The sequence below is a fragment of the Apodemus sylvaticus genome, chromosome 1 (assembly GCF_947179515.1).
Source record: "Apodemus sylvaticus chromosome 1, mApoSyl1.1, whole genome shotgun sequence".
In the NCBI taxonomy this organism is placed as follows: Eukaryota; Metazoa; Chordata; class Mammalia; order Rodentia; family Muridae; genus Apodemus; species Apodemus sylvaticus.
The window spans coordinates 17,248,579-17,483,866 of NC_067472.1; the positions used below are offsets into that span (position 1 = coordinate 17,248,579).

The 235,288-nt window shown below is 46.1% G+C and overlaps 6 protein-coding genes and 1 pseudogene across 10 annotated transcripts in view; 4 read left to right on the forward strand and 3 right to left on the reverse strand.

The window, feature by feature from the left end:
- The window catches only part of LOC127687005 (acyl-CoA desaturase 1), a 12,907-nt gene extending 12,357 nt beyond the window's left edge, over nt 1–550 (forward strand). For both annotated transcript variants that reach the window (XM_052185201.1, XM_052185192.1), the window contains one exon: nt 1–550. This exon is cut by the window's left edge and continues 3,097 nt beyond it. The gene's annotated coding sequence lies outside the window, so the exon portion shown is untranslated.
- A 42,981-nt stretch (nt 551–43,531) lies between these two features.
- LOC127687015 (stearoyl-CoA desaturase 4) lies at nt 43,532–139,706 on the reverse strand. Of its 4 annotated transcripts, XM_052185213.1 has the most exons (7): nt 57,591–58,007; nt 57,352–57,479; nt 56,455–56,722; nt 54,388–54,518; nt 52,100–52,305; nt 50,623–50,852; nt 43,532–47,472 (listed from the first exon to the last, which is right to left on the reverse strand). In XM_052185213.1, exons 2-7 carry the CDS (start codon nt 57,475–57,477, stop codon nt 47,273–47,275), a joined length of 1,161 nt encoding a protein of 386 aa, XP_052041173.1. In that variant the 5' UTR covers nt 57,478–57,479; nt 57,591–58,007; the 3' UTR covers nt 43,532–47,272. The 4 variants fall into 4 exon arrangements, with proteins under 4 accessions (XP_052041173.1, XP_052041201.1, XP_052041181.1 ...); XM_052185241.1 differs by lacking the exon at nt 57,591–58,007 and having other exon boundaries at nt 56,455–56,714; nt 57,201–57,444; XM_052185221.1 differs by lacking the exon at nt 57,591–58,007 and having other exon boundaries at nt 57,201–57,444.
- On the forward strand, nt 69,737–70,560 carry LOC127687041 (protein BEX3-like; annotated as a pseudogene).
- On the reverse strand, nt 78,745–91,287 carry LOC127687032 (stearoyl-CoA desaturase 2). Its single transcript, XM_052185254.1, has 6 exons — nt 90,921–91,287; nt 90,155–90,437; nt 87,248–87,378; nt 85,650–85,855; nt 84,005–84,237; nt 78,745–82,608 (listed from the first exon to the last, which is right to left on the reverse strand). Exons 1-6 carry the CDS (start codon nt 90,942–90,944, stop codon nt 82,409–82,411), a joined length of 1,077 nt encoding a protein of 358 aa, XP_052041214.1. The 5' UTR covers nt 90,945–91,287; the 3' UTR covers nt 78,745–82,408.
- A 12,020-nt stretch (nt 139,707–151,726) lies between the features above and the next one.
- LOC127685183 (acyl-CoA desaturase 3) lies at nt 151,727–163,390 on the reverse strand. The gene is made up of 6 exons (XM_052182094.1): nt 163,292–163,390; nt 160,755–161,037; nt 158,958–159,088; nt 157,347–157,552; nt 153,819–154,051; nt 151,727–151,926 (listed from the first exon to the last, which is right to left on the reverse strand). Exons 1-6 carry the CDS (start codon nt 163,388–163,390, stop codon nt 151,727–151,729), a joined length of 1,152 nt encoding a protein of 383 aa, XP_052038054.1.
- A 22,810-nt stretch (nt 163,391–186,200) lies between these two features.
- On the forward strand, nt 186,201–222,864 carry Pkd2l1 (polycystin 2 like 1, transient receptor potential cation channel). Its single transcript, XM_052172307.1, has 13 exons — nt 186,201–186,435; nt 186,924–187,037; nt 213,577–213,704; nt 214,139–214,383; nt 215,369–215,593; nt 215,752–215,980; nt 217,405–217,575; nt 217,739–217,920; nt 218,210–218,330; nt 219,512–219,610; nt 219,814–219,935; nt 222,110–222,237; nt 222,833–222,864. Exons 1-13 carry the CDS (start codon nt 186,201–186,203, stop codon nt 222,862–222,864), a joined length of 2,031 nt encoding a protein of 676 aa, XP_052028267.1.
- Nucleotides 222,865–225,085: 2,221 nt separating this feature from the next.
- On the forward strand, nt 225,086–232,110 carry Bloc1s2 (biogenesis of lysosomal organelles complex 1 subunit 2). The gene is made up of 5 exons (XM_052185301.1): nt 225,086–225,173; nt 225,485–225,601; nt 228,543–228,662; nt 229,460–229,564; nt 232,003–232,110. The coding sequence occupies exons 1-5, from the start codon at nt 225,119–225,121 to the stop codon at nt 232,032–232,034; spliced, it is 429 nt and encodes a 142-aa protein (XP_052041261.1). The 5' UTR covers nt 225,086–225,118; the 3' UTR covers nt 232,035–232,110.
- The last annotated feature ends 3,178 nt before the right edge of the window (nt 232,111–235,288 follow it).

Sequence of the window (235,288 nt, forward strand, 5' to 3'; positions counted from 1 at the left end):
CCCACCCCAGAGATGAGGCCTTTAACCATCCCAAGAAACTCCTGGGCTAAGTATCTGTCAGTCTCCCATCTCAACATTGTAAATTAAGTGTCCAGAGCATCAACTCAGGAGGACACACTGAAACTATCACTCTGGGCAAGTCCTGATAAAACGGGCTACTAATACTAACCTACCTCAAGAGCAGTTCTGAGGTGATTAGAGTTTTTTTTTTTTTTAACCTAGTATTTGGAGATCCTCATCAGATGTTCTCATACAGGCTTCTAAAGAACTAGATATGTTCTAGAGACCATTTTTAGTCTACATTGCTCTTTCCAGAGACTGACAGATATGACCAGTCCAAGTGCAAGACTGCTTACTCTCTGCCACAAAAACCCATGCAGGAATCTTTCCCTTGCTTGAATGAGATTTTCTCCCTTTTATGTGTGGTAGTTATTTGTGACCCAAGTGTAATTTGGATGATTTCCATTAATATCAACTCTTGAAGCCTATTTGTACTGATTGAGATTGTATTTGTTCCTAATAAAAGTGGATCTGGCTGTGCTGTCTGGGAGCTTTCGGCCATGGTCACTCTCATATCTATCGCAAGCGCACACACAGCTAGCCATGGAACCTGGGGGTTCCCACAGGTTGGGCACGCATCGACAGACGAGAAACATGCACTGCATCTTTGTCTTGAAGCTGTTTATCTGAGACAACCTCTCACAGCAAAACCTTAGCTGGCCTAGAAGTCTCAGGAATATTCTCACTTTTTGCTGAGATTATAGACAGAGTTGAGATTCAGAGGAAAAAAAAATTAGAAATTACAAGGGTTGAGCAATACCCCAGTAACCTGCTGACCCTTCCTAAGGGTAACTTGGGGTTAAACTCTGGCAGCAAGAAACCAAGAATCTGGCATTGAGTCAAACACAGCATCAGCTGACTGCTAGCTAGGGGACATGCCAGGGCTCCACTGTCACATGGTGGCCACATGGACCCAGCACACAGGTACAAGAAGGACTGTTACCTCAGCCCTGGGAAGTGGTGCTCATTCTTCTTCCTGGAATGTCCTGCCTCCAGGGGACAAAAAGCTCCTGAGTGCTTTCTCGCACCTGGATGGAAGCAAATAGTCCAGAGAGGTTTGCAAGTCCCCGGAGCAGAAAGGGCATCATGACCTCAAGATGGGCGGGGTGGGGGAGGGGAGGGTGGCTTTGCTCTTCTTTAGTTTTTACCTTTACTATTTTTAGAATTCTCCTGTGGAGAAGAAAGAGCTGGGGGTTTACAATGTCTATCAACTCCATATTCCAGCAAGAGTCTCCTCTAATACTTATGGCTTCTGTGAACTTTGAAATCAGTTCTGCCAGTGCATTTTCTGCTCTGAGGTTCTTACCTTGAACCAGAAACATGATCTTCTCAGAGTAGGATTCTCATGCACCGCAGAACACAGAATGTCCTCAAACTTGCTGGTTAGATGAGAATGACTTTAAAGATATCCAATGTTTTGATCGGGGTAGGGAAGCACATGGTCTTAATCCCAGCATTTGGGAGGCAGTGGGCAGGAGGTCTCATAAGTTTAAAGACAGTCTGGTCTACAAAGCAAATTCTAGGACAGCCAGAGCTGTTACACAGAAACCCTGTTTTAGGGGCAGTGGGTGGATTGCTATCACACCTGGCTTTCTCAGACTAATTGTTTTAGTATCTAGAACAATGATTCACAAACTGTGGGTCGCAATCTCTTTAGGGGTCAAACGACCCTTGCACAGGGGTTCCCCCAAGACCATCAAAAAACACATATCTGCCTTACAATTCATAAAAGTAGTAAAATTACAGTTTCAAGGGAGCAACAGAAGTGATTTTATGATTGGGGCCACTACATGAGGAACTATATTAAAGGGTCACAGCATTTAGAAGGTTGAGAGTCACCACTAGACCTGAGCATTCTCAGCTTTCTGTCCCCTGGAAGCAGGACATCGCAGGAAGAGAAGTGAGCACAACTTCCCAGGGCTGAGGTAACAGTTCATCGTGTACCTGTGTGCTGGGTCCATGTGGCCACCATGTGACAGTGGAGCCCTGGCATGTTGCTGGGCTGGCTGTAAGCTCTGCTGTGTTTGACTCAATACCATAGGTTTGTATGCATTGAACTTTGGCAGACCTTAGTAATTTAAGTTGATGGTGATAACACTTTCTTCATTAATAACGTGCACATACTGTTACGGTCTGATACACACAAGCACCAAGAGCTGTAGCCATTTTGTCCCATGCCTACCAGCTATTCCATATTGTTTCTGTAACATGCCTGCCAATCATTGACACCGAGAAATGGCGTGCCTCAAGGACACGCTGACCATGTTCTGAATGTTCTGTATGAAGTTTGCTAATCTTAAGAAATTCCACCAAGCTTTATGTAGGACCCATCGAATCCAAGGTCAATATGAACTGTTACATCTAAAATGGCTGAGCCAGTGCTGACCACTGGGCAGCCCTTCCTGCACCTGTGTATGGGCTCACTGTGGGTTTGGTGGCTGACACTGAAGAATGCTACTACTAAGCTAAAAATCTCTGTTATCTCAATGTTCTGAAATCCCCCAGTTCACCACCCATCCACCACCCACCCTTCCCTTACCCAGGACCAATCAGCTTAAAGGTTAGCTGATAATACTTTGCCTAGCAAGCCAACCACTCCCCTCCTTGCCCTTTAAACTTTGAACCTGGTTTTCCTGTCAAAAGCCTGTCCTGAGAGCAGACTAGTGTCACAGTTAAGCTCCTAAGTCCTGAATGTTCAGTATTCTTTTTTTTTTTTCTTTCGAGACAGGGTTTCTCTGTATAGCCCTGGCTGTCCTAGAACTCAACTCTGTAGACCAGGCTGGCCTTGAACTCAGAGATCTGCCTGCCTCTGACTCAAGTGCTGGGAATCTTGCTTAATGAAGATCAGTGTATGTATGGTATGAGTGGTGATTCTTGAACCCAACACATACATAATAATAAATTAAAAGTGTGTGTGTGTGTGTGTGTGTGTATTTGTTCAAATTACCAGAATAGCTTTCTAATTGCTCTAGAACGTAAGTCCTTCAGGTCCCATGAATTGGCATTAAATCAACAGTGCATTCCCCACCCCCCCCACCCCACCCCCAGTGTTTCCCTCTCATTCCCTCTGATTCCTCACTGCCCTCCCTCTGGCTAAACATTCCTGTACGCTTCCTCTGGGAAGCATGGTGCTTCTTTGACACAGGATTATTGTCTTATGCTTGTCTGTAAAATCCCCAAAGAGAAAGAGGGGAGGTTGAGACCTTCCGCTGCAGGAGTTTTCTGAGACAGGGTGTCTCTGTGTATCAGCCCTGGCTGGCCTGAAACTCACTAGCTGTCAGTTCTCCTGAGAATATAAACCCAGTGGGAATCCTCAGAGGCCAAAACTGTGAATTCTGCTTTTGAGGCATTAAATGGAAAGGGACAAGGAGACCGAGGACACATTCCGACATAAAGACTTAACAAGAAGTGGTTTAAAATAACAGAAAAACTATAAAGTGAATGCCTTTGTAGTCAATGGTCATCGTCCCCTCAAGAATGAAGATAGTCCCCAAAGATGGCTGCCAGGGCAGGGAAAGAAGCCCCAAGCCAGCTAGAACAAACTATCATCTGTAGATGATGTGATATTTATATTATGTGAAAATTCTATTCTCAGGCTGGAGAGATGGCTCAGCGGTTAAGAGCACTGACTGCTCTTCCAGAGGTCCTGAGTTCACTTCCCAGCACCCACATGGTGGCTCACAATCATCTGTAATGGGATCTGATGCCCTCTCCTGTTGTGTCTGACAGCTACAGTATACTCATAAATAAAATAAATAAATATTATTTAAAAATGAAAAGAAAAAGAAAATTCTATTCGCTACATACACCCTTTGGGAGCGGAAGCTAGGCAGGGTTAGTATAACTTGATTACCCTTCAGCGGTGTTAGGCATGTTCCCCACTGAGAATGGCGGTGGCATATGCTTTCAATCCCAGCATTCGAGACATGGAGGCCAAAGACCAGAAGTTCAAGTGTGTTTAAGGCCAACCTGGGTGACATGAGGCTCTGACTCAAAGCAAGAAGACCCAAGGAAAGAAAAAGAAGGAATGACCTTTGATGCTTCAGAATACTGTATTTTGAGACTCTTCTTCAAAAAAAAAAAACCCCAAACCTGGCCTGAGTCGTAGCTCTAAATGCCTAGCATGAATAGGCCCTGTGTTGATCAGTAGCAGCACGTAAATCAGGTGTGGGTGTTTATCTGTGCTGCTCCTGTCTAGCATTCAGGAGGCAGAGGCAGGAGGATCAGAGTTTCAAGATCATCCTCACATGGGATGTATCAAGGCCAGCCTGGGATACGTGAGACTACCAAACAAACAAACAGAACAGAACAAACACAACAACCAACCATACAAAAAATATCAGACAATGTAAAAAATGGGGAAAAGCCAAGTGTCTCTATATCTCTCCTGGACATTTCATATAGATGGAAACACATGGCCAACCGTTTGTCAAGGTGATGTCAAGATCTACCTATGTTGTGTACCTGCCTTTTTTAATCTTTGTGTGTATGTGAGGAAGGGTTGAGACAGGGGCTCACTGGGTAGCCCTGGAACTCACAGATCTGCCTGCCTCTGTCATCTGAGAGCTGGAACTATGGTGCCCGAGCCAACACACTTGGCTGGATGTTATTGCTTTTTATAGAGGAACATCATTCTATTTTATAAACACATTGTATTGATGTTGGAAACTTGGGGTGGGGGGCATCCTACCTTTTGACTATTTTATAAAACAACTATGAGTACTAATATACAGATTTTTGTGCAGACATGTGTCCTGTTTCTCTTGGGTATATATTCCTAGAAGCTGAATTGTTGGGTCATAACATATCTCTGCTTTCACACTTCACCAAACTCTTCTAAAGCAGCAGGGGGCCCTGCACTTTCCCAGCCCAGTGCTGCAGGTTTCAAATCCCGCAGGTGTCACCAGCAGAGTTTTTACCTTTTGTTGTCATTAGTTCTAACAGCATAGTTGCCAGGAGCTGCGGGACGGGACAGGAAGTGAGGGTCAAGTCCTGTGACATGAAAATGTTCAAAACTTATAGTGTGGGATTGCCTGTGCAATACCAAAATATACTAAAAACAGGCATACTATACAACATCACGTGTGATTTTGACCACTTTATATTTATTATGTATCTTATGTATTGGTCTAATAGTTGTATCTCAATTAAAATTGTAGAAAACATTTTTCTTGTATTTTGTTGTTTTTATCCAATGGCTGTACTTAAACCTGGAACCCAAATGCATCAAAACAGCAGTGATTATGTCCAGAAGCTACATTTGTAAGGTCTCATCAATATGTCTGCATGAATGTGAGGTGGACAAAGACACCAGACCTGACAACATGGAGAGAAACAACGGGGGCCTCAACCCTGCACAGCGAACTACAGGTAGCAAGGGTATGCTGAGAGCAGAAAAAACAGTTGTCTCCGCGAAAGAGGTATTGGTTGCCCAACACCAAATGGCCAGTCCTGTAAACATTTATAAGTAGCATCATACTAGGCAGGTTGTGTTTATACACACACACACACACACACACACACACACACACACGTATGTATGTAACAACAATTAAGAAAAAAAGGCCATTGATTTGTAAGGAGGGAGATATGAGAGGATTTGGAAGAAGGAGAAGAGAAAATAGAAGCACTGGAATTATATTATGATCTCAAAAATAAAAGAAGACAGACTGGCAGTAGTGGCACAATCCTTTAATTCCAGCATTCAGGAGGCAGACACAGGCAGGGTTAATTTAGTTTGAGGCCAGCCTGGTCTACAAAATGAGTTTCCAGGACTGCCAGGGCTACACAAAGAAATCCTATCCCAAAGGGGGAGGGGCACTGATTACACTGGTTGATTAAGGACAATACTCAATATTCTGTTTAATTATAGTCTAGATTCAAACATCAAGGGAACACATACAAGCCATATGACAGAAGGCAGCTGATATATAAACTGTAGTCGGGCCACACTGGAGTACCTTAGTTGTAGAATCCAGATAGCATGTGCTAGACTAGTTAAAAAGGGTTTGTGTCACTACACAAACACAACTCTGATTGCCTGAAACCTGAAGAAGCCAAGTTCTACATCCACAGACTGGAAGACATAATGATACATATGGATAACATTCCTAGAGAGGAACACCATGCTGTGGTCTAGATGACATCTCATCTCACTGTATAACACACTATAAATACCTAAATTTGGTTCATGTGGCAGAGTTCTCTTGGAGAGAGGAATGTGGATGTGTTGCAATGGTCTGGTTGCAGGCCCCACTGTCCCCCTGCCTCCTGGCTATAAGGGACAAAGCAGGCATATCTGGACGTTTCTAATGCCTAGGAACCTGCTGGTGATATCCCCTTATACTGAGAGAGAGAGTCTGGTGGTATGGTCCTCCTCTCTGGCTGGCAGTGGTGGGAAGCTAAAATCATGTCCAGCCACCTTGTACAACCTTCTGATTGTCAGGAATGGGTGCCACACACCCTCCCTTAACATCCAACCACACGCAGTTTTAATCCCTTTTCTCTACCACAGGAGTCTAACTATGTTCGATTCTTCAGCCAAGCCCCGTGACCCTCAAGAGTCCCTTGAGGGAGTCTTGAACTGGATAGTCATAGAACTGGATAAAATCGGGGAACGATCTCTCATAGATCTCTCATCTCCTTTTAAATTCCAGCTCTGCTACCAACTGTGGACAGTTCTAGTCTATGACCTAGAGTTAACTTTGTTGGTTCTTGAGTGTTGGCCTTAGGACAAGTGCCACAAGTCCTAATTACAGGCTGCTAGGACTCTATCCCGAGGTTCCCAGAGGCAGAACACTCCCCTTTTGATGACCCAACTCTGCCTTTCCCCACTGTCCTGCTCAGCTTGCCACACCCAAGCCACAGAGGGTATGCTGTGCTGGTTCAGTGATTTGTCCAAATGAGACCCTCCTCAGAGAGACCAAAGTAGACAGCCCTCCCAGGCTTTAGTGGAGAGGCCGCAGGCCTGTGCTTGCTCTCGGCTCTAGCCTTTCTCCTTTATAGAGATTCCAGTCCAATAGAAGGATTGGACGTGCGCGCGCTTGAGCGCGCACCCCCCCTTCAGTTATAATGCGCTGTGTCTAGTTCCAGAACATTTTAGGCTGTTCCACCGATAACATCTGCTAACTATTCAGTTGTTTCTGCGAATGGTCCTGCTATAGACATTTGTGTAAAATTTCTCAAGAACCTTTTGGATGTTTGCAGCTGATTTGGGCACACGGGTAGGAGTGGAGTTGCTCACTGACTAAATTTTTCCACAGTGGATCAACCATTTTAAATTTTCACTCCCAGTGCTCGCGTGGTACCCTTCATTCTTCACGCGTAGGTTCCCACCAACCCAGCCCTTTGTCCCTGAAGTGCGTGCTGAGAGAAGCCTTGAGTATCTTCAGTCTCTTCCAACCAAAGCTTCCTGCCGTGCCTTTTCCTGGATCAAGGACAGTGTGAGGAGGAGCCATTTCACTGGGTTCACTAGGGCACACGGCTGCCACCGCCATTTGTCAACCCCATAAACCACGTTCTCAGCGACACCTTGGATAGCTCTGTGAGCCTCCATAAACTGCGGGCCTGGGGTAGAAGGGCTGGACAGAGGCTCCGCCTGCTCATCTGGGGTGGGCGTTGAACCCTCAGCCCCACCCCTTGCCTCCTCTCGCCCGGGGCTAGTCCTAGGTGCAGACACCCAGAGAGGCACGCCCTCCCGGGGTTACTCTCGGTCAGCACCGCCCCCGGGGTCACTCGCGGTCACTCGGCCCACAGCGCCTGATCCCGTGCAGCCAATCAGAGGCCGCGCTGCTGCTCTGCAGGCGGTGCGCGCGCGTTTTGCGGTCCGGAGCGGGAAGAGACCTACCTAGTTACGTCCAGTCTGGGCTCTGGCATCCCCTTTCTGCTGGGGAGAAAGGCGGGGAACTCGCACGTGGGCTCTGGTCCACGGCTGCCTTTTAGGTAGCGATTTCTACTCTGAGCAGACAGAAGACAGGTTGCGTTGTACTGATCTGCACAGAGCAGGCGCAAATCACGGAGGGACCAGAGCTCCACTACTCAAAACAGACTAAAGACCAGGCTGTCAAGGAGAGAACAGACAGGAAAGCACAGTGTTCAGGAACCTTCCAGGTTGATGCCACCAGGGATGAAGGAGTAGGCGGAGGCTAGGAAGGGAAAAGTACAGAAAAGGTTGTGAATGCCTTCCCGAAGAATCCAGAGTTCCGCTGTTTCTTAGAAAACAGAAAACTTTTTGAGACAAGGTCTCACTGTGCAACCCTGGCTGGCCTGGAACCCGCTATGTAGAAATTCGTAGGAATCCGCCTGCCTCCTGAGAGCTGACATTAAATGGCTTGATTGTTTCCCGGGAAGACTCATGTTCATGCAAGACAGAAAACTGTTTCAGAAAGTTACTGCGCTGGCCTCAGTAGAGCAGAGGGGAGCAGCCTAGGGCTGGAAAGTCAGATCCAGGCGTTTTGATACAATTCCTGAGACAGGCAGGGACCTATCTGACAGCACGTGGGAAGAACAGTGTGGAACTGGGGAACCGGACCTCTGAGAGAAGTTTGGAGCAGAGCACTCTGGGAAGTAGACAGAACACGATGGGATTTTATCCCTAGTGGCTTCAAAGCCAGTGCTCCCACCAGCCGGCGTCTGAAAAAAAAAAAAAAAAAAAAAAAAAGCACCTTTGGGAAGAGAGTAGGAATTTAGTTTCTGGCATGAGAGTTGGAGTTGTAAGAAACCTTATGTGCTCGTGGCTCGTGGAAATATTACCCAGGAGGCTCCTGGGAATCTAGAGGTTATCAGGAGACACAGATTAAGACTACTCCATGATAGTGCAGAATGGTAACAAAACATGTACAGAGGGTAGAATAATAACAGAGAAAGAGTCAGAAAAACTCCAAACCCCGCCCAATCAAAACCAAGCAAGCAACTAAACAGCAACCTAGTTACACACACACACACACACACAAAGCTACAGTGGTGTTCTGTAATTGAAAATTAAATCCAAGTAACAGCAAGTAAAGGTCTGGTGAAATACCTTTTGATTTTTTGCCTCATTTTTCTTTCTAAACACATTGATTAACATTTGAGGAAATTCCATGCAGTCATTAAGATTTTTAAAGTGCCAATTCATGGATTTATCATGTGCAAAGCCCTGGGTTCTAGTCCTAACCACAATTATCTCCTTGCTGAGTTGTGAAACTATTAATTGCCATTTTAAAAAAAAATGCTTAGTGAGGGGCTGGAGAGATGACTCAGTGGTTAAGAGCATTGTCTGCTCTTCTGGAGGTCCTGAGTTCAAGTCTCCCAGCAACAACAAAGTGGCTCGTGACCATCTGTAATAGGATCCGATGCCTTCTTCCCATGTGTCTGAAGACAGCTACAGTGTATCACATATACAAGATAAATAATTCTTTAAAAATAAAGTGCTGGGAGACAGCCTTGAGTTTGAATCCCCAGAGCATGTGACATCTAGATGCAGCAGGTTCTTTAATCCTAGTTCATCCCTAGTGGGAGAACGGAGGCAGAAACAAACATCCTTCGGGGTGTAGTGGGACCTGGGAAATGGAGCTGACAGAAGACTCACAATAAAGTCTCACACAGCGGCCAACTTTATTCAGACATTCAGACAACTTATACTCTGAAGGTTAAGAGGAGTCGCATGAGGGAAGTGTCCAATCACAAGGACAACTTACAAAACCATGTTTTTCCATAGAGGCATATAAACAAATAGCCAGTTGTAATGTGTAATATATACAATTTTAAATTATCTATTATTTATACCAATAAGGACGTGGGAGGCAGGGAGGCGGGAACTCGGGTAAAAACTTGCTAGGGCAGTGGAAGTAACGTTATTTTCTTAACTATATACAAAATATCTATTTTCAAGTCTGATCCAACAACTAACCTGCCAGCTCTTCAGGAATCTTCCTAGTGTCAATCTGTCTTTCTCTTGAGCTTCTCCAAACCCCAGAGGGCTCCGTAGCTCTCTCTCTTTTCCAAGAATACTGTTTTACCTGTGTCCTGCCAGCGGCTTCTCTGTGGTTCCTGCAAGCCCAGGAATCCCTTTCTCTTACTCAGAGCTTCTTCCATGAAGTTCTTCCAAGCCAAAAGAGGTACAATTGCTATAAAACAAAGTCTCTAGCTCTTTCCCTACACCCTTGGCAGGCTGTACCACATGTCCCGGTCACAGTGAGGGGCTCCAAGCCAAGACAGTAGGTGCTACCATTATGATGGGGCAGCTCAAGGCCATCCAGCTGACACTCACAGAGCAAAGACCAGAAGACCTCTCCCCAGCATCTTGCCTTAAAATAGGCAGGGACTTTGTGTTCTTTGGCATTCTAACCTATGGAGGCTTTTTAGAGGCACATCCAAACTGCATCTCTTCAAGACACACCCAACGGTATCTGACAAATGCAGTATCTTTCTAAGCTTGTATATTTTGCTAACAAGTAGGTTTTCTAGGTATAAGAACCAAATATCCTGTAACAGCAATTGAATAATCTGAAGTAAACTCAGTCCTATCTGCTACCCCGGGGTGGGGGCACAAGAGCAGAATCCAAGAGACATTCCCTGTTTTTGAAGACACTGCCGTGATCACTCATGGTTTCCTGGAGTTTTCACAAGCACTCAGAATCCTCCCCAGGACACCATTACTGAGCTGTGTTCCGACACTGGGACAGCTAGCTTGGCTTACGCAGCCCCCCAGAAAGACTTAATTCAAGAAAGATGGAAAGGCAAGGATCAGCATCGGGAAGTTTTCCTCTGATCTCTACAAGTGAGCTATGGTCCCCAGTGTATCCAGGACTATACACAAACACCCACCCCACTCCCATACCACCCCCACATATCTTCCCACTCCCACATGAACCTACCCCCCACTCAAACACAAAGACACCCCAATCCCCCCACACACACACAAACCAACCTCCTACATCCACATAGTACACTCTCACACACGTAGACACAAACACAAAGCCCTGTGAATCTTAAGAAGGACATTCAATTTAAAGAGTAGTGTGGGATGATGGGAGAGTTAGCCACTTGCTGTCAAGGCCTGAATTGTATCCTTGGAACCCACACAATATGAGAAAGAATCAAAGTTGTCCTCCGATCTGCACATGTATGCTGTGGCCTGGCCACACCCGAATGCACTCACACGTACCCGCACAAGCGTGCAGATACACAGGTCGAGGGAGGGAGGGAGAAAAAAGAATTGTGTGTGCTTTGAAAATAGTGTAAAGAAGGACAAGATTCAGTTTGGCTCATGACTTTATACGTTTCAGACCCTGTACATGGCGGGGCATGGCAGCCAGAAACAGAAAATACCTGCTCTGGCTGGTTTCCTCCTGCCATACCACCCCCACAGCTGTCTCTCACCCGAACATCCAACCCCATTGCCCATCTTGCACAGATCTTCCCGTTGATGCACAGCTCTGGAAACAGCATCATGAAGGCTCAGCAGCGGGCTTTCCTAATCCTACAGGGGCTTTCAACCTAGTTGAGCTGGCCATGAAGATCGCAAGCAGTATGTGTGCAGGTACCCCACTGAAAATGCAAGATGTGGGAGCAAGAGGCTATGAGGGAACTTTAGCGTGTCCTAAGTCTTGTATGGGCATTGGTTATACAGCTGAACACACTGACCCTAAATCCTCAAAATTATAATGTAACTGTTGACGGTCCCTACTTCATGTCAATTCAGGAGTCGTGGAGGGCACAGTGTCTGGAACCTCAGAGTGACCAAAGACCACCACATGCAAACCTGGAGGGAGGCCTGGAAGTGTAAGTGTAGGCCTGACTGGAACCATCGGACAGGCAGGAAGCTATTCTGGAGAGATACCTGTGCCCTCCCTCGCTTCTCAGCTTTGCAACAAGCTCCCAAACCAAGGAACTGGAATTTCCACAGGAATCTCCTGTGAGGGCAGGAAAAGGCCTAGTGCCAGCCAGAGGGGAACTTGCCTCAAGAACAGAGACTCCCCAGTTGTCAGACCACCTGGAGGACTACTGTGTGGAGATAATAATCACGGTAGGTGGGAGCATATTTTGGTGGGAAAGGGAGGCTGCTTGTGTGTCATCAAACCTTCTATTTAAGCCTGAACTTCATGCCAAGACCCTGGAGATGGGCTAGTTGGGTTCGGGGGACAGGAGGTATGGGGGTGGGTCACTGGACCCCTTGGTTCCTCTTTCCAAGGCATCCATCTTTAATAAATCTTCTTTCTCTTCTCTCGCTATGACTGACTGGTCTGTCTGGTTGGCCTACTGAGGACTGTGCCCAGCCTACCTTACTTGTCAGGGTTGCCAAGGCCCTGCCTCTGACTGACCCTGACAACTCCAGTCACCAACGCTAACCCTCAAAACAAAACTACACACATAATAAAGAAGCAGCCTGGGACCAGACCAAAGAGGTAGATGGATACGTTGCATCATTTTAGACTGAGAAAGGAACCGTCTGTGTGTGAGGCAACACGGTGACTTAGAATAAGTGACGGAGGAGAAAGCCAATCTCTTCTCCTGCTGCACCATTCACTAGGAGTAACGATACCCTGAAGAGAATTGTGCTGCCCACCCGTCAGCTAAACCAGGCATCTCATTCTGGAAGAAAGGAAGGGCTGAAGCCTGATGCTATGTGGAGGGGGACTTTGTCTCTTGAGAAGAGATTCCCACATTTTTGAAAACTTGTCAGACCACCTTACAGGAGAGACTGGAGCTGAGAAAGTAGTGTTTGATGCCATGCCTTGCCGGAGACTGCTTAGCCACGCAGACTTCTGTACTTCCTGTTCTGTACTAAAACTTAAGCTAAGTTTCTAGCCAAAGTGAAATGTGGTGGTGAACGATTTTAATCTCACCATTCAGGATGCAGAGGCAGGAGGATCTCTATGAGTTCAAGGCCAGCCTGGTCTACACAGCAAGCTAGAGAAGACTGTCATAAAGAGGAAGGAAGGGAGGAAGGAAGGAAGGAAGGAAGGAAGGAAGGAAGGAAGGAAGGAAGGAAGGAAGGAAGGAAGGAAGGAAGGAAGGAAGGAAAAGGAGCTGGAGAGATGGCTCTGTGGTTAAGAGCACTAGCTGGTCTTCCAGAGGACCCAGGAGTTGGATTTCAGACCCAGGACTAGGGGCTGAGGTGCATGTTTTATCTCCAAAGCAAACCAGGCCTCCAGGTTCTCCCAGAATCCTTCAGTCTCCACCTGGCAGACCCTGTCCCCCAACCCTGAACTTTCCAGCCCAGGGCTCTTTCCTAGATAATCCAGACGTTTTTGATCCTCTCCCTCTCCTTCTCCCTCTCCCTCTCTGTCTCCCTTTCCCTTCCCTTCTCCGTCTCCCTCTCCCTCCCCCTCCCCTCCCCCCCCTTTCTTCCTCTCCCTCCCCCTCCCCTCCTCCCCCTCCCTTTCTCCCTCTCCCTTCCCCTCCCCTTCCCCCTCTTCCTCTCCCTTCTCCTTCTCTCTCTCCCTCTCCCTCTCTTTCTTGATGATGAGGTTCAAACTCACCCTTCTCCCTGACAGGCAAGCCTGGCTACACCCTCTTAGATGTTTTATCTAATGTTTGGGCCGGGCTGTCATGCAGCACACACAGGCTCTCTTCAAGCCTCCCTCACTGTGTGCTCGGGGATGACCTTGAATACCTGCTTACTGCTTACGCTTCCCACGTGCTGAGATTACAGGTGTTCACCGTCCAACCTGACCCTGTGGTTAATTTTATTTTCTGTACTGTCTTGTACATGCTAGGCGAGAGTTCTTCCTGTCTGGGCTCTATAGCACAGCCGGTGATTACTTGATTTAATATGAGTCCTCATCATACTTCATATTCGCGTCACTGGCTTTGTATATCATGGTACAATAATTCACCTTATGCATAAGTGTAATTAGACAGAACCCTACATAACCTAGTTTTAAGTTTTAAATCCAGTGCTTACTAGGTGCGTGCTTTGGGAGAACCATTTTATACACTCATACTTAGTGTGTGGACTTGGACCCCTGAAAGCACCTCAGAACTTCTGGAGATTCAGGAAAAACCATCTCCCTATGCAGCCCAGCCTAGTCTAGAACTCACTGTGTAGACCAGGGTGACCTCAAACTCAAACTCATGGAGATCCACCTGCTTCTGCCTCCTAAGTGCTAGGATTAAAGTCCTGTGCCATCATGCCTGATCTTAATGTTCAATTATAGCAATTTTTTATATATTCTGATTACAGCCCCTTGACAGATATACCGTTTGTAATACTTTCTCCTATTCTGTGGATTGTCTTTTATGCTTTTTTAAAAATAGAGATCTCAGCCGGGCGTGGTGGCGCAGCACTTGGGAGGCAGAGGCAGGTGGATTTCTGAGTTCGAGGCCAGCCTGGTCTACAGAGTGAATTCCAGGACAGCCAGGGCTACACAGAGAAACCTTGTCTCAAAAAACCAAAAAAAAAAAAAAAAAAAAAAAAAAAAATAGAGATCTCTTTTAAATTTTTGTGCCTGGTGGCGGCGATAGTAACACACACCTTTAATCCCAGCACTTGGGAGGCAGAAGCAGGCAGATTTCTGAGTTTGAGGCTAGCCTGGTCTACAGAGTGAGTTCCAGGACAGCCAGGGCTATACAGAGAAACCCTGTCTCGAAAAAAACAACAAAAAATGTTATATTTTAGGTACTCGTTATGTTTTCTCTTCCCACAACCTTTCTCATGCACACATACTTGCCACAGCACATGTCCAGAGGTCAGAGGTCAACTTATGGGAGTCAGTTCTCTCTTTTCACTGCCCAGGCTCAGGGGATTGAACTCAGGTTGTTGGGCTTGTTGGTAGTCGCCTTTACCCTTGAGCCATCTCACCAGGCTTTTCTCTTGTGTGTGTGTGTGTGTGTGTGTGTGTGTGTGTGTGTGTCTGTGTGTGTGTGACTGACTATACAATATTTATTTGTGTTTGTGTGATTGTGTGCATTTTCCTGTGAGTGTAAGCCGCACATGTGGCCCAATGAGTTCAGAAGAGACTCAGGAGCTGCGTTTGTGGTTTGAGTCACTTCACATCAGTATTGGGATCAGAACTCTGGTCCTCCACAAGGGCAGAAGCACTCCTCACCACTGAGCCATCTCTCTAGGCCCCCTTTCGCTTTCCGATACTCAGGTAATTCTACCTTTTGATAAAGTCCAAATCACACCATTTTTCTTCTGCCGGCTATATTTTGGTGTTGTGCTTCAGAAAACCTTTGATTTGAGGTGGTAAAGATTTACACTTGGTCGTCTCCGAAGAGTTTTGTAATTATAGCTCTTCATTTTGCAGATAGTAAGGGGCCCACCAATAGTTCCAAGGGTGTCTAGTGGCTCTGAGATGTTTGGGAATGACTAATTTGTTGTTTCCTCATGTTTGTTTAAGATGGTGACTATATTTAATGTAACGTGTCTGAGGGCAGATGTGAAATCAGGGAGATTTCAAATGCATGGAAAAGATACATCTAAGTATTATCCTGTGGTATCAATTCAGCTGCCATGTTCCAGGCATGTGTTAGTCCCGAGTCTGTCACCTATACTGAGATATGTATATGTATATTATATGCATATTATATGCACATGATGTAAATGCATATGTATATATGTACACACACACACACACACACACACGCACCCTGTGCACATGTGGTCTGAGCACCTGTTGCAACATCCCTGAGTCTTCCCTTTGTTTTTTCCCTCCCATAGCATCTTGTTTGTAGTGGACACTGCAAATCCTCCTCACACACTGCTGGGTGCTGGAGCATAAACAGCACTGCATCTGTGCTGGAGGTGATAAAAAAAAAAGTACCACTTTTGGCAGTTACCCTGTTGCTACCTGCTCCTATGAGTTCTTTAGGTTGGCATTCAGTCATGGAAATACTTTGTGTAGTCTTCTGATTTATTTTATGTGCGTTGGTGTTTTACTGCACCTGAACTTCTGTGGGTGTGTCAGCTCCCCAGCAACTGGAGTTACAGACAGTTGTGAGTTGCCTTGAAAGAGCTGGGAACCAAACTAAGTCCTCTGGAAGAGCAGCATGTTCTTTTAACCACTGAGCCATCTCTCCAGGCCCATGTCTATCCTTATTTTGAAGACAGCTCTTTGAGTCACTATTCTTTCTTCTAAGATATCAATTATCCTTTGTATTTTTATTTAATTGAGAATAAGGGAGTTCTTATTCTCTTTAGTTCTGTCAGAGCAAAGGACAACAGTAACTCTCTTGTCTCGATGTCATGGTTAGGGTTTTATTGCTGCAAAGAGGCATGATGACTACAATTCTTATAAAGGACAACATTTAATTGGGGCTGGCTTACAGTTTCAGAGGTTCAGATCATTATCATCATGGCGGAGAACATAGCACTGTACAGGCAGACATGGTGCTGGAGAAGGAGTTGGAATTTCAACATCTTTATCCAAAGGCAGTAGGGAGAGACCCTGTGCCATGCTGGGCATAACTTGAGCATAGGCAACCTTAAAGTCCACCTCCACAGTAACACACTTCCTCCAACAAGGCCACACCTTCTAATAGTATCATTCCCTATGGGCCAAGCATTCAAACACATGAGTCTACAGGAGTCATATCTATCCAGACCACCATACTTGAACTAATCTAAAATGAGACATTCCTCTCCCTTGAGTACCATGCTAGCAGTGGAGTGGATGAACACACAGTTTCCCAGGGTCAAGCCTTCATTCTCCCTTCAGTTGGTAATTTACATCCCAGGCCAACTTTACAAAGAGACGGTAGAGCAGCCAGTGAGAAAAGAAGGTATTCTAGAATTTCGTAGATAAAGGATAACGTTCTGTATACACGGAGAGCAATGCCAACGTCATCTGTGCCCTTCATCCCTGGTAAAGCTCCCCTCTCACAGTGTCCACAGGGGTCTGTGGGGTTTGGACTCAGGTTCTAATGTTTGTACATTAATTGTCATTACTGCCTGAGCCATTTTATTTCCTGGCCTCCTCCCTGTGTCTCTGTGTTTGCTTTGATTTTCAGACAGGGACTTATGCAGCTCTTGGTCTTTCTGACTCTAGATCCCAAGAACCAGGATTTTAACCATGGCCAGCCTAACCCGTTTTCTCTGTATTTCTAAGAGATGTGCCTATATAGCCAGTTATTGATTTTACACATCATATATATTATTTTACTCACATCTTACCATCAAAATGAGTTTTTTCTCTTTTCTTCTTTTCCTGCAGAACCCAGAGCTTTGTATGTGTTACACAAATACTCCGCCACATTGATTGTCTCTCCTCCTCCCCCTCCTTCTCCTCCTTACTTTTTATGTGGGTGGGTATTTTGCCCACATGTATGTGTATCATGTGCATGCAGTGCCCATAGAGGCCAGAAGAGGGCGGTAGTTCCCCTGGAACTGGAGTTAAAGGTGGTTGTGTAATGCCAAATGGCCGCTGGGAACCTACCCCAGGTCCTCTGGAAGAGCAGCCTGTGAGCCGGTCTCTTCAGACCGATCATCTTTTCTTTTTTACGTTATCATGATGACGGGCACCGACAGGCGTCCCTTTCTTCACCCTCCCCGTACAGTCCTGTTGTAACTTTGGCTGTGTTCACAGTCAGTGTTTATATAAATCTGTGTAAATATTGCTCACACTGGAGTCATGCAATAGCCCCGTGATTTCTTTCTTACAAAACTTTTTTATTTCCTTTGGCTGTAGTAACAGTGTGGCTCTGTTGTTGTTCTTGTTGTTGTAATATTTTTGTTTGTTTTCTTTTTTCCTTTTGGGTTCTCTCTATATATATTTAACAATTCAATCCAACCTCTCCATCCCTTGTCAGCAGCTCTTTGTCATCTGGCCACATCAGGAATTCTGTCAGACTCGGTGACCTCAAGTATTCTCTCCTGCAGCCTTCTCCTCTGCTGACTTGGCCAGGTACTCTCGCCATTCATCTTCTCCTTTGTAAGTTGGGTTTCTTCCCTGGATCACTGTGATCCTTTGTCTTGCATGTTCCTTAGTAAGACGTGTGCATCTTCTATTAACCTCTTAGAAATAGCGTGCTTTACAAAGACTTCTACAGGCTTCTCCCAAAGTGTATGACGTTGTGCCCTGGTTTGGAACAATTTCCATTATCAAGAGTGTTTGCTACGTTTTATAACATGGCATAATGTGGTGGGAGGGAGTACTTTAGCTGGCCTGTGCCAAGGTGTCCCCAAGGAATCACGCCATGCCACAGGCTGGGAAAGAGACTTGGAAAGGGATAGAGGCGGAGAATGGGGAAGAAGGACAGAAAGAAAGAGAGGGAGAAAGGAAGAGAGTAAGAGGGACTCTGGCAACAGAGAGAGAATGAAGGAGGAGAGAGGAGAGAGGAGAGAGGAGAGAGGAGAGAGGAGAGAGGAGAGAGGAGAGAGGAGAGAGGAGAGAGGAGAGAGGAGAGAGGAGAGGGGAGGGGAGGGAAGAGGGGAGATGGGGGAGGGGGAGGGGGGGGAGGGGGAGGGGGAGGGGGGAGAGGAGAGAGAGAGAGCCCTGGGGTAGCCAAGCCACTCCTCTTATACACTTGGAGGCTCTCATTTAGGTCGCTGTTGCTAGGCTCCTGGGAGGAGCCAAATGAATTGCCTGTAAGCTAATAAGAACCAAGACCCGAAAATTACCAGTTATCCTCTGACCTCTACACATGCGTTGTGGTGTGCATGTTCATACATGCCTGCATGCGTGTGCGCATGTGTGCACGTGCAAACCACACATACATACACACACACATCATATGTAAATTAATCAAAAAATAATTAAAAAGGGGAAACGCTTGTGCTTCGTAGCCAGGGAATTTTTTTGCGATTCATTCAGTGACGATCTCTTTATTCTTCTTCTGCTCTTTGATTTTTCTCTCCACTGAGTCTTTAGAACTAAAATGGATTCCATCCAGTTTTTCAAAGATTTACTGTTTAGGTATTTGAAGCATATGTGGGCTCTGACTGCTTGTATGTCTGTACATCATAGATGGTTTGCGAGACACCTCATGGTTGCTGAGGCTCGAACTCAGGACCTCTGGAAGAGCAGCTAGTGCTCTTAACCGCTGAGCCATCTCTCCAGCCACTCCCTCCATTTCTTTTTTTAAACGGGGTTTTACTGTATAACCAGGCAGTCTGCCCTCACACTGCTTAGACTAGAAACAGGTCCTAGTGTGGCCTTCTGAGTACTGGGATCATAGGTGCGTGTGGCCATGATAAACAGCATCTTTTCAGAATTGTTATGCTTAGTCTATATAATCAAAATAGCCCTTTAAAAATTGTGTTTCTGATGCTGGAGAGACAGTTCAGCAGTTAAGAGCATGTGGGGTTTTTGTTTGTTTGTTTGTTTGTTTGTTTTTTCAACCTGTGTAGAAGCAGGGCCATGACTTCTGCCCCAGGGTTTTATGGGATACACTCGTAACTCCAGGTCTACACAGAGTAGGCTTGTACTCCCATAACACACTGTACAGATCACCTGGTGTCTCCATCTGTAAGGACAAGATCAGAAAGCTATGGCAACCACCATGGAAATCTCCGGATTGGCTTGTCCATGCCCTGTATAATGCCCCCTCCCTCCCAGGTCCAAGGTTAGCAAGGGACAGACACAAAGGCATGCCAGAGTCTCTGCTGTCCCCTGGATCACCAGGTCACCTGGACACAGGAATGCAGGCTGAGCTTGGAATCAACCTCTGCTGACAGGTGGGCACACAGAGCCCCTCAGAGTGATGCTCCCTCCCTGGGGAGGAGCAGAGGCCAGCATCTGCATCTCTGCAAGGATGCTTTGACCTCCTTCCTGGGGGACATTTCATTTGCATGCGGCCTAGGGCCAGGGTGTGGAGCAGGAAGCAGAGATTCTCATGAGCACCTTTGCATAGCAGCCAGTGTTTCTTTCTCCAGAGTTCACAGGGCAACAACTCCTTTACAATTGTGCATTTCGTTTCCAGGAGAGCCAGGGGGACCACGCAGGAGCTGGCCTTTTCTCCCTCAGGTTGGGGAACAGTGTTGAAGGTGAGGCAGACACTTACCTGGACTGAGAGGGAGAAGGTGAAGCTGCCCAGGACCTGGGGAATGCCAGGGTGAGGTCCCTGCAGCTGGTGCAGGCTCTGAGACTCCCTGGGGACAGGCTGGGGTGGGGGTGGGGCAGGGCAGAGCTGCAGCTGGAGCTGCTGAGGGAGCTGGGCCCCAGCCCTGGATCAGTACCTGTGAGACCTGGGCTTCAGTCAGAGCTCTTTGTTCTCACTCCACTCTGCTCTCCTGCTGGCCCTGTCACCCCTGGCCCTGTCAACCTCCCTCACTCTGTGTAACCGCTGAGGTGTCTGTTCAGGATCTTTGGCCTCAGGTGTCTACAATGTCTCTTTCACACCAGCCTGGTATCACGAGTCACTTAGAGTGTTGGCCAATCCTCTGTCTATGTCTGTGAGGCTCACAGACACCTCTTGTATGCAGCTTTGAAAACCCAACTGCGTGCCCACACCCAACATAAGCCCTGGTTGAGACAATGTTTCCAGTGTGACCCCAGCAAGTCCCAGCTGGGTCAAAGGCCTTTCTTTTCCTTTTTCAACATTTATTTATTTATTTTGTACGTGAGTACACCACCATTGCTCTCTTCAGACACCCCAGAAGAGGGCATCAGACCCCATTACAGATGGTTGTGAGCCACCATGTGGTTGCTGGGAATTGAACTCAGGACCTCTGGAAGAGCAGTCAAAGCTCTTAACCACGGAGTCATCTCTCCAGCCCTCTTTTTCTTTTTTAAAAGCATCTAAGAAGACAACTTCAGACATTCTTCTGCCATGTGAGTTGGGGGCAGGAGCCTTAGAGCTACCTCACTTGCCCTGCGTCAGAATTTAACACGAAGGGACAGAGGGTCATCTCGTGCTCTCTGAGCATTGCTATTTCCACAAGGACGCCTCTGGTTGATTATCCAACACCAAATGGCCAGCCCTGGAAACAGATATATGAGTACCATACAGGCTGAAGTCAGGAATCTCTGTGCACATGCACATACATATACATACCTAACAACACATACATACATATACATATATATTAACAGTTCTCGGGGAGAAAAGGCCATGAATTTGAGGGTGAACAAAGAAGCAGAAAGAGTAAATGATGAGAGAATTTTATAATCGCTTTTAAAATTAAATAATTTTTTTACTTTTTGCTTTTTCGAGATAGGATTGTTCTATGTAGCCCTGACTGTTCTGGAACTCTGTAGACCAGACTGACCTTGAACTCAGAAATCTGCCTGCCTCTGCTTCCCAAGTGCTGGGATTAAAGGTGTGTACCACCTCTGCCCAGCCTGAAATACTATTTTTTTTGTTTGTTTTTTTGTTTTGTTTCTTTGTTTTTTGTTTTTTTCAAGACAGGGTTTCTCTGTGTAGCCCTGGCTGCCCTGGAACTCACTCTGTAGACCAGGTTGGCCTCGAACTCAGAAATGCACACCTGCCTCTGCCTCCCAAGTGCTGGGATTAAAGGTGTGTGCCACCACCGCCCAGCTTGAAATACTGTTTTTAAAGTGCCAAAGTTTGGGCTGGAGAGATGGCTCAGCAACTAAGAGCTCTGACTGCTCTTCCAGAGGTTCTGAGTTCAGTTCCCAGCAACTACATGGTGGTTCATGATCATCTGTAGCGGGATCTGATGCCCTCTTCTGGTGTGTCTGAAGAGAGCAATGGTGTACTCATATACATTAATAAATAAATAAATAAATAAATCTTTAAATAAAATAAATTTAAATAAAAATTTTATTTAACAATGTAAATAAAATTTTATTTAAATAAATTTAAATAAAATTTTATTAAATAAAAATTTAAATAAAGTAAATAAATAAATCTTTAAAGTAAAGCTCTGAAATTCTATATTTGGGCCTGAGAGATGGTAAAAGGCTCCTGCCTCCAACCCTGATGCCCTGAGTTTCTTCTGTGATGTGCTCCCTCCCTCCCTAACACACCCAAAATAAGGAAATAAAAATGATAAAACATAGAGAAAAGTATTCTAAAATCTTAACTGGAAGGAACCTTTGTCTTATGACTACCTCTCAGTCTTGGTGCTCATGAGTCCCAAAACTACCTTTCGTATGAAGTAGGTCTCTGGGGAGTCCAAACTCCTTCAGTGTTGCTTCTCTGTAATCAGAGAGGTTAAAACTGCCCTAGAGTGTGGTGAGGTCTTGGGTGTGGCTGGAAAAAAAATGTCCCCTGAGATCTGTTGGGTTTTTTTTTTCTTCACAGTTCACTGCTTTCACACTGATGCCCAAGAATAAAAAAGGATCCTTGTAACATTTTTCTCTTTCTCTTCTGTGTTTAGCTTATTCAAAGTGCCTTGTTCTTCTCACTGAGAAGCGGAAGGCCTCTGTGGTTATCTGTATGGAGGGAGGGCTTGCAGAGGGGCTGGGGGTTGGACCCTCTTACTTAGCAAGGAGATGGACCTCTGGGTGCCCAGTTTAGTCAGATTCTTTCCCAAAGAGTTCCTTTGCTTTCTAAGACTCAGGAAGCCCCACACTCATCTCTACTCCTTCCCCTCCCCACTCAACAAATGTCTATGAACCCTGACCAAAGGGATCAAGAGTCCCAACACTGGGGAGATGAGTGTCAGAAGGATCTTGTGTTTATGCCCAGCCTGGGCTAAGTAGTAAGACATTGAAAGAGAGGGGTGGAGGTAGAAGAAGGGAGAGGGAGAGAGGGAAAGGAGAAGGAGAGGAGAGTGGTTTCATATTCACCTTTTAAAAAACACAAACTTTAGCTAATTCGAAAATACAGAGCACCAATAAACTACCCACTTCTTGGATTTCTGTTGAGAAAGTTAAGTTGGAGAGCACATACAATGGCCGTGAGGGTCAGTCTGCATAGAGCTGAGTTAGCCACATACCCATCTTGAAACTAGGATGGGGCATGTGATACTCTAGCCAGGTCAGGCTTCTCCAGTCATGACCTTTGGCCCTAGCATGGCTGCATGGTATGTACTGGTTGGTCTGAAACTAAGTTAGCCCCGTGCCAATTTAGCTTACGCAATGTTTCCCCGCAATTTATAATAATGTGTTGAAAGGCAGAGCCTGGCCCAAGGGCCTTTTAAATTTGACTTGCCTAATTTCTGCTCTTAGAATAAGGTGGAAAATACATCAAAGAGGATTTTCAAAAGCTTACCATTCCATTCATAGGGTCGAAGCCAGGGAACAAAGAAAGGCCCATATGTGTAGGTTTATAAAACCAGCTAACAGACTGGGACATAACATAAGATAAACATAGCCTTTGCTCTTATTTTGACATTTTATAGATCTCTAATCTGTTGTTGTTGTTGTTGTTGCTTAGTTTCTTGTTTTGTTTTGTTTTGTTTTTCAAGACAGGGTTTCTCTGTGGAGCCCTAGATGGCTTGGATCTCAATTCTGCAAAATAGACTAGCCTTGAGCTCACAAAGATCCACCTTCCTCTGCCTCCTGAGTGCTGGAATTAAGCTACATCCCCAATCTTGAAGGCTGGATTCTGATTTCTCAAACGGATGAGTATTCCACAGCAGAAGGTGTGCAGTGGGCAGAGCTGCCCCTCCCCCCTAGCTCCACTTCCACCTAATGCTGTCCCAGGTGGCAGAGTTGGTGAATGCGTTTCTGTGAATGCTGTAGCTCTCATGGTGAAGTTCCCATCATATGTTATTAAAATGCTCGCCTTCTTGTGCTTGGTGAGGTTTATGTCGGGTATAACACCTTGGGAAGACACACATGGGCACTGTTTATCAAGAAGGACATTTGGGTAAGGCATTGTAGAGTTCTAGCCTCTGGTTTAAAAGAGTAAGCATACATGGCCCTACCTCTTCTTCTCATGGGTATCGCCATGACAAAAGTAGGAGACAGGGCATTAAAAGTTGGTAGGGTGAGGTATCACAACAGGGACTACAATGCATAAGTTCATGAGGATGTGTACTTGCAATTTTTTTCATTTACTTTTTTATTAAAGTAACACACATCCGTAGAATAGATCACATGATAAGAGCCTATGACAGGTACTTACCCCCTCTCTTTGCAACATTTTCACAGGGACTATTTTCTTGAACTCACCAGCTCTCTGAGCATTTGCCTTGAGTCTACTGTGACAGTTAGTCTATGGACTTGGGATGTAAGGGACACAGTACACACCTCACTTCAAACTCTGGGAATTTTGTGAGGATGATGGAATGAAGTTTAATTTTATTTCAAATTGTATTTGAATTAAATTGCTTGTCTTGCATCTTCTGCTCTGCTCTTTGGCACACAGCAGGACATCCTCAGATACACTGCAGGTATAGCAGCTTTGATTATATTAATAGCTAGCACCACTGCTTCTGCAATTGCTTTGATGAAAAAAGTTAAGACAGCTACTTTTGTTAATCATTTAGCAGAAAATGTTACCAATGCTCTGAGTATCCAAGAGGATTTAGCTAGGTATTTAGAACGATGGGTTGATGTTCTTTATGATACAATTCAAATTATTGGAAAGGAGGCTCAGAGTCTAAGAGTAAGGAGCCATCTCCCTCATCATGCCAAATACGAATGGATTTGTTTCACTTCTAAAATTTACAATGATAGTCACTAAAATTGGGAGAAAATTTAAAGACACTTGTAGGATATTTGGCATAATTCTAACACCTCGCTGGATGTTTTAACTTTGTATAACAAGATTATGAATTTAAAAGAGTACTGCTTCACTGAGTTTAATTCTGTGAATATTGCCGATAAAATTATTCATGGATTAAGGTCAATATTTCCATCTTAGTCAAACTTCAAGAATGGCATATATAGCTAAACAACGTAGACCCTTCTTGTCCTGGAAATACTTTTATCCCTGCCTGTTTTGATAAAACTTGCCTTTAACAACATCATGTTGGTGGCCAAGATACTGGCTTGAAACTAAAAACGGATCCCCAGACAGAGTCTTAAATTTAACAGACTGCCAGTCGATGATGAGTAAGTTCTGTCCAGAGCCTTGCCAACCTAAGACAAAAATGCATTGGTCTGATAATGCATATTCCATGATGGGTAAGGAAGGCATTCCTGTCAAAAGCAGCCTAAGACAGACACAGTCTTGTTTATGAAATAAAAAAGGGAAAGGTGTGGAGAGCCCTTGATGCCACTTCTATGATATTGGCAAGAATATTTACACTGGACTAGGAGGACAAGGGAGCAGGCTCGGGTAAGAATATTTACATTTGGGCTAATACAAAGCTCAAAGTAAACACAGCCAAGAAATGTGTGGTATTCCTTTCATTTTGGTCATCCTGTTAAGCCCCTAGACACAGAGACTACAGGACTTTGTTTATTTCCTTGTTTGATTATTTTGTCTTTGATCTAAGAACTGACCCTATTCTTTGCATGTACCTAGGATGGTATAAAAACAGACTGGAGAAAAATAAACCTGCTTCAGCTTCAGCACTGGCTGGAGTCATGCCATAATGTTGTCTAATTGTCTTTTCTTTCTCCAATCCTTACTCCCTCCCTTGAGGCCCTGATGACTGGCTGAGCTGGCTTGGTCATGCCGCCACCATTGCTTGACTCTGAGAATCACTTGTTGTCAGTATGTCTTTTTTCCTTCAATGAGGAACAGTTGCTCCTGGACTCTCGTAATCCTGCTGTGGTTGGTTACTGAAGCCTTGGTCTTTCTGGCTGTGCATCAGTTTGGACTTCTTTGGTGCTGCTGAAGGGGTCCATGCTGGGCCGCTTCAGCAGGAGATTCACAACACCAATGCTGTGTTTGTTGCACCTTCCTGACTGGGCTGTGACTTGGATCTGTCCCATGCCCGGTCATACTCTATCACATGATTAGGGTAAGGAGTTTAAAACTTATTTAAAGAGCATCTGAAAAGATGCCTCAGCAGTTAAGACACCCACTCCAGCCCTGAGGGATCTGGCACTCTTGGTCTCTGAAGGGCACTGGGAATGCCATTCAATTCAATTCAATTCAATCCAATGAACAGACATACATGCAGCCAAAAAATACCCATACACAAAATAGTTAGGCTGGAGAGATGGCTCAGCAGTTAAGAGCACTGATTGCTCTTCTAGAGGTCCTGAGGTCAATTCCCAGCAACCACATGATGGCTTACAACCATCTGCAATGGGATCTGATGCCCTTTTCTGGTGTGTCTGAAGACAGGGACAGGGTACTTAGATACATAAAATAAATCTTAAAAAAAATAGTCATTTAAGAAGATTTTTGGAGATAACTAAAATATTCCTTTCTTCACCAAATATTCATTCACCCTCTCCACAGTACTCGAGACCATCAGCACACACTGGCTTTCCTTCTCCAAGGCTGCCCTGTTTACCCAATCCCAGCTCCATCTCGTAATCATAGGCACTCACCTCAGGTACACAAAGACCTCTACTCTAATGCACTGTACGCCTCTGTAGTCACGTCTACACCTGCCCATCTAACCCTCTCCGTGAAGCCTCCCGCCTTGATTACCCACCAGCTTTGGATAGAAATTGTTCATAAAGGAAACAGAATAAGAACAGAGAAGAGGGAAAGAAGACAGGGAGGAGGGGGCAGGAAGAGGGTGGATGGGAAGAGAGATAAACATTGGTTTATTACAGAACATGTGGTCATGGCAGGGAATTCTCTTAACTACATATTAGAGAGTTTTCTAATGAGACTCAGAACATTAAAGCGCAGAGTGCCATGCTAACTTTACGTCTAATTCTTTTTGCCTGGCTGGGATAACAAGATTATACCGACATTTATCTGACATGGAAAAATTGAGAAAGGGATTTCTTTAGGGCATGTGGCCCACGTACCAGAGGTAGGAGAATTAGATCGTGGTGAGCAGAAAGGAAGCAAGTGAAGACAGGTCCTCTTGTCCCTACATGCCCATGGTTTAGAAATGAGGGCTAGACTCAACATGGTGTGGTCGGAGGCTTACCAAGGGGCCCAAATACCTTGGGGCCAGACTCTTCCCAATGGATCTGTCATACTGCCACTGTGCCCTGCTGCATACATTCAAATCCCTGACATGTTAACCTAGCTTTGAAAGCAAATGGATAAACAAAATATAGCATTTTATATGCAATTTTTGTTAAAATGTGCATTTATTGTCTGAAAACCAACATGCAAGGGGTGGTTCCGATGCTATGATATGAATCTGCTAATGAAGGCTGAAGTCCTGTTCCCCAATTGGTTCTTGATAGATCAATAAAGATGCTAGCAGCCAATGGCTAGGCAGAAGAGGTGGGCCTTCCAGGTTCCCAGAGGCAAGTGAAGACTCAGGAGGTGGAGAAGGAGGAAAGAGATTCACCATCCTTCTGGGGGGAGAGAGAAAGTCGTCAGCTATGTGAGATCTCAGGTGGAATGGCTATTGGCCACCTCCCTGACTGGGCCTGGGGTAGCAGGCAGGAGATGAGAACTGCCACAACCTCGCTGAGGGCAGATTTAAGGTGCTGAACAGGGAGAAGATAACTGGGCAACTAAATGAGGGAAGTATTAGAGGTGCTGAGCTGGGAGTGAAGAGAAGGGAACACTAGCTGAGGAAGGCTCAGAAGAGCCCCGCCATTGTGCTAAAAGCATATTAAAAACAAGCTAATGTGTGTGGGGGTCTTTCATCCATGGATCCAAGGGACCCTGGGCAGGGGCTGTCTGCCTGGAACTGAAAGCAGGGGACACACTTCACCAACGGGGTTTAAACAGAGAACTCTTTAAACATCCCCACACAATGGTATATGGATAAGGTCAAGAAATAAGTACCTAACAGAAGGTACCTGGGTCCGTGTACTGCGAGAAGGACAGAGATAAGCCAGACACAATCACAGTGAGAAAAAGGCAGGTACAGGAGGCTTACAGGGATCTGGTATGGGGAGGTAGCCTGGCAAACTTTCTAGAGACTTGAAGAGAGCAGGATTAACTAGCTCCGTGTTAGGGGTGAAGGATGGGGGAAGGCAGTATCATGCTCTAGGATGAGGGGAAAGAGTTTTTATTCTCAGGTTCTGCCATTGGAACGTGGGACTAGAGAAAGCATGCTCAGATGAGGGAAGGGCTTAAATAGGAGGGCATCTTATCCCCCAGGGTTGATTTCACCCAGCGTCACCCCAATAAAAGCAATAAAGAGTTCTTAACAGGGAGTCTGAATGCTGGTTGTTATTTTCAAAAAAAAAAAATCCTTCTGGATGCGATACAGTCAGAGGGGGGCTGCACAGGGCACCAGTGAGGGAGCCACTCCTGTGGCCTCAGTGACTGAGTCCGAGGCCTCTCACCAGAGGAGGAGATGCACAGCTTCAGATTTGAAAAGGAAGAGAAGGGCTGGGGTGTAGCTCGAGGAACTGGGTGGTTGCTTAGTGAGCCTAAAGCCTTGAGTGTGATCCTCTCCCTCTGCAAGCAGTGGCGGGGACACACCTGGAACCCCAGCATTTGGAAGGGAGGAAGAGGAGGATCTAAAATTCAAGGTCATCATCCTTGGCTACACTGCAAGTTCAAGGACAGCCTGAGACCCTGCCTCAAAACAAACAACACACACACACAGAGAGAGAGAGAGAGAGGTGGGGGGGGGTCTTATGAGATCTTGACAGGAAAACCATTTGGAGACAATTTGGGGCAAAGAGCTTCTGAAGTGGGAGGGGTATGTGGAAGTGACTGAGAAGGAGATGACTAATAGTTAAGTTATATTACTAGTCTTGGGTCAGTCAAATCTTCACCCTCCACAGACATCAAAGATTTCCTGTCAGGATTTGGAAGACTGATGGAGATCATCTCTCACAGACAGATTACCTAACGCCTTACCCAAACACCAAGATGCATCCCTGTGGAGACATCTCTTCACCTCTGTGTGCTGCTCAACCTGTGTCTTCAAAAGAACTAGGCAGTGGAGAGACTAAAGAATATTTAGTTAAGAGGGCCCAGGTTCGATTCCCAGTATCTACATGGTAGCCCATACTCCCTGTTGATCCAGGCTCTGGGGACGTGAAGTTCTCTTCTGGTCTCCACGGGTGCTAGGAGTGCACATGATACACAGACATAAACCCATTTTTTAAAAAAAAGAAAGCAAGAAATGTGTCTTTTTAAGACTACTAGGTCCTCAAAACACCCCTGCCTTCTGAGGTCTCAGACCAGCCTATAAGAGCCCTGGATCCTACCAATCGCACAGTCTGGAGCCTGCGCAGTGCACTGCTTCCCAGGAGGCCGGTTCTTGGCCTCTTTGTTCCCCGAAGTCTGTCTTTTCAGCCTAAGGGGACTCAGGAGAGTCCCCTCTTCTGTGCATTCTATGCCCAGTCAATTCACCACCTTGTCCTTCACCCGATTCAAAAGTGCTGCCTCAGAAAAGGGTAGAGTGGATTGAGCAGGCATCTGAGGTCAAGAGCACAGAAAGCCGGATCTCTCCAGAGGGCAGGCTCTCCAGCACACGGCAGGCTCTCCAGCACACGGCAGGCTCTCGTTGGCTGTGTTCAGAAACCAGGTGATATCAAGGAATAAGAAAATGATAGCAATGATGTTTTCAGTGAACTGTGTCAACTGGCAATGTGGTTTTGTGTGACTGTTCCCACAAAGCGCTGTTTGTAGGGTGCAGTTGAGGTTATGAGGATTAAGAGATTTAGAGGTGTGCTCAAAATCATCCTAGCCTGGGTCTTAATTAAAAGGACAAGGGTTGGGCTAATGAGATGGCTCAGTGAGTAAGCGGCTTGCTGCCAAGCCCGATGGCCGCAGTGTGATCCCTGGAACCCACATGTGGAGGAGAGAACAGCGAGTTGTCTTCTGACCTCCACGTGAGCACTGCGCATGCGCACATCCGCATACAAGCGATAAAAGAAGAGAGACAAATCTTCATTTCCCTCTTTCTTACTCATCTCATCACCCAGGGATGGTTTTCCAAACTCCATACACTCCTTGCTTTAAATGTCCATAGATCATTAACAGCGCAGCAGAGGGTCCTTCAGTGGGTCCCTGAGATGCGCCCAATCAACAAATACTCTCAACTTCAAAAAAGGTATGGTTTAGTGATGACCAAAGGGAAGCTAAATTCAAAGGATCTGGAGGCCTGGAATTTTCTAGAATTGGAAGGTGAGTGCACACCTGTAGGTGAGTGCCATCTTTGTCAAAGCCAAGAGTCTGTCCAAACACAGCAGCCACACAACCTTAGATGCCAGCGCGCATGGGTTTTAGACGTGTCTTTCAGGGCAGGGCTTTTGCAGGTTCCTCCTTCCCTGTCTGTCTGAGGCATATCCTCAGACGTGGCGTCCTATAAGCACACTTGCCAGTCCTTGCAACTAGAGTCAAGGGTGCAATGGCTAATAATCACTCGGTACAGTCTGTACATTTTCTCTTCCCAAGTTTTGATGGCTCCATTGGCCTTATGTTGCGTGAAATAATAAAAAAGACCGACCGTCCATGGTGCAGCACCGTGTCCCGGCATGATCCGGCTCCGCGTGACCGACCCTCCATGGTGCAGCACCGTGTCCCGGCATGGTCCGGCTCCACATGACCAGACCCTCCATGGTGCAGCACCGTGTCCCGGCATGGTCCGGCTCCGCATGACCAGACCCTCCATGGTGCAGCACCGTGTCCCGGCATGGTCCGGCTCCGCATGACCCAGACCCTCCATGGTGCAACACCGTGTCCCGGCATGGTCCGGCTCCGCATGACCAGACCCTCCATGGTGCAACACCGTGTCCCGGCATGGTCCGGCTCCGCATGACCCCAGCTCCCCGGCACCGGCAACACTGCTAGCCTGGCCATATCTCCAGCGGGGTCCCACGAGTTCATCTTGCTCGCTTGTCCACACATCCCACGGTCTGCCACCTCTCACCTCAAATACCCGGTAGAAGCATGACTCTTAAAGCTTGATTAGTTAGTCAATTAGATTTATGTATATTTAAAACCCACAATTACAAGATGCCAATACAGCAATTTCCGAGCCAATTAGTTATGATAAAAGCTTTAACTCAAGTATTCTAACCTTTTGATATCACCACTTCGGACTTCATTTTGCTTCCTTCCTTCTCCTCCTGAGACTCCCCAACTCCTAGCTCCACCTCCTCTTTCCTGTCCAATCACAGGCCTTCAACTGCCCTAATATGGACATGGAAAATCTTGCAACAGCCTTATTTCAAGGAACATGTGTTGATCCATATGAAATACCTTCCTGAGTAGAATTTTTAAGTTTTATTTTTGGTCAGACCATTTTTGACAGCCATTGAAAGGTTAATTTGTCACGAAAGCTATCTAAGGTGGGACCTGTATACCACCAATCTTAATGCATGTCCAATAGTCCTGCCTCTCTGCTTTAAAAGCTTCAGTGCTGTGTGCATCGATTGGATTAAATGTTACACACCATGAAATCAAGTAAGCTTGTTTCGATGGTTTGTGGATGCCCATGGAGTGGCACTATTAGAAAGTGTGGCCCTGTTGGAGTAGGTGTGGCCTGTTGGAGTAGGTGTGGCCTTGTTGGAGTAAGTGTGGCCTAGTTAGAGTATATGTGGCCTGTTGGTAGACTAGGTGTGGCCTGTAGGAGTAGGCGTGGCCTTGTTGGAGTAGGTGTGTCACTGTGGGCATGGGCTTTAAGACCCTCACCCTAGCTGCCTGGAGGCCAGTATTCTGATAGAAGCCTTCAGATGAAGATGTGGAACCCTCAGCATCTCCTGAACTATGCATACCAGGATGCTGCCATGTTTCCACCTTGATGATACTGAACTGAACATGTAAGATAGCCCCAAATAAATGTTGTGTGTGTGAGAGTTTCCTTGGTCATGGTGTCTGTTCACAGCAGTAAAATCCTAACTAAGACACTTGTACATAATAAATATTCATTCTCCATGTCGTTCTTTCATTCCTCCAACGTGTGGTGGAGAACTTTCACACGGGGAGACCCTCTTGGTGTATTGAGAATGTATCAGTGAACAAAAGGGAACTGACTCTCCTCTCGCCACCCCCTTCTTGGCTCTGACATTATAGTGGAATTTATTTTCATTTTACCAAAACAAGCAATTTCAGGAATGAACTCCACTTTTTGTCATGGAAAGGAGGCAGGGTAGGAGCCTCACTGTGAGGCCCAGCTGTGGCCCAGTGTGGGGACAGACCTTATGGATTCACAGCAGATTCTGCTGTCCCCACGGCAGATTGGTCTGTCCTCTAGCTGCCCACGTGCTCCCCACCCCTTTATTTTAAATTCCTTCTATCTTTATGTAGCATTCTTACATTTTCACAGTCTCAAAATCCCCTTCTGGACCAAAGGGTTGGACATATCCTATGATACACAGCTGGCACTTGCTTTCGTGGGCATGTTTGTTTGGATGTTTGTTTGTTTAAAGCAAGGGTGTGTGTAGGAGCCGCCCATAATTCGGGTTCCTTCCACAGCTACAGCGTCCAGGATGGAATTGCAGAGTGTGTTCAGAGCGCTGACCCCGCCCCCCAGGCACTGCAGGACGCGGAATCAGTAAGAGGAGATTTAATTATGTTTATTAGGCTACTTATTAAAGCAAGGAAATGGGCTGAGGCAATCTAGAGAGATTTCAGACAAAAGTGTCTCCTCATCAACCCGTAGTTAATCAGAAACCCAATTAACCAATGCGTTCTGCTCTGCGACCTCGCTCCTTCCAGACTTACATATTCTTCTTTACAGCAGTGGCCGAGTCACCGATCCAGATCCCGCCCCCTCCCATTTACACCTCGGAAATCATTGGGTTGTTTCATCCTCCGTGGGACAGAATGCTTCCAGAGACAAATGGCTACCTCAGAGAGAGATGATTGTTCTGTCAAGGAAAGGGCATGGACGAGATGTAGAAGTCTCAGCTTTTCCTCAGACATTCTGCATTCCCTTGAACATACATGGAAGCAAAAAGCCCGCAAAAATGAGAAATGAAGCTGGCATGGTGGCATATGCCTATAATAATAGCACTCAGGAGTCTGAGGCAGGGGGATGACAGGCTTGAGGAAAGGCTGATCTACATGGGGAAATCCTGTCACAAAATAAACAGAAAGAAGCAAAAAAAAAAAAAAAAAGCAACACAAAGCTACGGTTTTCGTTCACCACGTGACCCATTCGTAGCTGGTAAGTCATTTCTTTGGCCGTGATTTGCCTTTGGGAGTTCCAGTCTGTGAAAAGACTAGACTTACGACCACCCTCCCTTCTGGCTTCCCTTGCTTGGACCCTCCTTGGTCCTTGGGTCCTCCCGGCCCCGCCCATATTCCCGTTCTTGGTCACGTGAGTTTGAATCTTGTCTAGTTTTCACTTCTCCTTCTCCCCTGGTTTTTCTTTACTTTCCGCTCTTCTAAGATATTTTTTCCTCTGGGCAGTGGTGGCGCATACCTTTATTTCCAGTGCTAGGGAGGCAGAGGCAGGCGGATCTCTGTGAGGTTGAGGCCAGCCTGGTCTATTTATCGAGTTCCAGGGTAGCCACAGTTTTATGGCCAGACTCTGTCCCAAACAAACAAACAAACAGAAAAGAAAAATAATAACAACAAAACCCACAAACAACCCCCAAAACCTTTTGGGGTGTGTCTGGGAGATGGTTCAGCGGGCATACAGCTTTTGCTAAGGACATGCTTTGGGTCTGGGTAGCCACCGAGGGGTTCACCAGAAGTTAAGCGACTGTAACTCCTGTTCCAGGGGCAGCCAATGCCTCTGTTCCACACAAGCACACACACGCATGTGCACACATATTCACACCTACACGTAATGCAACTAAAAATAAAATAAATAAGAAAAAATCAGAATGAATCTTAAAAATAAGAAGCTCAGAATGAGGCTCAGTAGCACATTCATGCACACACAAATACACACATGTTAGAAATTAATGTCATTCCTAGTAGAGCCTATACAGAAGACAATAGCAGTGCCAAGAGATACTACGGCCGTGTTTCTGTCTACTTTTTTATTTTTTATTTTTAAGATTTACTTATTATATGTAAGTACACTGTAGCTGTCTTCAGAGGCCCCAGAAGAGGGCGTCAGATCTTGTTACAGATAGTTGTGAGCCCCCATGTGGTTGCTGGGATGTGAACTCAGGACCTTCAGAAGAGCAGTCAGTGCTCTTAACCTCTGAACCATCTCTCCAGCCCCCCTCCCCCAGGTTTCTGTCTAAAGGAGATGAAATCAGACTATCAGAAACACCTGCACTCCTGAATTTACTGTGGTCCTACTCACTGTAGGTAAGATACCCAGTCAACCCAGATGGACACTGGAGGGCCACTAGCTGAGGAATCTGAGGTATGTTCTTCAGTCATAAATGCCATTCAGCTACAAAAGGAAGAAAAGCCCACCATTTTTAACATCATGAGTGGACTTGGGGGGTCTCTATGTTAAGTAAAATAAGGCAGACACAAAAAGACAAATGCTGTGATTTCACTCAGATGTGGAATTTAACAGTTGAATTATGGTTGAGAGTTGAAGTTGAGAACAGTCGTGGTGAGAGGCTGGGGAGAACAGGGAGGAAGGAGGGCATGAGGGCGAGGCTGGCCAATGGGTGTAATGCCGGCAGTTAAACAAGAGTAAGTTTGGGTGATCTATGGCTGGCTCACTGGGATGAAAAAAAGCAACAATGTGTCTGTCTCCTAATAAGGAGAAAGGAGGATTTCAGTGTATTTAACATAAAGAAATAATGACATTCCAACAAGCTGGCATGAGGGCTTAGCAGGTGCCACCAGATCTAACGACCTGAGTTTGATCCCTGGTATCTACCTGGTAGAAGGAGGAAGTTGATTCCCAAAAGTTGTCCTCTGACCATATATGTATGGACACACACACACACACACACACACACACGCTCCTACATAAATAAATGTAACTTAAATGTTTTTTTTTTTTAAAAAATGGTTGAAGGTAATGGTTTGCTCAGTATCCTGAAGCACCCAGCACACAACGTGTACATTACCATCATGTAAATAAGTGTAATCATTATGTTAATGAAAATAAGTTAAGTTTAAAAAGAAAAGAGAAAGCAATCTGGTAGGTGTGTTTATGTACACATTGGCAGTATTATTTCTATCCGTATTAATTTATTTCCATTATTCAACACAGCACTGGAAAAGTTGTGCCTACGTAAATATCAGAAAACATTTGAACAAGTGTCACTTTTGAACGAGTGCGTCTGTGTGAAATGAGGAGGCGGAGAGTGAATCAGACAGAAGCAGGGTGACTGTGTCAGAAGTCAAGGCAGATGATGTATAATAGAAGACACAGTGACACAGCCCATGAGTCATCAGGACTCCTGATTTATGTGCAGCACAAATATAACTGTTCCCAAGAAGTGCCTGACAAGAGGTGCACCCGTCCATGTGTTCTTTGTTGTTGCTAATTATTTGTTTTATCAGTATGAGAGTTTTGCCTGACATATGAGGATGTCAGACCCCTAGGATTGGGGCTTCAGATGGTTGTAAGCAGCAGTGTGATTCTGGGAATCGGACTGGGACCTCTGCAAGTGCAGCAGACACTATTAACTGCTGAGCCATCTCTTCATCCTACATGTTTGTTTTTAACAGAGGAGGCGGGGAAGCCCGTACTTTAACCCTACCCCGGAAGGTGACAGACATTGGTTTTATCAGGCTTCTCCTTTTCGTTTCACCTGCCAGCATTCTAGTTTCAGATCATGGAGCTTGTGGTTTCTGTCCTGGCATAGAGGTATTTTATCTATCCTGAAGGCCAGCCTCGTTAGCACGGAAACACGTAGGGACGTGCTGCCCCCTTCAGGACACGCGGGTACCTGCCGCCCCATGCTCTATTAAAGTGCCATCCTGCGTTGCGCATAGCGCTGTAGTGTTCATTGCTTACCACTACGGGGCGCTGCTGTTCCAAGAGTCACTGCCCTGCCTGCAAGGGACAGGCAAGCTTCAAGGCTGCAGGAACCAGACACAAGGAGAAATGGCAGGGAGGTAGGAGAAGGGGAAGGTTGAGGAGGAAGCTAGCAGGCTTTATGCCCACGGGCCTTCCTTAGAATCCCCCTCATCTGACCCTTTCAATGAAGGATGCTACCCCCCACACACACTCTCATCAGTCTGTTCTTGGGATGCTTCCAACAGTTCCCAAAATTGGCTCCCCACACAATTACCAGGGGAACTTTCTTACAGACTTCCAGACTGCATCGCAAGGAAGTCTGACTCCTAAATGTGGAGAGACACCTGGTCGCCTCACCCTAAAATCTCACCAGATGATGTTGATGTGTGGTTTACAAAGAAATGGGGAAACTGAGGGCAGCCTGTTCAGTTTCCTGAAGCCCATTTCCCGAGTGGCCCTGTGACCTATGTTGTCACTGATTCCAAGATTAAGCACTGTCCCCTCCAGTGTGCTGAGCTGAAGAGAGAAGGGAGAGAAACAGGACAGGACCTGAGTTATTGAAGGTTAAAGCCTTAATCCCAAAGCCCCAATAAACAAGGTTCAGACACCCATCCTTAATATTCCAGTTAAATGAACAAGTTACAGGCTGGAAATGAGCCTTGTGGCTTTGTCACTGGGAATGTCGAGGAGTCCCTGGTCACCAAATGAACCTGGGACACCAGGGTCCCTTCCTTCAGCTGTGAGTCTCATTCATAAATGAATTTAAGAATGAACTGGAGGCTTGAGAGTGAGTTTTTAGGGTTTAAAAGAAAAGAACTTTTTAAAAGAATATGAAAACTTTAATATGTAAAAAAAAAATCTTACAAATAATAAAGGGAAATTGGCCTTGCAAGAGGAACGATAAGTGAGCCTTTTGGAAACGATCCACTGTTTTGCACAGATGTGATGGTTGTACCTCAGAGAGGTGCAGCCCTGGGTGGGGAATGCTTCCTGCTGCTGCTCTGCCTTCTCCTGTTTGTTTTTGCTGAATTCCTCTGTCTGGCATGGTGTGATTGGTGTGAGGAGACCCTCGCTGCCTACAGTCTGGTGGCTTGCTCCTAAGACATAGCCGGCTCTATGGGGCGTTTTCCTGCAGGGCAGTACAAGCTCTCATAGAATAATGCTGTTTAAATGAATTAATGATTTTACATAATTCCTGATTTGATTTAAATAGTTTGAGGAAGTTAGCACTTAGGGGATAGAATGTTTGAAGGGATGGTTTAGGTTGTTTGGCCAGGAAGATGTAATAAAGTTAAAATTACAAATAGAATGTGTCCCCTCCTGTAGAACAGTGAGTGCTGCATGGGTTAGAAAAGGAGCCCAGAGAGCTTTCATGGGTTACAAGCACATAATTGTACTAGGAAGAAAAACAGGCTTGGGACAAGTTAATAATAATAATAATAATAAAATCATTCTAGGTTGGGTTCAAGTTCCTGGGTGTTATGATCTAGGGATGTACTCATAGGTTTTGGTGTGCATCATGAAAAGACAGAGTTGAGAACAAAGAGTGAATAATTCTGAGTCTCTATAATTCTAGTCTCTATTCTACACTCAGAATTATTCACTCTTTGTTCTGCACAAGACTTCAAAAATACGATGTCACATTTATCATGATCTGTTTCTCAGTAAATTCATATTGTTGTCAGCTAAGCGTAGGGGAAAACTTGCCACTATAGACTGGCTTGCTTAAACTTCGTTAATGAATAACAAAAGAATTATTGCTTTGTGGTTACAATGAATCTGTGGAAAGAAAGATTCGAAATGTTTTGTTAGGTATGAGTTTCAAAAGGAGAATATATAGTCAATAATCCTGGTGTAATTTCCTTTTGTGCAGTGATCTGGATCTGTGTTTGAAGAATATGCTTTGTGGTGATTGTTTCTGGAAAATATGTAACTTGTGGCTATGATATGAGGTAATCCTTTTCTTGCATAGAAAATTTTTGTCTTAGTATTAAAAGGCTAAGAGAAAAAAATAAAGTTGTTGGAGCTTTTTGAAACTTGCTTCATCCACATTGTGTGTGGGGTGTGAGGTGTGTGTGATATTTTTCTCCCTTTTTTGCTGCCCCCAAAGAGTTTTTCATGGGCCCCAGAAAATTACGTTTTGGTCTCTCAGAAACAAGTCTGCCTAGTGATTAATTACCAACTCCACACCCCTTCTCAGCTTATCTGACCTGTCCGAGCTGGCCTTAGGCAGTAAATCACATGCACAAGTTAATCAGATCTTGAGTCTACACATCTCAGTGAACTTCTGAACAGTTAGAATAGCCATTCTGAAGATGTGGAACTTCAGGCTTTTACACTTTCACTATCAAATATAAATGTATATATAACAATCATAATAGTATTATATAAATATAATATGTTAATATGTAAATTAATATAGAATATAGAACATAGAACATAGAATATAGAATATAGAATATAAAATATATTGTATATCATATAACAAATATATTTGCAATAATATAATATTGATTATTTTATACAATATCATATATAATACCCCAATATTATATATAATACATATATATATATATATCCCAAGGCAGGCTAGCTGGAATTTTTAGTAGCTCCCCAGAGGAGAGGAGAATGGAAAAGAGAGGGAGAAAGCCATGCTGTTTGAGTTAAGCCAACCTGGAGGTCATTATATAGTGGCAGGCAGCTGCATGGAGGAGATGGGGCTTTTCAGAAAGAATAATGACATCAAGAGTGCCAGAATAAGGATACTTAGCTTCTGGAAACATCTGAGAGAAAGAGAGAGAGAAAAAAAGGGAAACTTCCATGTTTATACATGAGAAAGAAGGATGGTAGACTCAGTCAAGCCTTATGGTAGTGCACAGACTGTTCTCGGGAGTGGGGATTCTGGGAAGGCAGAGGATAGTGCTGAAGTGGAAGCGTAAGGGTTCTTTAGGAAGTTGATTGGATGATGTTTTGCTGGGGCAAACATGTGAAGGAACATTTAGCTGAAGTGGACACAGGTGAGAGACTAAGGCAGATGCATGAAGAATATTTAGCTGAAGCAGACACAGGTAAAAGGAAGTTCTGCTAAAGCAAGCATGTGAACGGACATGTGATGAAGGATTCTTTGCTAACAACATGCATGTATTAGTCCACCTTACATTGTGTAGTTGAGCTGCATTTGTCAGGACTCCATAGAGAGAAACACACCAACAGACTTCTGGTGGTGTGCTGCAGTTACTTGTCGCTTGGGCTGATTGGCAGGGTGTTGTCAGCTAAGACAGACGCACATTCAGAGGCAAGATGATGATGATGAGACATGGCTGGAGGGTAAATATCGGACCCAGGCAGACAGTGATAGCGGCTGAGCTGGCCTTGCTGGTACAGGTAGCTGTGCAATGCTTGTGGGTCTCACTTAGTAGCTGATCTTCACTTCCCTAAGAGAAGCACAGCTGAGAACTTCTCCTGGTCCCTCCTGCTGACCCCAGCCAAGACTGAGGCCTGGCTGTCTCTGCTAGGCTGTGTCACTGTTGTTGCTAACCTGACTCTACCGAACTGGACTGCTGGTGTATCTGTGAAGTGATTGCAAGTGGATCGAGCTGCCGCTGCTGACCTGTGAACTGAACTGCCGATTTCCAGACAACACAGATGGGAGTTGCTCCAAAAACCTTTCTAAACAGGTCCACTTCTCCTGTATCCTTTCTTTCCCAGGATCTCTGGTGGATGGTTTAACAGGGAGGTTGAAGCATTTCAGAACCATAATTAAAAATAGGTTTTGAAAAAAATTAAAGTTACACTGTGTCTCTGTAAAGGGATAAGTATTCTACCTTCTTCTCAGCAAGAGTTAACCCACCTTCCTAAGGGTGTTTCCACCTTCCTGAGAGATTGGTCAGATCATGGACCCAACCAACTGGGTTAACTCTTAAGGCATGTCCCTACATAGAAATAAATTCCATTTTTCACTCTAAAAGGGAGCTGGCTCAGCAGGTGAAGTCACCTATGTCATCTGTCACCAAGACTGGCAATCAGTTCGATTCACAGGACGGACCTGCAGCGGTGGAAGGGGTAAACTAGCCTTGTAAGTTGTCCTCTGACGCCACAAACATTCTGTAGCGCACGCACCTTCTGCCTCAATAAAGAAATAAATGTGAATTTGAAACAAGAAAGAAAAAGGAGATTTAGTCACCGTGGCTACATTGGGAAGGACAAATCAGCGGCTCTCCAAGCTCATCTTTCAGAGTCCTGATATGCGTCCATGTTTAAGTAGGTAGAAGCAAGACATGTGCAGAAAGAAGTCCTGCCCCTCAGTGGTCCATCCTGGCCTCATTAGGGAGGTGGTCTGAGTTGCTAGCTCTGGGTGAAATCTTTCTGGGAGACAAGTTCTCCCTCTGACTGGAGCCAAGGCTCAGCCTTTTCCTTCCTCTAGCAGGAAATTCCTCGGAGAAACTCCAGTATCTATTTTCACAGTCCAGATAGCAGGAGAGACAACACAGTGTCTCAGCAGGCGGTGTCAAGGGTTATTCTCTACAGCAGTGGCTTTCAGCCTGCTAATGACCTTCATCACAGCTCCTCATGATGTGGTGATCCCCCTACCATAAAATTATTTTTATTGCAATTTCCTAACTGCCTTTGTTCATGGTCTGATGGGGGTCTGCCTCCTGGACCGGCAATGGAAGGGAGTTGAAATTGTGTGTAGCCACCTTGCACAAAACAACCTTTGTTCTGTAAGAACCCAGCCACTCCCTCTGTGACACGGCCTTGCAGTCAACTGAGTTTAGGCTCGCCTGTCACGCTCTGGAGGCCCACTGGCACTGGCTCTGTAGTTTCCCAACCATAGTCTTCGCTCTTGTCCTGTATCTTCTCTTACTGCAAATGTCTACCCATGTCTAAACAGTACCAGATAAAAAGATGGAGAGGTCGTGGGACTTCTTTTTAAGTTCTGTTTATGCTACAATCTGCGGGAGATGTCCTAAGGACATGAGAGACCTGCTGATTCTTCTGACTTTGGGGAATGCTCAAGGCAAAATGACCACAGGCTATAATAGGTTGTGACTAGACGAAATGGCCGTTTTCCTTGTCCAATCAGATCTGTTCTTTACCCACAGAGGGCGGAATGTCCCATGCTGGCTAATGTTAGATCTTCGCTCAGCTGAGGCCCTTATGCCTTTCAATTTCTTTCTTTCATTTTCTTTTACTTTTTTAAACTTGTATTTATTTTATGCACATGGGTACACTGTAGCTGTCTTTGGACACACCAGAAGAGGGCTTCAGATCTCATCACAGATGATTGTGAGCCATCATGTGGTTGCTGGAAATTGAACTCAGGACCTCCGGAAGAGCAGTCAGTGCTCTTAACCGCTGAGCCATCTCTCCAACGCTCGAGTCAGTCTTACAGGGAACAGTGAGTAGCCAGGGCTAGGCTGTGGTAAACTTTCTGAACTAGAGGAAATGAAGTGTGAACTGCATTTCTGGGGTGGGGGTGGGGCACAAGCTCCACCCGTGTCAAAGATTCTACAAGACTTGTTGTCAGATTGAAGGCTATGGCGCGGTGGGCCAGCCAACCCACAGCAGCCTCTTACAGCTGCTATAGAAGAAATGACCACTGCATTTCCACCCACCCACCCTACCCCTCCTACCCTACCCCCCTTAACCCCCTCTTCCACATCTGCCCTGCCTGTCCATGATTCTATCTATAAATAGGCAAATAGAGTCCCTAGGTGCCCAGCCATATCCTAGGAGGTGGTGAGTGTCAGTTTCACTTCCCCAAAGAAGCCCACAGATTTTGGTTGTCAGAGGGCTGTGGTGCACATGCAAACCATGCAATGAAAACCCCTTTACTAAATGTGCCGCTCTTCACCTCCTCCACATCTGCAGATTCACACATTCCTTGCCTCCAATCCCCTTTCCTGCTCTGCCAGAAACCAAGGGCATCCTGGCTGCAGGCTCCCGCCTTCCTTTGAAAGCTCACACACTGCCTTGTGGGCCTGAGCTCTCATCAGAGACCTTACAATCAGTGGGCCTCAGGGTTCCCGTTGAGTCCTGAACTCAAGACTCTTCATTGGTGTGATTTTGAAGAGCTTGGATGTTGTAAGTTTCAACACCCTTTCACTGCCCGTCTCCATGTTTGAGCTAACATCCATATGAAGTCAAATCCTTTTATGATGTCTCTACCAGGCCCCTGACTAAGTCTGCCACTCTATAGCATCCAAGACCCGTCATAGAGAATTAATTCATTTTCATTTAAGAATGTTGTACTGGCTAGTTTTGTGTGGTGCATGCCTCTAATGTCGGAAGAGGCAGAGGCAGGCAGATCTCTGAGTTTGAGGCCAGCCTGGTCTACAGAATGAGTTTCAGGACAGCCAGGGCTGCACAGCGATGTTGAGGACTGCTTCTAACGTCTTGAATTAATCCAGCCCCCCAAATCGGGAGTTTAGGTGTCCAAATGATAAAGGTCCTTGTCCCAATTGGCTTTTGATCAATCCAACAGCCAATGCTGGGCAGGTAGACTGAGGCAAGGCCTTTGGATTTGCATAGGCTAGGAACTGGAAGGAGACAGAGAATTGCCATGATTGGGGGAAGGATGTGACGTAAGAGCTGCAGGAGAGGAAGCCAACCAGCCACATGAGAATTTGGATAAGTAGCCACCACTGGCCACTTCCCCGACTGGGGTAGCAGCGGGAGGTTTGGGAGCACCTAGCCTTTCATTCAAGAGTCCAGATTGCTCCTAGGCAGGTGTGCGCATGTGTGACCCGCTAGGAGCCAAAGCTGTATGGCTCAACTCACAGCTACACAGAAAAACCTTATCTCAATCCCCCCCCCAAAAAAAACCAAACAAAACCCAAAACAATCCCCACTTTTAAAAAGAGTTATTCAATTATTTATCCATGTTTATATGGGATGTGGGACCACAAAGGCCAGAAGTGGGTGTCAAAGTTACAGGCTGTTGTGAGCCACCCAGTGTAGGTGCTGAGAACTGAACTCATGTCCTCTGCAAGAACAGCAGAAGCCACCCATGCAGTTCCCCAACAGTGCAGTTTTAAGAATACTTGAATGTATAACTTTTTGCTCTGCTGCTATAAAAACCTCATGAAACTATTGCTAGTTAGAGCAGTTGGGCATAACTTAAATCTGTGCTCCTGGCCAGAGTCACACGTTTGGCTTGAGATGAAAGCTGTTTCTACATAAAGGGAGGAAAAAGAGGAAGCCAGTTCTGTGAGAGGGACCCAGCAGGTGGTCATGGCGGGTGGGGAAGTGAACCTCAAAGAGGTGAGAATGAAAGCTGGGGTCAGACTGACCTCCTCAGTCTGGATCGGACCTCCTGGAGTCTGGTGCCAGGTCATTTACTGACAGTGTATTTAAACCCAGTATCATTTGGAAGCACATTTCCTGGTGTAATACAATTCCAGGTACACAAAAAAACATAATTGCACTGAAACTCAACTCAGGGTACACATCATTTTCTCCAAGAAGATGGGTTCTGGAGATAGGCCAAGGGGAAGGATCTGACTTGGTCTCAGTCATACAGCTAGTATAGCGCTCATTTGGACTATTAGTCATCTCTGGTCCTGGTCGTGAGAGGTTGGGCGCCCCTAGCTGTGCAGGTATGTAGAGGTCAGTTGGATTACTAGCCACCTCTGGTCTTGGTCATGGGATTTTGATATGGCTTGGCTCAACAGATAACACAGATCATCAGGCTGTCAATCACTTCCAATTCCCAGCTTTCTGGACAGAAGAATAGTTTTTGTCCATTCCTCCGAGAGAACAATCCTGTGTGTGTGACATTTCTGGTTTCTCTGGAGATCTGTGGGCACAAGAACCTACATGTTGTGCTCGCCACAATTATGAAGGGTGGTAAGTGACTCAGAATTATTTGAAATTTTATTTTTGTTTATTTCTCACAGAATTTTACATGCAAAAGACCCCCTTTTTCAGGCTGTACATTCTAGAGAATGACATTTTATCTGAAGTGGAACTTATGCAACCTAAAAAGCAACTATTTTTAAGCTACTTCTGTGGCATTCCCCGTATTGACAGGGTTGTACAAACACACCACTCCAGGCTTTGAAACATTCCCAACACCTGAAGAAAAATCTTACAGCGTAACTAGCCAGGCAGAAACGAAATACTATGAATAGACCCCAGTCTAACTATTAGACTGTTGAAACAATGAGTCTCAGAAATAAGACTTTCTCCAAGAATCTGATGCTGAGAAGTGGACAGGGCAGCTGGAGGGAGGACTTAGCTCCTGGAAAGACACTCCACCTAGGGATAACAATGGGCCTGACCACCTTATGGGATTGGATGGATGATGTAATGGGCCAACATCAGCAGGACCACACCGAGGCTGAGACTGCTCAGAATGGATACCCTTAGCCCTCAATTTAAATTTTAATCTTGGGCTGGAGGGATGGCTCAGTGGTTAAGAGAACTTGTTCTTGCAGAGGACCCTGGTTCAATTCCCAGCACTCATGTGGTGGCTCATAACCATTGTTTCTTGTGATCTCTGTAGGCCCGAGACACACATGTGGTATGCCTACATACATGTAAGCTAAACATGCATACCCATAATATAAAATAAATCTGAACATGAATCTTGCTTCAAGATCTCACAGACAAGTGTCTGAGGTACCTCTAGGGAGAACTCAGGTTACTGAAGCTAGGGGTGGGGTGAGGTGTGAGTTGGCACAGAACACAGCTGAACACCAAATTTACAGCACAAAGGAGATTTATTTACCCTAGAAGGATAATCAGGCTGCCCTTGGGACAGGCAAAGACTTCGATGGCCAACTGGCACAGGGACCTTTTAAGGCCTCTAGCATGGGAAAAGAAGAAAGAGGGCTGTCCCTGCAGAGTGTTGGCCTGGCTGTTTCCAATCGGCTAGGAGGATGATATAATAGATTCTTCTTCATTTAGTCTGGTGGGTTTGAAAAAACCTATCAGAACCAACAATATTACTACTATTTTTTTTTTAGACAGGGTTTCTCTTTCTCTGTATAGCCCTGGCTTTCCTGGAACTCACTCTGTAGACCAGGCTGGCCTTGAACTCAGAAATCCGCCTGCCTCTGCCTCCCAGAGTTCTGGGATTAAAGGCGTGTGCCACCACCAACCGGTTTCTATTTTTTGATCTAAACAAAACAAAACAAAAACAAAAAAAAAAAGAGAAAAAGAAGAAAGAAAGGAAGGAAGGAAAGAAGGAAGAAAGGAAAGAAGGAAGGAGAATATATTCAAATTATTCCCACCATCCACCAAATGTGGCTACTTAATAAAAACAACTCTAAGCAAGTTTCCAGACTGAAACCCAGAAAACAAACAAACAAACAAACAACCACTCCTGTAACCACTGCACTGAGAACTCTCCAGTCAGGCTTCTTTGACATTCAGCAGGATGTCAGGTGCAGTGCGACTCTGCACAGGGCTCTGTGTGAACTCTGGGGAGGCAGGTCACAGCCACTGTGTGCCAGAAAGGGGCATGGTACCTTAGTGTGTTGCCAGAGTACCCACAAGGAAATAACGATCAGAGATTCACACAGATCGGGAGTTTCTCGTTAACATGTCACTTGAATTGAGCTTTAGAATCTCAAAAACAGTGTTCCTAATTGAGACATCACTCTTCTATATGGATCTGAAATACACACTTGGGCCATAAATATCCATCTAGACTTATATAGGGACATGCAAGGATCAGATCTAGGGAAACAACATGAAGGGAAAGAAGAGAAAACTGTGTTTATTTCCCATAGGGTATTTAGGGGGTGGTGGAGTGGGGGTGGGATTTGCTTGAGGTGGGGGGGGGTCACTATGTAGCCCTGGCTGGCCCTTCATTCTGGTGCTTCCCAGCGAGTACGAAACTCCTCCCAATGACTTCTCGTTCCACTAGCACATGGGAGCTCTGGTGCTCCTGGACAGTGGGAGGCGCTGACCATGCCCTCAAGCTCTCTGCTCCGATCCACACAGGGAGGGCTGATAACAAACCCTTCTGCTCAGTGGTTGCCTCCCTGGCACAGCAAGGATATTTTGTGTTGGTTAGGATTTGAGCTAGAAAGACCTTCTGAGCCAGAGGTGTTTCCAGAAAGTTTGCTGAACTTTTCTGAAGTCATTCATGTGACAGAGTTACACAAAGGAATAGGAAGAGTAGAAATAGAAGTGACAGGAAAGTGTCCAACAGCTTTACTTGCTAGAGAAAGTCTACGCCCATGAGCATCGCATCTGGAGGAGAAGGGCCACCCTGAATGTGTACAGGAGACTGCCTGTTGAGGGAAAGGAGAAATGTCAGGGAACAAAGAGACCAATAGGAGAAAAGATGGGGAAATCAAGAATTAGGAGGTTAAGAGATAGGCATTGTCCCTTGGGTGTAAGTATAGGCTGGACAGTCATAGAACAAGAATGGGCGAGGGGCACAAAACAGAGAAAAGACTAATTACTACTCAAATCCAAGGAGACATTTAGGCTAATGAATAGAGCTGCTAACCTCAAACTAGTTTCATTCTGATACTTAGTAACTCAGTAACTTCTGGAGGCCCTGGCATTGTGTTCTCAGAGCTCTCTCTCTCTTCGCAAAGGTATTTCTAGTGAAACGTCTAGTGACACTGGCCACCAAGTTTCCCATCTCTTGTCAGGGGTGGGAATTACAGGAAACCCAAGAAATCCTCTGCTCTAAAGCTTCTGGAACTTTCTCAGAGGGAGACACTCAGGGAAACACCTCCCTGATCTAAACAATGGTCATATGTGTCTACATGTTTTTATGTTTGACCCAACTTTGCCTACAGTTCTTCCTGTTTGGATGTTTGGGATTTCCATAGTTACCCGATCACTGTGAGAACAGAAAATAAACAACATTAATAACACAGGGCAGGCAGAACAGAAGTATAGAATAGGTCGGATGTGTAGCTTATGGAATCCAGCCCAAAACCCTCTATGCATTTTCTGTTTTACCAAATTGGACACATCTCATCCGAAGACTTCTTGTTCTGTGACATACCAAGCGGGAAAAACACCGCTATTTTTCCCCCTTTTCTTCAGAAAAGCCTGAACTAAAGACAATTAATAAGACATTTCCTAAAAGGTTTTGTTGTATTGATTAACTTTGGACAAATACCTAGACAGAGAACTGTCCATGATGAAGGTCCTTACTTTGGGACATTAGAAAGGCTGTGAAGCCTTTGGGAGGTGGACAGAGTACTCACTGGCTGCTTCTCAGAGAAGCAACCAAGGAGACAAGGAAGACAAGCAGAATAAAAATAAAGGGTGGGGGGATGGGGCTAGAAGCCATAAAGGAGAGTTGGCTTAAACAGTTGATAAGACTTCACAGAGCTGGGCACAGGGATACACCCCTTTGATCCCCACAATTGGGAGGCAGAGGCAGGAAGCTCTCTGTGAGTTTGAGGCCAGTCTGGTCTATAAAGCCTAATGGACTACAGAGAGAGAGAGAGAGAAAGAGAGAGACAGAGACACAGAGAGAGACAGAGACACAGAGATAGACAGAGAGACAGAGAGACCATGTACCCCAAAGGAATGAGCTTTGGTAGCATTATTCAGTAGTTAACAGAACATTAAATATTGACCCAGTTGGTTTATGGAACAGAGACCCAGATCACCCCAAACTCAGCTACTCTTGTGACTCCCATCTCCAGTTCTCTTAATCTTGGCTAAGACAGCGGCCTTGGACACTTTCTTCCGGTCGTAGGCCAGGCCCAGGGCAGCCATGCAGTCGATGAAGAACGTGGTGAAGTTGATGTGCCAGCGGTACTCACTGACAGAGTAGTCATAGGGGAAGGTGTGGTGGTAGTTGTGGAAGCCCTCGCCTGCAACAGAAGCCAGGAGAGCAGTTAGGGGGCTCCGTGATGGCTGCTTCCCCTTTGCACACTTCTTAGCTGTGTGTGCCTCACACCTTGAAGAATCCGCTTTTGGGGTGAATAGATGGACCCCCAGTCTTATATTCTAATAAAAAATAGATGCCCGAGGAACCATATCAGGGTGTATCAGGAAACCAGTGATAGGCAGGTTCTGCTCTCTCATGCTGGGCTGAGAGCCTTTGTCAGAGAACATTTCTATTGTAAGATAAGAGGATGGGAAAGAAGTTGGGTCTGTGCAAACATGTTTTACCATGGAAAATATCAAGACTTTCAGAAAAGAGGGCTCCAGGCCCCACAGGGTCTGTGCCTAGGTGCCTGAGGTCAGGGCAGGGCAGGGCAGAGGAGGGGGTAGCTACTTTTCTTCAATGGAGTAAGCCACACTGTCCCCATGAACTCCTGCTCTCTGTAAGGTGATTTCAACAGGATGCATAGCGACCACCCAGTTTTGTTGTTTGTTTTTGAGACAAGGATTCTCTGTCCTGCCTGTCCTAGAACTTGCTCTGTAGACCAGGCTGTCGTCGAACTCACTCCACCTACCTCTCTGCTTCCCTGCCTCCCGAGTGCTGGGATTAAAGGCAGTGACCACTACACCTGGCACAGCCACCAAATTTTAAAGGAAGTAGTCTGGGCCAGTGACAGGCATTTCCTTAGCCAATTAACTGCTCTGTCTGCTGAGTCTCTAAACTTTAACCTTGGGGTAGGGGAAGAACTAAGAAAACAGAACTCTGAAAGCACTCAGACATTCCTCTAACTTGTGAGATTCTGAGACTCCCGGATAAGCATCTTGCAGGATAAAGGAGAACCAAAATCTGCATCCCCTACTCTGTAATTGGTTTGCTGATTTTCCATTGGCCTTGTGGTGCTTCCTTCTAAACTGATTTCAACAATACTGATCCTGTCCAGGTTGAGGTAAAGACAGGGAACAAGAAAAATCACTGATCCCTGAAGATAAAAACAGTCCTAGAGAAAGTCAGAAGAGTGGGGAGAATATTGATAGCCAAAGAAAGGGGGAGGGGAGGGGAGGGGAGGGAAGGGAGAGGAGGGGAGGAGAGGAAAGACGAGGGGAGGGGAAGGTAGGGGAGGGGAGGGGGTTTCAGACACACAGAAAGGTAGGAAAGGAGGGCTAGTGGTAAAGAAGGGGAGCAGGAGTGAGGGGGGCAGGAGAGAGGGCAAAGGGTAAGAATGATTGAAATCATACCGTGCATGAGAGCATCACCTGTTATATGTAATTAATAATACAATTAAAGCATTTTTTAAGTTAAAAAAATATGCCCAAATTCTGTTTTTCCATTGGCCTTGTGGTGCTTCCTTCTAAACTGATTTCAACAATACTGATCCTGTCCAGGTTGAGGTAAAGACAGGGAACAAGAAAAATCACTGATCCCTGAAGATAAAAACAGTCCTAGAGAAAGTCAGAAGAGTGGGGAGAATATTAGATGCTCAGTAGTTCAGAGCACTAACTGCTCTTTTAGAGGCCCAGATACAGTTCTTGGCATTCATGTGCTCGCTCAAAACCATTGCTAACTCCAGTTCTAGGGGATCCAACACCCACTTCTGGATTCTACAGGCACCTATGCAAATGGTACACAGATTTGCACACAAACAAAAATACTCATGCACATAAAAATAAATAAATCTTTTTTAAAAAAATATCTCCCAAAGCAGAGCTGAGCAGCACACGCCTTATATCCTAGTGTTAGGAGGCAGAGGCCAGTGGGTCTCTGTAAGTGTAAGGCTGACTGGGTCTACACAGTTCGAGGCCAACTGGAGCTACCATGTGAAACTCTAGTGGTTACAAAAATAAAACACCAAAACACCCCCCAGAGATAGTGGTCATTCTATAGAAAGCAAAAACAAAGAAGGAATCCCTTCTAACCCAATAACTCTTACCAAGACTTCTCAAGGGATATACTCCCCCTGTCCTCTGAGTTGTGTGTGCTGTGGCTAAGGGTACTGACACAAGACTGCTAACTTCCACATGTTTCCACAGGGAGGCCCTGGGTGAGATGTAACCAGACCTCACTGGCTCTTGTGTGGCATTTAAAACAGAATCCTCTCTCTCTCCCTCTCTCTCTCTTCCTCCCTCCATCCCTCTCCCTCCCTCTCCTTTCCTCCCTCCCTCTTCCTCTCTCCCTCCCCCTCCCTCCCTCCCTTCCCCTCCTCTTCCCCTCTCCCTTCTTTCTCTTTCACACAAACACACAATACACATGCACACGCATACTTGTGTGTGCATATATGCACTACACAGGGTGGCAGGAGGGAGAGGTAAGAAAAGTGAGATTCAGCTGTATGGGTAACAGCTGGGACAGGAAGAGATGGCTCAGGAAAGCTATGGAGAATGGTCATCTTTGTCAGAGAACATGAGCATATAATAAATAAAACCTTTGGCAGTCAAGGAGAAAGGGCTAGAAGAGCAGATATAGGGAATAGAATAACATCAGAGACAAAGCCAGAGGCAGCAGCCACTTTGAGCTCATAAGGACTCTGGAGTTGAGGGAACTCTTTGTATAGACTCTGCTTACTGGTTCAGGTCACACATCTGCCTATGTTATTCCATTTCTAGGAAAATCTCTGAATTTTATAGCATAGGTGGTAGGGTTTGGGTTTTTTTTTTGTATTTGTTTTTTGTTTTTTGGGGTTTTTTTTTTCAAACAGTCAAATTAAGAGTATGTGTGTCATGGTGGCAAGTACCTAAAATCTGCAGAAAGATTCGGGAAACTACAGTGGTGTGGCACAGTTGAGGTTATTGAACTAATAGTCATTAGTTATTTTTTCTTACTATGCAGCAGGCTTACATATATGATGCGCTAAGCTTTGCTGGCATTTCCAGTGACGTCACTGTTCTATCCTGCATCTTCTGACCCTAGTAAGATGCAACCGAATTCAGAAGCAACTGGGGAAGGAAAGCTTAAAAGGACCCGGTCACATTTGGTGATGGTTTGGAAAATTCAAAGCAACAGATCTGCCCTCACCTTAGGATGGAAACCTACAATCCGAAGCAACCATAAAAGTAGATTATAATCTTGTCACCCTGATTTAGCCTTAATACCCTAATTAACAGCCTGCCTCGTGTAGTCCTGATGTGAGCTGAGGGCTTACCCAAAGATGCCATTGAAACCAGGGGATTCTCTCGGGCGCCAATGCCCCTGTCGTAGGGCCGGTGTCCATAGAGGTGGGCCGCACTGTTCACCAACCAGGTGAAATTTAGAAGTATACCATGCCGCAGGAAAGTGGTGATGTATAAGCTGTGTCGAAAAGTTTCTCCCCAGAAGTACCAGGGTACCAGTGTGGGCAGGATGAAGATGAGTGTGACAGCTAGCTTGTAGTACCTATGGGGAGAGATCACACACTGAGTCTGTGTAGAGGGAGCACAGGCCAACTTGAGAAGGCCACATTCATTGGGCTGAGCTGTCTTTTCTCCTACACTATGAATACAGGAGGGGGGATATATGTTCCCTCACTCTTACACACACACACACAAGAGTGTTTGCTATGTTTATGTGTACATATCACATGTGTGCATCCAAAATGGTCAGAAGGCAGCACTGAATTGCCTGGAATGGTATTTACAAGTCATGAGCTACCATGTGGTTGCTGGGATTTGAACTCGGGACATCGGCAAGAGCAGTCAGTGCTCTTAACGGCTGAGCCACCACTCTGAGTCACCACTCTGAGTCCTTATCTCAATCTTTAGATGAGCACTACTGCTGGAATGTGGGTTAAAATGTGTACCTGTTGACTAGAAATAGATTGTTCCTTCTCACAAAGGCTAAGACCGTGTCAGCCAAATGGGTCAGGGTCAAAGCCTGCGCCCATCTGCTAACCTCAGCTGCCTGGGCTCCTGCCCAGCTGCCTGCGGGATTCTTGCTTGAGTCCACCTCCATCTGTGACACAGAATGTGTGACAAGGGTTCGCTGCCTGCTCTACCTGATCAGTCTGCGCTCCAGGGGGCACACTGAGTGCCCCTTAGCTGTCTGGTGGACCAAGGACAGGGACTGGGGTGCACATTTTACAAAGCAGACCAGCCACCAGGTTCTTCCAGCATCTCTCAGTCCCTACCTGGCAGATCCTGTCCCCAACCTGAACTTTCCAGCCCAGTGACTGGGCTACCCTTCCCCAGAGATCTTCCCTATGTGATACACACACACACACACACACACACACACACATGTCAGACTGCTTTTTTCAACAGCTCTTCTCAGCTGTGCTGGTCTGCATGAACCTTTCACAGTGTAGACAGCATTCTGATTTGCGTCTGGCTATCGGCATACCCGCCTAGGACAGGGGCCTTTTGAAGAAAAGGACCCCATTGCTTCTCCTTTTATGTCCATGACTGTTTGAGGTCAATGAACACTTGTTACATTTATGGAAATATCTCAGAGAGATAGGAACACAGCAATAATTTGTGTATGGGCCTGTGAGACATTGGAGAATAGTGTTTTAAAACGATCGTGAGCACGCACACAGAGCAAAAGCCTTCGGCTTTTATTTAATGTGCTCGATCAGACAAGGTGGAGTCCCTAAACCCCAGGTGCCCCGAGCTGCAGTTCCAGTTCTATCCCCATGCCCCACTCACCTCCTCTGGAACATCACTAGCTTCTCAGCCTTTAGGTCAGACATGTCCAGTTTTCCGCCCTTCTCTTTGACGGCCGGGTGCTTGCGCACAAGCAGCCAACCCATGTGTGAGAAGAAGAAGCCACGGCGGGAATTGTGAGGGTCAGCGTGTGTTTCTGAGAACTTGTGGTGGGCGCGGTGATCTCGGGCCCATTCGTACACATCATTCTGGAAGCACAGGGAAGAGGAGCCCGCTACTGAGAAGAGACGTTCTCCAAGGAGAATGCAAGGGCCTAGATGTCTGCAAGGGCCTAGATGTCTGCAAGGGCCTGGGACTCAGCCCAACTCACAAAATCTCAGGACTCTGACCCAAAGGAGTCCTGACAAACACTCTCTCCTGCACACTTGTCCCTGGGGCCAATGTCAGAAAGCAACTTACAGCCCCGAGCCCTGGAACTGCATGGATGCTTCCTTTGGTTGTGTGATGGGGAGAGGGTGCAGGGAGGAGAGGGGAGCAGAGAGGTCTACATGCTCAGGGGGGAAGGCAGCAAGGAACACTAGTTCTCGCAGAAAGGAATGAGAGGCAGGCTCCTCACAGAATACATAGTCACTGGGTGCAGAGACTGTGAAGCAAGGGCCCCTGGGAATGTGGATTCTGCTCTGTCAAAGAGGTACAGGGATAGTAACCCTGATGCCTTTACAAATGACAGCTTACCCAGCCTGTCAGGGCCAGGGTGTAACTCCAGATCCTCATCTCTGTGTAACTCCAGATCCTCATCTCTTTCCCAAGCAACCTCTGGATTATTTGCAACTCTTTCTATCCTTTCAAAAATGCACCAATGTCTCTTTGGGGTTTTGTCCTACCAGGACATCAGGAGCCTTTGAGGAATAAGTTGTTAGGTAGAAATGATTAGCGCATGAGGTGAGCATCTCAAGTCACACCAAGACAGAGCAGCTGGTTTGATGTCCCCTTACTGCAGGGTAAGCCCCAAACCATGAGCTATCCTGAGCTCACTGCTGCAGTCTAATAGCAATAACAGGCCCCAGTACTGTCACAGTTTTCTGTTCTAACTTTATGCCTCCGCACACTTTAATAGTTGACTTGCCCAGCACGGCAGTCACTCCCAGACCACAGCGTTTACCTGTCCAACCTCTAAGCGACCAAGTGCAAAATGGGGCTCGGTCTCCTAAGAAATTTTGAGGATTTAATGGGTTCATCTAAGTCACAAACATTAGGATTCAGCCTGCCATTGAATTGTGGCATGGGGACCTTGGGGAAAGCAGTGACCTTATAACCAGAGTGTCTTCCAATTAACCATTTCCCATCCTGTTGACTCCGAGATGACCCCTGTTTGTTGTGGGAAATATTAAAATCGACTGGCAGGCTTCCTGCGCTACTGCTGGACACTCTGTCCCGGCGCCGGCTCACTGGGCTACTATCTGCTGGCCAACTCTCCAGCAGGCCTGACCATCAGGCTTCCCCACAGGGACAGATCGCTGTGTTCCCAGCTCTGGTCTGCTTGTCTCTGGGGCCCCTAGTCCCTTCTCAGCCATAAACCCCTGGGGTTGGTGGTCCCACTTTCCAGTAACCAAGTAACAAAACTCACAGGCACTAATATTTTAGTGTGATTGGACAGGGAAAATTCCGTCACATATTTATATTTTGAAAGAAAAGTTTTGTTTTGTTTTGTTTTGTTTAAACAGAAATGGTGATATGTGACAGGATTGGACAGGGAGAAGGGAGATGGGGCTAAGAGTTGGAGAGACAGAGCATCTTAGGAGAGAAAGAAAGGCCAAGATGGAGGCAGACAGACAGGAAGAAGAACCTGAATCAGTGTGACTTAAAATAGCCACAGGTGGTTATAGTATCCTGAAGGTTAGAGTAATTGGGATAATTTGATAATTTGTCTAATCTAGGTGAGCAGCTTTTGTCATCATCAATTGGTTCTGAATTTATTGTATTGGCATCTTGTGAACTGAGAATTTATTGATACATAAATCTGACTTGTTAACTATAAGCTTCTAACCGGGCTGCTGGGTGTTGTGGCAGCTGACCACAGAGGCATAGCGTAGCAGTGGGACCCTGCCAGGGCAGAAAGTAGCTGGCAGTAGCATGGGAAGCCTGCGGGTCGTTTTTTAATATTTCCCGAAACACATGTGGAAACAGCCTTAGTGCTGAGCACACACTTAGGGCGATGACAACAGGAAAATGAGAAGGACAATAGCTGTCCCATTGGCTCCTCTCGAGGTGCTGACTTGTTCACACTGCCCCTGGCCTTCACAGAGTAGACACTATGACTAGCCTCTTACCTGGAACGCCATGGTGTTGAGGATGATGAGGAAAATCCGCAGCGGCAGCCGTGCCTTGTATGTTCTGTGGCTCCACAGGCGATGAGCTCCAGCTGTGATGCCCAAACCAGCAACCACGTTGTAGAATATTCCTGTCAGGAGACAGCGGGAGAGTCACCAACCATTGCTGGTCCTGTCGGGCCAAGGATGTGAGGACTCTTGGCTGATTCTCTAGTCTGCTGCTTCTTCAGAGGTTAGTGAGAATCCTTTCCCAGGACCCTGGGATGCCTTGGTCTTTTTTTTTTTTTTTTAAGATTTATTTATTTGATGTATACGAGTACACTGTGGCTGTCTTCAGACACACCAGAAGAGGGCATCAGATCCTATTACAGATGGTTGTGAGACACCATGTGGTTGCTGGGAATTGAACTCAGGACCTCTGGAAGAGGAACCAGCGTTTTTAACTGCTGAGCCATCTCTCCAGCCCATGCCTTGCTCTTCATATCTTGTGACTTTGAACACTTGCGTAGTTACATTATGCACCTGTCTGTCTGTCTGTCTGTCTGTCTACCTACCTATTTATCTAGAGATGGAGGTATGCTAAGAAGCCCCAGAGATCACTATCTCTATACAACTATCTGTTTGCAGGAGGCAGCACCCTGAGCCTACCAACCATGACCTTCCTCTGATCTAAGCTGTTCAGGGCCACAGCTTAGCCCTCAATGGCTTGAAAAATAGCAACCAGAGCAATTTGGTTCAATCAATTACAACAACCCCCAAATTTTAAGAGATCGCAGACCCATGCCAATTCACCAGCTGGAATATTTTTATATGATGGCAGACACATGCTGTATTGGGATGAGTCAGCCCTACACCAAATTATGTTCTTACAGTCACTGAAGCTTTACTGAGAATATTAATATTTTCATAATCACTGCACACCCTGGGTGGAAGGTGTGAGAAGGCTAAGTGTTTTCCCAGAATCATACAGAAGCCAGGAGCTGAAGCCCCGTTTCCTGTAAATAAGGCACTGGTCCAGGCCTACCATCCACCCCTAAGATCTTCACTGAGATCTCAGTCCTCTGGACGCTCACTGTTAGTGCAATGCCGGGTAATGCTTAAAGCCAGTAACTGGTGGTGACTACATTAGGGCAAGTCAACGCTGTTATATTTGTATCCTGTACTAAGGATGGTTACCATATCCTACTTCACTGTCTTTGAAGTCAAAGGCTTAGGCGGTTCAGTTGTTGGTAGAGAAGGAAACAGACTACCCTTGCTCTGTCCCCTGATTGAAGGCCAGGGTTTCGCAGTCTCTGAACTTGGCTATTTTGGGCAAGGGGAGATGGAGATGGGTAGGGAACAGCAGAACTACTTTTAGAAGGTTCTGGACCCTTTGTCCTACATGGTTTCCAGAGACAGGATCAGGAACTGGCTGGCCAGGGAATGAATGGAATGTCACCCAATTCTGAACCCTTCCTCCCATCCCCCTTTTTTTTCATTTTAAGAACATCTCTGACAGGACTGACCTGGGGCAGCAGAACTAAACACCTGTGTATTTGGGCTGTCTGAGGAGCCTACCTCATCTCTCTGGGGCAAACAAGCCTGTCCTGGTGAGAATCATGTACAAATATTTTTTGTTGGTAACCCCTTTTTACTCCTTTCTCTCCAGTGATCCCTTCTGAATGGAGTCACTTTACTCTGTCTCCTGACTAAGCAAATAGTGCCTCATGGAGCTCCCAAGCCTCCAGGCGAGGGCCCTGGGTTTCTTGTGACAGGCAATGCTAAGTCAGGAAGCTTTTTGGACAGAAAAGCTCTTCCGGAGACGGTCACTCCTTTGCCCTACATTTATCCCTCCTCCCTTCACAGGCCTTAAATCTATGTTAAAGAACCCCTAGAACCGACCCTCTTGCACCCCAATCCCACGGGGCTCTGTTCCCAGTGTAAGTTATCAGTATCTCAGAAAGTGAAGAGAAAATTTGAAAAACTCTAGACAGAGAGCGGCTACTTTTCAGAATCAGAGTCTACCTTATTAAAGAGTGGGGGAGAAATGTGGGGTGCTGGTCCAGGACGGAGGGTTTGAGGGATTACCAAAGAGCCAGGTGTAGACCTTGCAGGAGGGAACCAGGGTGATCCCATACAGGGCCCCCACGTGCAGCAGGGCCATGAGGATGATGTTCCTCCAGACGTACTCCAGCTTGGGCGGGGGCCCCTCCTCATCCTGGTAGCTGGGGTCGTGGAGATCTTCTCTCATTTCAGGACGGATATCTTCTGCCTGGAGGGGCATCTCCTCTTCTCCATCCTGCTGTCTCCAGGAGTGAGGGTCCGTGGTGGTGGCAGTGCTACGCTTACTGGAGATCTTCAACGAGAGAGAGCAGAAATCAAAAGCAGATACACGGAAGCAACAAGGGAATGTTTCTCCTGTAACACAGCCAAGGCAGTGGAGGCAGAGACCTTAGCGTCCCAGTCATATGAAGACAGAGTACAGATGTACTAGAAGGAGCAGAAAAAACTTCCCAGAAACCACCTATAACGCGCTGACAATAAAACCTCATGGTGAAGGGGCAGGATGGGGAATAAAACACTTGTACCTCAAGCAACATACAAAGGAAAATGTACATGCATGCAGAAGGGTATTGGCTGGATGGAGGTTTTCTTTCCTTAAAAGCCAACTGGGAAAAAGAAACACTACATCCCTCACTTGAAAGTCATACAAATCCAAAAAGATATCCAAGATGTCTCTGTAGCTCTCAGCTCTGGCCTCTCCCCAGTCAGCACAATCCCACCTGATACCAACGATCCTGTGCTATAACGGGGGTCGTTGATGAAAAGCTGACCTCTCGTGGCAAGTGGGCCATCATCTTGCTCCTCGGAAGCCTGAATCCTGCTGTGAAGGCAGAGAGTGCAGGGTGCAGGTCTGCAGCGACTGAGGATAGACGAAGCGTTGAGTCCAGAGGCCACTGTGCCCCGTGCGTGCTGCATTCGTACCTGGCTAACTGTACAGGTGTCTCTGCTCCGTCCTGCTGTGTGAGGTTCTTTCCAGGCTTGGGATTTAAAGGGGATGCAGAGCTGGACTTGCTGACTGTGTCTGGTATTTGCCCAGATGTGCTTCATGACTGCCAACAAGGGATAAAGGGTTCAGAGCTGGCTAGTCCAGGCCGCCCCAAGAGGAGATAAAGGCAGAAGGCGAGAGAGGGGAGGAGACAGCCAGCAAAGCCCACACTCACCTAAGTCAAGGCTATGGGATACTGCACACACTGAGAGAGAGCCACCTTTGTCCCCGTTCCTAGAGAGAAACAGTATTTTCAGCACTCTGGCAAGCTTTGAACAGGGGATTTTGTCACTCTCTTGTCTTCCCAGCTCTGCATCCAGAAAGCTGCTGGCAGACAGCCCTTTGCACCAAACTCTTCAGTTTCATCTCTATGGATCCCTGGGTCCCTGACAGCATCTTAGCCAGAGGAAGCTGTGGGTTCCAGTTCTCAAGCTTCATAGAGAGCAGAAGATGTTCTCAAACTGGGAGAAGACCATGCCTGGGGGTGAGAGTCAAGTCCAACCCCAGGACTAGCACAGGTGCTTGGCAAATGTGTCACATTGGGGCAGTTGCACTGTGGGGACAACTTATCTCTGACCATCACAATTTCATGCTTTCTTTCCACTCACCAGGTGTGGGGGGGGGGAGGGAGGACTGGCCTCCGCCCCCGGATCTTGAGACAAGAGCAGGTGCATAGCCCGCCTTCTTACTTAGCATCTCAGGCCAGTGGTGGCTCTTCCCCACCCACCTGCCCAAGATGTTCAGCAAAATCCCAGAATGCTCTGACACACAGACAGTCACATGCACGGGGCTGAGTGTCTGAGCCCACACTCAGTCATAGGATGTATTTCACAGGGGACATCCACCTCCAGACATTAGCATCTAATTCCTTCCCTATGTCCCTGCCTCCGGAACATCTGCTGCAGCGGGGAGGTCTGAAGATTCTTCCATCAGGTTGGAATTTGGGAGTCTTCTATAAGGAAAAGGCAGGAATCTTGGATAGGTGTTTAAGAGCAGCAGAGGGGCAAACATTTGTGTGTGAAATAAGAAGAGTGAGCGGGTGTTGAGTGATTTTTTTTTTAAAACTAACACAAAGCTTTTTTAAGAGTCTCCCTGTGACCCATGACCTGTGGTTTTTAAGGAGGAGGAAGTTGAGATCTAGAGAGATCAGATCATTTGCCTATGGTCCCAGGAGCCAGTGACTCACAGAGCCAGAAACTGATCACAGGAGATATGACGCCAGAGCCCAAGCTCAAGCCCTGCTCAGAAATGATGCTGGCCTGGAGCCCCAAGACATAATGACTTCACAGTCCATCTTCACTAGCTCCATGACAGGGCCAGGAAGCTCAAACAGCAGAGATCTGCATTCACTAGGTCTCCTGAGACAGACATCTCCCCCATCCCCCACCCAAAGGAGACAGCTTGAGAGCGAGCAAGGCCAACTCCTCTCTCTACGAAAGCCTCCTTGGCCCTCCACCCTCTCCCCTCTCATCAGATGGTGAGGGACCCCACAGTCCTTTTGGCTCCCACATACACTGTGCTGTGTTCACAATTTTATTTTAATAGCCATATTGAGAATCGTTTGCACTGGGCATGGTGGTGTCTTTCATCCACATTTTTCATCCCAGCACTTGGGAGGCAGAGGCAGGTGGATCTCTATGAGTTTGAGGCCAGCCTGGTCTACTGAGCAAGTCCCAGGACAGCCAGGGCTACAGACAGAAACCTTGACGGGTAGAAAAATAAAATACCAAAGAACAACAACAACAACAACAACAACAAAACCGGTTTGCAAGTCCATCTCACTGGTAAACCACAAGCCTACCTCACATCAGGAACCCTGCCTGACCTTTCCTTGGTTTCTCTAGTGCATTATGGAATTTCTTACAGACATTAATTATTCAGTGATCACTTCCCAGAGAAGAGAGATGAGTTACGGGATATGACGAGGAACCAGTGGGGACCATAATTTGCTTGAAATGTGATTCGTAAATGACAGATGGAGGAACCTCCTACAATAGTTGTAAAAGTAGGCATGGCATTACCTACTGTTAGTTATGGAGCAGAGAAATGGAAACCCAAAGGACACTTAGAGCCTGGAAGTTGCTTGACTGTTCTGAAGAACAATCTATCAGCATCCAATAAAATCAAATGTGAGCATCTGTCACCCAGAAATTTCCACTCCAGAGAAACTATTTTCTTCAGTGACTTTGATTAGGGAAATTTTTTGTGTCTTTTGTTTGTGTGCACTTTAGGCTATACAGGGGATCAAACTCATAACCTTATGCATACCAGGCAAGTGCTCCTCCTCTGAGCTACATTCCCAGCCCTTGGCTCTTTTGAGAGGTTTCACTATATAGCTCAGGCTAGCTTGGAACATCAAATCCCTCTGCCTCAGCCAAAGTAGCCGGGGATCTCATGGGTTTTGTTTTAAAGAAGGAGCAGTCTGATACTCCGATCAGCAATTAGGTCAGACAATTCAGTCTCACATGTCATCGGGCCTGCGTTCTAATCCCAGCAACCAGGAAGCTGAAGGAGAATCATCAACTTGAGGACAGCCCGGACTATGAAACCAGACTCTGTTTCAAAAGCAAAAATTCAAATCCTCCTCCGCACTTGGGAGGCAGAGGCAAGTGGATTTCTATGACTTTGAGGCCAGCCTGGTCTACTTGATGAGTTCCCAGCCAGTCAGAGCTACATAGTGAGAACCTATCTCAAAACAGCCACAAACAAACAAAACCCCTGCTCATCATATTTACGCAAAAATTCTCAGACACCTAAGGATGTTCTCAGCTGAGGAAACAGAACACTTGAACCTAGAGTCTGCTTGTATCCATTCTGAAAGATCACTACAATCAACATTCTTCCTTTTCAAGAACACCAAACTAAGATGAGAAGGGGTCTATAAAAAGAGCCTGGGTTTGAGTATGACCCAGCCACACAGCCTATAGCCTTACAGGGTGGAGATGCCCGTCTTTAGAACACGTGATCTTCTTGAGAATCTGTGAGCTACTCAAGTACACAAAGGGCAGGTAAAGGGCATCTGATCCGAACTGAAATTTCTTTGGCTCATTTTATACACAAATTTTCAGTTTTCCACCCAACACATGGAAGGCAGACAACCGTGGAGGGCAGAAGCGACCTGCAACCAAGACCTGGAGGCTACGATAATTATTCATCAAGGTGTAGAAAATCAGCTAGGGGCTGGGCACATCACTCCGTGTGCAAACGTCAGGACCTGAGTGCAGCCCTCTAGCACCCATATAAAAAAAACAGAAGTGATAGGGCAAGCCTCTAATCCTAGGCCATGAAAGTTCCGGAAAGAGGGAGAAGGGCCCTAGGGGGTGTGGTCTGCCAGGCAAGTAAGCCAATCTGTGAGCACAGGCCCAGTAAAAGACTGTCTCAAAGCAGAGGTGAAGGGAAATAAAGGAAGAGCATCTGACACTGACCTCTGGCTTCAACACACGTGTGTATTGTACCTGCATAGAGCATGCATGGAGCACACATGTGCACACATTCACACACGCACACAGATACACACACACAGATACCTTTTCACTTCACTTTTTCCCCCTCCCTGGGGATAAAAGGCAATAGTACTTTCAGCTACGGCCTTTTATACGTAGTATTGCCTTCACTTATGAAATCTACAATAACTCCCCCTTCCCCTCATTAGCTATGCTATTGGCTGTGATTGAAAGGAAGCCTGTGACATAAACAAGGAACCAGAGGACACAATCAGACTGATGCTGGCAGGGCAGATGGGCTCACATTCACTGCACAGCATCAGGCAGTGGGGAACGTGATCTCATTTTAGTTAAGTTCAAAAGAAACCTTGAACTCAGCCCTTGTTGGAAACCACCCTTTACCCACTGCACTGTCTCTCCAGTCCTATTTCATTTTGATTTTTCCTTCTCTGTTTCTTTGACACAGTTTTTCTCTGTGTAGTCCTGGCTGTCCTGGAACTTGCTCTGCAGATCAGGCTGGCCTCAAACTCACAGAGATCCACCTGCCTCTGCCTCCAAAGTGCTGAGATAGAAGGTGTGCGCCACTGCTGCTGGGCCTGTTTCCCTTTCTTGGTAGTCTCTTTTGGAAGCACAAATGCTTCAAGTTTTAATGAAGCCATAATTACCCTGTTCTTTTCTCCCTACTCACACCCTGCCTGCGGCTTCAGCCCACACAGTTCTCTTCTCTGTGACACAGCATTGGTATCTTATTTTCAATTAAATGAAGCAAAAATGGACATTATGTTAAAATTGTGTTTATTTTTAGTTTATGAGTGTTTCCTTACATGTATGTCTACACACTACATGTGTGTGCAATGTGCATGGAGGCCGAAAGATAACATTGGATCCTTTGGAATTGGAGTTTCAGATGGTTATAAACTGTTATGTGGGTGCTGGAAACCAAACTCCAGGCTTTTCCAAGAAAAACAAATGTTCTTAAGCATGGAGTCATCTCTCCAGCCTTTAATTTTAATTTTGTGGGGAGGGGATAGGATGGGCTTATGCACACCGTGGCACAAGTGTGGGGATCAGAGGACAGTCTTCTTCCTTTCAGGAGACAGTCTCTCCTTCCCCCTTTCTGTGGGTTCCAGGGATTAAATTCAGGGTCTCAAGCTTGTGTAGCCATTGCCCAGTGAGCCAGCCATCTCATTGGCCCAATTAGGAACATTTAATATTTTAGAAGACAGAGTTGGGATCCCAAAGCTCTTGTAGGTTCCAAAATTAGGATGAAAAGCTAACACTTATTAGGAATACTTTTAATCTTCTATGTTCCAAATATTCCTTTAAAAATCATGGAGTGGAGAAGACACAGGGTAACTGTTTACATATGGTTTAAGGCAACCATAAACTTAATAAATGTTCAGTAGCAAGTGTCCAGAAGATTGCTTTTAAAAGGTGATATGTCTAGCCGGAAAAATGACTCAACAGTTAAGAGTACTTTCTGTTCTTTCAGGGGTCCTGGCAAGGCCAAGGCCACATTCATTAGCCTTCTCCCTGTAATCAGGGAGGTCTTTAATAATTGAGAGGCTGCCAACCTCAGAACTGCATAAAATATTTCTAGCTCACTTGAAAGCTCAAAGGTCATTACTTGAATACTGAAGCAAGGGACTTTGCCCTACCACACCATAATGCTCTGTGTTACCAAGGACTAGATGCAATGGAGCCATCCATGGACCAGAGCCTCTGAAACCAGATTCCCACATAAAACTGTATCGTGTAAGTTGACTTTCTCAGGAACTTGGTTATTGGGATGGACTAACAGACTAGCTGTCAGTTATTCTTTCCAAATAACAAGAATGTTGTGTGTCTTCCGTCACTGTTCTACTGCTGTGAGGGGACACCATGACTAAGGGAACTCATAAAAGAAATCATTTCACTGGGCCTGGCTTACAGTTTGAGAGGGTTAGCTCATTATCATGGTAGGAAGCATGGTGGCATGCAGGCAGACATGGTGATGGAGAAGTAGCAGAGAGCTACATCCTGATTCATTGAGGATAGACGACAGGACTGGGCCTAGTGTGAGCTTTTGAAATGTCAAAACCAAAATCCACCCCTCAATGACATACTTCCTCCAATATGACCACGCCTCCTAACCTTTCTAATTCTTTTAAACAGTTCTGCTTCTTGGTGACTAAGTATTCAATGCATAATCCTAGGGAGGCCATTCTTATTCAGAGTGAGTTAATTCAGCTCATAAGTAGTGACCGGATATCCTTGAATGGTCTGTGCATGAAACAGAAAACCTTCATATATACCTCTGTTTTCTGACACAGACCTTTTAAAAGTTGTCTTGTAAAGGTTAAAGACTGAAGTCCCTTCATGAAGTTTACTTCTTTAATGAAGAGCACCAGAAATGTGTGACAGTGTGGAACCCAGCACAAGTACTCTGAGCTGCTGCCTTAGTCCTATTACAGCAGATTTCACACACTCTTGCTTTGGCTACCATCAATACAAATGTCAGTATTTGTTGGTTGTGCTGGCTTGTTTTATGTCAACTTGGCACAGGATAAAGTAAGTCATCAGAGAGGAGGTAAACTCAGTTGAGAAAATGCCTCCCTAAGATCCAGCTGTCTGAAAGCCTGTAGAGCATTTTCTTAAACAGTGATGGATCAAGGATGGCTTAGTTCATCGTGGGTGGTGTCATTCCCTGGGCTATAAGATATGGTGAGGCTGGTGGGTTCTCGGTGCTATGAGAGAGGAAAGTGATCAAGCCAGGAGGTAAGCAGCATCCTGTGTGGCCTCCGCATCAGCTCCTGCCTCCAGCAGCCTGCCATGTTTGAGTTCCTTCCTGACTTCTTTTGATGATGAACAGTGATGCGGAAGCATAAGTCAAATAAACCCTTTCCTTTCCACGTGGCTTTGGTCATGGTGTCTATCACAGCAATAGTGACCCTAAGACAGTGTTGAAAGGGGACAAAGGCCCCGTAATATTGTAAGAGTCATTTTGGCCTCATGGCTGTCCTTAACACACCTTGGGATGATATATAACTCATTGAAAACCTCTGCATTAACTTTCTCTCCCCAAACTATGAAGTTAGTAAAGAATGGAACTGATATTTGAAACTAAGTTTTAATGATTCTTAATCTAGTGGATTCTCTATTTTGCCACAGCATATTAAACAAGTGATAAGGGTAGAAAGTATGATGAAAGTTATACTAAAATTATACTAAAATTGCTACTTAGGCCTAGTTATAACTGTAGGTCACAGAGGCTAGGAGTATGCGGTTGGGTTCTTTTAGAGTGCTGGGCCCTAAATTCCATCCATAACATTGCTAGAAAATAGGCCATCATTAGTGGGCATCAAGCATGCCTACACACTTTAGGTGTATCTATTCTAGATCATAAAGACAATTTAAGCTGATTTATTTAAAATCATGATGGTGAGGCTGGAGAGATGGCTCAGTGGTTAAAAGTAATTGTTGCTCTTGGAGAGAACTCCAGCTGGGTTCAAAAACCAACAGGAAAGATAACAAGTCCATAATTCCAGTTCCAGAAGATCATCTGCCCTCTTCTGGACTTCTTGAGTATTGCATGTACCTGATACACACACACACACACACACACACACACATACACACACACACACACAGACTCACATACACAACACAAATTAATAAATCTTTAAATATATGCATATATATCATATGCATATGAATATACATATATATTCTAGTGTGTCTGAAAACAGCTAAAGCATACTCATATAAAATAAAATAAATAAACTTTTAAGGGCTAGAGAGATGGCTCATCAGTTAAGAGCTCTGACTTTTCTTTTAGAGGTCCTAAGTTCAATTCCCAGCAACCATAATCATCTGACACACACACACACACACACAGATGTATGTATGTGTATGTATGTATGTATATATATATATATGTGTGTGTGTGTGTGTGTGTATGTATCATATACATGTATATTTAAAAAGAAAAGAAAACAAAAACCCACCATGATCAAGATGGTTCTTTTTTTTTAATATGTTTTTTATTCAATATATTTTGTATTTACATTTCAAATGATTTCCCCTTTTCTGGCCCCCCACTCCCCAAAAGTCCCATAAGCCCTCTTCCTTCCCCGGTCCTCCAATCTACCCCTTCCCACTTCCCTGTTCTGGTTTTGCCCTATACTGCTACACTGAGTCTTTTCAGAACCAGGCCACTTCTCCATTCTTCTTGTATATCATTTGATGTGTGGATTATGTTTTGGGTATTCCAATTTTCTACGCTAATGTCCACTTATTAGTGAGTGCATACCATGATTGGTCTTTTGAGACTGGGTTACCTCACTTAGTATGATGTTCTCCAGCTCCATCCATTTGTCTAAGAATTTCATGAATTCATTGTTTAGATCAAGATGGCTCTAATGCAGCTGCTTCTAGCTCTTGACTACTTTTCCCATAGCAGATCCCAAATTCTTATCTTAATGGTACAGCCCATGCTGGGAACTAACAACCAGCAATTCATGATTGAATCTTTAATAGTGGGAGAGACCTTGGTCGATTTGCTTGGGAAACCCTGTGCATTAGCATCCAGAGACACAAAGCCTTGCAGCTAATACCAAGTTTCCCAAACAGCTCTGAAATGCTCAGTTCCCCTCCTCCACCATGCAGCTCTCCTTTCCAGCCTGAGAAACCATCAACACACGACCTCCTCAGACCTCTGCACACCCCTCACTGTCTCTGCCTGGCTTACTGCCTGCATGTCTCTTAATAGCAATTAATATCTTTTAAAATGTTATTCGAAGTCAGGCATGGTGGCACATGCCATTAATTCAACCACCTGGGAATGTAGAAGCAGATGGTTCTTTGTGAGTTGGAGACAATTGATATGTGTAATTTGGTCAGTCAGGGCTACACAGTGAAACCTAGGTAAGGAGGAGGTAGCTCCTTATGGCTTAGTGTGAGCTGCTCCCATGTGAGCCAGGGAAGTAGAGTCAGAGTAAGAATACATAGACTGCCAAGTCCTGTTGTGTAGAGGGGACAGTGTGACACAGTTCCCACCCCTGGAGCACAGCCCAGTAGGGTGTGGGCCTCCACAAGTGCTGATGGTTGCTGCGGGCATGGGCTTTGTTTATATAATAATTTACATAATTTGTGTTCCTCCATCAGGAGATGTTCTCCCTGCCAAGGTTATTGGGGAATGTCCTCTCTGCCAAGGTTAATGACTCCTTGATAATGAGAAGCAGCAAGAGTCTGGGAGGTGAGGATGTGTCTCAGCACATGGTGAATGCTGTGACCTTCAGGACAGCCCTTGAGGCTGTGGGAAAGAACTCTGAAAAAATTAGTTCAAGAATGTATAATTTCTCAACTATGCAAAATATAAGGATTCAATATGAATTATGAGGGGCTTCATGGACCTAAAAGAACAGAGGCAGGTACACTATGAACCAGGAGTCAGATTGTCAGAAAGATATTAAGGAAGAATATAGAGATTTGGGGAGTGGTGATAATAGGGCAAGATCCCACCCAGCTAGTTTATGTTTACAAAGACAGGCAAATCTCTGAATTCATTTGCCATATTAAAAAAAAAGTGTACTTGCTGTCTTCTTCTAAGAATCAAGGGGCTAAGCTTGTAAAATGCCAATTTATGGGATAATCAAAAGGCAACCTAGGAAAATAATTGAATTGATATGTAAATAAAAGACCCGAGCTACTCAGAACTGCTTAGAGAGTGAGCATAGCTCTTTTAGAATTTTTTTCTTTTTTCTTTTTTGGTTTTTTTTTTTTTTTTTTTTTTGAGACAGGGTTTTTCTGTATAGCCCTGGCTGTCCTGGAACTCACTTTGTAGACCAGGCTGGCCTCGAACTCAGAAATCCGCCTGCCTCTGCCTCCCAGAGTGCTGGGATTACAGGCGTGCGCCACCACCGCCCGGCTTAGAATTTTTCTAACAGGAACTGAGCTGCCTGGAGATCTCTAGAGAGCTGTTTCAGGCAGAACACAAGGCTGTCAGCTTCTACCCCATGACTGACTTCAAGTAGTTTCTCTTGCCACTCCCAAACATCCCTTCCTCAGAACCACTCTCCAAGCCGAGGTTGGTCCCTGGCAGTAGACCCTCTTCCAAAGAGAGAGGGAGATGCTTCAGACATCCAAGAAGGATACCAGGGAAGAAAAGGCAGTATACCAGTAAGTCAGACACACCTCAAGTGCACTGTTTCCTCGTCGTGGGCTGGAAAACAGAAGTGGCTTTCAAAAGGTAAACCAGGTAGCCCTGACAAGGAGAGACTGGCAGTTCTACCCCAAAACAAACTCACAGCCCTCACAGGCCTCCAATCCAGCTGTGTCTTTGGATTCCTCTGTCAGCCAGGTAAAAAGAAATCCCGTTTTATTTTTTTGTCACTTCTGAAGTAGATGGGAGCGCCAGGTTTTTGTTTTTGTTTTTTTAAAACAGGTAATCTATTTGAAACTGAGCTGCTCTAGAGTCTTGAAATCAGGTGAGCCCCACAGGTCAGGGGACCTCAATTTGTCCTGCCACAGGAATGTAAGTGGGGAGCAAAGGGGCCAAAGATGCTGACAGACTGAGAGGTTGGCAGTAGGAGACTAAGCTCAAATAGGGAATTTACAGAAAGGATGGGTGGCTGGATGCAGTTCTCAGACTCTGAGAATGACCCTGGAGCTTAATGGCTCTGAGCCTGAGGCCAGTGGGTGGGTAAGTCTCTGGAGTCTTCCCTCTGTCACTGACCACCACAGAGGTCAAAGGTTCCAGGAGTGTGCATGATTCTCACAGCTACACCCCTCCAGCAGGGTGGTCAATAAGCAGGAGGTCTGGAAGGCACAAAGGCAGGCATCAGTCCCACTGCTGTGATTCGTACCCACACTCCCAAGGTACTTGGGAGCCGCCTCCCAGCTAAAGCAGTACCAGGCTTACAACATGAGGAGGCGGGTTGGTGGTGAGAGAATTCAACTAGAGCACAAACTTAAATATAAGTGCGGCCAGCAGAGGTTGCTAGTGTGCATTAGGGGGAAGGAACCAGAGTGAGTTTACAGCCAGCAGAAATCAGATACCAACCCAACAGCTTCAGCAATGGCATAAACCACACACAGGAAAGGCAAGAATCCATGGGCTCAGCTGACCCTCTGCCACCTCCAAGCATATAACTAACAATCTTCTATTGTTGAGGAACCAGAAAGGAGCTGATCCTGCACCCCATCTTTTGTTTTCCAAGATTTTTTTTAAAATTTATTTTATGTATATGAGTTCACTGTGGCTGTACAGATGGTTTTGAGCCACCATGTGGTTGCTGGGAATTGAACTCAGGACCTCTGCTTATTCTGCACCCCTCTTGCTCTGGCCCAAAGATTTATTTATTATTGTATGTAAGTACACTGTAGCAGTCTTTAGACACACCAGAAGAGGGCGTCAGATTGCATTGTGGATGTTTGTGAGCCACCATGTAGTTGCTGGGAATTGAACTCAATAGCTTCAGAAGAGCAGTCAGTGCTCTTAACTGCTGATCCATCTCTCCAGCCCCATATCTTTTGCTTTTAATCCCATGATTCCCTCTTATTATAACCATATTTTTAAATGTTTTGATGCTTTATTGGATATTCCCCTTAATTTGTTATTCTATTTTTGCTAACCCAATTATTGGGCAATATTGTTTTCCTGTTACCTTAGTGTTAGTTTTCCCCCAGTCTCCTCCTTTCTCTTCTAATTTACAATATTTTGTCTTACCTTATTGTTTTCTTCTTCTTCTTCCCCACCCCCAGGGGAAGGTTGTTCTTCTAGACAGGGTTGTGCAAATCTGACTGTTCTGGAACTAGCTCTGGCCTCAAACTCAGAGAGATCCACCTGTCTGTGCTTCCTGAGTTCTGGCATTAAAAGCATAAACTACCATCCCACCTGAGTGTTTTGGTGTGTGTGTGTGTTTGTTTGTTTGTTTGTTTGTTTGTTTAATATGAGTACCGTGTCACTGTCTTCAGACACACCAAAAGAGAGCATCGGAGCCCATTACAGATGGTTGTGAGCCACCATGTGGTTGCTGGGAGTTGAACTCAGGGCCTCTGGGAGAGCAGTCAGTGCTCTTAACCACTGAGCAGCCATCTCCCCAGCCCCTGGTGGTTTTGTTTTTAAGCCTCATTTCCCCCCTTTACTTTTACATTTATCTACTCCACCCCCACCTCCATTTTAGAGGGCAGGGAGCTAGCTCAGGTGTTGAGAGTACTTGTTCCTTTTGTAGAGGGCTGGAGTTTGACCCCCAGCACCCACATGGCAGTTCACAACCATCTGTAACTCCAATTCCAGAAGATTTGATGGCTTCTTCTGGCCTCTTTGGGCACCAGGTACAGATATGCACATGGGCAAGACATGCCTCTACATAAAATTAAAGTGAATTAAATCTTTAAAGAACAACACCTTTTAATACTGTTAGGTCATGTCTGTGTTTGATCTTTATCTTTATTTTTTTCCCAGTCTCCTGCACTTCTCCCTCCACAGCCTCTCCCTATTCTTTTCTCCTATCTTCAGTTGTTTCTCTAGTATTTCCCCCTTCTCTGCCCACTGTCTTCATCTCATTCACTTATTTCCACATGTTTCTTAAACAGCTTTTAACTTCCTAACAGTCTTATCTATTTATTTAACTCACTCCGTAGACCAGGCTGGCCTCAAACTCAGAACTCCACCTTGCTCAGTCCCCAGAGTGCTGGGATGAAAGGCACAGGCCACCACTGCCGGGCTTTACCTCATAGCATCCTAAAGTAGTTTTGTTTTTACCATTTTTAGTTCCATGATCCTTGGCAACACATTAGCAGGCATTTAAGAAATGGATAAACTCCTAGTCATAGATGACTCACAAAATCAAATCAAAAACAAAATCTCATTGTGGCCAATATCCAGCAGGAAATAGAAGGAATGGAGCAGTCGCCCCTGCAAAATGGACAGGAAGACAGACCACCCTGTGGGAGGAGGTGAGGGCCAGCTGCTTGCTGCAAACAACAACCACAACCACAACTGCAACCACCACCACCAAAGAGGACCTGCCCGCTGATTTGCCCCTAGCTTTCCTTGAGCCAGTCCCAACAGGCAGATTAATGATGGGTTAAGTAGAGATGGAGATGATATGGAAATGTTCATGGAGGAGATGAAAGAAATCTGGAGAATGCTTCAGGAGCTACAGTTGAGAAATGGTGTATTCCTACGGGGGAGCTCTCTAATTGCCATGATCATCATGAAGAATTCGGCCTTAGGCCTTGACTGCGGTCATTTCCCTGAGATTCTTACTGTCATCCCCGCTGTTCCTTTTCCTTGCATTTTCCTGACGTGCCTTTAACGACCCGTTTGTGATGAGCCTTGTGTCATTTCCATGTGCTGGGTGGGGCTTGTGTTGCCTGCTTCTAATTGGAGATTGCCTTCCTACTCAGTGTGAGTTTCTGTCAGCAGCACAGTATTGCCCATTTGCATGGAAAAATGCAAAGCCAATAAAGCAACTGAAAAGAAAAAAGAAAAAGAAAGAAAGGAAAAGGAAAAAAGAAAATTATAAATTATTTTTTCCCTGATGAACATGGAGACAGAAAAAATTCTCATTGCAATTCTCGCAAGCCAAATTTAAGAGCACGTTAAGAAGATTATGTGTGGTGATTAATGCCTTTAATCCCAGCAAACTTTCTACAACTCCCACTCCCATGTTATAAATATTGACTTCCTGCTCCCTGTCCAAGCCTGCTTCTGTTTCAAGCTTCTTATTTTAAGTTGGCGCAGAGGCTGCCCCTGCAGTGACTCAAGCTAAAAGCCTGTCGCGGCCCCCCTCCCACCCCGCATCCATTTCACTGGTCCAGCAACTGAACGTCTACTCCGCTCCAAAAATACTTTTCAGATGTTCTCTTCCTTTTCCATCCCCATGCCCCCCACCGGAGTCTTCCAAAGCCTGGATTTAGGCTTCCAGCCCCTGTGGTCCCCCTCTGCCACCTCGGTAACTTTCTGAAATATCGACATTTCCAGACTCTCACTGCCTCCCCTGCATTTTCCCCTCGCACTGCCCACTTCACGCCCCTTCATGCTGGCTGACATCGGCCTGGAATGTTCCTGAATACTTTAATGTTGTGCTTTACACCAGGCCCCAATCTGAGGTCTCCTGTAGCTCTACCTCCTGCTCCATAAACGTTTGCACTACGTAGACGGGGGTGGGAGGGGGGAACCAACAAAAAAAAAAAAAAAACAAAAACAAAGACGTGCGCTGCTTTGCTAGGGACATTCCTCCTTGGAGAAAGCTGGCGACCAGAGTCCACGTTCAAGGTCATGCGGGGGTCGGGGAGAACTGGGCAGGCTTGGCACAACCCAAGACGCCGCATCACTAGGAAGCTCTCCATAGGCTCTATCTGTGACTGCAAAGAGCGTGACCCGGAGCGGCGGCACCTTCCGATTGGAGCGGTGCGCCGGTGTGGTCGCTGATTGGCTGCGAGGAGTCAGGCGCTGTGGACCGAGTGACCGCGAGTGACTCTCGGCCAGTGCTGACCGAGAGTAACCCCGGGAGGGGACCGCACGCCTGCCCCTTGCTTTTCCTCGCCTTATCTCGACCTCGCCCGGCAGTCACTGGCAGAGGGCCAGGACTGGAGGAAGAGCGTTGCATGCTTCTATTTCAGGCGCACAGCTTAACCTGAGTTGGAGTTTAGTAGGGCTCCATGCGAGGTCACTAGGACAGTAATTTATGATGTCACAGGGCTGTGTGTGTGTGTGTGTGTGTGTGTGTGTGTGTGTGTGTGTGTGTGTGTGTGTGTGTGTGTCGAGAGTAGGATGGGGGTTCGTTAGTGATCCAGGGAGGTAGCCACACTGCCTGCTCCTGGAAAAGGGGAGGTTGGAGGCTTTGGCTAAAGCAATCTTGCTACTGGAAGCATAGCTTCTACTTTAATCCATGGGGTCTGGCCTTCCCCAAAAGCAGAAAGAAAAAAAAAAAGAGAAATGTTATGATGAAGGGTGACACTCTGTCATTGCTGCTGTTGAAAACTGTTCACTCCAAACAAAGTTAAGCAGGATTATTGCAGAAGAAATCCCATTCCTGTGTACACAAATGGACAGAAAGCAGATACTAAAATATATGCCCACAAATATGCAGAGCACACTATTCATAGAGGCCCAAAAAAGGGGGCAGGTGGGTGGGGGAGGGACAACTCAACTGGTCACCATGAATACAGTGGACGATTAATCATAAAGAGGAGGTAACAACTGATTTTTGCCACGGTGTGAAAATGTTAGGGCTCTATCAATGAAGATGAGATCAAAGAAATGACTTGGAAACAGATTTAAGCCAGTAGAAAGTCTACTAGCTGCCTGGTAGTAGAAAGTCTTGGGTCTTTCTCAGGGCGAGGTGTTTGTTTGCTTTTAATTAATTTTATGTATATAAGTACACTGTAGCTGTCTTCAGACACACCAGGAGAGGGCATCAGATATTACAGATGGTTGTGAGCCACCATGTGGTTGATGGGAATTGAACTCAGGACCTCATAAAGAGCAGTCAGTGCTCTTAATCGCTGGTCCATCTCTCCAGTTTTCTCAGGGTGAGGTTTTGAGCACACACACACACACACACACACACACACACACACACACGCATGCACACACACCCACACAAAACAAAACAAAACATGTCTTTGGTTGACACCTCTCTCAGCAAGAACAGTTAGCCAGAAGGGGAACTACAGAAGCCAAAAAGCAAGGTTTGTACATTTACAGACTTCCCAGAACTATGGGCTTTGATGAATTAGGTATTTGTTTTCATTTTGGCAGGTGGCACTGCCTACGTGCTGGGTTCCATGGCCCGAATAGTCCTTCCATCCCTTCACCATGTTAGTTGTGTTAAGATTTGGGAGCCAACTAAGGACTGGGGGGCCTGTTACAGAGAGACACACAGACGGTCACGCTGGGAAGCGACCAGACACACATGGCATGGCCGTTTTTCTGACATAAGCAGAGCAACGGATTCATAGACAGCGTATTGGTTGTTGGTACAGTGGAAACCCATGAGGAGCCATTCAAATGGGTGGAGTGTTTCCTTTCGGCGTGAGTGAGGATAATGAAAAATTTTTAAACTAAAGAGGATGAGGCCCAGCATAGTGATGAACATCTTTAATGTCAGCACTAGAGAGGCAGAGAGAGGCAGGGACCAGTCTATCCAGCAGAGTGAGTTCCGGGACAGCCAAGGATACAGAGAGAAACCTTGCCTGAAAACCAGATGACTTATTAATAACTGATAATAGTAATAAATGGTGGTGGCTAAACAGTATTATAAGTATATAAATCCATAGGCCATGGATTTGTGACCTTTAAAATGGTGATTTTATGATGCCATTTATTCATTTAGTTAGAATATTTTTGTTTTTGTTTTTCCAGTGTTAAGGACAAAATCCAGGGCATCTTACATGAATGACAAGAATTGTGCCTACATCATCAGCTCTAAAAATAAACAATAAATAAATAAACAGAACCTTATTTTATAGTGTAAATTACCTCTACGCAGAGGAAATGCTGCTTCAGTTAACAGGCATAACTAACACAAATAGACTCAGAGGAGAATTATTCTTACCCTCACCCCTCTACTCCTAAAGAAAAAAGAAATCGTAAGAATACAGCCAGGCCCGTGGTTCAGGGCCAGCCATGCCTTTCACAACCAGTTTTCTCTTCTTTCCTGTTCTTATTCACAAAGTCTTTCACAGCCTGACCCTGACTACTCATTGTTCCTGGTGGAAAATGGCCAAGATGCCGATGGACTCTTGGATGTCCCCAGCACCAAAATCACCATGAGTCAGCACAGCACACACTGCCCTTTTGTGAGAGCCCCCATGCCTGGGCAGAGCAGGCTGGGCCGGACGGCGTGGGAGGAGAGGTCACCAGAGAAGGGCTCTTTCTGACTCCAGCAACCTCAGGGCAGAATCTCTGTTGCTTGGGGAGCTTATCACTGGGATTTATGGTGTGTGCTCAGAATTCATTGTACAAAACTCAGTGCTCTCTTTGTTGCATAGAACATTAAGTACAGGTCACTGAAGAGAACACCCACTTCCCGTGACATTTGCCGCCGGGCGCGCCAGCCACTGTTGAAGTGCAGGGAGACATTTGCAATAATGGAAGCTACCCTTGCCGTGCTCAGTACTTTACAAGAGGCCAGACTGTAGTTTGGAGCAAATGTCAGCACTATTTATGTGGTCTGAGAGGTGGGTGTAAACCTAGGGTGTGGTAGGTCACAGCAGGAGAGTGAGCTGGATGGTTTGTTTGGGTCCCAGAACACAGTAAGCTCATGCGGGGAGAAGGGACCCCGATCTGTGGGGCCTGACTGCAGTATCACCACACCACTCCAACTGCTTCAAAATGAACTCAGTTACCACTGCCAAACTGAGATGTTCCCGTCTCTTGCTTCAGATGTGAGACTAGGCATCCTCCAGCCTTTAGCTTAGTGTCTGACTAGAGAAATGTTACTGGCATTATCATGGATGTGTTTATAAAAAGATAAAGAGGTATAAGATATGTTGTTTGAGGGTATGGTGAGGTGTGTGTGGGGGTGGCGTCTCAGTAGGCCCATGCCAAGGTATCCCTTCCCCCTGAGGGACCAGCCACATGTTGGTAAAGTGTAGAATAGAGTTTATTCATTCAGGGCGTAGGGAGGGGAGTCAAGAGGGTAGCAAAGACAGAGAGGAAAAGAGTAAAGAAGTAGAGGTTGACTGTGGCCATGAGCGTGTGGAGAAAGGGGGAAGGGAAGAGCCCAAGAGGGCAAGAAGGAAGCTAGAGTAAGAGAGGGAGGAGGGGGCAAGAGCCCCTTTTATAGTGGGCCAGGCCTACCTTGCTGTTGCCGGGTAACTGTGGGGTGGAGTTTAGACAGAATGCTAACAATCATCTCATCTTCCAGCCTCCCTGCTTGACGGTCTGCCTTTCAAAGGGTGCAGCATTTACTGTTTGTGTTTGGAACAAGCCCTTTCATCTATAGAGAAGACAGATATCTGGCGTCTTCCCCACCACTGTAATTTAATGGGGCAAGATTATCATCTCACAGGCTACATTATAGCAATTTGATGGGGCAAGATTATCATCTCATGGGCTACATTACAGTAGCTGCTTTTGGTCACGAGGTTAGTCTTTGTTTCTTTTGAAGTCCAGAAACCACATCACTGTTGATTTCGAATATAGAAAAGAGAGTGGCCTTCGATCCTTCGATCGAAGACTTGATTTTCACCAGTGCTTTCTGACACATTTGCAATCCAATCTCAGCCTCTGTTAGAACAAAAAAAAAAAACCCAATATAACACAAAGTGCTCTTCTCACTTAACGTTTGTTATTAGACATGATCTATAAACCATAAAATTGCACTTTAAAAATTTATGGTTACTAAGCCAGGGCATTGTGGCGCACACCTTTAGTCCCAGCACTCAGGAGGCAGAGGCAGGTGGATCTCTGAGTTTGAGGCCAGGGCAACACAGAAAAACCCTATCTTGAAAAACCAAAAATTAAAAAAATATTAGTTATTGTCATGGTTTGAATATGCTTGGCCCAGGGAGTGTTACAATTTGGAGATGTAGCCTTGTTGGAGTGGGTGTGTCACTGTGGATGTGGGCTTTAAGACCCTCATCCTAGCTGCCTGGAAGTCAGTATTCTACTAACAGCATTCAGATGAAGATGTAGTACTCTCAACTACCACGCCTGCCTGGATGCTGCCATGTTCTGCCTTGATGATAATGGACTGAACCTCTGAACCTGTAAGTCATCTCCAGTTAAATGTTGTCCTTTATAAAAGTTCCCTTGGTCATGGTGTCTGTTCCTGGCAGTAAAACCCTCTTAGCATATTTGCTCAGTTTTGCAAACACTACAATGTAACTTTTGGAAATGTTATTATTCACCATTACTGTCCATTCTTCTCTGGCCCCTGGTAACTCCCAATCTGCCTTCTGACTCTAGACGTGCCTGTTTCAGTTATTATATATTCACATATTAGTTATTATATATTCATACAAATAGACTCCTACAGTACCTCTTGGGTCTGAGTTGGAAAAAATGTTCCATCTTGTATTTCATTCTTCTGGCTGAGAAATACTGCACTGTATTAAAATACATTGTGTTTACATCTCTGCTGACGGACATTGGATTGTTCCTGCTTTTGCACTGCTATGTAATACAGGTATGGACATTCATGTACAAGTTTCTGTGTGGACACATCTTTCTACAGTCTTTGGGTGGATGCCTAGAAGTGGGCCGGTGATCTGTACCTGCATGTTGCTAACTATTTGGGAGATGTTGGTCTTCTTTCCAAAGGAGACATACAATCTTGGCTTTCCATCAACAGTGAGTGAGTGTAACTAACTATCTGTTCATGTCCTCAGCAATACTTCCTTTTTACTTTTAGTTTTTATTATAGCTGTTTTAGTGGGAATGAGGTATTTCAGCACGCTGCTTGGTATAGAGTTGAGAGCTGCTAAGACCAAGTACCTTTCCATGTCCTTTCTGCCCATCTGTGGGTCTTCTGTTCAAACATGTCTCCTCAAATACCGTATTTTGAATACCAGGTATTTACTGTTATTATATATTCATTATTGCATCTCCATTGTCTTTTTGTTGTTGACCTGTAAGGGTCCCTTCGCTGTGGGTCTAGCTCAGTAGTGTAGCTCTTGCTTCCATGTGGGATTTGGCTCAGTCCTGCTAAGAGCAGAATGAAGGGATGCATTTCACAGACTACCATCACTAGGCCCTCACTCATCCCCGGCTGCCCTTTCAGTTTCCTTATCTTATCTTCTGAAGGTCTAAAGCCTCAATTTTAATGAAACCTAATTCATAACACTTAAAACGGGTTGTCGTTTCTACTGTCATATCCAAGAGATTATCGCCCTGAGCTATCCTATGTGAGGAGATGGTGCACACCAGCGTTTTCTCCTCAGAGATTTTTAGCTTTACCTGGTATGTTTGAGTTCATAGTTGTATGTGATATGACGTGGCGGGCCAACAATAGTAACAGTTCCATGTGGATATCCACTTGCTTAACTCTGCCGGAAGATTCTCTTTACCAGCTGAGTCATCTGGATGCTTGCCAAGTATTGTTAGTTGTAACGTACAGTCCACTTTCTACCCCACTTGGCCTGGTTTTATACACTTTTATTATGCCCCTTTGAAGGAAGTTTGAAAGAATAAATTTCATCCATTTGTGTGTGTGTGTGTGTTTCCTATTTGTCTATTCTGGGTCTCTTGAAATTCCTCATGAATGTTATGATCTACATATTCACCCACCTCAATGGAAATTTACTTGATAAGGATTGCCTAGAAGGAGCAGGTCAGTTTTGGGAGCCATTAACATCTTACTACTAAGGCTTCCCACCTACAATGTTCCTTTATTTTTCCCCCTTCTGTTTTCCTTCGATAGTACTTGATACTTTAGAGACAGGCTTTCACTCTGTGCCTTGGCTGGCCTGGTGCTCACTATGTGGGTCAAGCTGGCCTCAGAGATCCACCTACCTCTGTCATCCCCATACCCCAAGTCCCGGGATCAGAGGTGTGACCATCCAACTCACTTCTCCATGCAGCACCCTGGAGCACTTCTTGAGCATGACGCTTTGCTTTGGATCTTGCCGAAATCCAGTTCCTCCAGTTGTTAAGCTATTCATCGCTAGTTTATGGAGGTAAATTTGCCTGTTTCTGGCAGTATACCCACAACCTCCAATGGTTACATGTGTGGCTTGGTTTTATTTCTTCCCCCTTTCCTGCCCTGGTAGACATCTTAGAGGGCATTTCCTGGTTCTTCTGTGGAAGGAGAAAACTGGTGGCCACTGGATATCAGGCAATTCACTCCTTAACACCTGTCTCCATCAGCATCTTTTAACTGTTTCTTTTACCTTTTGTGACATGGTTTAATTGTGCTAGTTTAGCCTCTCCTACAAAACAACAAACCAACCCAACAGAATGTATTGCTATCTTCTGGGGAATGTTTACCCTTGAACAAGGAGAAACAATTGTTGGCCTGGCTCTTAAGGACTGGCAGTCAACATACAATCCCTAATTGGGGTATTCAGAATTACTGAGTCCTGTAGAGTTGCTAGGGAACACACTTTCATTGATTCAGGATCTCCTTCATACTAGACTGGGCCTCCTGGCTGCCCCCTTTCCTTCATTAAATTCTGAGGCAATCTCACTAGGTTGCCTGGGAGGCCTTGAGGCTCTCCTCCCTCCCTCTCTCAAGTAGCTAGAATCACAAGCTGGCAAGAATCCTCCAGAATGGATGTCTTAGGTAAAAACAGACTCAGGAATTGAGGTGAACTGGGATCCCGGTCTTCCACCAAAAAGGGGTGTTCCCCTTTTGTACAATAAGTAGCCTCCAAGTAGCCTCGGAGGAAGCAGAAAAGGCTAAGGGGGAAAATGTAAGGAGGAAAACCAGGCCCCGCCTTTCCCACCCTGTGGCTTCTTTTCTTCAGGCATCAGCACTTTCTGAGGCTACCTGTTCCCTAAAGAATGAGCTGGACTGCCCAACCTGAGCTTCAAGGAAAGATCTGCTCTCAGACAAGCTGTTGGCTGGGTGTGTTTGGCCATGGGCTACTTGGAGACCTGGCACTTGTCCAACCCAAGGTGCCAGCTGATGATGTTTCTGATTTAATGTTAACTTACTAGTGGTTTACTGTTCCCGGAAATGAACCTCAAATAACACCGAAGGAAGGCGGGGCAGGTACTGGGGTATGACTCAAACCTCAATGGCTTCTAAATTCTTTTTCTTTTTTCTAATTTTCAAGACAGGGTTTTTCTGTGTAGCCCTGGCTACCCTGACACTGACTCTATAGAGTAGGCTGGCCTCAAACTCAGAGATCTGCCTGCCTCTGCCTTCCTATTGATGGGATTAAGGTTGCATGCCACCACCACCCAGCTCCTGGGAGACTGTATCACAGCCAAAACACGATGAGACATTTTGCAGTCAGATCCATTTCATTTTATTATGAACAAACACAACCTCAGATGAGTAGAAATACTTTCAGAGTTGGTATTAATGAAAATTATTAGATTACAAATAACTACTGTTGCACATAATAAAGGAAAAATCCCACCCAAGGAAGGAAATGGAGTCCTGCATGTTTTCATAGCAGTGAGTATACATTATCTAACGCATCCATTCAACCTCTGAGAAGAATGATGTAAATTAACAATGTCATCTGGGACATAGGCACGTGTCAAGTCCATGGTGGACAGTTACTATAAAAATGTGCAGGACTTAAGGACTCCTCTGCAGAGGATCCCCAAATGTTTTATCAAGAGCATTTACTCATGCTCACATCGACCCACGGAGGTAGGTCAGAAATATTATCCCAGTTTCACAGAATACTGAGTCACATTATTGTTAGGCGGCATGCCCAGTGCTATGGTTTGAGTCTGTCCCATTATGTCACGGGTTGGAAACTTAATCCCCAATGCAACAGTGTTGACAGCTGGGTCCAGTAAGAGCTGATTAGGTCGGGAGGGCTCTTCCCTCAGGAACATCCTGACCCCAGGAGTGAACTCATTATTGTCAGAGTGGGACTGTTATACAAAAATGAGAGTCGGGAGGCGGCCCTGGCCTTCACCACCAGCATAACTCGGCCACCGCTTTCTTAACATTCCTACTAACCTACTTCAACTAAAGAAGACATTCAGAGCACTAGCAAACCAGGAAGAAAAGCTTTCACTTTAAATGCTACAACCAGCTTTTAAGTCTTAAAACAAATAACAAAACCTACAAACCGCATACGTTCAAAATTACTTCCCCCATCCGTCAGCTATGGGTACTTCATCAGCAACAGCCCCAAGAAAAGTTCCCAAAATGAAGACCCCCCCCCCCAGAGGCGATTCTGCAGAGCCATGGCCAGCTAACCCTCCAGCCAGGCTAGTTTTGATCCTGCTACATTTACAGGCTCTCCGGATTTAAGGAATCCACAGAGGAAGGGAGCGCAGGCTCATGTTCAACACTGGTTAGAAAGAGGTAAGGCACCCAAGTCAAATTTTAGAGTGTCCACGAGGCAAGGACTGTTAGAAAACCCACTCAGTCAGATCTTAAGTCTCTTATTAACGTGTCACTTGGTTTGAGCTTAGAATCCTGATAGTAGTGTTTCTTAGTGAGCTGGCATGCCCTTACCGACAGATGTATTTAACGGGGTCCTCAGCCACGGCATGGTTCAGATCCACGGGGAAGGCTAAGGAGAGAGCTGCTTTTATTTTTTTCACATTTGATTTAAGTGGGCACCAGATAACCAGTGGAACTAAAATCATTCAAAAGGCATTTCCAAGGAACAGGGCCACGGGTCAGCAAATATATTGTGATCTCCCAAGAATTCTACTTTAGCGAATAGCTAAAGGAGAAGGCTACTTTCAAGTGGGCGCACAGAGGTCCTAAAGGCTCTCTCTATTCAGCTAACATGGGAAGACTGCTCCCTCCAACTACAGCACTTGGTATGCTGTACAGGCAGCCGATCTTAATACAGCCAGGCTTCTGCACTGCTACACAGAATCCTTTATGCAGAGTTCTCGGCATCTCAGATCTCCTACCCTACCCAAAGCTTCCAAACTGAGGCACTTAAGAGCACAACCTTGACTGCTGTGCTTTCCACTTAACCAACACCATCTCCCTTCTGTAAGCACTGCATCACCCAGGAGGACTAACCGGAGAAGCTTTGCTGAGTGCAGGGAGTGCAGAGCATGCTCTGCCCTGACTCACAGGAAGCGTGTCTTGCGCCGGCATCTGCACCACCGGATCATTTGTTTTGGAATGGACTGAAGAGACTAAGAACCTCTCTGAGCCAGGGATGTTTCTAGAAAGTTGGCCAAACTTTTTCTTTAAAGTTTAAAGAAAGTCAGAAGCCTGGGAGGCATAGAGGTGGAGGATCTGAAAGCTATCAGAAAGGGATATAGCCATCTCTACCTACTACAGATAGAGGTTATATCTCTGCACGAGGAAGCTGCTGGGACCACACATCTTTACCTGTAAATATCCAGGATGTTTTTAACTAAAGCAAGACTAAATGTCAAAGAGGAAGAAGGAAGAAAAAAGAAATACCAAACAAAAAAACAAACCACCCCAAAACACAAAAAATGGGTAAGGGAAAAGGGGCCGACATGGGAGAGCGGAGAGATTTCAGCCATGTATCCCAGGCAGAGTCTTATCTGGTCACAGAGCTAGTGAGGCTTGAGTCAGTACTGCAGGGGAACACCTCACCACAAACAGCAGTGGGACTGAAGGGAGCTAAAACCTAACCTGTTCCACTAGAGCACCCCAAAGCCGTGATGTCCCCTGGCAAGGTGCCCCCAGAAGCTTTCCTTTGGAAGGTTATCAGGAGCCGTCTACAGCGACTTCCAACTTGCCCGTCCGCTGCCTGACAGTGGAAGAAGGCATTCGGCATCTTTTTCAGAGGGAAGCACTCACAGAGTGTTTGTAGGATCCAGGACAGACTATGTCTTTTCAGTTTTAACTGTGACTCAAGCTCAACTCTTAAAATCCTCCCACTGTCGGATGTATGGAAACGCCAGAGCTATCCTTAATTTGTGGGAGCGACCAGCATCTTGGAAGATGGGAGACAGGAATTAAAAGAATCTGGGGGTGCAGCTCACAGGACACTCAAACCATGAGTGACTGTCCTCATGGATTCCAAACACACCTCGAGAGGACCCCTGGCTCCGCATGTTTTGTTTTGTTTTTATTTGAGACAAGGTCTCATTATCTAACCCTGGCTGGCTTTGAACTCAGATCCACCTGTGTCTGCCTCTCAAATGCTGTGATTTAAGACGCAAGCCATCACGCCCGGCTCCAGGTCCTTGTTATTAAAGGAAAAGAAAATCCTTATTTTAGTAAAGACCACTTTTCCTCCAAATGGTTTTTCACCTTACTATTACTTTTTTTAAATCTTCAGCCTAAACTACACTGAGAGCACTGATGTGTTACCATATTTTAGTGTCACGAAGTGCTGTGGCTGCCACCTACTCTGAATCAGGAGACGAGGCACGCTGTGTTGAAAGGCTCCCGTACCTCTGCGAGACAGAGCTGAGCCTGTCACAAGAGAGCCCCCTCTCCCACAGCTTTGATGAATCACAGCCTGCAGGTTGAATCTGGCCCCTTAAGATTTAACTACTTTACAAGCACCCTGCCAAATAAAACTATTTTTCCCCATTCCATCTGGCAAAGCCTGGGGCTAAAAATATCAGGAGAAATCTCTCAAGATTTTTCTTGCATCTCTAACTCAGAGCAGCTTAAGAAGGGTTGGGGGAGGGGCGTGAACCTTTACTGTAGACCCTTGACGTGTTTGAACTCTGGAAGGTGAGCGCTGCCCTAGCTGAGTGGCTGCTGGCTTGGGGGAAACGATGAGAAGCAGGGTCATCAGGGACAAAGCAAAGAAAAAGACAACGGGAAAGGAAACTGGAAGGGAAGGTCAGCTTAGCATCAAAAGGAAGAGCTGTTGACTTCCGATTTTTGTCTGTTTTACAATACTGTACCAGAATGGGTTAACGTCATCATTTTAGCATCTGGGTAGCAATACTCAGTAGTTAATTAACAGAACAGTAAGCCTCTGCCAAGCTGGCTTCTGGAACAGGAACTGGAAGACCCCACACTCAACCACTCTTGCAGTTCCCCTCTCCAGTTCTCTTAATCCTGGCTAAGACAGCGGCCTTGGACACTCTCTTCCGGTCGTAGGCCAGGCCCAGGGCAGCCATGCAGTCGATGAAGAACGTGGTGAAGTTGATGTGCCAGCGGTACTCACTGGCGGAGTAGTCATAGGGGAAGGCGTGGTGGTAGTTGTGGAAGCCCTCGCCTGCAACAGAAGCCAGGAGAGCAGTTAGGGGGCTCGGTGATGATGGCTGCCTCCTCCTCTGCACACACCTCTTACCCAGTGGTCTCCTCAGACTTATCTGGGACTGCAGGGGAGTGAATGGCTAAAGCCAGTTTCATTTACCCAGAGTACTCAGACCCTACCAACGGCACCACAGTTTCATCTATACTCTGGGATCTACACATCTTGTCTAAATGATTCCATTTCTAAGAGGATCTCAGCACTCTAGCGTATAGGTAAATTTATTTCAAACATATTACGGAACACGAGCAGTGGTGGGTCTCTGAAAGGGATATGTGTAAGTTATAAAAAAGAAAGTATTTCAAAATTTATTTTTAGTATTTGCATGTTTATGCACACGCACATGTATCTCATCCCATGCAGGAGTCAGTTTGCTCCTTCTACCACGTGAGTCTCAGGGGTGAAACCCAGGTTGGTCAGGTTTGGCAGGTAAGTGCCTTTAAAAACATCCAAAGTGGGGGCTGGAGAGATGGCTCAGTGGTTAAGAGTGGTTAAGACTGCTATTCCTGAGGTCTTGAGTTCAATTCCCACTAATCACATAGAGGCTCACAACCATCTGTAATGGGATCTGATGCCCTCTTCTGATGTGTCTGAAGACAGTTACAATGTACTTATATAACAAATAAATTATATAATGTGTGTGTGTGTAAGGAAAAAGGGAGCCACAAGTCTGCATAGGGCAAACTATAACTTGAGGTTTCTGTTGAACTCCGTTCACAGCTGGCAGAGGCACATGTGTATGCATCCTGACAGCCGGGACTGGATTTAAAGCTCGGACCCAACAATTATGAGCAAGTGATCTGGTAGGATGTCCCCCATCAACGCTGTGGGAAGGGGAGCTCTAGCACAAAATAGGAGAAATTGGAAAGACAAAGGACAAGTGGGCAGAGGGTGGTGGGCGAGAGAAGGTGTGAGTGCTAATGGCCACCATACCGGTATCACTAAAGGATAAGCCACGCCCAAGTACTCTACAGAGAGAAAAATGCTATCCACGTACATACTTGAGATGAATTATAACTCTCCCTTTTCTACAGCATGGCTAAATTAACACGATGCTTCCATTCACGTAGGTGACCCTACTTTCCTATTCATGATCCCCTGCCCTGAGAGAGGCTCCAGCCCTGCCAGAGGTGATTTGGAAACAGAAGAACTCAAAAGGTCCCATTATAGGCACATTGTCACCCTTTCCAGAGAAGTTATAGCCTCTCAAAAGAATTCCCAATAAAAATTACCAACCAACCCCGTCCCCCAATCTCACAGTGGGAAATACCAAAAGTCTTATCACTGTAATTCCTCTGGCTCCTGGCCAAGTATCTCTAGCAGCAAGCCACCAGATGTGGTCGTGCCAGGCACTTACCCACGGCTCCCATCGAAACCAGGATGTTCTCCCGAGAGCTAATGTTCTTGTCGTAGGGACGATATCCGTAGAGGTGGGCGGCACTATTCACCAGCCAGGTGGCATTGAGCACCACAGCGTATCGCAAGAAGGTGCTGACACACAGGCTGTTTACAAAAGTCTCACCCCAGCAATACCAGGGCACCAGTGTGGGCAGGATGAAGCACATCAGGAGGAGGCCGGGCTTGTAGTACCTACGATGATACAGGCATATTTTAGATTTCGTGGAGAGAGGACTCTCACATTCATTGCAGGTAAAGATGATTTTTCCCCTGTCCCATGAATAAAGAGTAGAAGGAACCAGCCCAAAACCTGTGGTGGGACATTTGAGAGCAAATGCTGTTAGCTTGCTGTTTAGATGGGCGATATGGATGCAATAGATGACTTTATTATTTCCATTGTTTCCTGGGCTCCCTTTGTCTGTCTGTCTGTCTGTCTCTCTCTCTCTCTTTCTCCCTTTCTTTCTTAGATTTGTTTATTTTATGTATGCGAGTACACTGTTACAGTCCTATCCTATTACAGACGGTCATGAGGCACCATGTGGTTGCTGGGATTTGAACTCAGCACCTCTGGAAGAGCAATCAGTGTTCTTAGCCACTGAGCTATCTCTCCAGCCCCAGCCTTTGTGTTCCTCTCAAGACCAAGGGAATCGTCACTTAGCATGTGGTGTCGTGCCTCCATTTCCTGCTGGCCTTCCTAACTCTGTGCCTACCCCACCCCACCCCCACAGACCAACCTTAGGCCTCTGACCAGAGCACGGCACTATCCCTGTCCATCAGGACACAGGGCCACAGACACTCCACGGGGATTGACTCCCCGTGTCCTTCAGTTGCCGGATCGTCCTCTCAAATCCTAGGAAGCCTCCTGCATCTAACTCCTTGTTTTCTCGGTTTAAGTCTCTCCTACCCCCTAACTTGTGCCCTTCCCAAGAGTGGGCAACCCTCCTGCCTCGCACTGCTAGAGAACCCTTTAGTACTTCGGTTGCTAATGTAGTTATTAAGTGTGCGTGGAGGAGGTAGGACGTCGGCAATATGTCTTCCTCGCTCTTTGTCTCCCTCACACTTGGGATTTCAAGCAGAGGCTGCATCCCTGAATACTCTTTAGCTTACCACACTGTCTGCAAAGCCTCTCACAGGAATGCTCGAGATGTCACCATGCAGCCGTGGCTTCGACGCCACCTTTTCCTACAGCTGCTTTCTGCTCTTTGTGCCTGTCTGGTTTAGACAAATCCTGAAGTGCATGGAGATCACCCGGGTACTTAACTTATCACCCTCTTATAGTAGGCCACTTATTCCTTCAAGATAAGTTCTATCACACTCAGGTTTCCCCCACCCCACCCCACCTCCCCCCCTGCCTAGGACAATGAACAGAGTTTTTGCTTTGTTTTGCAGTTAATTGGTTCCAATAAGATAACACACAGAGAACACTCAGTTTCTCCCAGTGGCCTACAGGATGTTAAAAATATGTTTTAAAAATGAACTGAACATGTAGGCACAGTGAGTCACGGCTTTTACTTTCTCTAATTCCTAATGAAAAATGCAGACAGTGCAAACTGCACCTGCCCGGGGTCACATCCTCAGCCTCCACACACCCCCCCTTCACTCACCTCCTCTGGAACATCACCAGCTTCTCAGCCTTTAGGTCAGACATGTCCAGTTTTCCGCCCTTCTCTTTGACGGCCGGGTGCTTGCGCACAAGCAGCCAACCCACGTGCGAGAAGAAGAAGCCACGGCGGGAATTGTGAGGATCAGCGTGTGTTTCTGAGAACTTGTGGTGGGCGCGGTGATCTCGGGCCCATTCGTACACATCATTCTGGAAGCACAGGGAAGAGGAATCCGGTACTGAGAAGAGATGTTCTCCAAGGAGAATGCAAGTCCTAAAGGTCTGGGACTCTCAGCCCATCTTACAAAATCTCAGGACTCTGGGCTCAAGAATATGCACAGGGTGGAGGTAAGGGGTTACCCTGTGCTTCACCTTTGCCTTAGAGGCACATATAGAAAAAGCAATGTAAAGTCCCAGAGCAGAGGAACAGCACAGTCACACCCTGAGGTTATACAAAAGCGAATGCCGATAAGTCATAGTCCTCACGTTTCATCATCGAGAGAGTCCATCTTTTTAAAGGTAATTTTACATGTGTGAGTTCAGGTGCACACGGACCATGGCCCATGCCCATGGGTGGTCAGAGGACAACTTTCAGGAATCAGTTCTCTCCTTCCATACCGCAAGATCAGGCGTGCACACGAAGCACTTTTCCCCAGTTAGCCATTTTCATGATCTGCATAAGCAGTGACTGGGACAACGCCCATGCGAGCGCCTTACCCCATGGCTCACGGAGTTAGTTAGTTAGTTACAGGCAAGTGGCCTGACTCCTACGGTGCTCCTCAGTAGGAACAGGGAGAAACTCATCCTCACACCTTCACCAAGGGCACCTCTCCTGTCTGTGTCCTGGCTTACCTCAGGAGCACAATACTGTCTCTTCCTCCACCACCCCATCACCCCCCAAGAACACTAGGAATCTTTTAAAAGTAAAGTTGCTACTCCAGAGACGATTAGGCAAATCTGGTGAGCGTCTCAAATCTTGACAAGGCAGAGGGGACTAATATGGCTTCCTGGCTTCCTCTTGCTGCAAATTAAACCCACCAGTGGCTCCCGAGTCCTTAGCGTAGGAGCCACGAGGGTTCTCTACCAAGTCTCTATCTTTTCTGTGCTGTGAGCTCGTGGCCTGAATACTCTTCCCACCTCAGCCAATGTCTAGGTGTCTCCTCATCTGTAGAGGAGTAGTTACAATGCTGTCTACTTCATCAATCGGCTGTGAGGACTTAGAAGAGCTCCAGGGCCTACAACACCTGTGAGTCTGTCCCACTGTAGTGTAGAGTCTAAGACAGTTACCTTAAAATGAACTGCTCACTTACGTGGTCTAAGAAATCAGGGTCAGTGCACAGCTCTTGTGACCTTTATACTAAAGACTCACAACCGCCATGCTGTGTGACACCTTTGGGAGCCTGAGGTGAAAACTGAGGCGGCCCGTGAGGATTCTTTATTTCCTTTCACAAGTGACTCTATGGTATATGGACTTCAGCACTGATCTGCACTCTAGGGGAACCACACACAGCACTAGAAATAATGGCTGTCCTAGGAAATTATCCAGATGTTGATCCCTGACTGCCCACCACTGGGTGAGGGCACGCCACACCTGCCTCTTACCTGGAACGCCATGGTGTTGGCGATGATGAGGAAGAGTCTCAGCGGCAGCCGTGCCTTGTAAGTCCTGTGGCTCCACAGGCGATGAGCCCCGGCTGTGATGCCCAGGGCGCTGATTACGTAGTACAAATACGCTGTAGGACCAGAAAGCTGGATGTTACCAACAGGCCAGATCCGTAAGGGAAATACACTAAAGACAGTTTCCTGACACCCATCAGCTTCTCAGTTAGCTTTTGGGTAAAGGCCTAGTTTTCGCTGGAGCCCTGGGATGCATTTGTGAAACCTCATACTAAAATTTTACCACTTGGTACCACTGGCCATCATGAGTTTGGGTATTACTAGGATTCATCCCAGGGCCGGTGTTCCTTGACTTCTAGCACCCGTCTAAAGATTTCTGGTCAGGAAACTGCATTTCCTCAACCTAGAACCTATACCCAAGGGCAATTCTGAAGCACCAGCCAGAACAGCTTGGGCAACGGCTAATTGGCAGAGGCAAGTGGTGACATACTGAGTAGCTAATTAGACACAAGGATTTCAGTAGAGGTGCAAAAAGTGTGTCAACACTGAAGCAGCGTAACGGAAGCCAGATTTGCATAGCGGCTCAAACATCACCAAGGATACTAACATTCTCATATTCTCCGCACACCTTGGACAAGGTGAGTACTATTAGTACCAAGCACTTCTGTTGAAGAAGCAGATTCTGGAAGGGTCATTCATCTACTGTTGGAAGGTGGGTTTTCCACCCACCATCCTTTGTTTTGGTTCTACTATCCAGCCCCTAAGATCTGCGTGCCTGTTCCCGTGTCTCTCCCTGGCCATAGTCCTGTCCATCCAGACTCTCACCCTGAATTTAGATGCTCAAAGCTGGCAGATGAACACTGCGTCACTGTCCTTGAAACAGGAAAGCTCAGGAAGTGCCAGTCCTGATATCTCACTGGAAAGGAGAGTGGGACACCCATCTGACCCCCCTCTCCCCACCCTGCAGGAACTGGGGAGCAGGGGCCTTGGCAGAAAAGACTAATACTGGCTCCCTCCCAAGGAACACCAAGAAACAAAGGACCTTCACAGGCTACAGAACTTAGTTGCTACTGCAAACACCTCACATTATATAACTGCTGTGTCCTTCTGCACAGATAACACGTTTCCTGAGAAGGCTCACTCCTCCCAACTCCCGTCCCTCCCTCAAGATCCCAGGAGAGCAACCATGGAATGAAAGGCCTTCATACCTATGTCTGGAAAAATCCTAGGGTAACCAGAGCCCTGCGTCACGGGATGGCTTTGGGCAGAGCAGCAGTCCTTCACTGAGTACCAAGGGCTTATGCTGCAGGTGACCCAGGGAGATTGGATCAATCAAACTACTCAGATGATGGGGCAGGGGTGGGAGTTGTGTGTGCAACCACACAGGACACACAAATCTAGGTGTGTGCCTTCGGGCTCTTCAGGCCACCTCTCTGTCTAGCAAACAGGAGACTTAGATCCCTCCTGTCTCCCAGAGAAAGTGGTGGGCGGAAACTGTACCATAGCTTTAACTTTAGAAATGGGCTAAGCAGAGTTTTGTAAACACTCTCTGTGATGTCAAAGACATCTATTCAGCTCTGGGGTTATAGAGTCCACAAAGGTACAAAAGACTTTTAAAGCAAGGGGGGCCAGAAAAAGGCTGGCAGTGTGCACAGCTAATTTAAAGAAGTATTCCACTCCTACTTTTGACAAAGATGTGTTGTGAAGACTATGAGTGGAAAGGAAGCTGGGTGGTGGTGGCACACGACTTTAATCCCAGTACTCGGGAAGTAGAGGTAGGCAGATCTTGGAGTTGGAGGCCAGCCTGGTCTAAAGACCCAATTCCAGGACAACCAGGGCTACAGAGTAAAACCTTGTCATGGGGGCAGGGGGTGGGGGGGGAAGTTTGGTTCCTGGAAAACTCTCAAGGATCATATCTCACTACTTGTAGGGCCTAGGAGGACTGAGGCAGAGAGAGGCATAAAGACAGCTAACAATCAGACAACCAGCCTTCTACACTCTGTCCTCCAAGAGACCTGCCATTAGTACCCACACTCAGAAACTGCTCCAGAAAACCAACTGTTCTAAAGAACCCCCTGCTCTTGGCCTCTCTGAGAGCAGCAAGAGGCCCTGGACTACAGATCCAGTCCCTCCTTCCTGGTTCAATGTTCAGTTGTGAAACCACCTGCAACGCATATGTGTGCAGCTAGGGGGCAGCACCAACAACAACAACCGATACCCATGGCTCGCCTGGGAGCTGAGTTAGACAAGGTCAGTGACACCGGGGTACACTCATCACAACTGTTGGGCTGTGGCTGCTCAGGAGATCTGTGTTAGGTGTGGTGTTTGAGGGAAAGGTGCCACAGCCCAACAGTTGACTGGCTTGGACCAAACACCTTTGAACTTGGATATACAGGAGCCTGCTTCATCCTTCTCCAGACAAACCAGCCTAGACTGGCCAGGCAGGGAAGTACAAACAGTTGAGCTTATAACCTCCCCTCTGTTCTCTCCTCCTAAGCAGCATCCCGTGGCTTTGTACCCTCACTGAACTCAACAGGTTGCCCACATAGCCCGTGGTCTAGCTCTTGGATCTAATGTCTCTGAGGCAGGGCCTGCTTCACTTGTGGCAGGCAGAGCTGGGACAGGTGCTATCAAGTGACTCAGACAGAAAAGCTTGCTCAGAGACCTCAGCATCAATGTTATGAGACTCTCAAGACTCAAGTCGTCATTGCCGCCCCACCTCCACCCCTTCCCACCCCCACCCCGCATTCTAACACCAAGAGGTTCTTTTCTAGGCCCAGCTGGTCCAACAAGAACCAAAGCCCTGGGGCCACAGCCTTGGGTCAGAGCCCATCTCTTTAAAGATCAAGGAGAAACCTGAGGCACTGGCCCAAGACAGGAGGCGCTGCTCACCAAAGAGGCAGGTGTAGACCTTGCAGGAGGGAACCAGGGTGATCCCGTACAGGGCCCCCATGTGCAGCAGAGCCATGAGGATAATGTTCCTCCAGACGTACTCCAGCTTGGGCGGGGGCCCCTCCTCATCCTGGTAGGTAGGGTCATATAGATCATCTTTTATTTCAGGGCGAACATCTGCTCCCCAGTGGTGAGGATTCTTTTCAAACTTCTCTCCTCCATTCTGCTGTCCCCCAGAAGGTGGCGCTGTGATTGTGGTGGTGGCTGAGTAAGAGCCAGAGATCTGCAATGAGAGGGGGTGGAGAATTAGGACTGCAGACGCGTGGGGGCAGCAGGGGGGCACTTCCCTCTAATATAACTGCGGGAGAGAGGCTATAGCGGCCATTCCCCAGTGCCAAGGTTGCATGACTGTGGAGCGCACCGATGGAACACTGAACTGTGCAGGCCGTTGGGAATAAACCTTATGATGAAGGGGCCGGAGGGATGCTTTATTAGCATAGCAGCACCCTTAGTAACTCACAAGGGAAAAATCTACACATATCGAAAAAATGTCAGGTTTTAAGAAACACAAGTTGGGGGATCAACTGTACTGAGTAAAACTCCGGTTATCACCCGGTCCACAATCAATCAAGGTTGAGCAACTCGGAAATGATGGCTAAATGCTCCCAGCTGCTTTGAACTCTCTCCAACCCTCAACAACCACCCACCTAGAAGTCCAATCTGCACCCGCCAACCTGAGAGGGAGGGGCCGTCGGGGGGAACTCACCTCTTGCAGTATGTGTGCCGGCATCTTGGCGTCGGATGCTGGGGTCACGTTCCCAGGGAATGAGAACGTGCAGCGAGCGTCAGACCTCAGCGACAAAGGGTGCTATGGCTAAGTTTCTGCAGCCCGCTGCGCGGTACAAGCCCTGGGCCAGAGCTGGCAGTTGGGTATTAATGTCCTGTATTTCCTTAGGTTCGTTGTATTGATCAATGACCAGATTAAAAATCAAAAGGTGGCTGGCCAAGGCAGCCGCGGGCAGAGATAAGGATAGGAAATGAGAGGACGCCAAAAATCGCAGCTTGCAGCCACCGGTGTCCAGGAGTCAGAATACTGCAGACACCAACACCGCATTGTCCCATCCCTAGCCAGGCGGAGGGGGGCGATGCTAATGAGGCTTTCGTAAACTCTGGTTAGTCATTGGCCGATGGGAATTTGGTACCACCTCGTCCTGCTACTCTCATTGGCTCTGTACAATCTGCTGTTCCCTCTGCCTCCAGCTCCTCCCCCCTCCTCCCTTCTTTTTCTGCTCTTGGCTTCTCACCCATCCCCCGCTGTTCCTCCACCCAGCCCCCACCCTGCCACGGGGGCGCTTCAGAGCTCTCTCTGGGAGTGAAGACCCAATCTAGCAGTGGGGGTTGGCTACCAGGGCAGGAAAACTCGGAGAGGTGCGTAAAGTGGAAAAGCCACTAGAGCGCCGACCACTCGCAACTCCATCCGGTTTTTGCATTTCCAGGGGCGCGTGGGAGGGGAAATGGCTACCACCAACAGAGAGCAAAGGCGAGAGGGGCCTCCCTGCCCCAACAGGCGCCTCTGTAGTCCCTTTCGGAACAATGGCCCAGACTTGCCCACCAGCTCCAGGATGCTTACCAGATAATAACTCGGAGCTCCATAATCAAGGGTTCGTAGATCTGTGGCTTGCCCGTCCACACTGGCCTCGGTCACTATGGTCACTGTGCACACTCCGAGAGCAGAGCCACAGTCAGTCAGCAGTATCTCAATCCCACCCCGGACCTCAGGCCTTCCGAATACATGTAGCACCTTTAGGAGACTCAAGCTTCTGTTGAAAGCTTGCAGTTTTCTATATAAAAAACACCGAAAAGCATCTGGCCGAGGGACCCGAATGTATGTGGAATAGGAACAGAGAGAGGATGTTGAATTATTACTGCAAGCCTCTCTATAATCTTTCAGTGGGTACCCCCACCCCCACCCCCGTTCTTCCACTTTAAACAGGAAGAACGGGACATAGGGTCATAAAGAGATGAGATAGGCTGCTCAGCCGGCAAGTGGGGGAGCTAGCTGAGCTGACTTGCTTTCAGCCCCTGCTCGGAGGACCCTATGCTGGACCTTTGGGTGCTCCGACCTAACATACCTCCCCCTCGCAGCCGCATCATCTCTGGGCCTGTGTTAACTCTACTAGAACATGTAGCCTATGCAGGCTGTGCATTCACGGAGTCTGCTCCTGTATCCAGGTCGCCCCACCTCTAGGAAAAGAGGTTGAAAGAGATCTCAGTCTTCTCAAGGAGAGAGATGCCAGGCATTTCCTGAACCCAAAACAGACCTCTTGCCTTCGGGTCTCAGGGGCTTGCCAACTCTCTCGCTTGTGACCAGACACCTCCATTGCAGGCCCGGCTGGCTGACCAAAGAAAGCTGAACACAACCAGGTGTCCTCAGCAAATGGCTGGTGGCGGCTCAGAAGGACCGTGTGAAGTTATCTGGAGGTGCCACTTCCCCTTGGGTTGTCTGCGTGATGCCTCATCTGCTTGGTTCTCTTACCAGCTGTGGGTTTGTCCTTTGACCTTGGCTGTTAGAGGCAAACTCCCTTAGACCATGAGGCCTGTACATCCGATACTGGTTTCTCACAGTTGGGGAGGGGGGGCTGGGCATCTATAGCAGAGCACCAGGAGTTTGATTGTGCCAAGAATGTGCCTCTGATTCATAGGTGGTCGTGTCTGTGCTCAATGGGAAAGGGGTGAGCTTTGTCTCTGGGGTTTCTCTTTTAAAACAAACTAAAAGATTTAGTATTACTTTAAATAATATGGATGTGTGTGTGTGCGTGTGAGCATATGTACACATGAGGGATGGTACTTGAGGATGCCAGAGGTGGCGGGTGCCCTGGAACTGGAGTTGAGCAGTCTAATGTGGAGACTGAGCATCCAACCCTGGCGCTCTGGAAGAACAGCAAACACTTCATGGCTGAGCAGCATCTTCAAACCCCAGCATCTCTTTTAAAAGACACATCATCCACGGGGTGGGGATCATCATCCTCCAAGCTACTGTTCCAGACACATGACATCCACCAGATGAGCTCAGATTTCAAAGTGTTGCACACTTTGGGGAAGAAGACACAGTGTTTCCTTTGGGATGCCTTGATTGCTGCTAAAGACAGCTCTGCATCAGAGAGAAAGCTGCCTTTACATTTTCTCAACCTGCAGTCTACAGTGCTGCCTGCATCAGTGCTGGTTGGTGATGTCATTGTTTATCAGGGAAAGCGAGGGAGCCTGCTGAGACAATGGTGTAGAACGGGAATCCTACATTTCTCCCTAAGACAAATTATGGCCTTGTGGAGAAAGTTCTGGAAACCTAGAAAAGGAATGAGTTAGGGGTTCCAGGAAGAGAAGAAGATGGAAGACGATGTAACTGTTGATAAGCAAGATGGGATGCTGCCCGGCTCACCCCCATGTGGGCCAACTTCACAAATTCCTAATGGCACACAAAATAAAGCTGTGTGGTAGGGATGAGACAGGGACCGCATGAGGCCTGGCATCAAGAAGTATGAAGCATCCATCAAGTTAAAAGTTGTAGGTAGCATGTGATGAATATTTGCCTGTGCTTGTGTTTGCAGGGAGGCAGGTGAGAAGTATAGGCTCCCCCAGTACAGCAATTCGGTGTGTGCTTGGAAGCTGGGATGGGCGCTATAAACTTTCCTGTATGAAAAAGGACACAAAATGTTGCGGCAGTTTTTAATTTTGACCCTTCAACTCAAGAGAGTAAGGATACAACAGCCCCCACAGCGGTATATTAAATACATAAGTTCATGGTAGGGAGTTCCTATTGGCCACAGCATGAAGCCTGCTCCTCTCACAGCAGCTTTGGAGGCCATCTGGACCCTGGTCCATCCCTGCTATGTCTCTCCCTTAAATGTCCTCATGTCCCCTCAGCCCCATATTTCAGTATTACACCCTAAAAATGTTGCTTTCCCTCTGCCTAGAGCATTCTGCCCTCCAACCTTTACCCAACCACTGCTGACCCTACAGATTCCAGGCTCTGTATTTTGTTTTTGTTTTTAAATCACCCAATGGTTTGCCAGCCTGGCTCCTCTTGTGAGGTGGTTTCTGCTTTTCTGTCAGCTGTACTGGAATTTACCAAGAAAATAGGGCTTGCTTGAGTGCCTAACCCAAGAAAGGCATTGAATGGTGTTTGTTCCTTGAACTTGTTACATAAGTCCTAACTAGATACTTGAAATAGTACCTCTTGATTATCTCTTTCAGAACCATTATCTTTTAAGCCATGGGTGAACAGTATAGTGAAGGGGTTGTGAAGGATGCATGTCATTGTCTGTCTCCTTCTCGGAATGGCAAGTCATAGACCTTCAGGGTATGTAGATGTCAGATGTGGCAGGTGAAGAAAGACTCTTTGGCGTCACCTTGCAGTCTCACACAGGAGCATGTTTTCTAGCTCTCGTGTCTAAGCCAAAGGCAAACACTAACCAGGTGAGGAGAACAGAGAGGAAAGGACACAGGCTTGACTCCACGCTTGCGCCATCCTCCTTCAGCAAGGCACTTGCCAGAGAAACACCTTTCTCAGGACTTTTCCCCCCTGTTAAATGACTGTCACTGTGGGAACTCATCTTCTCAGTGAGAGAAAAGAAACAAAGTTACTGTGAGCAGATGTATTCCCCATTACTTTCAGATACAAAGTAAGCATCTTCTAAGGTGGAATTAGGCCAGCCATTCCCATAAGTTCCAGAAGGAAAGTAAATAAGTAATGATCTTTTTAGTCACTCTTCTGCCCATCTTGCCCCACTCCCTTCCTCTTCTTTCTTCCCTTTCCTTCCCCCCCTCCCCTTTCTCTACCCTCCCTTTCCTTCACAAACAGTTCCCATCCATCACATCCATTGCATAAGCAAGGCATGTGGCCTCTGCGTGGTTGGAGTTCTACAGTGTCTAGAAGCAGGTGCTGCAGTGTAAACCCCTGAAGAGCCCTTGTTCCGGATGCTGTTGGAGTCAAGAAAGCAAGTCACACTTCAACCCCAACCCCATCCCCACCCTGCTGCTCCCTGTCAGATCCCGGATCCCCAGATCCCCAGATCCCCAGATCCCTGGAATAGTGAAGGAGGTGACTGGTTGGTCAAGGAGGGATAGGAGAGTCAGTCTCTGGGAATCTTCCTTCTGGAAGAGGTTAGAGAGAGTGGCAAAGGTTGCTCTGCCCATTCCATTTCTTTCTGCTGAAGAACTCTGAACCATTTGATTACTTTAACTCAAGAACTATCAGTCAAGTTGGAAGGAATGTGTGTTAATGTAAAAGGAACATTCTATTCTAAATTTTATTGAAAAGTTTGTTAGCTTGCTTTATAAGCCCATAAAATGTGGGTGTCTCTTCTCTTTTAGTGTCCTGGTACCTTTTGTCTTCCACTTTATTATTCTAAAAAAGAGAAATGAATAATGTATAAAATGTAATAAGCGGTCTGTGGGCTGGGGATGTAGCACAGTGTTAGGATGCGTGCAAGCCCCCACCCCTCCTTTCTGCCAACAGCATTGCAAGAGAAAGAAAGAGTCCACACCCGTAATTTCCGCGCTGCGCTTGGGAGTGGCTGGCAGGAGGAATTTGAGTTCAAAACAAGCCTAAGCTACATTGTGAGACCTTGTCTAAAATAAATAACTAGCCCCTGTGCTGGTGTTTCATAAACCAGTTGGCACGGGAATAATTCGGGTGTGGGGAAAACATGTTCCAGGCAGGTCATTTAGAATCATGTGTCCCAAGTAGAAAAAGCCAGACTTGTCTAGTGTGACATCCTGGCCACATATTGGGATAGACATGCCCCTGCCTCTGCTCTGTCTAGACTGTCCCTCACTGCTCTTTTAGGGTATGGTCATCCACGTGACTGTCCTCTAAAGAGCCTAAGTGTCACAGTCAGCTTATTCAAACTTCATATTTTCAAAATGACCAAAACTTGTATTTTTCTGAAAATTGAATTTAAAACTACCCTTGTCTCCTTTTCTTCCTCCTTCTCCTCTTCTGTTCTCCTCTTGTTTTATAGAGCACAGTTCTCCAATAAAGTTAATAAGAATTTTTTGTGTGTGGGGGGAGGGAGGGAGGGATTCTGGCAAGAAGCTTGTTATAGAAAGCAGACTAGTTAATGCACTAGGGTGTTTTGTTTTGTTTTGTTGTTGCTTGTCAAATCCATCTCCAAGAAACCTTTGCAAGTTCAAATAAAACCAAATTCAAAAGGAGAGAGATAAAAGGATTTTTATTTGACTTTTCGGAGCAAAGTTGGAGTTTACTGAGGGAAAGTTCCCACAGACTTCAGCACAAGTCAAGAGACAGGAAGGGAAGAAAGAAGGTGAGGGCAAAGAGAGAGATGGAGATAGAAAGGGGGGAGGGGTAAGAAACTTTGGGGACACATCCAGACAATGAGTAAGTGGCCCTCTCTAGAGAGGGCTACCAGAATCCTAAATTATAAACTGTGCCTGGTAAGATGGCTCAATGGGTAGAGCTGCTTGTTGCCACACCTGGAGATCTGAGTTTGATCCCTGGAACACATGTGTTGGAAAGAAAGAATTCCTGAAAATTGTCCACGGACTTCCACACTCAACCTGTGGCATGGGCTCTCTGGAACACACACACACACACACACACACACACACACACTAAGTAAGGGTAACAATCAAAGAGAAAACAAGCAAACACACAAAGTAAGTGAGGAGGCACTCAATAATTATTACATTTTTAAAAAAACGCTCAGAAGAACAAATATTTCTGAGTAGGAAGAGCCCGATGAATGTCCTTGACGAGATGATATGAAACTTGGAAAAACTGAAGCCAGCATGTCTTAAAAATCTGTTTTTCCTGTGACTAAGAGGGAATGTGATTCTTCAAAACAACAGAGTAAATGCGTAAGAAAGAACCCAGGGATAGAGGATCCACAGTAAGAAGGGAAAACAATCACCACACAGGCCATGGAAACAAGCCCTAGGCAAGAGGCTCAGAGGGAAGCTGTCTTGGTCAGAGCTGGGCATGGGGCCACAGGAGAGACCACCCAGGCACAGAGCACCCGATGCTGCGAATGTATAGTGTAGAGATGAAGATGAGGGGGCAGAAGGGGGTTGCGTGTCAGTAAGGAAGAGTGTGGAAAAGCAGGAGGAAAAAAAAGCAGTGCTCAGGTCCAAAACAAAGATAGTTGTGCAATGGTGAAGCCACTGTGTGAATGATATTTACACAGTCACCGCAGTACAAATACTGGTTACCGATTTAAGTACAACTATGACACACTATTGAGAGGATGGAGAAAATGCAGCGCGCAGATTCCTTCCCCAATGCTCCAGCCGATGAAGGTCGCCACAGCAGTGCTTGGTTCAAAATGACATTTCAGTCTTCCAAGGTGCAAGGTGGTAAATGGAATTCTTCAGGGATGTAAGCATGTATTTAGGAATATAGAAAGGAATGCTGGAGAGTCAGCTCAAAATAGCTTAAAGGTGTTCTTCAGAGGAACAAAATGGGGAGGAAAGTGGGCAGCTTCTATGCCCAAAACAAGCCGAATGGATTATTTCACCTTCTAAGTTACATGCAGGTTTAACTTGGCCATAACGCAAGAGCAGATATAGTCTCAGATTTGTGGAGTGGTTACCTAGTAATGCACTGAGCCTGAGATTTGACCCTCAGGACTGAGTAAAACCCACTGTGGTAGAACACGTCTGTCATCCTAGCACTCAGGAGGTGGAGGAAGTTCAGGGCTAGCCTGGGCTAAGTAGACCGGTATCTCAAGAAAAAGAACTGCAGTGGGCTTTTTATTGTTTTTCCCTAACATGGGCCTAGCCGGCCTGGAAGTTACTATACAGACCCTGCTGGCCTTGAACTCACAGAATCCCTCTGCCTCTGCCTCCTGAGAGCTAGCGTCAAAGGTCTGCGCCACCATGTTTGGCTGCCAAGAGACTTTTAAGGTATACAAAGTCCACTGGAAACCCCATCCCTCAAGCTGGCAACCCCCACCCCACCCCCGGCTCTCTGTCAGGCCTCCAGTGTAGCCTGGGCAATGTTCAACTTTTTAAAATAGTGAGAAGTTTATATACACACACAATGCATTTTGATCAAATGTAGCCTTTAACTCTCGGGCCTTCTGCCTGAGTCTCCTGAGTTTCCAGTTCTGGGACACTGTGTGTGGAATCCCCCAGATCTTCATATTTCTTCAATTCCCCCATCCACAGTGGCTACACCCCAGCACCCATACCAGGGAACCATAGGACCAGAGGGCTGGGCCACTCTGGGACCTGTGTTTCCTGGATTATTGAAGAAGGTGTCATCATCAGCTGTCCTTCATTGTCACTTGATGCTTTCTCCCTGGGGCATTGGGTTGAGTATCAAACTAGGGGGACTCCATCCTCTCCTACTCTCTCAACTCCACGTCCTTGACTTTCCCCTAGGATCTCCGCCTTACAAGGGCCCCACCTGCCCACCTAACATGGGACTCACAGACCCCCGGGCTTTAACATTCAGATAATAGGGTCTTAGCCTTCCTTCCGTCTCCAGTTCCTCAGGGACGACTGAGATTACTTTCATATGGAACAGTACCGTCTCTCTACCAGATTTTTGAAGAGTTTTCTTTTCTGTGAGCACCAGGCCAGCCTGGTCTACATAGTGAGTTCCAGACTTGCCGAAGCTACAGTTTTTTAATCTTAAAAAACAAGTTGGGGGAGGGGCAGCAACCCTGAGAATGGGAAAAGCATGTACTCAGAAGGCTTCAGGTCACGTACTCACAGCCCTTCGAAGGATATTTACCGAGCACTCACTCTACCTCAAGCATGCTCTGTTTGCTGTATGAAGTCCAGGCGAGGAATGGCGTTTTGCAGTTTTTCTGTCAACTGGTGTGTGCCATGCCCTGGGGTTTCATATTCTTTACAATAAGAATCCATTAGTCTTGCCCGGTTTCTCTCTCTCTCTCTCTCTCTCTCTCTCTCTGCCTCCCTCGCTCACTCCCTTGTTCCCTCCTTCCCTTTCTCTGTCTCTCTGTCTCTCTGTCTCTGTCTCTCTCTCTCCTCTCCCCACAGCTCTCTGGCTATCCTAGAACTCACCATGTAGATCAGGCTGGCCCAGAATTCAGAGTCTACTGCCTCTGCCTCCCAAGTGCTGGGATTAAAAGCATACATCCACCCCCCACCTCTTGCCTGTATTGTCAAGCCATCTTTTATTTATGCATGACTTTGTAATTAATGCGGTGTTTTTGGTTCACTGGATTAGGAAAAACCCGCTCCAAAACATTAGCATATTTCACTTTACAAGATTAAAAAAAATGTTCATTAACATCACCACTGATTTGATCAGACAAGTCTTAAATTGTGGGGAAGCAGTCAAACTGTACCATATGCAAGGTTCCCAAATGTCTAATATTTGCCTTAAGAATTATTGGGGCAATTATCATACATTGTTTCCTTGAAATAATGGCTTTACCTTATCAATATCTGAGAACGTCTGCCCAATACTGAAGTGATTAACAATAGATTGATCATCATAGTTTGAAATAAAAATGTTACATTTGAGAGAGAGAGAGAGAGAGAGTGCCAGATGTGGTGGCATGCACCTTTAATCACAGCTAAATTTAGGAGGCAGAGACTGGCAGAACTCTGAGATTGAGGCCAGCCTGGTCTCCATTGAGTGCCAATAAAATAAAATAAAATGCCAAAACCAAACACGTAAAAAAAAAAAAAAAAAAACCAGTTAATTCGTTTCATAGATACAGTTAACAGGAGTGCAGCTCCTAGATCTGCCCAACTGAGTGCCATTAATTCTGCTCCTAAAGGCCTCGGATGTCCTTTGACATTCCCACTAGCAGTGAGAACCCCCTCACTGGAGTTATAACAAAGCCTGGGTCTGACCTTCCAGCCCTAATCTGGTTCCCTCTGCCCGCTGTGGCCACCACAGTTAAGTTTCTGAAACAGAGATTTTCCTGTCCTGCTCAAGACTCCTTATCACGGAGCAATCTAGACTCTGTGTGCCTGGCTCGCATTCCCAACCTCCCCTGCACATTCTCCTTTTAACACCCCTTCAGGCCCGGTAACACCAGCCTGAAGCGTTTCTAAACGCGCTCTCTGGGTTTCCTGTAACATTTTCCTCTACCGCGACATACTGTGGGGTCTTTCCTTGAATGAGAGCCCTGACAGATACCTATAAGAAGCAGTCAAATCGCGACCTGTTTAGTCAGGTCCCTCCACGAAGGAGGCAGTTGGGGGCAGGAGCCCACAACCAAGGTCGCACGTGGGGCAGTGCTGGCTGTATGGGGCGCACAGCTCTGTGCTCCATCTGGCCAAAGAGGGAGACTTGCAGAGGGGAGGGGGGCCAGATCCCCAGGAAACTCTCCATCAGCTCCACCTGGGATGATGACGGCGAGGTGCGCACGCAGCCCCCGCTCCAGCAGAGCCAGGAGGGGGGAAGGGGCGGGGTAGAGACAGAAGAGGCACCACCGCCGCCCCCTTTCCCCTCCCCCCTTTCTCCCGCAGCTAGGCTGCAGGGGCGGTGCCTCCTGATTGGAGCGGGCAACAGCAGATGCAGTGCGGCTGCTGATTGGCTGCGAGGGGTCAGGCGCTGTGGGCCGAGTGAACGCGAGTAACCCCGGGGGTGTGTGCTGACCGAGAGTAACCCCGAGGAGGGGCCGCCTTTCCCCACGTCTCTCTAGGCGTCTGGGCCCTCCAGGCCCGCCCACTGCAGAGAAGCAGAGCGGGAGGAGGCGGACGTTAGGGACGTGCGCTCCTCGGAACTTAAAGATTTCCTCACCGATCTTCCTTCTGCCCCAGCTTCCTTCTGAAGGAGTTTAATAGGAAGTCTAGAGAGACCACAGAGGTATTGGAGCATATAGTAGGAGTCACACAAATGACTGTAGTGTGGACCTTAATGATACAGGGAGTTGACAGCCTGCTCTACTGGAGAAAAGACAAGGCTGGATGCTAAAGAGTCCTCCTCCTAGAGGCGGTTTCCTCACCTTCTGCCCCAGGAGCAAGAGAGATTCAGAGGATTTGGGGGGGGGGGGGTGTTAACTTTTGTGGAATAAAGGATGAGGAAAGGGACAGATGGTGGTGGACATGCATTCCCAAGGGGGACAGTCATTGCTAATGGGGCTATAAAACGGTGCAGCCCCCGTGAAAGGCGGTACAATGTCCCACAAGAAGAATGAGCAATGAAATCCGATCCTGGTTACAGACACAGGATATTGAGAGCGGGTTCTTCAACATGTACACAGAAATGCTCGTAAGCAACACACTTCACACTGATTGAAAGATGGAGACAACTGTACACCAACAAAGGGTACTTCAGCTAGCATACACACTGTAGTCCCACATCGATCAATGGGAATGGGTCCTGGTAGGCATCACAGAATGAATGGGTGGGCAAAAGTCACGCCGAAAGAAGGGATCCTCAGTGAACAGCAGACCACACGGTTCCATTCCAGTGAGAGACCACCAATAGGTAAATCCTAGAGACTGAACGCTAATTGTTCCAAGGCCTAAGGACCTGGGTGGGGCTGGGTGGGGGGAACCACTGTTGAATGAGTATGGGTTCTCTACAGTGGTGAGGAAAATGGTCTGGAACTAAAGGTGAGGGTGGCACATTATTTATGACTGTACTAAATGTCACAGCAGCGTTTGACTTAACAGCTAATTTTATGCTGTGAAAAGCACTTCAGTGTAAGTATGTGTATGTGTCAGAAATCACAGACTGTCGGGGAATCCCACTGCTCTTCAAATGTTTCCAAGAAGGAGGAAATTATGGAGCTCCGAGGAGTTCTGGGCCCTCCTCTGGCCTTTACCTTCATTTCTCTCCTCTCTCCTTTTCACAGGTCTAATAACCTGGTACTGGTTACTATAAGAGAAAACTGGAACTGGGTAATGTAGCTCAAGGGTGGAGCCTTGCCTAGCATATGAAAGGTTCAGTCTCCACTCTCTCCTGCTCCCCCAAAGGAGAAAGCTGGCCTTGACAAGCAAGCTTTGACAGGACAGTAGGCTTCCGCTGGAACAGCAGAGATGGAATACCTGCTTTTTCTGATGTCCAAGTATGACCTAAAACATAGGCGTGGCTGGATATTAAGATGGTCATGTGGTTAGACTGAGTTGGGTTCTTGATGAACAAAAGGGAGCTTGTGCCGGATGATTGTGTGACTTCTGCCTCCCACCATTCCCAGGCAGGAAGCAGGGCCTCTCCACAGGCTTTGCTTCTTGGGATAACTGGGCACCACTGGCAGGTAATGGGTGTAATGAGAGGCTCGCTCAGCCCTTCTGTCCTCCCTCCACGTGGGGTGGGAGACAAGGCCAGGGTTCTGGAGACACACTACTCTCTTGCTGCCTTTCTCCAGGGAAACTCACCTACATGGTGAATTAAATTCTGTCAGTGACTGTATTGCTGCTGATACAGGTACAAGCCTCCTCTGGCTGGCCGTGAGTCATCAGACTAGACAAATGTCATTGTAGCCTGCTGTCCTCCAGTCTACTAGACTCACAACATACTTTTCCAAGTCTAAAGAAAGTTGTATTTAGATCTGTGTCTTGGCCTGCACCTCCTTTGCCAGTGAAACACATACTCTGGATTTTCCCTCAGCTTCAACTGGCTTCTTAGACTCCAGGTTAAAGCAGCTGCTTTTGGCATTTTGTTAGTCTTTTTCTCCTTTGATCTTGAGATGGTGGGCCACACTGAGAGGGTGTAAAAAGAGAGGATGGGGGTGTTAAGGGAGTGTGGCACGGCGGCGTGGGGAAGGGGGTGCCCAGGCAGGCCCCTGTCCAGGCACCTCTTCTCCCTGAGGCATGGTATAGAATAGAGTTTGTTCAGAGTAGGGGATGGAAGTTAGTGGTAGAGAAAGGCAGAGAGAGAGAGAGAGAGAGGTGGAGTGGAGGCTGACCATGACCACATGGGGGGGGGGGAGGAGGAGAGCCCAAGGGGCAGAGAGCTGAGAGTATGTGGGAGAGCAGAGAGAGCAAAGAGGGAGAAGAGGGGCAGGTAGCCCCTCTTATAGTGGGCCGGATCTATGGGGTGGGGCATACCTGGCTATTGCCAGGTAGGTGTGGGGTAGAGCTTAGACAGAATACCAACACACACACACACAAAACACTGGAATTTAGAATATCAAGTGCTTCCTTTAACCAATGCCATGGGTTTTGTCAGTACTTTCTTAATATTATTTGGTTTAGAATTAAAAACAACCAAATACATACAGTGTGCTGGTTTGTTTCAAATAATTTAATTAAAATTGTTTTATTTGGGAGTGTGTATATATGTATGTGTGAATGTGTGCATACACAGGCATGCTCACATACACACTTAGAAAGCCAGGTCTTAAACAATAAAGTAAATGTCACCATCAAATTACATCTCTGTGTATATAATAACTTCTGATGACGGTTGTTCTGAACAACTGACATCCACCTTCAGAGTAGTTCAGTCGTGATTTCATCCGGACTGAGGTCAACCTCAGATTAGAAAGTGAAGTGAAGGGTGGAGGGGCAGAGCTTGTTCCAACAGCTCTCGGAAGCCAAGATGCCAATCTGTAAGCTCTTGCAGGAATACAGAGGTTCCACAACTATAAAGTCTTCCTCCACAGGACCAAGTAGACAAAGCAAAAACAAAACAAAACGGAACACAACCTACCTTTCCCTGCAGTGGCCTGGAAGTCCTGCCTATTCTAGGACCCTGAAGACCTTCCAGGTTGGCTTTCTTTACTCCTAAAGTTTTTAGGGGGTCTCTTTGTCCTTTGGGGGCAGATAGTCTATGGAATTGACTTCCTGGCCTGAGCTCCAAGGTAGGAACTCTCCTGGGCAGGCCTCCTGCTGTGGCTCTCAGCCTCCCCACACACCCTCCTCACCCCTCACCCCGCCCCCATCTTTGAGTCTTTATGATTCACGAGCCTTGACATTTCCTCAGGCTGTGCAGTCAGCTTGTGGAGCTTTTGATTTAAAGCCAGCAGACTCTTTGTTTCCTGCTGTCAGAGTTCAACCTCACATTACTCTTAGGAAGGGTAGGCTACTGGGGTGTGACTCAGCCTTTGAAGATTCTGGTTCCTTTTGATATTTAAAGGTGCAGGGTTTAGAAAGAGTCATGGACCAGAGGCTAGTCTCTCTGGAGACTATCCAAGCTCCAAAGCTTCCATTCAGTGCAGGCTGGTCAGTGGGTGCTGCCTGCCACCTTTAATCCCAGCAGATCTTGTTTTGAGGCCTCTGCAGCAGAGTGAGTTCCAGGACAGCTAGGGCTACACTAGAAAAACCATGACTAGCAAAACCAAAGGAGGGCTGGAGAGATGGCTCAGAGGTTAAGAGCATTGACTGCTCTTCCAGAGGTCCTGAGTTCAAATCCCAGCAACCACATGGTGGTCCTATGACTTTCTGTAATAGGATCTGATGCATTCTTCTAGACTGTGTCTGAAGACAGCTGCAGTATAGTCATATACATAAAAAAAGAAAAGAAAAGGAAAAACCAAAAGAAGAAAAAAGAAAATAAAAAAGAAGGAAGGAAGGAAATAAAGAACATCACAAACTCACATCAGTAAAATTAGCTTTAGAACTGGCCGCAAATAAAAGGATGGCAAACTTGCTCATATGCCCCACTGACCCATCTGAGTTATAAATCAGGGACTACAACTGGGATATTAGAAAATTCAGGGAAAGCCAGGAGGTGTTGACACACGCCTGTAATCCCAGCACTCTAGGAGGCAGAGGCAGGTGGATTTCTGAGTTCCTGGCCTGTTGGTTTCTGTGGTGGTTGGTTTCTGCGTTGACTTCTGTGGCTGCTGCCGCTGGCCGGGCCACACGCGCGCACCCCGGGTGCCGGGCCGCGGGCCGCGGTGGAGCCGTGAACCACAATGAGGCACGCTAGACCAAATGGTTCCACGTGGACTTTATTTAAGAAGTGGGGGGTGGGGGGTAGCCGGCGGGAAAGGGAGTGAGAAGAGAAGGAAAGAGAGAGAGGAGCGCTGCTAGGTTGTATAGTAGTGGTGACGTAATTACAGGTAAAGGTGGGCTATGGAATTCTGGGTAGATGGCAGCCGTTGCCTGGGCAACGGACCCATACATTGCTTTGCATGGCATCGCAGACCTCAGGTACCTACAAGGCCAGCCTGGTCTACAGAGTGAGTTCCAGGACAGCCAGGGTTATACAGAGAAACCCTGTCTTGAAAAAAAACAAATCCAAATAAATAGATAGATAGATAGATAGATAGATAGATAAAAAGAAAACTCGGGGAAAGGCCTTCTACTTTAAATGCCATGGTCATCTTTTATGAATCTTTTTGTTCAATATGTCACTCTAAACAGTTGTGTCATGAAACTCACTCTGGCTGGCTGTGAATCCCTATCAATTTACCTTGGTCTTTCTCGTGAGTGCCAGTTTACAGGTGTGCCCTACCATGCCCAGCTAGGAAGTCTTTTAAGGAACATTTTACCAAGGATACGCCACAGAGACACTGGGGCTCATTAAAGGGCCCAGCTTCAAACTCCTCTCATCGGTGTGCCCAGTCCCTCAGTCAGCAAGTTCTCCATCCCGGGATGGCTTTGTTCAGAAAACAAGGAGCTGCCTGAAGACCTTCTTTCTTTTGTTTCTCTTTTTGGTTTTTCCGAGACAGGGTTTCTTTGTGTAGCCCTGGCTGTCCTGGAAAAACCCAGTTTCTTATCTTAATTGTTCCATACCCTCCCCAGGAATCTAAACAATGGGTAGCCTAGGTCTTCCACTTCTCATACAAGTTTCCTCAGCATCCCCTCTCAGAGCCCATGTGTGGGAACATTACAGGACCCAGTCAAATACATCGTTCTGTTAATCCCAAAGATGGGAGGAGGAAGACCACTGACCCAAATTACCATGGCCAAATTGATTAACTAAAGCAACCTGTTTTATTTGTGTACATGGGCTGCCTCTACCCAAGGCAGGATTGAAGAGCTTAGCCTGGGAGGAGAGGAAGACAAGGTTTTTATAGCTCAGGGATAAGGAGTTTCCAAGTGAGGGGACTGGTGGACAAAATAATTGGGGTTTCAGGAGCAGAACACAGCATAACAATTTAGTCCTAAAGACTTCCCAAAACAAAGGCATAGGTGGGCAGAACAGGGCAGTATAACAACAGTCAGAACAAGGTAGTCACAGGTGGTCATAGAACCGTTTGGAACAAAGGTAGGGTTGCAAGATGGTTAGTACGGTTTTGAAATTTATGAAATCGAAAGACATGATTGTCGTTCCTGGAACAGTCAGTACAGAACTGTTTGTGGCTAACGTTACAGGTGGGGCATAGCTCAAACCTTGAGAAACAGGTTTAATCACCAACAGGAATGGTTGTAGCTTGCTTTTACTTTAAGATGGCATTCAAGCCTAAAATGGAGGCAGGCTGGTTCTTCAATTCACCTTAAATTTTGGGTTGCTCCAACATTACCTTGTAAAAAGCTTTTTTCCCCCCTTTCTTTCCTCTTTCTTTTAAGACAGGGTCTCACTATGTTAGGCCTGTATGGCCTACAATTTGCTGTGGAGACCAGGCTGGTTTCAAACCTACAGAGATCCACCGCCTCTGCCCCCTGGGTGCTATCCTTAAAAGCATGAGCCACCGAACCTGGCTGGCTAAGTCTTTTTGGATGCCTGGAAATTTTATAAATCAATTCTTACTATGAGAGGAGCAACCAATATCGTGAATGCAGCAGAGGAGAGAAATGAAAAGGTACTGGAAGAATCCTCAAAACTCTGTTCTCCACAGTTCAGGACTCACCCAACCTGCAGGCATCTGCTCTGTGAAACAAGGAATCTACTTGCCGTTAGTGGGAAATCAGAGCCTTTCCCACAGGGACCGCACTCTCTCCTAAGGAAACACTTCTCCTTCATCCACAGTCTAGGTCTGATGGAGACTCTGAACTCTATGCTGCAGGCTAACTCTACCCCTTTATCATGCACCTGCTTTATAAGTTTTCTGCCTAATAAAGATCTTTTCTCTTTCTGTAGAGCAAACTGTGGGCTCTAGAAAATCAACAGGGTCTTCTCCAGAGTTGGCCTGAGGCTCCAGACAGCTCAAGGGACTGGGTTACCAGGAGAGACCTTTATTTTTGAAGGGCAAGAAGATTTCTAGGTTTTGAAAGGTGGTGACAGGGAGCTGCTTGAGTGGTAGTGAGGGAAAGGGCAGATGAAGGTGGCAGAAACAGAAACAAAGATGGCGGAACTGGAAGGCAGAGAAGGGAAGAAGATCTGGGTAAGTTCTGTGGTGTTAAAAAGAGACTGCTAGCCCGGCGGTGGTGGCGCACGCCTGTAATCCCAGCACTCTGAGAGGCAGAAGCAGGTGTATTTCTGAGTTCGAGGCCAGCCTGGTCTACAGAGTAAGCTCCAGGACAGCCAGAACTAAACAGTCAGAAGAGAGGAGGTCTGGCCGGTGACCAGAAGATTCCCTTCAGCCACTGCTGACTCACAGTGGGCTGCTCTGACCTTTTGATAGGGGGGAGTGATGCTAAACAAAGCCACTATGGGAGCTACGGATGTGGCACAAGTGGCCCAGCGTGTGTGCGGGGAACCCTGGGTTCCATCCCTAGCAGAGTGTAAAATGGTCATTGTGCATACCGCTAATCCACACACACAGGAGGTAGAGGCAAAAAAGACCAGAAATTCAAAGTGGTCTTCAGTTACATAGTCGAGTTAGAAGTCAGCCTGGAGTACATGAGACCCTGTCACCAAAAACAGAACAATCAAAAACCTAGAACTACTTTCCTAAGTCTTAGAAATTCCTTCTGGCTTCCAAAATTCAAAACGAGTTTTCTCTCTTACTGAAAGGTAACTAGAGTTCTTCTTGACCCAACCCAAGTTGGCACAGTGGGTAAATGTGGAAACTCCACATTAGTTTGCCAATTCTTGGCAGTATTCCTCTTCCTGAATCAACTCCAACACCAACAATGCTCAGCGCTTATCGGGTTAGGGTAATCGAAAGGTAATCGAAAGGTAATCGAAAGCAGTAACTGAAGAAAACCACCCCCAGATAGAGTAGCAAACATATAAATCAATACGGAAGAGAAAGAAGTCTTAACAAGGAAAAGACTCTGACCAGGGCTTCTCAAGGTATATGCTTCTCAAGGTATATGCATCTGGTTTTCCACACCCATGCTGTGTAATGTAAGAACATGCAAAATGGGGGAAGGTGCCACAAACTACAAGGGGGAGACATTAGACAAGACGGGAATACTTTCAGAGTGGCATGCTTGAAGTATGTCATAATTATTTTTCCAGTACATTATAAAGTATAGATTCATATGACATGCTACAGCTGACTCTACTTTTCTATTTATTTGCCTCCTTCCCAAAGCAAAACAGCATCCTACGTGACCTGAGAAAGGCAAATTAAAAGGGTAATTAACATAAATAGCGATTGATGATCATTTGGGCTTCAGACATGCCGCCTGACTCTGTGGGTTTCCCAGGATGGCGGCTTCTAGTTCACCATAGAAAACATGGGCTTCACAGATCACAGCAGACCGAGCAGGCATTTCTGGCCCTGTGGTGCTTATTTTAATCAGGAGGCCACTAGAAGAGGTCATGCAATGTGGTGTTGACTTATACAATGTTTCCAGTGAAGTTAGGCATGATGGGATCTGCTTTTAATCTCAGCATTAGGGAGGCAGAGACAGGTGAATCTCTGTTGAGTTCAAGGCCATCCTGGTCTACATAGCAAGTTCCAGAACAGCCGTGGCTACATAAAGAAAGCCTGTCTCAAAAACTCAAATCAACACCCCATTCCCACACCACCCCTGCCTACTACCAAAATTCCCATTGAAATAAGGGCATTGATTAGAGGCCATTGCTCTTGTCAGAAGGACCATATCCAGAGAGAGAGAGAGAGAGAGAGAGAGAGAGAGAGACAGCATGGCTTCCTAGCCAGGCAATAGGGCATCATAATGATTCTCAGGAAAGTACCAACATCAGGGCATCAGTGTGGGCGGGGTGAAGCCCACCACAGCACAGCACGCTTGTGCTCATAGTCTGGAGAGAAGACTCTCACACTCGCCTGCTTGTCTGTGTTCTCCAGACTGGGCTGGGTTTTTCCTCTCAAACCATGAAAATGGAAAGCAGAAGCCAACAGGAGAGGGCAGTTGGAAACGCTTTGTTAATGATGAAGTTTTGAATGAGGCACAGCCTCTCAGAGTATATCGTCCTGGTGGGCTCCTGTAGTACCAACAACCCCCTGTTCTTTTGGGAGGGAGGAGTTGAGGCTGGGCCTCACATAATCCAGAGGGGTCTCAAACTCACCAAGTAGCCAACACTGGCTGTGAACTCCTGCTCCTCCTCGTTACACAAGTGCTGGAATTACCAGCATGCAACACCATACCTCAATAACAACACCCATCTTTTAACTAGAAACTCGTTCTTTTCCATAGGAGTATAAGGCTGGTTTAACAGGTCAGGGTCAAGTCACAAACGTACTTGTCAAGTGCTGCTGCCTAAGCTGTTGTTTGTACGATTAGGCCTTCTTCCTTTAGCCCGTCTGGAATTTTCCTGTGTTACCCCTCATTTCCTCCTAGCCCTCCTCCTTACTTAATCTTACTTCCCCATAGGTAGCCTGGATGGTTCTTCATCAGTACAGTTCCTTCCCTGCCCCACTCTTGTTTCTCATGAAGTCAAGGGAACTGGCATTCCTAGGGAACCCGTCGCCTATATCATTACACAAGCGATGCCTTTGGCTTGTCATTTAGAGTCTCTGCATCCATCTCTGACACTGCCCTGGGCTGCTGGAGACTCTTTAAGGTTTTCCTCTCGCTGAGTGAGTTGACCTTAAGTTGGCCTCAAAGTCTCCACAGAAAGCCTTCCACAGTCTTTACCCTTCCTGTCAGGCCCTGTACGTGCAGCAGAAACTCCAGTTCTAGCTTCTGCCCTCTTTCTTCCCTTTGATGCACTGTCCGGCTCATCCATACTTAGGAAAGTCTAACCCTGGGTGAGCTCTTCATTCATAAATTCTTTCTTTCCTATATCCACTGAGCGAGCGGTCTCTATTCTTTGCCTTTCTCAACGGGAGACAGCATTGTCCATTGCATTCTGGCTGCTTGGAGGCTTGTCTCTGCCCTCCTTCCTACACGCTGCACATCGCTGAAGAGAAAGCTGCAGCAGCATTCAGCATTGTATCTTGTGTGTCCTGGTGTTCTCTGATACACAGATAGCTAGGGAGAGAGGCCATGGGAAGGTTGTAAACACATCCAACTTCCAAGATACTAGCCTCTTTATCTCCAAGATGGCTGGTTGCTGCCTCGCTTTCCTAACAAAAAGCCCGGTAGCTAACTTAATGCAAAGTCCCAGAGCAGCTTTTCTCCCAGTAGTAGAAAGCCTTGCCTTGGACCAGCCCTGGGAGTTCAAGGCTGGACCGGAATATATTTACACAACAGCCGTAGGCTAATCAGCCACGTTGTCTTTGTTTAAGATGACCAACCCAAATTAGGGTAGATTTAACCCTAGCTCCAGGGGAGACAGGATTTGGGGGCTCCTGAGATGGCCCATCTATCTGCCTTGTAGAGTCTTTCTCCCTGTGTCTGCTCTGCCCCTCAACCCTAATAAAACCTTTCTCCACCTGTTGACTGTTTCTGGGTTGGAGGATTTCTCCTCTGCTCTTGTGGGAAATTCTCCTGCCTTTCAATTCTTTCACTGGCAGAGAAAACAAACTCAATTAAGACCCCTAGATGGTAACACTCGGTCCTTGCATATTTATTGAATTTGATAATTTTCATTAAAAAAAAAGCATAGAGAGAAAAGATCAGAGCAATGGCCCACAAGCTGGTGATCTGTTCCTTTTTTTTTTTAGATTTGAAAGGATGGGTTTTGAACAAGTGAGCTAAATAAATCCCTCAGGTAATATTCTGTAATTCCTAAGAGGAAAAGCAGAGGCCGTAAACCGAGGTACCTCCTCACATCCCTGGCTCCACCTCCCTTCACGCCTCTCCATGTAACGTCACCAGCTTTTCAGCTTTTTGGTTAGACATGTCCGCCGACCACCTTTCTCCTTGATGCTGGGCGTTTGCACACCCAGCTAATCCATGTGAGGATTGGGAGTTGGGGGTAGGGGAGGGCAGAGGGTGGGGAGACACACACAAACTTTTCTCCTACCAGTAGGAGCCCCCAGTGAGATTGCTCAGTGGGCGAAGGCCCTTGTCACCAAGCCTGATGACTTTGGTTTGATCCCTAAAGTCTACACGCTAGAAGGAGAGAACTGTCTCCCACGAAGTAGCCTCTGAGCTTCACGTGCACAGCATAACATGTGTGCCCCACAAATATATAAGTGGATGTAATTTTTAAAATTAGAGAAGAGGGGGCCAGAGCAATGGCTTAGCAGTTAAGAACACTCGCTACTCTTCTAGAAGACCCAGGCTTGATTGGCAGCACTGACAGGGTGGAGTCTTGACTATCTATAACACCATTCCTGGGGGATCTGTTACCTTCTTCTGACTCCCAAGGGCACCAGGCACACACATGTCATACACACACACACACACACACACACACAGGCAAAACAGTCATATACATAAAAAAAATCTAAAAATAAATATTTAAAAGGAAAGATCTATCGAGGCAGGGGTTGTGCACACCTCTAATTCCAGGATGTAAGAAGCAGAGGCAAGTCAACTTTGAGTTCTAGATCAACCTGGTCTACAAAACAGCCAGAGCTACATAGAGAAACGTTGTCTGGAAAAATCAAATCAAATCAAACCAAAACAACAAACAAATAATAATAACAAAAATCACAAGAAAGGAAGGAAGGAAGGAAGGAAGGAAGGAAGGAAGGAAGGAAGGAAGGAAAGAATATTCTCCCACAGGAATTGTGTTTCTAGGAAGCTGTGGTGGACACAGTCTTTTTTTTAAGATTTATTTATTATTATATGTAAGTACACTGTAGCTGTCTTCAGACACTCTAGAAGAGGGCGTCAGATCTTGCTATAGATGGTTGTGAGCCACCATGTGGTTGTTGGGATTTGAATTCAGGACCTTTGGAAGAGCAGTCGAGGTGCTCTTAACCCCTGAGCCCCCAGGATGCAGAGTTATTATAAACACTTTTCTAGAGAGACTGAGAAGCATAATCCAAGACTAAGGGGAGATCCTTTCCTGTGAGGATCCAAGGCCAAGAAGTTTGCCAGGCCTAGACTCCACCTCACCCCCACCCCGGCTCAACTGTATAAAGTCCCTGATTCTCTGGCTCCAAAGGAGGCACATGGTGGGGCTGCCCTCTTGTATGCCTGACTTTGAAGTTACGCAGAAGAACAACTTGAAATTCCAGAGCACAGAAATAGCTCTACTACTTCATGAGGTTGGGTGAAGGAAGGAGGGAAGAGGGAGGACGGAAGAGGGAAGAGAGTGGAGGGAGGATGAAAGAGGGAAGAAGGAAGAGGGAAGAGGGAGGAGGGAGGAGGGTCACAGTACTCAAACAGTTTGTCAAACAAAAGAAAAACTGGGTCCTAATGCATTGACTAAGGCCTGAGCACAGAGGGCATAGGGCAGATGGCCTTGGGTCTTAGAGTGTTGCTCTGTTGATAAAAAGGTAGGGACCTCCATCCTGATCCCTACACTATGGATAAATCACCCAACCCAGTGACAAGCCGGCATGTAACTCATGGTCATGACCATGTTTTCAAAGGTGCTCATGGCTGTTTGGGCTCTTTCTGTAACCTCAGCTATGAACCTCCACGCTGACGATATAAGGACAGGAAACTGCTAAGCAGTGCCAGCTAGTTACCTGGAATGCCCTGGCAAGGGCCACGATGAGGAAGGGCCTCCGGGTGGCTGCATTTTGTAAGTCTGATATCTGCATGGTCAGTGAGCTGCAAAGGCACTATTCACGCTGCACAGATAGCAGAAAAGTGCTGCAGGACACTTGGGCACCGCAGGCAGGACATAGGACCTAGCAGGCAGGTTCCATTATGGGAAGGCTGTCAGGAATACTCTCCTGTTGCCAGGGTGTCTTCTTTAGCTTTGGGATAAAGATCTGCTTTTTCCCTAAACTAGAGGGATGCAGCATCCTGAAGTGTACTAATTTCTTCTTATTTGAAGCCATAGTACAAACTGTAAAGTACCCTTGGACCCACCTGTAAATAATAGATCTTCAGAGGCTGCAGAATTCACTTGAAGTTGGAGACCTCACACACTGTACAAATTTCCCTATGTTCTTCTTCACAAGCAAAAGACAAGTTTCTCAAACAGCCTTCTCCCATCCCCATTCTTGCCTCTTGAATGGTGTCCTGTTCTTTCTTTCTACTGGATCTCCACAAGAGCCACAGGGACAGCATTTAAACAAGAAAACCCTGCCTACGTTCCCTCTGAACTGGAACAAAACCCAAGGTGATTTGCTACCCCGGCCCATGTTTAGATTGAGAGCATCCCACAGACAGGACATGACCAGAGCCTGCTGGGAAAAAATCTCAGTGGGGCTTGAGCCCTGCAGTCACAGGAGAAAAGCTTTAGAGCAACGTGGAAGCCCTCTGCTGAGCTCCAGGAAACAATCAGCAGTTGTTTCATATTCTAGAGCAGCGTCCTCCGAATAAAGTAGTGTGTTATCCTGATGGAAACAAACCAGAAGCCATGCACTCTGGTGCCTGTTTCAATTATAGCTCTCAGATGACATCACAGGTCATTTTGTTCCCTACCCCCAAAGTATGGGCTGCTAGTGTCCACACTAAGAGTAAAGCAATATCTCAAAGCATTGTCAGCAGAAGGCATGGGAGAAGGCTCTGTCCTCAGTCTGAAGATTGTTTCAGTTCTGCCCTCCAGGTTCATCTAAACGGCTGCAAAATGTGAGGGCCAAACCCTTCTCACAGGGAGATCTGTCAAATACTAGAGCTGGACAACATAACCACCTGTCAACTTGGCGTGTTTTCCTTGTGATATCACAAGAAGAGGCTCTAGTGTAACGGTGAGAGGCGAGGATAGCCAAGCTGTACCAGATGCTCTTCGTGTTCCACACAGAGATCTGGAACATGCATCTCTTGATTATCATCCCCTCAGCATGAACTGCACCAAATGGTGCAGGCACAGGAGCGTGCCATGGTCACCATGCAGGCTCTGGGCACCAACATCCTCTCCAAACTTGCAGCACAGATGCATCAACAGAACACCAAGGGGTAGCAGGCACAGCCCTGGGTCTCAGACAGTATTCTGGCATTTGAGGTTCACCAAACACTGGCAGGCTGGTCACACCTGGGACTGAGACCTACAGGAAGGGGCTGTATGGAGATGAAGCCACCTGTGGAGACCCCCATCCTGGGAAGGAGAGAGTTATCTATGGTCCACTCCTCTGGATGGTCTACTTCGCCTGTGGGTTGTCAGTGGAGCTAAGGAACACAGGTGTGCCTCTTCATCTATCACAAGCAGAGCAAAGGAACAGAATGTTTGCATCTGGCCTGTTCCCACAATGTTCTTTGTAGCAGTGATAAAATAATTTAACCAAAACAGTGACTCTTCTGCTCTCAAACAGCTCCTTGTTGATCATAACAGGCACCAGGAAAAAATTGCTTTCCTGAGGAAGGAGTTTTTCTCAGTTGCATTTTTGTGGAGCATCCTAAGGATTTCTCAAGGCAACGTCTAAGTGGACCAAATCACCCCACCTCCAAGTTCCAAGAGGTCCTAAGACATCTTACCAACTGGTCAGTCCAGTTCCCTGCACCACTACCCTTCAAGAGAAAGCCACGTGGGCAGGAGACCATTCCTTGTCTTTTAGAGAACTAGTTCCCCAGCACCCAGAGCGCTTCAGGAAGTCCTGGGGCTGTGGAATTTCCTGTTCCCCATTTGTGGATCAGGCTTCATGAGTCAAAGGTGAAAACACTTGTTGGTCTAGGGAACAGCTGTGTCGACCCTGTTGACTCCTAAGGAGCTAAATCAGTGACAGTGGCAGCTGGTTTCTCTTAGAAACAGGATCTATTTTCTTTCCTTGTTCTCCTTCTTTTCTTTTTTGTTTTTGTTTGTTTGTTTTATTTGTGTTTTTTTGAGACAGGGTTTCTCTGTGTAGCACTGACTGTCCTAGAACTTGCTCTGTAGACCAGGCTGGCCTTGAACTCCGAGATCCACCAGCCTCTGTCTCCCAAGCACTGGGATTAAAGGCGTGCACCACCACCAACAGGCTTAGTCTTTTGTCCTGAAGACAAAGGCTGCTAAAGGCTCTGTTCTCTGACCCATCCCTGCCAAGGAAGGATGGAAACAGCCAGTGAGCACTAACACTGGGCTGTCCTTGATATCTCTTAGCCTCAGTAGACACGGGCAAGAGCAGAGAGGACGGGGATGGAATGGGAGACAGTGTTTGCTGCCTTATTTCATTTTAAGAAAATTTTGTTGACTGGCAGGTGTTGCAGCCTGGAGCCCTAACCCTCACAGCAAACCCTACTTGAGTTTGAGAGGAGCCTACTTCCTCCGGGGCAAACCAGCTGGGTCTAGCCAGTGGATGAGGTCCAAATAGTTTGGTGGATGGCTGTCCTCTGCTCCTTCCTTTTCAATGGCCTTTCCTCTTCAGTAGTCTCCTCTTGCTCTGTCTTCTGGCTATGCTAAAAAATGGAGTTGGTTCCCATGCCTCTTAGCTAGAGACTCCATTCATTGTGCCAGGCAGAACCGAGATAGGCCGCCAAGCAAGTGACTCACACAACAAAGGCCATTCCGGGACAGCTGTTAAAGGAGAGTGAGAAACTCAGGTACTGCCTCAGGACAAGGGAATCTGGTTATTCCAGAGTCAGGTGTAAAACTTGCAGGCAGGAACCAGTGTGGTCCACACAGCTTCCTCCATGGAGCACAACTAGAAGGGTGATGTATTTCTCATCATGCTTCACCTTGGGTGTGGCAGTCTCTTCATCCTGGTAGCCTTGTTAACGGCCCACACATGCCATTTATTTCAGTACGTATGTCTTCTGGATTCCGTGACATCTTCCCTATAAGGGATATGATGGGAGGGATGTATATTCCATATATGAGGCCATGAGAGGAACCTGTGTGTACATGTTACTAGTGGCTCAGCCTGTGCATGATTAATGGCTGGATTCTCCAATCCAGGGGGCACCTGGAAGAGTACGTAAAATAAATAATTCTTTTTAAAAAAAGATTATATATATATATATATATATATATATATATATATATATATATATACTGTAGCTGTCTTTAGACACACCAGAAGAGGGCATCAGATCTCATTATGAACCATAGTGAGCTACTATGTGCTTGCTGGGAACTGAACTCAGGAACTCTGGAAGAGCAGTAGGTGCTCTTAACTGCTGAGCCATCTCTCCAGTCCAACAAATAATTCTTTTAAAGTGACACCAAGGGTCACTAACTAGAGTCAATATCCTGAGTCCTGAGCCCATCTGTCCAGAGATGCACCAATGAGAGAAAAGGAAAGGAGATAATAAAGAGGTGACAGGAAAGAAGGAAAGAAAGGAAGAAGAAAGGAAGAAAGAAAAAGCAAGCCAGCCAGCTTACAGGGTCAGTATAACACACCAGTACCCACAAAAATATGCAACAACAATGGTATACATCTATATAGGATTTCTATTTAGAAGCAGATAATCCATTAACAGCTTTTATAATTGAGGCATTAAAGCCTATGTAATGTGATAAGATTTTGATTTATCACGTCTTAGGGTTTTATTGCTGTGAAGAGACACCATAACCAAGGCCACTCTTATAAGGAAAACATTTGATTAGCTCTGGCTTCAGTTTTAGAGGTTTGGTCCATTATTATCATCAAGGTGGGAGTATGGCAGCATCCAGGCAGGCATGGTGCAGGAGGAACTAAGCGTTCTACATCTTCATCTAAAGGAAACCAGGAGAAGACTGTCTCTCATGTGGCTAGGAGGAGGGTCCCCAAGCCTATCCCCACTGTGACACACTTCCTCGAACAAGGCCACACCTCCTAATAATGCCACTTCCTGGGTCAAGCATATTAAAACCACCACACCATATGACCGCATAGCAGTAGGTATAAACAAAGATTTAATGGGGTATTAAAAAAGAATTACAATTATTACCAAGATGCTTGATTTTCCAACTGGAATACTTAAGTCATGTTTCCATCTAAATTAGGGTAAGGAATCAAGGGAAGTCCAACTTCTGTATAAGGACACCAACTGGTTTGCCAGGCAGAGGTGGTGCACATCTTTAATCCCAATACTCACAGGGCAGAGGCAGGCAGATCTCTGGGTTCAATGCCAGCCTGGTCTACAAAGTGAGTTCCAGGACAGCCAGAGCTACACCAAGAAACCCTGTCTCAGAAAAAAAAAAAAGACAACAAAGGAACTAAGAAAGAAAAAACAAAGAAAGAAAAATAATAAAGAAAGAGAATCAGAAATGCTATTCACAGTTATAAAAGCCAGGAATTAAATTATATCTCCACAGGCAGAGACAGACATAAGTACTGGAAAACTAGACACAAGGGTACAGAACAGTAAGAAGATGGCGATGCTGTCAGCCTGAAGGGCTGGGGGCATCAGAGAAAGGGGGCCATATTGTCCACATGACATCCATGGTTGTTCTAACTACTTGTGACAGCAGCGACACTGTCGGAACTTGTGCAGTAGCCCGGAGAGAGAGGCGAGTCCCAGCGATCTCATTGCAACAGTGACATCTGTGTTCACACACTCATGTCCTAGCTTGACAAGATGAGAGGGAGTGCCCAGCCATGCTTCCTCTTATGCTCGGTCATCACGCCGTACCAGTGTTCATATCTCATCATCTGCGTCACCATGGCTACAACATCTCATCTCTTTTCCTCACAAAGGCAGTATTATTGCTGTCCATCTGTTTGTAGTACATGTACATCTGCTTCTAGCATGGTCATTAATTCTATAGGTCAGCATATGGACAAGTAGGAAGGAAACTCACTAACTGGATCCTTTTCATAATATAAACTCTCACTGAAATAAAATATTTTGCCAAGTCAGTGGGTTCATCATGATAAATAGAATGCAGAGTATAATGTTTATAAAACTGGCTATATTATACATGACATATAAAGGCTTATTGTGATAGTTTGAATAAAAACGGCCCCATAGGTTCATAGGGAGGGGCACTATTAGGAGGTGTGGCCTTTCTGGAGTGGGTGTGGCTTTGTTGAAGGAAGTGTGTCACTGGGGGGTGGGCTTTGAGGTCTAGAATGCTCGAGCCAGGTGTGATGTGACATTCACTTCCTGTTGTCTGCCCATCTGGATGTAGAACTCTCAGCTACTCCTCCATCACCATGTCTGCTTGCCTGGCACCATGCTTCCCGCCATAATGATAATGGACTAAACCTCTGAGCTGTAAGCCAGCACCAATGAGAGATGCTGTGGTCATGGTGTCTTTTCACAGTAACAGAAACCCCAACTACTTATATATACCAGGATAACGGTACATAAACAATAACATGGTGTGTGTGTGTATGTGTGTGTGTGTGTGTGTGCATGTGTGTATGATGAATATAGGAAATCTTATACAAGTCATGTGTTAGAAATCACTGAGGTACCGATCAATAGCTATACTTAGCATCAAATGCTTGGATTATTACAGATTCAGAATATGTTAAGTTGATGACACATGTTTTTAGCGTAATGATGGATGGAAAATTCTTGCGAGCCTCGTGTGCTCAGGAAATGTTATATAGAGTCCTGCCTGTACCACAGCATAGTGAGATCCAAGAAAGCTCATGGGTAGATATGGAAACAACTGGTGTCTTCCACAGACACTGTCAGGTGTGAAGAATCCAGGTGAGCCCAACAAGAGCACAGTTACAGGACTAACTGCAGACCCAGCTGTCAAGGCCAAAGGCAGTAAAGACAACCCTACAAATACACAGTCCTCAAGGTAGATTGCTCGAAGCACACACCTCAGGTGCAGGCTCACCATCTCCTGGACCCCCGAGCCAGATTCTGACCGGCTGCTGTCACTTGTCCGGTGCGCTTTGGCTCTATCTAAACATTGCTCTTACTGTTACTCATTTCATTTGATTTTCTTTCTTTCTACTTAAGATGTGCCATCAGCTTCTGTGATACATTTTATAAAAGGAACAATGTGTGATTTCTCTTGATGCAGAACCTTCGGTCTCAGGAATCCATATTGGTATGAAAAAGCATGAACTAGCACTTCTTGTTCATATTGAGAGAAAATGCTGAGACACAATGGCCCTGCAATTTGTTTGAGCAGATTAACAGCCATCCTCTCCCACACAAACCGTGACACAAACTGACAGGCAGCTAGACACACACACACACACACACACACACACACGTCCATCAGCACCACCTACAAACTTACAAAAAGTAAATCAGGAACATACAAACACATTGGCAGATGAAAACCATACCAGAAATGCCAGATCCAAGAACTTATCAGACACACCAGACCAACGAAGCATATATCCTCTCACCAAGACTGCTTAGTAGGAAAGATACCTCACATATAAACCCACAGGGCATCGTTGGCCCATCAACCTGCCATCAGACCATTTGGTGTGTGCATTCCGGTACCACAGGCAACAGAACCTCAACTGTATCCCAGGGTTTCAACTCAGCAACATCGTCCCCACTTAAAGTGGCCCACTTGAGTTCCCCGAGACCCACATCTGGCACCCCGGCATCTTGAACTGTTCTGTGTTATTATCTGGTACCCTATAGTGGCATTTTCTTGAGATTCTGTCAGACCTTGACTCCATCCTTATCACAGCTGCTTCGAACACCCTAGCCTCTTTAACTGCTTCATTGTTCTTCTGTAACATATCTTACTGTATAGTGCAATGCGGGATCTGAGACTTTAGTAATTAAGATGATAATAAAAAAAATCTGGATTGTCATAGGCCAGACTATCAAGTGACATCAGGATATTTCTGGTGAGTTACAGCCAACAAAAGTGACTTAGCTTGCATCGCTGTTTAATAAATTCGGACATGCGAAAAGACAAAAATACATCTGTCTACATTTCTGACACAGCCAACTCACAACCATGAGCAGAAATGTCTTCAGGTTTGTCAGCTTGGTCACAGAAGAAGTACAGTTTTAAATATTAGCATGAATTTATTAGGTAAATGAGATTGTTACCCCTTAGCTGTTGAACCCCTAAGGTCATAAGACTGTAATGCCAGCCCAACTCCACTGAGCAGAAGCACGATGAAAACTAATTTCTTTCTGCATTTTACTTATGGACATAAAAAGGTGATGGAAAAAACATATTTAACTTACTCTCTTTGCTTTTGAAGCATTGATACTGGATGATATACGGAAAATAATTGTAAATGGTAGAAAACTTGTTTTCAGGGAGAAACTAAATCATTTCCTTTAAAACAAATTTTTTGAGATTATAATATAAGAAGATCATTTTGCTCTTTACATAAACACAACCCACTCACTCTAAATAATGTTACTTGTATGTATATTTTTAGGGCTGATTGTTTGGTATTAAAAACAATTGCTCTGCTACTCTCTGGCCATGACGATTTTTGCTGCTCTCAGCCTTTCTTTCCTGCCTCTTGCCTCTCTCTGTGTGTGTGTGTGTGTGTGTGTGTGTGTGTGTAGGGTTGAGGCCACATGGGCTTTTCCCCTCTGTCCACATTAGCATGTTTATTGTTGTCATGGTTGGGCTGTCACGTAGGTGATACTTTTCCGGTGTAGCTTCTGACATTATTACAAGACACAATGTCAAGGCAACCCCCCTGACCCTCTAACTCTTACAATCTTTCCCTGCTTCTTCCACTGTGTTTTTGTTGAGGAAAATCATTTCTCAGTGACGACCAGTTAGGTGAACTGCAGAAATGACTCAGAAAATGCTCTTGCAGAGGACTTGGGTTCAGTTCCCAGCAGTCACATGGCTCGGATCACAACTGTCTACAACTATAGTTCCAGGGCATCTAATACCCTTTTCTGACTTTGGTAGACTTTTGCATGCATGTGGTATATACACATGCTCAAGAATGTAACTCTGTGTAACTCTGGCTGTCCTGACTAACTCTGTAGACCAGGCTGGCCTTGAACTCACAGAGATCTGCCTGGTGGCATTAAAGATAAGCACCACCACCACTTGGTTGGTTATTTAAATTTTTATTTATTGGCTGGGTGGTACTGCTCATTTTTAATCCCAGCACTCAGGAGGCAGAGACAGAAGCAGGAAGATCTCTGTGAGTTTGAGTCCAGTCTGGTCTACAGCCTGAGTTCTAAGGCAGCCAGGGCTATAGAGTAAAAACCCCCGTCTAAAAAAACAAACAAAACAAAAGTAGTTAGGTAAATGAAAAAAATACATGTTTATAACTGAACTGCTCATATTTTCACATTCTATTTAGTTATGTTGTAATTTAGAAGTTATAGTGAAAATAGGAGTTCAGAGAAACTCGTAGATTATAGCTCATCATTTTACTTGTTTGTAGCTCCTTAATCTTCTCATGGTTCTTCAATCCAATAGTGCCCTTCAAAATAACTAAGAGCATGAGTTACTCAGGTCCTGATACCCTCTGAGCTGGAGCTGGGTAACCAGGTAGAAGTTTAGGGAGTCACTCCCCTGCCTCATATGTAGCCCACACACAGGTTTCACCAAAATGTTTCTTCCATCAGCATAGACATTCTGAGTGCAAGCCAGTATGAAAGCCCAACACATCAGAAGGAAAAACCCAGTCATGGGATTGCCACCAAGCCTCAATGTCACCATCATTGCTCCATGCCACATTGCCCAACTGAACCGTTAAGGAAGCGGATCCCCCCCCCCCCCCCCCCAAAAAAAACGACCTTTATACTCAACAGCAGGAGATTGCAGTTGCCTGCCTCATCCTAGTAAGGAAGTCTTTTATTTCTAAACCCTGGCAATCATGTAGCCTGAAGGCATGTGGTGGTTTTGTTGTTGTTGTTTTATGCTAAACAAACAAACCCAATCCCCCCAAAGAAACCTAAGATTCTGCTATTGACCATCTGAGCCTTCACCATACTTTGAAGACTGGGGGCGGCTCCAAACATAAACTCTAAGTTAAGGTCAACTAAAACCAAATGTGCTACAATTTTGATTTTCTAACAAGCTTAAGAAACAAAATGCTTGCCAGGAAGACACTAAGCCCAGACTTTGACCTTTAGAACTCAAGTAAAAAAAAGTGTGTCATGTGCTTGTAATCCCAATGCTCTGAAGCCGGGAGACGGACTACTGGACTGGGTTCGAGCAGTCACACAAACAAATCCTGGTAATGCCCACCACTCAAACTTCTACCATTCTCCCAGGTACACAGGAGGAGAAATCCGGCCATGGTTTCAGGCCAAGTACACGTGTCCTTTGTAATAGATACTCAGGGTAAGGAACAGGAACAGTTATGACATTGTTCACCCAAAAAAACCCCAAGATCCCAGACCAGTTCCTTGAGAATCTGTGGCTACAGGTAGACACACACATTCTGTTCTGTGTGCTAACAGGGACTACCACACCCTCTGGGCATGTTCTGCAGGCATGGACTTTGTCTGAAACCAGTGGCTACGGGTCTTGCCTGTACTTCCAGAACACCAGAGGGACAGCAGGGAGATTCTTCTGTTTGTTCATTGGAGTTTTGTCGAACCTTTACTGTGACCCTAAGAGATGGGTGCTACACGGAGAAAAGCAAGACAGAGATTAAAGAGCTCACCCACAGGGCTGACAAGATGACTCAGTGGGTACAGGAGCTTGCAGCAGAATCTGATGACCGAGTTACATCTCTGGGCCCTAGATGGTGGAAGGAGAGAGCTGACCCCAGCAAGTTGTCCTTTGACCTCTACGCATGTGCTCTGGCAAAAGGGAAGGCCACCCCGTCATCTAGTATTTACCGTCATCTGGAGTGTTAGTAGCTCGCTTTATGAACCCAGGTTAAGTGGCTGGGGAGATGGCACCCACGTAAAAGCATGGCTTAAGTAGAAGCCCAAGCAGTTCCAGCGCTTGGAAGGCTGACTCGGGATTCCTGGGCTAGCTAGCTAGCTAGACTAGCCGACCTCGGGGATCAGCGAGATCTTGCTTCAACTAAATAAAATGAGGACACCCTGTCAACTTGTGGTGTATACACACACACACACACACACACACACACACACACACACACACACACACACACGGGCTCTTCGCTACACAGGCCAGGGTCTAGCTGATGTGCAAAGCATTCGACTCTTTCATCCCTGACATCAGCCTGGAAGGCTCGGGAACACTTGGCTGGCGTGCTCTCGCATGCTTTCACGACCCAATCTTCCGTGTGCTTTGCTGAGGTGGCACTCTGCCTCCTACGTGACCGCCTTGCCCTGCCCGGTTTAGTCTGCTCCCGCGACCTCCGAGGCAGCCGAGGACCAGAGCCCACACCCAAGGCCTCTGCGTTCCTCCCTGGCCGAGAGGGAGGGTTGTGGGGGAGTTACAGCATCCCTTAGAAACACCCTGAGCTCCAAAACTGGAGGGTGACCGCAAGATGCGCGGGCTCCTCCCTGGCCAGGGGCGGCGCCTCCTGATTGGAGCGGGCGCGGGCAGAGCCGCAGAGCGGACGCTGATTGGCTGTGCGGAGTCAGGCGCTGTGGGCCGAGTGGACGGGAGTGACCTTGGGGGCTCTGAGTGAAGGGCCGCGACTCGGGCGTGTCCCCGGGTTGGCCTGGGTGTGGGCTCGCTGAGGGCCAGGGTAGGAGTGTGAGCACCGCCTGCCCTGCGGTAGGGCAGCGAGGAGGCCAATCGTTCAGGCGCTGCCCTCCTCCCCGGGATGCTTTAATGGGGCATTCAGTCAGCACCCAGTACTGAAGGTCCAGGGGACGGTAGTTTTGCCGGGGTCACAGGAATGCCTGAGGTGACCCCAGAGAAAGTTAAATAGAATTACATACAAGCAAACTAGCCCTGGATAGGTACACAAATCTAATGAAAGCAGATACCCACATATTGGTGAGCAAATATTTGCAGAGCTTTTCACACTTGCCAAAAGGTGGAGCCAGCTCAGTTGTTGATCAGTCGATGAGTTGGTTACACCGGCCGAGGTACACACATTAAGTACTTTATAGGCAATAACAAGGAGTGAAGTATTACTTGAGTGAAATGGGGACATGACCACGCCAAGGTCTTGTTGAGGAGAAGGTCTTTAGTGTAGATAGGAGGGAGAGTACTGCCAGAGGCGTCTGGAAGAGTCCAGAGCTGACCAAACATGACCAGCAGAGAACCAGGCCCTAGAGGAGAGAGAAAGGTGGAGAGCGAGAGAAAGAGAGAGAGAGAGAGAGAGAGAGAGAGAGAGAGAGAGAGAGAGAGAGGCCCAAGGTGACCAAGACCCCAAAACGGCAGGGTTTTATAAGAATGAGAAGGAGAAGCTGGGTGGGGAGGGGGAGGGGAAGCCCACGAGCTGAGGAAGTTTAGGGTAGGGGGCCTGCAGGCAGGGAGCCCTGGGGACCAGCAGACACTTTGATATGCTAATAGGCACCACAGGTGGCCAGCTGTCTCTAGTTTTCTTTTGAACCCGACACTACTAATTTCTGCTACCCAACTGTTTGCCTAATCAGGGCTAGGAGTGGGGCAGCACACACGGGCCATCCGTTGTCTAATCCCCTATCTCTGAAGTACAGGCCAGTACTGTCCTAGGACAGTGCATTGGTTTGTGCTAGGAGTGGGAAAAGGTTGGCTTGTGGCTGAGAAGATTAGATGATTAGAAGATTAGAAGATTGGCGAATGGTTTTAAGGATTTTGGGTGATGAACTGTTTTAGAAGGCCGTGGGTGGCCCAGGCCTCTAGGGAGGCAGAGAGGAAGGAAGGTGGATCTCTGTGAGTTTAAGGCCAGCCTGGTTTACAGAGCTAGTTCTAAGACAGCCAAGGCTACACAAAGAAACCCTGTCCTGAACCCCGCCTCCAAAGGAAATGTTTTAGAGAAAACACTGGTTACACAATATTATGAATGTATGAAATGCATTGAATTGCTCATTTGGGTTGCTTTTGTGTTTTATATGGTGGCGTTCCACTTTAGCTAAGCATGGAAACATGTGACCTTTTGCAGTCACTTTCTCTGGTTTCTCCCTTCTCCAGGGCTGGCAGTGTTTGTTACAGCCTAGCCTGGACTACTCACCACTGCTGGAGAAATCCAGGGGGAAAGGGCCTGTTGGTTCTTCCTGATCAGGCCTTCCCCTGGGGCCCACAGCCAGTGTGAGTCAGCACAGCACACATTGCTCTTCAGGAGCTCCTGTGGCTTCAAGAAGCCCTGAGTATCCCCGTGGAAGGGGTGGGGGCAACTGCCTGTAGCAATAGTCTCAATTCTGATCCTGGAATCCATGGCTTTTGCCTCAAGGTCGGCATTGAAGAATCAGCGCTTGGCTAATGCCACAGAAACTGTGAGTTAACTCTAGGTTGTAGAATTGGACCCTGTGTCATTCCCCATAGTTTGTCACAGAGATGTGAAGTGGTAAGAGGTCTCTCTGCCCACTTCACTGACTACGGACCACAGACACAAAGAGGCATCTCCAGTAGAATAAGATGCGTTTGAGGAGTTCAGAACTGTACAGGAGGTGGCAGGTTAGCTCCTGCGGCCTGAGGGCAGTGAATCAAGTGTGGTTGACTGTTAAGATGACTTGTTACCAAAACTGGAGAGAAGGCTGGGTGGTTAAAAGTGCCTCTTCCAGAGGATCCAGGTTCAGTTCCAGGACCCACATAGTGGCTCATACACATCTATAACTCCCATTCCAGGGGATTTGACTCCATATATGCAGGCAAAACATACACATAAAATACAAATAAAATAAATATTTAAAAAGATGGTTCGGTTATAGATTGTGATGGTGTCCTGGGCTTAGTTTGTGACTGACGTGGGTGCTTGGGAGATCGAACTTGCTGCTGCTGCAGTCAGGTGGGACACCCTCTAGACTGCAGCATCCGGCCAGAGAAATGCTGTCATGGGTGTCAGTATTGTGCCTCCCGTTTAGTGGACTCCGAATGTGAATCTCCTGCTCACAAGAAACTCCAGTTTGTGCATTTGTAGTGGCCTAAGTCTTTCAGATTCATGTTGAAGGTGGACTCTGGATTTCTTCTCACTACTGTAAACAGGTGTAGCAAGACTTGCTTATCTCACGAGTCACTGTAAAATCTGAGACTGAAGAGCTTACTTTCTAGGATGATGATAATACAGCGTGCTTCTCTTAAAGAAAAACTTTAACTTTCCAGGTGGTGGCGGCTGCTCAAACGTTTAATCCCAGCACTTGGGAGGCAGAGGCAGGCAGATCTCTGAGTTTGAGGCCAGCCTGCTCTACAGAGTGAACTCCAGGACAGCTAGGGCTACACAGCGAAACCCTGTCTCTAAAAGCAACCAAAAGAACAAACAAAAAAGCTTGAACTTAACCAACACTTCACTAATTTATTTTGGTTTGAATCTCAACTATAAACTGTGGTAACAGCAATAAAAATACAAGAAATTTTTTTTCAGGCAGGCATTGTGGTAAAGCTGTGCAACCAACAGAGTGATTTAACTTTTGAACAGTTTCGTCGGCCCCCATAAAAGAGTGCCTACTGCTGTCACTTCCTTTTGTTGCTCTATTGCCCACGGCCGCTTTCAGTCTGTTAAGTGACTCTAGACATTTCACATAAATGGAATTATACAACATCCTGACTTCTGTGTCTGACTTCAAGGCCTCATAACAGTGTTTGTCTGGGCTCTCCATGTTTTTCTTTTCTTTTCTTTGTTTCTTTGTTTCTTTCTTTCTTTCTTTCTTTTTTTATTTACTTATTTTATGTATATGAGCACACTGTAGCTGTTTCCAGACACACGAGAAGAGAGATCCCATTACTGATGGTTGTGAGCCATCATGTGGTTGCTGGGATTTGAACTCAGGACTTCTGGAAGAGCAGTCAGTGCTTTTAACCACTGAGCCATCTCTCCAGCCCTCTCCATGTTTTTCTTATGAATCAGACTTCATACTTTTTCATGGCTGAATAAAATGTCAGCATGTGAATATATTACATTGGGTTTTCAGTTTTGAGTGGGTATTTGTGTGGTCTTCTGTTGGGCAATTCCATAATGCAGGAGTGAACATTTATGTACAAGGGTTTTTTGTGGACATATGTTCTTGTTTTCTTGGTCATATACCAAAGAGTAGAATTACTGGGCCACATGGTACCTTATATTTTAACTTTCTGAAGAATGGCCAGTGTTTTCCTCAAAGTAGCTACACCATCTTAGATTCCTCTTAATGGGTTTTAGTTTTTCCAAATCCTATTCAACATTTGTTGGGTTTTTTTTTTTTTTTTTGCTTTTTTTGTATATTCATTTAATTATTATAATTATAGCTATTCTAGTGGGTATGGGGTACTCACTTGCTGTGTTTCAGATTTATATTTCCTTGTTTGCTGCTGATGTAGAGTGCCTTCTATGTAATTATTGGCTATTTCTGTTTCTGCTTTGCAGAAATGTGAGGACCAACACTTTTGCTAGTTTAGAACCAGACTATTTGTCTTCTTATTGTTGATGTATAGGAGTTTCTTTTATATTCTGTACCTCATTCCCTGCGAGACACACAGTTTATACATGCTTTCTTTAGTCTATGGCTTGCTTTTCCTTTTTTATTTACTTTTTATTTATTTATGTTTTTTTTTTTAATTTTTAAGACAGGGTCTCACTATGTAGTTGAGGCTGGGCTCAACCTGTGATCTTCCTACAAGTCATCCTAGAAGCAAGGTCGTCCATGATGGGGAGAGGAGTGTGCAGAGGACAGAATTGCACACCAAAGCCAAGTCTGTACCTGTTGCTGTTCAGCTCCGTGGCTGGCTCAGAGCTCCGTCATCAGCATTTGGATTGGTCAAGATTTATGAGAGAAATTTTCTGGACTCGCAATATCTCTAGAGCGGTTTGGCAGACAAGAGTTTGTCTAGGGTCATCAAGGTGCTAGAAGCCCCAGTGGTGGCTGTGGAGAGGGTCTGGAGGCCTGGGAAGGAGACAACCAGCTGTGTCTGCCAAAGACAAGAAGAGCTCCACCATGTTGTGTCTACAGGAGGGGAGCTGCCAAGACGCACAGCCTTGCGACCCTGAGTAAACGGAGAGAAGAAACCACAGGAGAAATGAGAAAGATGGAGTGGACCTAGGAAGGCAGAATGAAGGTGGTTCAGAGGTTCCTACCCTGACCCTAAGACCCCAGGGAGGGATGCTTGAGAGCAAGGAATGGGGAAAAGGAGGCACAACACTGTTGGCAGAAGCCTGGTTCTTATCAACCCAAGAAGCAACTTGGAGTAATAAACTGACCCATCTTTGAGACAGTTTCCATCGCACGACTCAGGAGTTGACAGTCCCCTGGGTATCTTGGAGACCAGACCCCCTTCTCAGGAAGTTACTTCTGAGAAGCTTCCTACCAACCCTGCCCCTCAGCCCGTCCATCTCTGCCTTGAGATTGGAGGAACAGGTGGTCCAGATCATCCGTCCTCTGCTCTGTGTCTCTTGGTGGACCTCTTTGAGATATAGAGTCAGAACCACGATCAAATGTTTAGGTCACCACCGGTTCTGTCGTTCCAACTCTACCTTTTCAAACCCTTTCTTGCTTTGGGAGTTTGGGAATCCCACTGCCTTCTTAATATTGTCAGAGGCTAATACCCTAAAGATGGCAGGGCCAAATAACAAAGGATGCTGGACAAGCAGTGTCTCAGGGACCTGGACACACCCTCCCATAATACCTCTTGTTCTATGAAACAAATGATCTTGTTATAACAGAAAGGCAAATTCCTTTCCCAGTTGAGACCACTTTTTCTTACTATATACATGGATTCTTTTTAGACCCTTACTCTAAAAAATATTTAGATATCTGATTTACTGCTGTGTTCTGATGTTGCCAAGCTCTGGGCTCGGGGCAAAAAGAAAGGATGCTGTGTGGAGGGCTCAGTGTCTGCTTGGGAAGCAGCTGGTTCTGATCACAGAAACACATCCTTATGACTTATTCCATGTAACCTCATCCTTACTTAACAATCACACCTGGCATGATAATTCTTTCCCATTATAATTTACCTGCTTTGCAAGCTCTCTCAAATAAAGTTATTTTTCCCCTCCCAAGGGTCATAACGATTAAGCTGCACTACACAAAGGTTGTTGCATCTCTGGATTACGCCACCTACCCTGCAGTACAGAGCACTTCACTAAAGTCTGAGGCAAAGACTTTACCACTGGACTATCCAAAGGATGCCAAACTTTCAGAGGCAGACAAGAAAGGACTTATGAATGACAGCATTAGTCTGAGACACAATGAGAGAGCTACAGAGATAAGATGGGGGTGAAAAGATAACTGTATCAGCTTAGCATCATAAAGAAGAGGTATTGCCCTTTGATACTTAAGCTTTTTTTTTTTTTTAAAAAAAAAGAAGAATAATGTACACAGCTGTGCTATGGTATGTGACTTTAATCCCAGCACTCAGAAGGCAGAGACAAACAGATCTGAGTTCAAGACCAATCTGGTCTACAGAGTGAGTTCCAGGACAGCCAGGACTACGCAGAGAAATCCCATCTCAAGAAAAAAGAGAAAGAAAGAAAGAAAGAAAGAAAGAAAGAAAGAAAGAAAGAAAGAAAGAAAGAAAGAAAGGAAGGAAGGAAGGAAGGAAGGAAGGAAGGAAGGAAGGAAGGAAGGAAGGAAGGAAGGAAGGAAGGAAGGAAGAAAGAAAGCGGGAGAAGGGAAGGAGAGAGAGAAAGAGAGAGAGAGAGAGAGAGAGAGAGAGAGAGAGAGAGAGTGTTGTACAGGAGTGGTTAAAGGTCATCACCATCCTGGTAGTGTTTTTCTATAGTTAGAAGCAAAACATTAAGCTTCTGCCCAGGTGACATTTGGAACAGGATCTCAGCCACTCTTGTGGCTCCCGTCTCCAGCTCTCCTAATCCTGGCTAAGAGAACAGCCTTAGACACTCTCTTCCGGTCATAAGCCAAGCCAAGAGCAGCCATGCAGTCGATGAAGAACGTGGTGAAGTTGATGTGCCAGCGGTACTCACTGGCGGAGTAGTCATAGGGGAAGGCGTGGTGGTAGTTGTGGAAGCCCTCGCCTGCAACAGAAGCCAGGAGAGCAGTTAGGGGGCTCGGTGATGGCTGCTTCAGTTTTGCACACCTCTTACCTGGAAGGTACCTTGAACCTCAGAGAACTGTGCTGCTGTTTATGGAATAGATGACCCCTGGTGCTTCTACCCTGAGGAAATAAGAGCTCTTCGAGCATCTTAAATGTATTGAACAATCTCACTTACTCATGGGGTATAGGGCTTTGTGGGGAAAGATGTTTCTATCGTGATAACTAGATGAGAGAAGATTAGTATACTGACAAAATACTTCATCTTGAAAAAAGCCAGAGCAAACTTAAATACTGACCCAAGACCCTAGTGGCTCTATGTCTATATGTATGTTTTCTGATGAGATGGAATGGGATGTGTGCTTCTTACAAAGGTGAGTGAGCTCACCCTTAACTATGCTGTTGGTGCTCTGTAAATGTGGGGGATTCCAACAGAAGAGGCAGCAGCAGCTGGGATGCCAAGCACTGGAGTTCCCGCAGCTGCTGCCAGCTCACAGCGGGCTGCTTCCATCTTTGATCTTGGGTGAGGGAAGTACTGATGAATTAGAAGGACTACGAATATTCTTGGAGATTCCTTAGTTAGTTTGCTTGTTGAGCTAGGGTTTCTCTATGTAATAGAGCCTTGGCTGTCCTGGACTTGCTTTGGAGACCAGGCTGGCCTCAAACTCAAGAGATCCTCCTCCCTCTGCCTTTGGAGATTCCTTCTAACTGCTGATGTTCTGAGAACTCTTGAGACAAGCATTCACTTTGACCAAAAGGAAAAAAAAAAACAGTTGTGTGTGTGTGTGTGTCGTTGTTGTTGTTTGTTTGATTTTTTTTTTTTTTTTTTTTTTTAGAGTCAGGATTATTCCCGTGGCAGATAAAAGAAAACCCTACAGATCATTCACAGAACTTTTCTTTCCCACGGATTGCCACAGAAACAATGTTAGCTTCGCCAAGTTAGCACAAAGATCAACTAATAAGAGATCCGGGTCTTGAATTTCCCTGGATAGATTAGGAGTAATTGGCAAAATCAGGAAAGTGAAGGTGTTAGGATTCTGTCTAAGCTCCACCCCACAGTTACCTGGCAACAGCCTACTATAAAAAGGGCTGCTCCAGCCCCTCCTCTCTCTTATTCTCTCACTCTCTTAGCTCCTCTCTTGCCCTCTTGGGCTCTTCTCTCCCCCTCCCCCCTCCATGTATGAATGGCCGGCCTCTGCTTCTCTATGCTTTCCTTCTCTCTGCCTTTCTCTGCCTCTACTGCTCCCTTAACTCCCATCCCATGCTCTGAATAAACTCTCTTCTATACTATACCATTATGTGTCTGGTCCCTCAGGGTGAAGGGATGCCTTGGCATGGGTCCACTGAGGCACCCCTCCCCCCATACCACCGCAGAACATATTCTCTTAACCTATTTCTCTTTTTATGATCACAACAGAAGGGATTTCAGACCCAGAGATGCTGCTAACCAGGCTTCCTTGTGGTTGTGTGTCCTGTCTTCATGGCAGGATGTCCACAGTGTCCACCTGAAGCACGTAGGAGAACACCGGGCTAAGGCTGCTAGTGAAGATTTGTAATTTCTACACTCGGGCATCAAGAAAAAGAGATCTTCAGAGATCAACTTTCACAGATAACAGGAGCGTAAGACAGTAGGGGAAGGTAATTAAAGATGCCAAGAAACAAAACAAAACAAAACCAGACTGGCAGCAAACAGCTGGAGAAGACGCAAGGGCGAGATAAGAAGACAAAAGAGATAAGAAGGAAGTCGATTGGTCAAGCAAGAGTCCATCAGTCACTCCGGACAACCAGTCATGGGAACCTGAGTTGAAGAGGCTCCCTGCACATTCAGTTACAGAACAGAATGCATGACAGGCCACATTCGCCTATGGAAATCTTGTAATTGTAGAGTGTAAGTCATTTATTTCAGGAGCATCAAATCTAGAACATGTTCAGAGGTAGAAGGGATTTGATTTAGAAAAACTAGGGCAGGAAGATGAAGAGGAAAATATATTCAAGATGGTGCACTTGGACTTAGTGAACTAAGTCAGAATTACTCTTTCTGCATTCTACATAGCATGATTAGATGTAGAAAGGCTTACTGTCTTTCCGACCGACCCTGCTGCTGGATTCATTCGTTTCCTAACTGAAGTGAGATGCTAATCAACCCGGAAGAGACAGGAGAATGACAAACTTAACAGGGCTTAATATAGCCTGCGTGTAGTGGCCCATGCCTTTAATCCCAGCTCTTAGGGGGCTGATACTGGTCAGTCTTTGTGTGTTTGAGGCCATTTTGGTGTATACAGCAAGTTCCAGGACAGCCATGGCTACATAATGAAATTCTTTAAAAAGGCCTAACATACACGCCATTTGGAGACTGTTTTGGACCTGGTGTTTTTCACTTTTTCTTTTTTTATAACAGGATTTTTGACTTTTGTATATGTTTCTTTAAAACAAAACAAAATAAAACAAAACCACCCAATTGGTTTATTTATTTATTTATTTTTTTGTGGCTGTTTATTTTTGAGACAGGGTCTTGCTGTGTAGCCCTGGCTGGCCTAAGACTTGCTGTATAGATCAGACAGGCTTTGTACTCAGATACTAGGCCCTGGTTTTAAGATAGAAGAACAGAGACACAAATTATCATTAAAAACAACCTTAGGAACCACATGTGATGGGTCATACCTGCAGTTCCAGCATTTTGGAGGCCGAGGCAGGAATGCTGGTGCAGCTTTGAGGCCAGCCTGAGTTACAGAGTGAGTCCCAACTTAAAACAAACTAATCTTATACTGTCTTTCAGGTTTCCAGCCAAAAATCCTAACTAGTAGATCACTGAGTGTAGTCATTCTGTAGACATCTGACTTACCCAGTGTTCCTATGATAGTTAGAATATTTTCTCGGGCGTCAATGTTCTTGTCGTAGGGGCGAGACCCGTAAAGGTGGGCGACACTATTCACCAGCCAGGTGACATTGAGAGCTAAGGTATATCTCAGTAAAGTGGCAACAAAAAAACTGTGTAGAAAAGTCTCATCCCAGCAATACCAGGGCACCAGCGTGGGCAGGATGAAGCACATCAGGAGGAGAGCGGGTATATAGTACCTATGGGGAGAGATCACACACTGAGTCTAGAGAAGCCACTTCTACATCTACCTGAAGTGTCTACTCCTACACTGTACCGAGCAAGCTTCCATCCTACAACTGTAGGTATGGGGGAAGAGCAAGGGCAGAAACCATCAGGAGAGAGTGGGGTAGATGATCTTTTGAACAAACGACCTTATATAATTTTTTAAACGAGGCAATAAGGACACATTAAATGCCTTGCCTAGGATCACACCACTAAAAGCCAGTGTATCAAGTATGACTGCCCGTCGCCTGACAAGAAATCCATTGTTCTTTTCCACAGAACACAAAACCATGTTACTTAAACAAGTCACAAACTCATAGCCAGTTCCGCTGTCTGGGCTCCTGTCCATGTGAATTTGAGTTTCTTTTCCTTTTTTTCTTTGTCCAACAAGGTCATTGGCACAGACGGTGGCATGTCCTGGCTGCATTTCTTCCCACCATCTAGTTTTTCCCTGTTTCCCATCAGGAGGCCCACTGAGTGTCCTTCATCATCAGAGGGTCTCTGTCCCTCTGGGGCCTAGTTCCACTGTCCATCCTCATTCAGACCACGACACCCTCATTCAAGGGAGTCGATTGCATCTGATGACTGCGGAGTTTTTTTGTTTTTGTTTTGTTTTGTTTCTTTTTTAGAGACAGGGTTTCTCTATATAGGCCTGGCTGTCTTGGAACTCACTCTGTAGACCAGGCTGGCCTTAAACTCAGAGATCTGCCTGCCTCTGCTTCCAAGTGCTGGGATTAAAGGTGTGTGCACCACCACTGGCCGGCAATCGCAGAGATTTTTTATACCCTCTCTTTGTATATCCACTGAGCCAACTATTTTTTTTCCCCTTTATATCTTAGGGACAATGAGTATTCTGCACATTCTGCTTTGTATCATGATTATTTTATACTTTCTTGGTCTCTCCACCTCAAAGGCTAGAAATTCCTTGAGTGGAAAGACTTGACTATATTCACTTTTATGTCTTTACCTATTCTAGATACATTAGTAATAGATCAACTTGCATTTAATAGCATCCATAAAAATTGTTCAAAGGGCATGAACTGAACAAAACAGTAAAGTCTCTTTATAGGCTCTGAGCCATTAAAATGAGTTTGAAATGGTGGTCTTAAACATACAAGCCCCCAAATCTCTCAGCTTTTAAAGTTATAAGAGAAAAGGTGGGGCCAGAGAGATGGCTCAGTAGTTAAGAGCACTGGATGCTCTTCCAGAGGTTCTGAGTTCAAATCCCAGCAACCACACTGTGGCTCACAACCATCTGTAATGGGATCTGATGCCCTCTTCTGGTGTGTCTGAAGACATCCACAGTGTACTTATATAAATAAAATAAATAAATCTTAAAAAAAAAAGACAAAAAAAATTAAGATAAAAGGTAGAGTCCCTAAACCCCAGGTGCCCTGGGCTGCAGTTCCAGTTCTATCCCCATATCCCACTCACCTCCTCTGGAACATCACCAGCTTCTCAGCCTTTAGGTCAGACATGTCCAGTTTTCCACCCTTCTCTTTGACGGCTGGGTGCTTGCGCACAAGCAACCAACCCACATGAGAGAAGAAGAAGCCACGGCGGGAATTGTGAGGATCAGCGTGTGTATCTGAGAACTTGTGGTGGGCGCGGTGATCTCGGGCCCATTCGTACACATCATTCTGAAAGCACAGGGAAGAGGAGCCCGCTACTGAGAAGAGATGTTCTCCAAGGAGAATGCAAGGGCCTAGATGTCTGCAAGGGCCTAGATGTCTGCAAGGGCCTGGGACTCTCAGTCCAACTCATAGGATCCTTTGTCTCCCCCAAGGAGGCCTTGGGGAGCACCCTTTCCTGCACACTTGTCCTCAAAGCTTTCAGGGGAAGGCAACTTACAGTCTTGAACTCAGAAATAGCACTGTTGCTCCCTGAGATTGTGTGGTAGATAGGGAGAAGGGTGGTAATTCCCAACCCCACTTTCATTAGCAAAGAACAGTAGTTCTTCAGGCAAGGACAGGATCCTAATGGAAAGCCTAATCCTTGAATATGGGCAGTTTGAAGCAGTTGGGCTTGGGGCCTGGAGTGTTGGTCTGTGAATACAGATGTGGGAAGCTCTATCTTGATACCTTCATAATGACAGGTTACTCAACCAGTAATAAGACCAGTATGTAACTTATGAGCTTGGGCACATTTCCTAAGGACCTCTTATGTGGAACTTGCTAAACTTTTAATTATGCACCAATAATATCACCCTCTTCCTTTTTCCACACAAAGAGATCAGGAGAATTCAGGGTGTAAACTGCTAGGGCAGAGATGATTATACACATATGTCAAGAATTTCCAATATTGCCATGCAAGAAAATTTTGTTTCCTGTTTTCCTTTTCTCTCACAATGAGCTCCACATGGCAAGCTATCTGTTGTTACTTGCTAAACCTGATATCAAGGGAAGCTTCCTTCTCTTAATTCCCTTCTTTCTGTGTTATAAACTTATGCCTCAAACAGCTTCAATAGCTCATTTGGCCAGCATGGTAGCCACAGGTAGTATCCCAACATTGCTCTATGAAACTACTCATTAACATAATTTCATCATCTGAAATGAGGGGTAATAACAGTATCCACCTCTTAAGACATCATAGAGACTTAATGAGAGTTCATCTATGTCAAATGCTAGCATGTTGCCTGTAAAGAGTCACTGCCATTAGAAATGTCTGATTTACTATCTAGAGCAAGAGTCAGTCCTTTTCAGTCCCACTGCAGTGGGAACTTATGGTAGGCATCACAAAGGGTAAGTGTAATGTTTATTGATGGTCTCGGAAACCAGGGTCAGTGCCTAACTAATGCATGATGGCCTTTTATGCTGAAAGGCCACATCAGTCACTCTGTGCGAAAGCATAGGAACCTGGTCAAAAATGTCCCAGTAGTAACTAGAGATCCTTTCCTAAGTTTCCCTGCCCAGTGACTCTTCAGTTATCTTATGCTCTGTGAATCTCAGAACTAAGCATGTGACCACAGAAGACCAGGAGAGGCAATGGCTACCCTGTTGGCGCCTCTCAGGGCTTTGACTCCTTCTCCTGTGTCCTGGGTCATCAGGAGATGTGACACACAAGTGCTGAGAAGAGCCAGATTTTTACCTGGAACGCCATGGTGTTGGCAATGATGAGGAAGATCCGCAGGGGCAGGCGTGCCTTATAGGTTCGATGGGTCCACAGGCGATGAGCTCCAGCTGCCATGCCCAGGCCAGAAAATATATGTAACATCCCCACTGCAAAGAAAGACAATGGAGGTGACCAACAGCCAAGTTCATCTGGTAAGAATGTTAGGACGCCCCTTTCTTGTGTCTTTGTAAGTCTGGAATGGGGATCTGGTTTCTCATGAAACCTAGGGTTATGAATAGAAGCAAAATCTTTTGACACCAAAGCAATAGGAACAAAGCATAGCCAAATCTATGGACAGACAGGCAGGACGTTCACAAATCTTGGACTTGTGGGTAAGAGGACTCACGGGAGGAGACCAGGCTGCTCTCTGGAACAGGGGGAGAGTCAAGCTTTTACTGATTGGCTAAAGTGATAACACGTGGGTAGAGAGACCCAACATCTCTCTGATGAGCTTTAAGTGCACAAGCTGATGTTGTGGCCTAAATAACAGGAAGGAGGGATATAAGCAAACAAGTCATGCTTTTACTCAGTAAGCAGCTGAAGGCCTCTAAGTTTATTTGCCTCTCTCCCACTGGGGCATTCCTGTATCAGCGATGCCTTGCTCTCTGTGGCTGAGAAACGTTCATCACTTGAATAAATCACCATCACCCTCCACCCTGTCCACGTCCCAGACCTGCCACCCTGGAGTGGACATGGGCTCAGGAAGTATAGACACTGAGGGGGTAGGGCAGGGAAGAGGGTCCTAGCCATGGTCCTCATGCAGAAGCATTAAGCCAGGTCCTGTGTCCTTTGACCTAAGCTAATTTTCTTTATAGTGTTGAAGACCATCAATGGTTCCCACAGTGCTTAAGGACACACACACACACATGGGTGCTCTCAAAACAGTAGCTGGATCAATCTGGGTACTGCCAAATTAGAAGACACCCAAGTGGCAAGGGGCATGCTCAATGCAGAGCAGAGACTATTTGTCAGCCAACACAGTATCGTGCCATTACTGTAGCTGTAGAAAGGTGGCTCTATCAGGGACATCCAGTCCTGTATAAAGTCATATTTGTACAGGGGCTTAATCTTCACCAAGTATATTAACATTCTTTTATTCACTGCATACATTAAATAGTGTAACACTATTGTGACATCACAGTTGCGGAAGTGCATGACATAAGTGGCATGTTTTTCCAGGAGCACAGGATTGATAAAATTAGAACCGGTTTGCAGCTAGTGTTTCCGGCAACAATCAATGTATTCTGGCTCCAGCTCTAGCATCTGCTTCCTGACGACAGAGCACAACTGCAGCTCAAGAGGTTGCACTGTCTAAGGTGGGAAAGGGGACACTGAAGGGAGTCATCTGTTCCTCTGATTGGTAGCAAGAACATAAAAGCTAGGACCTTGGTGAAAAAACAGAAAACAAAAAACAAAACCAACCAACCATCCAGACAAACAAACAAACTATACACAATACTCCAAGGGACAGCTGGAAACAGTGGCTGCTCAAAGGTTACAGAACTTTAAGACTGGAGAGCTCACACATCATACGAATAGCCCTATGTCCTTCCAAAGCCAAAGATAACGAGTTACTAATGGAAAGATATCAACAAGAGGGTAAACACAACCTTGACTTTGGGAGGTCATTCAGCTTCCTGCACTGGAGCCTGAGGCTTGCCAAGCACAGTTTGGTCAAGAACTGAACTGAATGAGGTCTACAAGGAGGACCCAAGTGGGAAGGGAACTAGTAGGGGCAGAAACTATTTGAAGACTTCCCTTCTAGGGAGCAGGAAAGAGGAGACTCCATAGTCTATAGGGGAATGTACGCAGGCCCTGGGTTCCTTATTCTGCAGCTCATGTTTGGGGTACCCAGCTGCTTCACCAGGACGACTGCCTCTGACCTACAGAGAAGCCACCCTGCTCTATGTGGGTATGTATGTGATGCCTTGTGAAAGAACAAGATATTCCCAACCCAAGAGTAGGCCACACTGGGCAGGATCTTGAGGCAGAAAATGTTCCCGTTGCATTTCCCTGAAGGCACTTGAGGCTCCAGAGTCTGGATTTCACCACTTACGAGTTCTAGGAACTGGGGCAGATGCAGCCAACATCTGGCGATGGAGCCAACATCTGGCCAGTTAGCCTTTTTTCTACCACTACCCTTCAAGAGAGGGTACACCGAAAGAACCAACTGCTGATACTTCCCTAGTCAATCTCCCAGCGTCTTACTGAGGAGAACTTGTCAGAGCAGTGCATTCTCCTGTGTCTACACAGGTCCGGTTCACTCTCCCTGGCTCAGGCTTCAGAGAGTCACAAAGAAAACTACCTGAGAAGCTCATCTGTCAACGCCAGGGACAGCGCTACTGTCTGCCCAGGTTTATGAATCCCCAAGGGCCTGAACTAAGGCGTGTTAGGGACCTCACTGTCTCCCTCAGTCCAGTAGCCCTAAAGTTGGGCTGCTCCAGGTTTATAATGTCTGCCAAAGAACTGTGTGTTGGGGACCACGAAGACTAGTGTAGTGTCTATAACAATGGAATGGATGAGAGCAGCAGGCTGGATGGGGAACGGAACATGAGACACTTCTGCAATCTGATTCAGTCCAATGACATCTTGACCGGCATATGCTGCACCCTGGAGACCTGCATAGAGGAAGGAGTTATAATACACCTGTGCACTTGAGTTGTCTAGGAGCCTGTATTGTCTTCCTCCCGGGCAAACCAGCCTCATCTAGACAGAGGGTGAGGTTAAAATAGTCATGTGGATAACCCTCTTCTGTTTCCTCTTGTACAATCTTATTTTGTTTTGTCCCCTGACTGGGCTCAATGTGTAGTTCATAAAGTTCCTGGCCCAGTACCTGGAGAGGGGCCTACTTCTCTTGTGACAGGAAGGGATAGAACAGGCAGGAACACACACAGAAAAGTTTGTTCAGGGACTGTTGCTGATTTTTCTCATGTCTGTTCCTCCAAGACACCATGTGCTTCTCAGCATCCATGCTAAGGGGAGCCCAGGACTGACACTCTAGCATCCATCTAGGCTCTGTTTCTAGCCCAGCCAATCCCTCGGGAGCCAAAGGGAAAAGGACAGAGAATGCTATTCAAAACATGGCTGCTGACCTGTGCTAGAGTGGACCTCATTAAAAAAAAGGAAAAGACCAGGAGCACTGGTCCAAGACAAGGACGCTGCTCACCGAAGAGCCAGGTGTAGACCTTGCAGGAGGGAACCAGTGTGATCCCGTACAGGGCCCCCACGTGCAGCAGGGCCATGAGGATGATGTTCCTCCAGACGTACTCCAGCTTGGGCGGGGGCCCCTCCTCATCCTGGTAGCTGGGGTCATGGATATCTTCTCTCATTTCAGGGCGGATGTCTTCTTCCCATTGTTGTAGAAGCTTTTCAAATTTCTCTCCTTCATTCTTTAGCTCCCCAGAGAGAGGCTTTGTGATGGTGTTGGTCCTGGCGGTCATCTAGGAGCTGGAAAGCTGTGAGAAGAGGGAGTGGAAAGTCAGCAGGAAGAGGCTGCCCGGTAGGCAGCGAGGGAACCTGTGTTCTCCAGTGCGGGTCAGGGAGGAATGGCGTGCAAGCACGGGTCCTGCTCCAGTGCCTAGGTTAAGAAGAGTTAGGTAGAAGAGAAAGTCCCCTTGAACTAAAATTCAACTGAGAACAGATTGTACAGTGAGAGCAATGTGCTTGATGCACCTTAGTCAGCGGGATAGAAAGTGGAAGAGGGGGCTTTATTTACATTGTGCTTCTTATGATTCAGAGAACTAGTTTGTTTGTTTTTGTGGTTAGATGAGGCCTTGTGTTATCTGACTTGCATCTCAGAACCTCACCATCCCAGCCTCCTGAGTACTGCGATTTCAGGGAAATACCACTGATTTTGATAGTTTCCAGTTCTGTCACAAGCCTGAAGGTGTTGGGTTTATGTCTATTCTCTGCACTGTGCAGCCAGAGGCAGGGTGATCATGAGTTCGAAGCCAGGATGTCCTACCAACCAGCTTCTGAGCAATCTGAACTACGGAGTCAGACATGGCTGCATTGCTACCCCCTCCTACCCCCTCCTACCCCCTCCTTCCCCCTCCTACCCCCTCCTATCCCTCCTACTTCCCTCCTACCCCCTCTGACCTCCTCCTACCCCCACTTACCCACTCCTCAAAACAAGACATAAGAACAATAATTAACCCCAACATGGAAGATGGGTAGCCTTCCTCTTCAGGAACAATTTTTTAAAATGTTAACAGTGAGGTAACTAGGTAAATGCAAATAAGAACACACACACAAACACACACACACACACACACACCATGGCTGGAGAGACAGCTGTGGGTGCTGGAAACACAACTTTTACAGTTTTGGTTGTGAATCTAGCCTTTAATGGCTGAGTGTCTCTTCAGCACAAGAAAAAAAATATAAATATTTTTTTTATCCTTTCCAATTTTTTTTAAACATAAACTCTCTAAGTTGTATTATGTTAAGCATGCGCTGGCTATAGAGAGTAAAATCATTCTTCAGCGCATTCCTCATTGGATATTGTATCCTTCATCTTTGTTTTCTTCTTATGGGGTCCAAATAGGTCCCAGTGTGTCCATTTTAATATTGTCCCAGCCAATCATTAAGGATGGCTTCCACCTGTATGCTGGAGGTGGGAAGCTCACTCCTGCCTGATGTGTGGGCACACACACTATTTACTAAACTATTCCGTGCACAACCAGAGATATTCTAATTATACCACAAAACAAAAAGTGGCAATTTTGTGTTGTGGAGAGCTGGTCTCAAAACTACCAGAACAAAACTGGGCCCCCATAATGCAGCCCTCACCTTTGGTCCTATTTTTTTTTTCACCATGTTCTACCTCTTTTACTTCACAAGATATTGCTGTATAGTTCATTTCAGAATCAAATATTGCTCTATCCTGTCAAACTCAGAGATTCCCATGACCATTGATTGGTCTACTGATTTCAGCTGATTTGGTTCCTAGAGAACTCAGCTAAGCAGCAAGCCAAATCCTTCCAGAAGCTCACTTTAGCCACGACTGTATTGTGAGTCCCATGTTTTTAAAGCCTACACCCACTGACAGGAGTCACTGCTTAGAAACTCCTTTTCTGCAAGTATGCTGGCCCTCAGGTGCCCAGAGCTTACCAGAGCTGAGACCACGGAGGAGAATTCAGGACTTCCAGGACCGAAGCTGGATTTCTGCTTCAGAGTATGGAGCTGCGACACACACAGGTCAGGTGCTGCCCCCGAAACCTGTCCTGGGCCTTATATTTATTATATATAGTGGCTATCCAGGTTCAGCCTTACCATGTGGGCTGTTCCTCGGAGCTATGGATTGAAAGGCTCTGGATGGCCAAGTCTTTTATTGCCTTGTATGCCTTCCTGCCATGACAAAGGGGCAAGATGTACAGAGGTAGCTGGCCTGGCAGCTCCAGGCGGAGAGGGTGCAAGAAGGGAGACAAAAGAGCAGGCATCGGCCAAGCCAGAGCCTCATGCTGTTGAGGGCATCGTGCGAGCGTGCGCAGGTGATCCTAATAGACATGGGCCCACCTTCTGTCCCCATCTTTCCCCATGAGAAAATGGTGTGTGTGGGAAGAAGTGATAGCTCAGTGGTGAAGAGCACTGGCTGCTCTTCAAGAGGTCGTAGGTTTGAGTCCCAGCACCTGCGTGGTGGCTCACAATTGTTTGTAACTCCAGTCCAGGTCACTCTGTTCCCTCAGCTGGTCTCTGAGGGCACCAGACATTCTGTGTGTGTGTGTGTGTGTGATTTTTTTTTCCAACAAGAAAGATTGATACAGTTGTCAATTATGGCTTCCTCACTCACTGGTCAAAGACTATTTGATGTTACCTTATCCAAACCCTGTCCCCTGGCTCAGCTCCATCTGCTGTCCCCTATGCCATCTCCTCTCTTCCCCCCCCCCCTTTTCTCTTCCCGTGTCTTCTCTTCCACTGGCCACTGGGCCTCTCCTGTGGACATGGGAACACTTGAGATTTCATTCTGGAAAACGGAATCTAGTTCAGCAATTAGGGCGAATTCAAGCCCAGGGAGACCCTGGCCAATGGGGCAATTAAGGCGGGGGAGATTGGGAAAGCCATGGCGGCAATGCCCACTCACAACTCCATCCTGCCTTCCTATTCTCCCCGGAACACGAGGGGGGAATGAGTTTTGAACTAAAGGATCAGCTGTAGCCTTCATAGGTAGGGGAAAGTTCCTAGCTCTGAGAAAAATCATGGCACTGGCCTTTCCACCAACTCTGAATGCTATCAACCCCGCAGCACACACACACACACACACACACACACACACTGACATAGGTGCATGCACACCCCATACTTAGTCAATAGGTAGGTTCTGCCGGGTAAGGACTCCGCCAGGAATCAACAGGCACTGACTTCTTTCGGGTCCATTACTTGTGTCTCCGCCTTCAGAACCTACCGGGCCTTTTGAGAGACTCGTGAAGCCCTGGGTAGAATTTTGAAGTGGTTTTATTTGTTTTGTTTGAGTAAAAGAGGCAGGAAGCAGACAGGTGTTTGTACCCAGCAGCTGACTGAAAGGGTCGGCTAAGGAATATGGAGAGCAGATATGGAAAGATCCCTGGGAGATTCATTTTGCGGAGGCCCCGCCCTCTGTGGTCGCTACTCCGTACTTCTGTTTTAAATAAAAGTGTCAAGTAGAGTTATCAAATAGCTTGGTCATGGTCACACTAGCCAGTTTGTGGTAGAAGTAGGAGTTCAGAGCAGACATGTGAGGCTGACACCCAAGCTCCTGAGGCCCAACCCTATTGCCCTAGGCCCCTTGACCCGGCTGGCCGCAGTAGCCCACTGCTCAGCATTTCTGTCCCAAGGACTGGGAAAAACTGAATACTTAAGCGCTCTCCCTAGCCTCATCTAGGATGGCAACATCGGAGTGCGGGCTGCACGGGCGGCGCCTCCGGATTGGCTCGGGCTCCGGCAGAGCCGTAGCACGACCGCTGATTGGCTACGCGGGGTCAGGCGCTGTGGGGCGAGTGAACGCTAGTGACCCTGTGGGCGGGTGCTGACCGAGAGTAACCCGGGGAGGGACGGCACGCCTCTCTCTCCCTTTGTCTCCTCTGGCTCTAGGCTCCCGCCCGCCAGGCCTGCCTGGGCAGAGACAGGGCGTGGGAGCAGAGGCGGGGCTGATTGCAACTGTGCAAGCTTAGTGCAAGCATCGGAACAGGAGCTAGGCGGAAGCATTTGAGCACAGCTGCAGCCCACTGCCTCAGGCCCCAGCGTTGAAAGTGGGGTTCTGCGTGAGGCCGAGTGGAAGTCTCTAGGAAAAAAGTTTATAGCTCCTCGAGCAGATGGGGCGAATGTGACTTCTTGACCCTGGAGTGATCTCCTGTAGACAGCTTTACATTGGGAAAGGCTAGGCTCCTTCTCCCAGCCTGTACCTAATGGGTAAGGAGTCTGGAGGCCGGTCCTGGGACGGTTTTGATAATGCAAAGTGGCAACAACAAGGATGCCCTGGAACACGGCTAGTTCAGCCGCTGTAGAAAACAGGTTGGCATCCCCATGAAAGGTTGAAGAATTACCGCAAGATCACACCGCTGCCCTCCTGCTACACACCCAAGTCACTAATGGTGCGCGAAGCTCAAAGCAGTGTCGCCAGGGGCACAGGGCCATAAAATTGCCACCTCAGTTTTCTCCTTGTGATTAATTTAGTTGTTAGCTTAACATGATTGAGAGTCACCAGGGAGATACACGTTTTGAGTGTGTCAGAATGGGCCAACTGAGAAGGGTAACGTATGAGAGTCACCCTGAATGTGGGTGACATCTTGACACACGCCGGGGTCTGGACTGAACTTTAAAAAGGCAAGAGTGCCAGGCAGTGGTGGTGCACGCCTTTAATCTCAGGAGGCAGGTGGATTTCTGAGTTCAAGACCAGCCTGGTCTATAGAGTGAGTTCCAGGACAGCCAGGGCTACACAGAGAAACCCTGACTAAAAAAAAAAAATAAATAAAAAATAAAAATAAAAAATAAAAAAAGCAAGAGGAAGTCACAGGCGGCTGGATGCTGACATCAGACACAGTATCACCTCATTCTCCTGCTGACAGAGCTGGAGCACCTTTCTGCCATACCTTTCAATGTGAACCAAAAGAAAAGCCTCCTTATTCATCTTGTCAGGTGTTTTGGGAGAGAAATACCCCGGACACACCTGTATTGCCAAGGAATTAGGAACTAGACATTGGAAAAGGGAAATGGATAAATGAATCTATTCACAGTTTGACCTAAAGCAGGGGGATCTCCACTTCTTGCCACTGCGGCTGTACCTGTACGTCTTAAAATCTGTAGACTAGGCAGAGACAAACATGCAAATGTAGCTGTGAAAAAGGGTTAACTGAGGAAGCAGACTGTTCCCCCCCCTCCCCACCCCGGGATAAAAAGGCAGGCTGTGCTGGGGAGCAAGTCATTGGAGGACAGGCTTGACGACCTGGTTCCAAATCTCTTACCACGGGCTCTCATCACAGGGTAGGAGGGGAGAGTCAGATGGACTTCGGGGTATCTGTACACGGGCCAGTGTGGGAGGGCCGGATAAAGAGCATTCATTGTTCACACACAATGGGATGCTAATAAGAAAAAGAAAAGGATTCTGGTACTGATTGGTGCTACCCTGTCAACAGATGTACAAAACGTGCTTCAAGAGGAGAGCCAGATGTGGGGCTCACAGATTGTAGGGCTGGTTCTGTTCCCCGTGAGGCATGCGGTAAGTCCAGAGAGGAGAAAGCGTCTGCGGCCAGGGAGGGGAGTGAGGAGAGGGGTCAGTGTTTAGGTGGTGTAGTGTCTCTTTGGAATGGGGGGGGGGGAAGGGGGGGGAAAGAAATTTGAAAGTGGGTGTGTCAGCGCTACAGCACTGTGAGTGTACTAATACCATACAGTTGTTCACTTTCATTTTTTAAAAATCATTTTTACTTTATAAAAAAAGTAAATGATTTATAGTTATCATAGTTTATACCAGTGTCTTAAGATGGGGATGGGGAGAGAAACTTTTTCTTGTTTTCTTCTTTTTTCTTTTTTCTTTCCCCTCCGAGACAGGGTTTCTCTGTGTAGCCCTGGCTGTTCTGGAACTCACTCTGTAGACCAGGCTGGCCTCAAATCTGCCAGTCTCTGCCTCCCAAGTGCTGGGATTAAAGATATGTGACACCACCCAGCAGAAACTCTTTTTCTTTTTCTTTTCCTCCCCCCTCTCTCTTTCTCTCTCTCTCTCTCTCTGAAAGAAACTCAACAGGATAAAATTCCTAGGATCCCAGTAGGGCGTATTCTGACCTGGGTATCATCAGGGCACTGACTGCAGCCACAGATTTCCAGACCAGCAGATTGTTGGAAAACTCAAGTGCACCAAGAGTGCGTGGGGCCGAGATTCTGATCTGTATCATTGTCCTCATTAAAATGGCTAATTTTTGTTTGTGAAAATCCACATCATTTAAAATGGCTATACCAAGAGAAAAGGGGGTGTGTGGACCGCGTGTGTGTGTGTGTGTGTGTGTGTGTGTGTGGTGTGTGTATGTATTTTCTAGGTCATCTAGAATTTGCTAAGAATTCATAAGACCTATGAGCGTTCTTGCGCCCTCTGCTGGCATTTTAAAGAAATCACTTTCCTTTTTCTGACCAGCAATATTACTGCTCCTTAGGAGAAATGACTCAGACTAAGCACCTCTTGGGTTTTAGGTCCTCACGTGGATCCAGACCTATCAGGAGTCAGCACCGCCCACCTGCTCCCTTATAGCTCTGATAGAGAAGCTTAGGGAGGGGAGTGAGGTGGGACAACCTGATTGTCCCAAGCCACTGGCTCATCTATATACAAAGCCATTGCTTACATGACTATGGGAACGGGTTCATTTATAGAAGCACAGATGTTCTTTTTGTCTCCAGCAACTTCAAGGCACACTCTCCATTTCTCATACCTTGTTATTATTATCTGAGTTCCTTGCTCCAAATTCACTGAACAAAATAAGTCTTTGCCAGCACCATAGAAAGTTAATATAGGTCACAAAATTGGACTCACACTCATTGTGACATTTACCAGGTTTTGTAGCAAAGACAGAACCAAAGCACATGTGAGACCTGTTCATTTCATTGCACACTGACCCTTTAGCCACAGGGAGACTTCCCAGCAGCCCTTGAGCTGAGCATGTGATAGGGTAGACCGTTAAAACACGGCTGTGGTTAAATGTTTAAGATACTCTAATAAGTCCAAGCCCTAGGGAAGCAGAGGCAGTGGATCTCTGTGAGTTCACGATCAGCCTTGCATACATAGTGAGACCCTGTCTCAGTCAACCAAACAAAAGATTCTGTACTAAGTGCTTTTGCACTGTTGTGACCAAATAGCTGTCAGAAACAGCTCAAAGGAGGAAGGATGAATTTGGGCTTACAGTTTCAGAGGTGGAGGTTGGTCATGGCAGGGAAGGCATGGTGGGACAGAGCCTGTCACATCATAGGAACACAGAGAAAAGGACTCTGGGATCTGATTTGCCTTTCTCAAGAATAAGAATCTTCAACACAGCCAGGTAGTGGTGGCACACACCTTTAATCCCAGCACTTGGGAGGCAGAGGCAGGTGGATTTCTGAGTTCAAGGCCAGCCTGGTCTACAGAGTGAGTTCCAGGACAGCCAGGGCTACACAGAGAAACCCTGTCTCAAAAAACCAAAAAAAAAAAAAATCTTCAACACAACTAATAAACAGAATCATCTATAGAAATGCTGTGTTTTCCAGAAGTCATCTCAGATGATGATGTTGGAAATCACCAATAAGCTTCTCTAAGGCCGAATGTATGTGACCTTGTGGCTGGAAGTCCTGTCTCATCCCTAAACCAAAACAGTATGACTCCTAAAACCATTGTACAGTTTCATTTACAAAAGAAGAGTCTCTGAGAGAAGGAAGATAAACCAGCTAGTGGGATTTCAACATTTTTTTAAAGATTTATTTTATTTATATGAGTACACTGTAGCTGTTTCCAGACACACCAGAAGAGGGCATCAGATCCCTTTACAGATGATTATGAACCACCATGTGGTTGCTGGGAATTGGTACCTTTGGAAGAGCAGGCAGTGCTCTTAACCACTGAGCCATGTCTCTAGCCTTGGGATTTCAACTTTTAAACCACATTTAAAAAAATGTAAGCCACACTTGCTCTTCAAATTCTGTTGTAAACTATGTCCTTTGAGGAATATAACTTAAGCCGCTGGCTCATCTATATACAAAGCCATTGCTTCCATGACCATGGGAACGGGTTCATTTACAGACGCACAGATGCCTTATCTGTGGCTAAACACCCCCCCCCCCCACACACACACACAGAGAGAGAGAGAGAGAGAGAGAGAGAGAGAGAGATCATATATCCCCAGGGAAGAGTACACTCCCATGAGCCCTTCTCCTAGGCATGCTGTGATGGTGACAGGCCCAATCCTGGCTAGCTCTTTTGCAGGTAATCACAGCTGCTGTAACGTCAAGAGTTCAAAGGCCATGGCCTGCCTGGAAGTCAAGAGTTCTTGTCCATTATAGCCTTTCTCTCAGGCTCTACCGTTCTGACAACCCCAGGCTTCAGGAAACTTGATGCGGATGTCGCATACAGGGCCATGCCATCACGGTCACACATTTTTAGTGTCAGAGGAACTGTGAGGAATTCTGAATTTACTGTTGACCATTGTAAAAGAGCCAATGACCAAAGCTGCGTGTAGTGTCGATTTTAACAAAATTTCAATTGCTTGGTTTTACCAATAAAGACTCGGGAGCCTCTTGTGGTCTGTGAGTTGTATCTTGTTTATTCTGAGCGCGTTTGGGCTAATATCCACTTATCAGTGAGTGCATACCATGTGTGTTCTTTTGTGATTGGGTTAGCTCACTCAGGATGACCCTTTCTAGTTCCATCCATTTGCATAAGAATTTCTTGAATTCATTGTTTTTAATAGCTGAGTAGTACTCCATTATGTAAATGTACCACATTTTCTGAATCCATTCCTCTGTTGAAGGACATCTGGGTTCTTTCCAGATTCTGGCTATTTATTATAAGTAAGGCTGCTATGAACATAGTGGAGCATGTGTCCTTATTACATGTTGGAGCATCTTCTGGGTATATGCCCAGGAGAGGTATAGCTGGGTCCTCAGATAGTACTATGTCTAATTTTCTAAGGAATCGCCAAACTGATTTCCAGAGTGGTTGTACCAGCTTGCAATCCCACCAGCAATGGAGGAGTGTTCCTCTTTCTCCATATCCTTGCCAGCTCAAGAAAAAGGAAAACCAAAGTGTGGTTACTTCGGTTTTCTGAGAAAGGGAACAAAATACTCACAGAAACAATTATGGAGACAAAGTGTGGAGCAGAGTCTGAAGAAAAGGCCACCCAGAGACTGTCCTACCTGGGGATTCATCCTTTAAACAGTCACCAAACCCTGACACTATTACGGACGACAAGAAGTGTTTGCCGAAAGGAGCCTGTTATGACTGTCTCCTGAGAGGCTCTGCCAGAGCCTTACAGATACAGAGGTAGATGCTAGCAGCCAGTCATTGGACTGAGCGCGGGGTCCCCAATGGAGGACTTGGAGGGAGGACTGGAGGAGCTGAAGGGGTTTGCAGCCCCAAGGAAAGGAAGACAATGAAGGCCAACCAGACCCCCAGGACTCCCAGGGACTAAGCCGTCAACCAAGGGGTACACATAGTTCCAGCCGCAATTGTGGGGCCTTGTTGGGCACTGGTAGGAGGAGAGGTCCTTGGCCCTATGAAGGATCGATGGATGCCCCGGCACAGGAAAATCGAGAGAGGGTGAGTGGGAGTGGGTTGGGCGGAGGGGCATCTTCTTGGAGGCAGGGGGTGGGAGGATGGGTTGAGGGTTTTCTGGGAAGGGGAAAAACCGGGAAAGGGAATAACATTTGAAATGTAAATGAAGAATATATTGAAAGAAAGAAAGAAGAAAGAAAGAAAGAAAGAAAGAAAGAAAGAAAGAAAGAAAGAAAGAAAGAAAGAAAGAAAGAAAGAAAGAAAGAAAGACTCGGAGCCAGATGCTGGGGTGAAAGCCTGCTAGTTCAAAGAGGCAGTGAAAGCACCCAGCTGACCTCCACAGCCAACACCAATGTCCTAAAAAAGCAAGCTCTCCTCCACACCATCTCAAACCCCCTCAAGCTGAATGTCCCTCCCTTCCACTTCCTGTGCTTCTCTCTATCTGGCCTCCTGACTCCCTCTCACTTTCTGTGGGTGTTTTTTCCCCCTGTCAACTGGTTGCTTGCTCCGCCTCTTGGCCTGTGGTTGACTTTATTTAAACCTATTTACAGAAAGCTTTTTGGATTAAAGATGGGTGCGAGGGCTGAGCCATACCGTGACTAGAAACAGGTTTTTTTCCCCCAGTAAATTATACAACTTCGGGGTTCACAGTGTGATCGATTATCCTGCAACATAAATCTGTGGGCAAAACCATAGTTGTTCAGAAGGGAATTTGATAGATATATTACATATAGGGAACAACAATAACAGCTTCCCCACTAAAGCCTAGGAACTCTACAGTTGTAGGGTTTTTAAAACTTGGTAGCATTGTGTGTGTGTGTGGGGTACACATGAGCAGGTCACAGGATGTTTTTTGGGGGGGGGCAGTGTTTCGAGACAGGGTTTCTCTGTATAGCCTTGGCTGTCCTGGAACTCATTCTGTAGACCAGGCTGGCCTGGAACTCAGAAATCTGCCTGCCTCTGCCTCCCAAGTGCTGGGATTAAAGGTGTGTGTCATCACTGCCCGGTCACAGGACAACTTTTGGGAGTCAGTTCTTTTCCTTGTTTCTGAGGCAGGATCTCCCTTGCCCAGCTACTCCCCTCTAGCTTCTAGGCAGTCCTCCTTTCTGCACCTCCCACCTCTCTGAGGTGTACTGGAATTACAGAAATGCCCCACTACATTCAGCTTTTTACACAGTCTTGGGATTGACTTTAGATCCTCAGGCTTTGGCTGCAAGCCCCTTTCCCTGCTGAGCCATCTCACTGTCCCCCAACCATGGGTTTTCTGTTGGTGAATTCCCTTCTGGGTCTTACATCTACTCATGAATCAGTGTGTTACCTACCTACCTATCAGACTTGCTTCTATTGAACTGGTGGGCACATTGCCTGACCAGTAAGTTTGTTGAATACAGCATCCACAACTGAGGAAGACTGTTGATGAAAACCAAGCAGCCTGCACTGAATCTTCAGCTGTTTCCTTAAACCAATCATATGCACTAAAGATTCACTGACCTAGGATAGTCTCGAACTTAACCCTAGGAAGGAGGGAGGCAATAAGCAAGACACTGTGCAAGAATCCCTGAATTTTATCAACCCAAGGAGCAAACTGGACTAAGAAAGGAACCCAGCTTTGAAACTGTCTCAGAAGGACATCGAGGACCTACTCAGGAAATCTTCAACCCAAATAGCGTTTCCTGAGGTTATCTCTCACAATCTGCCTAACAACACTATCCCTCAACCTCTCCATTTCTGTCTTGAAATGGGAAGAGTTTCATTACCTAGCTCTTGGGATCAAGACAAAAAGTAAGGAGGCTGTGTGGCAGGTTCCATGTGCACTTGGGGAGCAGCTGGCTCTGATCTGGCAGAAAGAACATTCGTATAACTCTTTCCATGCAACACCATCTCTGCTTAAGGATCCTACCTGGCATGGTAGCTCTCCTCCCTGATATTGTAATGCAGTGTAAGCTCAGCGCCAAGGAAAGGTTAGGTTTTTTGTTGTATTTTGGTGGTGGTGGTAATGTGTGTGTTTTCCTCTTTTCTGCAGCCTTATGGTAATTAACAGAGAATGTCCAGGAAGATCTGGTCAGATTTAGCTCAAGACACCTACCTTGAAGCTCAAGAGAGAACAAGGAAAGAGCGCTATTGGTGTATTGGCGGAGCCCTTTAATTTAAAATATTTGCTGTGTTTTCTTTTTCCTTTCTTTCTTCCTTCCTTCCTTCCTTCCTTCCTTCCTTCCTTCCTTTCTTTCTTTCTTTCTTTCTTTCTTTCTTTCTTTCTTTCTTTCTTTTCTTTTCTTTCTTTTTTTTTCTTTTTTTGGTTTTTTTTTTTGCTTTGTTTTGTTTGGTTTGGTTTTTTGGATTTGTTTTGTTTGAGACAGGGTTTCTCTGTATAGTCCTGGCTGTCCTGGAACTCACTCTGTAGACCAGGCTGGCCTTGAACTCAGAAATCCACCTGCCTCTGCCTCCCAGAATGCTGGGATTACAGGCGTGCGCTACCACCACCTGGCCATTTACTGCGTTTTCAAAGGTCTATTCCAAACTATTTCTCACCTACAGCTCTCCAAGAAAGGCAGTAAAAGTAATAAGAAGGATTAAGCAATTTAAAAGGTCCCTGGAACAAAAGACTAAGAACAGAAGAATTTCTGCTTAGCATCATAAAAGAAAGTTTTGGCCTTTTAATATTTGAATATTTTACAGGAATACTGTCTGGGACTCTGTACAACATGGGTGCTTCTTTTCAGCATTTAAACATTATTAAACCCCTGCCCAGCTGGCTTTTGGACTAGAATGACTCCAAACTCAGCCACTTTTGTGGCTCCCATCTCCAGTTCTCTTAATCCTGGCTAGGACAGCAGCCTTGGACACTTTCTTCCGGTCGTAGGCCAGGCCCAGGGCAGCCATGCAGTCGATGAAGAACGTGGTGAAGTTGATGTGCCAGCGGTACTCACTGGCGGAGTAGTCATAGGGGAAGGCGTGGTGGTAGTTGTGGAAGCCCTCGCCTGCAACAGAAGCCAGGAGAGCAGTTAGGGGGCTCGGTGATGATGGCTGCCTCCTCCTCTGCACACACCTCTTACCCAGTGGTCTCCTCAGACTTTAGTGATTCAGGACTGCCTTTGACTCTGAAGCAATGAGCTGAAAGGCCCTGACTATCCTCATTATTTGAAAGCATGTTGGAAGAAAATTTGCCCCCAAGGCTAACAGGATAAGAAGCCGTTTAGCTGAACATTTACACAAATATATTGCAAGAGAAATAAGCTGTGGCTTCAAGAAGAATAAAAATTGCTGGGCATTGGTGATGCATGCCTTTAATCCTGGCACTTGGGAGGCAGAGACAGTCTAGATCAAGGCCAGCCTGGTCTACAGAGTGAGTTCCAGGACAGCCAGGGCTGCACAAAGAAACCCTGTCTCACCCCCACTCCCGAGTATAAAATTCTAACTTCCTTTTACAACTTCTGTGTACGCAGACTAAAATAGATAATATCAACACGTGAAAGCATCAAATTTTATGGAACAGACAAAAAACACTGAAGGGTATATCTTGAGCTATAAGAAGACAGGAAAACTCTTTCCTCTGGAGTCTGGATTTATGTATTTTAAGTGACCCTTGTCTGTGATCCTAGCTTAATGGAGGCTGGACCAGGAGGATAGAAAGTTCAAGACTTGCCAGGACAAATCAGACAGACTATATTTCTACAGTAAAGATGAAAGAGCTAGACAAATAGCTTATTGGAAGATTTCAAGTTCAGCCTGAGCTAAGAGTGAGTGCAGGGCCAGCCTTGACTACTTAGAGAGTTCCTGTCTCACAAGGTAGGAAATTGTACAGAGGGCTGGGGGGTGTAGTCCAGCGACAGAGCATTTGCACAGGGCTGTAAATTTCATCCTCAGTTCTTCAGGAGTGGGATGAAGGCAAAGGGAAGAGACGGCGGTGGAGGAGAGAGAGAAACTGACGGGAGGAAAAGAAGACATTGAAGATTAGAATGGTGGGAAACAGGAGAGCAGCAGCAGAAGTCAGAGAGGAGTGAGGCGGAGTGGAAGAGCATCAACAGGGGCAAAGCAAGGTGCTGGCTGCTGCTGAGGACAGCGAGCTCACAACGGGGCTGGAGCTGGGAGCAGGCATTCGCAGAATACACCGCAGTCCATAGCTGATTTACTTAAACATTGGTGAATGGAAGTGCATGTTGGTGGTGTTGGTGCTGGTGGTGGTGGTGGTGGTGGTGGTGGCAGTGGTGGTGGTGCTGGTAGTGGTGGTGGTGGTGGTGGTGGTGGTGCTGGTGGTAGTGGTGGTGGTGCTGGTGGTGCTGGTGGTAGTGGTGGTGGTGCTGGTGGTAGTGGTGGTGGTGGTGGTGGTGCTGGTGCTGGTGCTGGTGGTGGTTCCTGAATCTTGGATAGGGGTGTAAGTTCATAAAACCACACCAGGGAGAGGCGCTAGTACTCTGAGAATGGCTCACTTTTAAGTCAGTTGAACAAAGCCACACTTGTTTCTTCTTTCCTTCATATGACATGACTAGGCTCATTGTATTCTCCATTGATCCTACTGTCCTATGTATGAATCACCTGATCCACACGGGAATAGCCCAGCCCCGAGACCTGAGTCAGAGACAACTTGAGAAAGGCTCATTTGGAAGACTTCTGTTTTGTTTTGCTTTTAACCTTCCAATCAAAGACAGGATTTTTATCTTTTCCCCTCTTACATAAAGAGTGTTGCTTGACTTGCATGTTTTCCCCAATATCACAACCCCCGAGTTTTACAATGGAAGACATGAGACGCTAAGCGCCTTTAAGAACGGATCACTCAGGTCTTCCTCGACCCTCGGGGAATAAGGAGACCAATGAATGTTATAAAATACCGCAATGAATGTTATAAAATACCATAGACTGCTGACTCACTTACCCAGAGATCCCAAGGAAACCAGGGCATTCTCCCGGGGGTCAATGTTCTTGTCGTAGGGACGATATCCGTAGAGGTGGGCGGCACTGTTCACCAGCCAGGTGGTGTTGAGCACCACAGCGTATCGCAAGAAGGTGCTGACACACAGGCTGTTTACAAAAGTCTCACCCCAGTAATACCAGGGCACCAGCGTGGGCAGGATGAAGCACAATAGCAGAATGCCAGGCTTGTAGTACCTACGTGGAGAGATCACACACTGAGTCTGGGGAGAGGACGCTCATCCTAATCTGGATTGGTTATTCTCAGAGGGAGGGGCTGCTATCTTCCTCTTACATTGCCAGTGCAGGGGTGAGGTGGGAGCCCTATCAAAGAAAAACCGAGGTGGAAAATCTTCTCAGTACAGAGTTTTATCATTTTCATGGTAAATCTGTGGTGAGGGGAGACTGTCGTAAATTAACCCCGCCAGTTAACAGAGCAAGGGCTCTTTGTTCTTACTTGTAGAGGGATGAGGTCAGTTACTCAGCAAATCAGGACCAAACCCCATTCTCAGCCAGTCTGTGTTGAGGCGCTGTTTCACACCCGCCCTTGAGCTTTTCCTCTATGAGGATATAATGGGTCTTTGACATTTCTCTATTTCCTTCTAGATTCCTCCGTCAAGGCCTGATGTGAACGTCCTGACCACCAGCAGGTTCTGTCCGACTGGAGGCTTTATCCTAATCTCACCTCCACACAGAACAACAAACTGCTGATTCTATGAGAGAACCGATTGGTGTCCCTTCAGCAGTAATGTCTTGAACTTTTCAGTCACTGCTGTGACCTGTACCCAACTTTCTCATTTTCTTTTTCTTTTTTTTAATTTGATATATTCTTTATTTACATTTCAAATGATTTCCCCTTTTCTGGCTCCCCACTCCCCAAAAGTCCCATAAGCCCTCTTCCCTCCCCCTGTTCCTCCATCTACCTCTTCCCACTTCCCTGTTCTGGTATTCCCCTATACTGCTGCACTGAATCTTTCCAGAACCAGGGGCCACTCCTCTGTTCTTCTTGGACATCATTTAATATGTGGATTATGTCCTGGGTATTCAAAGTTTCTAGGCTAATATCCACTTATCAGTGAGTGCATATCATGATTGATCTTTTGAGACTGGGTTACCTCACTTAGTATGATGTTCTCCAGCTCCATCCATTTGTCTAAGAATTTCATGAATTCATTGTTTCTAATGGCTGAATAGTACTCCATTGTGTAAATATACCATATTTTTTTTTTATCCATTCCTCCATTGAGGGACACCTGGATTCTTTCCAGCTTCTGGCCACTACAAATAGGGCTGCTATGAACATAGTGGAGCATGTATCCTTATTGTATGCCGGGGAATCCTCTGGGTATATACCCAGGAGTGGTATAGCAGGGTCCTCCAGAAGTGTCATGCCCAGATTTCTGAGGAACCGCCAGACTGATTTCCAAAGTAGTTGTACTATCTTGCAATCCCACCAACAGTGGAGGAATGTTCCTCTTTCTCCACATCCTTGCCAACACCTGCTGTCTCCTGATTCTTTGACCTTAGCCATTCTGACTGGTGTGAGGTGAAATCTTAGGGTTGTTTTGATTTGCATTTTCCTAATGATTAATGATGTTGAACATTTCTTAAGGTGCTTCTCAGCCATCCGAAGTTCTTTTTTATCTCCTTGTACTACGCTCAACTCCAAGTGGATCAAGGACCTCCACATAAAACCTGACACACTGAAACTAATAGAAAAGAAACTGGGGAAGACCTTTGAGGACATGGACACAGGGGAAAAGTTCCTGAACAGAACACCAACAGCTTACACTCTAAGATCAAGATGGGACCTCATAAAACTACAAAGTTTCTGTAAGGCAAAGGACACTGTCAAAAGGACAAAATGTCAACCAACAGATTGGAAAAGGATCTTCACCAACCCTAAATCTGACAGAGGGCTAATATCTAATATATACAAAGAACTCAAGAAGGTAGAACCCAGAGAACCAAATAACCCTATTAAAAAGTGGGGTACAGAGCAAAACAACTTTCTCATTTTTGCCCTCCTTCCCTCAGGAGAGTCCTCTCTGTTAGCATTGTCTAAGCTCCTCCCCACAGTTACCTGGCAACAGTCAGGTGTACCTGACTCTATAAAAGGGGCTGCTTGCCCCCTCCCGCTCTTTCCTGCTCTTGCTCTTTATTCCATACTATACTGGCGTGTGGCTGGTCCCTCAGGGGGAAGGGATTCCTCATTCCCCCCCCCCCCCCGAGACACCCCCCTTCTCTATACCTGACTATATTTCCACCAAAGCATATTCCTTCTCTATCTTTTTATAAAACACAACATTCTCCATTCGCTAACTGTGTCCTTCCCTCACCTCTCCGGCTCTATGTCTTCTTCCCCTGACCTGACCTGACCTGACCGTGGCCTCTGGAAGGCAAGGCTCTGTTTTTGTAGCACCCATTGTTGGAGAAATAAACTCCTCATTGTCAACCACTAGGGTCCTATGTGTGGCTAAGGCACGGCCGATGACATCAGTCTGTGTTAGCTTTTTTGTCCTGTCATAGTTTTTGTAGGTCAAGGACACAGACTGTTTCTGGATCCTGCATGAAGCCTTAATTCACTTTCCTATTTTTGGTCTGTACGTAGATCTTTTGATTGTTTCTGATGTCTTTCTTGTTCTCCCCGAGTGACCTCTGACCCTTTCTGCCTCTCACAATACGGATAGTATTTTGCTTTCCTTCATGGTATTTTCGGTATATGCTGAACTCTCCCAGATAGTAAGGACTTAATTGAGTTTATTCTATTTATGAGTATCCTTGGTCAGTGAGTATTTGCTACATTTAACTGGTTTAATGAAATCAGTTCAGAGAGAGAGGAACAGAGCGACATCCCGTGACTTCGGACATCCAAGCAATTAAAGTCTAGAGTTTAAAATGATCTGTTTGTTTTCATTTTATTGAAAGCAGCATAATACTTTATAACCCTGACTTTCCTGGATCTCACTGTGTAGACCAGCCTGGTTTCAAGCCCACAGAGATCCACCCACCTCTGCCTTTCAAATCCTGAGTTTAAAGATGCATGTGCCACCACACCTGGCCAATGTGCTTTTTAAAATTTGTTTATTATTTGTATTGATGTATATGTATGTATGTATGTGTGAGTAAATGGCCTATATGTTCCTGTGCCTCTGAAGGCCAGAATGGGGCATTGGATCCAGAAGCTGGACTTGTGGGAGTCAGCCACCCAACATGGGTGCTGGGATCTGAACTAGGGTCCTCTGGAAAAATAAGAAATGCTTTTAACTGTTGAGTCATCTCTTCAGTCCACAGAGTATCACTATGTAGCTCTGGCTGGTCTGGACTTCACAGAAGTCTATCTGCCTGTGTCTCTCCAGTGCTGGGATTACAGGCACACTTGGCTGAAATGATGGATGCTATTGGACAGATAAACCTAGGAATCTATTCAGGGCTAAGAGAAATGAGACCTTGAAACCTCATCTTTCAAGCTCCACCCTGAGCCCCCACTCACCTCCTCTGGAACATCACCAGCTTCTCAGCCTTTAGGTCAGACATGTCCAGTTTTCCACCCTTCTCTTTGACGGCCGGGTGTTTGCGCACAAGCAGCCAACCCACGTGAGAGAAGAAGAAGCCACGGCGGGAATTGTGAGGGTCTGCATGTGTTTCTGAGAACTTGTGGTGGGCGCGGTGATCTCGGGCCCATTCGTACACATCATTCTGGAAGCACAGGGAAGAGGAATCCGGTACTGAGAAGAGATGCCACCCTGGGGGCATGCAGGGTCCTAGAAGTCTGCAAGGGCCTGGGACTCTCAGAGTCCTAGGGACTCTGTCTCTCAAGGAGGCCTTGGGGAGCACCCTCTCATGCACACTTGCCCGTGAAGCTTATGTGAAAAAGCAATTTAAAGGCCCAGAACAAAAGAATACTGTTGCTTCCCAAGGTTGCGAAGTGGGTAGATGGAAAGTGGGTCTCAGTGTTCAGAGAGTTTCATCAGCAGAGGACATTGTGCTTCTTTATGCAAGTAACCAGAAACAGGGTTCCTTTCAAGACATCTGACTGGGGACAGCAAGATTATGAAACAGAAGGCCTTGGGCTCCAAGGTTCTGCTCTGTCGTAAAGCTGCAAAAACTCTATGTCCTTGCCATCACAAGTGGGTTGTCATGCATGTAACCCAAGAGGACCAACTTATGACTTAGGAACATGAGTGCATTTCTCAATGACCTCTGGGCTTTTCTGAACTTTATCTATTCCTAATATATGTGTCTCTTCTTTTTGTCCTCTAAACATAGAGACTGGGAGCCTTCACCATAAACATTGTCAGAACCAGGTGATTACACACATGATAAGAGCCTCAGATATTGTCAAGGCAAAGTAATTCATTAGTGTTCTAGTATTTTTCCCCTTATCTTCCAAGCCAAATCCTATACTGCAAGCAACCGCCTATGGCTGGGTGAATGTCCCTTTCCTAATTTCCTATAGTCTATCCATTATAAACTTGTCACAAGCACTGTCCTCTGTGCTTGAGTTACCCATCATGGTGGCCCTTGAGAACAATAAGATCAGCTTATTTAATGTGTCAGTGACTCAGTTTCCTCATCTGTTCCATGGGTGGAACAATAAGGCTACTGGCATCCTGGTTCTGAGGACTTGGGAGTTATTCCATGTCAAATGCAGGCCCAGTGTGCAGCATGCGGCCCTATAGACGTGTTCGCTCTTCTTACCTGAAAGAAGAGAGTTCTTGAGTCTGTGACACATTCCACTTCCTATTACAGTAGAGTTCAAAGACAGTCACAGCAAAGCATGATTTATTGGTGACTGAGTGTTTAAGGAACCATAGTGTCTTGATGATATTCTGTGGTCCTTTAAACCAAAGGACTACAGCAGCCATTCTGCATTATAACCCAGGGAACTTAGAGTTAGAAAGTTATGCCTGGAGAACCTGTTCTACCAATGTCCTGTTTCCCTTCCCAGTGACCAGGAGATGTCCCATGTTGTGAGGATCTCTATACTGAGCATGTACTTGAGAAGACCATTGAAGACTACCTTTCTGGATTCTGATGTCTGCCACTCTGCCCTGTGTCATCCATAGAGCAGAGACACAAGATAGTAAGCACTGCTTCTTACCTGGAATGCCATGGTGTTGGCGATGATGAGGAAGATCCGCAGGGGCAGGCGTGCCTTGTACGTTCTGTGACTCCACAGGCGATGAACTCCGGCCCCAATGCCCTCAATACTGATCACATAGTAGACAAATGCTGTTGGGACGGAGGAGTCAGACAACTAGTAAGTGTCCAAGAACACCCTCCTGATACCAGAGTTTGCTTTTTAGGGTTTTAAGGAGTCTATGGGTTGGTCTTTGAGACATCAAAGAGCATTTGGACCTGCAAAAATCATCATCACCTCTAACCATTCCAAGTAGGAATGGATGTGAGTCAGGAAGACCCAGGCACAAAGTGGGCAGAGAGGCAGGCTGCTACAAAGAAGACAGGTTGTCAGCATGGTCTACAGCGTTATCCTGCTTTCCTTGTCAGACCACTGCAACACTTTTCTAGGTTCTATGCCCTTTGACCTTCAGATCATTTCCCCAAAGGGTTCAAGGTCATCAACTATTCCAGACCTAAATAATCAAGAATGTTTAGAAAATTGCAGTCAGAGCTCAACCTCAACTGAAGCAGAGATTCATGGGGCATGGGGCCATGACTGTCAACGTGTTGTTACTGTAGCCTTTCAGCCCTGTAACAGGGGTCTCAGGGAAAGTCAGCCCTGCACAGTCACATTTACACAGAGCCTCAAGCTTCACATTATTATGTGTTGCAGGATAGTTGATCACATTGCAAACCCTAAGACTGTGAACTGGAAAAACCTTGTTGTGGGGTGACTCAGCACTAGTACACACATCTTTAATCCAAAGAGCTTTCTGTAAACAGGATTACATAAAGTCAATGATAGGTCAAAAGGTGGAGAAAGCACCCAGCTGACCTTTACTTCACCCACATCCTAGGAGGATTACCATGGGGTCAAAGCTAGCCTGTACTGCATAGAGAGTTCCAAGACAGTCTAGGTGACACAATGAGATTCTGAAAAATCAAACAAACAACAACAAAAAAACCAGCTGTTGTGATGGACACTATAATGCCTGTACTTGGGAAGTGGACCCAGAAAATCAGAGACTTAAGGTCATTCTCTGCTAGAGAGAGTTCTAGGCCAGCCAGGGCCACATGAGAGCCTGTCTTGTATGTGTATGTGTGTGTGTGTGTGTGTGTGTGTGTGTGTGTGTGTGTGTGAGAGAGAGAGAGAGAGAGAGAGAGAGAGAGGAGAAGAAGATGAAGAAAAAGAGGAAGAGAAGGAGGAGGAGAAGGAGAGAAGGAAGAAGGAAGAGGAAGAGGAGGAGAAGGAGGAGGAGGAGGAAGAGGAGGAGGAGGAAGAAGAGGAGGAGGAGGAAGAGGAGGAGGAGGAGGAAGAGGAAGAAGAGGAGGAGGAGGAAGAGGAGGAGGAGGAAGAAGAGGAGGAGGAGGAAGAGGAGGAGGAGGAGGAAGAGGAGGAGGAGGAAGAGGAGGAGGAAGAAGAGGAAGAGGAGGAGGAGGAAGAGGAGGAGGAGGAAGAGGAGGAGGAGGAAGAGGAGGAGGAGGAAGAGGAGAAAGAGGAGGAGGAGGAGGAGGAGGAGGAGGAGGAGGAGGAGGAGAAGAAGAAGAAGAAGAAGAAGAAGAAGAAGAAGAAGAAGAAGAAGAAGAAGAAGAAGAAGAAGAAGAAGAGACATATGTTCTTGCTTCCCAATACTATGTACAGTTAGTTTATCAAGGACCATAGAGAAAAAGGAAAACCTGGACACAGAGGAGCCACTGCCCATTGCAAGACCCCCTTTATTAAAGAGGGGGAGAAACTGGAGATACTCACTGACTCAGAACAAAGAAAGGTACTTACCGAAGAGGCAGGTGTAGACCTTGCAGGAGGGAACCAGGGTGATCCCGTACAGGGCCCCCACGTGCAGCAGGGACATGAGGATGATGTTCCTCCAGACGTACTCCAGCTTGGGCGGGGGCCCCTCCTCATCCTGGTAGCTGGGGTCGTGGATATCTTCTCTCATTTCAGGACGGATGTCTTCTTCCAGATAGAGGGGCACTGTCTTTAATTGTTCTCTTCCTTTCTGCAAGACTCCAGAGGGAGGCGCTGTGATAGTGGTGGTGCTTGTGTACGAAGGAGTCATCTATGAGGACAAGGAACAAGAATTAGGAGAGCATACGCCAGAAGAAGGCACTTCCCTCTGGTATACAGCATTAGAGTGCATTAGAGGTCCAATCCCTACTCCAGGGTCTGGCTTGACTAAGGGTTAGTGGAAGAGGAAGTCAGTAGAAACTGTATGGATTGGTTGTCAAACCTCGAGATAAAGGGGTGAACCTCTTACATCACAGGCAAGCCAAAGAAAGCCTCACATGCACACATAATGGTACAGACAGAACCAGGTTATTCTTTAAAACCCGTGAAACAAAAATGTGGAAATCAAGTGTCCAAAATGCCATCCACATCTCTACCAATTGATGGCAGTACTTGTTAGAAATGGTGATACAAGAATTTTCAACAGTCCCCTCACCTACAGGACACCTACACACCCCAACTCAAGATTCTGGTGCCTTAAAGGGAAAATCAGTTTGGACTAAATTCCTGTATTAGTTATCAACGGAGCAGACCAATCCAAAGTGGGGCTGTCACCAGAATTGTTAGAGTGAGACCCCAATGCTTTAGCAGCCTCCAGCAAGCTAGGCTAGGTCATCTGCCACCTGGCCCTAGCATACCAATTAAAGAGACCATAGCGAAGAGCATGAGACAGGAGACTTATTTCATGTGGCCATAATGTTACTGTGGAAACTGAGGTTCCCTTTTTTGAGTTTTAGTATGGCTAATGAAATAATTTGAAAGTAGCCACGAAAGGAAACATAAGGAAACATTTTAATAGATTTTGAAAGAAAACCAGCAAAGCAGGCAGGCTGCCGCTACCAGGAGGAGGAAGATGGAGCCGTTCGGAGAGAAGGACCCAACTTAGGGTCCAAGAATGCAGCAGTAAGGTTGGCAAGCCGCTCCCGGGTGGAAGGCAGTGGTGTTGAGCCTGCCACAAAACAAGGGAAGAGCCTAAACTGTCTGAGAAAACTCGATTAGGGGTTTTGTTACTAACCAAGAAAAAGGGAAAGAAGAAAAAGTTACTCTTTTAAAGCTAGAACTCAGGGAAAACATAACAGAAAGGGTAACAGTGCTTCGTTGTAGAAGTTCTGTTAGCAGCCTTGCTTCATGAGGGCTCCTGAAAGGTGTAAGTGTATTATTTCATTAAGATATGTATTCTTTGGGACCAGGCTCTATAACTCTGTATTTTGATTGGTTGTAGTCTTCTGTAATGGTCTCTATCTGTAGTAAAGAGAAATTTCCTTGATGGGGGGAAGGGGGCAAGGACTACACTTATATCTGGGTACAAGGGCAAATATTTAGAATGTAGTTAGGAATTATATTTGTTTAGTGAAGTGTTAGTTGTAGGTTCTTCTCCAAGATTCATGACTTCAGTGGTCCTGGGTAGTCAGTCGTCTGAGTTGCCAGTGCCAGTCATGATTTCCTCTTATTGAGCTGTTGGTTACTACCGAGGTGTGTGTGCCATCTACTGCATCCTTAGAGTTATCACGCTATGCTGTTCATCATTGTGGTTCATAGGTATCATAGTTGGACAGCAGAGAAATGAGAATTAAAACTGCTTTGAGATTTCACCTTACTATCTTATCATCAATCAGAATGGCTAAATACAAACAAACAAACAAATGATGACCAGGGGTAGAGAGATGGCTCAGCGGTTGAGAGCACCGACTGCTCTTCCAGAGGTCCTGAGTTCAATTCCAAGCAACCACATGGTGGCTCACAACCATCTGTAATGGGACCCTCTTCTGGTATATCTGAAGACAGCTACAGTGTACTCACTAAATAAATAAAGTTTAAAAAAAGAAAGAAAGAAGGAAGGAAGAAAAGAAAGAAAGAAAGAAAGAAAGAAAGAAAGAAAGAAAGAAAGAAAGAAAGAAAGAAAGAAAGAAAGAAGGAAGGAAGGAAGGAAGGAAGGAAGGAAGGAAGGAAGGAAGAAAGAAAGAAAGGAAGAAAGGAAGGAAGGAAGGAAGGAAGAATGGCCGATCCTGGCATGGTTGTGGAGAAAGGGAACACACATTCACAGCTGATGGGAGGGAGACTGGCACAGCCACCATGGGAATCAGTATGAGAGTTACTCAAAAAGCTAGAAACACTCTGGAGAGATGGCTCAATGGTTAAGAGCACTGACTGCTCATCCAGAGGTCCTGAGTTCAATTCCCAGCAACCACATGGTTGCTCACACCCATCTGTAATGGGATCTGATGTCCTCTTCTGGTGTGTCCGAAGAGTGTATTCACATAAATTAAGTAAGCAAATTAAAAAAAAGAGAGGCTAGAAACAGATACAGCACATGATCCAGCTGTATTACTCTTGGCCATGTATCCAAAAGACAACATCTTAGTGCAGAAATACTCGATCACCGTGCTCATTGCTGCCCTGCGCATGATAGCTTGAACATTGAAACAGCCTAGCCTAGCTGTGAGTCAACAGATGAGTGGAGAGGGAAATGCAGTCCATTTACACAGTGGAGCATTATTCGGATGTTATGAATGATGGAATTATGAAATTTGCAGATAAGTGGAGGAGCCTGGAAGCAACAATCCTGATTGAGGTAACCCAGGTATCCAGACACAGAAGACTAATGTCATCTGTTTGCTTTCATTTTCTTGGTGTTAGATTTGAATATTTAGATTTATGTGTTTCATTTGGAATAGCCACAGAAATTAGTAAGGGGTCGGGGGTTGGGAAGTAGGGAGAGCTTTCAAAGAGGGGAAGATGGTCGTAGTTACACCTCGGGGTGTAACGGGGAGGAGGGGGTCAGGGCTGTCTGTCTGAGATGGCCCTTCCCAGCAGCCTTTCTGTCTGAGCCAGCTGCCAGTGTAGCCGCTGACAGCAGAGTTTGCCAGCTGAGCGTGAGATGGTGGCCAGCAGTGGCTGGAACCAGAGGAGGCCTGTAGCCAAGGGGAAACCTGGCTACTTTACATGCTAGCCAGGTTTTTCTTTTTTAAACAGCTTGCCCCAAATAACTCAGCAACTATAGTGGCAGTGGGCTCCAAACTGGTAAATCAGATGCATCCTGGATTTATACTGCTTTACCCAATGACTTGGCCACATCCTCCTGTACCTGTTTTGGGGGGCATTTCTGTAACACCCAGATTCCCAAATGGGCTCCCTTTAACTATTCAGAGTAGGTCACAGCCCTGATATTTATTCTGGATTCAATATGTCATGTGGACTATCAACATACACGTGTGACAGAACTTGCTTATAATGAGAGCAAATATAATTGTAAATTAATTGGGACCCATTTCCTGGGTGCCTGAACCCCCAATAATGGGTATGGCCCAATGCATCCGCATATCCTACAAGGGGGTCTTTACCCCATTATTAGCTATAGCTTTTCCACCTCTGGGTATGTTCTAACATCCTTGTGATTGACTATCAGGTAAAACCTTTTGAAATGTTTAACTTAGCAGTAGCTTTCATCTATGCAAGATCAAGAGTGTCATGAGACTACATCTGAGGCCTATGCCAGAGTTTCCTGCTTCGCTAAAACCTGCCTCTCTGGTGTTTCTACAACGTACATAGAAACCACCTTGACTTATGACTTTCTTTGTCCTGTTACTGTAAAAAAAATTCATAAAAAAAAAAACTTCCTGAAGGACTTCCTGAGGACTCTGCTATACCACTCCTGGGCATATAATTCATAAAACTTCCTGAGGACCCTGCTATACCACTCCTGGGCATATACCCAGAGGATTCTTCTTCAGCATGCAATAAGGACACATGCTCCACTATGTTCATAGCAGCCCTATTTGTAGTAGCCAGAAGCTGGAAAGAACCCAGGTGTCCCTCAATGGAGGAATGAATACAAAAAATGTGGTATATTTTCACAATGGAGTACTATTCAGCCATTAGAAACAATGAATTCATGAAATTCTTAGACAAATGGATGGAGCTGGAGAACATCATACTAAGTGAGGTAACACAGTCTCAAAAGATCAATCATGGTATGCACTCACTAATAAGTGGATATTAGCCTAGAAACTTTGAATACTCAAGACATAATCCACATATTAAATGAGGTCCAAAAAGAATGGAGGAGTGGCCCCTGGTTCTGGAAAGACTCAGTGCAACAGTATAGGGGAATACCAGAACAGGGAAGTGGGAAGGGGTAGATGGAGGAACAGGGGGAGGGAAGAGGGCTTATGGGACTTTTGGGGAGTGGGGAGCCAGAAAAGGGGAAATCATTTGAAATGTAAATAAAAAATATCAATAAAGAAAAAATTAAGAAAAAAAAACTACTTCCACATTGGGACATAGAAATTGGGGTGACCTAAACCAGTGTTCTCAGACCATGGTCAATCATATTTGGCTTCAGAATAAACTCTCTCTTATCCCCTTGGAGACATCAGTTGTGATTCTGTATCAATAATATCATTTTATGTGAATTATAGCCTTAATAAATAGCCCATAGTTACATACGAATGTTCTTGGAAAAGAAACTTATATGAGAAATTTAAAGTTTTAATCTGGCTATGGTGATCCTGACCTTTAATCCTAGCATTTGAGAGGCAGAGGTAGACAGATCTCTGTGGGTTCAAGGCCAGCCTGGTCTGCACTGCAAGTTCCAGGTCATTCAGGGTTCATAGAAGGACCCTCACAAAAATAATTTAATGGACACTATTTAAAGGTATTGATTAGCATAGAGCATTTTTAAATGAAATCTCATTTTCTGTTACCATTGACAATTAAAGAAACTGAACCAAGATAATCTGGACCTGACATTTTCACAGCTCCACAAATCACAGTAGAGATCTTCTCTGACCCTTGAATTCCTTCAGGGTTAGTTACCAACACAGCTCAGACTTCCTTCCAAGAAGGTGCCTACATAGTTCAGCCGGATCTAAGTTTACAAAGACTAGGTTTATCTCACAGATGACAGTCACCCATGTGGTTCAGCAGAACCCTAACGGCTCGGAAGACTCAGCCGAACAACTAACCCAGTCTTCCCACTGAACAAATCTCGGAAGTTCCAATGACCTCAGAATGGAGCTGAGCAGCCTGGGAAAGCTTCTCACTGGGAAGAGAAGGGGGTCCAGGCCCTGAAGTCGGGGACAGCAGAGGTGAAGAGCAGCCGGGGATGGCCAAATGAAAAAGTTAGATGTCTCTGGTTTCCGCTCTCAATCTTTTCTTAAAGACAGTGGAGGGATTTCCAACAGTGCCAATCTTCCCAGGGTCAGGCTGGCTCAGTGATGGGCATGACCACACCTTGACCAGAGCTACTTAATCGCAAGCATCTCTCGCCCCCTCCTCTCTCTCTCTCTCTCTCTCTCTCTCTCTCTCTCTCTCTCTCTCTCTCTCTCTCTCGTTTTTTTTTTTCCAAGACAGTGTTTCTCTGTGTAGCCCTGGCTGTCCTGGAACTCACTCTGTAGACCAGGCTGGCCTCAAACTCAGAAATCTGCCTGCCTCTGCATCCCAAGTGCTGGGATTAAAGGCGTTTGCCATCACCACCACCCGGCTTTTTTTTTTTTTTTTTTTTTTTTTGGTTGTTTGTTTTTGTTCCACCCCCCCCCCCTCGCTGCCTTCTCTTTAAACACCAGCCTCACATCAGAACTCTGATAATGGACTCCGTACTCACTGGATTTCCTGATCTTCATCCCAGTGTGGCTGCATTGAGTACAAGCCAATTCCTGCTTTTGCCATCAATTTAACTCCTTCAATTAGCTTCTTAAGAATAGGAAGCTGAACCTTATGGGGACAGTTTGTGACCCCAAATCCAGTCACGCATTGCCCAGCATGCCAGCCCATCTTTGTGGGTATTGACATGAGGATTATATTTAAATAGAAGGAAAGAATTATGTGTAATTAAACAGCCCTAGTCAGCTGTGATGGTCTCTGGCCTTGGCCCCTCCATGTTGACACTGTGAAATCTCTTCCTAGAAGACAACCTTTCCCTTCCCTCTGCATCGGATTCCCTGGAATGCTTTTAACTCCTTAGGGTATGTAGGGAAAGGGAGGGATACTCTTGTGTATTTAGAATCTCTCTCTCTTCCTGCCAGGGTTATATAGTGGGACCCCTGGAGCTGAGACCTTCTCCTAGAATTCTGGTATGAGAAATGAGCCTGCCTGGGTGGTCTTGGGAGGCTACTTAAATATCAGTAATGGAGGTCATTGTGCTTGGACCCTTCTTTAAAATAGCTTGTAAAACTATGGACTAAAGTTTCAGTATTCTGATTACTGGCCCAAACCAAGACCAACCAAACCAAATGCCGGGATCTGAGTCCTATATATCTGGTCCTAGGTGGAGACGTTACATGCTGAACTGCCTGGTAGGACTGAGACGGGGTAAGACAGGGCAGAGGCTCCTCCATCTTGTATACTTGCTGAGGCCATTTCGGGTTTGTCTAGAACTTAATCTCCTTGATGGGGAATCCCATGGCAAATTACTCAACTCTATTCTATGAACCCCCAGGCCAAGATGTCCCAGCTAGCTCATCTTGGTTTCAGTTAGACTGTCCTCTTGTAGGGAACTCCCTCCAGTAACTGCTTATCTTAACTTCTGTTAAACTGCTTCTGAGAAGGATCCGGAGCAAGACGTTAGGACCTTGTTTTTGCCTTCAAGCCTCTTGTGCTCTGGACATTTGATGCTACACTTCAGGCCTGAATACCTGAATGTAGTCTCAGCTAGCTGGAATAAAGAATTTCAATTTGCTATGAGCTGTGTCTGAGTGGTGAGCTCCCCATAATAAGACACATACTTGTCAAATACTTAGCTCCCCCATCCCCCGGAGGCAGAGTCACTATATAGCTCTGGCCTGGCTGCCCTAGATTTCACTATGCTCCAGGTTAGCCTCTGCTAGACCAGGAGAATCTCCAATTTACAGAAATCAGCCTGCCTCTGGCTCCAAAATACTGGGATTAAAGGCATGTGCCACTACACCAAGCTAAATTTTATTTTGAGATGATCTAGCCCAAGGCTTTCTAAACTGTCCCTTTCTATAAGAGGCAATCTTAATGCCCTGTTACTCACCCAGTTGGGTATTTATTCTTCAGAGAGAGAGAAAGAGAGAATAGGATTTAGATAGATTCCCTGATAGACAGGCAGATAGGGGGACGGCCAAGGCTAGGTAATGAAAGGTGGCGAATGTCCAACGTGACCAGCTGCTTCCTCACCTTTTTAGTTTAAGACTTAAAACCTGGCAGCTTAAAACAAAGGCCCTGTTGGCTTCTGTTTCCCAGCAGTTCCTCCTGCTTATGATTGACTTAACAAATTCATGGCAGAACCGGGTCATGTTACACAACATGTTAAGCCAATTAACAATGTTATCTTTTATCACAGAAGTAGAAACTCCAAGATAGAGTGCTTGCTGCTCTTGCAAAGGACTGTGGGCTCCAAGCACTTATGTCAGGGGGCTCACAGCTGCCTGGTACCCACCTCCAGGGTATCTGATTCTCTCTTCTGGAGTTCACGAGCACTTGAATACATGTTTGCATAGCCCACATACAGACACATACATAATATATAAAATTCCCTAAAATTATTTTGAAGACTACTGTGACTACCCATCTAGGTGGTTCACAACCTTACTTAGGAACCTCTGAGAATAAAGAAGAGAAGTGGATAGCCAATGTTTTGACCTCTGTTGCAGGTCATCTAGTTCCTGTAGGGTGATGAGACACCTCTGAAAGGATCATATACTTCAAGTAAGTCATTCATGCTCTTGATCAGAGACACTATAGAGACTCCAGAGGTTGAAGTCTAGTTGGCGTACATTCTGCAGAGGAGGGTTATGGCAGAGGAAAATGTCATCAGAACTTCCAAGGCAAGCCACACCTGATACAGGGCCAGCAAGATACTAATACATCCCAACAGATGACCCAATGCTAAAGGAGCTATGAAGTTCCTTCCAAGTCCCTAGGGAGCCTCAACTAGACTTAACAATGTAACTTAAAAGGGATGGGGAGCTGGAGAGATGGCTCTGTGGTTAAGAGTACTGACTGCTCTTCCCAAAGTCCTGACTTCAAATCCCAGCAACCACATGGTGGTTCACAACCATCCATAACAAGATCTGACACGTTCTTCTGGAGTATATGAAGACAGCTACAGTGTACTTACATATGATAATAAATACATCTTTTAAAAAAATAAAAGGGATGGGTAGAGGAGTGTGTTTACAGGATTTATCAGTGGTGGCAGTGGGTGGGGAGCTCATAAGACCATGCCCCTCCCTGAGCAGCTGTTAGCAGTTGATGACTATTGGGAAGATTTCTTCTCCAGTGTAGGCCAATGGTAATTGTCCATGTTCTTGTAAATGACCCCTCACCCACCCATGCTTATATAAGCAGCCTTAATTAAACTAATCACACTCGTGCATGCACACATGCACTGCATGCCCATGCACATGCACACCCGGAGAGAGACAGACAGAGGCGCAGAGAGAGTGATGAAATTAGAAGGGGTACTGGTTAGGAAGAATATGGTAATAGAGCTGTGGGTAAAAAGATACAGTAATGGGGATGCTATCAACATATATTCTACATATGTATAAAAATGTCAATGAAGGACTATAGAGAGATCATCTTTTGTATTGTACAGATGCCTCACCTGTCAATTAAAAATCCTGTGGCCTATGGCATAGGCAGGAAATAAAGGTATGGCATTGAGAGGTGAAAAAATTTCAGGGAGAGAAGGAGGTGTGGAGAGGAGCCCCCAAAGAGGTGGGGAGACAGGATGTATGGATGAATAGTACTTGCTCACAGATAACCAGCCATGTGACAAATGTAGGTTACAGTAAATGGGTATCTTTAGTTATGCTCTAGTCAGAGCTGAGCCTAGATATATGGCCAAGGTATTTATAAATATAATTTGAATCTGAATCTTATTTCTGGGAGCCTGGGAGGCAGAAACAGGACTTAACTTCAACAAAGTACATTATCTATAAATTAATGTATGCTAATAAAGAGAAAACAAAGGGATAATATGTTGGGGTTTGGTTCTGATACTCTGCCTTAATTTGGCTCCCCAAATCATATGGGAATCTACAGGTCCAGAGGCTGAGGGTCCATGTTCCCAATTGGTTTTTGGTTGATCAATAAAGAGCCAGTGGCCAGGCTAGGCAGGCTGACAGAGGCAGGAGTTTTAGAATTCCTGGGCAAGAAAAAGAGAAGGAAGAAGGGATTCTGTCATTTAATATTTTCAGATTGCAGTTGCCATCAGGGAATTGAAGAGGCCTTGGCTACTATTCTTCATGGATGTGAGCTGCAGATTTCAGGTTTTTCCCTGGTTCTGGGTCCTAGGCAAGTTCTCCGTGTTGCAAATGTTGCATCTGTGCAACTACCTCTTAGATAAATCCTTTACTTAGGTAGGGAGGAGTTGCTGCCTAAGTATGTCAAGGAGATCTCAGAACTAAATCACAGGTTGAACAGTTGACTTGCTTTGAACATGTAAGAGCATTTAAGACACCTGTCAACTAAAATTAATTCTACTTCAGGCAGAAGATAGGTGGAACAGAACAGGCCTTGAGAAAACACTCTTGCAATGAAGGAATACTGTGCAAGTCTGACAAGACCAAAATTCCAAGGTGTTTCCTCCTTAGAGTCTTAGCTATGAGAGACCCAAGATTCACTGTAAAAAAAAAAAAAAAAAAAAAAAAAAAAAAAAAAAAAAAGGGAATCTTTTAATTTCTAAAGAAATGAGCTTTCCACCTACCAGCTACTCTTATATATATCTCAACTTCATACACTGGAACCTGTAAATACCAGCAAAAGTGGCTTAGTGTAGGCCAGGACATGGGTTCATTTGCAGTCCTGGGGAAGAAAGACTCAAATTGGGTCAGCCAGGGTACCCATCAATGTTCAGAAGTTTTTGGAACAATGTTAAACTAAAGTTCTTCTGCCTCTTCTTAAGGACCCTTTACAGGGCTTCAGAGAAGGCTCAGTGGGGGAAAGTGCCTACTGAGGGAGTGTGAGGACCTGAGTTCAAATCCATGGAAACCAAGTTAAAAAGCCAGCAACAGTAGCAGAAGTGTCTGGAATCCCTTCACTTGTACAGGAAGGGGAGGGAGGGACAGGAGATTCCCAGAAGCTTGCTCATCAGCTAGCCTGGCATACAAAGTGGAAAACAGATTCTGTCTCAAAACAACAGCAAGCCCACAAAGGGCAGAAGGGATGCACCAACACCTGAGGTTTTTCTCTGACCTACACATTCTATGATATGTACATGTGCGCGCGCAGCGCGCGCGCGCAGCGCGCACACACACACACACACACACTGAGACAGAGAGAGAGAGAGAGAGAGAGAGAGAGAGAGAGAGAGAGAGAGAGACTTATGATGCAGCTAAAGTGGAAAATCAATTCTTCAAGATAAGTCTTTTTGGCATCTAATTGATTAGTTCAAACAGGCTTCTGAATTATTTGTAGACTCAACTGTTTGCTCCTTCACAAAATTCTTTATAATTTATGACTTCTTTCTTTCTTTCTTTCTTTCTTTCTTTCTTTCTTTCTTTCTTTCTTTCTTTCTTTCTTTCTTTCTTTCTTCCTTCTTTCCTTCCTTTCTTTCTTCCTTCCTTCCTCTCTTTCTTCCTCTCTTTCTTCCTTCCTTCCTTTCTGTCTTCCTTCCTTCCTTCCTCTCTCTCTCTCTCTCTCTCTCTCTCTCTCTCTCTCTCTCTCTCTCTCTCTCTCTTTCTTTGTTTCTGTTTTTCAAGATAAAGTTTCTCTCTGTAGCTCTGGCTGTCCTGGAACTCACTGTGTAGAACAGGTTGGCCTCAAACTCACAGAAATCTGCCTGCCTCTGCCTCCTGATAGCTGGGATTAAAGGCGTGCACCACCATTACCTGGGTCTTCTTTTTCCTTTTTTAAAAATTCTGCATCCATTTGGGTTTCTCGTGACCCACCTAAGGAGCACAACTTAAATCTCCTTCTAATCAGGACTCTCTAAGAGAGTGGTCATCTTGACAGGCTAACCCAAAGGGCTGGCGTGCAGAGCCTTTCTCCAGAGACAAACCTTGAGACCAGGCTGCAGCAAATGTATCAAGTGTGTTTTTAAGGTTTTCCTTTTCATTTTATCTGCTTTTTCCTTGCCAAATCTAGGGTTTTTCAGTTGTTCAATAGGAACCTTTACCATATTTTGAAGATTGCAATGCTCCCCGGTTAGATCTGTAAGTTCATTGTAGGTTTTCTTTTTGACAAGCTTAAGAAACACAGGTTGTGGGCTGCAGACACTACTACTCTCAGTGGTTAAAATGTTTGCCACACAGGTATGAAGACCAGAGTTCCGTTCTCCAGAACTCATATAAGTTCTGTTAGGCATGGCAGCCGGCCTGCAGGTCTGGTGGATGGCAAAACTGGCCAGCAGGACTAGCCATATCCTTGACTGAGAAAATTTGCCTCAGTGAATCAGAGGAACCATTGGGATGTGGCAGTTAAAAGCATTTGATGCTTTTGCAGAGCAACTGGGTTCGGTTCCCAGCACCCTCTCAGAGGCTAACATCCGTAACTCTAGTTCCAGAACACCTGATGCCCTGCTCTGGTCTGTCTGGGTACCCAGCATACATGCAGCACTCATACATGCAGAAAAATCCTTCATATGCATAAAAGTGAAAATAACTCTTGAAAATGATCAGTGATGACTCCCAACATCCACTGTGGGTCTCTACACTCATATCTACATACAGGCAGTTACACCCACACACACACATATGCCTATAAACATGTAGACACATATTCACACACATGCACAGTAAAACACACATGAAAAAGGAAGAAGAAAAAAATTGTGGGAGGATCAAATATGCAGACTGGAGTCCACACACCCTCAAACGGTGGAAGGCAGCACAGCTTTTAAAAGGAATTTTCAAATCTTCAACACTTGATACTTTACCAGAGGCTCAGTCTGGGCTTGCACACACAGAGAGGGACCCATTGCACAGAAAAAGCTCACCTCTTTTTGCAGCAGGCGCCCTGGCATGCTGGTTCTTGGATGCTGAGAAGATCTTCCAAGGACTTGAAATTGTGGTGTTTGGGGCTGCAGGGCAGAGGAGGCTTCTGCAACAGAACTTGTTTCTGCAAAACAAGTTAGATGTTGCCACAAAACCCTCCCTGTGCCTTCCACCTAGGCTGGTTGTCCAAGTTGACCCTTGGTGTCTATGTCCTCTCCCCAAAGCAGCAGATTTAAAGGCTCAGGCTGGCACTTGAGTGACTGGCTTCTATTTCCTCATCTACTGGCTTCCGACTGCCTTTTATCTGCTGCCAGTATGGGACAAGGTGTGCAAATCTAGCTGGCCTAGGTCCAGCCCTGGGTTCAGGCGACTGTAGGGGAGGCTAGGTGGCAAAAAGGTCAGTCAGGTGGAGACTGAGCCAGAGTTGGGATGCCTCAGATACCATAATCCCAATGGCCCCAGGGCTGCTCTTTACTGTGACAAAATGTCAATGACACTTTGTCAACTCTGGCCTTGTCATTACTCAAAGAGAATTTGGTGCCACCTCAACCGGCTGCTGCCATTGGTTGAATGTAATCTTCTGGTCCCTCTTGTGTCATAGTTTTTATCTTCCCCCCTTTCTTATTTTTATTAGCCTCCTGGCCTCCACCCAGTGTCACCTCATGACTTCAGGGATTCTGGAAGAGGGAGAGCTTGTAGTTCAGTAGCTGGGGTTGGTTCCAAGCCTAGGATGATCACTCACACACACACACACACACACAAACACACACACACACACACACACCATCACCTGTGATTCCACCTTGCCTTCCCATTCCCCTCAGCCTTTGGGAAGGGGCTCCAACTCCAGACCTTGAGCCAAAGGTGTGGGTGAAACCTGCCTCTCCTTTTACCTACTGCAAATGTCAGTGGACCAAACAGTCTCCACTGTCTACCAACTCCAGGGCTAGGAGCTGTGGCAACACCGTCAGACAAGCACATAGACATGTGTGTGTGTGTGTGTGTGTGTGTGTGTGTGTTTGTGTATGAGCCCTCCATTTGGCCACTAGGAATGCTCTGCAGGGGACCACCTCCACCAGGAGCCCATCAAGCAATCCCATTCCAGTGCCCACACTTCTGGAACGTGCTAGTGAGCGTTTCCTGCCCGTTGAGTTGGAGGGTAGCTTTGTTTGATGGTGTTGGGGCTTGAACATGGGGTGTTGTACAAGTCACTCAGGCAGTCTGCCAATGAGCCTCCCCCCCACCCCCCCCCCGCCCCTGCCCCGCCCCCACTGCCCTCAGTTGGAATTTGGACAAGAAACATAGACAGGTGTTTTAATCCAAAATAGTCTAAAGGACCAGTATGTGGAATAGAAATAAGACCGGGAGCAGGTGTAGAATGGATCGTGCAAACCACTTCTCAAGAGACAGTTTGCTGAGCCACACTGGGGCTCTGGCGGGTGGGTACTCCCTGGCTCCATCGTCTAGAGGAGCAAAGTGAGATGTAGAGAGGTCAGAAAAGTTGCTCATGGTTGCACCAGACGCTTGTGGTGAAACTGAGTGGGCACAGAAATGCAGTTCTCAAAGTTCTGGAAGCCGCAGTCTCGATCAACGTGTTAAAACTCCTTTTTTTAATAGTTTATTTTGATAGCAAACTTACAGGAACGGCACAGAAGACAGACAACATTAAAAACATGTATTTGCATGTAGGATGACTCAGTTAGAAAAGTATAGTGAATGGATGGAATCTACTGTATGATAAAAATGCTACAAACACCATTTAGTTGCTGTCAATAAGAAAATTACTTATTAAAAAAAAAATCCGAATGCTGGCATGGTCCAGAAAGTTTTAACAGGTTTATTTATAATTGTTATAAAATTGTTATAAAGTTGAACTCTTGAAATGTGTCCACTGAGCCATTTTGCTTGCATTAATTCTTTACATCTTGCATTTATATGAAAAGTTCACACACAAATGAACATGGAGAAACTGCCGATACCTGATTCTGTCCCCTATGTTTCCACTCCCAATCATATGCTTAGGTACCTTTGGCCCCATGGAAAAATATCTAACATTCAGAATTACTCATAACAGGAAGAAGAGGAAAAAATTTTTTTGAGAATGAAATGTTTCCCCTCCTAGTGGACTCTTAAGCACGTTCTCCGCGTAGGCAGGCGGGGTGCTAGCCGGATTTCTTTTGGCATAATCGTTACACGTTTGGCATGGATAGCACACAGGTTCAAAAAGGCCATCCAGATAGGCTTCACTTGCCTCCTGAAAAGCACCAATAACTGCACTCTGGAAGCGCAGATCTGTTTTGAAGTCCTGAGCAATTTCTCGAACCAGACGCTGAAAGGGGAGCGAGCCTGCGAATCCGGAAGTTCAGAAGTAAACTTCTGATAGCTTCTGATTTCACAGTGCCACAGTGCCAGGCCTGTAACGATGAGGTTTCTTCTTCTCTCCAGTAGAGGGCGCTCTCTTGCAAGCGGCTTTTTGTAGCCAGTTGTTTCCTGAGTCCTTTACCACCGGTAGATATGCTTTGCGGGCAGCCTGCTTGTATGAGCTATTTTATGGGCACCTCCTTACTTACCCCCCTTCTCCTTCAGCTGGAGTTCGGCGAGCGAGAGGTGGCGCTGGTGTTGGAGAGCAGTGGCAAGGCGAAGGCTGGGAACACAATTCAACGCTCTGGAACTCTTGTTTATGCTATTATGGTATTCACAAGTTGGATAGAATCTTTTAAAAAATTAAAATTGTTTATTGTATTTTATGTGTGTGAGTGTTTTGCCTGCACATATGCATGTGCACCATAAGTGAGCTTGGTGATTGAGGAGGTCAAGAGAAATCATCAAATCCCCTGGAACTGGCTGAAAATGGATGTGAGCTGCCTGCCGCTGGGGTGCTGGCAACTGAACTCTGGTCCTCTGCAAGAGCAACCAATGCTTTAAACCGCTGAGCCCAACAGGACACAGTCTTACGTATCTGTGTGATCTCAACAGTGTAATATATAGAAGGAAGAACAGAGAAGGGAAACACCCGGCTGAGCTCCTGCTTCTGAGACTCGCTGAGTGAGAGCAGCTTCACCGTGGGAGCTTCAGGTGCACCGTCTCTGTGATGGGAGTGATGCTCTGTTTTGTAAGATTGTTCTGATTGTTTAGCAGGTTGTCACAGTCGCACAGTGAGTGGCAATTCTCTTTACATTTGCCCGCAGACTCCTTTGCTTAGGTCTTCAAATTATTCCACAATTTTACCCTGGAATGTCTTTCTCAGACTTAAATCCCCTTTCTGCTCAGCAGAATCTAGGCCATCAAATTCTGCTCCTTCCAATTCCTCTTCCCTTTTTCTCCTCTTTTCCCCCCTTTCCTCCCCTCTTCTCCCATTTCCGTCTTGCTCTGTCTGCTGTTTTGTTTACTTTATTCTGGGAGATGATCTTATCATCTAACCCAAGCCCAGGTTGGCCTCGGATGCACAGTTTTCCTAAATCAGCCTCTCCAGCCTCAGGATTAGAGGTGTGTAGCTCCTCCACCCCCAGCTCTCTCACCAATCTCTACCCTTAATCTTAGCCCCAGGGGGAGAGACGTAGGTTGCTCGGTCATGACTCCTGACTTCTAAGCGTGCTCCCTACCCCCCCTCCTGTCTTAGTGCTCCATTGCTATGAAGGGACACCACGACCAAGACAAGCCTTATAAAAGAAAGCATTTAACTGGGGTTGGCTTACAGTTAGGAGGTTTAGTCCATTGTCAGCGTAGTGGGAAGCATGGTGGTGTGCAGTCAAACACGGCTGGAGAGTAGCTGAGAATTCTGCATCTGAATCTGCATGCAGCAGATATGGTTGTCTTGGGGGGCTATGGAAGGAGAACCACTGGGTCCAGCACCCCAAAGCCCACCCTCAGCGACACACCTCCTTCAACAAGGACACACGTTTGTCCACATGTCCTAATCCTTTCAAATAGCTCCACTCCCTGTGGCCGTCCTCACTCAAACCACTCTGCTATCTTCTCTAGAACCAACTCTCTCCCACTCTGCTCCTTCTATACTATTCATACTCTGAGCATTTTACTCATAGGTATATACTCTATAGAAATGAAAACAGATGTACAGGCACTCACATGCACACACACAGACACACAGACACATACATCAATGAATTTCAAAGCATCCAAAATGGAAGCAACACAAGCCTTAGTATACTGAGTAAAGGATAGTAATAAATAATAATAAGGTATTTATTTGGCCATAAAATGGAACATATGTTAAAATGTAAGTGAGCCTTGAAAGTCAAATGATGAGGAAAGAAGCCAGATTCAGAGCCAGAGCGGCACGCGCTGCACGATTGTGTTTGTGGGAAATGCTCAGAAAGTCAGCTTTATAGAGATGGAAATTTGAAATGGGAACTTAAAGGTTCTTTGGAGAGTCAGTTGTGCAGAAGGTGTTTTGCTGGGGCGAACATGTGAAGGAGTGTGTTTTTCTGAAGTGGACACAGGTGGCCGACTAAGGCAGACTGGCGTTGGAACATTTCACTGAAGCAGACACAGGAGAGAGGATGTTCTGCTAAAGCAAACACGTGAAGGACACGTGATGAAGGAGCCTTTGCTAATGACGTGCATGTATTGGTCTGCCTTACATTGCGTAGTTGAGCTCCATTTGTCTGGATTCTGCAGACTCGGGCAGATTAGATGCTCGTGCTGAGGCAAGAGCCGTGCGGAGGCAAGGCCCGTGGAGGACACGTGCTGTCTGGAGGGTACAAATAGGACTGGCTGGCCAGGGGTGGAGGCTGAGCTGGGCTTGCTGGTACAGGTAGCTGTGCAATGCTTGTGGGTCTCATGTCTTCTCTGACCTTCGTTTCGATGAGAGAGGCACAGTTGAGAACTTGTCCTGGAGTTCCTCCTGATCCCTCCTGCTGACTGTGCTGAGGCTGAAGTGGCTGCTGCTAACCCAACTCTACCAAACAGAATTGCTGGTGTATCCGAGTAGTGTTTGTGAGTGGACCAAGCTGCCGCTCCCTGCCAACCTGTGAACAGAACTGTTGATTTCCAGACAACGTCAGTATCCCAAAGATGTGCCGACATGCTTAATTCCTGTCATTCCAAATGGGCCACTTGGATTAAAATAACTTCTTGCCTTTCCACCATTAAGTTTGTTTTCTTGGGGGTGAGTGGGCAAGACGGATGTGTTACCACTCACAGAGTTGGGGCTCTGGCTTAAGTCTGGAGTTGCAAAATAAGCAGTAGGCTCTCTGCACCGGGGTATATAGAATTCTGTGAATAAGCATGGGACATCCGAGGGATCCCAGGCACAGGGTAAGAATGGACCACTCGGAACTTGTCACAGGCCTTGTTAGAGGAACCCTCCATGTCTCCAGCTTAGCCTGGATGTCATCAATTCCAGGAGGAAGGAAGAAGCCAGACCAGACAGGGAAAAGCGAGGAGACAGTCCGGATGACTGGGCGCGTGAACCCCTAATAAGCCACTGCTGTTAAGTGTGGAGAAGAATAGGGTTGCTCTGGTTCAGAGCCCAGCAGAGAGGAAGAGACATGGAAGAGTTCATGGTGTGGTATTATGTAATACGGCACTGATGCGTGGCTCTCCTCACAGGCTGGCAGCCCTGATGGCTAAGAGGTCGGCAAACCTGATCCTGAATTATGAGACATCTGTCTGTGCACACAGTGGTCCACAATCTCTCTCCCGTCTGTCTCTCCCTACTTCCTCCCAGTTCATTCAGGGGTGTGGCAGATTAGTGTGAGGCTGGGGAATGGTCTCTGCTGGGCTGTGACCATTCGTCTCTAAGCTCTGGTGCAGCTCTGCAGACCAGAGCGAGTGTGACTGAAATGCTTAACACCCTGATGCTCTGTTTTGATTCCTGGAAGACCCCACCAACCCTTTTTTGGGTTACACAACAGCCATTCACTAACCTTCTGTCCCTCTGTCTCCCTCATGCAGGGGCAGACATGAGCATCAGGTGTGGTACACGCACGCACACAGGCACACACGGTGAACTCACTCACCTCCTGCTCTCTCACAGGGATATCCTCACTAAAAGCCTTGCACACTGGCTTGCTTCTCTGAGGACCTAGCTCCACAGAGATACTGAGGCATCTTCTGTAATGACCAGTCCCTGAGGATTAGGATATATGTTGACAGATCCAGACAAGAGCCCTCAGTTCCCCCACAGGCAAAGAAAAGGAATCAGGAATCGCCAAACTGATTTCCAGAGTGGTTTTACCAGCTTGAAATCTCAGAAAGTTAGACATATTACTTACTACCTGTGGACCCAGCTATACCACTCCTGGGCATAAACCCAGAAGGTGCTCCTACATGTAATAAGGACACATGCTCCACTATGTTCATAGCTGCCTTATTTATAATAGCCAGAAACTGGAAAGAATCCAGATCCCTCAACAGAGGAATGGATACAGAAACTGTGGTATATATACAAATGGAGTACTATTCAGCTATTAAAAACAATGAATTCATGAAATTCTTAGGCAAACGGATGGAACTAGAAAGTGTCATCCTGAGCGAGGTAACCCAATCACAATGGTATGCACTCACTAATAAGCGGATGTTAGCCCAAAAGCTCAAAATAAACAAATTACAATTCACCCAGCACAGGAAGCTCAAGAAGAAGGAGGACTTAAGTGAGGGTGCTATGGTTCGTTCCTCTGAGAAAGGGAACATAATACTCACAGGAGCAATAGGGAGGCAATGTGTGGAGCAGAGTCTGAAGTAAAGGCCACCCAGAGACTGCCCTACCTGGGGAGTCATCCTATAAACAGTCATCAAACCCTGACACTACGACAAGAAGCTTGTACCAAAAGGAGCATGCCATGGCTGTCTCCAGAGGGGCCCTGCCAGAGCCTTACAAATATAGAGGCAGAAACTAGCAACCAACTATTGGACTGGGCTTAGGGTCCCCAACAGAGGAGCTGAAGGGATTTACAGCCCCATGGAAAGAAGAATGACTTTGGACACCCAGACACCCCAAGATTCCCAGGGACTGAACCATCAACCAAGGGGTACACATGGTTCCAGCCAAAAATGTGGCAGAGGAATGCCTTTTTGGGCATCAGTGGGAGGAGTGGCCTTTGGTCAGGTAAAGGCTCAATAGAGGCCCCAACAAAGGGAAACGGAGGACGGGGGTGGGGGTGGGGGAGAGGTGGGGGAGTGTGTCGGATAGAGGGGTATATACATGGAGGCAGGGGATAGGAGGAGGGATTGGGAATCTTTGGGGAGGGGGCTTTTGAGAGGGGGGAAATTGGGAAAGGTTTTACCATTGGCAATGTAAATGAAGAAGATACTCAATAAAATAAAATAGAATAAAATAAAAAAAAAAAGGAATCAGGAAGGGGCTGGGGAGGGGGAGGGCTCCTAGAGCCAGGGGCTAGACAGCCTTCCAAACTGGCCTGCTTGCTTTTCTTTTAGGAAAGCCTTGGTCTGTACTGAGGCAGGAGCCATACCCCTATCCTGCCTCCACCTGGTGGTCAAAGCACTTACATAGGTTTCACAGCTTCCTTCTTCACCCCACCCCCACCCCCAGGTCCCCAGCTCCCTCTCCCCGTGCTCGCACCAGGTCTAGGGAATTCCCCTTCAATGTTCAGGGTTAATTGACTCTGGATTTGCGATGCTCTCTGGTCCAGATGTGCTCATGAGGGCCCGGCTTCTCCACGCCCACTGTTAAAGTAGCAGAGGGTTGGCTTCATTTATCCCCTTTTAGCTGAGGACTAGCAATTGAGAAGAGCTAAGCCCAGGAACTGTGCTCAGTAGGACCCTCAATGCCACCACAGAACTTCCGCCTTCAGGAGCACTCACAGAAGACCAGAGTGAGCTTGGGACCCTACCTGTGGCCACCCTAGGACAAGGCAGGCCTCCACCGTCTCATCCCCCAACACTCTGCTTACAAATTTTTGTTTTCCATAGACAGATATTAGCACCCACGTATTAGTGATCTGTGGCATCAGCCTCCAGACCCTCTGGACTACCTGGTAAAGCTGTGACTGACTTGTCACCTACTTGACCTTGCTCAGGTATCCCAGTCAGGGTTACCGTTGCTGTGACAAATGTAGGGAAAAACGGGTGGGGCCCGAGTACCCGTATAGGGACTGCCGGCTCCCGGGTGTCTGCAGAGGGAGGCTGCCCAGCTAGAGGTCCTTGCCCAGAATGTGGGGGCCGTTCTGGCACAGGCCCTGTATCTATAGAGAACGCCTGGCTGGGCCGGAGAGTCTTTGGTCTGGCGACTGGAGACCTGAGGCCTGTTCCATGCTCCTACACGGTGGGTTTTGATAAGAAGAGGCAGCCCATGGTTTCATAGCTTTATTATAGAGAAATAGGAGATGAAAAAGAGATAGAGAAGTAAAGAGAGAAAGAAAAGATAGAGGGGTGAGAGCTGGCCATGACCACATGGAAAGAGGGGAGAAGAATGGGGAGAGGGAACAGGGGGTCAAGAGAAAAAGAGAGTGTAAGGGCAAGAGAGTAGGAGGGGCCAAGAAGCCCCCTTTTATAGTGGGCTGGGTTACCTGGCTATTGTCAGGTAACTGTGGGCGGGGGTGGGGGTGGGGGAACCTGGGTGTAGCCAGGTGACTGTGGGGGTGGAATCCAGCGAGAACACTGGGCCTGGCCCTGTGTGACTGATTGCCACAGGATCATGGAGTTGAGGAGCCAGGAGTTGGTGTCAGTAGCCTAAGTGTCTGGGAGTGTGGCTCACTGGTTCTGTCCCTTGTAGAATATTCTATTGGGTCTCTGGAGTAAACCTGGCTCAACCAGGCCACAGACTGCCTTTCATGGTCCCTCAATGAAACACCATGACTAAAGCGACTTGGGGAGGAAACGGTTTATTTGGCTTCTGCTTCCACATCAAAGTCCATCACTGAAGGAAGTCAGGACAGGAACTCAAGCGGGGCAGGAACCTAGAGGGAGGAGCTGATTCAGAGTCCATAGAGGGGCGCTGCTTACTGGCGTGCTCCACAGGGCTTGCTCAGCCTGGTTTCTTATAGAACCCAGGACCTCCAGCAGGACTAGCTGAACCAACAATAGCCTGGGCCCTCCCCATCAATCTCTAAGGAAGAAAATGCCCTCCAGGTTTGCCTACAGCCAAGTCTGAAGACACTTTCTCAACTGAGGATCTTATCTCTCAAATGACTCTACCTTATGTCAGGGTGACACAAAACTAGGCAGCACACCGGGGAAAAGTGACCTCACTGTTGACTCAGGGTAGAGCGCCCTGAGAATCTGGGTGCCCAGTAAGGGCATCTGATGTTGTTCTCTCTGCTGAGCAAACTCCTTCCCCTGGGGCAGCATTCTCCTTACTAGCTCTTAGCTCAGAAGCGGCGAGGCTAATCGGGGAGGGAAGCAAGCCCAAGCCTCAGGGATACAGGGCTTGTTTGGTGGTCTATTTCTTTTTAAAGATTCATTTTTCCTGTGTGTGGGTGGGCGTTTTGCCTGCCTGTATATCTGTGCACCCTGTGCGTGCCTGGTGCCGTCAGAGACCGTAAAAGGGCTTTGGAACTGGAGTTACAGATGGTGGTGAGCTACCATGTGGGTATTGTGAATTAAACATGGGTGCTTAACCTAGCACCCCTGATGTTCTGTTTTGATTCCTGGAAGGCCCCACCAACCCTTTTTTGGGGGTTACATGACAGCCATTCACTAACCTTCTGTCCCTCTGCCTCCTTCACGCAGGGACAGACAAGAGCATCAGGTGTGGTACACGCACGCACGCAGGCACACACGGTAAACTCTCTCACAGGGATAGCCTCACTAAAAGCCTTGCACCCTGGCTTGCTTCTCTGAGGAACTAGCTTCACAGAGATATTGAGGCAGCTTCTGTAATGACCCATCCCTGAGGATTAAGATATATGTTGACAGATCCAGACAAGAGCCCTCAGTTCCCCCACAGGCAAATAAAGGGAATCAGGAAGAGACAGGGGAAGGGGAGGGCGCCTGGACCCAGGGGCTAGACAGCCTTCCAAACTGGCCTGTCTGATTTTCTTTCAGGAAAGCCTCCATCTGTACTGAAGCATCCTGCCACCACCTGGTGGCCACAGAGGACAAAGCACTTATGTAAGGCCATTCTGCTGAAGGACATAATTCATTGGTTCCCTGAATAATTCCCTGAAGCCTGGTTCTGGAAGAGGTCCTTTTTATAATCCCCAGGTATCTTTATCTGGCAACAAAAACTTACACCATGTGAGTCAGGTTGTGTCAGGTTGACTCAGGGTAGAGTGACCTGAGAAACTGGGTGTCCAGAAAGGGCGTTGACCTGACGTTGTTCTCTCTTCAACTACAGGGAGAGCCACAGAGCAAAGCTGTTTACCCGGTGCAGTGTTCTCCTTAAGGCCATGCGAGTTAGCTGAGATATTATGCACTAACTCGGTCTGTTCGCCCTGCTTCCTCTGAAGCACTGGGAGCTGTCATCCCTCTCCTGCCTGTGGCTCTTGTCACACACAGCACACCCCAGCATGTCAGAGTCTAGTGAAAGCTCTGAGGAAGTTTTTCAAGGTGGTCATGGCACGAAACTGGAACACACTGGTGGCAAACATGGGCGGCCATCCTCCCGTTCCACACTGAGACAGCGTCAGACCAAATTCTCATGCCAACGGAACAAGGAGACCAACTTACCGAGGGGATTAATGGGCTTCCCGACCAAGTGCGATTTTGGTACTGATGGCCTGTCTTTAACTAGGAGCTCTCTCATCCAACGCCTTTCAAATCCCTTCAGTCCATAGCTATCACCCCATGGAGCTGTGTGGGGGAATCCTGTTCTCTGTGTCACTCAGAGATGATGTCAATGCAGTCCTGCCTGAAAGTGTCCACCTTACAAAGAGCTGTGTGAGCGGGATGCTCAGGGCTGGATGCCACCAGAAGATGTGAAGTCTGGCCTGTGTGTTAAGAACACAGCTTATAGAGCCTTATAAAGTTTGGTAGTTTAGCCCTTAAACAACCCTACGGGGGAGCTATTTTCCCTAACACCCTGCAGACAGTAAGCTAGCCTCAATAGTGTCTCACTTTGAGACATACACTGGTGAGTGGGAGAGGCAGCGTTAGATCCAGGAGTTTGGCTCAAACTCACTTTTGAGATCTGAGGTCTTGAGACAGCGTGAGTCTGAGCTTCCCCCATCAGTACCACTTGCCCTTGTTAACAGGAAGAGTCAAGAGACCATGGGGCTTGAGAACCTGGAGAAATACCAGACAAAAATCATCATGAAATTTTATTTGATTTGTGACTTCTTCTTCTTCTGAGATTTCTCAACCTGAGCTGCACACCCTGCCCCATAGGGCGGTATAGTCTGACCCACACACCAGGAAAAAGACTCAGTACTGAGCAGGAAAAGTGACTGGATAGGTTCCAGGAGGGTGACGATATGGTCTGAAGCTCTGTCATATGAGGAGACTTGTCACACGAGGAATGTCCTCAAGTCCACTCAGACCCCTGCTGATCCCAGGCCTCCTCCTGAATTCAGGATGGCCCAAGGGAATGGGAAACCATCTCATGTTCCTCTCTCTGCTTCTCGGGGACCACGCTCTTGTCACCCCTTCCCCGACCCTTGTCAGGAGTTCTTGTGCAATCGCTTAAAAGGCCCTTGGCTCCCTCCTTGCTCAGCTGATCCAGTGCAAAATGCGGCCCCCGGCCCAGCTTCTCACTCTTTCCTCCAAGGAAAGCTGCCACCGCAGTGCATCTCACTGTCTGGAGCAGCAGAGAGACGGACACTCAGATGCAGACCATGGAGAGAGTCACTCCTTTCCAGTGTGTGGGTCTTAGCCAAGAAATTCATGTCACAGGCTCAGGGGCATGGCCATTACCTTTTCTTCCCTGTTTAGAACTTAGGAAACATGGTTTAATCAAGGGGTGAAGTTTAAACCAGGTAAACTCTCCCTCTGGGAATATTCAAGGCTAGAAATCTCCAGGCTGCTATGCTTTGCTGAACTTGAAGGTAGGCTTCAAGCCAATGTAGCTAAAGTTAACTGTAGGCAAAGATCCTTGGTTAGAAGAGTCCCCTGCAGCACCTTGGATGAGGGCATGTAGAATAACTACTAACAGTTCAGCAGGAGCACTGTTCAGGAGCAGGAGCACTGTTCAGGAGCAGGAGCACTGTTCAGGAGCAGGAGCACTGTTCAGGAGCAGGAGCACTGTTCAGGAGCAGGAGCACTGTTCAAGAGCTCTTGCTCATAGGTAAACCTGGGCATGCGAGCGAAGGTCAGAGCTGGGCACAAGCAGCGATGTGGTGAGAGGTCCACGCCAAGTCTCCGTTCAGGAAACGAGCAAGAGGGGATGCAGCCAGTCCCCATAGCTCTCAATCAGTGCTGAAGCTTACAGTTCTAATTCCAGTGCTAAGTCAAGTCCCACGAAAAGATGACCAGATTGTCTGGTATGGAGAGGTGTCACCTCACCCTTGCCCTGAGTTATACCCTCCCTACTAGGCTGTTTACCTAAACCGAGCCCCACATTCTCAAGAGGTCCATCTCTAAGGCTGTGTGCCACCATTAAGCCATGAAAGCCAAACCTGGAAGATAAAGCCAACCTGGAACTCTGCATTCCTTTTCTCGTCGCCACCAGAGGCAGGCAGAGACCCTGTCTCTTAAGATCTGATAGCATACCTATGTTACCACAGGCTTCCCTTCACCTGTGTCTTTCACTGCACTATAAGGGAGGGCTGCACTGGGAGCCTCCTTCTCCAGTCGCCAGGGCGCAGCTGAAGGAGACACACTGTGCAGCCTGGGGGACTGCTGACTGAACTGTCAAGGAGCACCTCCCGCCCTGCCACCCCTGGCCCTGGTCCTCACCCTAATCCATGGTAGTCCTTTTAAGCCTTTTTGTAAAAAGTCGTATCAGCTCACACCCACCACAGAACTCTGCTGCCCTCTCTTCTCCTTGCTTCTCTATCCCGTCCTCCCTCCCGTTCCCGCCCTTTGACCAACTCGACAGTGGGAAATTTGGACATCCTAATCTGGGGTCTATCTGGCCCTATCAGACTTCCTCTGTCTTCCTCACACCCTTTTCTTTCTCTTCTCACTTTAATTTCCAATTCCAGTTCTCTTATAGTCCCTTTCCTTGTGTGTGTGTGTGTGTGTGTGTGTGTGTGTGTGTGAGAGAGAGAGAGAGAGAGAGAGAGAGAGAGAGAGAGAGAGAGAGAGATGTGAAGGATTGATGACCATTGGTGTCCTGCTCCCCCTCCTATGTGAGCTCTGCTCCCCCACCCAGACAGGAGGCCGAGGCTACAGGGAGCAGCTGCTCTTCCATTCCACGCCCCTGGGCTCTCTGCTGCCAGTGTCAGTCTGGGCCTTTGTCCCCGTGCCTCCTGTGAGAGTGGGCACCCGTGGTGGCAGGTTTCCACCACCTGTCCCCATGAATATTATGGAAAGTCCCAAGAAGCAGGAGGTGCGAACACTGGGGAGCGGAGCCTGGGACAATCCTGCCTACAGCAACCCTCCTTCCCCGAATGGGACCCTGAGGATCTGCACTGTCTCCAGTGTGGCTCTCTCTGAGCCTCAACCCAAAAAGCCAGAAGTCAGACACCAAGAGAAGCCACAGAGAACCCTGGTGCCCAGCTGCTGTCTCCATATCTGTCGGAGCATCAGAGGTACGGGACACGAGGAGGGGTTTTCCTGGGGTCAGAAAAGGGACCACCTTAGCTTTGAGAGGGGGACAAAAGTGACCCAAAGAAGAAACTTTTGTGTCTGCCATTTGCTTGTGCTAGAGTTGCTTGCCCAGAACAGAGGCCTGGCTCCTGGTCTTCCAGAAAGCTCGCTTAGCACAGTCAGTACTTGGGCACTCAGAGGGTTGGGAGAACGGTGCATGGAACACAGAGGTGAGGAGGCTGTAGACCTCCCCACCTGAAACAGATGCCTGTCAGTTCACAGCCGCACTCCCATCCAGTATCCTCGCCCCGTCTCCCACAGGGGCTTTGTAGGAGGGCAGGCAGGGGTCTGGGTGCTGTAGTCATGTCCCAGGGGATCCTAGATGGGTAAGGAAGGACTTGTGGAGATGGGGTAGGGACCAGGGACAGGTAGGGCTGGATAGCTAAAAAGAGGTGCTATTGGGGACTCTGGCTTCTTTCTACACCCATAGGACTGTGGGGGACAACGCTGACTGAGAACACAGCGGAGAACAGAGAGCTTTATGTCAAGACCACCCTGAGGGAGCTTGTGGTGTACATCGTGTTCCTCGTGGACGTCTGTCTGTGTGAGTAGTCACTGTCCTGTGAGCACCTGCCTGTGAGAGGCATGAGAGTGCGAAATGTCTGAACCTCCCAGGTGCTGTTCGTCTGTGTGAGGCAAGTGGAAAAATCCTGGGGATTTTGTGTATACACCAATAGACAACTCCTGTGGCTTCTCACACTGAGTTCAATGGAGGAAACCCGGTGGGTAGAAATATTGTTAATAAAAGGAGAGTCCTCTCAAATTACTGGTAACATGATTTTCAAGTTCAAGTGCCTACTCCTGAGTCAGCAGCCACCGTGCTGTGTTGACAGGTGGACACGTTTAACCCTTTGTAAAGGGAAGAGGGTCCCCCTTTCTATTTAGTGGGTTTTGTGTGATTGGTTATTGTGTAACATATGACCCATGTTTCTTAGGGCCAGGAAGAAAATGAATCAGGCTTTAGAGAGTTCCTGAGAAGAGGGTTGGGGTTCAATAGCGTAGTCTGCTCCACACAAGGCGGTGGTGTCTGTGGGACACTAGCTGGGAAGTCCAGGTTCAAAGAAGTAGAAAAACCACAGTGTAGGCTGTGAAAGAGATGGAGTGCACGGATGCTACTGGGACTGGAGGTGAGGGAACCCATGCTGTATTTGGCTAAGAACTGGAGTTTGTGACCAAAGCTGCAGCTTGCACCCCCACCAGCAGAATCCTGTCTCCCCAGGCTCTCTGCTTCTCAGGATGTGCAAATCATTAGCAAGTGAACAGGAAGGTCTGATAGAAGAGGTGTGACTGGAAGCTTCATCTGGGCCTGCTGCCACAGTTGGGGATTCCTCTGATGACTGATTAGATATACTTGCTGGGCCTACCTTGTGCCACTTAGAGTCTTTCCCTCCTAAAGCAAGCAGTGAAGCTTGAGGCAGAGGTGATGGGGCGAGGGCTGTGGGCCCGGTCACGCCCTTTGAGCACATGACTACCAGAGAGACTGGTTTGTCAACGTGTTGGTTTTCTGTGGTCACCAGCTGTCCCCTCCTTACAGCCTGTCACAACAGCCAACACTCAGAAACAAAGCCTTTCCGTGCAAGTAACTGCCATCCAGCTATGTAAGCTTTGGAACAGGGTTGGTGACTGCAGACTTGGTCATTGTTGACCATCCTGGACTCCTGGGTATGGGGAGGGGAGCTGGGAGGTGTGTGAGAACATGAACCTTGCCTGCCTGGTATTTCTAATTCTTGTGAGCTCACTGCTCTGATCAGGGCCAATGGTTTGACACTGGCTTGAGTTCCCATCCTGGACCAGGACCACTTACTGTTAAAGAATCCCAGAGGATGATTTAGGTGGCAGTGCCGGTCAAGGATATAGATGATTCAGAATCACTTCACCATGACACCTCCCGTGGGGTTTGGTCTGCTGTCCCTCCAGCCCAGCCCTGGGGATACCTAAAAGAGGATTTTGTTGTCTCACAAGAAGCCCATTTCACTGTGGACAGCTCTACTTTCTCCTGTGTATGGAGGCCCTGTCTCTGTGTCAGGACACTGGACAGGAGGCATGTCTGTGACTTTCTGCTCCAAGAGCTAATATCACTTCTAGACCCTTCTTCTTTTGCACTCTAAGTGTCTTTGTCACCCTTCAAAGTCGCAGCCTCCAAGTGTTGGAATGAGTGTGTAGTGGTCATCTTTACTCTTAGGTGGCCTGTATTCCAACCTCGGGAATTTCTTTTTTTTTTTCCTCATGAAAGGAGTTGCTGTCACTTAGTGACCAAGGGTGGCTTATGTAGAGACTGCAGTCTGGGCTCTGAGTTTGCAGATTTAGGTTCAAACACTCCACTCTGTCATTTTCCACCTGGGGGACCTTGTATTTTGTTCTTCCGTAACTTCTTTGAATGTCAGTTTCCCCTTCTGTACCTACCGGCTCCAACAGGGCTGTATGGCACTTATATGGGTCATTTTCTCGGCCTGACATGCTGTGATGACAGTTTTAGAGTGCTCAACATGCAGTTGCCTATCTCAGTCCCAATCAGTTTGACGCCTTTTACTAGAAGAAATATACCAAGGGGCATCTGGCTGGCACGGTGCCCTGTGGCGTCATTACTTCTGTTGTTAGCAGGCATGTTACGACTTGGTAGCTCTCACAGATCTGACTGAATTCTCTCCCTCCTCTATGCATTTACCAATTTGCCCCATTCCCTGTGGACCAAACATAAGGTGACCGTGAATTATGAACTCTTATCCCCACAGAGGCCACACGATACGGAACTTATGCATACACTTCCATGAAAACCTATTAGCTTTCCCTAAACTGAAGAAGGGTCCCCCTCTCCTGCCTCTCGCTTTGCGTTCCCCCAGCCCCACACTGTTCTCCTTCCTCATGAAGTGCTTCATTAGACCCAAACCCTTTCTTTCCTACTTGAGCCCCTGATGCCATGAGTCTCCTGACAAAGTTTATCTGACAGGTAATACAGTTCAATGTCCTTTCTACAAACCTACGAGATTTCTATACATTATAACTAAATTACTTCTGGGGATATCATGCAGGAGGAACATCACACAGACTCTGAAAATAATCATCTTTGTATTCTTATTTAATAGTGGAATCACAACACTTCTACATGGTCCCTTAGCCTAGTTTTTAAAATAAATAAAAACAAAATTTTTTTAAGGAAAGAAGTCTGTGAAAACATTACCTACTCCACAATTCCAACTACAGGGTGGTCTGGAAAGCAAGAGTTGGCAGGGGTCGCCAGGGGTTGAAGGTGGAGAGAGATAAACAGATGGAGAGGATTTTAAAAGTACACTGGGTATCTCTGTGTGCTGGTTAGTTACACGGTGTCAGGTTTATTTTACCACCAATGTATCTTTCTGGTTCGGATTTTCATACAGAAAGTGGCTGTTTACATGGGGCCAGAGGAGTATGGGAAATCTCTGAGCCTTTGATTCAACTTCACAGTGGACTTAAAACTGCTGTTAAAAAACAAAAAACAACAATAACAACAACAACAAAAAAACAGGCTGGGCATGGTTGCACATACCTTTAATACCAACACTAGAGAGGCAGAGGCAGTAGAATCTCTGTGAATTTGAGGTCAGCCTGGTCTACACAGGGAATTCCAGAACAGCCAGGACTATACAGAGATCTAGTCTCAAAACAAACAAGCAAAACAAAACAAAAGTCTAGCTTTATTCAGTAACTTTGTTGTTCTTTGTTTGCGGAGACAGGCAGCCCGGGTTAGCCTTTCTAGTGTGAGCACTGAGATCAGCCTGAGCCGCTATGCTCAGGTTTTTGTGTGGCTGCTCTACTAACTGAGTCCTGAGCCCAGGATGACCTCATATATGCTAGACAAATTTCCCCGGTGCTGATCTATGCCACTGGTCTTTACTTTTTAAAATGTGTTAAATGCAACCTTCATTGGGACAGGAGAACTGGTGCACATCTTTAAGGCCAGCATTTAAGAGGCAGAGGCAGGCAGATCACTTGAGTTTGGGGATAGCCTGGACTACACAGCCAGTTCCAGGCCAACCAGAGCTACATAGTGAAACTTCTTCAACCAACCAACCAACCAACCAACCAACCAACCAACCAACCAACCAGACAGACAAACTCAAATAGCAAAAGCAACTGCAAAGTTAATTTAAAAGCATTATAAGCCAGACGGTGGTGGTGCACGCCTTTAATCCCAGCACTTGGGAGGCAGAGGCAAGCAGATTTCTGAGTTCAAGGCCAGCCTGGTCTACAGAGCGAGTTCCAGGACAGCCAGGGCTACACAGAGAGACCCTATTTGGAAAAACCAAACAACAACAACAACAACAACAGCATTATAAACTTCGAAATAGCTAAATAAGTTTGAAGCATTTTTTAAACACACACACACACACACACAATTCTGACAAGTATTGGATGTGATGGCTATTTTACATAGCATAGATAACTAAGGAAACATCACATTGCCCCATCTATTCATAAAGAATTATCTGGCAGTTTAAAAATAAAGAAGAGGTCTGGAGAGGTGGTTCAGTGGTTAAGAACCTGGCTGCTCTTACAGAGGATCAGGTTCGAGTCCCAGCACTCACAGAGCAGCTCACAGATATCCGTAACCACAGTTGGGGAATCTGATTCCCTTTTCTGGCCTCCAAAGGTACTGTATGCGTGTGCTGCATTTACATACGTGTAGGTAAAGCCCTCACATAAAATAAAAATAAAGAGATAATATGTATGAAAATGCCTTTAAAATTTGTATTTAGTTTTACCTAGAGAGACAGTATCATTAGAAGATTCTTCTAGAGACTTTAGGTTAGCAATTTCTGCAGAAGGCCTCTGTTTACCATCTCCATCAGTGAGAGCAGAAACAGCAGGGCCTCACTGATGGGTTTCCAAAGCAAATGTGTCACCAACTGCTCTCAAGGTTTCTGCAACACTAGTTTAATTTATTCTCCATTTCACAAATAAAGAAAAATTTCAGTGTGGCAAAGAGCTTCCCTGGAGACAGGAAGTGAGGAGAAGGGGAGGAAGGAAGGAAGCAAAGAAGGAAGGAAGGAAAGAAGGAAGGAAGGAAGGAAGGAAGGAAGGAAGGAAGGAAGGAAACCAGCCAATGCCCATCTCCAAGTTTGAGAGTTTGAGTGAGCACAGTGGGTCCAGCTTGCAAACATTACCTTATTGTCACCCAGCACATTATAGCTCAGTGAAATGGAAGAAGTGCTGTTTGTCACCAGCAAGCCATCCCCATCAGCATCCCATCCTCATCCTCATGAGAATCCTATCCCCATCCTCATCAGCATCCCATCCCCATCCCCATCAGCATCCCATCCCCATCCTCATCAACATCCCATCCTCATCCTCATCAGCATCCCATCCCCATCCTCATCAACATCCCATCCCCATCCTCATCAGCACCACATCCTCATCCTCATCAGCTTCCCATCCTCATCCTCATCAGCATCCCATCCCCATCCTCATCAGCACCACATCCTCATCCTCATCAGCAGCCCATCCCCATCCTCATCAGCATCCCATCCTCATCCCCATCAGCTGTTCCCATCCTCATCCTCATGAGCCTCATCAGCATCCCACCTCATCCTCATGAGCATCCTATCCCCATCCTCATCAATATCCCATCCTCATCCCCATCAGCACCCCATCCTCATCCTCATGATCCTTATCAGCATCCCATCCTCATCTAGTTGACAACTCCTTCCCCTCCCCTAACAGAAGTAGAATCTTAAGGGTGCTGCTATGCTGCTCCCTACATTCTTTTTCTATTGCTATATTTGAAACACAAGAACTTTTGTTTTGTTTTGTTTTATTTTGTGTTTGAGACAGGGTTTCTTTGTGTAGCCTTGGTTGTCCCAGAACTCACTTTGTAGACCAGCATGGCCTTAAACTCCCAGACATTCACCTGCCTCTGCTTCCTGAGTGCTGGGATTAAAAGCCTGTGTTACCAACAGGCTAAAGAACATTTTTATTTGTAATTCACCCCACCCTGTCCAAAGGCATCTAATTTTTTAATATTACCAACATTTATCAATATGTACACACATTCTACCTTTTCACATATAATTACATCAGCCATGTTCTCTTATGTTTCTGAGTAGTTTATATATTTTAATTTGATTATCACAGCTATGTTAAATTAAAATTAAAATTCATTAATTAAAATTTTCTCTTACTGCTTCAGTATTTATTATGGGCAAGTATGTCCAGACCTGCTGCTTTCTCTTACTTTTGTTAAATTTGTTCTCAGGACATGTCTAAGTAGATTAAGACCCATGATGAGAATATCTTCTTAGTGCTGGGTATGGCCATTTGCCTTGGTTAAGGCATTACACATATTCTTTACAGTGCAATGCCTATAAGATCACAGCAGCATAAGACTCTATGAAATTAGATATTCTCATTCCTAATTATTAGTATTAAGTAGGTATAAAATGTACACCAATCTGCCTTAATTTTTCTTGTTTTGATTCATAGTAGGGATAAACAGTTTTCTTATGCCTCCTTTGATATTTATACCCATTTTGTATAAATTACACAAGACGGACATTGTCAGGGGGAGAGGGAGATTTCAGGAATGAAGAATTGCTAGACGGTGGCAGGAACTACCAATGAGGGCCTTCATTTCAGAAATGGGAATCCTGGAAGTGGGAAAAATGGTCTATGAAGCTGGACATCACCTGCATAGCAGCGGGCCTGGGACAAGACCTGGAGAAGTAACCTCCGTGGCCAGCCACGCCCACCCAGTGCCCTCTCCCTTGTCTTTTGCTCTGGCAACTCGATGACTATTTGGTGACTCATTTGGCTAACATGAGCTATCTTCTTTAGCCAGGCGACATGGGGGAGCCATAAATCTCCTCTTAAATGTCATAATGCAGCCCTGGGACCCCACAAGGAGCATTCACCCCGATGACCTCACTTGACCATGACTGCATTTCTGTAAGGGACAGATAAAATTATTTCCATGACAAAGATCAGGAAAATGTCATCCTGTCTTTATGAATAGTACAGGAATGATCCCCCATTCAGAAAGACCCACATTAGTGGAGTCCATCCTGTCGCCACCATTGTCCAGCAGAGACGTGCAGGGGAGAGAATGATGGTGGTGCCCCTCCCTCACCTCCCTGCCTCCCACCGTGATATTTATGAAAGAGCTTCCATCCCTTTGTCTTCTTAGAGGGATGGCTGTGGCCTTTTGTTGATGGAGGAAACACTGAAGTCTTTGTGTAGAAACAATGGCTGTTTGTTTTAGGAAACATTTTTGTTATCTCAAAGGTGCACCTGGGACTGTCCCTATATAGGAGAGGCTCTGAGCCATGACCTAGGCTGGGTCTGGTTATCATGGAGTTGGGAAGGAGCATAGAGACCCTCAGCCTTTTATGACTCCCGTCTACTCAACAATTAAATATGGATTGATAGCACCTTTTCACTGCTGGCTCTGGAGAAGCGTATCTGCCTCCCCTTACTCTGTCTTGTTTTGTTTTTAAACATATATTTGGGGCATCTATGGAGATAAGAGGCCAACTTGCCAGAGTCAGTTCCCTCTTTCCACCATGTGAGTTCTAGGGAACCAAGTTCAGGTCATGAGGCAGCAACTGCCTTAACCTCTGTCTTAGTCAGGTTTTCTATTCCTTGACCAAGCCAGCTCAGTCAGTCAACAGGGTCTCCAATGCAGGAGGGAGGATTTAAAAGAAAAAGACAATTAGACAAAGCTGCAGCATGACCCCAGTCAGTTCTGAGGCTGAGGGCAGGTTAATTTGTTTTCCAATCTGCTTTTATACCATTTTAATTACATGTAGGTATTAAGGGCGAGCAGTACAATGAGGAATAAAGCAAGACAATAAACACGGTCAAGGAACAAGCAAGCCAATAACACAAAGTCCCATGATCACTCTGGGGATCACTATTTCTAAGGATGATCAGGATGTCTGAGCCTACTTCTTTGTTCTGCCCTAAAATCAGATTCTTACTTCCGTGTCCTTAGCCAATGTCAGGTCCCTGCCTGGACTCACTTTTTTGTCATGGCCTAATGTCAGACTCCTGCCCAGGGGCACCCCAAAAGGCCCTCCACAATTCCTGCACAAAACATCATAACCAGGGAGCAAGTTGGGGAGGAAAGGGTTTATTCAGCTTTTACTTTCCACACTGATGTTCATCTCCAAAGGAGATCAGGACTGGAACTCAAGCAGATCAAGAAGCAGGAGCTGATGCAGAGGCCATGGAGGGATGTAATTTACCGACTTGTTTCCCATGGTTGCTCAGCCTGCTCTCTTATAGAACCAAAGACTACCCACCAGCCCAGGGATGGCACCACCCACAAGGGGCCCTCCCACCCTTGATCACAAATTGAGAAAATGCCTTGCAGCTGGATCTCATGGAGGCATTTCAAGGCATTTCCTCAAGGGAGGCTCCTGTCTCTGGGATAATTCCAGCTTGTGTCAAATGGACACACAAAACCAGCCAGTACATCCTCGGAGCCATCTCACCAACCCACCATCCTGCTTTCTTAACTGCACATTTCGAGAAGTGACGAGGAAAGAAACAGAATGTCGGCGCTTCAACGAGGGTCTGTAGGTGAACCCCTGCATGGCTGTTGTGATAATATAAGTTAACTGGTCACATGGGACCATGCCTTCAGTGAGTGGGAGAAATCATGGTGGGAGTAAGGCCACCTGACTCAAGGAATGGCACTACCAGTTATTAGCCATAGAGATTGGGATACTTAAACTTCTTTGAGCCTTGATCTCCTATTCAAGAGAAACTGACGTCTGCCTATCTGTTGTTGGTAGAATCAAATAGGTTGCTCAGTGCCTGGATTAGACCTCAACAGATATCAGTTGTCTTTCCACGTTAAAGTGCGTGGAAGGAAGGTAGGTACTGAAATCCTCAGTCTCTGGCTTAATGTAGGTAAGATCGGGCTCTGGTCCCACTGGCATAAGTGGCCAGGAGAAACCAGATGTTGCTGGTATCAGACAGTTCTAGTCTGAGCACTCGCTCCATCGCTGCCCTGCTGAATGACCCCAAGCAAAGCACAGAAACTGAGCTACACAATTCACAGAGAACTCTGCTTGTGAGTCCAAAGGTCTGGAGTGTCAGGTTCAAGAGGGACACTGAGGACGATTGTATTCTGGAGTAAAAATAGTTTATTAGTGTTTGATAAGGGGTTCGAGTCCCAGCAAGAAGGGATAGGGCAACAGTTCTCAGCGGCATGCTTGGCAGAGCCTGGGGCTTCCGATGACCCTCTCACAGGTGTTGTAAGGGCCTCTCTTACCCAATGGCCTAATTGTGTAAGGTCCTAAACTCTCCTTTCTCAGACAAAGGAACAGATTGCAACATGTTGTGAGAAATATTAAAAAAGAAACCAGACACATTCCTGTGCCCACCATAGCAGCGAGGCAAACAACCAGCAGACCGCAGAGCACGTGCCAGGCCCTCTGGTTCCATCCTAATAACACTAAAGGGTTATAACACTATTGTCCCGGCAGGGTCCCGCAAGATCCTCTCGCTTCCACCCAGCATCCCCACACCGCACCACAGGCTGCCAGCTCTCAATTCCCAAATTACCCAATAGAATGACTCTTAATGCTTACTTAGCCAATTAGATTTATGTATATTGTAATCACAATTACAAGATGCCAATACAATAAAAGCCTTAGCCCAATATCTCTAACCTTATAAAAACACCAGTAAAACACCTGAAACTATCTTACATCTCTGACCTCCCTTGAACCTCTCCTCTGGCAAGCCTGCAGCCTCTTCCTCCTAGTTCCACCCCCTTTTTCCTTTTCCAATCATAAACCATCTCTGCAGGAATATCCTGCAACAGGAACACATTGCCTGCAGAAGCCAATATGAGAACTGAGCTATCTTCTATTAAACTGAATACTATGGGACAAGAAAATTCAGTTTTTAAGAAATGGGTTTTATTTTTAGAGAACACAGTGGTTTTAAGTGCAAATGTTATTTATGTATATATGAATTGTTAGTTATCATCTTTTAAAAAAAGATTTATTTATTTTATATATAGCTATTTTTAGACACACCAGAAGAAGGCATTGGGTCCCATTACAGATGGTTGTGAGCCACCCTGTAGTTGCTGGGAATTGAACTCAGGAGCTCTTAACTGCTGGGTCATCTCTCCAGTCCAGTTATCTTTTTTTAAGGCTAGGGATTAAACCCAGACCCTAACCCTTGGTTAGTATATGCTCTACCACCAAGCTACATCTTCAGACTGTCAAATGAGATTACCTGATAGTCTGGAGGGAAAAGCAAATGAGACGTGAATGAGACGTGCTTGGCCATTCACACACTCATTCACTCAAGCATTTAGGAAGTTTTATTATGTGCTAGACCCTAGGATGATTACTAAGGGCTGTGAAATATTCCAGACAAACCTGACTTTAAGGAACAGCAGACTCTGACATGCAATCAACAGTGACATTGGTTGTTGTCTTACTTGAGGTTTCCATTGTTGTGAGCAGATACCGTGACCAAGGCAACTCTTACAAAGAACAGCATTTAATTGGGACTGGCTTACAGTTTAGGAGGTTTAGTCCATTACCATCATGGCTGGAAGCATGGTAGCATCCAGGCAGACAAGGTGTTGGAGGAGCCAAGAGTTCTACATCTTCATTTGAAGGCAGCCAGGAGGAAACTCTAATTCTATACTCAGTGGAGCTTGAGAATTAGGAAACTTCAAAGCCCACCTTAACAGTGACACACTTCCTCCAACAGGGCCACATCCCCTAATAGTGCCACTCTCTATGGCCAAGCACTCATATACATGAATCTATGAGGGCCAAACTTATTTAAAGCACCATAGTCCACTTCCCCATAGGCTAGTAGCCATAACATAATGGAAAATGTATTTAATCCAACTTCAAAAGTCCTCATAGTCTATCACAGTCTCAACAATGTCTTAAAGTCCAAAGTTCAAAGTCTCTTTTGAGATTCATGCAATCTCTTAACTGTAATCCCCTATAAAATAAAAATAGAAAAGCTTATCACTTTAAATCCCATATCACAAGATATACATAACCATTCCAAAACATCACAGAAATACTGGACCAAAGCTAGACAACAAAATAGCTGGGCAAACTCCAAATTCTGCATCTCCATGTCTGATGTCCAACTCATTTCAACATTGATGACTGCAACATACTTCTTTGTCTTGGGTTGGTTAGCAGCTTTCCTTGGCAAGTATCCCATGGCTCTGCCATCTCTAACATCTTGGAGTCTCCTGGGCAACTTCAACTCCACAGCTTCTTGTTCCAGTGATCCACACATGATCTGGGCACTTCCAAAGGGCTTGGGTCACTTCTCCAGCTCTACCCTCTCTAGCATTCTAGGCTCAGGAGGACTCTACACCACAGCTGTTGCTGTTCTTGGTGCTCATCCCATGGTTCTGGTATTTCTAATACATGGAGGTCTTCCACTACAGTCATAGGCTATTGGACTTTCACCAATAGCCTCTCATAGGCTCTCTTCATGGTGCCAAGCCTTAACTTCTTTGCAAGACCTCATTGCCCTGGGCCGTCAACTGCCACTGAGATTGCATCTTTACTGGTGGCCTTTCCTGGTCTCTAACAGTGTCAAGCCCCAGCTGCTCTCCATGACCCCTTCATGCCTTCATGACTGGGTGATTTTTACACATTACCAAGACTGGTTGTGAGAACAAGGTCTATCGCTGGAACGTAGATTCTTTGTGCTCTCAGAAAACACTTCCCAGAAGATATTACCTCAGTGATGCTGGTCTCTTCTTAATCACCACGAATTTTTTAGCTCCAGCTAACCAGCATCAATTGTCCCAGTAATCCCTTTTATTCTTGACTCTAAAGCCAGAGCCACGTAACTAAAGCTGACAAGTTCTCCTGCTTGCTGGGGCCAGAACATAGTCCCCTTGTTCTATTGCATCTTACCCCAGTCTCCTGAGTGCTGGGATTAAAAACATATAACACCACACCTGGACCTAAGCTTTTTAAAAATTCCTTTTCATAAGATCTTTATAGGCATGGCCACTATGCCTCAAGATCCAGATCAAAAGCTTCTGCCATTCAATGTCAAGATCTGGAGCTTGATCAGCCTCATGATCTGGATCACTGGTATGCCCTCCATTTCTGAACTGTAGTTCATTCCAGATAGAGTCAAGTTGACAACTGAAGATAGCCATCAGAATCAATCCCTTGTCAACTTGACATACAATCATATCTCCTTATGTCTAAATGAAAACAACAACCAGGTCATAATAATGCTTAGCATGATATAACTATCTCTTGTTCAACTGCAAATGCATAAACAATAAGCTTAGCTGGGTGGGATCTTACCCCCAGGTCACCACTCCCCTTAATTCCATTTAATATTCTTGAACACAGAATTTAGCTCCATTCCACTTCCTGGTGCCCTTGTAATCTTTGAACTATATATTTTGCAATTTTCATTTCTCAATTTGCTATGTCTGATCAAAAGGCTCTTCATAAGAGTGAATCACAAGACATAGTCTATGCTAGGCTGTTTTGAGATTTCCTTGGTCTAAATCTGTTCACTTTAGTGTCACGCAAACTCTTTCAACAGGGGCAAAAGGCAACTGCATTCTTTGCAAAAATATCACAAGAACAGTCTTTAGGCTACATACTCAGATTCTTTTCTTCTGAAGCCTCTTAAACTAGGCCCCCACAGTTCAAATTACCCTCAGCACCACTGTCTTCCATGCTTCTACTAGTATAGCCCATTGAGCCCCATTGAAAGCATTCTACTGCTTTCCAAAGTCCCTTAATTTACATTCCTCCAAACAAAAGCATGGTCAGGCCTATCACAATACCCCACTCCTGGTATCAATTTCTATCTTAGTTAGGATTCCCATTTCTGTGAAGAGACATCATGACCAAGGCAACTCTTATAAAGGATGACATTTAATTGTGGCTGGCTTACAGTTTAAGAGGTTTAGTCCATTATCATCATGGCAGGAAACATGGCAGCAGACATGGTACTGGAGGAGCCTAGAGTTCTACATCTTGATTTGAAGGCAACCAGGAAGAGACTCTTATTCCACACTGAGCAGTGTTAGGAAACCTCAAAGCCCACTCCCACAGTAGCCCACTTCCTCCAACGAGGCCACACTCCTAATAGTGCCACTCCCTATGGCCAAGAATTCATATACATGAATCTATGGGGGCCAAATGTATTCAAAGCACCACAGTTGTGATAAGTGCAGCATTAGAAAACTGCTCCAGAACCATGTCAAGTTGTAGGGGACAAAATAACCAGGGGAAACCCAGGAAATCTTGCAGGTCCCAGGGGCCAATATCCATTTAAGCCTTAGGAAGCATTGTCAGGGAGGCCCAATTTCCCTGCCGTCTCTTGCTTGTTTGTTCTAACAGAGTGGCCTCTTTGGCCGGATATACTATTGTTGGAGAATGACATACCAGCCACTAAAGTGGCAGGCTATGATTGTGTGCAAGGCCTTGGCCATACTGCAGCCTACAGGAAGTAGGAAATTAGAGAGGGAGGCATGCCCTTCACTTCCATGGCATAAACAGAAGTTGTAAGTGGAAGTCTGCCCCTCCACTCCCATCCTGATTCCTAGAACTTAGTTAAATGTTTATCATACTTAGATACAATGAAAGCCTTGTAATGTGGCATTTGATTGGACAGAAACGACCCCTCATAAAATTATATTTTATGATGAAGAACAGTAGGGAAGGCATTTGGGAAGTGTAGTGCCAGGGACATATTAGTGATTCCCCCCCCCCCCAAAAAAAAAACCAGATGGGAGACGATCTGATGTAACTCACAGCAGGGTCTTTGTTCCATTTGAGCTAGCTTAGGACCCCCAGTTGACAGTTGACAGTTTTGGTGGTAGGGGAGCCCTGAATGTCTGTCAGAGAAAGGCTTTATTGTAAAGAGCAAGCGTGGAGTATGTGTGCAAGCATCTAATTGGAAAGCTACTGTGGCCTTTAACATAACTGGCTGGTGCCAGGAGTCACATCATAAATTTAATTTCTGCTTCCCTCTGCATTGGTAGTTGTTAGGTAGGATGTGGGCTTGTAACCTGCAGGTGCAGGTTTGTTGAGGGAATAACCTGGAGACACTGGTCCTGTTGAGGGTGCATGCTGGTCTTGTTGGGGATTTGTCTAGCTATTAAGCTAGGCTCAGGTTTTGTTGAGGGGGGCAACTTGGAAACTAATATTAGGTACCAGCCTGTTAGTTTACCTGAGTTCAAACTTAGTTCAGGTTCTCTAAAATGGAGTATGAACTTAAAAGATTTGGCCTTTAAGAAGTAACTATCTGTCTATGCCAATCCTAAGATAACAATCATTGGGGAGATAGATGAAAGCTGTTTTCCCTACTATGACAGAATGCTACACTGCTTAGGGAAGGTATTGTGAAAGGAGGGTGTAGGGAAGAACCAAGAAAAGGTAACTCTTGACAATAGATACTATTCCAAGAAGTAGAAACTAGAAATAGTTACTAGCAGAAACTAGAAATAGTTTCTAGCAGAAACTAGAAATAGTTTCTAGCAGAAACTAGAAATAGTTTCTAGCAGAAACTAGAAATAGTTTCTAGTAGAAACTATAAAATAGAAAGTAGAAATAGTTACTCTTCTCTCTTCTCAACCCTGATTATATATTTGATAAAAACTACATTGAATCCAATCTTTTCTGAGAACTTCCCAATAAGCCAAGTATCAAGAAGGGATCAAGAAGATGCATTGCTGAGTACTTTGGAATATATAGAAATGTCAACTTTTCAGTCACTAACTCAGTGGTTCTCAACCTTCCTAATGCTGTGACCCCATAATATAGTTCTTTATGTGGTGGTGACCCCCAATCATAAAATTATCTCATTGTTACTTCATAACTGTAATTTTGCTACTATTATGAATCATAATATAAATATTTTATATGCAGTTGGCCTTAGGTGACCCCTGTGAAAGAGTCATTCAACCCCCAAAAGAGGTCACAACCCACAAGTTGAGAACCACTACTATAGAGCATGGCAGGACAGTGGAGGTTGTATATGAAGGGTGGCTGTCAGGGTTGGTGTGGGAGAGACCCCCAGACAGAGAAGCTGTATTGAAAACATTCCCCTCGACTTAGGTCTCAAAATGAGAAAACATTTTATTTCCTTGCAATTTAATTTCTGCAATTCTTTGAGACTTCTGGATATTAGCCCTTTGTCTGAAGTAGTCAATATGTCCTGACCCTCTGTGGAATGTCCGTTAGCTCCTCTAGTAACTTCCTTTGCTGTGCAGAAATAGTTTGTTTTCATGCAGTCCCATCTGTTGAGATTTGGGGTTAGTTTCTGGGCTGTTGGCGGTCTGTTTTAAAGGTCCCCCCACCCCAGGACTGGAGCGAGGACTCAGCAATGAAGAACATCTGTGGCTCTCCCATAAGACGCAAGCTGATTCCCTACACCACATCAGGACGCACAGCCCTTGTAACTCCAGCTCTAGGGGGATTCCATACATCCCTCTGCAATACATCCATACACATAGCTTAAAAATATTAAAAATATATTTTAAAGATATTCATAACCACACAGTACACAAGGGGGTCATTTTTATAGAAAACAACATTAATTTTCTTTTGAAAAATTGATATTTATTGTTACTGTGGTGGTGGTGGTGGTGTGTGTGTGTGTGTTGCGTGAAGGTGCACATGTGTCAATTGTACATGTGAAGGACAAAAGACAACTGCCAGGAGTCAGTCCTCCCCTTCTATCTGGTGTCAGGGGACTGACTCTCAGCACTAGGCTTTTCCAACAAGCACTTTAGCCCACCCACCGTCTTGGCTCTGGAAACACCCAGTTTCTGACGTAAGAATAGAGCAGGTCCATAAAAGGTTTAGACATTTGCTCTCAGTGACCCAACTCTTCAGAGGTCTTGCCAGCTCATATAGGAAATAGATCCTGATTATGCCCAAGGAGAGGCTGGCTAAGAAAGCCCAGCTGTGTTCTGTTCCGTGGTTACGTGGGGGCAGGAAGGCACTCTGCTGTGCTTGGTGACCTGGGTTGCAGTTCTGGGGAAGTAAAGCCAGAGGACTGTTTGCTGCTCCGAGCTGGGCTCCTCGCCCAGCAGTTCAAAGGGGAACACTCGACTCCAGGCACAGGAGAGGGTAAAATCATGGTGTTACTCAAGTTCATGAAGACAATGACTAATAACCATTTCAACACTCACACTTCTTTAATAACAATTCATTTTTTATGCCCTGCCCATGTCTAAAAGGGACACAGGTGGGGTACGCAGAAGAACATTAAAAAGCACAGCTCTAATAAAACATAACCCACTAGAACTATAACAAAAGACACAGCACAAGAACTAGAAAAAGATAAGAGAGAAAGATAAATTGTACCAGAAAACGTACAATAAATAAAGACTGTTAAGGAGAACAATGCCTGAGACTCCTGGGCCATCAAAGTAATGAAGAAAATGCAAGTAATTTGCATAGTTTCCGCTGTTGAGTACAATTTTTTTTAAAAAAGCAAATGGATTAATAACAAGATATAAATAAACTTCAGGAGAATTAGTGTTGATCATGTTTATATTCAGTGAATAGACTATAAAATTGTTTATATCCAGTGAATGGATATATATATATGTATAGATATAGATATAGATATATAGATATAGATATAGATATATGGCTTTAGCTTGGGAATGCTCAGGATGAGTAGCAGACATGCATGAGATTTGACCAACTGTTTTGTCAAAGGGTTCCATTAGTAAAGTTAAAAATGCCATGATTGATCTGATGTTCCTTTTACAGTAGTGAAGTGTTGAATTTACCACGTCTCATTGCAACTCACTTTCTGACTCAGACACTAAACTCTGGAGTTTGCTCATAAGGAAACTTATAAACATAATCTTGCATAATCTTGGCTTTTTTGATTAATTGTTTTAATGGGATTTTGGGGAATTTCATGAAATGAGTTTGGACCATTTTTACGCCTCCTCCAAGTCCTCCCTGGTCCATCCCTTCTCCAAGGATTGATTTTAGAAGTCGGTGTATTCTGTCAGAAGGATTTATCGTGGCTAGTGTCCATTCATGTAGTACAGTATGGTTGTAAAAAAATTCCTGGTCTCTGTGGTGAGAGAGAGAGAGAGAGAAAGAGAGAGAGAGAGAGAGAGAGAGAGAGAGGGAGAGAGACAGGAGTCTGAATGCCTGATCTTTGAAGAACTGATATGTATGTATGTATGTATGTATGCATGAATGCGTGTATGTGTGTAAGCATGTATGCATGTTTGTTTGCATGTAGGTTTGCATGTATGTATGTATGTATGTATGTATGTATGTATGTATGTATGTCCTGTGACACGGTCTCTCTCTCTCTCTTTATCTCTCTCTCTGTAGCTCTGACTGTCCTGGAAGTCACTATTAACAACATTCTTGGCCTCAGCTTATCTGCATAAACTGGAGATGGTGGTTCCTACTTTCCCAGGTTTTGTAAGGGCTGTGGTAAATAATGTATTCTAAGCCAGGGGGTACCAAGTAACAGCCGTGGTATCATTACTATGCTGTGCAACTGTGAATTTGACCCACAAGGTCATGAGTATAAAACATGGCTTAGCATGCATAGGTTTGGCAGATGATTTCATCTCTGCCAAGAAGAGGGGGAGGAAGAGGAAGGGGAGAAGACGAGGAAAACGGAGGAAGATTCTACTCTTGGTGTTGAACTATAAATCCTGGTTATTGAATCTCCTCCACAGCATTTCATGAAGTCATTATGTAGTCTCTAAGTTCTGCCTGGAATTATGCCCTAGAAGGTAAAGGGACATATTGGCATTCAACATTCTGACTCTAATTCTGACTGCTTCCATTTCCTGATTCAGTGTCACCATTTGAAAGACAGAGGACAATGCACTCCCTGGTGGTTTGAATATGACTGGTGTCCTAGTTAGGGTTTTATTGCTGTGAGGAAACACCATGACCAAGGGAACTCTTCTAAGGACAGCATTTAATTGGGGTTGGCTTATAGGTCAGAGGTTCAGTCCATTATCGTCACGGCAAGAGCATGGCAGAATCCAGGCAGGCATGGTGCAGGCAGAGCTGAGAATTCTACATCTTCACCTGAAGGATGCAAGTGGAAGACTGACTTCCAGGCAGCTATGGTCAGGGTCTTACACCCATGCCAACAGTGACACACTACTCTAACAGGGCCACACCTCTCAATAGTGCCACTCCCTGGGCAAAGCATATTTAAACCATCACATCTGGCCATTGGGAAGTGGCACTACTAGGCCTTCTTAGTTTGGCCTTGTTAGAGGAAGTTTGTCCATGAGAGGGTGCCTTTGAGGTCTCTATGCTAAAGCTTTGCCCACTATGGAAGAGAGAGTACCCTTCTGCTGCCTAGAGATCAAGATGGAGAACCAACCTAACCCTAACCCTAACCCTTCTGCTGCCTAGGGATCAAGATGTAGAACCAACCTAACCCTAACCCTAACCCTAACTCTAAACCTAACCCTAACCCTAACTCTAACCCTAACCTCTTCTGCTGCCTAGGGATTAATATGTAGAACCAACATAACCCTAACTCTAACCCTAACCCTTCTGCTGCCTAGGGATTAATATGTAGAACCAACCTAACCATAACCCTAACCCTACCCTAACCCTAACCCTAACCCTAACCCTAACCCTAACCCTAACCCTAACTCTTCTTCTGCCTAGGGATTATTATGTAGAGCCAACCTAACCCTAACCCAACCCTAACCCTACCCTAACCCCTAACTGTAACCATAACCCTAACCCTAACCCCTTCTGCTGCCTAGGGATCAAGATGTAGAACCAACCTAACCCTAACCCTAACCCTAACCTTAACGCTAACCACTAACCCTAAACCTAACCCATAATCCTAACCCTAACCACTTTTTCTGCCTAGGGATCAATATGTAGAACCAACCTAACCCTAACCCTAACTCATCCTGAACCCTAACCCGAACCCGAACCCGAACCCTAACCTAACCCTAACTCTTAGCTCCTCCAGCACCAAGTCTACCTGCAGGCTGCCATGCTTTCTGTCATGATGATAACGGACTGAACCTCTGAGACTGTAAGACAGCCCCAATTAAATGTTTGCCTTTAAAAGAGTTGCCTTGGTCATGGTGTCTCTTCACAGCAATGAAACCCTAAGACACACTCTTTTCTACCAGATCTTGAAGGATCAGGAAGGGCAGCTTTACCCAGAGCACGTGGAACAGCAGACTATCCCTTATTGACACTCCCAGTAGTAAAAGAAGTGCTTCTGATTTCATATCAGAAAACAGCAGTGGCTCAGAAGGTCTGTCTTTTACAGAACCAAAATTTTTGCCCCATAAATTCAATCTTGAATGTAGTTCTGTTCTCAGAGCAGTACAGTCAGCCTCGTATTTTTGCATTTGAATCTTGACTTTATTCATTTCTTACCTGGGGCAAGAGACACCCTACTTGAGGCTGGTAAGTGGGGATCCTTGTGGTAGTCACCATAGAGTTTCTTGTCAGACTAAATGAAGTGTGTCAAGTGCCCAGCAAGGGCACAGAATGGGTGTCCAGACACAGGAGTGGACCCTCTGGTCATTTCTTTTCATGGTATTGAAAAGGATGGTGTTGAGATGGTGCTGTTGAGTCCTTTTCAGAAGGCTCTGGGCCAGGTATTCCCGTTCTACAAGCTGCTTCTTCCCAATAAAGTCAACTTGGAATTCTTATTACCTGAATAGAAACTAATGGGAGACAGTGGAGAGGCACTCGGAAAAACCAACACAATGTTTCCAATCTTCTCCCACCCCCATGGACCTGATGATGTGATGCTCTGCTGCGACACCTAGTGGTTCAAGTGGGCATCGACCTCGGATTTTCCTCTGGGATGGGCAGGGCATGCTCTAAATGTACTTTGTAAATGCCCTTCAAATTCCAGGAATGTTGTAACACCTCCGGGAGAGGTGCGATTGATTCCTTTCCACCCCATCCTCGACATCTCCATGGAGGACAGGTAGGGCTGACCGTTAGTCTGCACGGGACACAGCAGCGGTCCTCCACATCGATGGCACAGGGGGACTTATTAGAAAACACACATGTTGAGCCCCACCCAGTGCTACAGCAACATGCCCTTCAACAAGCTTTCCAGAAGTCACATGCTGCTGCTTGCTTATGGGTAGGATAAAGAAGAACAAATATGAGAGGCACGAAAATCACCATCCCATGAAGCAACCCTCAGCATCTCCGATCTTCATTTGGTCAGACCACAGCAGCTTCCAAATTTGATGCTTGCTCTTAAAGCTGTATTTTCTTTGGAAGTCTTCACAGAAGCTACCTAAGAACACGGGCTGGTTCATCTTAGGTGAGTGTGTACTTCCACTCAGCAGCATCCTACGTCTCCATTCAACTTCCTGAATGACCATTAGGTGGACTGACTTCACACTGTGGGAAGTTCCACTGAAATTCCTGTTAGGTGAGCCCAGGTCTGGCTTCCTTGAGCTTATTCAAGTCTTGAATGAACTACTGTTCTCTTTTGAACTAAGGAAATGTGCCAAATTCTTTTCAAAACTAACTAAACATAAGTGATCTTCAACTACGCTTGGTCCACAGGGACGGCACTCTTAGGAGGAGGCGTGGCCTTGTTGGAAGAAGTGCATTACTGTGGGTCAGGCTTTGAGGTTTCCTAGTGCTCAAGCTCCACCCAGTGTGGAATCCGTTTCCTCCTGGCTGCCTTCGGATTGAGATGTAGGACTCTCAGCTCCTTCTCCAGCACTGCGTCTGCCTGCACGCTGCCATGCTTCCTGACATGATGATGATGAACTGAGCCTCTGAAACTTAAGCCAGCCCCAATTAATTAACTCTTTTCTAAGAGTTGCCTTGGTCCTGGGGTCTCTTCACGGCTATAAAACACCAACTAAGACAACACCTTTAAACCCAGCACTTGGGAGGCTGTGAGGTCAAGCCCAGCATCATCTAAACATGACTGCTAGACTAGCCAGGGCTACATAGTGAGACACCTCCCCATACACACACACATTCACATGTACACACACACACACACACACACACATGCACAAAACCTAACCCAAGTATTAAGTAAAATGAACAAAATAAAGTCCTTGTCCCCCCCCCCCACCCCCGGGACATACAGCCAGGGCAAGTGGAGTAGTGTAGATACTTAGTGAGCACCTGCTACACCCCATGTACCCCGAATATGGTTGCTTTCATGTTTTATTATGTGATAAAAGGTATCATTCTGGAACGTCTTCCCTAGTGGAATTTTCCTGAGGTTTGACATCAAGACACTTAGCAAAGTATTTTGCATAATGTTAGACTTTAAATAGTGTTTGAATAATTAATATACAAAGTATCTTTATAACAATCTGAGTTGATAGTACACTCTACATCAAAAATCAATGGTATGTGAAACAGTTTGGCTAAGTGGTGGCAGAAAACATCTCTTATTCATTTTATTTATTATTCTCTCTTTCTCTTCCTCTCTCCCCACTGCAAAAACATTAATATTTGAGAGTAACTGAGATATGTTTCGTTATTTCTACCTTAAAGCACATTTTTGAACAAATCACTCAATGCTCATAAGTAAAATGCAGAGGGAATACAGAGCATCTCCTTATGAGTGTTTCAACCGTAGGCATGTACGTGTTTCATGTGTGGGCCTGGTGCCCTCAGAGGTCTAAATGGGCATCGGATCCCCGGAGCTGAAGTTGTAAAGTGCCATGTGGATGCTGAGCTATAATATAGAAATAAACATTCTGGGCTGGAGAGATGGCTCAGCGGTTAAGAGCACCGACTGCTCTTCCAGAGGTCATGAGTTCAAATCCCAGCAACCACACGGTAGCTCACAACCATCTGTAATAAGAAACAAAAAAATCTATGGGCTGGAGCCAGCAGGCCAAAGCAAGAGGGAGAAGGGAAGGAGGGAAGGGTTGGGGGGAATCGAAGAAGAAGAAGAAGAAGAAGAAGAAGAAGAAGAAGAAGAAGAAGAAGAAGAAGAAGAAGAAGAAATGTTCTAAAGTGTGAGCCATCTTTCCAACTCCCAGTAAATGAGAGTATTTGAAAAGGAAGACTTTCTAGATTAAATTAAAAAGATAAAGCTTAGGCTTTAATCTAGAAAGATCTTAAGACTCCATCTTGGTGGGATTTTTTTTTTTGTTTTTTTTGTTTTTTTGTGTTTTTTTTGTGTTTTTTTTTTTTTGATTTGGTTTTTTTCAAGACAGGGTTTCTCTGTGTAGCCCTGGCTGTCCTGGAACTCACTCTGTAGACCAGGCTGGCCTCGAACTCAGAGATCTGCCTGCCTCTGCCTCCCAGAGTGCTGGGATTACAGGTGTGCGCCACCACCGCCCGGCCATCTTGGTGTTTTTTACACATACAAATTTTAATCCAGGATTCATGAAGGAGAATGAATACTGAATGTCTGTGTGTTAAATAAGCATTTTACCTGCTGAAGGCATTTTTCTTAGAAAATATAATGTTTACTGTCTCAGAAAATAATCAGAGATTATTGGGCCAGGCCTGCAGTTCAATGGGAGATAATTGTCTAGCATACTCAAGACCTTGCATCCAATTCTCAACACTGGAAAATAACAAAGGCAAAACCAGATGCAGGGCAGCTATAATCACAGTGCCTGGGAGATAGAGGCAGGAGGTTTGGGAGTTCTAGATCAGTCTTTTCTACATAGAAATCCAGTGCCAGTCAGGGCTACATGAAACTGTTTCAAAACAAGCAAGCAAGCAAGCAAACAAACAAACAAGCAAGCAAGCAAACAAACAAACAAACAAGCAAGCAAGCAAACAAACAGACAGACAAAAGACTGATTCTACTAAACTCCCATAAGTAGTTGACAGCAATTCAGAGCTACAATAGCTCTGAGCTTTAATTTAGATGGGACTGGAAAAACCCTAGGGTGAAGAGTACCACCTAGTGGCCACTCGGCAGTATAACAACTTAGCCCGTGGTCAGCAGGGAAAGTTTCAAATCTCAGCAGCAGTCTTTTCCAGATACTGAGGATTGGTGATCACAGACACGAGTTAGCACTAAGGCCGTGTCTTGGGCATTGTTATTAGAGTGGGATGGGATAACGCGAGGGCCGACGTTTCTTTCTTTGCTGTCGTCCTTACATGGTGAAGTACGATGTCTGTAGCTGTAACCAGGGACCGCTCTAAACAAGCTCCTGTTCACCCAAACCCTTCTTTTCCTAAAATGGATGTGAAGGAAACGTGTGTCCCAAGATCTAAAAAATAAAGTTAGTGTTTTTACTGGTGTATATTTCTATACATCGTGGTATACTTATTTATTTAATTAATTTTGTATATGCATGCATACACATGCCATAGCATGTATGTGGAAGTCTGAGGACAGCTTGTGGGAATTGGTCCTCTCCATTTACTGTGTGGGCGATGAGAACTGAACTCATGACATCAGCATTTGTCTCAAGTTACTCTACCCACTGAAACATTATTTCCATCCCTCATAAAGATACCTTCATTTAAGTATATCAAAAACTTAGACTCACTCCTTAATAACTTCTCCTTTTACTCCCTTCTCCTCCTCCTCCTCTTCTCCTTCCTCCCTTTTATACACACACCCCTGTGTGCATGCTTGCATGCTGCATGTGTGTGTATGTGTGTGTGTCTGTACATACATGCGTGTGCATGTGTGTTTGAGTAAAATCAAGCTTGGATACACACATGAGAGAACATACTTGGTATTTTTCTTTCTGGATCTACTTGCTTGATATAATGATCTCCAATTCCATCACTTTCCCTACAGATGATATACTTTCATTCCTCTTTGCCACTGACTTTATAGTGTATGTGCCATATTTTCTTACATCTGTTGATGGACACGCAGGCTGATTGCATACCTTGGCTGTGAACACTGCTCTAGTGGGCGTGGGCCTGCAGGTGACTCTGTTACACTAGCTTGGAGTCCTTTACAGACATTCCTAGGCATGTGCAGCCAGAACACACTGTAGTTGTAGTTTTTGATTTTGTGAGGCGCTTCCACTCCAAGTTCCCCATTGGATATGGAATTTATATTCCTATTCACAGGATATGAGGTTTCCTTCCACTTCCATCCTTGCCAGCCTTTATTGTTGTTGTTTCCTTATTGGCAGCCATTCAGACTAGAGTGTGGGGGAATCTCAGCATACTTTTGATTGGTATTTCTCTGATGCTAAACACGTAGGATAGTTTCATATTCTTAGCTACTGGTACTTCATCTTTCAACAACTGTTCATTTCACCTGCACATGTATTGATTAGACTGCTTTATTATTTAACTTTAAAAACCTCTTTGTATATTCCTGGTGTTAGCACTTGTGCAGCTAGTAAAGACTCCTCCCGTGCTATGGGCTGTTTCTCCAGTCATTTAATAGTTAATCGTTGCTTCTCGCCACACACTTTTATTGTGTTGAAGTCAATCAATGCCATTATATGCAATAGTAAAATTTCATGAAATTGGGTGCAACAGTGTTTAGTGCATATATGTTTAAAATTGTTAAAGCCTCCTAAAGAACTACTTCCTTAATTGATATAAAGTAAACTTTATTCTCTTCTGATTAATTCTGGTTTAAAGTTGACTTTTTCAGATATTAGTATCTGAGTTCCATCGGAGAAAAACCATTTAAAGGAATTGCTTATAAGAGGCTGAGAAATCCGATTTTAAAATTCTAACAGGATTATTCACACACAGGACATTTTAATAAAGATATAAAGAATTCATAGATTCAGTTAAATACTTAAATATGAAGGTGCTCCTAGTTCTACCCTTCCCCCACTGTCTTCTGAAAGTAAACTTAAAGACATAAGGACATAAAGTCTCGTTATTCCCAAATACCTAATGTGTATGTTTTTAAAATGGGGAATAGTTTATTGTCAAAATTAAGATATTGTTATTGATCTAGTACTGCCATTTAATGGACAACCCTTATTACAATTTCACCAATTACTTTACTAATAGCTCAGAAGCTCATATTACACATTGTTTATTAGGGTTTCACCTTGTTAAAAAAAAAAAACAAAAACAAAAAACTCAGCAGGTATGGTGGCCCATGTCTTTTTTGGCCCAGCACTCAGGAGGTCGAGGAAGGCAGAACTCTGTGAGCTCGTAGCTAGCTTGCTCTTCATAACTAGCTCCAAGGAAGCCAGGACTACATAGACCCTGTCTCAGAAACAAAACAAGCAAACAAAAAAAATCCATTGAGTAACAAGATAGATAATAATAACAAATTAGAGCCCATGGGGGGGGGGGAACTACACATTTATGAGTCCAAATGATAAATAAAGTCTCTTCCTGAAAAGAACACAGATGACGTAGTCACTGTCCTATTGCTGTGAAGAGACACCATGAGCCAGGCAACTCTTGTAAAGGAAGGCAGTTAACTGGGAGCTGACTTACAATTTCAGAGTTAGTCCATCACCCTCATAGCAGAGAGCATGGTGGCATGTGTGGCACTGGGGCAGCAGATGAGAACTACATTCTGATATGTAGGCGGGGTGGGGTGGAAAGAGAGAGAGGGGGAGAGGAGAGGGAGAGAGGAGAGAGGGAGGGAGAGAAGAGAGAGACAGAGATAGAGACACAGACTGGATCTGGCATGGGCTTTGAGGTTTCAAAGCCCACCTTCAGTGGTACCCTTCCTCCAACAAGGCCACACCTCCCAATCCTTCTCAAACAGTTCCACTCCCCGGTGACTAAGCATTCAGATATGTGAGCCTTTGGCAGCCATTTTTATTCAAACAACCAGAATCTGCTAATGTCAAAGAAATAATTGATGGAAAACAAACTCACCACTTGATAATCACGTTGGTAATAATTAGACAAAATTCATCAATGAACACTTGCATCCCTTGGTGAAAATGAATAAGATATTTATAGAGTGGGAGACTCTACATCCCAAAATGTATATTAATTCTAAAAAGGAAAATTATAATTTTACATTGAAGAGACATAGCAGGCACCATCTTGTTTGATTGTTTGTTGTTTGTTTTTTTTTGAAAGATTCATTTATTTATTATTATATATATAAGTACACTGTAGCTGTCTTCAGATGCACCAGAAGAGGGCATCAGATGTCTTTTGTGGATGGTTGTGAGCCACCACGTGGTTTCTAGGATTTGAACTCAAGACCTTTGGAAGAGCAGTCAGTGCTCTTAACTGCTGAGCCATTTCTCCAGCCCTGTTGTTTGTTTTTTGGGACAGGGTTTCTCTGTGTAATGGCTCTGCCTGTCCTGGAACTCACTTTGTAGACCAGGCTGGCCTTGAACTTGGAGATCTGCCTGCCTCTGCCTCCTGATTGCTGAGATTAAAGGCATGCGCCACTACCACTTAGCAAGCATCATCTTAATTAGGGACCAGAATTAACTTCAGTAGTGAGGCATCAACAGACAACTTCTGCATGATGCACCATGATGAACACAACATCAACCGTGAGGCCTTCTCCTTCAAACCCATCACCTGAATGTAGTCACGAGGAAACATCAGACCAGCCCAGAGTGAGGGACAACCTGTGAACAAGTAGTGTATACATTTTAAACCCCGCCTTTAAGCACAGAAACTTAGAGCTTCTCCATTTTCGCCACACAGGACTGGGTCTGTGGGCGTTAGAGCAATTGAGGTGCCATTGAGCAGAGGCCAGATTTTGTTGTTTGTTTTTGTTTTGTTTTGATCTGCAATGCAATGAACCATGTTCCCAGGAGATGCTGGCACCCACTGTGGTGCCCACTATGCCTACCCAATACTCCCATGGCTTTAGGATCAGTGACACTAGAAGTCAGGAGATTGTCTCTCCATTGCAAGATGTTTAGCTTGAGTCTTACTCTAGAATTTAGAAGTAAAAATCAAGAACAAGGGGTGCTTTGCCCCGTGCAGGCATCTTTTAGCTCTGGCACGGAAGAACTAGGCAGTTAAGCTGAGTCTAGGGAGAAAAGTGAGATTTCAGAATGACGATGCCAGCTGAATTACCGAGTGGGTCACAGCTATTCTAGAAGACCTTGCGGCCACACCCATCCCTAAAGCATCCCCTGGAACTCCTAGTGGTACCACCATCCTCCCCAGACCATCTGACCCCAGGGCAGTGGGCTTTCCTGACTCATCTGGGGGGATGGACTTTGAGGACATGCCCCTTGGGTTGTCTCCTAGTGACCTATGGAATGACAAGTTCAAGTGCCTATTACTACACCAAAGTGATGTCTGAGCTGTTCCTACGAACCCCATCAGACTCTGGAGTCTCCTTCCAGACCATCAGCAGCATGTCCGACTTCTGGGATGTGAGTACAGATGGCGTTGCTTTCCCCCAGCCCCCACGTCCACCCCACCCCATCCCCAACCCCCTAGGCCTTTCTTCTTAATGGTCTGAGATGCAAGGCAGGGAGGTCAGTCTGGAACCAGGAAAATTAAAGGATAAATCTGAATTAGCAGATTGGGTTAGTATGAAGGCAGAGGCTGGAGAGAGATGAAGGTATCCATCTGGGGGTTGACCAGTAGGAGCCAGACTAGCTTTTGAGTCAGAAGGGAAGCTGAAATCTCAAAATACAATATTTTAAACTGTATCCTTGTCAAGGTAGGAAAGTCAGCTGTGGGGGTCCAAACAACAGAGGCTAGAGTCAAGTTGGGGGCCCAGGGAGTGAGGGCAAAGGTCATGCACTAGGGTTAGTAGGAGGCTGGACCAGGCCCAACCTAGTTGCTGGTCCAGTTTGCTCAGGGCCCACTCCTGGACAGTTTGTATTGGACAAAGTGGTACAACAACCAGAGCCTGGGGCATGGCTCCCACTCGTTCATCTACTATGAGAACCTGCTCCTGGGGGCCCCGCGATTGCGGCAGCTGCGGGTGCGCAACGATTCCTGTGTGGTTCATGAAGACTTCCGGGAGGACATTTTGAACTGTTACAATGTCTACTCTCCGGACAAAGAAGATCAGCTCCCCTTTGGACCTCTCAACGGCACAGCGTGAGTGAGCCCCTGCCAAAAGCCCGGAGCCACCCCCTTTGTGCTTGCCGGTTACTCCAGGGTGTGGGAAACGCTTCTACTGAACTTCAAAAAACCTTAAGGGTGGGACCTCAGGAGACTTGGGGACCTCTCCCTGAGTCTCAACAACGACTCGTTGACAGTACACACTTTGGTGTGTGTCATTCAGGGGTAGAGGAAGCAGATTAGCAGAAAAGACACAGCCTCTGGCCTTGTTCCCACACACGAGGTCCCATCCTTTCTTGAAGGTAGAGTCGCTTTGGGGGCTGTGGTCCATGAGAAAAGTCCATGGTTGTAGAACTTGACTCCTGGGGCTTGATGCAGGAAGCAGCAAGGGATTGAAGGCGGATGAAGAGGGGAGAGGAGAGAAAGAGGTAGAGAGGAGAGGGAAGGAGAAGGTGCAGGCAGGGAAAAAATCGGGGCAAGGAATAATGGGGGCGCTAGAACAAAGAATCCTGGGGTGGAACCACAGGAACTAGAAAGATCGTGCCTGGATATGTGGCCCAAATGTTTCCTTCATGTAATTACACAGCCTGGCACCAAGAGTGCATTTACGTAGTGAAAAAGAAACTTAGGTTCGAGTTTCATGACTATGGCCAAATAGCTGCCTGTCTTGGAAGTCCCCAATCCTCATTTCCGCTGCTGTAAAATATGGACAGTAGTTTCCCTCTCTTCCCAAACAAGTTTAATAAGAAAAAAAAAGACTCATGTAAGGCATATATTATATGAGATATTAATATGCACTATATGTGATATTGCCTATAGGGTGTATAAGATATATTTCTCACAAAATTATGTATATAACATATAGTATATGCACACATATACATGTATAGCACAGTGAGTATCTATAGATACTCAATGTATGTGGAACTGTAAAGCCAGGCAATCCATAACTGCCTTAGGGAGTGAGCGTTTAGCCTGGTCATGACCTGTTTGCTCAAATGGCCTTTTATTCTTCCGGCAGGTGGACATACCATTCCCAGAACGAGCTGGGGGGCTCCTCCCACTGGGGCCGGCTCACAAGCTACGGTGGAGGTGGCTACTACATGGACCTTCCAGGATCCCGGCAAGCCAGTGCAGAGGCGCTCCAAGGACTCCAGGAGGGACTGTGGTTAGACAGGGGCACTCGGGTGGTGTTTATCGACTTCTCCGTCTACAATGCCAACATCAATCTTTTCTGTATCCTGAGGTAAGCGCCCTTTCCACACGGCACTCTCTGTCCACGGTTCCTGGCTCATCTGATGTGCTTGAGACCTTTCCCTACCAGGTACCCTCTGCGGGGTGTGAGGGGCCAGGGAAGTAGGAGGAGCCCAGCCCCCATTAGCCTTCTTGTCGCCTTCCTCACAGACTGGTGGTAGAGTTCCCGGCCACAGGAGGGACCATCCCTTCCTGGCAGATCCGCACGGTTAAGCTGATCCGCTATGTGAATAACTGGGACTTCTTCATTGTGGGCTGTGAAGTCGTCTTCTGTGTCTTCATCTTTTACTATGTGGTGGAGGAAATCCTGGAAATCTACATGCACCGGCTTCGCTACCTCAGCAACGTCTGGAACATTCTGGACCTGGTGGTCATCTTGGTGAGGGACGTGGGACCTACTGGAGGGTGGAGAGACTCTGCGTTGATGGGGTGGGATGTCTGAGTTCTTCCCTTTGGAGGCTCAAGCCCCCCTTTTGACTTACTGCAAGCCCTGTGCCAAGTCTCTCAGGCTCAGCACCTTGGGGAATCTTGCCTTACACAGCTTTCTTTCTCACCTGTGAATGGGCCCTCCTTTTTCCTTTTGGTATCAGAATAGATCGGACTCTATTCTGAGTCTCTTCTGCCTTTTGTTTTATGACCTGACCCTCTTGAGAACCCTGCCACTCTCTTCTCTGTTTGAATACCCTGTTCCTTTCATTATTATCTCCTTTTACTAACTAACATGACACATTCACTTTGTCATTTTATTTTTACATGTATTTGTGTGAATTCATGTGTGTACATACAACAGTGTGCTTACGGAGGAGGTGAGGACAACTATGGAAGTTGGTTCTCTCTCTCCGCCATGTGGGTCCCAGAGAGAGATCTAACAACCCGGGTGGCCAGGTTTGGCACCTGCTGAGCCATCTTGCTGGCCCACACATGTATTTCTTTTGACCAAGGCTTAGGAGTGGCAGGGATGGGGGTCATCATGTTCCTAGGTACCACTTCCCCATAGTTCTTTACAACCTCCATATTGCCAATGGCTCCAAAGCCTTCTCAGGCTGTTGGATATTAAAGCTGCTCCCTGGTCATCTCTCCGGATCCATCTGGACCTCAGCTAGTGAGAGTGTTGAATGAATTATTTAAAAAGTAGAACCAGCACATTCCCGCACTTGTGCCTCTGCTCCAGCGGCCTGGCTGGCCATGCACTGGAGGGCAATGGCGAACCTGTTTTTATCTTGTGAAGATTCTAATTCTGAACTCCACAATTTCTCCACCCACCCCACTGGCAAGTCACTACTATGCCATTCCTGTGCTTCAAATCCCCCATAGCCTTTGTGGAGTACCTCAGACAAACTCACGCTTGGCCACCATACCTTTCTCTCTTGAACCCAGACAAGCTTCTGCATGAAGGAAAACACAACACAAACTTAGTTCAGAAACAATGGTAATCAATCTCTGGGTACAACAACTAAAACCTAATCTTGTAAGCCTTATTAAAATCTCATCCCTCCAGTGGCAGATCTGCAAGGATCCGCCATGATACTAGGCAACTCCAGAACTACATCTTACCCCTCTGCTGTCCCAAAAGGAAGTAGCTCTCTTCTGCTCCCTCTCTTCCTCTGTCCAACCCAGAAGTCCCACCTACTCTCCCAGTGATTGGCTCCTTTATTCATTAGGGGATTGGTTCACAAGAACAGCACCAGGCCTACCCAGCAGAGGATGTCTCCTGCCCTGGCTCTCCTCTGAGAGCTCATCTTTGAACATCCCTTAAGGTCCCCCTTGACTTCTCTGACACTCTGCATGACTTCTCTGTGGCAGCTCTCCATCATGGCTGTGGGTTTCCACATATTCCGAACCCTGGAAGTGAACCGACTGATGGGAAAGCTCCTGCAGCAGCCAGACACTTATGCGGACTTTGAGTTCCTGGCCTTCTGGCAGACTCAGTATAATAACATGAATGCAGTCAACATTTTCTTTGCTTGGATCAAGGTACCCGGGACTTGCCTCCCAGCTCTGCTCACAAGGCTCGCCCCCCCGGGGGGATCTCCCTTTTCCTATCTCATTTGTTACCATCTGTGGCCTCCGTCCATTCCTGGAATATGCAATGCTTTTCACCTTTTCTCCTTCACTTGCTCCACCATGGCCCTTGCAGATATTCAAGTACATCAGCTTCAACAAGACCATGACCCAGCTCTCCTCCACCCTGGCTCGCTGTGCCAAGGACATCCTGGGCTTCGCCATCATGTTCTTCATCGTCTTCTTTGCCTACGCCCAGCTTGGCTACCTGCTTTTCGGGACCCAAGTGGAAAACTTTAGCACTTTCGTCAAGTGCATGTGTGTGCCTGCCCCCACCCTTGGGTCCCTCACCCTCCAGCTCCCAGGGTGTGTGTGACATTGGGGACGAAGGGAAGGTCTATGGGCACATCAACGCTTAAAAGTATCTGAGTGTGTCCTAAAGCTCGGGTGTGCCAGCAAGTAATTTCTCCACTGCTGTGTCTGTTATGTTGGGTGGATTGTATAAGGTGCAATTAGGGATCTGTTTATGGTTAGGAAAGTGGGGCCAGGTATGGATTGGGGCAAATGTTGGCTAGGCTCTGGGTGAAGCCCTGGTCTGGTCTCTCAGCTTCACTCAGTTCCGGATAATCCTTGGGGATTTTGACTACAATGCAATCGACAATGCCAACCGAATCCTGGGCCCTGTGTACTTCGTCACCTATGTCTTCTTCGTCTTCTTTGTGCTCCTGGTGAGGGTCCCTCTGTGGGCTGGTGATGTAGAGGGCCTTCAAGGTGGGGTTTTGACCCCACACGTCTCTCTCACTTAGGATTATGACTGGTTTCTCACAGCATAGGGGAAAGCACATATGGGTGGTATTTGGGGTTTTCTGAGCCGGTTAATGTAGCAATGATGCCAGATGACCAGGTGGTGTATATACAGGAACTTCAGATTCTCCCCAGAAAACCAACTCCTCATCTTCCAAGGATAGAAAGGAGAGGGGTGCCTTATGAGGAGAAGTAAAGACCTCTGGAGGCCTCTGTACCTGTTTTCTAAGAGGCCTTTTCCTCTGGGGAGTTCCTGGTGGTGGTGTACTGCCAATGTTTGGTGGTAATTCCCTCTTTTTGCCAACTGGGAAATATTGGGGATTTCTTTCTTTTTATTTTTTTAAGATTTATTTTATTTTATTGTGTTCTACTTGCATGTATGTACATGCACCGTGTGTGTGCCTGGTGCCTGCAAAAGTTGAAAAAGGGAGTTAGAGCCCCCAAATCTGGAATTACAGATGGTTGTGAGCTATGGTATGGGTGCTGGGAATCAAACTCTGGTCATCTGCAAGAGCAACAACAAGTGCTTTTAAGTGCCAAGTTGTTTTCCCAAGAGATTTTTATTAATATTAAGAAGGTGTGTTTATTTGATTAACTAAAGGAGACCCAGGCATGGTATTCGGGTTGATGATAAAGAAGAGAGCACATTTGTGCCTTCGCATTAAACAGCTGATGACTTCGGTGATTGCTGGCCGTTTTACAGGGGAGGTCCATGCCACATGCTGTGATAGCTTGATGTTTAGAAAGGTTACTGTAGTATCTGAGAATGAGAAACCTCAGGTCAATGAGCGAACATGGTCTGTCCTTAACAGAAATATGACCAAAGGAGGACTTTCAGGCTCTTGAGAGGCAGGTATGGGTGGACTTGAGTACTGAGGCTGAAAGCTTATGTGTGGGACTTGGGATAGAGGGCTCAGTGATTTTAGTGGGTTTGAAGGTGGAAACCTAGGTCACAAGCAGGGCATGATGGTGCACCCTCCCAGCAGGAGAGACCAAGGCAGGTAGATCTCTGTGAGTCGGAGGCCAGTCTGAGGAGAGTTGAGGATATATAGAAAAATACTGTGTCAAAATACAAAAGCAACCATGTCCCTACTTTATCCTTTAGAACATGTTCCTGGCCATCATCAACGACACATACTCAGAGGTCAAGGAGGAGCTGGCTGGCCAGAAGGATCAGTTGCAGCTTTCTGACTTCCTGAAGCAGGTGACTACGCAGTCTCGGCATAGCATCTCTTCATCCAAGTTCTAAGGCGCTGTGCCACGGTGGACTGTTCTTGATTGGTGCAGGCGCCTGTACTCTTGAGTGCCTTTGACTTGTACCTGAGTTGTATCTTCAGTTGGAGGTGGGGGTTGCCAGTGGTGCTGAGAACCCTGTGGCCACTTCCGCCTGCTTCCTCTCCCTTTCAGAGCTACAACAAGACCCTACAAAGACTGCGCCTAAGGAAAGAGCGGGTTTCAGATGTGCAGAAGGTCCTGAAGGGTGGGGAACCGGAGATCCAGTTTGAAGATTTCACCAACACCTTGAGGGAGTGAGCAAATGGAGATCCAGTCTTCTTTGAAATTGGTCTAAAAGTTGGTGATCCTCAACTTTGCTGATAAACCTTGGTGTATGGACCTGCGATCTTGACTTAGGGACTCCTGACCTTCGTAACTGTGAACTTGTTTTACAGATCTCTCACCATAATCTATACAAATTCTGGGCCTTGTTGAACAACTCTTACACCTAATATAACAGTATAATTATCCTATCATTATATATACTCCACCCAGATAATGTGAGGACCGTCTGTGGACCAGGCATGAATAGGGAGTGGCATAATTAAATGAGACAAACATCTTTGTCTCCTAGGAGCCCAAAGGCATGTATGCAAATAAGCCAAGACACAGACTAAGTTCAAGAACAGAAGTGAGTTGAAGAGAGGGAGGCATGGACCAAGGAGAGTTTTCAGTCCTTTGTGAGGTTAAAGGAAGGCTAGTGGGAAGACGTGTTGGCTGGAAAGGGGTTTGGAGAATGATTAGCTTCCATGTGGACAAGCAGAGGAAAGCCAGTGATATGTTAAGCTATCAAGTGAATGGTGAGGTATAGGAGGGATTGGGGGTTAAGGGCCATGCTGGGAAAGGACCCAAGGAATAGGATGCTTAGTTAGGCTTTAAAGCAGGGAATCTTGGATGTGTACTTTCTATTACATTTTATGAGTTTTGAGCTGGGTCTCACTTTAGTACCGAGGTTCACCTCGAACTTGATTTGATTCTTCCTCTACCTCAGCTCCTCAAATATCTAAGAATCATAGACATCTTCCACCGCACTCAGGTATTATTCATTAAAAAAAATGTTGATTTTCTCTTTATGGAGGATGGATTTCAGGAGTAGTTAGTGGAAAAGGGAACCTAGAGCTGTGGTGGTGACAGCTGGTTATCCAGGGGCAAAGAAATGGAATATCTCTGTCCTAACCTAGCCAGTAAGAGCCGGAATGTGAAGGAGAAACGAAAGAACTTGTTGAGGGTAGAATCACAAGACCCCGAAGATCCTGGCTTGTCTAGGTGATCCTTTCTTTTCCAGAAGGCAACACTCAGAGATGAAGACAAGAGTGTGGTGACGGGGCTGGGAGGCCACGCGTGAGTGGTTACAGTTGCCTCAACCCCTTGCTCTTCTTAGACTGGGACACGAGGAGCACGAGGTCACGGCTGCCTTCACCAGGTTTGATCAGTATGGGGATCACATACTGGATGAGGAGGAGCAGGAACAAATGCGACGGGTGCTGGAAGAGGAGAGGGTGAGCAGGGCAGGTCTGTGGGGAAGAAGTATATACACTTTACCTGCTTGTCCGCCCTCTCCACCACACCCAAGGCAAATCCAACTTGAACGTCTCCCACAAGTGAACTCTCTAGAATAATGGTTCTCAAACTGCCTCATATTAAATATTCAAAAGAACCTTTAAGCACCCCCATTCTCGGTCCCCAAGTCCTAGATCAATGAATAAGAAGGCTCTAGGTGGTGGGGCTAAAACATTAGAACTTTCTAAAATTCCTTATGTGATTCCAGCATACAGCCAAGGTTCAGAACCATTGCTTTGCAAGAGGGACCAGTTCCCAAGATAATCCCTGATAATCCTCTGTGAGGATTTCCTGGAATTTTGAAAGTGATCCTACTATGCCTGCTCCATCCCTATTAAGTGGAGGTCAAAAAATTCAAGAGCAGTGTCACCAGACATAAGGAGGACCAACCGAGAACAGAAGCCCAAAGCTGGGATTGCAATTCACCGCCGAGGCTGGATCAAAAGCAGGTGACTCTCCAGACTCATCTTCTCCCCTCTAACATCCGACTTCCTGACCAGGTGACCCTCGGTGCTCGGATTGAGAACCTAGGCCGGTCTGTTGGATACAGCCCACCAGGCGAATCGGGTGCAGAGGCTGTCAGAGGACGAAGCTGGGTTTCTGGAGAAGAATTCGACATGTACGTGGAGGCAGGGGCTCAGGGAGGGCTGGTTGTGATGTCTTCTTTTGAGAGCCTCTCCATAATTCCCAATTCCCTTTGCTGCTTCAGTGGGAGTTTCTGTTCCCCTGTGATCCTCTTTGCAAGCTTGAGCCTTTCCTTCCTTGTTCCCATCCAGACAAACACCATCGTACTGTCTCTAATACAACACCCCTGTGCACACCCAGACACCATTTCTGCTTCCTTTGATCTCTCTCAAACCCTACTCAGGCTCGCAAGGAGAGTTCTGCAGCTGCAGCGTGTTCTGGAAGGAGTTGTGTCGCAGGTTGATGCTGTGGGCTCAAAGCTGAAGATGCTGGAGAGGAAAGGGGAGCTGGCTACCACCCCAGGAACGGCAAGCGCCCTCCAGTTGGGTCCGCTGAGTTCTTTACCGCTGGAATCCATCTTATTTCTAGCCAGTTAGGGAGGGACATTCTAGAAAGATGTGGGGAGTAATGCTCCTGGTCGTCATTTCTTTGTGGAGCTAGGGTGGGGGGAAATTGCTTATGTCAGCCTATAGATTACCTTAACCTTTTAGGAGGGCTTTGGGGTGGTTATAATAAACTATGAGACCATGAATGAATGGACTGCTTATAAACAACTGAAGTAAATTTTTCACAGTTTGGGAGGCTGGGAGGTCCAAGATCAAGCTACTAGCAGATTCAGGGTCTGGTGAAAGCCAGCTTCTTGCTTCAAAGACTACTCAGCTGATATATTCTCGTGTGGTGGGGGGAAAGGGGTACACTAATTCCCTTTATAAAGGCTCCACACTTTTGATCCCATCACCCCCAATAGGCCTCACTTCCCAGTACTGTCACATTGGGGATTTGGATGTCAGCACAAGACTTTGGGGAGACCCAAACATCAGTCTATAGCCATCTAGGTTCTTTGTTAATAAGTTTCAGAGGAAAATAAATTCTCCTTCAAATGAGCTATTCCTTTCTCTTCCAACAGGAGGAGCCAGCTGTTTGGGAGAACCTGTATAATCCATCCCAGATGTCACATCATCTCCCTTGGGAGTTCAGGGTGGATAGGAAGATGGAAAAGGGGTCCTAAAGCAACAGACAGCAAGTTCTCTCTATGCCTTCCCGCGAGCCTCGTCTCCACCCCACCCCTACCCTTCCTAGGGCAGCATGTCTCATGATAGCTGCTCTGGAGTTCCACCCTGTACCTGGCCTTTTGAGCCAATGTTTTTGTGTGTAGCTGGGCCACATGCTTAGGTCTGTCCCTTGGTGTTTCTGTACGTAGTTGCACAGTTCTGTAGAGTAGCATTTCCTACCTGGCCTTTCTCTTCCTGGGCACTTACTTCTGCTCTAGTGATTGACATAAAAAACAAAACAGAAAAAAGGGGGAGATGGGAGTGACTCTCCTGAAGGTCTCAGACAACCACGAATAGTCAAAAGGTAGAAGTCCAGAGAGTGGGCGACGGATATGTCTCCCTGCATTCAGTAACTCTTACCCTTCCCCAGTGCGTGTCACGATATCTGCCATTGACATGCATGGTTGTGTGTAGGAGGCCTTCTCTTTCCCCATGGCGTTTCCCTGAAAAACAGAAAAGGAAGCTGTAAAGGAAAGAAGAGTCTTGTGCGGTGAGATTTCAGCAGAGGCGAGCGTTCAGAGTGACCCCCTCCGAAGGTGAAGTCAATGAAGGCTCTTTTGGAGGAGCCTGCCTTCTGATTCAGATGTTCCACCAACTGCCTGGAACCAAGGGAACTTCAAGCCTGGGATCAAACAGAACCTGAAGGAATCAAGCACGAGATGGTATCAGGACTCATTGATCTTTGGACTACAATGTGGTGGTCTCTGGCTCTATCGATCATAGGACAATGTGAGGTTCTAAGGTGATTATCAATAAAACTCTTTAGAAAACAAGGTCTTTGCATTTCCTTCTGGGATTGTTGAGATAAGATGGAGGATAGGAATGTAAGACATTCTTGTACACTCTCTGGAACGTACTGGGAGGCGTGTCAATGTCAGGGAGCTTGGTTCTCCTGGGAGTCTTGAAATAAGAAGCCCTGGCTCTTAGGGATGTTTGGAATGGTAGGTGCCATGATTATCCTGTAGAAAAAAGTGGAGAATGTCACCAGTGAGGTCATTCAAGACTACACAGGGCTGGGCGGTGGTGGCGCACGCCTTTAATCCTAGCACTTGGGAGGCAGAGGCCGGCAGATTTCTGAGTTCAAGGCCAGCCTGGTCTACAGAGTGAGTTCCAGGACAGCCAGGGCTACACAGAGAAACCCTGTCTCGAAAAAACCAAAAGAGAGAGAGAGAGAGAAGTGGAGAGAAGGCACCTAGGGAGAATCATTCTTTAGAGGAGAGATAGTCAGGTTAGGAAAGCTTGGGGTAGGGGCAGCTGTGGTGTGTGTATATGTGTGTGTGTGTGTGCATGTGTGTATACATGTGCACAAACATGATAGCACAGGTGGCTGGAGGATAACCAAGAATAAGTCTAAAAACCCTCTTGGATTTTGGATTCACAGGAGCCTGCATCCTGAAAACTCTTACACATCTCTTTCCCGCTCTCCAGTGACCCTCATTCCCTCACACTCTGCGCCTTCCATTGCTCCTCAGTACATTTTTCTCATTCATTCCTGTCACTCCCACCTGTTTTCACCGCCTAAGCAATTCATAAACCCATGAGAGGAGTACAACACTTAAGTACAATCAAAATAACCTATGTGTCAACGACGTTGGAAACTTCCCTCAAGAAAAGTCTTTTCAATTAAATATAAGGGGCTAGCTTGCACTTGAAGAGATCTGAGTCAGAATGTTGATATTAGTCTGAGGCCTGTGGGAAAGGTAAAGGAGAGAACGTTTAGGATGGTGAATCAAGGCCGAAATCTTGTGGGAGACAGAACAGTTCTTTGGTGAACAAAACATGTCAGGGTGCTGGTGTCTGGTATGGAGGCCACCTCTCTCAAATAATTTCAACTGACGAGTTATGGTTCCACTCTGGGGCCACAACCCAAGACCTGCCGTGGTACAAGTGACCTGTCTAGAGTGTGGCTGCAGGGACAGCAACACCAGGTACTGTGATCTCAGCAACGGGCCAATTCGCAATAGCCTTAGCTTCAGTTCGGATTCATGATTGAGGTTTGATAAAAGGTCTTTATTTGACGAGTGACTTGAGCAAGACGATCAAAGCAAGGAAGCGGTGAGCAAGCGGCGGGGCGGGGCACCAGCGGGGCGCACGCGCAGACGCCACCCCAACCCAGAACCGGAAGTAGCCTTGGGTCGGGCATGGCGGCGGCTGCGGAGGGCGTCCCGGCTACGCGACGGGAGGAGCCGCATCGAGGTACTTACTACCCGGCGTGGATGGAGACGCGACGGCTGGTGGGGAGGCTGGGTCCGGATGCGGGAGCCTGCGTACATGTCTGCCGCGTCAGGGCACTGAGATGAAAGTCTAGCTCCTGAGCAGGGGAACAGAGTTGACATCTCAGGTGGGCGGGTGCGGAGGGGTGCGGATGATGGCAGGAGGAGAACAGAGGCGACGGGAGCGCAAGTCGGGGGGTGTGGGGGACATAGGAACAGTCCGCTTCGGCTGGATTAGGTCTGGGGGGGGGGGGTAAGACATTTACTCCTCAACCCCCACCCCCGCCTTGCCAGAGGATGCTGCGGTGGAAACGGCGGAGGAAGCGAAGGAGCCTGCCGAAGCTGACATCAATGAGCTCTGCCGGGACATGTTCTCCAAAATGGCCACATACTTGACTGGAGAACTGACAGGTGAGACGCAATCCCTTCTGGCTGACCCCGGTTGTGCAATTGCATTTGGCTTCTCAGAAACCTGAGAAGTGCTTTAGTGCCTGGCCTCTTGTCAGTACGTGGTTGAATGGGAAGAAAGGAACTGCACCCCCTAACCCCTTCTTTTCCTAGGGAAGCACACTAACCACTTTTGGAACACAAATCTGCAGGGCTCTTGTAATAAAGGCCAACAGCAAGGATTCCACACTGTTAGTCGAGAAATGCCTGGGGGGGGGGGCTGTATTTTAAGCACAATTGTGAAGGAAATGGAAAATGGGGAAATAGTCCAGTTAGAGAAAGAGCTGGAATAAGCAAGCATTTGATTAGACCTGAAGGCTTGTCTGAAGATTTGGTCACCCGCCTGGCAGTGGTGGCGCACGCCTTTGATCCCAGCACTTGGGAGGCAGAGGCAGGCGGATTTCTGAGTTCGAGGCCAGCCTGGTCTGCAAAGTGAGTTCCAGGACAGCTAGGGCTACCCAGAGAAACCCTGTCTTGAAAAAACCTAAATAAATAAATAAATAATAAATAAACAGTGTCCCTACATCTGTGTCTGAGGTGGAGTTAGAAAGCAGAGGCTGGACCTTGTTTCACTGCTCTGTGAAAAAAAAATTACACTTTGTGTTTGTATGTGCAAAGTGTGTGTGTGTGTGTGAGAGAGAGAGAGAGAGAGAGAGAAAGAGAGAGAGAAAGAGAGAGAGAAGGAGAGAGGGGAATTTAGAACAACTTGTGAGAGTTGGTTCTCAGACCACGCAGGCCTGGAGGACCACACTCTGATCCACATGCAGGCTTGGTAACAAGTTCCTTCTCTCAGGCCCCAGCCCCAAAACTTTTTCTGTGAGCTCAATTTGTGAACCAGGATCCTGAGGAAAGGCTTAGTAGAGAAGTTGGGGGTTTGTAAGTCGCTGATTTCTCAACCTGATGGTTCATTCATTTTTGAGCAAGAGAAACCAAGTAACAAAATCCAGATTTGTGGGTTCTCCCTGCAAATTCTAAAGTTTGGCTATCGTAACTTACTTTGCAGGGCTCTACTTGACTAGAGTTTTGCAGCCTTTAAAAAAAGAACTGCGTGATTTGGTTTGGTTTCAGTGCTTGCTCATCCTTTAGGATGATCTTGTGGCTTTTGTCGGAGAGCGCCGCTCTTGTTCTGTTGTCTTTTGCATTTGTTGTAGTTTGGAGATGTAGTTTTCTGAGCCAGTGCCTTCGAACCAGTAGAGAGTGCTGGGTGGAGAGGGCGCATACTCCTCTGAGCAGGGGAATGATTTCCTTGTGTGTTTATTATATAAATGCTTGTGTTACTCTACCCATACACTTTCTTTTGCTGACTTCCAAGCCCTTGTTTTAGAGAGATTATTACTTGATAGCCCTGGGAACAACTGTGGAGGAGAGACCAGAAAGAGAGGGTAGTTGTCCAGAGAGTCTTGGGAATCTGAGGTAAAGTGAAGCTAAGAAGAATAGATCGTTTGGGTGGGAGCACATTACAGATGTCGCCTTTATCTGGTATTGAGCAGGCTAAGGTGTTCGTAAGTGTGGGTAGGACCAACAATCAAAATAGGGAAGCTGACGAAAGGAACCACGTTTCTGTGTGAAATTCAGTTCTGCCTCAGCTATTTGCAGCTGTGACTGGAACACCCAAGGGGCAGTCCAGAGCTGAGACTGATCTCTGCAGAGGAGTCACCTGCGTGGTGGCATGGGTGGAGACGGCGAAGAAAGATGGCTAAGGAAGAGCTTATGGGCAGCCCTCTTCTGGACCCAGATTGACATGGAAATGGAGTTGTTTGTTTTGAATTGCTGGGGACTGAACCCAGGGCTTTGCATAGGCAAAGCAACTGCTTTGTCCAGTGACCTACATTTGCAGCCTCAAGTTGAAAAAAAAATTTTTTTTAGATAATTACTTAAAATTCTAAAGTTTCTAAGTGATTATCAAACAAAGTTAAACCAGTGTTATTTCTCCACTGCTGTCATGCTTAGTTGCACACACGCTTTTTGAAAAGAAAAACTATAATTTACTAATCGGGCACTGTGCATTGTGCAGCCCAGGCATGGAGGTTGGAGGACAGCTTTGGGAGTCAGTTCTCTCCTTTCACCCTGTGGGTTCCGGGGATTGATTGTGCACAAGAAAGATGACCTGAGTTCTGGGCAGGTAGAAGTAGGAGGATTCCTGGAACTTGTTGGCCAATCTAGCTAAATTGGTAAGGCCCACTTTCAATGAGAAATCTTGTCTGAAAAAAATTAATGTAGGTAGCAGTTGAGAAAGACCCATTGACCTCTAGCCTGCACACATTTACATGTATACACACACACACACATGTATGCCCGTGCATGCGCTCAAGTGCAAGTTGATATCATATACACATAAACCCATATCTACATAAGGTTTATATCTCTAGTTGATGCTGTATATATTATGATGAGATCCTCAAAATTACACACACACACACACACACACACACACATTATAATTTAATTTATTTTGAGACACAGTTTCTCTGCGAAGCCCTGGCTGTCAAGGAACTCACTCTGTAGACCAGGCTGGCTTCACACTCACCAAGATCCACTTGTTTCCGCCTCTCAAGTGCTGTATGCCATCACTGCTTGGCTTATATTTTTATACTACAGAAATGCCAAGACGATTTTACCTCTCTTTTCTTAGAGCTTACCATTTTCTTTTCTAACCATGACACAAACTCTTTCTAGACCTTGCTTAGTTGAGTTTGCTGATTGCTGCCTTGGTTTCTCCTCAGACATTCAGGATCTAGGCTAAGTATAATATAGTATATATATGTATGCAGCCTGCTCTTTTGACATTCCCTGGGGTCGTCCCTTGAACTTCTGTATTTCCTTCCTAAACTCCTTTGACCTGAAGTTTTGTATTCCAGTAACTGCAGACAAATTAAAGGTCTCCCGTTTTCTGTTTATTTTAAAGCCACCAGTGAAGACTACAAACTCCTGGAAAATATGAATAAACTAACAAGCTTGAAGTACCTTGAAATGAAAGATATTGCTATAAACATCAGCAGAAACCTGAAGGACTTAAACCAGAAATGTGAGTACTCAGACGGATCCCTCGGGCAGGCTCCGCAGGTATCTCATGTTCCCTAGTGCTCGGAGTCCGAGAGCAGGGTGCAGGGTATCTCTGCTCCAGGGAGCTTGTGCTGAAGAAGGCATGATCGAGCAAGGGGAATTTCCTCCATCTTGAAGGTGGGTTATTTCTGCTTCTAAAAACCTTGCTTTTAGTCAGTATATTCCTAGAAGGAGAGTAGACAGATGAGGGTCTAGTGAATTTGATTTAACAATGAAATCCACAAAGGAATATTTTATAAGACCAAAATCTACAAGTTGAAAATGCTAATTTAAGACTGGGTGTGGTAGCGTAGGCCTTTAATCTCAGCACTTGGGAGACAGAGGCAGGTGGATCTCTTTGAGTTTGAGGCTAACCTCGTCTACAAAATGAGTTTCAGAACAGCCAGGGCTACACAGAGAAACCTGGTCTTGAGGGGAAAAAAAAAAAAAGGAAGGAAAAAAAAATACTAATTTAGAGTAGTTTGAAAAATGCCCTTTGACACACCAACATCCTTGATGTGGGCGTGGCCAAAATGCAGACTCAGTAGCAGAAGGATTGCTTAAGGAAATAAGAACTTTACTGGGAAGGAAAACCAGAAGAGAAAACGCTTTGGCTGGGTCACTGATGCACTGCATAAGCCAGCTGTGTCTTCCCAGGGCACGTGCCTGCCATCTGCCTGGGGCTTTGTTAGGTTAGCAGGAGAAACTCTAGCTTTCTCACTTTCTCCTCTTTCTCTATACTTGCTGACCATATTTGGACATGCGGTCTGTGTTTCAAAGATGCTGGACTCCAGCCATATCTGGATCAGATCAACGTGATTGAGGAGCAGGTGGCAGCTCTGGAGCAGGCAGCCTACAAGTTGGATGCTTATTCAAAAAAACTGGGTAATTGTTTTTACTTCTGTCTTGATCATTTACACTTTGTTTTATAATTGTGCGGACAGTATGTATGATTGTGTACTGTGTGAGCATGCCATGCTTGGGGAGGTCAGCAGGGGGCATCAGATCCCCTGGAATTGGAGTTACGAGCTGTCATGTGAGTGCTGGGAATTGAACCCAGGTCCTGTGAAAGAATGGCAGGTGCTCATAATCACCGAGCAACAACCTCTCCAGCCCCTTTGATTTGGTAAAGAGTACTTAGCTAAGCATGGTGATCCACATCTGTAAGCCCAGTACTCCCGAAGTTGATGCAGGAGGATTGTAAATTTGTATTCAGGTCAGGTTATACAATGAATACATCTCAAAAAACCAAAAACAAACAAAACTCAATGAATTATATATGTAGAAAATAGCATTTTCTGTGGTTACTGATTTATAAGCGATGCTCTGAACGATTTGCATACACTGTATACTTTATTCCCTATGAGGTGATTTTTGTTTTGGGTTTTGATTTTTTTGAGACAGGGTTTCTCTGTGTATCCCTGACTATCCTGGAACTGACTGTGTAGACCAGACTGGCCACAAATTCACAGAGATCCACCTGCCTCTGTATCCCAAGCACTAGGATTAAAGGCCTTCATCAATATGCCAGGCAACTTTTAACATTTTTCTTTTTTTAAATTTCGACTTTCTTGGGAAGGTAACTGTGGTTTAAGAGGCAAAGTAACTTGCTTAAGGATACGAAGCTGGCAACGCGCATGGAAGCCGTGAGCCAGCTGTCTGTTCCAGGCCTGGGCTCTTTGCTGCGGCACACCATGCTGAATGAGAAGGCATCGCTTCTCTCTAAGGAGCTCTCAGTGTTGCTTGCCCTCGCTGGCTGTTATCTGCTTCGGAAAGCATAACGAACGTATTCTTCTCAAGATAGCTTTTACGGGGTCTTTTATTTTTGCTATTGCTTCTGGTTAACTGCTTTAAGAGAGTGGCTTGTAAGTCACTGTTTAGCCGAGTAGTGATCAACAGTCAGTTTCACTATTTACAGTTACATTTAGTAAATGTTTGCTGTGAACCTCACCATATAGAGGGCATCACACCAAGGGGCTTTGAGATTTTAAAAGCCAAAAAAAGGCTTGGGCATGGTGGCAATGCCTGTAATCCCTTGGGAGCTAGAGGCAAGAAGATCAGGAGTTCAAGATTAGCTAGCCCAGGCTGTTTGAAAATTTGTTACAAGAAAATAAAACAAAACACAGCACTAGGCTATTCAATGACATTTTATATCTCTTTAGGCTTTTGTATCTTTCCAAATTGCTTCTGGAAGTGAAAGATAACAGTAAGAACAGAAGGAGCTGGAGAGATGGCTCAGCAGTTAAGAGCACTGACTGCTCTTCCAGAGGCCCTGAGTTCCCAGCAACCACATGGTGGCTCACAACCATTTTTAATGGGATTTGATGCCCTCTTCTGGTGTGTCTAAACAGAGCAACAGTGTACTCACATGCATTAAACAAACCAACAAACAAATAAATAAATCTTGAAAAGAAAATAAGAATATAGAAAGTCCAGGAATGAAGCTCAGTTGGTGGAGTGCCTACTTGCCATTCATGACATCCTAGGACTATGAACACCAAATCCCAATCACCAGGACACTAAGGATGCCAAGTCCTGGATACACATCCAGCACTGGACAAACAGGGAATGGTCACACATGCCTGTAATTCCAGCACTGAGGATGTGGGGGAGGAAAAGCAGAAGGTCAAGGTCATCCTTGGCTGCATAGTGAGTTTGAAGCCACCTGAGGTTTGTGAGACCTGTGTAGGCTGCGGGGTAGGCGTAGGGAGAAGAGAGGTGATGCGGACATAAGAACAGAAGCATACATTTTACTTCTTGAGTGTTCCCGGCTGGTTCCAGAGGCTACCTGGGATTGTTCCTGGAAGGTTTCTAAAATCTAGTAAGGCTGCCAGTAGGGCCAGTGCCAGTGGATCCTGCTTCGTTCTGTCTGAGCTATCAGAACACGTGTTGTGATACCATTAGAACTTAGTGTATGTGGTTTGGACTCACGGTCAGTGTTTATGTTTGAGTCCTTGACGTTGTGCAGATCTGTGATCTCCTTATTTGTGCAAATGATGAGACTGAAGATGCTACCTTAAGAATATAATGGGTGGGCTAGAGAGATGGCTCAGTGGTTAAGAGCACTGACTGCTTGTTCTTCCGAAGGTCCCAAGTTCAAATCCCAGCAACCACATGGGGGCTCACAACCATCCATAATGAGATCTGCTGCCCTCTTCTGGTGTGTCTGAGGACAGCTATAGTGTACTTACATGTAATAAATAAATCTTAAAAAAAAAAAAGAATATAATGGGTGTATTTGAACTTGCTTGAAAAATCTAGCTAAAAGGTATCTTTGTGAGTGCTGGGCTTAAAAGATACAATCCCTGTTCTTCCCCAAACAGAAGCCAAGTACAAGAAGTTGGAGAAGCGATGAGAATCGTGTTCATGTGGCTCAAGCGTTTGTTACTATGGAAGATATTTTATAACCACTAAATCCTGAGGCTGACAAATCATCATAGTTCCTCAGAAAAAGAAACGACTGGTTAACCCCAAGGCCACGCGATACTGGATGAACTGAAGGGCCGTGGCTGCTCCAGAGGCTCCTCGGAGGTGGTACCTCTCAGAAACTCACACCTGGAACTCCTCACTGTTTACTTGAATGCTTCACCATCCATCCGAGATGGAGACTCTAGAGTTCAGGGCATACCTGGGTTTGCCAGGAGAGTCCAGCGAGTATTGGGCAATTAACACGCTATTTTCTAAAATGGCTGTTTTGTTTTGTTTGTTTTGTTTTCTACTGATATAATGTATTGTTAACAAGATTCTAAATTAAAAAGGAAAACAAAACAAATGTGGTTTTTTGTAATTTATTACTATCTATTTGCCTTTCCATAACTGGCCATGACAGAAAGTCCTAAAACAATTCCAAGCCAAGTCTTAAAGACTGAGCAGAAGGAGTGAAGGGAGTATTTCAATAACTTAGTAGATGAGTTCTCTCCACCCGAGTCTTCCTCCAATCAGGGACTGATCCTCCAGTCAGGGACTGATCCTTTAATGTGCTGGCCAAGGGCCCCACCAGGGAGTTCTTCCCCGGCCCTTTCACTTTCTGTTCTGAAGCTAGGGCTCCAGGCCAGTGGCCATCAACCTGTGGCCACTCAATATCCTGCACATCAGCTTATAGTTCATAACAGTAGCAAAATTACAGTTATGAAGTAGCAATGAAATAACTATATGGTTGGGGGTCTCCACATGAGGAGCTGTGTTAAAGGTCTCAGTGTTAGGAAGGCTGAGGCCCACTGCTCCAAGGAATTCATTCAGTAGGCTTCACATTTTCAACTTTCCTGCTTCAGCCTCCTTGGAAGCTGAGCTCATTGGCCTTCAGTTTCTCATTTCAGATGTGTGGGGGTGAGATGGCACCTTTACATCTGTTCTGTTCTGGAAATGTGACAAAATGGCTCTGTGTGCCAGTGTGTTAGATGGGAAGGCGGGGAGTAGCATTCACACAGAAAGTATTTTGTAACATAGTTCCTGCTTTTATGGGGTGAGAAGAATTTTGGAGAACTCCACTGCCTAAAGTCATCAGATAGGGGTTAAGAAAAAGCTGGCTGGATTGGGAAATATCCTAACCTTATCTACAGCAACATGCTATTACCTAGCAAGGTAATATTCTTCATGCCACTCCCAAATATGGTAGTTTGAATAAGGACGGCCTCTATAGGCTCATCTATTTGAGTCCCTAGGGAGTAGCACTGTTTGAAAGGATTAGAAGGGCTATAGGGACCGGGCAGTGGTGGTACACGCCTGTAATCCCAGCATTCTGGGAGGCAGAGGCAGGCAGATTTCTGAGTTTGAGGCCAGCCTGGTCTACAGAGTGAGTTCCAGGCCAGCCAAGGGCTATACAGAAAAACCCTGTCTTGAAAAACCCAAATCTAAAAAAACCAAAAAAAAAAAAAAAAAAAAAAACCAAAAAAAGGGCTGTAGGGTGTGGCCATGAAGGATATATGTCACTGGAGGTGGGCTTTGAGGTTTCAAAAATCCATGCCAAGCCCAGTGACTCCCTGTGGATCAGGAAGTAGTTTTCATCTACTCCAGCACCATGTCTGCCTTTGGGTTGCCATGCTTCCTGCCACGATGATAGTAGACCAAACCTCTGAAAGTAGACCCCAACTAAAGGCGCTCTTTTATGAGAGTTGCCTTGGTTATAGTGTCTCTTCCAGTCACTAGAACAGTGATTAGGTTACCAAGAGAGGTTATTTCTCCTTCCTCCTCTCCTGGCTGTTGTAGACTATAATCATTTATCCTTTAATTCTCTGGTCTGTAATGGGCCTTTTATTTAAATAAGATGTATATGCATGTTTTGTCTGCATGTATATATGTGTATTGTGTATGCACCTGGTGTCTGGAACCCAGATCCTTTACAAGAGCAAAAGTGCTCTAACCAGCTGGGCGTTGGTGGCACACGCCTTTAATCCCAGCACTTGGGAGGGAGAGGCAGGCGGATTTCTGAATTCAGGCCAGCCTGGTCTATAGAGAGAGTTCCAGGATAGCCAGGGCTACACAGAGAAACCCTGTCTCAGAAACAAAACAAAACAAAACAAAACAAAACAAAAAAACAACAAAAAAAAAAACAAAAACAAAAAAAGAAAAAAAAAGAAAAAAAAAGAAAAAAAAAGGAAAAAAAAAGTGTTCATAACCATGGAGACATCTCTTCAGCCCCCAAAACTAGAATTCTTAGGTATATAAGGGCTCTACTTAAAAAAAAAAATATTTACAAGCGGTGGTGGCACACACCTGTAATCCCAGCACTCTGGGAGGCAGAGGCAGGCGGATTTCTGAGTTCAAGGCCAGCCTGGTCTACAGAGAGAGTTCCAGGACAGCCAAGGGTATACAGAGAAACCCTGTCTGGGGGGGGGGGAAGGGGGGGGCTGGAGAGACGGCTCAGCTGTTAAGAGCACCATCTGCTCTTCCAGAGGCCCTGAGTTCAATTCCCAGTAACCACATGGTGGCTCACAACCATCTGTAACGGGATCTGATGCCTTCTTTTGGTGTGTCTGAGGAGAGCAATGGTGTACTCATGTACATAAAATAAATAAACCTTTAAAAAATATATTTATCTTGTTATTCCTACACTTACAGAGTATTAAGGCATCTTTGGCTAACTTTATTCCTATGGATAAGTTTTCATTTTTAGAATTGATTTGAACCTACAGGAAAGTTGCAACAATAACACTGACAAATTTCACAGACAAATTTTCATATTTTACTGTAGTTTTCTCTCTCTCTCTCTCTTTTTTTTTTTTTTATTTTGATTTTTTTGACTCAGGGCTTCTCTATGTAGCACTGGCTGTCCTGGAACTCACTCTGTGAGACCAGGCTGGCTTTGAACTCAGAAATCTGCCTGCCTCTGCCTTCCAGAGTGCTGGGATTAAAGGCGTGTGCCACTACTGCCCGGCCTTACTGTTGTTTTCTAATCTCTGAAATCATATAGCTGTTCATATTGGCAAATTTGTCTTCAAGATTTAGTCTTGAAAGCTACTCCTGGGGTGGTGTATTATCCAAAAAGTAAGAAAAAGATTTAAGTTACCAACAAAGCAGGGGGATTAGTATGTATGAGGCAAATGATTTATTATTCCCCTCAAAAGCATTGCAGAAATTGTGAGAAAATCAGAGATTTGAGATTCTTTTTTA

Excerpts from the sequence above, each read along its gene's own strand:
- Bloc1s2 (XM_052185301.1), top strand. The coding sequence starts at position 225,119 with ATGGCGGCGGCTGCGGAGGGCGTCCCGGCTACGCGACGGGAGGAGCCG. Across the intron at positions 225,174-225,484 it reads ACGGGAGGAGCCGCATCGAG|AGGATGCTGCGGTGGAAACG; the intron begins GTACTTACTACC and ends CCGCCTTGCCAG. Across the intron at positions 225,602-228,542 it reads CTTGACTGGAGAACTGACAG|CCACCAGTGAAGACTACAAA; the intron begins GTGAGACGCAAT and ends TTTATTTTAAAG.
- Pkd2l1 (XM_052172307.1), top strand. The coding sequence starts at position 186,201 with ATGAATATTATGGAAAGTCCCAAGAAGCAGGAGGTGCGAACACTGGGG. Across the intron at positions 217,921-218,209 it reads AGCACTTTCGTCAAGTGCAT|CTTCACTCAGTTCCGGATAA; the intron begins GTGTGTGCCTGC and ends CTGGTCTCTCAG. Across the intron at positions 219,611-219,813 it reads TTTCTGACTTCCTGAAGCAG|AGCTACAACAAGACCCTACA; the intron begins GTGACTACGCAG and ends TCTCCCTTTCAG.
- LOC127687032 (XM_052185254.1), bottom strand. The coding sequence starts at position 90,944 with ATGCCGGCACACATACTGCAAGAG. Across the intron at positions 87,379-90,154 it reads GGTCTACACCTGCCTCTTTG|CGTATTTGTACTACGTAATC; the intron begins GTGAGCAGCGCC and ends CTGGTCCTACAG. Across the intron at positions 82,609-84,004 it reads GGTTTCGATGGGAGCCGTGG|GCGAGGGCTTCCACAACTAC; the intron begins GTAAGTGCCTGG and ends CTTCTGTTGCAG.
- LOC127685183 (XM_052182094.1), bottom strand. The coding sequence starts at position 163,390 with ATGCGCAGGGCAGCAATGAGCACGGTGATCGAGTATTTCTGCACTAAG. Across the intron at positions 161,038-163,291 it reads ATACAGCTGGATCATGTGCT|ATGACTCCTTCGTACACAAG; the intron begins GTATCTGTTTCT and ends TTGTCCTCATAG. Across the intron at positions 159,089-160,754 it reads GGTCTACACCTGCCTCTTCG|CATTTGTCTACTATGTGATC; the intron begins GTAAGTACCTTT and ends CCGTCCCAACAG.
- LOC127687015 (XM_052185213.1), bottom strand. The coding sequence starts at position 57,477 with ATGAAGCACATCTGGGCAAATACCAGACACAGTCAGCAAGTCCAGCTC. Across the intron at positions 52,306-54,387 it reads TCAACACCATGGCGTTCCAG|AATGATGTGTACGAATGGGC; the intron begins GTAAGAGGCTAG and ends CTGTGCTTCCAG. Across the intron at positions 50,853-52,099 it reads CTAGTGATGTTCCAGAGGAG|GTACTACAAGCTAGCTGTCA; the intron begins GTGAGTGGGGCA and ends CTCTCCCCATAG.